Source organism: Ursus americanus, chromosome 8 (genome assembly GCF_024610735.1).
Source record: "Ursus americanus isolate L20-20 chromosome 8, mUrsAme1.1.p, whole genome shotgun sequence".
Lineage (NCBI taxonomy): Eukaryota > Metazoa > Chordata > Mammalia > Carnivora > Ursidae > Ursus > Ursus americanus.
Genome location: NC_142134.1, coordinates 26,496,780 through 26,785,137, shown reverse-complemented (window position 1 = coordinate 26,785,137; position 288,358 = coordinate 26,496,780). Strand labels below are relative to the sequence as shown.

Here is a 288,358-nt window from a genome sequence, read left to right as displayed (position 1 = left end):
AGGTACTGAATCCTACTGGGACTGCTTAGATACGCCCAGAAGCATCTATTTAAATTCATAAAAGCCTCATTGAGCAAGGGAAAGTGGTTTTCTTCTTATCTTCAATAGCTCTTGGTACCTGGCATTATCATCTCACAAGCTAACCATGAAACCCTGGCTTCAACCAAAGCTGAACAGTTCATGAGAAGGCATGGCAGTTAAATATTTGTCAGCCTGAGTTGACCAATAAAAGTATGGAAACCCGCAGTCAGCCACGGTTTTTTTTTCAGGACTTTTTGAACTATGACAATCTGAAAGGCACTCTGATAATAAGATTCCACAATAATTGTACTGGCCAACGTTCTTCAACAGATGTCCTTAGACCATTGGTTTCTAACAAAACAATCCTCTAAGACTGTTGACTAGCCTTGAGTTACTCAGTGTTATGGTTTCTCGCTTCCTTTGTACATATCAAGTATCCTTTTAATCCAGAAAATATACCTTCACTCTAGCACAAAGCTTCTCCTCTAATTTGTCCTTCTATCTCCCAGGTACTTGAGTTTCCGCTAAATAAAAGCTGTTTAATTCCAACTCATGGGGTTTTCTATAATGATGCCCAGGAGAGAAAAAGAGTAGGCTTTTTCTTTTTTCCCCGTCTCTATCTTCTATTGAGATAATTAATTCTCACTGGTCTACTGTGGCACTCATATGCCAGGACTTTAAAGAAAATAGAAATATTCCTGGCTAAAGCTCTTTCTTCCTGCCCTGTGAATTACATGACCAGAGTTACCAGAGCTCCATCTTAGTCTCTTAGTCTGTCTTAAAACAGAGAAACTATTCTCTTAGCTCATTTATTTGTTCATTCATTCATTCATGTATGGGCCCAAGTTCATCATCAGGTAGCTGGGACTAAACATGCTGACTAGATTCAATCAGGTTATTTTATTATTATTATTATGATATGTTAGTCACCATATAGTACATCATTAGTTTTTGATGTAGTGTTCCATGATCCATTGTTTTCATGTAGCACCCAGGACTCCATGCAATATGTGCCCTCCTAATACCCCTCACGAGGCTAGCCCATCCCCCCAACCCCCTCCCCTCTAAAACCCTCAGTTTGTTTCCCAGAGACCATAGTCTCTCGTGGTTCAGAATCAGGTTATCTTTTACTTGAGCGTACGCCTGGCTTCTTTTCTACCCTGTTACTACTCAGATAAACTTTAGCGAGTTATGAAACTTCTTTGAGCCTCCGTTTCCTCATTGAGAAGATGAGGATCCATCTACTTTGTGGCATTATAGTCAATAGTTAGTAAGATGTGAACTATATGACACAAATTAGACACGCAATAAAAGTAGGTAAATTTATACCGGATCATATAGTTCGAGGATTTTCTCTGCATCATTTATGTAAATTTCATTTCCTTACCCAACTGATAAATTCATCAATTGTATTTATCTCCCGCCTTCCACTGACAGCCCAGGAAGTCTAGTCTTGCTGTTCACAGCCACTGGTTGATGAGTAGTCGAAAGTCAGCTTCAGGAACAAGTACCTCCACTGTGAAGCACTAATACTGAGGACTTGAGAAAAAAATCCCAAACTAAGAGACTAAAATATATAAATCCTCCCTGGAATTGGTTCTGCTCTGTTTTTTGAAAACAAGGTGTAAAAACTGTAAAAATTTCCATAGAAAAGTTTTGACTTTCTAAGTGAAAATATGATGGGTAAAATAAAAAGCTCTCTAGAAAAGTTTACATTTGCATGTGAAGAAAAAAAGAAAGATGGAAGAAAGGGGGGGAAGGGAGGGAGGAAGGAAGAAGAGCGAATGGAGCAAACATGGATATTTCCAAACTGCCAAAATGGTAGAGAGAAAAAAAGTCCATCTCAGAGCATATGAAGAAACATCTTTTTTGAAGTTAAATAAATAAAACCTGGTGTTGACAACACACTTCCATTTAAATAAAAAAAATGATAACCTATGAGACATAATAAATAATTCTGACCAACCAACAGTGACACTGGGTACATTGTCAAGTGAATCCTTGTTATTTTGCTTTTCAAATGTAATAAAACCATAACAGGGATGCTTCTCTAGCACAAAGCCTCATGGTTCAAGCTATAATTGAGTAAAAATGGAAGGCAGGCTAAGCAGAGCACCAGTAAAGACGAGAGCAGCAGCAGCAGCAGCTCTCCATCAGAACATCATTGAGTCTAAAATAAATAGGAATGTTCTACCAGACAATTTTATTATCCTCTTAATATTTTTTGCTTTATAATTTGGTTATATTTAACATTTGGTTAATCTATGTGCTACTTATATACATGTATATTATATTACATTTGAACTAAATTACATTTGAAAGTAGTCTCTTATACGACTATTTAAAAGCTTAAAACATCTTACATGTTCTCACAATTCTGTGTGATACGAAAGGGCATATTTTTACCCCACTTTAGATATTCAAGACACTAAACACAGTGATTCCTCTTTAGAAGAACCCAGAGTACTCAAGGCTCTTGCCTTAGTTACATTCTTCCTAAGAGCAGTCACTTCAGATACAGATTCCAGTGTAAATAGTTTATTTTGAAAGTGATCCCTATAACCATGGGGGAATAGGGAGAGAGTAGGGAAGGAAAGAGAAAACACTCAATCAAGTGTTAGTTATCAAAAAAGTTATCACTATGGATTAATTGGAGCTTCACTGGAACCATATGGAACATTTGAGGGGCGAGACCTGAGGGGCGAGAGAGCTGGGAGATGTACGTTATGCTAGTGGGTCATTAGTTAAAGGCTGCTTTCTAAGGCATTAATTTCCCAGTATTTCCAGCCTGTGGCTCTGCGGGTATAGTGGACTCTGGTGGCCAGAGAAAGCCCCTGAAAACTAAGTACTGTGAGGGCTGCAGTAGTGAAGATGGGACGATCAGGGGGACACAGGGGGGACACATCAGCATTGGCTAGAGCTCTGATTTTATTTCTTTGAGATTTCATTAGCATGTTCACTAAGAAATTTTGGGAAACCATGGAAGAATTATCCTTTACTTTTTATATCATTCATTTTTCTCATCCCTAAAAGCAATTAAAAACAAACAATGGATTAAGAAAGAGTAAAGGTATTTTTTGTTGTGTCTTTTTTCCAGAGAAATTAATATCTTAGGTTTACTGTTTTGCTCTACATTTTCAGTTATTAAAAAAGCAAAATGTTATTGCTACTCTTTTCTATCACTGAAGAGGCAAAGACATGAAAGAACCCTTTTATGTAGCAAGGAAAAAAGGCTTAGTGCAGTTCCATCAGGTGATTGAGCTGACTTCTGAAACCTCCTTATTAGTTGCATGAGAAATGAAGAGTTTTAATTGAGAAAAATCAACTCACCTCCTCAAAACTATCTAGAAACTTCTGCACCCATTTCCACTGCAGAGGCAGGCAGAGGTCTCTTCATGAATAAGCTTCACACCAAAATAATGAGATTTTTGAGATGAATTATTTCTGTTTTAGATAGTCCTTTGCCATGGTCCTGTGGGGTTCCCTGGTGAACTGAAATGATCCCAACAGGATTTCTTCACATTTTCCAGAAGCCACGGGCACCTCGTTTATACTGCCAAACGCCATTGGACCCAGTCGTCAAGGTGAAAGGAATTCCCAGGTTATGTGGAGTCAGATCGCCAGGGGTCAGCCCACATGCGCCTGGAGCTGCTTCGGTCACACTGGTTCCAACTCAGATTTGATTATTATTTCAGAAACTTCCTCCTGCTTCTCTAATTATTTTAACTCTGCAGAATGGAGGTTAGCCAGCTCTCCAAACCGTGTTTTGGAGTTTGCTTATATCAAATAAATGAAACCTCCACTCTAGAATTCCGAAGTCAGGGGTCACAATAGATAAAACAGAACAGACATCTGTAGCACGTTACCTTTCACGAGCACAGAGATTTTTTTTTTTCTTGCTGTTTTGTTTACCATGAATATCCAGCACTTAGACCTTCTACATTTGCAGAAGCAAAATAATGAAGAGTTTTTGAAAGCATTTACATGATTTCTCAATGTTTATAGCGTGAACCATTCTGAACCTTCCGTAATTCTTCGATACATCTAGGATGGAAAGGAGTGGAATGTGTCCTCAGGCACTGGCATTGAAGTGTTACACTCACACCTGGCCCCATGGAAGCAGGGAAAATGGTAAGGGGATAGGGACTGGTTTCTTCAAAGGGGACAACTGTTAGATACCCTTTAAAATTCAATACGATGATCTGGAGGACTGTGGAAAATGTCTTAATTTTAAGAAAGAGCTTGCTGCAAATAAAGACCTAATTTTGGCCCAGCTCTTGACATCAATTTCCTTTAAAAAAAAAAAAAAAAAGACTCTCACTGACTATTTTGAATGCCTTTCTATATAAAGAGTAACATTTGTAGTTTTTTAAAATTAACATGGAACCTCCGTATGGCATTTTTGTTCCATTTGATTTTGCAGAATCCTCTGTGACATCATAACACTATTTATAGGAGGTAAGCTATGATCTCATCACTAAAGAAATCACCTTCAGAAAAAATTAATAGAAACATATGACCATTTCACAGGGATATCTTATATATAAAAAATTAATGCAAATAAAAGAAAAAGAGCAAGTGCAGAAACCACAGGCTAAAAATATAATATTACTGGGAAGCCTGGGTGGCTCAGTCGGTTAAGCGTCTGGCTTTGGCTCAGGTCATGATCCTAGGGTCCTGGGATGGAGCCTCATGTTGGGCTTCCTGCTCAGCGGGGAGTCTGCTTCTCCCTCTGCCTGCTGCTCCCCTTGCTTGTGCTCTCCCTGCCCCCCCCCCATCTCTGGCAAATAAATAAATAAAATCTTTTTAAAAATACAATACTATTTGTTATAGAGCAGGATCTCAGGAGGGTCTAGGATGCATCATGAGGTCTTCAAAGCAAGCAGGAGATGATAGTTGTCTAAGCCTTTGCTAACAGAATGGTGAATAAAAATACATGGGTTTAATATCTGGTTCAATATTAATAGATAATTTTTATCAATTGTGGTTCCCTATGGAACACAAATTATATATGGATATAGATATACATAGTGAGACACAAGTCTATAAAATCCAACTAATATTCAGACATATAAATATATGTCTTAAGGAACAAGATCCGATTTTTTGCAACCAGACGTCTACATCAATTCAAATATTACTTCCCTTAGAGGTAGAGAGATAGAAACTAAAAAATTCAAAGTCTAATTCAAATCAGAGCCAGCTGACTTATGCATTAAGCACAGTAGACACAGTGCCTAGCACCCACAATAATTTTAGTGACCCATGAAAATGTTTCAGTTTCTTTTAAGGTCAAAATAAAGAAGTTTTAGAGTTACACTTATTTTTTTTTCTCACAAAAGAGAAAGATGAAATTTTGGGGGCTCACAAAAAATCTACTAAATTTTGCCTAAAACAGAAGAAAAAGTTGAAGTATTTCAAGTTATATCCCCCTTATTATCAAAATTATTATCAAAAATAATTTGTAATATTGAGATGATTAGGGTGGGAGGGCCTCATAAAGGTAAGAGTGTCGGGGGCCCATGAAAGTCCTTTTGCAGCCCTGTCAACATTAAATGAATGCGAACAGATTTTTTTTGTTTGTTTGAATAAAATTAACGTTTGCTATCAAAGCATTAGACAAGAGAAAACTCTATTGATCAGAGGGTGTGCCTACCTTCACCCGGTGCAACAGAAAGCAAGAAACTCCCAAAGACCCCACCTTCAACTGCCAAGAGAGCAATAGAGCAACGGTCAGCTTGGAAGTTATGTTTACACTGGATCCTTTCTTCCAATTCCCTGCTGCCCCTAGACACTGGTGTGCTTAGCTGTCTCTGAGGACTTTTGCTGGTTGAAGTGGCTTTTTATAGTATTGCAACACTAAACATGTGTGGGCCTTCATCCTTGTACTATGTTACTGGAAATGACACCAAATCCAATATGCCCCCCTGCCCTTTGAAACGAACCCTGAGAGAAACAAACACTCCTAGGTCTCTTAACCAATTTTCAGCACGCTTAAAAATTAACCAGAGTTCGTATAAAAACTATTTTGCTTAATGTGCATGTCTTATTCTGTTTGGGTTGCTATGACAAAAACATCACAGACCAGGTGGCTTGAACAACAAACATTTATTTCTCAGAGTTCTGGAAGCTGAGAAGTCCAAGATTAAGGCACCAGTAGCTCCTGTGTCTGATGAGAAACCCATCCTGGTTTTTGCTGTGTCCTCACATGACAGAAGGTGCAAGAGGGCTCTCTGGGGTCTCTTTTATAGGAGCACTTACTTAAAAAAAAATCTCATTCATGAGAGCTCCAACCTCATGGCCTACTCACTTCCCAAAGACCCCACCTCCAACTATCATCACACTGGGGATTAGGTTCAACATAGGAATTTGGGAGGAGGGCACAAACATTCATCTCATATAACAGTGCACATCTCTCAATTTCATTATCTGTATTTATATCCCTAAGTTTTATACTATTTTATTTTGAAATAACTAAAGTTACAGAGAAGTTGAAAGAAAGAGTATAAAGAATTCTAGAAAATTCTTCACCCAATTTCCCAGGAGTTCCTAAAAACAAGAAAATGTTCTTATATAGCCAGAGTTACAATGATCAATAAGAGAAGATTAATGGTGATTCAATACCATTATTTAATCTATAGAGTATTCTGTTTATGACAATTGCCCCAATGATATTCTTCACACAGATGGATAGCTGGATAGACTGGTAGACGAATGGAGAGAGAAAGAGAGATGCAGCGATAAAACTACTTCAGGATTTAAATCTAAGATCACATATAGCATTTAGTTGTCCATATCTAATATCAAGTCTCCTTTATTCTGGAACAGAGTTTCCTCAGTTTGGATTTGTCTGATGTTTCTTCGTGATTAGATTCATTCTGTGCAGCAATATTTCAGTGGGAAGTGGTGTAGTTCTCAGCGCATCTTCTAAGAGCCTTATTTCCATATGCACAAGTAATAGTTGCAAGGATTTTGCACCCTAGCAAACAGAACTTTAAAGTATCAATTTATACCCTAGGGAAAAAAATACTTGCTGAATGAAACTTCCTTGATCTGTTCCCACTGCTGTTCTTCTTGTTTTGTAAGAATCATGTCAGTTTCTGGGTATAATGAGCCCTGTCCAAGAGCCCTTGCAGTAGTTATAATTAACAAATACTTTCTTTCGGAAGTAACTTTCCTGTCTTCCAGAGCTCAATGCAGCAGTAAACAGCTACTCACAGAAGGCGTGCACCTGCATGTGCTTGTGTTTGGGGGAGGAAGGGTGAAATCTGTATTAAAGTGCTCACTAATGAAGCCAGGCAATTGTAAGTATTTGGTTTTTCATGTTTTTAACTCTTGTATTTTTTTCTGAATTTAATCACATTAATTTAATAATGTCACTTAATAAAACCAAGGTTATTAATTACTCGGTAAGTGCTTCTTCATCATGTTAGGTGCCAGGCATTGCGGTAGGCGCTGTGAATACAACAGGAATAAGATCTAATCTCTTCCTTTATAGACCTCACAATCTAGTGAGCGACCAGACAAACGAGTCCAGTGGAGGGGTAGAGTGTTGTAATAGGGAAGTACAGTGGCCCCAGGAGCACAAGGACGGGACCTTTCAATCATCTTGAGGGAACTGATACATGAACTGAGACCTTGGTCTGCGTGTGGAGTCCATATGGCAGACGTGGCATGGGGAAGAGAAGGGGCGCTGCTAGGGAGAAGAGAGGACTTCCTTCCTGGAGCTCTCTCCGCAACCGACCCCGCACCTCCTCAGAGGCAGCTCTCACAAGGGAAGTGACTGCAGAAAATTGCAGCCACTTACTGACTCTCCTTAGAAAGAAACGACCCCCCAACATGTGAACCTTTGAGCACCCAGGGGAGCTATTGATCCTCTGGCAAATATATTGTATTGCCCATTTTAAATCATCACTGTCAGTAGTACTATTAATACAATGATGGGAATTATGGTTCCTTTTCTAAAATCTCGGGAAAGAATAAGCAGCTGCCGACAGTTCATGAATGGATATGTACCACAGTGTTCTGTTCTAGCACATTCAAATTCTCAACAAAGGGGAACGACCAGGGCATCAAGTGCTCTGAGTCAGGGAAGGGCTAGACAGAGACTGGGTAGAGCAGGGTAACCAGTCCCAGCTCTGACCTCGGCAGGGCAGTGGCTCGCCAACAAATCAGTCTCCAAGACTGCTGCTCTCCTGGGCTCACTTCCGTCTCGCCTCCCCAGCCGTCACAGCTAAGCCAATGGACAGGAGAACACAACTTCGTTCCTCTCCTACCGCAGCTCCCATCCCGTGTTTACTCCCGCTATACATATACATCCAGACTGGGCGCCATACTTATAATGCTCATCTTGTAGAAACTTCTAGAATAGGTTAAGTTAAAGAAGCTCCTGTACGAATCACAACTCTTGTTTTGGAACCATTCTTACTTCTCCTAGACCGTGGAGTACGTCCTCACAGCTCTGAAATCTGTCTCTTTTCTTCCTTCCTCCTTTTTCTCCCTTCCTTCCTTCCATCCTTTTCTTCTTAGCATTTGACATAGTTCTACATGACAAATATGATTCCTGCGGAGTATAGAAAAGTATGAAAAAGAAAGTAAAAATGATCCCTCATCTCACTGTCCAGAGATGAAGGCTGTTAAGGTTTTGACTGATTCCGTTTCGATCCTCCGTGCTCTGTGAATGCTACCATTTTATGTCCTGGTTATTTCACCTTCCGTTGTGTTGTCAGTGTTTCTTAACGTCAGGCAGCACTTAAAGCCGCCTGGGGGCTCAGTCAACTAAGCATCCAATTCTTTTTTTTTTTTTAATTTTTATTTTTATTTTATTTTTTTTAATGATTTTTTATTATGTTATGTTAGTCACCATACAGTCCATCCCCGGTTTCCGATGTAAGGCTCGATGATTCATTAATTGCGTATAACACCCAGCGCACCATGCAATACGTGCCCTCCTTACTACCCATCACCGGTCTATCCCATTCCCCCACCCCCTCCCCTCTGAAGCCCTCAGTTTGTTTCTCAGAGTCCATAGTCTCTCATGTTTCATTCCCCCTTCTGATTCTTGATTTCGGTTCAGGTGATTATATCAGGGTCCTGGGATCGAGCCCTGTTTCGGGCTCCCTGCTCAGTGGGGAGTCTGCTTGTCTCCCTCTGCCTCTGCAGCCCCCCTCACTCAAGCACGCCTGCATGTGCTCTCTAAAATAAACAAATAAATCTGTAAAAAAATCAGTCAGTACTAATACTGAATGATTGTCCTGTCAGCATTTCTACTTCTACTTCCATTTGCATTTGTGAAATATTCCAACAAAAAACTTTTAAAAATTCCATCGTGAATTTCTTCTCCCTTCCAGTGTCCACCCCCTTGCTGTGGTCTTTGGGATACAGTTTATATTTTCACCCTGATGAAGGTGTTTCTCTGCTTGGCCCCTTCCAGCTGGCCTCTCCAGACTCCTCTTCAGCTCTGTCTCTCCTCCCTGCCTCGGCTTCCATCTTTTAAATTCTCATTCCTCTGAGTCTTTGTTCATACTCTTCTGTTTGGGATACATTTTCCATTTCTTCACATGACAAAGAAATTCTTCACATCCTTTAAAATTCAACCCAGATAGCACCACTGCTTGGAAACTTCCTGAAAGTTCTCTTTCAACCTCCACCTCACCATATGAATTAAGATCTCAAGGTCTTCTCTTCCCTGCCCGTGAGCAGCCCTATAGCTGACTGAACCATAAGTGACTTCTTGGGGTTTTTACCCCTTAACAATAGGAGCTAGATTTGAATCCCAAGCACCTCACACGGAGTGAACACTCAAGACAACTCTTCTGAAGAAAAGAGGAAATCTTTCAAAGTTATTCTGGGTCAGCAGCCAGAATCTGAGTAGCTCAGTATCTGAGGCCAGTTTCCTTCTGTTGATCCCATTACAATGTCGCATGCTTAACACATGACTCATGGATTCCTGGACAATGTCATTTGTCCAAACAGCTATAAAGAATTGTCCACTTGCGGAATTTCCCAAGGATTTCAGAATCTCCCTTTAAAATCCCTTTCTCCAACATTTCTGTCACAGAGGCCTCCAGAGAGAAAGAGTAGTAGGGCATTGTTACCCTGAGCATAAATCACCTATTGAAAAAAATCCCCCACATTAATTTTGCTTGAAGGAGCTACAAGAAAGGAAACCAAATGAGAGTTTGTTTAAAAATAAAATGAGTTACAATTTTAACATGCAAATTTGAATGTAGTAAATGTGAAAGTGGTTTGGGTGGAGATCCAGAAAGACAGATAGAAATCAAAACACCACCTTAGTGTCAAGAAAAGAAAAATGCCTTTTTTTTTTTTTAAAGATTTTATTTATTTATTCAACAGAGATAGAGACAGCCAGCGAGAGAGGGAACACAAGCAGGGGGAGTGGGAGAGGAAGAAGCAGGCTCATAGCGGAGGAGCCTGATGTGGGGCTCGATCCCATAACGCCGGGATCACGCCCTGAGCTGAAGGCAGACGCTAAACCGCTGTGCCACCCAGGCGCCCCAAGAAAAATGTCTTTAAACCTAACCCGAAGGTAGTTTTTCATAAAATCATTCTGGTGGCCTAGGTCTGATTCACCGTTTTCTGAACATACAGCAGAATCTTCTTATATTTGTCACTGTTACCAGTTACTAGGGGCACAGTTACTACCCTAAACAAAGGGTGAACTACCCCAAATAAGGGTGAATGTTTGCACATCCTTTTTAAGGAATGAAATCACTCGGGTGGATGAGAACGTTCTCACAGCCAGAGGCAGATGTATCATGAAGCTACTTAGCTTGAGCTCCAGGACCCGTCACCTGGTCAAGCTTTTTTTAACGCTTTGGGAGGGGCCCTAACAAGGCTTCTGTGTTTTTATAAAATTTCCTGTTGTATTTTAACCAAATTGGTTGGGACTGCTTGTTCTTTCTCACTCCCACTTCCCTTCTTTACACTTCTTGTATTGGAGAATGTTGATGTCGATTTGCCTTTGATATCTGGCTAAGGGGAAGCCGAGATGAGGGTATTAGCTTAGATTTAGTGCTATGTATTTACTGGTTCACAGTCACGTTGTAAATGATTCTGTTTTCACCAGGCATCCTGGCCTGAGCATAGCTTCTAGGAAAATCCCTCTGCTCACTGTGCCTGCTCCCCTGGATTCCTGTAGTGGAGAGCGAGTCTTAAGGTCCACAACACCAAAAGGATGCAGGCATGGGAGAAACAGGTTGAAATGCACAGAGACAGAGCTAGTGTGGGGAAAATTCTTCCGGTTATCGGAATGGAAAGTTGCACCAGAGGATTCAGTTCACATCAATCCTAGACAAAAGAAACCCCCCCTCCCCATTTCAGGAGCATCTTAATACAGGGTATATGGTCGAAAATGTTTCCTATCTTTTTTTTCTATTTGTCTGGAATCATGCGTCCTGGAGTCTATCAGAATTCCTGCTTGTAAGGAATGCGACTGCAGTAGCATGACAAATAACACGCATGTCAGTGCGTGAAGTCACAGGCTTTATGCAGCCAACTAGCTACAATAGAAACGAATTTTGATCAACCACCCTAACAGAGCGAAAAACTATCTTTCTAGTATTTGTATAGAGGATTATCTTAAATATCCTTGTTATGTGAAGAAGCTATGAAGAGTATTATAACCACAAATGTAGGGTCAAAGTGTCAACAAAGAGGTGTTGCCGGCAGTTACTTAATTAGCATATTTTATTTTACTGCATTTTTTCTTCGTGGTATTTTTTCAGCTTTATAAATGTATAGTTTGTCAAAATTACGTTTCTTATTTGGAATAAATGTTTATTCTTACACTGTCATTGTCTTCCCTCTTTTTGAGCATCTCTAATTGCATGAGCTTTCTACAAAACCTGGATCTGCCTAATTCATGATTTCTGGTTTTTTTGTTTCATGTATGCATTGCCGTTCGCGGTCTTCCATAGAGTGGCCCTTGTCCCCTCACTTGGAGTCACATGGCATCACGCAGCACTCAAGAGCAGCACATACAAAAGGCTGTTCTCCTGGGTTTGACCCTCCTCTACTGCTTACACGCTGTGTGGCCTCGTGGTTCTGTCTCCATTTCCTTCCCAGTAAAACCAGGGTAATGGAAGGAACTCAGAGGAGGGGGGTGAGGGCTAATTTAGACAAAGTTTTGGAAACCACTTAGCCCCCTGTCTAAGATAAAATACATAATCGGGGCGCCTGGGTGGCACAGCGGTTAAGCGTCTGCCTTCGGCTCAGGGTGTGATCCCGGCGTTCTGGGATCGAGCCCCACATCAGGCTCCTCTGCTATGAGCCTGCTTCTTCCTCTCCCACTCCCCCTGCTTGTGTTCCCTCTCTCGCTGGCTGTCTCTATCTCTGTCGAATAAATAAATAAAATCTTTAAAAAAAAATACATAATCAGTTAAGTGATAGATACCATGATTAAGGTGTTACAGAAATTTCATCATACTTTTCCATGTAATATGCATTATTTTTGCAAGACTTAGATCTACTTAAGGTAACATTCTAAACTCAATCTCAAATCCATTAATAGAATTAGTCTTGTGGTCTCTCTTATATTTGAAAGTACTCAGAATAGCTAAACAATAAGGTTTTTTTTTTTAAGATTTTTTGTTTGTTTATTCGAGAGAGAGAGACAGAGATAATGAGAAAGAGCACAAGTTGGGGGGAGGGGTAGAGGGAGATGGAGAAGCAGGTTTCCTACTGAGCAGGGAGTCTGACATGGGGCTCGATCCCAGGACCCTGAGATCACGACCTGAGTGGAAGGCAGATGCTTAACTGACTGAGCCACCCAGGTGTCCCAACAGTAGTTTTATACCAGATAAATATTTGAAGAAGAAAAGGTCCAGATAATCTAACACATCACATAATGATTGTAGTTGATAACGTTGTGCTATATAACTAATATTTGCTAAGAGACTAGAATGTAAAAAATTAAAAGAAAAAAAATAAATATGTGAGGTATTGGAAATGGTAACTAACTAGATAGAAGAAATCTTTTTACAGTGCTTGCATATATTAATCATCACAACATACACTTTAAAAATCTTAGAATTTCATTTGTCAATCATATCTCGTAAAGGTGAAAACAAACCCAAAAAAGCCATTATATTCATAATCCAATAACTTGTTTTAAATTTTTTTTTAAAAAAGAAAAGAAATGGTCCTCATATATATTTAAATATGCTCAAAACATCTCCTCTGGGGGAAAAAAAGTGGGTTTCTCTCTAGTCGAGTGAGAACAAACTCCTAAGAATCTTCTGTGCCTGTAAGTTCTCTAAATAGTGAAGCCCAAGAAAAATCAAGAATGAAAGAGAAAACAAACTAAAGGGGGAAAATATCCAAGGGATCGGAGCAGAGGGCAGCTAGGTAGCAGACAGAGGCTATAGGAAGGGGGAAGGATTAGGGGAGAAGCTTCACACAGAGCAGAGGAGGGTTATATGGAAGAGTGTGCTTTTTGAAAGCAGCTTTCAAAAAATAAAGCCCAGATTTGTAGCATTTGCTGATTTCCATGGTGCAAACATTTCTACTATGGCCAAATTTCTGCTACCAAAAATTAACAACCGGCTAACAATTTTCAACAATTTAACACTCAGCTCTGGTAACGGTATGAGCCGATTTGAGCTCACCGATGACTGTAAGTGACACTGGGAAACACTCGCTGACTAAGGATGAGCTCCTATGGGACGCTTGCGATGGTAACTCTCCAATTACAGAAGACTTTTCTTTTAATGAAACTACGACTATGTTTTACTCTAGGGCATCAGTGTGCATATCCTGTGCGTCAAGAGGAGTTTTTTGAGTGAGGGTTTGAATGAAATAAAGTGGTTTTACCCCTCAAGTGCCAGGCACCTCTGTTCTCTGGTTTCAATGACAACTGCTATTCGTTTAGTGAACTCTGACCACTCGGAGGTGGAAGGAAGAGTGGGGGAAAGAAATGGAATATCAGGGAAAGCGCCCTGTGTTCTCACCCTGCCCCTTTGCCTTGCCCCTCCACCCCCGCCCCCCCACTCCAGCCCTGCTTGTGAAGCCTTGGCCTGTCTGCGAAATAAACACTACTTGGCCCTGGCTTGGAGGAAACTTGGAAGAGCTAGGCTCTAAAATAAGCTAGTATTATTCACAGTCTAGGACAAAAAAAAAAAAAAAGAACAGGAAACATTTGGCACAAAGAAGTTGTCTTTGAGAAATTATTTTCCATGTTGTATTTGCATAAATTTGTCATGGGCCTGCTGTTTCAATAGAAGAGGAAAAATGGCCTGACCTTGAGTCGGCTGGCATCCTGTCCTTTGCCACCAACCAAAGTCAGACTATTTCATCTCTTGCTTTATTTCTGCTCTTCTTAGGGGACTCAAGCCTGGCAGATCTGATGCTACAGGCTGAATGCTACTGACATTTTCCTCCAATCCTGTGTGCTTGCTCTAAGTAATGCATATTGTGCAACAAGACTTCATTTTGCTGATTCTTGGTTTGTTGAGCCATTAGGCGGACAAATTGTTCAAACCATGAAGTAGCATTTCCTGTGGCAGTGCCAGTCAGGGAGAAGCTGCGGCCGAAGGTCAAGGACCAAAGACGCACTTGGCAAGACCATGTGACTCCATGTTCTGTCTAACATCCAAATTCCTCTCTACCCAATATTGTTCCTATGAGCTTCACATGGGGAGCCAGCTGACAACACATCCCAAGACATGATGACCAGTTCCGACTTGTGCCCTAACTGTGACAGTCCTCCACCAGGAAATGACAGCTGCTGTCCTGCTCTTAACTCAGGAAGAATTTGAAGTCTCTTGAGTAATAAGAAGTTGAGAAATGAACTTCCTGCTGTTGAAATTCCTACACCTTGGAGCACTTCAATCGACGGAAGTAACTAGTGTTTTTTCCTTTAACAATGAAAATAAATTTACTTAAAACAAGAGCAAATTAACTGTCTTAGAAAAGTGAGTAGAATCAGTTAGATTCTTCAACCACTGAAAAAATAGGCCTGTCTCTCATTGCGCAAGTTTTCAAGGATAGTTTGAGATGCCGCTGAAGGCAAGATGACAATTCTTCGCTTTTCCTAATAATGCCACCTTGTGTTATGTTATCAAGATCAATTATAGTTTAAATAGCATTTTATTCACTGGTCGAGAGATTCTACTTGAAAGAAAAACATGCATTTCATCCGTTAGTGTGGCTTTCCCCATCTGAGGTCATAACTGTTAAAATTTATTATCTACACTCCATTTCTCTCCCTTCCCAAGAACATCTTATTTCAAGTTATTTAGCACTGTTGCATTCCAAGCATTATAATATATAACTCTGCGTGTAAAAAAAACCTAGAGAGAAAATAAATAATTTCTGTTTCCAAAAAAGCAATAAATCCTCTGAGGGATTATCAAAATAAGCACAAATTTAGATACTCAACTTTTTTCCAAAATTCATCTCCCAGTCATCTGTTTAAGGGTGACTTTCCAAAATTCCTTTCCCAAATGCACACCCCCGATATCTATTAACTCAGGCCTATAGCTAACAGTTGTGAGGTCTTCAGGGAGAGATCAAAGAGAGACCCACATTTCTCTGTCTAAATGTTCAAAACTGTCTAAACAAGCTGCCAAAATGTTAAGAGAATAGTTCTGTCCTCCTAACTTGACAAATATACCTTGATAAATATATATCAATAACATTTTAGAAATATGTAAAGCTATGGATATGGATTTTATATGACAAAAGTAAGCAAAAGAGGAGCGCCTGGGTGGCTCAGTTGGTTAAGTGTCTGCCCTTGGCTCAGGCCATGATCCTGGAGTCCCAGGAATGAGCCCCATGTCTGGCTCCCTGCTCAGTGGGGAGCCCGCTTCACCCTCTCCCTCTGCCACTTGCCCTGCTTGTGCACGCTTTCTCTCTCTCTCAAACAAATGAATAAAATCTTAGGGGAAAAAAAAAGAATAAAAATTTCGAAAAAGAAAAAGAAAGAAAGAATGTAAGCAAAAGATTGAAGATAACTAAATTTAATTACTCCATGTATCTGTGTGTTTTGTTATTATGAAGACCTTATTTGGATGCGTACAAAATAAAGACATACATACTTTCTGATTAGTGCTATATTTATGGTATAAAATTCATTCTTCCTGGTTACATACATTTTAGCAAAATTAATTCTTGAGTCTTCACAATTGAAATTTGTGCTCTATAGACAGTCATGCAAAGCTAGATGTTATTTGAATCATTAATCTTTAGATAACTTTATTATTAATTTAAATTTGGAGGCTTCACTCTGCTAAAGTAGTGACTTGAATTGATAATAAGATTCCTAGGGGCGCCTGGGTGGCACAGCGGTTAAGCGTCTGCCTTTGGCTCAGGGCGTGATCCCAGCATTATGGGATCGAGCCCCACATCAGGCTCTTCCGCTATGAGCCTGCTTCTTCCTCTCCCTCTCCCCCTGCTTGTGTTCCCTCTCTCGCTGGCTGTCTCTGTCTCTGTCGAATAAATAAATAAAATCTTAAAAAAAAAAAGGATTCCTAAAACGTTACTTAGATTCAGAAATGAACCATGAATTTCACATCATGTTCATTCTTTGTAATGGGTTACCTATGACCAACTATCTAGACATTGAGAATAAATGAGAAAACATACAGTGGATGGATTCCTTAGAGTTTATTAACTGTTATTAACTGATCTCTGAATGAAAGGACAGGGAAATTATTGGTCATAAGGGTACATGGCCCTCTTGACTTCACCCAAGCTGTTTAGGTCAAGTCCACTGTGAATATTCTGGGTTTGCTGTTGTTGTTTTAAAGTTTTGTTTTGTTTTGTTTTTTAAGATTTTATTTATTTGAAAGAGAGAGAATAAGCGAGAGAGAGAGAGAACACAGCAAAGATGGGCAGAGGGAGAGGGAGAAGCCGACTTCCTACTGAGCGGGGAGCCAGACATGGGGCTCAGTCCCGGGACTCCAGGATCATGACCTCAGCCAAAGGCAGATGCTTAACCTACTGAGCCACCCAGGCGCCCTTTGTTTTTGTTTTTTTAATACACCTCCAGCTCCTCATAGGTATTCCAGGACAGAAGAGACTAGAAGAAAGCCTAACCGCCACATTTATTTTTCATTAGCCTCTCCAATGCTTGGAACATTCAGCCTTGGAACTAAACCTTGTTAGTCAAGGGAGTAGATATTTAGGGTTAAGGATTTTTAAGATGTTAAAGGTCATTTGATGCCCACACAGGTCTCTGGTTCTTCATATGGCAGAGGTGCTCATATGTTCTCCAGTACATTTATTTTTCTATATGTTTGTAATAGGGGTCTTCTCATGCTTTGGCTAAGGAGAGAGGGTCCTTCTTCCCTAAGTCTAAGCATGTAGAATTTGCCTGGTACACGTATTTTTCGTTGTCTCTTCTATCTTTTAGAATTTAAGCTCTGTAAGGATGGGGACAGTATTTTACTCCTCTTTCTATCCCTATTTCTTTACATACATAACCTGGCATATGTATTGTGCTATTATTTTCTGTTGACATCCCTGTAGCTCTTGAGAAGGAGGAATAGATATTTTGATTTCTGGATCTCAGCATGTCACCCAATCCTGGAAACATGGTCGCTCTCTAATAAATGAGTCCATTGATTAATGTGTGTGTAGCCTTAGAACTGTATCCATACTGTGGAAGAGAGAAGACAGTATAGTCCATGTCCCACATGTTCTTATTAGTTTGGAAACATCCAAAAAGGCAAGAAGAAAACATAAAAGAAGAAGGGCATTAGAATATAGAAGTGGCTCCTACCTCCATTCCACCATTTTGGCTACCCTCAATTTCATTTTCTGTTTCATAGTCACCATTCCTGAAATTTTTATTCTCTTTTTCTTATCGTCTTTTTGAATTCATGATCAATCCTCCACCTTCACCTAGTTCCCTGCTGGATACCACAGAGATGGAAGAGTGGGAAGGGAAAGGGTTGTCATGGTGTTTTTTTATACACTGCCAAGATCAACAATTTTGTTCCTTCTCTCAGTTCTCTCTTTCCAGGAAGGTAACAGGACTATGGAAGAATGCCTGTAATTTGTACTTGGAAGACTATTAAGCCCTGGTGTTACCAAATATAGCAACAATTTCTGTGCTACAGAAAACAAAAAAAAGCTACGCAGTGCTGCATATCAAATGACCATGCCAATGTTTGTCCTTTCACAAAAAATAAGCTCAAGCCAAAGTCCAGAGGGACACTCCTAGATGTTTTGCTTTGCATAAATCCCTTGCACTACAGAGAAATATGGTCAAGAAGCCACAATAATAACTGAGATTAAATAATTTTCTCCATGGTGGAATGAAGGCATAAGCTCAAATTTAATCAGTTTTAAAGAAAATAAATTTAAATGCTCCTGAACACCTGAGTTTATAAAGCAAAATTCAGACTCACTGTCCAATGTTTGAAGACTCAAAAAAGTTATTTGAAGGACAGTAGAACGTGATTTTTTGTGTATGGACAATTCAGATTTTAAAATATAACCACTGACTTTGCCTTTGTTTTAACTGTGATTATCATAAGCATACAACAGAGCCAATTGCCTCTTACCTCATAAAGATTTGCCTATTTTTCATATATTTTTATGATACGTATGCATGCAAGATACAGGAAAAAATAGCTGTGAAGACATGACAGAAAGAAATTTCACCCTAAATAAACATATTACTAAAGGAATTCTTCTGTAATCCAAAGACTTTCAACTTGTTTCTAATGACAATTTATGTACAATTATATTGACTTTAATAAGTTCTATAACAAACAGAGAATATCAATATATTTATTATTTTATGGGATTAAAATTTGTCCCGAAGAATTCAAAGCACAATTTAGGCTCAAAAGTAGAATTCTCACAAGGGTATTGCCTCAGTGCTGGGCTCAGATTAATCCTTGCTTAAAGAGTATTCTGAATCCATGCTAAGAAAGTTAAAAATCAAGCCTTGAAAGTATCAAACTGACCCTATGTAGCCTAATTGCATCCCAGAGCAAAGTGCAAAAATATTTAAAGTAATATAAATATGTAAAATTTAAAAATCCATTCCCAACATAAAATTCACAATATTTGACATCCAAGCAAAAGTTACTAAATAACCAAAGACACAGGAAACTATCACCATAACTAGGAGAGGAGAAAGACATGGGAAAGGCACAGATAATAGATTAGTAGAAAAAGATATTTAAACAATTATTATTAATATAATCCATTTTTCAAGAAACTAGAAGGAAGGATGAACATGATGAGGAGAGAGACAGAAAAAATAACACCCAAAGCAAACATTTAGAGATTAAAAATATAAACCGAAATAAAAAACACACTGGATGAATTACCGGCAGATGAGACACTGCAGAAGAAAAAAATAGTGAACTCGAAGACATGGCAAAAGAAACTACAAAATGAATTACAGACAGGAAAGACTTAAAAAACAGACACCATCAGTGAGCTGTGGGACAATATTGAGCAGCTTAAAATACATAGAATTGGAGTCTCAGAAAATAGTGAGGAGGAAAGAGAGCCAGAAAAGTTATTTGAAGAAATGATAACCAAAATTTTTCAAAATCTGATAAAATTTATATCAAGAAATGTTATAACCCCCAAGCAGAAAAAAAAAAAAAAAGAAAATCAAACCAAGACAGATTGTAATCAAATTGTATCCCCCCCCCCAAAAAAGTGACACAGTTTCAAAGCAACCAGAGGGAAAAAAGCCACACTATGAACAGAAGAACAAAGGTAATATGCATCAGAAAACATGCAGCCCAGAAGACAATGAAATAGCATCTTTACAACTCTGAAAGATAATTATTAACCTAAAATTTTAAACTCAAACAAGACTTTTAAAAATGATGAAATAAAGACTTTTTTCAGACATACAAAAAATGAAAAAAAAATTATCACCAGCAGATCAACAATGTTAAAAGAAGTCCTTCAAGCAGAAATAAAATAATACCAAATAAAAACTTGAATTTGTACAAAGAATGAACAACTGGAATAGGAAATATGTACATGAATATAAAATTTGTTATTTAAATTCTATCTAATAGAAAATCGACTACAAAGCAAAATAACAACAACAACATATTGTAGAGTTTATAACATATGAAGAAGAAAAATGTACGACAACAATAGCATAAAGGCAAGGGGAGGGAAATGGAACTATACTGTTGTAACATTAATCACTATATGCGTGAAGTTGTCATACTAAGATAGAGATCAATAAATCCTTAAGCAATAAAAAAAAAGAGGTATAGCTAATAAGGCATAATAGGAGGTCAAATGAAATAGTGCAGTAATATTCCATTAATCCAAAAGATGGATTCCAAAAGCTGGAAAAGAAATAAAAAGAAAAGAGAACAGAGGAGACAAATAAGAAAAAATAGCCCAATGGTAAATATAAACCCAATCATATTGAGAATCATATTAAATGTAAATGGAATAAGTACGTGAATTAAAGGCCTAGATTATCAGACTATATAAAGCAAAATCCAAACATATGCTTTCTAAAATAACTCACTTTAAATATGAAGACGCAAATAGTTTAAAAGGATTGAAGATTTACCATATTAACAGTAATCAAAGTAAAACTGGATGGATAGACGTAAGTGGATTTCTGAGCAAGAAATATTGCTAGGAGTGAAGGGAGTCAACTTGTAATGATCAAAGTTCAACTATTCAAGAGAATACAGCAATCTTAAATGTGCAATGACAGTTGTTAAAAAATATATTTTTGGTAAAAGTCATAAAATCTTACACTTAAAATGGGTCAATGTCATCTAGGAAAATAAAATTTCAGTAACGCTTATGAAAAAATCCACAATTCATTGATCATAGTTCCATTCACATGCAGTGTTGAATCTGTCCTATGTTCTTTCTAAAAGCTAAATATATGTAATGTTCAGTGAAGCTTGTTGTGTTTCATCAGTTTGATTTTCATTCTGAGTATTAGACTGCTCCTGCTGATTAGGCAATGAGTGTTACAATCATCAACTCCTTATAGGTCTGCCCACATAATTTTCAGATATTTATCCACTCTCTGTTACTGCCCCCAGGATAGGCCCATATCATTCATTTCAACAAATGGTCTATAGAGGGCACCTTGCTCAGTGCCAGACATTGTACTATATACTGGGATTCAAAATGAGCCTCTACCCCTGCTCATAAGTTAATGTGACTCAATATAATGTGCCAGGTGTTTGTGTAGATTAGGAATAACATGCCATAAGAAGACAGAGAAGAGAATGATTCACTCTGGGTGACTTTGGAAAAGCATAATCATAAATGGTATCAGCACTGGGGTACCTGGGTGGCTCAGTCGGTTAAGACTCCAACTCTTGATTTCAGATCAGGTCATGATCTCAGGGTCATGAGATTGAGCTGTGGGTCAGGCTCCATGCTCAGTGTGGAGTCTACTTAAGATTCTTTCCCTCACTCTCGCTTTGTCCCTCCCCCTGCTCATGTTCTCTTTCTCTCTCTAAAATTTATAAATAAAATCTTTTAAATAAATAAATAATAGATAGGTAGGTGATAGAATGGTACCATTATGTAAGTACTTATTAGATGCCAAGGATCATAGCTAATCCCCCGAATAATTCTTCAAGTAGAGTATTATTTCCATTTTACAACTGAGGAAACAACCACAAAAACCCTTAAGAAACTTGTTCAAGATCACACATGTAACAAGCAGAGAAAATCTGGCTGATTCCCAACCCACTAGTCTTTTTACCATATCATGCTATTCACACAGGCTGATAGTATGGAAGTAATTGCTTCATAGAGATACCAACACATGAGCTTGATCTTGAAAAAGGAGTTGTAATATACTAGTGGTCAAGGGAAGAACAGAACTTCAAAAAGAGAGACAAACACACTCAAGTCTGAAAAATCATTGCATATTTAGAGAAGAGTGTATCATTCTGTGTAGGTGGAATATATGTGTGGGGTGGGACAGAGATATACTGGAGACAGTAGACAATCATTTCTTCAAGAGTTTTGCCCCCATTTTGTGTTTCCCTCTTAGCATTTCACTTCAAAGCCATGAGAATCATCTTGCTAAAATACAGATACAATGATGTCACTCATCTATGTACAAATATTCAGGGTTTCTATTTTTACCCCAGTGTAAGGTCCCAATTTGTAAGCATGGAACACATGCGTTATTTTCCTAATCTTTGAAATGGGTGTATTTTGAATATCTAGTTCTTGGGTTACTATAAGAAGATCTTACACACACATACACACAGACAATGTCAGCCCCATGTCATATATAAAAACCTACAAAATGGTGTGTTTTTACTAAATATTAATGATTAGTAATAATTATAATTGTTATGTTATTATTCCTATTCCTATTCCTATGATATGTACTATCATAGTCTGGTGGGTTGAGTTAGACATTTAGCGGAGATGTTTTAGTGAAAATCAGCAAAGAGTGTTGATTGAAATGCAAGTACTTCAACAAATTTTTTGAGAAGTTAACATAGGAGGAAGTGGGGTGCAGGTAGTAAGGTATTATGGTTTTACTTTTTCCCTTATTTCTCTTCTGAGGTTTGCCACAAACATCTTTAGTTGGATATAATAATCAGTAAGTATGACCCAACAGCCCAAAAGACCGAAACAAGCTCTGCTCATTTTACTCTTTGTTTTAGATTAACTCTGCTGAGAGCATTGTCAGGCTGTCACCTTATCAGCAAGAACATCTGAAGCGGCATTTCTGTCGGGAAAAGCACAGGTTGTATTGCAATTTACTGTAGCTCCCTGTTGTGCAAACTTTCAGGGAGTGATGAAATTAAAGTGGCATTACTTCAACTATTTTTTTTTTTCCCTGACCGAAAATTCTTAGCAGATAGTATCTACAAACTAAGAATTTGCATGGTCACAACCTGGATTAATGACACAGAATCACTGAAGGGATATTTCTGCTCGTGGAGGTTCATTTCCTACATCCTGTGCCTTGAGGATTTATTTTTACAGTGACCCATGTATATAAGCAACAAAAGTTTCACGAAATAAGACAAGCTGATTATATATGATGCATTATGGTATAATTTTTATTCTATCCTGTTGTATTTAATTCCATTATATTTTCCAATACTAGTTATAACCCACAAGATTGATTTTGCAACCTACTAATGCATCATGCCTTATAATTTAAAAGCATTGTATAGTCTCTTAATGACAGAGCCCAGCTTTGACGGTCCGTGGTAGAGTCAACATCCATGTTCACACGTTCCAAGGTATCAGAAGAGTCAGTAGGGGTAGAATGCTTACACTGGTGAGGCCTTTTGCACACCCTGCTTATCGTCTACCTCCAAATTATACGATTTGCAGATCCTAACCGAGTGTTGCCCTAACCATGGGCACTCCGTGGGGCAAAGCATTTGGAGTTGAGGTGGCATAATAAGTAGGAGATTCTCTGGGCTGTTGAAACTCTGGAGGCTAGTAGTTGTCATCACCCCAACATCTCTGTTTGGTTCCTTGTACAAATTAGATCGAGCATTTAAAAATGCACTGCTGGGGTGCCTGTGTGGTTCAGTCCGTGAAGCAGCTACCTTCGGCACAGGTCATGATCCCGGGTCCCGGAATTGAGCCCCATATCTGGCTCCCCACTCAGTGGGGAGCCTGCTTCTCCCTCTCCCTCTGCCCCTCATCCCGCTTGTTTTATCTCTCTCTCAAATAAATAAAATCTTTAAAAAATAAAAATAAACAAATATAAAAATGCACTGTTTTCTGGGGCTCCTGGCTGGCTCAGTGGGAAAAGCATGCAACTCTTGATCTCAGGGTCATGAGTTGCAGCCCCACGTTGGTTGTAGAGATTACTAAAAAAATAAATAAATAAACTTAGGAATAAAGCTTATAGGTAAACTTCAAAAAAATCAATAAAAATGCAATGTTTTCTAAGAGGGTTTATAAAATGAAATACACTCAATAGACTTAACATTTACATGGTCTCCTTCTTCCCAATTGATTCTTTCTTTGTGTAGAGAAAAGACTGGCTTTGAGCCAGTGGGCTTCTAAGTCAGAGTCTCGAGTTTTACTTTTAACTCCACTTTTAAGATCTTCTATCCCAGTTTCCTTTTCTATAAAATGAGAATAATAATATCGACCCCATAGCATTCTTGAAATAATTAAAAGGACATTATAAAGAGCTCGTGCACCATCCAACCCAGACCTGGGGCCTAAGAAATATTACTCTTCTTCTCTTGCCTTGGTGCTTACCCCCAACAGCGGTCACCACATCCCTGAGCCAACAAGCAACCCACTAAGGGTACAGCACAGGCAAGCAAGAATTTTTCTTCAACAGAACCACAGCCCAAAGCCAGGGTGCTACAGCCAGTAACGAAAAACGTAGCACAATAAATATAAACCACATTTCCCCAAAAATCAAATAAAAAACCCTGCAAAGCTTATCAGCCACTATGTTTATAAGACTATAAAGTATACAGAGTATCTGGTGACTGAGATCTGGTCTTAACTTTCACTTTGGTCAAAAAAAAAAAAAAAAGAAGAAGAAGAAGAAATAAACATAGTATGTAATCATGTTAATTATTTATTTCTTCACTGAGTCAGACACAAAAAGGATTGTACCAGTGTCTAGTTTTATGAGGGTGGCAGTAAAGCTTGAAAGCAAAAGGTGTCACCAAACCTAAACAGAGTTAGGACTACCAAGCTTCATGACGAACAATGTTGGGTCATTTGTCTTCTACTTGGTGATTCCAAAGCAGCATATCCCAACCTCCATCAACTCTAACTCCAAATCTGTTTAATCATTTGGTTTTTCCTTCTGAGGTGTTCTTCTGGAGGGACAAACTTTATCCTCTCTAGTATATCTACATTCTAGAGAATACCAACCACAACACATGCTAAAAACTATTTTTCAGATCTTTTTTTTTTAAGATTTTATTTATTTATTCGATAGAGATAGAGACAGCCAGCGAGAGAGGGAACACAAGCAGGGGGAGAGAGAGAGGAAGAAGCAGGCTCACAGCGGAGGAGCCTGATGCGGGGCTCGATCCCAGAACGCCGGGATCACGCCCTGAGCCGAAGGCAGATGCTTAACCGCTGTGCCACCCAGGCGCCCCTATTTTTCAGATCTTAACCACAGGGAGCAGAACGATGTGATTACTGTGAAAGTTTTGGATAAGGACCTTTTTAGTGCAGGAATAGCAATGAAACTAACCAAGAATACCACAAAATACGCTCACTGAGTGATGTTTAGTTGTGCAAGTACGTATTTAATGTGGAGTGTACCATACGTGCTATATAACCAAGCCATTCTCCCTCCCCATTTCTCTATATTTCCCATCCATCTGTCCTAACGGGATCTCATGGTTCTGTAACCTCCTCTACTCCAGAACATTCGAATGCCACTAGCTCATCATCCACAAGCAGAACCTAGCCTTTGACATCATCGTATTCAGAACAATGCCACGAGATTATAGATGATGAAAGGCTCTTCTGAGGCCACAACCCTTTGTCCTTCTAACACGCCTGCTCTCGAACTTAAACTGAGCCTGCCCAGCATTCCATGGGGACTAAAAAGTTCCTCAAAAACCCCACCACCATCATTCATTTCAGTTTCTCACACCTTATCCTGCTTCATTCACCTTCCAGCTCAGCCTGGACTCCATGGTTAGTCATTTCCGCAAATTACTCTCTGCATCGTACATACCAGGTTAACCCCTCATTCTTGCTCACTTGCGTTGTCTTTCTCATTTTCACCCTGAGCTACAAAATAGTGCTGAAGAAATGAAATCCTGTGAGTTGGTATCAGTGTAAGTTAATGCTTTCCAGTTCTAGTCGGTATTTTACAATGCTTTTGTTCTTTAAAGAAAACTACCTTTGGACTTTCACAAACTGTGCTCCCAAATCCTCATCACTTCCATCGAATACCCAGCCCTGTCATGAGCCCTCGCCACTCACGAAATGACCTATCCTCCCACTTTACTATGATGATCCCTAAACTGACCTCTCTTCATCCTCAATCTCTCTGAATCTTTACCTTTTTCTCCTTCTGTCTCCTTGGTATTAAAGAACGTTAACCCCACCCTGACCCCACTTGCTAAATATAAGCAGTCACGAATACTGATTACTTAGCCTTAACTATGGAAGGACAAATTTTTGCACAACTTACTCACTTTACTTTTAAAAGCTATTCTTAATTTTAATTATTTCATTATTTTATTATTTTTTCTTTATTTAACAATATTTTATATAGCATTTACTTTCTGGCACATTTTACACACGCAAACTGATTTGTGTTTCATAATAATCTTGTGAGGACTCTTTTCAAGACTTTAAAAGGAGTGCAAATATTTCGGTTGGCTAAGCCAGTGGGATAGAAGAGACAGAGAGAAATGCCCTAATGAGAGACTGCACGGTCCAAGAAAAATAGAGGGAATGAGCTCTATTCCTGTATTTCTACTTCTCAGTTCCAGCCCCGTGTAATAATGTGCTGTTTCCTGCCCTGGCCAGTAACTGACTGCCTTCTTGGCCTGCTGTTTATACCAAGTACATCCTAACTACCACCGCCCCCCTGGCACACAAGGTTTTGTTTTGCTTTGTTGTTTTGTTGGCTTATGTTGGTTTAGTAAGGTTTCAACTACTTGTTAGCAATCACATGTATGTATGCACATCTCTGCATGTCTCTGTAAAAAAATGCATGCACGGACAGAGTCAAGAAGAATAAAAACAAAAATAAAAGCGTTTCTGGTGAAAAAATATGTGAAGGTGTAGTGAAAAACAATGAAAAAGGTACTATGGACAACATTTAAAAATCAAGGTTTTGATTCTTTATTCATAATTCTTTCAGCTAAAATATATAGTGCGGCACTGTGTGTGACACTTTTACTAGTGGTTTATACAGTCATCTATCAACTTCCTAAATTTTGCTTCCATAATGCCAAAGTCATCATGATGCTTTTATTCTCAAAAAAAAAAAAAAAAAGTCTTCTTATAGCATAAACTATTTCCATGGGGAAGTTTCCCCTTTCCTGTGTTTACTTCCCTTTTGTAAATTTGTCATCGCGCCGTTTCTTCACATGGCATTAGATGATCATAACAGCGTTTGCTTAATCAGGACTCCTCCCATGAACATTTAAAAAACAATTTTAAGAAAATAGAAGTGAAAACCTAATTTAGGGCAATTTTTAAAAATCCTTTAAAAATTACGTGAAGTCAGTATATTTTAATGTTTCTTGGTGTAACTCAAAATGATATTAAATAATTGCGAATCGCTCAAATCATCAGGATCTTCACTACATGTGCAGCAACAACAGAAGTTAATTAAGGGAGTATATTGGATAGATATTACAGAATGTCAAGTCAAGAGTCCGGCAGTTCCCCAATTTTGCATCTTTTGTAAAACCTGTCCTAGCACCTTATATACCATGAGCGCTTAGTAAAGGTCTAGTAAATTAATATCCACTATCTCCTCATTTCCTGCCATATCCTGTGACTTCTATCCACTCTGCATCCCACACATCATTTAGTAAGTGGTGGATTTGTGCACATACAGTCATGCAAATACCTCTAGGTGGATTTAAGAACACTCTAATGGAGGTGACAACTGCACGGGTTTCTGAACAACAAGTAGGGTCTACACACAGCCTTCAGTGACTGGGTCCTGCCTCCATTGCCCTCCTCTCCTTGCCTCACAGGTGAAATTCCAGATATATAAACCGCCTGGTGCCCCCAGTAGACACAGTGCTCATGCTAGCCTCTCTGACTTTGTGTATTTGGTCATCTTGTTCTAGAGTGTTTTCCCCACTCTTCAATGTCCTCATTCACCTGGGAAAATCCATCCTTTCAGACTTAGTTTGGGGGCACATCTTCCGTAGAGAGACTTCTCCAAAGATCTTCTCCGAGAATTCAGCCCACTCCAATGAGAAACAAGATTAAGGGTTCCACTTCCATGCTCCTATTGTATCCTGTGCATACTCTGTCATGTCATTTACCAGGCTACTTTGTAATATTCTATTTATAGGTCTACTCCTATTAGACTGAAAATTTGGGGGTAGTACAATGCATCTTATACTTTTTTGTATTCCTGGGACCTAACTCGATTCCAAATGAATTTGGAATAACTTATAATTGAATAGATGGAGAAAGGAAGGGAGGGAAGGAATTATATAGTGAAGAAATCAATCCATGGTTGATAATTTTAGCAGCAATATGAAAGATGGAGGGGCACCTGGTGGCTCAGTCGGTTAAGTGTCTGCTTTCTGTTCAGGTCATGATCCCGGGCTCCTGGGATCAAGGCCTGCATCGAGCCTCACGTCGAGCTCCCTGCTTGGCGGGGAGCCTACTTCTCCCTCTCCTGCTCTCCCTCCTTGAGTGCTCTCTCTGTCAAATAAATAAATAAAATCTTCTAAACAAATATGAAAGATGAAAGTATTTTTCAGGACTCTTTTATTGTAATTGATGGCAACATGACTCAATTAGCTGAATAAGGAAAGAAGATCAACTGCTAAATCACAATGAAAGCCCATAGATGAGGCCGGGGAGAGCTAGATTCGGTGCTCCAACAATGTCCCAAATAACCCTAGGTCGGACAGGACACGTGCCTCCATCTGTGGCAGCTCCATTCTCAGGCAGGCTCCCCCAAGCAATGGCAGGACTCCAAGCTTCTATCTTACCAATTTAGCAATCCCAGGAAGAAGCAAGAACCTCTCAATTCCCTTTGTTCCAGCACAACTGACATCTTCTCTGACTTGGCCAATCTTAAATCACTGGCTCCCCTCTGAACCCGTACTGATCTGGGCAAGGGCACAGGCAGGAAGGAGGGACCCACACCGCCAGAGGGTCACAAACTCCCCTCCGGAGCTCAAAAGCCAAGTCGTCTCACCTTCATCATGTGGACTGATGAGGGCAGGAATGAGGATTTCTGAAGGAAAACTAGGGTTCTGTTTTAAGGAACAGCAGGTGCCAGACAGGTAGAAACAGCAGTTGCAGTAGAGATTGCAAGGTGAGGCTAGCGCAGATGTGCTCAGTTAGCAACTGAGTGCCCTTAGACAAGGGGACACGGTCTTGGGAATTAGTGACATGCTCCCTTCAGACAGAACCATTATACAACAAACCGAAGCCGTCAGGAAATGGGAGGGAGAAGGGGAGCAATTATGCCAGCCCAGCTCTCGAGGCAAGCCAAGATAAAGCAGAGCCACACCACGCATTCTTGCTGGCCGATAAGCAAGATTGATTAACAAGATCCGTGCTCAGCGAGGAAGAGCAACCCAAGTTTTGCAAGCATATTGCAATGGATTAGTCAAATCTGAAATACAGTACCAGGTACAGGGTAAAATGGAATTTAGTAAACCGAATATATATTTTAGAGATAACTCCATCGGGTTAGTGATTGCATGGATTTACAGCTTGCACATATAAAAGGAGCATTCGGCACATCTTAAAACAGGAAGCAGTTAGTTTATAATGGCGGGCTTTACAACACGGATGCTCTTAACATTTTCTGAAACTTAGTGGGGCGTGAATTAGATGAATTAAATAATGGAAAGTGGTACCTTATGAAAAGAAAAAAACACCTTTCTTCTTACTTCCTGGATGCCAATAATTCTGATTTAAACAAGTCTTAGGAGTCATACTGCAGATAATTCCACAGATAATGGGTTAATTCTTGAATGTCTCATCCTTTTGGCGGCTGCTGTAAGTAAGCTGAAATTCTACTCTTCCTGTGTATTTGCTACGTCAATACTTAGGGTTGGGTCTGGGAATCATTATAGCTAATACTTTCTATTGTTTGGGCAGCCAGCTGTTAATGCCCCAGGCATAGAGACAGTCATAACTGAAATGTTTTCCCATAAATGAATTGGGGAGAATTTTTACTCTTATTCCCATCTTATATAGGAAACTAAAATTTCAAACACTGGTTTTAAAAATCTGTTCTAAGATCCCTAAAGAATATAGATGTACCCTCCTTTCACAATTCCTGATGCTGAACATTTTCAAAGACAAATTAAAAGATATTTCCCCCTGTTTACATAAGGATTCACACAAAGTGTTCTTGTTCACCTAAGTGTCTTCGTCAGTTCAGGCACTAAAACAAAATACCACACCCGGGCTGGGTTAAATAATAAACATTTCTTTCTCATTGTTCTGGAAGCTGGAAGTCTAAGATCAAGATCTGCAGATTCAGTGGGAAGCCTCTTCCTGGTTTGCAGACAGTCACCGTCCTGCTGTACCCTCACATGACAGAGAGAGATCAAGCTCTCTAGCGTCTCCTCTTATAAAAGCCCTAATTCCATCCTGAGACTCCCACCCTCAGGACCCCATATAGACTTAATTACGGCCCCAAGTCCTCATTGGGGTTTCGACATTGGAATTTGTGGAGGGCATATTTAGTCCATAACAGTAAGGTTTTAAAACACTACTTCCATTTTACTTAACAAATATTTATAGAACACAATATGTGCTGATATTTTACAAATGTTAACACATTTAGTACTGGTAACAACCCTGAAAGGCAGGCATTACTTGCTCTCTTTTACAGAGGAAAACCAGGAGCCCAGAGAGATTAAATAAATTGCCCACAGCCAGAGGGTCATGGGGCAAGAAAGGGTGTAGCTGAGGTTCCAGCCTTCAGGGCTTTACCACACTGTTCTGGAGGCAGACCAGCTCCCTCCGCCTGTAGCCCTTCTCACGCCACCACCAGAATGTCTCCCACCTCAGCGACGGCTGGGCTACCCTGGAGAATCTATTGAAGCTCTCCGGTTTAATCCAAAACGAGATATCCGAAACTGATGCTGAAAAGTGAATTGCCCCAGTGAGAAGTCCTCAGCTACACAGACCGAAATGCTTTATTGGCATTCTTAGAAAACTAAAGTAGTTGGCAGTTGTTTCCCAAGAGGACCAATTTCAGGAGGCAGATCAATTCAGATGACTGTGCAGTGGAATATCCTAGTAATCTAGTGTTTACCCACTTGGAAACACATCTGTTTGCGACTCAGGGGAGTAAAGGTGGGAGTTCGCTAGGTCCTGGCTCCCCGCTGTCCTTCATCCGATCTGTCAGTGCTAGAAAAGGTGCACCTCCCAATCCCAACATAGCCCTAGCGGCTCCCGAATGCCTGTCGTGAATGGAAACACGGTCTCCTAGACAACCAACAGTGGGGCGCCAGGAATTACTAGAGTGTGGGAAGTCCCAGAATTTCGAAGAGAAGAAATATGACAGGTTACCTCCTGTATCTTAAAATAAACACTGACTTAACCTGAGGCGCGGCCTGTCCCCCGACCTTATCGCCATGCCCCAGAGCGCAAAGCGTGATGTGATGTATCTGAGCTGATAACACACCAGAAATAAGACAAACGTTCGTCCGTATAATCTGAGATAACACTTTGAACAGAGCGTTTATTCCGGAGATAAATACAATCTGCAAAACCCAGTTTAAAGTGAAAGGATGTATATAGGTAAGAGAGGTTGCCATTCCCGCCTCAACTCTTCCAGGTGCAGCAGCTCAAGTGTCTTTGAGAATTAATTCTCTCCCCTAAGGGATCTAACGGGTCGGACCAAACCTGCCCCGCGACCCGGGATCGCTGGGCGCCCACGGTGCCCCCCGCAGGGGCAGCAGCAGCATGACGGTCACTCACACCCCCTTTGGGCATTTGGGCGGAAAGAGGACGTCCCCGCCTCGCAGGGACACAAGGGTGGCCAGGAGGGGGAGGGGAGGGCGGGTCCCCCTCCACCCCGGGGGCGGGGCTGCGTTGTCCTTTGCGACCCGGGAGCGACCTGCGGTGCCGGGAATTTCCCTGGCCCCGGGGCTGCTCACTTCCCCGCGCCAACCAGGGATAAAAGGGGTTCTCCCGGCTCGGGCAGCCACAGAATCCGCTCCGCCAGCTCTCGCTCCAGCTCTCCAGCTCCAGGCACCGCCGCCCCGACTCTCCGAGCTGAGCCCCATGGCCCGCGCCGCCACCCCCGCCGCACCCCGCGCCCTCCGGCTCCTCGGCGCCGCGCTGCTGCTCCTGCTCCTGGTCCCCGCCGGCCGCCGCGCCGCAGGTGAGACTCCGCACCCCCAGCCCACCGGCGGGACGGGGGGCGGTGGGCGCCACCCCGGGACAGCCCGCTAACCGGGTCTGTTGTCCCCGCAGGAGCGCCCGTGGCCGCCGAACTGCGCTGCCAGTGCTTGCAGACCTTGCAGGGAATTCACCTCAAGAACATCCAGAATGTCAAGGTGACGCCGTCGGGACCCCACTGCGCCCAAACCGAAGTCATGTAAGTGACGCTCCTCCCTGCTGCCGCTGCTCGCGTCCTTGTGCCCCCCCCCCCCCCCGCCGCGATGCCCCAGGCCCGCCGCCCAGCCCCACCTGCCGCCAACGCGGACTCTGCCTTCTCTCTGCAGAGCCACTCTCAAGAATGGACAGGATGTGTGTCTCAACCCCGAAGCCCCCATGGTCAGGAGAATCATCAATAAGATGCTGAACAAGTGAGTTGTGTTTTTATTCACACGTGGGACTAGAGTCATAGGTCACAAATACTGGCAAATGCCTCCGGAAAATGTTATCAAGGAAACTCAGGGTTTAGCTGAAGGACTGGAAATCATTCTTATTCCACAATTAAATTTGCTAGTAAGATCTTTGATCTGCTCTGGTGCCAGAAGGATGTTTCCAGTGCCCTCCGTGCCCGTGCAAATGAGTGTGGGTAGATGTGTGTCACTGAAAGATGAAGTAGATTTGGCCAATGGTGCAAAAATGCCTCCTACCCATGAAGGGGCTTCAGCCCTGAGAAGTGGGACCCCTGGTTTTCGGCAACACGGACCTCTGAAGCTTAGCTGAGGAGAGCAAGGACTTTGGGACCTCCCTAAACTCAAGTCTAGGGTCCCGTGAAAATTTTCTAACCCCTTTGAGCATCAGCAAAATGGGATAGATAATAATAGCTATTTCATGGATTGTATGAGGTGTAAGTGAGGTCTTGCATGTAAAATTTTAACCCAGTGTGACGGTGAGTGTTAGGTTTTAGCTCTTTCAAGTCAATAGTAGAGTTCAGCCCACAGCCCCGCCCCTCCTCAATAAAAGAGCAAGTTCTCTGCTGTGCAGGGCAGTGGGTACCGTGGGACCGTGTCTGGGTGCAGGGCTGGGCCAGGTCTGCATACAGAAATCCCTCCAGCTTCAGGGGCCAGTGTGAGAGAAGAGCAGGGCTCCTTAGCACCTGTAACAGTAACCCTTTTCTCCTCATAGGGGCAGCACCAACTGACCTGGAGACAAGACGCTGGCTGGTGGCGGTTCCTGAAAGTCCCTTTTAGGAGCTGAGAATGAAGAAGAGAACAACTGGCTCTTGCAGACATCTAGAAAGGCCTTACTGTGTTTGACTATTATGAGTTCTATTTATTTATGTTTGTATTTATTTATTTTTCAAAGCTCATATTTAATATTTTACATGTTAGTATTTAAAGATGTGAATGCCTTTAATCAAGCATAACTCGGTCCTGATAATCTGAAGACGATGGATTTTAAATGACTCATGAAACCAGTGTTTCCTGGGAGATCATGAAGTGCCAGGCACACTGATGGGGTAGGGGGTGGAAGAAGGGAGTCGAAGCAGTTAAACAGTGTATACAGATCTATTTTTGTACTTGTTTAAAAGAACGTATGTTGTTATTTATTGAAACTGTTTCACACATTATGTAGTCAACATTTTTATGTTGAAACTTCCCTTGGACATTTTATGTCTTGCTTGTAGGGCATAATGCCTTGTTTAATGTTTATTATGTAATGTTGCTCTGTCTTGGAACAGAGAAGTCAAAACTACTGTTATAGTTTTACAAATGATATGACAATAAAAGTTTTGCAAAAAATAACACGCCTGGGTTTTGTTTTATTCTTCTCAATCATTGGTTCCTACTGGGTGCCCAAGGTATTATACAGTTAGACTGTAGGTCACACCTAACTTTATGCCTGCTCCTAGTTTTTATTTTCCTTACCTTTCTCTTATTTAAGGGATATTTGACACACTACACTCCCAACCACTTTGAGAATCCTAGTTTTACACAAAATATTGCTGCTTTTCACACTGATTAAATATTTAAAATTCGTTCTTTATAAACTTCTGGATTTTTATAAATATTGTAACAAGAGCTCCTATTAAATGCTTTGGGTGAGTGGATTTTCAAACAATTATGCAATTCTTTCCCTTTGGATGAGGCTGGGACCAAAAGGTGGAAAAGTGGATTCTTCCTAAGAACTTGAACAATTTGTGTTATTTAATAAGAATAGTGATCTATGTTAATACTTACTAAAGCAAAAGAAGAATCATCATCATCTATGGAGATACGTATATGCTGTAAAGTAAAATACACAACAAAAATAACAAAGGATAGGTAAGAAGAGAAATGGACTTAGAATATAATACATGTATTCCATTGTTGGAGAAAGTATTAATTGAAGGAAAATTGTAGTGTGGCAGGAATATAGATTGCAACTTTTAAGGTAACCACTAAAAGGGAGATAAAAATTTTGGATTTAAAAATCTGAAGGGGCGCCTGGGTGGCACAGTGGTTAAGTGTCTGCCTTCGGCTCAGGGCATGATCCCGGAGTTCTGGGATCGAGCCCCACATCAGGCTCTTCCGCTGTGAGCCTGCTTCTTCCTCTCCCACTCCCCCTGCTTGTGTTCCCTCTCTCGCTGGCTGTCTCTATCTCTGTTGAATAAATAAATAAAATCTTTTTTTAAAAAATCTGAAAAGGAGGGACGCCTGGGTGGCGCAGTCGTTAAGCGTCTGCCTTCGGCTCAGGGCGTGATCCCAGCGTTATGGGATCGAGCCCCACATCAGGCTCCTCCTCTAGGAGCCTGCTTCTTCCTCTCCCACTCCCCCTGCTGTGTTCCCTCTCTCGCTGGCTGTCTCTGTTAAATAAATAAAATCTTTAAAAAAAAAATCTGAAAAGGAGGTAATATGGAATAAAAGAAAATGTCTGAATAATACAAAAGAAGTTAAGGAATAAAGAAGCAAAATGGCAAATGGGACAGGGGGAGAAGGGAAAAATCTTCCTTATAGAAGAATGCCTAATAATACGAGTCTTTCTCCTTCTGAAGGTGAGTTTTAATTCCCCTCCCCACATGGGTATGGAGTGGGCTTTGTGACTTTCTTCCAAGGAAGAGATTAAGAAAAGGAGAAAACAACATTACAGTGGAGAATCTGGTGGATCCCACCTTAACCAAGTGATGAAGGTTATTATGACCAATAGTGTCATGTGAATATCAGGGACACCCCTGCCCCCCACATCATACGGTAAGGGCACTTTGGCTCCATCATAATCTTCCGTAAAACCCATAAGCCCATTATGATCATGAGAAAATCATTATAAAACTCCAAATTCAGAAACATTCTACAAAATACCTAACTAGTATTCTTCAGATCTGTCGAAGTCATGAAAATCAAGGCAATGATGAGATTCTGTCACAGATGAGAGGAGACAAAGGAGACAAGCTCACTAAGTCCAATACGGGGCTTGAACTGATGACCCTGAGATCAGGACCTGAGCTGAGATCAAGAGTCAGACTCTCAATCAACTGACCCAGCCAGATGCCCCAAAGACTGACTTTTTTTAGACAAAGATTGTATAAATAAGACCAAAAAAATCTATACTTCTTAAAAGATACACACTTTAAATACTGAGACCCAGGTAGCTTGAAATTAAAAGAACTGAAAGTGTTATATCATGTTAAAGCTAACTGAAAGAAACTTGATGTGGATATACCGATGCATTACTTGTTAATAAGCATTAATGTATTATTAATATAAATTTGTAATACATCAGTTAATAATTGATACATTAATTAAGGCTTAATTAATATATTAGGACTTAAGGAAAGAAGTAGACTTAGAGACTAAAAAAAAAAAGACTGATTCAAAATAAAAAGGAGGTACTTCTACAAGAGACAAACAGTTCTAAAATTCCATGAACTTAATATTTATCAAAATATATTAAGAGAGAAACTGGAAGGAGCAATGCATGAAACCATAATCATAGTTAAAGATTCTAACAAGCCTCTTTTGGTGCTTCAAAGGCACAGCAGTAAAGAATCAGCAGCAGTACAGGAGGGTAAAGCGACAGGATCCACCATCTTGGCCAGAGCATTGGTAATACACACACTTCACTCAACGACTGCATAAATCATATGTATTTTTTCAACACACAGGGAACATTTTACAAAAGAGACCATATGTGAGCCATAAAAAATGCATTAACACATTTCAAAATGCTGACATGTTACAGAGGATATTCTCTGATCAAGTTTTTTATGATTTGTCACGTTCCTGGCTGACTATGTATCCACACACATGCGTAATGTGTTTGCTGCGGTTTCTAGTTCATCTCTTTACTTCCCAAATTTCACTTCCACAATATAGGAGGCATCAAAACAGGGTCGTCACGCTGTTTTCATGCCTGATATAGCCAAATGTCATGAACAGTATTTCCATGAAGATATTTCCTCATTTTTCATATTTATTTCTTGACATATCCTTTTGTAACCTTGGCATTTCTGTACTCTTTGATTTATGTTATACGCGATGTAATTTGATGACTCATTACTACTTCCACAAAATTTTTTAAAAATCTTAAGAAAATGAGGTGCCTGCGTGGCTCAGTCAATTGTGTCTGACTCTTGATTTCAGCTCAGGTCAGGTCTCAGGGTCCTGAGATAGAGATCTGCATCAGGCTCCGCGCTCAGCAGGGATCTGCTCCCTCTCCCTCTGCCCCTCCTCCCTCTCTTTATTTATTTATTATTTATTTATTTATTTATGATTTTCTTTATTTATTTGACAGAGAGAGGGAGAGCGAGAGAGAATAAGCAGGGGGAATGGCAGGCAGAGGGAAGGAGAAGCAGGCTTCTGCTGAGAAGGGAGCCTGATGCGGGGCTCGATCCCAGGACCCTGGGATCATGACCTGGGCTGAAGGCAGCCAGTTAACCAACTGAACCACCAAGGCACCCCTTCTCTCTCTCTTTAAAATAAATTTAAAAATCTTAAGAAAATGGAAATACAAAGTTTATATGGAAATCTATTATTTTTAAAGCCTCGAATAATGCCCCAATCTAATATATTGGATGGTTCTCAGAGTTAATTGAAATGAACTTAATTATAGATGGTGAAAATCACCAGGATGGCCTTAGCATGGGAACAGAAGGAAAGACCAGCTGTGTTGCAGAAGAAAGTATGCAGGTTAGTACTGAAGAGGAACGTCACATTTGGAGTTTCAGTTTTATCCACTATACATCTTTTGCAAAACTGACCACAGTCCCTTCTATCTTGCATGTACCTTGTATATGTTTTTTAATTCAATAGCTACCACACCCTCATTTTTGTGCGCATATCCTGAATCTTAGGTTATATCCCACCCCCCATGGTAGGTAGCCAATAAAGGTCATAGTGTGGTCTGTGCAACAGGGCCATGGAAACACCTCGAGATACCTACAGAGGCCTTCCGGTTGAGATACCATTCATACTGGATCCTGAGCCAACAAACAGGGTCCTACCAGCACATGGCCCTCCAGTGTCAGAGGCCTGCCACCTCCTTCTGCCTTAGTCTCTCCTCAGTCTCTGGTCACAGAAGCTTCTAGGACTCAACCTGTTCTATCCCATTGCTATGCCTCTGCTCGTCTGGCCCTCTCCGGAAATGCTTCCTGCCCATCAGTGTTCCGTTTACCTGGAAAACGCCTCATCCTTAAGAGTCACGTGAATGGTCACCTCTTTCAGGAAAAGTTCTCTGGCAGGTTTCGTAAACCCCCTCTGTAAGAGCTGGATTGGGTGCTCCTCCTCACTCCTGACACCTTAGCAATGGTCTGCTATGGTAACGACAGGCTTTTCTAAATCTTCTATTTGTACATTCGTTTCCCCTATTGCATTGAGAGTCAGAGGACAGCAGTCTTATTCCTCTCGATATCCCTGGCCAAACTTTATTCCCACCTCCTACATGCTCCGTAAATAATCAGTGCCAATGTTGAAACAAAGGGAGAAAGAAAGGAATTCAATTTGATTCTTCCGGTTAGAAAGGTAATTAGCAATAAGTGGAATCAGTAACAAAAACCCAACTCAAACTGGCTTCATGAGAAGACGAATCATTCGACTTAGACTGTTGAGTAGATGAAGTAACGCTGGATGCTGCAGTTCAAAAATTCGCTTTAGTAATTAGTCTCACTCCAGATCAGGCTGCTTTTCTCTCTGTGCTCACTTGACGCAAGCTCCTAACAAGCACTCAAGCACTCACAAGGTTTCAAGTTTCTGTTCTGGTAGGTGTAACCCCGCAGGAAGCAAGGGCTTGTTTTTCCAGCCATTTCCTGACAAAAAAAAAAAGACTCCAGGAAATTTTTCTGACCTGGCCAGACTTAGGTCACTTGCCCACCCCTGTACTTATCAGAACTGGGCTGCAGGTTAGACCCAGACTGGAAGGACTGACCACTACTACTTGGAGTCATCGGCCCACTCCTGGAGTTTGGAGCAGGGTCACCCTGCCTGAAATACCCAGATTGGAAAGAAGAAGGGGTGGTCCCCAAAAGAAAACCAAGGTTCTATAACCAGAAGAAGGAGGAAGCTCAAGCCAGGTAGAAATGACCAATGTACTAGAGACTGGCTCAGGTTTACGACATTAACACTGGACAAAACGCCCTGGACTGAAGAAGTGGGTGGATCGAAGCACTGAATGTCACATTCAGACATCTCCATTCTTCTCCCCTCAGAGTCAGCGTCATTCTACCTAAAGCAGTCATTGCAACAAAATAGACGTGGCCGTTGTGACGTCACGATTTCCCAAGGCCGGAGTGGGGACAGCAGCGCCGCAGAGCCCATCCCTGTGGCTCCATCATCTCAGGAGGCAGTACCAAGCCTGGATTGTAAAGGCAGATCAGATAGTGTCAGTCCAGTAGGCAAGATGCAGTAATATGGTAGCTCAAAATGGGACTCAGTCACGATGTTTTTATTTTAGGGCTGCTCTATTCCTTTAAAATTGGTGATTGCATTAGTTTAAAATTTGGGCATAGAAATCTGTCATTCAGCTCATAAAATGAGTAATTAGCTGGGGAAGACACTTGCAAAAACAAAGAATTGGATTATTTTTTAGGCTTCAGAACACCACTGCTCTTTAAATTATTTGAAGAAATACATATGGGACTGTTGGGGATTGAATTAGGAAAACTGATATATTAAGACAGAAAAAAAAAAAGCCCTTTCTTTGGTATTTCATGTTGTAAGCGACTGACGTTTATCAAGCAAGTCTTAGACGTAAAAGTATAGATAATTCTATAAATATGAGGCTGCTTCTTGAAATGCTTCAACTCTGTTCACTGGTATAAATTTTTTGATGCTCTATTCATTCACCTTGAGTATTTACTTATGCGAATACTTTGGATTGGATCTGGAAAGCATTAGAACAATTTTTTTTTTTTTAACTTATAAAGAGAGTAATGTTCTGGGTAGCCTCCTCTTAATGCCGAAGGCAAAATATTTCCATTATTTAAATATGATAAAGTACCCAAACTGGGTCAAGCAGAAAACTGTGGTCCTTATTTCAGCAAATAAGAACTAAAACGCCCAGTTTCCTTCTGGGAAACTCTGAGCAGAGTGCTCACCCCACTGACCTGATTTTGGACACATAAGTCCATTGATGTGGAAAATCAGAGAGATAGATAAATGTAGATTATACTAAATTTCAGTATATCATATTCATTCCACAAAAGAAACTTCCTGCTGTTAGTGAAATAAGACACTGGAGACTTTGGAGCGGTTTGCTATTTTTAAGCTTTAAGAAAGGTAAACTGAACTATTTAGCCACGAGAAGAGCAAACATATTTAAACTAACTGAAACAAAACAAACCTGCTCCCCTGAAGCTAGCTAATACTTGTCTTAAAAAAAAATATATATATATATATTTTTTAACATGTGGTGGCTAAAGCAGCACTGGCGAGAGCTCGAATTGTGGATTTTATTAACTGCAAGACCTTGGCAAATTACCTAATATCCCTGCCCTTTTGTTTCCTAGTGAAGAAAAGTGTGGAGACAAAGTGGAGAAGATTAAGTGGGTTTTCTATACATCAAAGATTTAGAACATTGACTAGCAGATTAAAGTGCTATATTATAATACTTTATGTTTACTAGGCATCTTGTAAGCACATAAACACATGTAAGTAACTAAGGATGTTGAAAAATAATGGGAAGATCTGCTATAGATTGTTTCTTGGACAAAAGTCAAAAAGTCTTCATAACAATCTCAGTGTTTTCTGTCCTTCATAATTTTTCTATAATAAGCAGATACACAGTTAAAATCAGAAAAATAAAACCGTATTTTTAACGTTTAAAGAACAGCTATTATAATTCTGAGCTACTGATGATCTCAAATAAATAAATAAATAAATAAACCCCACGGTATTTTTAATTGAGAATTCCAGAAAAATAAGGATAACAACAGTAGTATCTACACAAATTCTCAATTATTGCTAAGTTACTAATATTTTATAAACTCCAGGTCATCTTTCATTTCCTACTTCTTTTAAAAATTTTAGATTTCTTGGGTTTTTTTGCTGGATTGTACTGATGATTATTGAAAAAATGGAAAGACCAATCTTTACTTATAATTTAGTCATTCATAATCCTTTCTAATAAGGTGGATCATCTTTAGTTGTAGTCTCATTTTGTAGTTGAAATTCCTGAAATTAGAATTATAAAATTACTGAACAATTAAACTAGCCAACAAAATATTCATTCTGAGTTTTCTCTTAAGAAAAAAAAAATAGTACAAAAATTTTATATTGGTTGAAGGAGATGTTTTCCTTTTTTGAATCTTTTTCCCAGGTGAGTTTCAGTTTGGTAGTATGGAAAAAGCAATTTCTCTTTTATTTATTTAAAAACGAGTTAAAGCATATTGTATGTACTGGTGCTTTATGAACGTTAATACATTTATTCATCATCACAACCTGTTGAGGTAGGTAGTACCCTTAATCTTCATTTGACAGGTGAGAAACTAAGGCAAAGACGGGTTAAATGTCTGATACCTGTCATGGGGAGAACGGAAATTCCTGCCCTGTCGGTGTGGAGCAGAGCGCTGCTCCGTGCCTCTGTGCGTCTCCATAGCAACTCCTCCCTCCCCTGCTCCCCTTCTACACACCCAATGCATTGGGTAACCCCACTCTACTCACAGACCAACTTCCAGAATCACACCCAAGTCATCTGAAACCAACACGCAACCCAACAACAACAACAACAACAACAACAACAACAACAATCACATTAAAACTAAGGGTGAAAAATGAGCTCCTGAATGACAAAGGCTGGAGTTAACATGTCTTATTACAGATCAGTAAAAAACAAAATATGACTGCAGTTATTTCTCTAGAAAGGATATCAAATCACCGGAGACAGTAAAGTCCACATAACTTGGAAATGAAATGAGATTTGTGAACATAAAACAAGGAAGTGCTATTAGATCCGTGATCTAGAACATAAATATTTTGCAGGAACACCTCTTTTTGCTGTTTCCGCGACCAAAGGGTGCTACTCACACTAGGCATCAGCTGGTTCCTCTGACCCTTTTGTGCTCGGACAAAACTAGAAATTGTGGACCCCATGAGCCCAAAGCAGCTTTCCTTCCCCCCAGCAGCTCTGAGGTGACCACCAGCCCCTTACTTCACGGATTAATCCACGCCCTCTAGACCAAAAAGATGATATTCATGGATTTACTCCAGCTCTGGAAGTTCCAAAATTGCATAGAGGAAGGAAGATATGTAGGGTTAAGACACTTTATCCTAAATTAAACACTGAATTAACAGTCGACAGTTAGTCCCCTCACCCCTTCAGGATATGACACAAAGTATGATTTGTCCTTGTAAAATACCAGGAAAAAGGCGGACATGCTTATGTCTAATGTGAGATGACAAATGTATTTTAACAGAGTCTACTTATGCAGGCATAAGCAAAATCTTCAAACCAGAAGACGTTCACGCGTTAAGTAACAGATCGGAAAGCATGTCACCCTTCCCCCCTGGCCTTATTCCCCCAATCCGGACAACTGACGTTCAAGAAGCCTGTCTCTGATAGGTGGCCCAGGCTCAAGTAAGGCCATTCACTCCCCCTTTGGGGATTCTGGAGGAAGGAGAAGGTCCACGAAGTCTCTGGGACACGCGGGAGGCCGGGCAGGAGGGTGGCCGGGCGGGTCCCCCCTCAACCCGGGGGCGGGGCCGCCCGGACCTTCCGGACCCCGGAGCGACCTGCAGCGCCGGGAATTTCCCTGGCCCCCGGGCTGCTCACTTCCCCGCGCCAACCAGGGATAAAAGGGGTTCTCCCGGCTCGGGCAGCCACAGAATCCGCTCCGCCAGCTCTCGCTCCAGCTCTCCAGCTCCAGGCACCGCCGCCCCGACTCTCCGAGCTGAGCCCCATGGCCCGCGCCGCCACCCCCGCCGCACCCCGCGCCCTCCGGCTCCTGGGCGCCGCGCTGCTGCTCCTGCTCCTGGTCCCCGCCGGCCGCCGCGCCGCAGGTGAGACTCCGCACCCCCAGCCCACCGGCGGGACGGGGGGCGGTGGGCGCCACCCCGGGACAGCCCGCTAACCGGGTCTGTTCTCCCCGCAGGAGCGCCCGTGGTCGCCGAACTGCGCTGCCAGTGCTTGCAGACCTTGCAGGGAATTCACCTCAAGAACATCCAGAATGTCAAGGTGACGCCGTCGGGACCCCACTGCGCCCAAACCGAAGTCATGTAAGTGACGCCCCTCCCTGCTGCCGCTGCTCGCGTCCTTGTGCCCCCCCTGCCCCCGCCGCGATGCCCCAGGCCCGCCGCCCAGCCCCACCTGCCGCCAACGCGGACTCTGCCTTCTCTCTGCAGAGCCACTCTCAAGAATGGACAGGAGGTGTGTCTCAACCCCGAAGCCCCCATGGTCAAGAAAATCATCAATAAGATGCTGAACAAGTGAGTTGTGTTTTTATTCACACGCGGCACTGGAGTCATAGGTCACAAATACTGGCAAATGCCTCTGGAAAATATTTTCAAGGAAACTCAGGGTGTAACTGAAATACTGAAAATCAGGGACTTTGCAGTGAATCCTTGTCTTAAGTGTAATCTAGGCTCCATCTTTTATTATTCCTGTAACCCCAGGGAAAGTACTTAATCTCTGTAAGTTTCAGTAATACAGAAAAATAAAAATAGCTACTTCACGTGTTTGCTATGAGGTTCAAGTAATGTCCCAAATGTACTTTTTTAGTCCACTGTGACATTACATTCCGGCTTTTTGAAGCTATTAATACATTTGGGATCACAGACCCCTATGCCTAATTAGCGTCCAGGAGCCTGGCATTTCCTGCCGCATAGGGTGGCGATGTAGGTAGTGACCAAATGGCAGGGGGCTATGCAGTCAATTTATCCAGTCCTATTAACAGCAACCATTTTCTCCTCACAGGGGCAGCACCAACTGAGCTCGAGAGAAGGCAGAAGCCTATCGCTACTGTTGCAGCCTTAGTGAAAGCGGAGCAGAAGAGAAAGAGGACCCTCCTGAGACGTCTTGAACTGTGTTTAATGTATTTGCCTACTGCCTATGAGTATTTGTCTATTTCTTAACATATGTATTTATTTATTTATTTATTTATTTTCTCAAAGCTAGCATGTTAATGTCCTAGCTAATATTTAAAGATAAGAATTTGGTGATTTGCTGTACTATTATTTTAAAAGGTCATTTTTATGTTCCATCAAAGTTGGTTCAGTTCTATTATTTAATTTGCAGATTTAAATATTCTTGCAATTTAAATATTCTTCATTCATTAAATTATTATTTCCTGGGGGGGATGGTGGGGGAAACCATGCCATTATCATTCACCATGATAAAGGCTGGAGATAAATAGTGTGGGATACAAGCCCGTACATCCCTGTTAAGGTCTTGGGGTGTAGGTGCACATCTGTTTTTGTACTCTCGAGAAGAATGCCAGCTGTTATTTAGTGAGAGTTTCACGGTACGTGGTCAACATTTCTGATGTTGAAGCTTTAAAAACTCTAACGTTTTTAATATCCCTTGGACATTTTATGTCTTCCTTGTAAGGCATACTGCCTTGTTTAGTGTTAAGTAATGTGGTGTTTCTCTATCTTGGAATAGAGAAGTTTAAGTATTTATTGGTGTATTTTTACGAATAGCATCAAAATAAAGCTATTTACAAAAGTTCCTTGCTTAGGTTGGTTGGTTTGTTTTCCTTCTTGATCTGTTGTTTCTCCTGAATACCCGAGCACTGTAAATTTGTAACAGACTGCAGGTCACACCCACTTAAGAGACTGCTGCTAGTGGCCACTCCTTAGTCCCACTCCTGTGCACGGAGGCATGTTTGATGCTTTCTCCACGTCCTTGCAGTCCCCCATCCTGAGAATCTCTGTTTCACATAAAATACTCATTTTGTTTCACTATAACCAACTGTTATTCAATTGGAGCTCTTTAAAAATTTGCGAATGTTTATATTTTTAAAAGAGCTCTCATTTAAATTATCTTGTGAAATGGTTTTTCAACTATGCATTCTTTTCCCTCTTAATGAAGCTGGGAGCTAAACTGCAAATTGCATTCTTCCTCAGAACTCGAACAATTTGTGTAATGGGGGGATAAAGCAAAAAAAGTGAGTTGGCTGAGTGTTTCATCTGTTTAAAGGTCTAAATGAGAAGGTCTTTATTTTCTAATCTTCATGGAGAGAACAATCACCAAGTGCAATGCTGTTCCAATGCTTCACAAATACGGTGATCGTTCAAATGTTCCTAAGCCTGAAAATTTGAATTTAAATGGCCCTGGGACAGTGGGGATGTATCCAGCTTCCACAACAGAAACAAAGGTGGTCATCTCATGACCTGGAAAGATCTGAGCCACCTGGAAGAGAATGTATTCTAGATCTGAAAAGGAGGAGAGTTTGTGCACATGGGGAAAGCCAGGTAGGGCCTGTCTCTGATTCAGGACCTATTCTTGGGCACGTTTATATCCTTCAGCAGGAGGAAGATGGTGGGCACATGCCCACACTTGTCTTAAGTTTCTGGGTAACTGCAGACAAGAAACACCTACTCAGAGCATCTATGCCCTCCCCTGAAAAGTAAGTAAAACAGTCTCTTCATAACTCCAGTGGTACTTGCTCAGAATGTAGGAGGTAAGATGGAACAGCAATCTTTAAATTGTATAGAAGTTAACACATGCAAACCATTCTGGAAACTCGAGAAATGCCAGCCAGCACTGACTCCTTCCTTAACCCGAAGTCAAGGGCAATATATTTTAGGCCGTGGGAAATAAAACTTCTTTGGGTTTCTTAATGTTCCGGTAAAAGTCCTTGCCTCTTCACATACCATGAGTATTAAATCTGTCATTTGTCTAGTTAATTGCTCTGATCCTAAGAGATAATAGAATTTTTCTAATCTCCTGAAAGAGGACCCGATGGTTACATCCAGGCACAGATGGTCAGGTTAAGCCTCAGGGTGGTGGGGAGACTGGAATGCTAGCTCTCCAGGTATTCACGTGTCAAAAGAGATAAAGCCACAGAATTTAGAGACACCCATAGGTTTTACCAATGAAGGCTAGGGGCAACCTGGCTCTTGGAAAGATTGTGCTTACATAACATGGGGTTAGAGTTGGGATTTAGTTTTAGCAGGTGACCAAGGAGACCCTTTCAGATGGCAATGGAACAAAGTCCTGCTTTCCCTTTATAAGCAGAGAGGATTGTACACTCCCCCCCCCCCTTGGGGACAACTGATCTGGCTTTCATCCCATTACCCCAGGCGTAAGGCCCAAGGCAAGCAGGAAGAGACACTCACTCACTGGGAAATAACGAGTAAGAAATCTGTCTGATGCAGAACATCTCCGTGTACATTCAGGATAAAATTTTAAAATATGAATATTAAAAGCTCCACATAGGTCTTGTTGACTTGGTGACTGAAAAGAGAGACAAAGACGCTTCAGTTGGTTTGGACGCTGATGGAGATCACAGGCTGTGAAGAATTTCACTGGTCTGACAGTGGCTTTCCAGTCCTAACACCTGTGGGATGCAAGGTCAAACTTCTTGATTCGGCGACACCGCATGGCCCCTTTCATAAAAGGGGTACAATGCTAGAATCTCCTCTTTGTAGCTGTTACTAGAATGGAGCATTACAATTTGAGTAAATTGCTAAACAGCGCTGAAGAGCTGACTGGTGGCCCCTGAATTCCTGGGGGGGGGGGCAATCTGACTGAGGGGGAAGCGGGGACCAGGGTTCTGTTGCTGTCGTAACAAATTATCACAACTTTAGTAGCTTAACCCAACACAAACTTATTCTCTTACGGTTCCGGAGGTCAGAAGACAGAAGTTAGTTCTACTGGACTAAAGTCAAGGCGGGCTCAGTGCTGGTTCCTTCTGAAAGCCCTGGGAGAGAATCCATTGTCTTGATCTTTCCAACTTCCAGAGGCCATCAACCTTCCGCAGCTCATGGCCATCTTCCCGCAACTTCCCAGCGATCAGCATAGCCTTCTCAGTCTCTTTCTTCCTGTCCTTCTGTTCTGTCACCTCCCTTCTGTCTGATTCTGACTCCTCCTGCACCCCTTTAGTAAGAATCTTTGCGATTATATCAGACGCACCCAGGATAATCCAGAATAATCTTCCCATTGCAAGATCCTGAATGTAATCATATCAACAAAGTTTATTTTACAATGAAGGTAAAGGTTTCGAATTGCATAGGTTCTGGGGATGAGGATATGGACAAGCAGTTGCTGGTAAAACCAACAGGGCAGTTGGCGGCCAGACAGTGAAACTGTCAGTAGAACTTTCTGAGAGCAGAGGAGTTAGTCAGTGCGTACCAAGAGTGGTCCCATCAGACAGCACCAGTGTATCTCATCAACCCGTAAACACAGAGGGCTCAATCTGTTAGTGTAGTCAAGACTTTTTTTCCTCCTCCTCCCTTATTGAAGTCATGTGACTACCCCTCCCCCTCTCCCTTCTTCCTCTCATGAAATCTCTGCTCTCTCAGCTCCCGGTGCCACACTTTTCTGGTTACACTGCAATCTGTGCTCCCTCCCGGAATTGCAATTCTGAAACTCCAAATAAAGGTCTTTGTTTTTCAGTTTCACCTCCTTTTCTTGTTTGACACTCTTATAGATAGGAAAGCTTTCCTGGAGCACACTGAAAAGGCAAGAGAGGGTATCACATTAAATTGTCCACATGAAGTTGAGATTTGGAGTACAAGACAGCCTTTCATTGGGAACATCAAGATAGGAAGTGGAGGACAGAGTATTTGAGGGGACGGTCAGAGGTTGATGAGGGCAGGAAAGATGTTTTCTTCAGATCAGTCTTAAGAGCAGTGAGACGCAGTATGACCATTGACTCTGAGAAGCCATCAAGAAACGGTAATGGCCGCAGTGCCTGAGGTTTCCCGGGCAAAGAAGCCAGAGCAGAAGAAGAGGAATGATGAATAATCCCACTCTGTGAACATGATTCCTTATTTGAGAGTTCTTCTGAGGTATCTCTAGAGAATTCCAGAAACTGACAGGCTGTGAGCCATATGAGAGCTGGAGGTCCAGCAATACCAATGTGAGGTAATGTGACAGAAGAATTATAAGATGTGAGTCCTGCTTTATCTAGAGGTTTCCATAAAGCAGAGCCCAAGGCCTTAATAAAGGCCTAGCAGTTCATTAAGTTCATCAGCCCACATCCGTGACCGTATCTTCACCTGTGTGCGTGGTGTTCCTGGGGAAATGTTGCATCCTCTGCCCTCAGAGCGATAGCGACAGGTGACTGGGACTGTACCTTTTACTTTTAGCAGTCCTCTGAAAAGAAAATGAGGCTGACCTGGGCAGTCGTGAACAGACCAAATGGACCCGGACCTGTAGCAGCCAATTAGAATTCAGAGAAGTCTGCTCTTTGGACCACAAAACACACCAGCACACCTCACTCAGTGCCCTCCGAGCTATCTAAGTACAAAACAAAGAGGAGAACCAAGGTTTTTGAGTCCAACGCAGAGGGCCATCAAAGAGGCCTGTGGGTTGACTGTGACTCTAGCCTCATCTATGAGCACATGGTCGAGCCACTGTTTCCCTTTGCTTCTCCAGATTTCCCTCAGACCCCTCTCCAGGAGCGACTGCAGTGTGGGCTAAAGAAAAGTTATGGGCACTGTGGCCAAACACACCTGAAAGGAAAAAACAGTCCCTCCTCTTCTTGTGACCTTGCCAAATTACTTACCTCGTCTGAATGTCAATGTCCTCATGGGTAAAATAAAAAGAATCCTTGCAGCACTGTTGTAAGGTTTCAAGATAATACACTAAAAATCTGTACAGTAGTACTGGCATAAGACAATACTCAACAAATGGTTGTTACTGTTAGTACAGTATATGGTTCTTATGTCAGATTACATAATTATTTCTGAGCGGTGAAATATACGACACAGTTCTAAATGGAGTGTTTGATGTGACTTAGAAAATTATATCAACCTCACAGCAGCTGGAAGACCATGGTAAAATGTGAGTATTTGATTATCTTAGAATGTTGAAAGTCTAGAATTCATTGCAAATGAAATGTACTATCAATCTGGCGTTGGGTTAAAATTCTCAAATTAGAGACCCATATTTGAAAGCAAAGTTCCCTGAAAACCTAACCACAATTACTGACAAATTCCATAACAACTAGGTTTTTTAAAAGATTTTATTTATTTGCCAGAGAGAGAGAGAGCACATGCACAAGCAGGGGACATGGCAGGCAGAGGGAGCAGCAGGCTCCCCGCTGAGCAAGGAGCCTGAAGCGGGGCTCGATCCCAGGACCCTGGGATCACTACGTGAGCTGAAGGCAAATGCTTAACTGACTGAGCCACCCAGGCATCCCCCATAATAACTAGTTTAAATTCCATTAAATACTAAACTGTAATTCCATGTTAGAAACTATTCCTTTATTTGATTCCTCGCACATTTTTTATCTTGTATTTGTGTATGTATTTTCTTTGTGTATGTATGTAAGATAATACATACACAAATACAAGAAAATACATACACAAAAACATACCAAAAATACATACACACAACATACACAAATACATACACAAAAATACACAAGAAAATACATACACAAAAACATACACAAAAACATACCAAAAATACATACACACAACATACACAAATACATACACAAAAATACACAAGAAAATACATACACAAAAACCATATACTACAAATGCTAGAAATCCACAATATAATCATCACTACTTTGACACTGAGAATTAAGACTCAAGAATATATCTGAATAGCGTTTCTGATTCATCAAGGTGGCTTTTCATTTGAACTAAAGTCCAAGAACCCAGCAATCAGTTGAAAGTTATAAACTCATTCCATTTTATTTTATGTTGAGACTTTTCCCTCATAAATCATCCCTGTGCAAAGCAATGCTTCTTGGAGCATGATTCTGTCTACAATGTGTATCAGCTTTTTTTCTGAATGCTGAGCTTTTATTCATCTTTATAGACACAATTCAGTGAAACCCCCCCTGTGAAGACAAATGAGACGTTCTGATTATTGAGGTTATGCATGTAGTGGCACTGTATCAATAACTGTATTATTTAAAGGATTTGATTTTTTGATGCAGAAAATAATGTGTTAAATATGACATAACCAAAACCATTTAACAAAACAATGAATAGAAGTTGAGCTCATAAGCCACTGTCAGTAATTCAGTTTTGAGAACTTTGAAGCTTAACATACTGTTCCTGACAGGACAAGAATTATTACTTTATCAACTGATCGCAGATTCCATTAAAACCTTAAACATGACTGAGTAAACGGACATAAAAGGCCAAGATACATTAAAGCATATACATTTCCTGCTTTGTGAAAACATGATTTTTAAAAAGATGCACAGAATTTCTCATGACAATATTCTCTAAACCATCGTTAGCTGAAAATGGCATTGAATCTGCTAAAAAAAATTCAACTGAATAAATTTGAAGATCTAATTGGCTTCATTCAATGATTAACGAATCAGGCAGCATTCCACGTAGCAAGTAGAGGGCAAGCTGAGCAAGACAACAACAACAAAAAATGTTCTTTAAAAAAAAAAAAGATTTTATTTATATATTTATTTATTTTAGAGGAAGGAGAAGAAAGAGAGAGCTCCATCTCACAACCCTGAGATCATGACCTGAGCCAAAACGAAGAGTCTGAAGATCAACCGACTGAGCCACCCAGGTGCCCCCAACAAAAAAGGTTCTTAAACGTAGAGAGAGCTCATTAAAAAAAAAAAGAGGGGAGGAAGGAGGGAAGGAAGGAAGGAAGGAAGGAAGGAAGGAAGGAAGGAAGGAAGGAAGGAAGGAAGGAAGGAAGAAAGGAAGGAAGGAAGGGAGAAATTAGCAAGGAATCCATTGTTTAGACAAAGCAGTCCTGGAAGGGCTCTATCAGTAAATGTCCCAGTATTGACCCGGAGAGTCTACTTTGAGTGGTTGAAGGTTACATTCCTCTGGGAATGCAGCTGAATCTGCATTTAGAGAAGGTAGTAAGTCTTGGTTTACTGATTTGGGGTTTTAATCCAAGTGACGTCATGTGTTTTCTTTGTCTGTCTGTTTTTTACGGATCTTTCAAAGTTGCATAGCTCCATTCCCCAAAAATAATAAAGCAAAGAAGTTTCTATCTCTGTTAACAAATTTATTGCATTCTGTACTCCCCATCACTCTCAAATAAACAAACTAGAAAAATAAATTATACTTCCTTATTGTCTTGTAACTGATAAACACCCCTTTGATAATCTTCGCCTTTCCTTCTTCAACAGGGAAAGAGAGAGCAATAAAAAGCTCCAGATTGCAGGGCATAACGAACATTATGGTGCTGAAACCATCGAGGTCTGAAATCAAAGGTACCTACTGAGATTTTACAAACCTTTTTTATTTTTTCCTCTTACCCACGGGAAACTTTCATAGGAAAGAAACTAGATCTAAGGATATGTTTTTGGCTTTAAGCAAAATGAAACTGTGAAATAGCTGAAATTAAACCAGGCCTACATGCAGATTGTCGAGTGTCAAAGAAGTTGATGTAGAGGCCGAAGGAAACCTATTTAATTACCTTGAAATACTGACTACAGTGGTTTGTCCTTCTCCTATTAAGGATGATAGTACTAATGTGACTGCAAGTCAATCTGGGCATTTTGTTAAATGTTGGGCTGCAGATGAAATTATTATATTCATCTGAGATCTCACATTTAATTATTATATTAATAAATTTTCAGAATGAAACAGTTAATTTTATGCTCTGTATGATGAGGTTGTGGGATATCGGTGAGGTGAGGTGGGGTGGAGTCCAGAGCCGGCGACCAAGAAAGAATTCTTGAGACGTCTTTGGTGTAAAATTGTGGTTTATTAAAGCTCAGGGACAGGACCCGTGGGCAGAAAGAGCTGCACTGGGGTCATGAGGAGTGGCCCATTATATACCCTCAAGTTGGGAGGGGGTTAGGGATAGCCTAAGTCTCTAAGGGATTTGGGAAGCAAGGTGTCCAGGACCTTGAGGGGGCTAGCTATTGTTGGGAAAAGGTCATTTATTACCGTCTAATAAAGCCTTAGTCACGAGTCCCTTCAGATTTGTATCTGTGGGCCATATGCTTGGGGGATGATTGCCAACACGTATCTTGGGGGAGGGTTAGAGATAAAGGAAGTTTCCAAGGGAATTTTTCTATGTTAAAGTAGACTTACTTTATCCTGGTTGGGGTGGGTGGGTGGGGCGGAGGTCAGGGTAGGATTGCCTTTTGCCATTAGCAAAGTATTAACATCCAGGCAGTTGAGTCCCTAGAGGAAGGCCACTCTGCCTGTTTCCGGGACTTGTCAAGGGGCTGTAGGTAGTAAGGAAATTTCATAATTTTTCTTCTGTCTTTGTTTCCCACATCATACAGTTTATCTTGATGGCACCGTAGGAGCCAAGGGCAGGCTGCCCCAAATGTGCCATTTGGGCACATTGATTATTTTAAATAAAAGTTACTTAGGAGACAGTGTATGCAAGGAGAGTTTCGGTGTCCTCTGTCCCCCTCAAAGCAGGGTACCCTCCTTGCACCAGGAAGTGAAGAGACATCCTTATCACCAGAGATGGGAGATTCAGGGCAGAGAAGGCTGTATACACAGCTCCAGCTTCATCACACGGTGCTATTTTCCAAAGGGGTGTACTGACTTAGTCCGCCTACAACTTATGAATGTTCCTCTTCCTCCCCCTACTGGCCAACACTTGTACTTGGCCGACTTATAAAATGGTGTCTTACTGTGGTTTAAATAGGTCTTTCCCTTATTACTAATGAGATCGAATATCTTTTTGCATGATTATGAGTCATTTGTATTTGACCCTATGTGAAGTTGGGTTTTTTTTTGCCCATTTGTTCTATTTTGCTATTTGTTATTTCATAAAAGCTTTTAAAAACACGTTTTGTATACTTATTGTCTGTTATTTACATATGTGGCAAAAAGTTGTACCTGTGGTGTGGTTTTTTAATTTTTTTAAGATTATTTATTTATTTGAGAGAAAGAGAGAGAGCACTCACACAGAGGGAGAGGGAGACGCAGACTCCCTGAGGAGCAGAGAACCTGATGCGGGGCTCAATCCCAGGACCCTGCGATCATGACCTGAGCCGAAGGCAGACGCTTAACTGACTGAGCCACCCAGGCGCCCCACTGTGATGTTTTTTAAAATAAAATTTTTTTTTAACATTTTATTTATTTATTTATTTGACAGAGAGAGAGAGACAGCCAGTGAGAGAAGGAACACAGGCAGGGGGAGTGGGAGAGGAAGAAGCAGGCTCCCAGCAGAGGAGCCCGATGTGGGGCTCGATCCCCTAACGCCGGGATCACGCCCTGAGCCGAAGGCAGACGCTTAACGACTGCGCCACCCAGGCGCCCCTACAATACATTTTTTATACTATAACTTTTTTCCTTATGTCTAGTCTTCTCAAAATCATAAAAATATTCTGTACTGCCTTCTAAAAATTGCATAGTTTGTCTTTTATCTTCAGAATTCAGAATTGATTTTTCTCCACAATGTGAGGTAGAAATTCACTTTTTATTTTTCACATATGGATAACTAATAGTGCCAGGACCATTTATAGAAAAGTCCATCATCCTGCAGCTTCTGCCATAAATGGAGACAACATACATGGAATGGGTTTGTTTCCAGACTCTGTCTTTTCATTGTTTCCTCGATATGTTTACACCTACACCAGGGCCATATCGGCTTAACTACAATAGCAACATAAAGTTCTTGAGAAGTGGAAAGACGAGCTTCCCAGCATTACCGTTCTTCTTTAGGAGTGTCTGAGCTCTTCTTAGTTCCTTCGAATATATCTTGCAATCGGCTTGTCAATACGGAAATTTTGAGTGCAAGTACATTGAATTTATAAATCTTTTAGGGTAGGGGTATTTGGTGCATCTTTAAAATAATTTTAATTAGTTTGTATCTTTCACATAGGCAATTATATCATCTGCTTCTAATGGCAGGGTTTTTTCCGCATTCATTATAAATTTTTATATATTTTTTTTCTAGTCTTACTGCAACTGGTTCAAGTTTTCCTTTCAAGCTTGAGTAGAAGTTACGATAGCAGGTACTCTTGTTCTCAACAAACCTCTTAAACATGTCGCCACTAAGTGTAATACTTATCATAGATATTTTATAGCTTTCTGAGGTCAAGGAAGTCACCTGCTATTAACAATTTCTGAAGAGTTTATTTTTAAACCAGAAGTTAATATTGAAAACATTTTTTTTTAAATCCTGGAATTTCCACTCTGAGGTCAAACTATGGTGAGACAGTCATGCCTGAACTTAATGAGCTTCTGGACTCTGGAGAGGCAGGTGGAGCCCTGTGGTCTGTGAACAGCCGTGGAAACTTCAGAATTAATTTAAATGGGAACCTAAATAGGAACACAGAACACATCCCTGGTGATTTAGACAACACAGGCTCTCCCTACTCAGTAAAAATGAGATTTTATTTATTTATTTATTTATTTATTTAAAAGATTTTATTTATTTATTTGACAGAGAGAGAGACAGCCAGCGAGAGAGGGAACACAAGCAGGGGGAGTGGGAGAGGAAGAAGCAGCCTCCCAGTGGGGCAGGGAGCCCGATGCGGGGCTCGATCCCAGCACCCTGGGATCACGCCCTGAGCCGAAGGCAGACGCTTAACAACTGAGCCACCCAGGCGCCCCATAAATGAGATTTTAGCGAGATTCTGAAAGCAGAACAAACAAGCAAACAAAAATAGACCCCCAAACACTGCTAACCAATATATGAAGGGTATTCTATGGTGGCAGCTTGGGAGATCCACGTCTAGATTACCTAACACAGAACCATGTGCACAGAGCTACAAGTATTATGTACATATTACATACATAGCAATAAGTGCTCTCTGACCGGTTTATTGCTGAAAGGATTCTGGCATACATTTTAACTGACATTATCCACAGTCAATGGTAGAAAATTGCGGTAGTATATACAGAACATTGTATCTTAAATATATGGTTAGTGTAATGTCTGAGATAAATTTATTTTGAAATACGTGTATTTTGTAGTTTTTTTTTTCAAAAAAAACAATAAATAACATTAAATCACTTTAGAATTTTACATGAACCATTTTTTAAAAGGTGGTACTCTCATTTTTAGTAATCCAAATATTCTTTCAGAGTTGCACTGAAAGATAGAAGATTAATTTGCTTAGCTCCTGAGTACTTTTATTAAAAAGATTGAAGACAGGTACACCACGTGCCAAATGTCCTGAGGCAAAAGTTTTTCTTCTTAAGTAGATTGATATTTAAATGAACGTTCTGCCATTGATTTGAATGAATTGTGACTATACCTTTTATGTAATGTGGCATGTCCTGTTATAATTATCCCTACTAAACATGGAAGTAGTTAAAATGGCGTAAGTTCTCATACGCAGATCAAAGCATAGGTATTTTAGCTATGAGGAATTTTGAGCAAAACTTCCTTTTTTTCCTCCACCCTTGGGAAGAAATCCTTTAACTACAAGAAGTGTTGCTGGAAGTCCAACTTTAAGCACAGTTGACAAGTGATTTACTGGGGAGAATTGGGAAAATGAGGGCAGCTTCAGGGTTGAAGTGCAAGCACTTGGGAGGGACAGGGGAGGCCAGCAGAGAAGAGTAGGAAAAGAACACTGAGACGGGAACACCACCAATAAAAGGTGCACTGTTAAGCCAGCTGCCGCCCCGAGACATCGACTGAGCTCCTCCAGCCAGTGCTACTGGAGGAAGATCAGAGTAACGCCCTTCCATGGTCATTAGACAGGAAGCATCAGATTCGGGAATCCCAACAAATCACATGCAGGACCAGCAAAAATAATTCCTCAACTTACCATTTTGTAGCAAAACAGAGCATGGAGGGCGAAGAGAAGATCTTATAATCAATGTGTGTAATCTTCTGTGGATCAACGCTCCAGGGAAGAGGCACAGACAGACCAGTTTATCCAGTCTCTGGATAGTAGGGAACACAAGCCACCCAAATGCTAAATCCATTACAAAACTGGAGTGATCTGGATCTGGGTTTTGTCTTGTTTGTAAAATAAATGTAATTACTGTGGCTTTTTAGAGTTCATTTTCTATTTAGTGAGTGGTAAGTTTACAATAGAAAACTAATCATCGAAATCTTTGTGCTAGTTACAAAATCCGTTTTGAGATGATTTTTGTATTTTCTCAAGGACTAGAATGAAAGTAAGGGTTAGTAGGCTGTTGGTTGAATTATTTGACTAAGTTTAGCTTACTTTCTTTTGTGGTGTAATTCTGTATACCCAATGACTCTTATTCTAACATTCTCACCTGGATTTTTCTATTTAAGCTCAAGTGGGTATTCACTCTAACTTTCTAAACACATTGAGAAATATTAAGCCCGTATTACCCTTGGGAAAGGTCTTCTTTTTGTATAGTGCTGTAGGAAAGTTGTATAGGGTTAATAGTTTAAAGACTTGTTGACTTATTTGAGAGAGAGAAAGAGCCCGAGCAGGAGGAGGGGCAGACAGAGAGAGAGAGAGTTCTCAAGCAGACTCTCAGCTGAGTGTGGAGCCTAACTCGGGGCTTGACGTGGGGCTCGATCCCAGGACCCTGAGATCATGACCTGAGCCAAAGTCCAGAGTCAGACGCTTAATCGACTGAGCCACCCAGGCGCCCCTAGGATTAATAATTTAAATGCTAGTCCTGGTACAGGCATGCCGAATTCACAGATCAGACCCTTATTGCTGCGTGACCTTGAACAAATTACTTAACTGCTTGCAATTTCTGTTCTCTCCCTTCATCCGGATGGAACTCTATGCTCTAGTTATAGTAAATCACTTCTTAGTTTCCTGCAAATACCATTTTCTCTTGGGTATTTTCTTACAGAAAATTTCTGTTTCTGTTTCAGGGTCTTACAGGTGCTGTTCCCTGTGGCTAGAACATGTTTCACCTCCACACCTCCTAGCGGTTTCTTCTGGTTCTTTTTTTACTCATTTCTTCAGCTCTTAGTTTATAAATCACCTCCAGGAGGCTTTTTCTGAGGCCTCTGAGTATTAATTAGCTACTGAAATGTTGTAATAACAATCACTTCATTTTTACCCTGACTTGCTAGTGAAAGGAAAGAGAAGTCAACTGACTTGCCCAAGGTTATAAAGCCTGTTTAGGGCAGAGCCGAAGCACAATGCCAGGATTGTTCCATCCCTTTCCTGTCATTACTTCTGCTTCAGATATCACGGCCAGCTCCACCCTGATTGCACCCAATCTGTGGAATGCCAGGCTTTCCCTCCACAAAGAGACCCTCTGTGTGTTTCTGGGTGAGGTGCGTTTCTTCTCCATGACATGGTAATTCATCGGGTACCTCAAACACCCTGACTGCTACCCCTTGCCAGCTCTATGAGCCTTCCCTTACTGGGTCATCAAATGCTTTGATCTTAATCTGGATTGATGCCTATCTCTTGGCGTTTCTCCTTGCCATTGGTGTTAACACATCACCACTTTAATTTAGTTAGCTCTCCCCAGAGTTCACATGAGGAGCCCACTGCTCCTGTGTTTTTCCATTTTGCTTTACAAACAATTCACTTAGGGGCACCTGGATGGCTCAGTCAGTTAAACACCTGCCTTCAGCTCAGGTTATGATCCCAAGGTCCTGGGATCGAGCCTGCTTGGGGATCCCTGGTCAGTGGGGAAAGTCTGTTTCTCCCTCTACCCCTCCCCCCACCTGTGATATCTCTCTCTCTCACGCACTCTCTCTCTAATAAATAAATACACCCTTTAAAAAAATATATAAACAATTCACTTAGCTGCCAAAGCCGGGGACATTGGTTTCATCCCAGACTGACCCTCTGTCTCTGCTTTGCAACCAACTGGGCTCTGGATCCTGTAACTTCCACCCCATTAACAAGTCTCATATGTAATTCCTCCTCTCGCTTCCCTGTGAAATTGCTTGAATTATGCCTCTCAACAGCTTTACTGCACCATTGATGTAACTTCCTAACTAGTCTCCCAGACCCCCGGCTATCCCTTCCAATCGATCTTATTCACTGCAAAATCTTTGTTCTAAAGAGCAATCTTAAAAGTTCATTCTTCTACTTGAGATTCTTCGATGGTCATCTTTTTCGAGTATGTTCACATGGTCTTCTCACTGTACGTGTCTCTGTCCTTCATCTCCTTTTTTTATGAGACCACCAGTCATAACAGATTAGGCCCACCCTAGTGACCCCATGTTAACCTTATTACCTATTTATTTATTTATTCCCATTGAGGCATTTTATTTGCACGTATATATTACATCCCTAGAAAAAGAATCCCAGGATTTTCCCTCCTGTGTGTTTTCGTCTTGCTTCTTCATGGTCATGATGTCAGCTGAGGTTGTCAGGACAATGAAACCAAACTGGTGGGGCGAGAGCAGCTTATTCTGCCATTTTTCTAGATCTTTCAGTTCTACATCAAATCTGGGGCTGATCACTCCACACTTGTTTAACCTGCCTGTGAGGTTCACAACTACCTTCCTAGCTCTGTGATCATGAATGATTTCGAATTCGCCAATGTAACATGCCTCACCATCACAGTGAGGAACCGGACGATGACTTTGGAGCATGGCCTAATAAGAACCTGGTGTTTGCCTCTCCTTTCTGCATGGTTAATGCTCTTGAGAACATCTGCCAGGCCATTCATGTGCACCATTATGGCGGCACAGAAAGATGGCAGAAAGAACGTTATTACCTTTTTAAGTAGCCTATCTCCAAATAAGGTCACATTTTGAAGTACTGACAAGACTTCAACCTATAAATTTTAGGGGGTTCAAAATAACAAGTGGCTTACTCATCTGATTCTCTATAAAAATTCTTATTATTTGCATGCATGATATGCCTTAAAATACACAAAACATTTAGTCGGCCCAAAAACTGGCCTCGTCTTCCTTGAATCCTTCAAAATTTAATACTCCTCTGGCAGAAAGAGATCTAAATTCCAAACCACTTTTATAATCATTCCATAAATACTTTACTCAACACGCTGTTAATCTTTCAGAAGCTAAAGTTTACACCATTGAGTAGGTAAACTGGTTATACTTAATTACTGAAGAAAAACATGTGCACATTATAAAAATTCAACTGGTAAAAAGGGTTATACAGTAAAAAAAAAAACCAAAAAGACAAAAACAAAAAAACAACCCCAAATCTCTCTCTCCTATTACAGATCTTTGTTTCTCCTTCCGAGAGCCTATTAGGATTATTAATTTTCAGGGGCGCCTGGGTGGCTCAGTCGTTAAGCGTCTGCCTTCAGCTCAGGGCATGATCCCGGAGCTCTGGGATCGAGCCCCACGTCAGGCTCTTCCGCTGAGAGCCTGCTTCTTCCTCTCCCACTCCCCCTGCTTGTGTTCCCTCTCTCGCTGGTTGTGTCTCTCTCTGTCAAATAAATAAATAAAATCTTAAAAAAAAAAAAAGGATTACTAATTTTCAGTGTGCGGGTATCTTGGAAAAATAGTCTATACCAGCATACGTGTGTGCATGATGTACATATGCACACACACACACACACACACTTCTGTTATGATACGCATGGGGAAATAACCATGCATACTGTGCTGCATCGTGCGTGCTTTGTGTAAAAATATGTTTTGGCGAATGTTCAATTTCAGTGAATATTTTCACATATTTCCCTACAGGTAGAGAGATGTGAGACATAGTGTTTTATTGTTAGAATGTATCCTGATTTACTTAAAAAGTTTTATATTGATATAATTGTGGGGCTTCTAGTCTTTTGCTCCTTTTGCTCTAATTACTCTCATTTCTTTCCATCGTCTAATTGCATTGTCTGGTCCTGTTATATAACAATGTGTTCTAGACATCTTTGTCTCAATTTCAGCCTATTAGCCGATTTCCTCTACTGTTTCATCATTAAGCATAAGGCTGATTTTGACTCCTGTTACATGTGTGAGTTGTTACCATTGTTTGTTTTAACATTTTAGAAATATCTACGGGAAGAACACTCTTCCAGCTCCATGGTTCTTTTTAAATCGAACTAGCTTGATTTGCGTAACATTCCTAGTCTTAACTTGCCCTATTTTATGAGTCTCTTGGGAGGAGAAATCACTTATTTGGAAAGAATGAATCAAGCATGCTTAGTTTAGTACCTCCTGTTCTCCCCTTGGAAGCGAGTCCTCCATGTGGATGAAACCGCTCTGTTTCAAAATGTGTGGTTGGCTTAGTGGTTGCTGGTCTGTGGCATTCAGTTAGCAGTTTATTTGACTCACACACTAAGCCGCATCTTGCAATCTATTTGTAATCAATATTATATTAAATACTGGTTTTTGATTCCATACACCACTAATTTCCCATTTCACTTTCTTCTTTCCTTTTTTTTTCAAGTGTTGAGGCATTTTCTTGAGTTCTTTAGACAACTTAACGGTAAGTTTGTGATCATATTTTATTAAAAGTTTTAAAAATCTAGGAGCGCCTGGGTGGCTCACTCAGTTGAGTGTCTGACTCTTGGTTTCGGCTCACGTCGTGATCCCAGGGCCATGGGATCGAGCCCCTCTTTGGGCTCTATGCTCAGTGCAGAGCCTGCTTGAGATTCTCTCTCTCTCTCCCTCCCTCTGCCCCTCTCCCTGCTCGGGCGTGCTCTCTCTCTCTCTCTGAAAACAAAATAAATAAAATCTTTTAAAAAAAGTTTTAAAGATCTAGAATGGATGTTTAATCCATTTTTAACCATGACTGTGGGCAATTTAATCAATTGCCAGTTTATTGATATAGGCACATAGTATGTACTGAATAAATATTTAATTGAAATTTAAACCATTATATTCATATATTCCTAAGTAAATGCAACACTATTATGTGTTATGTGCTTTCAGGTCTGATTCCCCAAATCACTCATTCTCACACCATACCAATTAAAAGCCTTCGATAAAGAGCATCCTGGGGATGTGGATTATTCCCTTCTAGTTTTAGAGGCTAAGAAAGGGTTTCATTTCCATTCAAATACAGTACCAGAAAGGTGTCTTATGGGGCGCCTGGGTGGCGTAGTCGTTAAGCATCTGCCTTCGGCTCAAGGCGTGATCCCAGCATTCTGGGATCGAGCCCCACATCAGGCTCCTCCGCTGGGAGCCTGCTTCTTCCTCTCCCACTCCCCCTGCCTGTTTTCCCTCTCTCGCTGGCTGTCTCTATCTCTGTCAAATAAATAAATAAAATCTTAAAAAAAAAAAAAAAGAAAGGTGTCTTATAGAACAAATTAATATACTACAATTACCTGTGTATACAAATAATGTTACAGCTATCAGAATATAATCGCCTGTAGACAAGAAAGGAGAAAACAATCATGATAAGTACAAGAGCAAACTACTCTTCACATCGTGATTTAATAAAGTAGTGAATTTAAACCAAGAACCTCATCTGGTTTGTATTAGGAGTAACATTGCCCTTTGGAGATCTTTTCAGGGACTGAAGTTATATCAGTTCTTTTAAATTATTTCTTCGGGCAGAGGTTTCTTTAAACACAACATGATGATGGTAATAAAGTTCTTTAAAGTAGAAAAAAGAAGTCCTGTTTTGAAAGTGTTATATAAGTGAAGTTCTTGGAAGGAAGAGTGTTAGGGTTAAGGGTGTGGCTATTAGAGCCAGACAGACTTCCGTATGAATCCTCGCTTTGGCACAGACTAGCTGTGTGACTTTGAAAAAGTTACTTGACTTCTAAGAGCCTCAGATTCTGTATCAGTAAAATGAGAAGGAAAATAGTAATTCCTTGTAAACCCTTATGAAATTGTTGTAAGGATTAAGTAAAAGTAATGTATGTAACACAGTATCTACAGTACCAGGAGTATAATAAGTTTGCAATAAATATTAGTAAATACCATTTATTTTAAATATAATTGTTGACATTCACATTAACTCTCTTCCCTTTATCCCTTCCATCAGTTAAAATCTAGATACCACTCATTCATGCCAAGTGATTTTAATAAAGTTATGGGTAATTCCACAAATAAGGCTCCAAACTTATGTTTACCATCTATTTCTTTGTCCTTTCTACCTAAACACGAACACATTGTTATGTGGTAAGGGAAAGCTGAGTTGGAATGTATCTATAGTTTCTTTTTTCCTTGGAAATGTACCATAAGCACAGTATGTAAATAATTTTTAAAAATGTTCTTTTCATCTGAGACTTTTTACTGTTCATAGATTGATTACATTTTTTCCTCTAACCACTTAAGTGGGGATTATTTGTGATAAGGAAAAAGGGATTCTGCTATCCACTGCCCACCCCTTTCCAGTTGTAATGACTCAAGTAGATTTTTCTGCATAAGGGAGTTGGAGCAACCAAAGAAATATGGACAGTTTTATGGGACTACCAAGTATTAAACATTTTATTATAACTTTTCTAGTTGAGTTGTATTAAAAACACTTCAAAGGAACATAATTAATTAATTATGAACGTTCTACATTATGAATAAGTATTTAATTTATACTTCATTTTCATGGCTAGATAGCAAATAGTGGTTAAATTCTAACATTTGTTATATGCGATTACAATCAAATAAAAATAATATATAAATGAAATCTCCAGAGCAGTACGCCAAAATGTTGACAGCATTCAACTCTGCAGACAGTGATCATGATGACGATAGTGGCTTCTACTGGTTCTTCTCCTTTTCCTCTTCTTTCATTCAGTTTTTCTGTAACTTTCACATTTTCTATAATGAGCAAGTAACCAAGAATATAACCTTTATACATATAACCTTTATTTAAAAAGAATTCCAAGGTTATGTCTAAATGACCCGCAACATCTAGATGAAAGTCCACCTTGAGTCTACTATTTAGATACACTGATAAAAGAAACTTCATTTCTTCCACAAGCGACATTTTTATATTCTGTATTATTATGGCCAAAAAAGGTTTTAACAAATTTTATTACTAAATTCTTACAAACCTGCTAATGAAAATTTTTCATACGTATAATTCTTTTCTGTGCGTTTACACCCATAGATGCTATTTATTTATTTATTTATTATTTAAATTTTATTTATTATTTAAACTTTATTTATTATTTAAATTTTATTTATTTATATTTATTCATTTATTATCATTTAAATTTATTATTTATTTATTATCCATTTATTGTTTAAATTTATTTATTATTTAAATTTGAATTATTTATTATTTAAATTTTAATTATTTAATTATTTAAATTTATTTATTATTTGAATTCCATTAATATTATTTAACCAACATATAGTGCATCATTAGTTTCTGATATAGTGGTCGATGGTGTGCTTTTTCAATCATTGCCAAGCTTTTGAGTTTATGAAATATGGGTGCCCTCTAGAGGCCAAATTGCTTACAGACAATCAAAGCGATACACCGTACTCTTAGAAAAGGGGCTTCTCTATTAGAGAGGGATGTGGATTACATCTAAAGAGAACCAACAAATGTTCCAGCCCTGGAACATATCAAGTTTGATTCCGTATAATTTACATAATAAAGCGTTCTTGTATTAAGTGTGTGATTTGATGCGTTTCACAATTGTATAGACCGTGTACTACACCACGATCAACATCTCCATCAACCTCAAAAGTTCTTTTGTACCCCTTTCAGTCAGCCCCAGATGAGCAGTACAATATGGAATAGAAATGGTGAGAAAAGACATCCTTGCCTGTTCTTAATCTTAGGAGGTCTTTCATCATGAAGTAGAAGGTAAGATGTGGGTTATTCATAGATGTCCTTTATTAGCTTGATGAATAGCCCTCTATTTCTAGTTTTCTAAGAGTTACTTTTATCATGAATAAACGGTTAATTCTGTCAAATACTTTTTCTACATCTATCAAGATCATCATTGTTTTTTCTTCTTCAATCTATTGCTATGGTGAATTACACTGATCGATTTTTAAATGTTGAACCAGACTTACATTCCCAGAATAAACACCTCTTGATCATGATATATTACATGTATTTATACATATTGCTATTAAATTTGCTATTGTTTTGAATATTCTTGTTACTATGCTGCTGAGGGATCTTGGTCTATAGTTGACCCTTCTTGTAATGTTTTGATATTGGGGTAATGGTGGCCTTATAAAGTGAGTTGGGGAGTGTTCCTTCTTCTATTGTCTGAGAGATTTGCATAGGATTGTTATTATTGCTCTCTTAAATGTTTGAGGGACTTAATCAGTGAAGCCCACTGCCCAAAGATTCTTTGTCACATGGTTATTAATTACTAATTTGTTTTTAAAAATCTATATAGAGTTATTAAATTTTTAAATTTTTTGGGCCAGTTTTAGATGATTTGCATTTTTAAATAAACTTGTCTATTTCATTTCAATAGTCAATATACTGCATTAAGGCTGTTTATGTTATTGCTTTATTAATATTATAATGCCTTCAGCACCTGTAGTGATATCCTCTCTTTCATTCTTTATCATGACAGTCTGCGAGGGAGTTAATTTTGCCCTACCTCCTTTTACTAAGTTAGCCTTCCACAGTTTCGTGAACACTTACAGAAGACATGAGACTCCTGGACACAGACAAAGAAATTTGTTATGGCAAAAGTAGTTGCTAAAAATGACCAGTCCAGAAGGGAAATGAAGAAAATAATTCCATTTATAATAGCACCAAAAAGTTCATATGAAATACATAGTAATAAACCTAGCCAAAGAGGACTTGTACACTGAAAACTACAAAATGTTGCTGAAAGAAATTAAAGAGACAGGGGCGCCTGGGTGGCACAGTGGTTAAGCGTCTGCCTTCGGCTTAGGGCGTGATCCTGGCGTTATGGGATCGAGCCCCACGTCAGGCTCCTCCGTTATGAGCCTGCTTCTTCCTCTCCCACTCCCCCTGCTTGTGTTCCCTCTCTTGCTGGCTGTCTCTATCTCTGTCAAATAAATAAATAAAATCTTAAAAAAAAAAGAAATTAAAGAGACAAATAAACGGAAAGACATCCTGTGTTCATGGATCAAAAGACTTAATATTGCTAAGATGCCAATATACCCAAAACAATTTATATTACTAGATTTAATGAAATGCCTATCAAAATCCTAAAGGCTTTTTTTTTTTTTTTTGCAGAAATAAAAAAACCCACCCCCCAATTCATATGGAATCTCAAGGGACCCTGAATAGCTAAATAATCTTGGGGGGAATAAAACAAGAACAAAGCTGGAGGTGTCACACTTTCTGATTTCAAAACTTACTACAGGGCATATTGCTAACTTGGATTGCTGTATATGGTTTTATATCCTACTACTGTGCTAAACTGTCGAGAAAACTGCTGTTCTTATCTACATTCCTCTATTCTTAGAGTGTTTTTTCTCCTGGCTGCTTTACATTTTTTTTTTGTTTGTTTGTTTACTTTGTCACTGTTTTTGAGCAATTTGATTTTGATATAATTTGGTATAGTTTTCTTCATGTTTCTTCTGCTTTGGGTTCACTGAGCTTCTTAGATCTGTAGGTTTTACTTTTCACTAAATTTGGAAAATATTTTACCCTTATTTATTTAAAAAGATTTTTGTTTTCCATCCCTTCTCTTTTGGGAACTCCAGTTTTATTATATTTGGTGTCTTGGAATTGTTCCAAGACTTACTGATGCACTCTTACATTTTTTAGCCTTTTTTAAAACCTACATTTCACCTCTGCTAGTTCCTATTGTTTTCTAGTTCATTAGTCTTTATGTCTGCCTCATCATTCGGCCAGCTAGAGGAAGGGACAGACCTATGGCCGTATAGACAGCTCATGCAAGAAAGGAGTGGGATTGCAGATAAGGAGGAATGAATGGATTAGTAATAAGTGCTTTTGTTGCAACTGGTTGTACATTTTTTAAAAAGATTTATTTATTTATTTTAGAGAGAGAGAGAGAGAGAGCATGAGCCAGGGGAGGGGCAGAGGGAGAGGGAGACAAGCAGACTCCCCACTGAGCGGGGAGCCTGATGTGGGGCTCAATCCCAGGACTCTAAGATCATGACCTGAGTCAAAATCAAGAGTCAGACGCTTAACTGACTGAGCCACCCAGGCGCTCCTGATTGTACATTTTTAAAAGAAATTTTATCTCTACTTCACACTGTACATCGTAATAACTAGAGATTTTTAAACATGAAATTCAAAACTTTAAAAGCTCTAGAGTAAATTAATAAACTACATCTCTATAATCTTGAAATATGGAAGGATTGTTTGAACATTACAGTAAACTCTGACCACAAAAGAATAGATCGATAAATCTGACTACTTGCCACACATGCAAGTGACAAAAAGTACTGATACTGAAAATATACATAATTTCTATATCAATAAAAAAACAAACAAACCCTTTGAAAAAAAGAAAATTATAATGGCTAATAAATAAACAGATGTTTCACACATTAGAGGTCAAGAAAATATAAATTAATACCTCAGTGAATATTATTTGTTGCATCTAAACTGACTAAAATTTAAAAGACTGATAATACAAAACCTTGCTAAGGATGTGGCTCAATAACTCTTATCCATTGCCATTGGGAATGAAAATTCCTAAATTAACAATAAAATATTTGTCACTAATTTTTATGTTAAAAATTTTTTTAAAAAGATTTTATTTATTTATTCGACAGAGATAGAGACAGCCAGCGAGAGAGGGAACACAAGCAGGGGGAGTGGGAGAGGAAGAAGCAGGCTCATAGCGGAGGAGCCTGATGTGGGGCTCGATCCCATAATGCCAGGATCACGCCCTGAGCCGAAGGCAGACGCTTAACTGCTGTGCCACCCAGGCGCCCCTATGTTAAAAAATTTTTAAATTGTGGTAAAATATACATAAGATAAAATTTACCGTCTTAACCATTTTTAAGTATGTAGTTCTGTAGTGTTAAGCACAAACACACTGTTACACAACCAGTCTCTAGAACACTTTTCATCTTGCAAAACTGAAACTCTGTACCCATTAAACAGCAACTCCCCACTTCCCCTTTCCCCATGCCCTGGCAACCACTGTTCTACTTTCTGTCTTTGAATTTGACTACTCTGGGCACCTCCTATAAGCGGAATCAAACAGTATTTGCCTTTTCATGACTGGCTTATTTCTTTTAATAAAGTGTTCTCAACTTTCACCCATGTTACAGCATGTGTCAGAATTTCCTTCCTTTTAAAGGCTGAATGATATTCCACTGTAAGTATATACTACATTTTGTCTATTCTTTTGGGTTTATACCCAGAAGTGGGACTGCTGGATGATACTGTAGTTGTATTTTTTTTTTTTTTTTGAGAGTTCATGTGCATGTGTGCATACACACAAGCAGGTAGGGAAGAGCAGGGGGAGAGGAAAAGAGTCTTAAGCAGGCTCCACGTCCAGCACGGAGCCCAACACAAGGCTCGATCTCACCACCCTGAGATCACGACCTGCACTGAAATCAAGGGTCAATGCTTAACTGACTGAGCCACCCAGGTATCCCCATATTTTTAATTTTTAAAGGAACTTCCATACTGTTTTCTACAATAGTTGTACCATTTTATACTTTTACCAGCAGAACACTGAAAGGGTTCCAATTTCTTCACATTCTCACCAACAGTTGTTTTTTTGGTTTTGTTTGGGTTTGTTCTTTGATCAATGGCTGTGAGAGGCTGTGTGATTGTGGTTTTGATTTGCATTTCCCTAATGATTAGTGTTATTGAGGTAGTGGCCAGAATTAAGCTTATGCTTGCAGCTAAAGTTAGTTTAGGAAAGAAAAATGTAAGAAATTCTGATTTATAGTGTAAAAACCAAATCCAATTGTTTTTGATTATAGGGTCCACAATCATATTCAATGCTTTGGGGGAAAGTCTCTTCTTCAAACAATTCCTCTAATCAAGTTGAAAAACATTTCATGTCCTTCATGTCCACCACAGGTGACTTAGATTCATAAAAATCAACATTAATATACATATTTCTCAGTTAAACAGCTAAAAACGGTAATGTCACTCTTGTCCAGTGATGAGCCAGGTTAGCTTTCAAGGGACTTACATTTCTGATGACCCCAGCACCATCCAGAAACCTGGGGAAAATTTCTCATGGTACAACCCAGCTGACTGACATTAACTGCTCCATTTGTAAGAATAGTAGGCATAATGCTCTGCGGGGATGTTTTATTAATTGAAAAGGAAACCGGCATGCATCAGAAAACTTACAGTCACCCAAAACCTGGCAATAGCTTACCATATACATTTTCTGGTGTACTTAAAAATCTTTGGGAAAAGTGCAATTACGTACTCCACATCTCTGGTAGGAGTAGCAGCTCTGTCCAAATCTCCTCAGAGGTGGCCCTTTTGGAGTTCCTTGGGCATTTCATCCCATTCCTGCTGAGTCTAAGTCCAATTCATTCATTCATTCATTCATTCATTCATTTAACAGATATTTCGTGAGGACTTGGTGTGTTCTACCCATTGGACTAGGCTCTGGGGATAATGCCATGGAGGACACGTTGAGATTAGATAGTAGGTAGACCTGTTTAGTGGGGTTACCTTTAGATGACAGGGTAGTGGGCTTCCTCTGCTTGATTCAGGCTTTTCCCTCAAGATGACTTTCATGAAACAGCTACAGGGACCACTTTGGCATATTGATTATTTTAAATAAAAATTACTTAAGAAACAACCAGTACAGGGGCGCCTGGGTGGCACAGCGGTTAAGCGTCTGCCTTCGGCTCAGGGCGTGATCCCGGCGTTCTGGGATCGAGCCCCACATCAGGCTCCTCCGCTGGGAGCCTGCTTCTTCCTCTCCCACTCCCCCGGCTTGTGTTCCCTCTCTCGCTGGCTGTCTCTATCTCTGTCAAATAAATAAATAAAATCTTAAAAAAAAAAAAAAAGAAACAACCAGTACAAGGACACTCAAACCTTCGTCTGCCTCCTTGAAAGCAGAAAACAAATCTCTCATATGAAAGTAACCTCCTTACACTAAGAAGTAAAAAGACATCCTTATCACCAGAGATAATGATTTTAAAGTCAAAAAAGCTGCAGAAATAAACCTTATTACTTTTTACTAGTCTACTACTTCAGTCCAAACACCTGCTTTCCGTATCCCATGAATTCCTCAACAATTTATCATCTCTGTCTAAAATGTATAAAAACTGCCTGCTTTGGTCATTTCTTTATGTCTCAATTTTATAATTGGGCCTCTGAGCACATATAATAAAATGTTGTTGTTTTTTCTCCTGCTAACTTGTCTCATGTAAATTTAATTCTTAGTTCAATTGGAGGACCTTGAGGATAGAGAATTTTTTTTTCTTCCCTTCACAGTGATAGTTTATTTTGAGTGGAATATAATTTAGGTTGCTCATTAGTAAAAAGTATATACTGTTCATGTGTGAAGAGAGAGAAAGAAGGAGCTGTCTAGGCTCTGGCTTGAGACAGAGGAAGGGGAAGAACAATGATCAATGTATCTATATATAAGACAGTTACATATTCTTTGCAAGGCCAGATGATTAAAGAAGGCTTTGAAACGATGTGGTTATGTTTTGAAATGTGGTGGTGTAAATGGATTCCTTATAAGCCTTCATAAATTAATGTTTAAGAAATTACTGAACACCTCCTCTTTGCTCAATGCTATCCTAGGTACAACGGGGATGTAAAAGTGGACTGTGTGGTACTCGACTTCTTGAAGGGCAGGCCTTCCTGCATCCCACATAGAGCACAGAATACTGCCTATGTTGCTAGACTGATAACTACTTCTGGGCTGGAATCTCTTCTGTAGGATAATCACTCCTGGTTGCTATTATAAGATTTAGGGAAGGGTAGAGGTTAGGTGAAATTTACATAAAGCAATATTTTGGTGGGCTCAAAGCAGAAAAAAGCTGTGTGTAAAGGGGTCAACATAAGGTTGGACTGCAAAGTGGACTCAGGGGCCTATTCCTCGGAATTGATAAAGTTAAGATAGATGTGGTATGTGTTCAGAAATCCCTCATCTGAAGCTTTTTAGGTAGGTTGCAAATAAAGGCTGCTGCTTTGTTTGAAATTGACTTAGATCATGCAGAATGGGAAGAATAGGATGTTTCATTCTTATTGATACGATTTTGAACAGAAAATTTTCTGACACGATTTTAGAGAACAAGGATTCTAAGTAAGAGCAGTGGCCAAAGGGATTGTGATATGTCACAGCTGCAGCCTGACCGTGGGAGAAATACTGTTTCCTTTACCTCTGCAGCTGGTTTTATCTATCTTTTATCTGTGTCTGTTATTTGTTTAAAAAAAAAAACCGCAAAAAAATAATAGGTCCAAAATGGAGTTGTTGATGCTAAGCCCCACTTCAGCAAACTGAGACTTAATTAGTGTAGAGGCCAAGGGCAGGCCACCCCAAGACGGGCCACTTTGGCATGAACACTGTTTTGAGTTAAAAACAATCCAAACCCAGCAGATTCAGAAAAAGCTTTTTACCTCCCCCTCAACTGCCTGCCTTACCAGGAAGAGAGGTATTAATACAGATTCCTCTTTACCTAAGAAACTTATCTACGTAATAGGGCATCTTTGTTTTTCAAACATCTCCTTTCACCTTCCTGCTAGTGGTCTCTCTCCCTCTGTATCCTCAGACCCCTACCCCTCTCCTTAGCTCATATAAGTATCATGTTGCCTGTCTTTGGAATTTCCATGTCTGTGTGGTTTCCCTATATGCATGCTATTAAATTTTATTTTGATCCTCTGTACATATGCTGTTAAATTTGATTTTCTCCTGTTACTCTGTCTCATGTCATTTTGATTCTAAGTCTAGTTAGAAGGTTCTCCCATATTCTTCCTCCCCATTAGTTTCCTTTGTCCTAGATATGGAACCAGCAATCAGGAATCACCTGATCAGCACTAGTTAGGTATTGTGCCTGATAAATCTCTGCCAATCCCTAAAGGAAAGTAACTTTGCTATAACAAACCCACGTTTTTTGCTAGTGTAACTTTCGTGTTCTTGCTTCCTTCTGCCCAGAAAAGTCTTTCATTTTGTCAGCTCCTCAAAGCGCCTTTCAATCTGCTAGATTGGATGCTGCCTGATTCCGATTGATTTTTGCTCAAAGAAACTCTTAATTTTTAAAAATATGCTTCAATTTGTCTTTTAACATATCCCAGTATAGTGAATGGCCAGTCTGACTTTTACTTTTTCAGAGGAAGTTGATATTTTGCTTTCTCCTTGATGTACTTTTATAATATAGGTGAAATTCAGTGGGGTGGAGTCCGGAGCTGACAACCAAGAAAGAATTCTTGAGACGTCTTTGGTGCAAAATGGTGGTTTATGAAAGCATGGGGACAGGATCCATGGGCAGAAAGAGCTGCTGCCCCGGGTTGTGAGGGGTGGCTGATTATACACTATGGGATTGGGGGAGGTAAGGAAAAAGGGAGGCTGAGAAAGTACTTTCATATGTTAAAGAAGACTCAAAGGAAACCAGAGGCCTTGCCATTGTCAAGTTAAGGTTGTTTCTCCCTCAAGCAAGGCATTAACACTGATATGGTTGGGGGCTTCCTGGAAGAATGTCACTTAAGTCCCACCCAGAAGTGGGGGGGGGTAGGGGGAGGTTGGAGGGTGTAGGCTTCTGCTTTGCTTTCAGCTAGCCTTCTGTTACCTCATCATTCTTAGTTGTCAATTCACCACACAATGAAGGTTCTTAAGCTGTGTTAACTTGGTCGTCAACTCTGGAAAATGATAGACATTGGTCATTTTTTCCTCCCCAAAGTGGAGATAAGGTAGAGCCATACAAATCCTGAAGTTCAGGCCTTACTTCAGCTAGGTCCCCCTCCTCCCTCCACACTCACACCTTTGTTTCTCTCTCCAGCTCCCAGGTATTCCAAGATAGCACTAAAGGAGTAGGAAGCAAAGAAGCGGTTAACATGCGTCTGGCTGTAAACCAATTCCACATAGCCTCCGAGGTGTTAGGACAGCTCTGGCTAGGGTAAGAGAGGCATGCTGCTTGCACTGAATAATTCAGACGCCTTACCTGTGTCCTCACTATAGGAAGACCAGAGGTATAAGGGGTGGGTGAGAAGTCACACGGCAAACCGCCAGTCTCAGGGTGGTACCCCCTGCCCCGCATACTTGGCTCAGTCTGGGGCTGAGGTGCCAGCCCCATCCCCGCCCCCGGACTGTCCCAGAGTTTCTTAGGCCCCGTCCCCGACCGGTTCCGAGCTCGGTTCCTGGCCCCGCCTCCCGGTCCTCTAGGCCCCGCCCCCAGCCCTGAGCTTGGCTCCCGGCCCCGCCCCGGCATGGCGCCCGAAGCCGACTGCTGGAGCGACCGGCTCTCCGGCCGGGCCGGGTGGGGGCGGAGCCCAGTGTGCAGCTGCGAGGACGGCAGCGGCGGGAGGCGGAGCCTCCGTCCGGAAGCCGACGATTCGCGGCCATGGCAGCCCCGGCCCGCGGCTTCTCCCTCCTTGGTGGCAGTCTAAGCCGCGTGCCGGCGCGGGGCGGGAGCGCCGTGCTGTCGGGGGTGCCGGTAGCAGCCAGGCGCGTGTTCCGCGGCTTTCGGAGCAGCGGCGTGAGGTACGGGCGCCCAGGACGCTCGCTGTCCTCGGCTGTGGGTGCCGGCGCGTGCGGAGCCGCGGGCTGCGGGAGGGGCGGCGGGGCGTGGGCCTCTGGCGCCTGCCGAGCTCTCCCGCGTCAGGCCAGAGGCTAGGGCAGCCGCGCGGCGCTGCGGGGCTGGGGGCGAGGCCTGCCTAGGCTCCGAACTTGGCCTTGCGGGCCTTGCGGGCAGGTCGGGTCGACCTCAGTTCGGGCAACTAGGACGTGGTCGGCTTTGGGCTCTGGCGCCAGAATATTCCTGCTTTGCGGAAGGTACAGTGGAGTGGTTTAGGAAGACAGTTGAGGCCCTTAGGAAAGGTGCGGTGGAAACAGGTGGTCTGCTTGTTTCAGCTAGTTGCTTTTGTTTGGGTTATTGTGTTTCATAAACAAAGGCGTGAACGTAGTCTAGATGGTTTACTAGTGTTTTGAGTTTCTGAATTCTTTTGTTGATGGTAATTCTGAGGTCTTTCCCACTCTAAAATTCGTAATGATTTCACAAAATCAGATATTAATCTTGATTAATCAGTCTTTTCTGTATGGCGCTTCCCAAACCTCTTCAGTCTAAGATTGAACTAATCAATCATTGCATCTCTTTGGATCCCCTTGCTGTCTAGTGCATTGCACGGACTCAAAGTGGTACGGTTTTAGCTCTTCTGCACAGTGGTGCCCCAAACTCTTCACTTTTTCGCCTTCTACTTGTTGGAGTTGCAGACTCAGACCTAAGCATCTAAAAATATATTCCCTTGACCCAGAGCCAGTGAGTCCAGAAGAGATTCTGTTTTCAGACTTTGAGGGCTTCCAGTAACGCGTGTTCACTGCAGTTCTACGAGCTCAGAGATTGTCTTTTTCATCTTTGTGTATCGTCAGTGAGCAACACAGTACTTGGAAGAAAGTAATAATCAGTAATGTGGAAACATAACTACTGCTTATTTAATTTAAATTGATTAGTTCCCATTTTATACATATATTTAGTTCTCAGTCGTGAGTGACTAAAACAAAAATATATATATTTCCAGTAGGGTTTGCTTTAGATGTAGTTTCTGTCGATTAGGTCTTCCATAAGGATATGTGAGAATATAACTGATTCTGAGTTCTGGTTAATGAAGCTCTCTGGTGTCTGAAAGAATTTGCCAGTTGGTTTGGAATAACCAGCTGTACTACCTAGGAAAAAGCAGATTTTGTAGAATTCTGTTTGAATTGCAGAATTAAATTATGTACTATAGTCACTCTATTTTTTGAATTTCAGTTGTTTTAGGGCTTCTTTCCAGTGAGAATAGCCTTTTCCAGATTGTGTAAATTGATGAATTTTCCTTTGTCAGCTTGATGTAAAGAACCCATCACCTCATCCTCTCCGTGTACATTGAATGGGAGTCACAACAGTTATAACCCAAAATTTCCTGGTAGCCCCGTGCTTTGTACACACCTGCACGAGCAAAGGGATAAATCAGATCTTTTAAATTGTATTTAATGGTCTCTTTAAAATAGTTGAATGCAACAATTTGGAAAGCTATTGTTTTTTTAAGGTTTTATTTATTTATTTGTCAGAGAGAGAGAGTGCACGCACAAACAGGGGGAGAGGCAGGCAGAGGGGGAAGCAGACTCCCAGCTGAGCCTGGAGCTGGATGAGGGACTCCATCCCAGGACCCTGGGATCCTGACCTGAGCCTTAGAAGGCAGACAGGCAGGCAGACAGGCAGACGCTTAACCCCTTAATGGACTGAGCCACCAGGCCTCCCTGGAAAGCTATTCTTAATATAAAGAAGTATTACTTTAAACCCTGCTGCTTTCGGCCCCATTTGATACAGGTTATGACTATAAAAATAAATAATACTTTTGATAGTTTTTATTTTCTTAAAACAGTGCTAATCAGGTTAGGATAGGGTGGTATTTTTGACATCCTCTTGGCACTGAATACCATATTTGAAGGTGAAGTTGGCTGTCAGGTTGAGAAACACCTGTGGACTGTTGGGTCTCGGGTGGGGAGGAATTCGGACAGTGTGTTGATGCTTATTGGTGTCTCTTTTCTCTTCTAGGACCAGCAGAGAGAAGAGATTCCATCTTCCAGAGGTCGCCACTGTCTGCCTCCCCACTTGTCCCCATCCTCAGTCATCTTTTTTAATATGTAGTTACACCTTATTTGTCTAGTTCTTCATGGTGAACGTGGTTTAATCTGACATCATTCCTATTGACTTGGAATTTGAGCCTTAGTGTTATTTTTATTGAAAATTATCATTGAGTCTGATAAACTTTGTTTTAAATTAACAGATTTATTGCCAGTTTCTGAGCCAAATAGAGCCTTAAATGAAAAGTGAAAAAGCATTTTTGATTATTTTTCATATTTTTGACTAGATACCTATACTAATGGAACATATAAGTACTTTAATGAAGTATTTTCTTTAATTGGGATTTCAAGAAATAATCTTTGACAGAATTGAAATTTACAAAATCTTGAAGTATCATTTAAGTTCTCTCTCATTTTTAAGATTTACAGTGAGTTTTTTTCTTATTTCCTCATGAGAAATTAGAGCTTATTAATTGGAAGAAAATATATTTACTGTCAAAGAAATAAATAAGCCCTTATATTTGTTAACAGCTTATTGTTTCTTGAAATGAATTATCTAAACAGCCAAAAAGTTAAAAATAAAAAAAATTTAGTGATTAAATTTTTGCTATTTTTGCCTTTCTGTGTGAGTTTACAAATCAAAGCGTCCCTGGATTATAAATATCACATGAATCTTTGGCCCAGTGCTTTCAGTTTATGGAGCCTGGCAGTAGCATTTCCCATTTGGAGGGGAGGTTACACGTCTTGTACATTAATGCCATGGTCAAAGCAGATTTTCAGGTATCCTACAACAGGGACTTCCCAAATGCTGCTTAGATCATCCTACCTGAACTCATTTTCAATAATTAAATGGATATCCTAAGCGTTTGTTCCATGTTTATCCTGTGGCAAAGTGATTCCTAAAGTCATTAATTTGGCAGATTCTCTTTTGTCTCCTGATCCTGCTGTGATCCTTTTAGTATTTGTAAAATTTTGTGTCCGGCCTACAGCTCTTGATAGAAACCTCACCTTTCTTTATGTCTCATTGCCAGTGGCTTTATAGTTTTTGCAGGTAGACCAGCATTAAAACAAACAAACAAAAAAAACCAATCGCTACAATTTTGGAGCTATTAAAAGATACTGGTTTATGTTAGTTAAATATTCATGTCTTGTAGAGGGAGTAGTTGAATTTTATAATTGAAAAAAGACCAAGTTTTATCAGTAAGGCTGTTCAGTTTTATTCAGACTCTTCCCTCTAGTACTCATTCAATATTTTTTTCTCTGCAATAGAATTATTTGATGTAAAGATCCTTTTATCCTCATGTGAAGCTTGAAGGACCCGGACTCTAGTTAGGACCATTACTAAAGCTGATTTTTCATAGACTGATTTCTTTTTTTTTTTTTTTTAAAGATTTTATTTTATTTATTTGACAGAGATAGAGACATCCAGCGAGAGAGGGAACACAAGCAAGGGGAGTGGGAGAGGAAGAAGCAGGCTCATAGCGGAAGAGCCTGATGTGGGGCTCGATCCCATAACGCCAGGATCACGCCCTGAGCCGAAGGCAGACACTTAACCGCTGTGCCACCCAGGCGCCCCTCATAGACTGATTTCAACCAAGATAAGAGTTAGTTCCAATGACGAGCAAAAGCAGTTTCTCAAAATCAAATTTTGTCCGGAAATGTGATAGTGTGGTTTTCCTATCTTAATGCTTTACCTATCTAATGAGATAACTGGCTACAATGTTGATTTCTAAGCAGTTTCTAATGTCATTTTAAATTTAGAACCTACATGTTTTACCATTTAGTATCTATATCTGAGTTTTATGTATGTGTCCCAGCTGTTTAGAGATAATGTGTTCTAGTGTAGTGTCTCCAAAATCAAGTTTTCCTATTAAGATGGGTCAAGAGATGAAAAAAGACTAGTATTAATGTCACATCTTGTTACTCAGTCATGGTGTTAGGAAACAGTAAGCAGTTTCTTTAATGACCTGAATCTTTGTTTTTCAAATGTTATTTTTTCCTGTTAATACCTTGGTTGGGTGATAAAAACAGGAAAAAACAAAAACACATAAGTTTCTATGGTAACATACTCTCCTGGAATTCTGTGGAGCCCAATGGCAGGTTTTAAAATAGTTTGGCTTGGGGATGATTAAGTTGTGGAGGGAGCTTGGAACTTGGGAGAAATTTGAACTGTCAATGAGTGGGATAAATTAATGATTAGTAGTAAATGAGATTTGCTATTAGGTGCCGTTTGGACCAGACAAAAAATACTTAAAAGATAGAAACTTTGTGGTCAGAGTGGAACATAATCTAAACCTAAATTAGTGTCAAAGAACTCAGGGTTGGATGTTATCCAAGAATGCTTATCCGAACTGCTCACTTTACATTACGTCATGTTTGTTTTCTGTGTTACTGTTTTTACTAACATTTTATTGGCTGCGTTATATTACATTAAGTCAGTTGGTCATAACTTACATAACCATCTTGGTATTGTTCAGTGTCTAGTTCTTAGAACATATGAAATAATTTACTCTCAGATTCAGGTCATGTTCTTGTCAACATCATACCAGCAAGGTTTGTTCACCTAATGACCTGAAAATGATCAATGATTATGAAGGTTTCTGTGATTACTCACAATAAAGAGTGTGCCTAGAACCAAAGACTATCCAAAGATTCGTAATTCTAAAGTTGGGGCATATATAGTTTAAAATAGATGTCCCTCTCTCCCCTATGATCCTCTGTTTTGTTTCTTAAGTTCCACATATGAGTGAGATCATATAAAACAAGATGAAATCAGAGAGGGAGACAAAACATAAGAGACTCTTAATCATGGGAAACAAACAGGGTTGCTGGAGAGGAGGGGAGTGGGGGGATGGGGTAACTGGGTGTTGGACATTAAGGAAGGCATGTGATGTAATGAGCACTAGGTATCGTATAAGACTGATGAATCACTGACCTCTACCTCTGAAACTAATAATACGTTATGTGTTAATTAATTGAATTTAAATTTTTAAAAATTAAAAAAAAAATAAAATAGATGTCCCCTCCCTGCTTTGGTTATTTATGAATAACTGCAATGAATATCATCTTGACTTTAATCCAGTTGTGTTGTTGAAAAATAAATTCTTATTAGTATTCAGTGCTTATTAGTATTCAGTGAACCTTTACTAAGCAGTTTGCTGAGATTTTTTGCATAAGAATATCCTTTTATCCTCAAAACAGCTAAAGTAGACTATTAGTATTCCTAATAGTTTGGGTGATTGAGACTTAGAGAAACTAAGTAACTTGCCCATGTTAACAGTAAATAAATGGTGAAGACAGGGTTTGAACCTTAATGATCTACCCAGTGCTTTCTCTATAAGCAATTTATAATTATTGACATATCTCACTATTGTTCCTGTTTTTGAAAACATTTATTAAATCTCGTAGAACTTTTGTGAATCAAGAAAGCTAATTTTGCATATAAATCTTAAAAATTATCTTGTCAGATTCTGTTAATGAAGGGTACTTTTTTTTCTTTCTCTGTCTCTTTTTTTAAAGAATTTATTTATTAATTTGTCAGGGAGAGAGCACATGCACAAGCAGGGGGAGTAGCAGGCAAAGGGAGAAGCAGATTCCTCGCTAAGCAGGGAATCTCATGCGGGACTCAATCCCAGGGCCCTGGGATCATGACCTGTATCGAAGGCAGCCGCTTAACCGACTGAGCTACCCAGGCATCCATGAAGGGTGTTTTAACCTAAGACTTTATGGATAGATTTTAGGGGATCCATAAACTTAGATGGAAGATGACTAACCTCTAACAAATTTAGCATTTTCTTCAGTTGTAAATGTTGGCAACACCACAGCAGTATTAGCAGTATTTGAGATATTGCCAGTAAAAACCACAGATACTTAAATATTACAGAGTTGATGCAGAGATCTCAAAACATCCTATACACTCTCACCGCTTTGTTATTATAGTAGTTATTAGATCTGCCAATAGATGCTGTTCTTTAATGCTTTAAAAACAAAAGCGATAGCCGTACTTCAATAAAACTGGTTTCCTTGTAAACCTGTGTATTTTATATTAAACATTCAAAAAGATTGTTCTGGGAAGCTGTCCATATGATTCAGCAGACTGCCCAAGGGTTCTTATGGTATAAAACTTAGCATTTAAGATTCTAAAAAAAAGCATGAATGTTGTTTAGGTGGCTACTGATGTTCTAATTTAGAGGTTAGGGACCTGAAAGAGATAAATTGCAAAACTGATTAACAGAATTATGCAAAATGAAAACAACTTGCTTTTAGGTTTTGTTTATATTGATTTTTACAACGGTATCCCTGATAAAATAACTTTAAGGTGTTAAGTATAGTATTTAGGATGTGAAATGAAATGTTTTTAAAATTCCTTAAACTTAACATTCCTAAGTATTTATTCACTTTCAAAAAATTTATTTACTTCAAAAGGCTCCCTAGTCCTAGTGATTGGTTTTAATCAATATATAATTTTGCCCTGGTTCCCTAGGGTTTCATTTCTGTTGTACTTATTCAGACTCAAAATCTCCAAGTGAGGCCCTAAAATACACAGCGATTAAGCTATGGTATGACCTGCAGAGAAATTTGAATTGCTAATGATGGTATTAGACTTTTTTTTTTATCTTTATAGATCATAAAACAGTCCATTGTAGCCCTGTTTAAAGTTGTGGTTGAAAATGAGATTGAAACCTAGTGCAGAAGCGAGATGCCAAGTATACAAATTAAATATACTGCTGATTTTGGGTACATTTTATTTGTTGTTATTTTACTATTTTATGAAGGAGTATTTTAATACCCAAGAAAAAGTAGTGATTTTTTTTCTTCTATTTACTACTTTGCTTTAGTTAATTAAATAGTACATTTTGTTCTAGTAACCATAAATTAGGATGGTTGCAGTTTATTTCCTGGAAAATATAGAGAAATAAACAAGCTCATGGAAACAACATGAAATGATGGCTTTCTGGTTTCATATTGCTGCTTGGTTATTTGAGTATGTCACCATCTGTCACTTAAAATAGCGATGTTTTCAAATCAGCCAGTCAACATTTAGCCAAATCCTTTTCTGTGAGTTAAACAGAGAACATTCCCATTATGTAGATAAGGAAATTGCATTCCTTTCAGAACAGTTACTTGTCCAACCTTATAGCTCCTGTCATCGGAGAAAGAATTCAGTGGAAATGTAAGCAAACAGGCATTTATTTGGGCAATTAGAATTGCAATTTGGGAGACCCAGATTCAGGTAGAAATCTGATTCATGTTGTGAGGAAGACAAAGAGGGCAAGGGTTAGAAGTGCACAATTATAAATTATTATAAAGGCAAGGGTCCCAAGTGCAGTTCTCCTTTAGGTCCTCAATGCAAAACAGATTGCAACTAGATTAATGGGATTGTTTGGGTTAATATGCAAATGAGGGATTCGAGTTGAGGGGGTTAAGTCTAGGCTGAGAGCGAGTAGCTGGCAAAAAGCTGAGTTCTTCCAATGAGGACCTGCATAAATTCCTCCCTACAGCCTTTCCACACAATTTTAGAGAGACTCTCTTAGGCTTGCTTGCTCCATTTTGAAATCTTTTACACTTAATGGTGAACCAGGGCTGACTTCTGGGTTGGGGTAAGTAATTTGTAATGCATTATTCTGCCCTCCTACTCACCGCCCCCACCCCCTCGCTGTGATTTATTGCTTTTTAATGAGGCCGAAGTTAGTGCAATGGGAGGAGAATACTGAAGGAAGAGCCCTTTGTCCTGCCTTCTTTGGGGGTCCCTTGCCACATGACCTGTTCAGGAAATGTCACCTGAGCAAGTAATGACAGGGTGCATTGGGTGAAAAATATCTTAGGGTTAAATTGACTGCACTTTTGGTGTGTATTAATGACAATGTGACTATGTAATTTTTTTAAGAGTAAAAAGACATGTTAAAATAATGAAAATTTTGTTGAGTGCCTGGGTGGCTCAGTCAGTTAAGCATCTGCCTTTGCCTCAGGTCATGATTTCAGGGTCCTGGGATCAAGCCCCGCTGTTGGGCTCTCTGTTTAGCATGGAGTCTGCTTGTTCCTCTCCCTCTGCCCCTCCCTGTTTGTGTTCTTTCTCTCTCTCTCAAATAAATGAAATCTTAAAAAAAAAATAATGGGAGTTGCATATTTGGAATATTTTACTGACTTACAAATATTTTAGGACCTATAAAAGTCCTGTTCAAAGCTATTTTCAAAATTAACATTTTAAAAGTTAATTTATATCCCTATATGTTAAAACAATTGAAAATTTTTGATTTTTATATTTCAATTTTTATGCTAATTAAGTGACTACTAACTTTCAACACATGCTGAGTTCTTGGTACATATTCTTGAATCAGTTTCTTAGCCATATGTTTAATACCTTGACATTGATCATTTTCTGGAAAAAAAAAGATCTTATGCTTAATTTAAAAATTTGCTGCAGTTTTTTTAAAAGTTGCAAATTATTCTTTTCTTTAGACAATATATTTTTAGTTTTCAAGGTACTTTCTCTACAGGTACTAAAGTCCTGTTAAGCTCAGAGCAAACTGCTAAATGGAACATAGTCTCAATTCTAGTTTTTTTTTTGTATTGAAATGTGAAGATATTTTAGCCTAAATGTTTCACAGTTGCTGTCTTTGTGTCTCCTTTCAGAGTATCTTTCTTTGACAAATACTTATGTTAAATGTCATCACAGAAGTTGTATCTTTTAAAATACTTTGCCACGTTTATTTATTTATCTTAAAATTTTCCATGTTTAGATGCAGTAAAATTATAGGTCTTCTCAATTATATGCCATTACATTCCAAAATATAAATGTATTCAATGAAAATATAGCTCCATCAAAAGATTCTTCCCACAAATTGCAATATTTTAAATTAGGATTACAGATGTATTTGTTTACTAAGGCTGCCATAAGCAAAGTACCACAAACTAGATGGTTTAAAACAGAAAATGAGCCTCACACTTCTGGAGGCTAGAAGACTGAAATCAAGGTATCCGCAGAGCCTTGCTCTCCTCTCCCCTTCTTGCTGGCAATCCTTAGTTTTCCTTGGTCTGTGGCTGCATGACTCTAATCTCTGCCTCTGTGGTCAAGTGGATTATTGGATTCAGGGCCCACTCGACTCCAGTATGACCTCATCCTCATCCTGCATCTTAATTGGATTCACAGATACCTTATTTCCAGATGAGGTCACAATCACAGGTACAAAGGACTAGGATTTGGGAGACACAATTCAACCCACAACAATAGACTTTCAGAATTGCTTTTATATTGTTTAAGCCATTCTTGTTAAATTAGTTCTTATATTCCTTCTCATGCTTTTGAAGGGGTAGATTTCTTCCCTTGCTTTTGAAGGGATACATTTCTGTTTATAAGCTTTGGTCCAGTGACTGCAATTCACTAAAAGTTTCAGATTTCAAGTCCCCTTTCCAGTGTCCTTGGTGTATTTTTTGAATGTGTTGATAGGCTATTTCCAACAGATTTTGAACAAAATGCAACAATTTTAGGCCTTTTAGACTAATTTACGTGATAAATTTTCACATTTATTTCTAAAATCTGATATAGGCAGTGAGGAGAGTACATTCTGCCATGATAAAATATGTGTTTTTTTGTATTCAAAATAAACCTAATAAGGCTTGCAATTGAGTTACAGTAGCTGGGTTTATGTGTACATTATTTGCTAATTTTGTTTGGGGTTCACACTTTAGTTAGTAGATTATAGCTTGTTTGCACACAGCTCTAAGGGTTTCACGTGCATATGTTTCATAGGTTTCTTCATATGGAAAGGGACTGACCCTCTGTCGGGAATACTAGAGTGGTTATTCCTGCTCTAGAGTGATGGGGGCCTAAATAAGTGGTTCTTCACTGAGGCTCGAGAACCACTTTACACGTGCTTAAATACCATACTGTGGGATTTTAAAATCTAGTCTATAGAGAATGTTCCTGGCAATTTGTTAGCCAGTTTGTTTCATCAGCTGAGTCCTGTTGTATTCTATGACAGAAATTTTTTTTTAAAAAAATTTTATTATGATATGTTAGTCATCATACAGTACATCATTAGTTTTTGATGTAATGTTCCATGATTCATTACTTGTGTATAACACCCAGCGCACCATGCAATACGTGCCCTCCTTACTACCCATCACCAGCCTATCCCATTCCCCCACCTCCTCTCCTCTGAAGCCCTCAGTCTGTTTCCCAGAGTCCATAGTCTCTCATGGTTCATTCCCCCTTCTGTTTACCGCCCCTTCATTCTTCCCTCCGATCTTTTCCTACCGATCTTCCTGCTACTCCTTATGTTCCACAAATGAGTGAAACTATGACAGAAATTTTGTCAGAATTTGCACTTTTTGTGCAAACCAGAGGCAAAAATGGTTGAGTTTTTCATTAGAATTAAGAACTTTTCATCCAATGTAATCATAAAATAAGTAAAAAGACAAGCCACATAATGGTGATACCTGATACACAGACCTAAGGTTAGTGTTCAGAATGTGTAAATAACAACTACAAATTAGACACAGATTAATAGTTCATTAGAAAAATGTCAAAAGTGATGAACAGGCATTCCATAGGCGAGGAGCTCCAGATGGCCAATTAACCTGCAAGACGTTCAACCTCTAGTAATTAGGGAAGTGGATATTATGAGCACAATTAAATGCCATTTAACTAATTGGTTTAGTTAAAAATTTTGACAGTGTCAAGGCAGTAGAGCAGCAGAGCCGCTGGTGGGCTTGTGAACTAGGGCAGCAGCTTTGGAAAACAAGTCGGCATAAACATATTTGTATCCTGTAATCAGCAGTTCCATTCTGGTGTATGTACCTGTAAGAAACATGTATATATTTCAGTTTATATATCGTGTATGTTATTATATCTTTAATGTTTAGAGTTACAAACATAGGACGCTAAAGGAAAGCAATGGAATTATAAGCCCACGTTTCAGGTTAGTGCTTAACCCTGGGAGAGGATAGGGTTTGGGTAGAGGAGGGTTGCAAATGATTTTGGTGATACTGTAAACTGGGTGGTAAGGTTGTTAATTGTTAATTTTTATATGTTTTATAGGTATTTTCTATCTGTTCTTAATATAGTTCAAGAAGATCTCTTTTGATAACATTTAAAAAACATTTCAAGATGGATAAATATCCAGAATTCTGCCTGTCTTACCATTTTACGTTACATATTCCTTTTTAATCTTTAGCCAAATGCAGGCACATTTTAAGTTTGAAATTATGTACCTGGAACTTTTCATCTCATTTTCACTTGACTTTATGCAGAATATTTTCACATATTGCTGTTTTTGCAATTGCTGTTTTCAGTGGCAGCATATGAATTCCAACAAATTATAATACAATGAACATTTTAACACGGATAATTCCACAAATATTTAGTAAACCCATACAATGTGCAAAATCCTCTTTGGTATTAAGGACATTGTAGTAAATATAAACTTCCTGCCCCACACAGCTTCGAGTACAGTGTGTCCGCATTGGGGTGTGGGGCAGTGGTTTCAATAAGGATTTGCCATATGACAGAAGGGTCAGAGTGGTGTGCTGTGGGGTTCATAGCAGAGGCAGTTCCCCAGGGAGAAGGGGTCAGAGAACATTTCCCAGAGGTCCTTCCAAGCTGAGACGTGAGGAATGTGTGGGAGTGAAGGAGGAACAGACTTGCTAGGACACTGGGGAGATCAGAAGAAGAAAGAAGGGTGTTTCAGGAAGAGGGAGTAGTGTATGTGAAGGCCCAGAAACAGCAACCTGGCCCAATGCATAAATTGAAATGCAGCTGCGTGTGATGTGGGACTTGGCAAGCGTAGTGTTCTTTAGCAGAGGCAAAAGAAAGCTCACGTAGGGGCTTGTAAGCTACAGGAAATTTGGATTTTAGTTAAAACTCCCTTATTGTCAGTTTTTCTGGTCCAAAATGTTGGAGTCATATTTGCCTCCTTCTTCTCATCCCCTACACCCAGTCTCAGTAAATCGAGTGGCTTCATCCTCCAAATTAACTCAGAATCAGACCGCTTCGCACCTCCACTACGGCCTTCTTTGTCCAAGCCACCCTCACCTCTTGCCTGGGATACCATACTAGCCTCTTATTGGTGCCCCCACTCCCCCCTTGCTCCCATAGTCTGTCCTCCACATTTTCACTAGTGATTGAATAATGAAAATCGGGTCATAGCACTCCACAAAATCGCCAAATGGCTTCCTACCTCACGGTAGAAGCCAACATCCTTTTGAAGGTCTGATGTTCCCTGACTTCTCTGACTTTGTCCTGTCCTGGTACACTTGTGTCCACTGCAGCCACTGACCTACTTGCCATTCAGCAACTGTGCCAGGCGCACTCCTGCCTGAAGTACTTGCTCCGCATTTCCTTTCGCCTAGCATTATTCTATCCAGATAGCCATATGACATATTCCATCATTTCCTTCATTTATGATAAAATATCACCTGACTGATCAGAGAAGAGACACCTAACCCATCTATATAAAATGACAACTCTCTGGGGCGCCAGGGTGGCCCAGTTGTTTAAGTGTCCAGCTCTTGGTTTCTGCTCAGGTCATGATCTTAAGAGTCATGATGAGACTGAGCCCTGCATCGGCTTGTGCTCAGTGCAGAGTCTGCTCAAGATTCCCATCTCTCCGTCTCCCTCTGCCCCTCCCCCTGCTCGCACGCACAGTCTCTCTAAATGAATGAATGAAAGAACGAATGAATGAATAAAATCTTTAAAATGACAATGCCCTTTCCCTCTGTTTTTCACAAATGATATGTGAAATATTTGCCTTTAAAAAAATTTTGTCTTCTTATAAAAAAAACTTAAGTCTTCTTCAACTAGACTATAGTTCACATAAAAGTGGGCAGTTTGTTTTGTATACTGTTATTTATATTTCCTAGAATACTGCCTGGTAGATAGGAGGCTTTCAGTATGTATTAATTAAATTAATAAACAATGAGCTTGTAGTGAGGAGTTTTAAGAGGGAACTGGCATTATAAAATTTGGAAACTCACTCTGGCCACAGGGTGGAAAATGGATTGGCAGAGATTGACTCGATCCAGGGAGAAGTATGCTTCTAATGCCTGAATATTTACACTGTTATTGATAGTTAAAATTTTTCAACAATACTCATTTGTTTATGCACTGAAGACTATGTGAGCAAGATAATGTGTGTGTTTACTGGTTCTTCTAACATATGGACTGACATGGGCATCCACCCTCTGGGCCTCCACTAATTCCAGGTTGCTCCGTTTATCCTTATATTTTATCTCCCTTAGAGCCAGGCTTCCTGAGGCTCTGCAGGGACTGAGGGAATCGATGGGCTAAGACAGCTGCTTGAGAAAAATCCTCAAAGTTCCTATTTATAATTGGGTGGTGGTCTCCTGGGAGTTTACCCATAAACACCAACTCAGCCAGGCTGTAGGATGTCAGCTATAATTAGCAAGCTCACTTAGCACATCAGTGCTATACAGTAAGCCCTGTCATTCTCTCAGATCCCAACATACAAGATGCAGTCAAATTTAATCTGTATATAGGTTGTCTCTCTGTGGAAGCCAGGAATCAGTTTATGCCATTGTCAACTCTGACATTCTAGGGGTCGCACCGCTTTGTAATATCTAAGACATAATTATCCTGGATTACATTCAGTGATTGCCAGTTTCACAGTAGCCTGTGAACAAATTATTGTGTGTAACAGAGAATCAACTAATAAAACGTCAGCAGCAGCATTTCTATGCATGTGCTATAAAATGTAACATGGAGCTTAGCAGCATTTCTATGCATGTGCTATAAAATGTAACATGGAGCTCAGGTGATTTTGTAATTTAAAATACAAATGCATGTGTTCTCTTATAAAAGTGAATTTTAGTATATTAGTAGATAAACCTGCTTCTATAGTATTTTACCCTAACGATATTGCTGACACAATTTAATTTATGGAAAGTATTTATTTTTTACCACCCCATAGAAGTGAGTCATGCAGGAATTATTTGCCATATCTGCAGTCTTTAGTATTTTCTAATTTAAGAGGACCTTGTTCTCTTAGAATTAAAAGGTTACTTAAATGAATTAGTAAAATATGGGCACTGGAAATTCATAGTACATAGTGAAAAAAGTTTGTTATCTAATCTTGAAAGATAAAATTTTAAAGTCAGAAGTAAATATTTTATCTTGATTTAGTCTATAATTATAACTGTGTACTAATCATTAGAATGCACAAAGACACAAACTACAAAAGCTCACTCAAGAAACAGCAGATAGCCAGAATAGCCGTCTGTATTAAAGAACTTAAATTTGTAGTTTTAAACCTTTCCACAATGAACAGTCCAGGACCGTTTAAGGAAGAAATGATACCAATTCTGCACAAACTCTTCTGGAAATTTTGAAGAGGATGGGCTATTTCCTAACTCATTCTACAAGGGCAGCGTCACCCTGATACCAAAACCATACAAAGACATGACAAGAAAACTACAGACAATCACCTCTCACGCACAGAGATGCAAAAAATTTAACAAAATTTTAGATGAAATCTCCAATATCTGGAAAGGATAGGCACATCATGACCAATGAGGTTTATCCCAGCAATGCAAGATTGGTTTAACATTTGAAAATCAATCAATGTAATTCATCATATTAACAGGCTAAAACAAAAAAACCATGTAATCCTATGATTATCTCTGTAGACACACAAAAAAGCATTTGATAATATCCTGAAATAAAGTCCCATCAAACTAGGGTTGGGATAGAACTAAATCATAGAACTAAATGCGTAACCTGAACCCATAAAACGTCTAGGAGGAAATATTGAAGAAAACCTTTGTGACCTTGAGTTAGGCAAAGATTTCTTATACACATCACCAAAGTCCTGCCCCATAAAAGGAAAACTGAAAGAAGAACATCAAGATTGAGAACCCATCTTCCAACGACACAATTAAGAGAATGAAAAGGCAAGGCGCAGACTAGGAGAAAATATTTCAAATCACATATTGGTAAAAGACTTGAACCTAGGATGTATGAAGAACTCTCAAAACTCAATAGTAAGGGAAAACCCTATAGAACAATAGGCAAAACACGAAATTGCACAATTCATGAAAGAAGAGGGCCAGATGATAAATAAGCACCTGAAAAGATGCTTAACATTAATATTCATTATGGAAATGCAAATTTAAAGCACAGTGAGCTACCACCACATAGCCCGTTGAATGTCTAAAATTTGAAAGACCAGCCATACCAAATTATGGCAAGTATGTGGAGCAACTGGAGCTCTCATATACTGCCTGTAGAAATGTATAGTGGCACAACCATTATGGAAAACAGATTGAGAGATTCTTATAAATGTAAACATACCTATCCTATGACCCGGCCATTCCGCGCATACGCATTTGCTCAAGAGAAGATATGTGCGTACAATGGCTTGTACGTGAGAGTTTATTACAGCTTTATTTGCCATGACTAAAAACTGGAAGCAACACAAATATCCATGAACAATTGAACAGATAAACAAATTTTGGTATATCCATACAATGGAAAACCACTCAGCAATAAAAAGAAATGAACCGTTGATACATGGAATGACATGAATGAATCTTAAATATGCTGAGGGAAAGGAGCTGGATAAAATGGAGTGTGTAGTGCATGATTCCATTTTTATAAAATTTGTGAGAATACAAACTAATATATAGTGATGGAAAGCAGATCAGTGGTTGACTGGGGATGGAGAAGAGGATAGGGCAAGGATGGCAGAATGGCGAGATTACAAGGAGCACCAGAATTCTTTTGAGCGTTTCATTTGCTTGATTGTGGTGATAGTTTCCCAAGTATAAACATATAGTGAAACATCAAATAGCACACTTTAAATATGTGCTGTATATTTTATGTCGGTTATACTTCAATAAAGCTCTTATAAAATTAGGATGGTGGAGCAAGATTGATACACTGAACTTGCCATGATTTTCGTTGTCTTGAAAGCTATGAAATTTTTAGTGAAAAGTAGACAGAAACAGAAGTTGAGTTTACTTATAGTTATAAAGTTATAGTGTCTCATCAGTTTATTTCCTCAGTTAACTGTTTACCTACGGGTAATTTATATTTAAAATATGCTTTTGCGTTGAACTGAAGAAGTGGTTTTCGAACATGGTCATGCACAAGAATATCTGTGGGAATTTATTAGACATCCAGAGTTCAGGCTGTTCTGAATCATGGGGATAGGAATATGTAAGTTCAGCAAGCTTCTCAGGCAATTTTGGTGTGTGTATCCATAGACCACATTTCAGAACCACTTCTTGGTAGAACAATGTTCACGTCAAAATTGTATGAACTTGGAGGGACACTATGGACCACTGGTGCCAGAATGAAATGGAATATTCTTGGTGTAGTTACGTATATACCTCTTAGAAAGGACAGTTGACTTCTTTGACAGGGTAGCAAATTTGCATTTTGTTTGTGTCGGTTGATACTCGTGATGCCTGCCCCTATTAGAAAATAAAAAGTGTACAGGGTACTAGAAAGAATTCAGGTGCTGTAAGGTTTCCTTTTCTCCTTTTTCTCTATTGCTTCTTCCCCCTCCTCCTTTCCCTTTCTTCATGATATTCATTGACCTGCCTTTGGTGTTTGTGTAATACTCATGGGCTACATACAGATGTTGCTTTCACCAGGCCTTTCAATAGTGAAAGGACAGGGGCAGGAGGAAGAAAGAACCATCTTATACTTTATCAGGTACCTTAAAAAAATGAACACAGAGTAAGAGCAACCTTAGTTCACCACTTTTGACTTTGAGATCATGGAGAGCAAGAAAGCCTTTTCAATATATGCATGCATTTCTTTGTGCCTTTCTCTAGGGACTGATTGATGGTTGCTCAATTGAACAATCATAGATGTGTAGTTCACGCTTGTACCTCGTACCTTTATGTGACTGAATGTTCCTTATTGTATTTTTAGTACTCTACTTATTCTTTTGTTTTCCACAGACATGATGCCATTGTTATCTCAGGAACTGAAATGGCCAAACAAGTCCAGAAAGAAATACAGAGAGGTGTGGAATCATGGATTTCCCTCGGGAACAGAAGACCTTACCTCAGTATCATTTTAGTGGGCGATGACCCAGCCAGTCATACGTATGTCCGGAAGAAGATCAGAGCTGCCTCTGCTGTAGGTGGGAATGCGTCCTAGTTGTTCTTGTTACTCAATCATGTGTTCTGGTTTTACTCCAAAGGGTGATCATTATCAACGATAGTTGTCAAATAAGTGCTACTGGAATAACATTTATTATTATTATTAGAGATTAGTTACCAAAGCTTCTGTTCATTTCTTCATCTTTTTCTTCAGCTTTCTTACTGAATTAACTCAATGTGATTTCAGATCCTATGGTGACATGTCAGGGGACCACTGCACATCTAAAGGGCCCATTTTTAGGCACAGCATAGGAAATGTAGTTAATGGTATTGTAATAGGGTTGTACGGTGATAGGTGGCAGCTACACTTGTGACGAGCACAGCAAAATGAATAGACTTGTCAAATCACCAGGTTGTACCCGTGAAAACTACTGTAATATTGTATGTCAGCTATATTTCAATTTTTTAAAAAAGGTCCATTTTTATTATATTTGCTTGAATCAGATAATAAACCTGGCCAGTTCACTGTGCTGATCTTGGCCTAATAGTGGTGGTGGTGGCATTGGTACCTTTACTGTATTCAAATCCACTAACAGTAGCTTATCACAGATAAATGTGATGGGATACTGGGCCAAAAAAATGCATGTGAATCATGAGAAAACATCTGTGCTATTTGAGAAATCCCTTTTAATGGTGCTTTGGACACCATTTTTGTAGAAGGGCCTTTCCTTACTGTGGGACGGGAGCAGAGGAAACCAGTTGCACACCGTGTAAGACACCATGAATGAAAAACCACATCTTTGTTAGTCAAGTGATTTTCTGTATTTGTTTTTCTTCCAGGGATCTGTAGTGAGATCATTCTAAAACCTAAGGATGTTTCTCAGGAAGAACTTTTGGACATAACTGATCAATTGAATATGGACCCAAGAGTCAGTGGTATATTAGTTCAGTTACCACTGCCAGGTACATAAGGCTCTTCTCTATGTCTGCTTTGGTTTTAGGTGAAAGGGCATCTGTCGACATTGTATCATGACACCACAAGTAATTTAGAAAATAGGTTCATGAAGGTACCAGCTATTAGACTAGCAGGTAATTGTTGATAACTCCCGAATGACTTGCGCTTATAATGACTGAAACTTGTGAAAGAAAAATTGAGGCAAAAATTACATGTAGTCCTCACTTTACACAATAGTGCAAGACCATAAAAACGAGTTGTGTAAGCTAAAACCGGGTAAAGTGATCTTAAAAATCCATGGGAAAAATAACAGTTGTTCTGTGACCTTTGAAATGTTCTCCCCATACATTAAAAACTCTCCTACTGTGGCTCATAAATGTATAGGGAAATGAAAACAAAAAAGGTAAAATTAATATTTGTTCAGTATACTCTAATTTAAACATTAAAAACATCGAGGGGCATCTGGGTGGCTCAGTCCATTGCGTGTCTGAATCTTGATTGTGGCTTAGGTCATGATCTCAGGTTCATGAGATCAAGCCCCGCGCCTGGCTCCTTGTTGGGCATGGTGCCTGCTTAAGTTTCTCTCTCTCCCTCTCCCTCTGCCCCTCCCCACTCCCTCTAAAAAAAAAACAAAACAAAAAAACCCCCAAAAACTTAGAAACATTGAGAATTAAAGTTATTTGCAAAAAAACTTGACCAGAGGAGGTTGACCAGTAGCTTGCCTTCTCATCATATAGCTTACGGTATGGAGCAAGCGTCTTTCCCGTGCCTTGGGGAATTGAATTGTATATTCTTTGCTAGGTTTGGATCAGCTTCCATTTGTCCTTTGTAATCATTTGCCGAGCAATCTTCTTGTGGTTTGTAGTTTTTTCAAAGTTGTGAAGTATCCCCTAGAGTTGCCGGTGCCGTTTACGCTGGGGTGTTGTCATCCTTTTTGTCGCAAGAACCTTCTTCGTTTGTGTGAATTGGTTGGACTTTCACTAAGTTCCCGCGGCTCATAGCCGCATCGCTCCAAAGGGCACAGTGTCAACATTGCAGGGTCACCTCGTTCTTGGACAAGCCATTTCCATTCCATTAGAATCCTCCCGAAGCGACTTCATCTTGTTTTCTGCCTTCATAGTTCTGACCTTCCCGTGGGCCAGGCTTCTGCTGCCTTTGCTCGGTTGTCGCCGTTTTCAGACCTTCTGTTCACATCTAATTTCACTTCTAGCGTTGCCGCATTTTGTTTCTTTGCTGCCCTGTCACCTTTACAGGTTAATTCCCTTTGTCGATGATCAACTTTTGCGAAACGTCACGTGAGCTTATCCCTGGGAGACAGGGAGGAAGGATGATTTGCCATTTAGGTTTGAGCTGAATAACGGGTGTGCAGTGACCAGTCATCCAGACTTGTAAAGAAGCGACATGTTGCTCACTGGTCCCGATGCTCATCTTTATTTACATAGTGATTTGTGGACCAGAGGGCTGGCAGCTCTTACGTAATTACTCACCGTTAATTGAGCACCATAACTGACGTTTGAATTGTGTTGTTGGACGACGGATGTTATTTAACTAAATTGTGGCTCTGAAATTCATGGCTATTTCAGCTGAGTACAGCGAGGACTGCAAGCATAGTACAGATGACAGTGGTTTTGAGTTCTGTAAATTTTGCAGAAAGCAAAAGCTGAATGGTGCTATTGCATGGGATCTTTGTATGGTATTATGGTATTTTATCCAACAATATAACTTATTGCCTTCGTATATAACTTTTGTGCTAAGTTGTACCAAACATTCACTTTTCTAATTCTCTTAGGGGTTTATTAACATCACAAGTCAGTCCCCAGAAATTTGGCAGTGGGCTTAAACCCAGTTGTTTGGCTCATATTAAAAAAGAGTCTTTTTTCTGCTATATATGCCAAGCAATCTTCTTTTGGTTTGTAGTTTTTTAAATTTCTCCCACCTGTATTTGTACTGAATTCAAATAGTTATAAAAAACATGTCACAAATTTCCAAATCTAAAACACTGGATTTAGTTTGTCCTAAAAATTAAGTTCCTATCTGTAGAAATTTTACCCCTTTTGGGCAACTTTTCTCATTTGGGGAATTTATTAGAAAATTGCCACTAGATGGCACTGTTGAACTGTCTGTACTAAAATAAATTGCTTAGTTCTGTGTTCATTTTAGACAGAAGCATAGAGGCAAAGGGACTGGGCTAATAACAAATATCTGGATGCTCTAAGAAAGGATAATTCTCTATCTTGCTGAAAAGCCACTAATATACAAAATAATACTGGCTAAAATTTATCACATTAAGGATTTATTATGTCTCATCACTTTACATTGATTACTTCATTGAATCCTCACAATAATCCTGGGGGGTTGGAGCTATTATTGTACATTTTACTGATGAAAGATTTGAGGCACAGAGAGGTTAAGTAACTTCCCGAAGGTCACTGGAGCTGGCAAGTAATTGAGTTGGGATGTGTGAATCCAGGAAGACTGGTTCCTCATGCCAGTACTTTTAACTATTATGTTACCCCTCACCAGCACATCAGTGTTAGCTAGTGAGTAATATATCATACTATGTGGCAGGTATTCCTTGCGGATGGTTTTATCTAATCCTCAAAGCAGCCTTATGAGTAGGAATTATCTTCTTTAGTTTACATATGAGAAGACTCGTCTATATTACTTACTCTACTTAATCTACGTTATACTGGGACATAAGGTTTGTTGATTGATAGAAAAAGTTGGTTAAAGTAGGAAATCATGAAACAATGCATATTTACCATAAATATTATATTATAACATAAATAATTTAAATACTCATTCATTCATCAATCTTTTGATGCGGTTCCACAGCACCTTGGAACCTACTGATTGGAATTTTGAATCATCTTCTGGTATTACTAATACCTGTGACTCATTGCCTCTCATTTTCAGTTTGAGATGAAACTATCGCAATGAAAATTCATATTGATTTTTAAAATATCTCTCAATCTGGGGCACCTGGGTGGCTCAGTCGGTTAAGCATCCAACTCTTGATTTTGACTCAGGTCATGATCTCAGGGTTGTGAGACAGAGCCCCACGTCGGACTCTGCACTCAGTGTGGAATCTGCTTGGGAATTTCTTTCTCCCCCCTCCTCCTTCTCTTCTCCTGTTCGTGCTCTCTAAATGCATACATACCTATGTACATAAAATATTTAAGAAAATATCTCCTAATCTACGACTGTCTTGTCCATATCTAAATCCTTACTAATTCATTTCAGTTCTGAAGAGTCTTTCCAAAATTTTCAGTTTAGTTTTTATAGAAATAGCAACTGTTTTCTTCTCACACTCCATTGTTATTATTATTATATTTTATTGTATTTTATTTATTATATTTATTATATATTTTATTTGTTTATACCACTTTTAATTAAATTACATATTTACTCTGAAAAAACTAGCAAAAACCGTTTAAGAAATACACACAATTGTCTCTTGAGTATCACGAAAATCAACTGGTATGGGCAGGAGTAGTTTTTTTTTAACCGCGTTCTGATTTGTTTAGCGAGCCCTGAGCATCCGCTTCCATGTTTTACAGAAGAAATGGAACTCCTTTAGTCATTTTGGTGAGTTGGCCAAATGGAAGTAGGTTGAGATAGCCCCTCCCGGCCGGGTCTTAATAAGATGGTGACAATGTATCAGTGAAACAGTGAGCAAATGAGCAAATGAGATGATTCTAGTTGAGCACACCTCCAGTTTTCTATCGTTGGGTTCATAATTTGGATTCCAAATTATGTCATGATTAGAAATGGGAGATTATTTTTCACCATTAGGGCAATATCTTGAGTAAAAGAAATTCTCACTTAGAACTGTAATTCCGATGTTGCAGGACAAGTTTGCATAGGATTAATCAGAGTATACAAACAGCTTCCATACATCTCATCTGGATACAAATCAAAGAAATGAGTTAGAGTTCTGCCCTATTTGGTGGCAATGAGTCTGTCTCAGGCCAGGCCCCGTTTTATGTTCAGAAGCTGTGCAACTTCGGTCAGGATTGGAAGTACTCGGGATATAATTGTGTGTCCTCAGTCATGCAGCCTGGCTGTTTTTCCTCTAGCTGATCCTCAAACTACAGAGGAGTAAAAGCCACATGCGATGCTTCCCTACTCCTATCCCGTGTGCCGTCTGTCAGTATCAATAAGTGGTCATTTTGTCAAGGCCAGAAAGATGTCTGCTATTCATGTTCTGTATGTATTTTCTCCTAATCAGGTATTATTTGCTTTTAGCTTTTATTGAGTTATACCTATTGAAGTGATGTTATATTAAAAGCTATGTCATTTGTACAGTATGTATCAGTATGTAATGTGAGAAAAAGGGTGAAATAATGAGCTTTAAAAATTGACAGCCATTCTTTTCTAACTAAAACAATGAAAGAGAAATTATACTATCAAGAAGCTTAAAGCGTGCTGGAAATTTGCTATACCTATTTGTTACAGTATGGGATTTGGTACAGGAGAAGTTTGTTTTTAGTGGATTTCAGTTATATGAACTCTATGAAAGCATTCAGATGTAAGCCTATAAAACAGCAAGCACTAAATGGTATTTTAGTGTGGTGTTTTACTATTGCTTTATGACAACACCTATTTCTGGTATCCATAACTGCAAATATTTACCACTTACTATTGCCAGACACTGTTAAAGTGCTTTCTATATAGTAAATCACTTAACACTTGAAACAACTCTTATCAGTGGGTGCTATTTTTTTCAATCTGTGGTGTATAGTTAAGGGTATTAAGGGAACTGAGAATCTTGTGTAAGGCCAGGGAGGTAGTGAGTAGCAGAACAATGCCAGGAGAAGCAATGATAGTGTCCTTTCAACCATAATCACCATCCTACAACGGAGACTGCAAGGCCGGTGCCAAGAGAGACGCTTGCTCATCTCCTCATGTTTTCTTGCTTTCTAAAGTCTACTTTTCATCTATTTCTAAAACAAAATTATTAGGTAGAATGGGAAAACTTATTCCATCTTATCTTTTTCTAAAATAGTTTTCCAAATGTTTCCTTTTAATTATCGAGGTTGAAGTCTTTGAATATTAACATCTTCCAGTTTATGTAAGGGGATTAAATAGAGAAATTAGAATGAAATATAGGCTTAAAGGATTAAATCTGGAGGGATTGAGTAAGGAGAGTTAGAGTTTACTGTGTAGATTTAACAAAGATAAACGTTTCTAATAATAAGTAGGCATAAAAATGGAGATATTGACCTAATTAGTAAGGATATAGATATATGCATTGCCTAAAACTTAATTCTTCATTTGCAGGAAAAAAGTCTCAGCCATAATTGCTTTTCTTAAGAGATTATGTAATTCATGTATGCGGAATATTTATTGCTCTGTTTTTAATGTTCTTGACAAGAGTGGGAAATTTTCACCACTCTGGACTTCTTCATGTTTGTAGAGCCATTTATTTTGTTTATTTCTAACTAATTTTCAGATTTTGACTTGAACTTTGTTACAACATTTTCCCTCTTTCTCTAGGAAGAAAGCCCAGTTCTGTGTTTGAGTCTTCAGAACAATTCTGCATGGAATATTTTATTACTTTTTTAGAAATGCGTTTCCTCCATTAGAGTGCTAGTACCACCAAGTAGGGAGAATCACAGTTCACATTTTATTCTGAAATCCACTCTGGGTCATGGTAGACTTTTAGTGAGTGTGACTGCCGGAATGAATGAACTCTGTAGTTTCCCAGCAACTGCTTTTTTAAAATTTTAATTCAAGTCTTACCCTTCTGCATATTTTCTAAGAGTAGTGTATAAGTTCTGACACTGTTCAAGATTTGAAGAAGATCTTCAATCTCTGTACCCCTGAAACCTTCCTATAACGATAGTATTTATTATATCGAAGACATGCCAGGATAACGCACGTTTTATTACTTGAATAGGGCCTTGGCCTCTGACCTCTTAACTATATTGATTCTTTCAAACATACCAGAGCTGACTTCTTCCTACCCTTCAGGTCTTAGCTTGAATGCCACAGCCTCACAGAGCCCTTCCCAGCTCACACCCTCTGAAATTATTTTAATTCTGTTATTCTCAGTTTCAGTGCTGCCTTTTTCTGTGGCAGAAAAAGTTCTCCAATATCCACATGCCACCTTACATGTCCCAGCTTCTCAGAGCAACTAGGTTGGGGCCATGTGACTACTTTCCACTGGATTGTGAGGGGAAGTGACTTTTTTGTGCCATTTCTGGACCGAGAATGGCTAAAAGCTATTGTGCTCCATTGCCACTCCTCTTTTTGTTGCAGTTATCGTGGAAGCAAGATGTTACGAATGATTGCAAATTATAAGAAGGAGGGAAGTGGGATTCTTGTGGAGCTTTACATGAATAAGAATGAAGTATCCTTTCATAAGTGACTCAGATTTCAGATTAAAACACACGTGCATGCGCGCGCGCACAAACACACACACACACACACACACACAAATTTGATGACAACTATAAACCCACAGATCTAAGAAGCTCAACAAACTCCAAGCCCATGCAATGTGAAGAAAACTATACCAAAAAACACCTTAATCCACTTGTTCAAAAATAGTGTGATAGAAAAATATTAAAAGTGGCAAGAGGGGGGAAAATCGCATTAACATACAGAGGAACACAAAGAAGGAAGGCAGCAGATTTCTTGTTAGAAACAGTATAAGCTAGAAGACAAGGGAATAGCTTGATCTTTAAAGTATTGAAAGGAAAGAACCTGTCAATTGTGAATTCTATATATTCAGTGAAACTGTCTTTTAAAACAAAGGCAAAATAAAAATTTTTTTTTCAGAAATTTAGGGAAGGGAGAACCCAGACAGAGCTGAAAACAATCACCAGCAAACCCATACTACAAGAAATGCTAAAAGAAGTCCTTTGGACAGAAGGAAATGATACCAGATGAAAATATGTGTCTATCCAAAGGGATGAAGAGCACTGGAAATGGTAGTCACATGAATAAATACGTATGATATTTTTCTTATCATTCAAATCATCTTAGAATATAATTGATATTTAACTAAAAACAAAAACCATGTAATGTGTGGTTTGTAACATATATAAAAGTAAAACGTACAACAATAGCACTAAAGTTGGGAGAGAGGAAATGGTAGGATGTAAATGTTAGATTCTTATACTGTATGGGAAGTGATATATCACTTGAGGATAGACTGAGATAAATTAAAGGTATATATTATAGAACCAGAAATGACCACTAAACAAACACAATATAGAGTTATAGCTAGTAAACCAATTAAGGAGATAAAATGAAATCACTAAAAATACTCAGTTATTCTAAAGGAAGGAAGAAAAAGGGGGCAAAGACAACAGTGAAAACACATATAAAATTTTATCACATAAAATGTAATGTTGTAAATAACCCAATAAAATGTCAAAAGTTGTCAGGTTGGATAAAAACAAGAGCCAACTGTATGCTGCATACAAAAAACACACTTCAAATATAAAGACACAGAGAGGTTATTAGCAAAAGGATGGAAAAGATATACCATGCTAACACTAATTAAAAGAAAGTTGGATTGGTTATGTTAATATCATTCAAAATGTATTTCAGAGCAATGAATATTATCAGGGATAAAAAGGTCATTCCACAGTAATAAAGGGTTCCATTTATCAAAAAGAAATAACAATCTTAATCATTTATATCCCTAAGAAGAAAGCTGCAATAAAAACCACTAGAATTGCAAGAAAAATAGACAAGTCCAAAATTATAATCATAAATTTCAGTACCTCTCTCAATAATTGAGAAAATAGAAAATCAATTAAGGATATAGATTTGACCTAATTGACATTTATAGAACACAATCCTAGCAAACAACAGAATACACATTTTTTTTCAAGTTTACATAGAACATTTACAAAGAAATAATGTATTCTAGACCATAAAACAAATCTCAGATATAAAAGGATTCATGTTGCCTTAAGTGTTTTCCCTAACCACAATGGAATTAAATTAAGACTCACTAATGGAAAATTCCCCAATATTTAGAAACTAAATAACACACTTCTAAATAACCCATGCATTGAAAAAAAAAGGGAAGTCAGAAATTATTTTAACTTTTTATGAAGACGCAGCATATTGAAATTTATGGTATGCTGCTAAAGCAGTACATGGGGGAAATATATAATACTAAATACCTATCTTAGAAAAGAAGAAAGATCCCAAATCAGCATCAGCTTCTGCCTTAAGGTACTAGAAAAAAGAAAAGATAAGAAAGAAAATAATAAAAATCAAAGCAGAAATTAAAATAGAAAACAAAAATAATGAAGAAAATGAATGAAACAAAAGCTAGATTGATCAAGGAAAAAAAGACACAAATTACCAATATCAGGAATGAGAGAGGTGACATCACTACAGGTTCTAAGGCAATTAAAAGGATAAAAGGGAATATTTTGAACAACTTTATGCCACGTAATTTGACAACTTTGATGAAATGAACAACTTTCTTGAAAGACACACACTGCCAAGGCTCGATCAAGAAGTAGATAATGTGAATAATTCTATTAAAAAGTTGACTTTGTAGTTAAAATTCATCCCATAAAGAAAGCTCCATGTTCAGATGGCTTCACTGGTGAGTTCTACCAAATATTTAAGGAAAGAATAATGCTAAGAAGGAGGGAATACTCCTGAACTCATTATATGAGGCCACCATTACCCTGATATCAAAAACCAGGCAAAGACATTACAAAAAAGGAAAACCATAGACCAGTATCCTTTATGAACATAAATGTAAGAGATATTAACAAAATCTAACAAAATCTAGCAATATATAAAAGGGATCATTCATCATGACCAAAGGGGTTTTATTCCAGAAATGCAGCATTGCTTTAACATTAGAAAATCAAACATGTATTTAATCACCTTAACAAACTAAATATGAAAAGTCATATGATCATCTCAAAGATACAGATAATTATTTGATAAGATCTATCATTGATTCCTGATGAAAGGCTGTCATATAACTAATGAAGGGAACATCCTTAAGCTGATTAAGGGGCATGTGTGAAAAATTTACACCTAACATCATAGTTGGTTATGAAAGACTGAATGTTTTCCTCCTGTGATCAGGAGGAGGTCAAGGGTGTCCACTCCTACCATGTCTATTTAACATTGTATGGGAGATTCTAAGCAGCACAATAAGGAAAGAAAAAGAAAAAAAAGCAGATAATATGACTGTCTATGTGTAAAATCCAATGGAATCTAAAAAAAAAAGGGCTACTAATACTAATAAGTGATTTTAACAAGGTTGGATGATACAAGATTAATATGCAAAACACAATTGCCATTTTGTATATTAGCATTAAACATCAGTATTGAAATGAAAAAAATTTAAATAACATCAAAAAATGAAATCATTAGGCATAAATTTGACAAAAGATGTGAAAAACCTGTATATTGAAAACTGCAGAACATTCCTAAGAGAAAATAAATAAAACCTAAATAAATGAATATCAATACACTATGTTCATGGATTGGAAGACTAAATACTGTTAAAATGTCAGTTATTTTTACATTGATTTGTGGATTCAAGGAAGTCTCAATCAAAATCCCCTCATACTTTTTTGTAACAGTAGACAAACTGATTGTCAGATTCATGTGGAAATACAAAATACTTAGAATAGCCAAAACTTTGAAAATGAGTAACATGGTTGGAAGAGTTAATAGTACCCAATTTGAAGATTAATCAAAAATCTTAAAATCGAAAGGTACAAACTTCCAGTTATAAAATAAGTAAGTTGTGGGGATATAATGTGCAGTGTGTACTAAAATTAATAATACTATATTGCATGTTTGAAAGTTTCTAGAATAGATCTTAAAGTTCTCATCATAAGGAAAAAATGTAACTGTATAGTGAGGGATGTTAACTAGATTTGTTGTGGCGATCATTTTGCAATATATGCAAATATCAAATCATGTTGTACACTTGAAACTAATATAATGTTATAGGTCAATTATACCTTAATAAAAACAAATTTTGAAGTAGACTATATTTAAAATAGACTAAATTTTAAAATAGATATTTAAAATAGACTATAAAGCTCCAATAATCAAGGCAATATTGTATTGAAATCACCAGATCAATAGGAGAAATTAGAAGTCCAGAAATAGATTCATACCCATATCAACATCTGATTTTTGACAAGGGTGAGAAGACAGATTAGTGCAGAAAGGATGTGTTTTTCAACAACTAGTACGGAAAAATTGGGCTACTTGTGGTTATGAAACAAGAACTTGGTAAGTTAGACTTCATCAAATTGTAAAACTTGTGTTCTTCAAAAGATACTGTTGAAAGAATGAAAAGATAAGACATAGACCAGAAGAAAATATTTGCAAAGCATGTATCTGATAACGTATGAATATATAGAATATATAAAGAGCTCTCAAAAATCACTGTCACGAAAATAAAAACAACCCAATTAAACAAAGCCCAACTTCCAGCCAGAATAATGTAAGTCCCTTTGTCCTTACAATAAGAAAAAGCTGGGGCGCCTGGGTGGCACAGCGGTTAAGCGTCTGCCTTCAGCTCAGGGCGTGATCCCGGCGTCATGGGATCAAGCCCCACATCAGGCTCCTCGGCTATGAGCCTGCTTCTTCCTCTCCCACTCCCCCTGCTTGTGTTCCCTCTCTCGCTGGCTGTCTCTATCTCTGTCAAATAAAAAAAAAAAAAAAAAAAAAAAAAAAAAAAAAAAACAATAAGAAAAAGCTGAACAAACTGGAAATCAATCCTTTTCTTGACCCATCAGAGAACTGAGGTAGTATGGCAAACCACCATCCCCAAATCTGGAGAGAGGCAAATCCAGAGTCACAACCAAGACCTACTCACATTGAGCAGAAGCTACTGGAGCTATAAACTGATAAGGACTCTTAAATGGAATTTTGATGAGTTTTTGGAGGCAGAAGGTATATTAGCATAAGAATGAGAAACTCCCATAGTCTTGGGTGTGGCAGCAAAACAATCACAAGCCATGACAAAAGGCAAATGAAAACAGTCTGAAGGGACAAAACAAGCATCAGAACCAGATTCACATATGATACAGATTTTGGAATTATTGGACAGGGAATTTAAAATAACTGTGATTCATATATTAAGGGTTCTAATGGAAAAAGTAGATAACATGCAAGATGGACAATGGAAGCAGAGAGATGGAAAGTCTCAGAAAGAATAAAAAAGAAATGCTAGAAATCAAAGCTACTCTAACAGAAATGAAGAATGCCTTGATGGGCTCAGTTGTAGACTGGACATGCCAATAATAATAAGCTTGAGAATATGCCAGGAGAAACTTCTCTAATTGAAATGCAAAGAAATAAAAAAAGAAGGGGGGGAAAACCCCTGGAGAATTCAAGAACTGTAGGACATTTTCAAAAGGTAGGGCACACAGGCAATTGCAATACCAAGAGAAGAGAGAAACATTATTTGAAGTAATAATGGCTGAAACTTTGCAAAATTAATGACAGACACCAAACCACAGAGAACCCCAAACAGGATAAATACCAAAAATGGTCAAAAGATATGAACAGACACTTCACCGCAGAAGAAATAATTGCATGAATAGATAGTCAACGTAAGTAGTTATTAGGGAAACTCGAATGGGAACTATAATAAGATACTATTGCACACCTGGAAGAAACTGGAAAGACTACTGACCATACCATATATTGGTGAGGATGTGTTGCTGGTGGGAATGCAAAATAGTCTGATCATGTCTTAGGAAGTTATATGTATATCCATTATATGGTGCCTCCATTTCATGTCTACGTATTTAGTTAAAAGAAAAGCAAACACGTATTAATATGAAGACTTGTATATGCGTGTTCATAGAAGCTTTATTTTCTTAAAATTCTGGAGGCTAAAAATCTGAACTCAGAGTGCCAGCATGGTCAGATTTGGAGAGAGCTCTCTTCCTGGCTTTCAGACAGCCCCCCTTTTTTCTGTATCCTCAGAAGGTGGAGAAAGAGAGCAAACTCTCTGGTATTTCTTTTTATAAGGGCACCAATTCCATCCTGAGGGTTCCATCGTGATGACTTCATCTAAACCTAATTACTTCCCAAAGGCCCCATCTCCAAATACTATTACATTAGGATTTGGGGCTTCAACATGCACTTTTGGGGGGACACAGTTCAGTCCCTAGCAAGTGGTTACTGGTGGTTGGAGGTTAGGGGACAGGAAAGAGGGAGGAAAAGGGACTTGAGGAAACTCCAAGGTGGTGAATGTGCCCATTGATTGTGGTGATGGTTTTCACAGGTATATACATGTGTCAAAGCTTATCAAATTATGCACTTTAAATATATGCAGCCTATTATATTCAAATATTCTAAAATAAAGCTATGGCTAAAAAACCAGATCTTTTGGGAATACAAATAAATGCAATAAAACTACGTAGAAAGGAAGTCAAGGGAATGTTAAGCACTGGGTGTAGAATGAAGTTTCCATTAGGTTGGAGCAGGAAAAGGGATGGTTTAGTGGTTGTATTGTGTGCTGGAATAGAGATTACAATCAAGGCCGTAACTTTTGTTTTGAGTGGTGGATTTGCGTATGCCTAGCTTATTATGAAAAATAATTAATTATTTAAAGTTGGACCGTGCTTGGACCAATACTGAAATTGTGTCACAAGCCATGAATTATGATGTAGCCAATTTATTGTATTTGAGCTTTACTCAAAGAGAAAGCGGCCAGATTTCAAACAGAATATTTTGTTCAAATCCTTTGTGACATCATTTGAGTGTTTACATAGAAGCAAAGACATCCCTGTGATAGCATTTTCCCACTTAAAAAAATTTTTTTCTAACAACTAACATTTTTATCAAAGAATTTATATGCAAGGCCAACAAAGTAGAAGAGGATTCTCCTGCATGTGGTCGTGTTAACCAAGTGGTGGCAGCACTGAGCAAGCAGTTTTTTTTGTTTTGTTTTGTTTTTGTTTTTTAAGACTAATGGTTTGTGCTGGATGCTGAGTAAATTACTTTGATATGATTTACATATTAGTAGGATTGGTTGGTCCCTGTAGCCGCATATGTCTCTCCCTATTTATTCCCATCCCCAGGTCACTGAGATTTATAGAATTACCTCTTTTTGAGCAATTGCTATCATAAACAGGTTACATCATGTAACTCAAGATGCCTGACTGCTCAAACTATCTTCAAGATCCAGAATTTCCTGGAACCACAGTGATTACTTCTTTTCCTTTTCACCTTTTTGCTTTTTCCCTTACCATGATGTCCTAATCTATTTTTTTTTGTGCATTCTGCATTGATAAAGAATTTACCAAAATTAAAAGGCACTTCGAAACATCTGAATATTTCTTTGTAGAAAGTTCTTTAAAAGATCTGTTCATATGATTGCTTTCTGACCTCTTCATTCATTTACCAGTTCAAACAAGATTTACCAATCTGCATTTCACTCTGTGCCAGGCACTAGGGGAAAGAGGTAGTTAGGACACAGTTGAGACTAGCTGTCCTGGAAAAGTTTGCAGGCAAGGTCCCCCAAACACAACATCTCCTCTTTTCCCTTGTGTGTTAGAGAAGCTCATTAGGATAGACATGCTCGCTCATCTGAGGGTTCTGCTTTGTGGAATGTACACTGCTTGGAGTGCAGTCTAGTGCATTTGACAGAAGTCACTGTGTCTAGTGCCTAGCAAACCAATGGCTTAATAAGCCAGGATGTTTTCAATACTCCTTCTGAAGAATAAGACAACTTTTGGATCTCCATGTACTCTTTAGGTCAATCAAGAGAATTATGAAGGACAAGGCAGCAACCTTCGTGTTAGGTGTAGGTTCCCACTCCATTAATTTTTTTTTTTTCACAGCCTTTGAAATAGGTCTGTCTAGGAATGTCCTGTGCAGTTTCTGTGGCTATAGGAGAAAGAGGTCAAGGAAGGGTGGAGGGCCAGATCCACCCCTTTCTGGCATAGACAATGCCTCCCACTCCACCTCCAAGCTCTACTAATTCTCAAATTTGGGGGTGGACTAGCAGAGTGAGATTAGACTCACTTCGCATTCCTTTTTTGTCCCCTCACTCTTCGATGATGAAACAGCTCTTAAATATGTTGGGCAAGTGGTAAGCACCTGATAAGTATTTTCTGTCTCGAAACCTTGATGTAGAACCCAAAGGGTGTCATTTAAATATTACTTATTGGCTTGAAACAGGAAACACAGCTTCCAAAAGTATCTCTCTTACTTACTCCTACAAAATAATTAACTCATTAAAAGACTATAGCTGAATAATTTGATTAGGCAGACATTTATTCCATTAGAATGTAGGCTCCAGAGGGTAAGAATTTTGTCAGTTTGGTTCACTGTGTATCCTAAATTTTTAGAACAATACTGGGCACATGGTAGACACCCAGTAAATATTTGTTGAGTGAATAAATGAGCACATTTTCAAGGGTCTATATTCATCTTCAGAGTGTGGACTTTAACCTATAAGCATAAAGCTTTGCCTTAAATTTCTGACTTTTCAAGTCCTGAAAGAAAGAAATCAATAAAAGACAAACATGAATCTTTTGCTTCACATTTATATTAAAAGACATGAAAATGACAGATACAAGACAATGTAGATGCAAAGATACTGACAAAGATTTTAACGAAAGTTACCTTTGGTTTTTCATCATATTTTTAAAGGATGGATGTCAGAGGTTGTAGAAGGATCAGACATCTTTTCCTTATGGTGGTCTGTTCTAATTGTTTCTGGCTGTCCACTGATTTTGTTTATTTTCTTCATCTATAAGTCAGGGGTAGTAGTAGTCATTTATCCAATAAATATTTATTAAGTCCCTCCTATCCCAGGCACTGTTCTTTGTGCTAGGAATACATCAGGGAAAAAAAGATAAAAAGGCAAAAATTTCTGTCCTCGTGGAGTAGCAGGAGAGACAGACAATAAAAAGCAAATGTAATAAATATATACTCATGTTTATTAGAGGTCGATGTGCTATGGGAAAAAAAGTAGAGCATAGTAAAGAGGATCAAGGTGTTGGGGGACAGTTGTATTTTTGTTTCTTTAACATTTTATTATGAAAAATTTCAAACATACGGATGAGTTAAAAGAATGGTACAGTGAACACCTGTATAATCCCAACCGAGGTTCCGTAATTGCTAACATGCTGCTATTTTGCTTTGTCACATATCTATCCATTTATTCATTCATCAATCCATCTTGGTTTTGAAGCATGTAAAGCTAAGAACACACAGTGTATCCCTAAAACTTCAGTGTGCGTATTATTAACTACAGATCAATATGTATGTTATAGGTGAAATTTATGCTGCATTGAAATGCACACAGCTTAAGTGTACTGTTTCATAAGTTTTGAAAAATGTAAACTCTCGTGTAACTTAAACCCCTATCAGAATAACAAGTGTTTGTTTTGTTTTGTTTTGTTTTTTTATATCATTTGAGAGCGTTTTCTCATGTTCCTTCCCAGTCAATCCCTGTCCCTGTAGTCATCCTCATCCGCAGGGAGCCACTGGTCTGCCTTTTGTTTGTTTGTTTTTTCGCATGTATATTGCCCATTTGAATACCTTCCTTTGTAAAATGCCTGTTTATGTATTTAGCTCATTCTTAAAAACTGAGTTATTTATCTTTTTAAGGTTTAGTTTTGAGAGTTCTTTGTATATCTGAATACAAGTTCTTTGTCAGATACATGTTTTGCAAGTATTTTCTCCCAGTCTTTACCTTGGTATCCATTTTGTTAATGGTATCTTTTTTTTTTTAATATTTTATTTATTTATTTGAGAGAGGGGGACAGAAAGAGCTCAAGTGTTGGGAGGGGCAGAGGGAGAGGGAGAAGCAGGCTTCCCAATGAGCATGGAGTCCTACTGGGGATTTGATCCCAGAACCCTGAAATGATGACCTGAGCTGAAGGCAGATGCTTAATGGCCTGAGCCACCCAGGCGCCCCTTCCCCTTAATGGTGTCTTTTGGTAGGCGTAAGATTTTAATGTTTCTGAAGTCTAATTGATCGGTTTTTTTTCTTTTGTGCTTTATGTTTTGTATTCTAGGAAAACTTTGCCCGTATCTAGCACAAATTAAAGTTTTCGCCCAGAAACTATTCAGTTTTAGCTTTTATGTTCAGATTTCTAATCCATTTGTAATTAAATTTTTTGTTTGCTATAAAGTAGGGATTATGGTTCAGCTCCCCCCCCCCCAATATGGCTATCAAATTGTTGAAATACTTACTGTTGAAAAGATTTTCCTTTCTCCATTGAATTGCTTTGGCATCTTTGTAAAAAATCAGATGACTGTATAAATGTGAATCTAAAGCTGGGCTCTTTATTCTGTTCCGTTGATGCATTTGTCTGTCCCTACACCAGTACCACACTGTCCTAGGGATCTCTAGCTGTGTAGCAAGTCTTGAGGTCAGGTATTGTGAAGTCCTCTAACTTCACTCACTTTCAAGATTGCTTTGGATACTCCTGTGCTGGGTCATGTAAATTTTAGAATCAGTCAGCCTCTACCAAAAAAACCTCATAGAATTATGATTGAGATTACATTGAACCTGTAGATCAATTTGGAAGAATTGACATCCTAACACTATTGAATCTTCCAGCCCATGAACACAGCATACCTTCCACTTATTTAGGTCATCTGTCAACGATGTTTTCTAGTTCTCATTATAGAGGTCACCCTCAAACTTTAAAAATTTACTCTTAAGTGTTTTATGATTGGTAAACTATTGTAAGTAGTATTTGCATATGGATGCAAATGTAGAAGCAGGGAATTAACTAGGAGACTGTTGTAAGAATTCATAGGCAAGCTAATGGCCACTCAAACCAGACCGGTACCAATAGACATGGTGAAACTATTGAAGTCCTAGATGTATTATAAAAGGAAATCCAACAGATTTTCCAATGGACTGGATGTTGGGTGTGAGTCAGAATGGCTCCAGACTTTTTTGGCAAGCAGCACAGAAGGATGGAATTGCCATCAACTGAGATGGAGAAATCTATGGGTGAATCAGTTTAATAAGAAAAGGTCTGTGCCCTAAAAGGCTCACACTCGTAAATGAGAGAGACAGTTAAATAGCCAATGTTACCAACTAACTGAGCTCATGTGCTAGGTACTTTTTAGAGCACATCTGTGGGAGAGCAGAGGAGGAAAATATCATTTCAATTTGTGATGAAGGATCAGGTGGCAATCAACCAATGTGTTGAGGAATGACTAGGGTGGGAAAGAACAGGGAAGAAGGATTACTTACGGAAGAGTCAGCATGCATTTCATGAACAATAGCACAGAAATGCAAAGTTAATGCTAAGGGAATGAGGGAATGGGACACTGCTTGATGTACTAGAGGAAGGGGATGTGATGATGGGGGTTGGGAAAGGGAGGGAGCGCTTGGAGAGGAGGCCATAGGAGAAAGATAAAACCCGGCTGATGATAGTATTATTTACTATGCTAATGAACTTGCACTTTTCCAACAGCTATTGAGTCAGTGAAAGGAGGTACTTTTGAAGAGTAACGTAAAAATCCTTGGATGGGAAATAAACCAATAATTTGTTCTTTTTTTCTCCTGTTCATTGTCCAAAGGCAATTAAACATTAAACACATATATGCACACACATACATACAATCATACACACAGGGGAGTAGCTCTATAGAGTGGTCTCTCGAGGCATTCCCCGTGCTGTTCTATTGCAATGTTATGGTTATAATTTGAAGGCTTTTTTTTTTTTTTCTGGCATGATTTAATGATGTCTCATGATCATAAATAGAGGGGAAACACAAAGTGAATAATGCCAGTTTTCCCATTCATTTGGGTAGGATATTAACTAGTTATTTATTTGCCAACATATTCTGTGGGTCAAAAATGTTTTATAACCATTGTGAAAAAATTGATGTTATTGAGTCTCGTGATTGTTTCTTCAGGTCATGACCCCAAGGGTGAAACTTCAGGGGCATTTCAGTAGCAGACAGTCAAAAATACAAAATGTATTTATTTCTCTTACTCATATAAGAAAATATGCAATGCTTTTCTGCATGTGTTTAGGCATGTATTAACATAGGAATGGTGTATTTGGAGGCCTACAAGAAACAGTGCATTCCCTGGGATATGTTAGGATTATCAAATGTCTCGATTAGAAGGGATGGGGGGCCCTTTGATTTTAACTTTTTTTAAAAAAATAATTAATTAACCAATTAATTAGAGAGAAAGAGAGAGTGTGAGCAGAAGGGAGGGGCAGAGGGAGAGGGAGAATCTCAAGCAGACTCAAGCACTGAGCCCAACATGGGGCTTGATCTCATGGCCCTGCGATCATGACCTGAGCTGAAATCAAGAGTCAGACACTCAACCGACTGAGCTACTGGGTACCCTCAATTTTAATTTTTAAATCCTATTTAAGATGATTGATACTTATGACTTCTATATACAGAAGGAAAAACTGGCTTTAGGGCAAAAAGATGTAGATTTTAATTCTGGATCTTCCTCTTAGGTAGGGTTTGAGATTGGCTGCATCTCAAACTCTTTGAGCTTTGTCTTTAAAATGGAGATGTTAATACCTTTTCCATTTTAGTCCCCAGTAACTATGAATATCAAAAAGGAAGTGGATGTGATAGTAACATGAACACTTGTAAGGCTGTCTGTAAATGTAAGTTGTGCTAATTTGCATTATTGCCATTCACTGTACATTACATAATAACAGGTGTATCTTTCCTGTCAAAGGATGCAAGTGAGATTTAATTCTCTGCTGAGATAACACAGTTATGTAAAAATGTATGTGTGTATATATGATATATGAATTGGTTTCCTTGATTCTTATCATCTTAATTTTTTAAATCTACTCATATAGGTTCTTTTCCTTTTAGACTAAATAACCTCAGTTTTCATGTGCTCTCTATGTCACACCTTTGTATGTCCACGCATGGGTCTTTTAAACAAATATTACTGAAGTGGCTTAAAAGAAAATTGTTCGGAAATGGTGGCCGGGTTATGAAGAGCTGCAGTTTAAGAAGTACCTAAGAGGTCAGGTCTAGAATCACCAGTCTCTGGTGCTGGCCTCCACATTCTCACATGCTTACATAGCTTCTTAAGAATTTTAGCTGCTGTGTGAGGTAAATTATTTGTTACTGTTAGTGAATGGAAGAGCACAGAGCAGTGGGTTATGACACTCAGTGACCCTGAGGCTTCTCAGTAAGAGGATGGCTCTCCAAATCTGCCAAAGAACCCTTTGCGTTCTTTCAGTCAATGGCTAGTCCATGCATACATTAGCCAATTTTAAGCTTAGAAATGACTAATTTAAGCCCTAGCTCAATAATGGGGATCTCAAATGCAATTGTTTTTCTTTTCATTTACAAAACTTTTGATTAACTGTAAAGATATCCCTGGCATGAAGCTTCTGCATGAGTGGTCAATGTCTAAGAAAGGAATCATCGGTATCATCCAGATTAAAAAAGGATCCACTGTTTTTGTCCTCAAATAGTAAATTAAACATGTGACTTTTAAAAAGTTTTACTAGAACCTATATAATCATTTTTTGGTTTCAGAGAAAACAGATGGTGACTTAACTATGTTAGAACATTGTTGAGTAAATACAGTTATTGAAAGTGAACAACTGTTGATTGGAGAGACATTCCAAAGAGCCAATTTCTGTATGAACATAATTCACATTACTACTTATATTTTGTAAAAGACTTCAGTAGCTTAATGCTGACAAATGGGATTTAAAGCAATATGGCGGTGGTATCCCATTTAGAATGAAGAAGATCTAAGGTACAAGGCATAGCTCTTTGAAAACAGTTTGAACTTGGGCTTTGAAAATGTTTTTAAAAATTATATCTAAATGACATCCATTGTGTAATGAACAAGGAAACTTTTGTGTAGCAGATAATACCTTAATTTCAGTATATTAGGCACATGGACTAATTGTTGGGTTTAGGTTAAGCCTTATTACTTTTACTTATTACTTTAAAAATGAGATGATGATTGGCATCTCCTACCTCTTTTGATTAGTTTATTACTCTTGTTATGTTCTTTTCCTTCCAAATAGAAAGCCAAAATGATATTTTGGATATCAATGTGCTAGTGCTTCAGAGAAAGGAGGGGTGTGTGTGTGTGTGTGTGTGTGTGTGTGTGTGTGTGTGTGTGACTTTTTTGTTATGTCATTTGGGAGGAAGTAAGGCACACTAATGATGTTATGATTATTTTAATACCAACAAAGCCCTTTTAATCTGCAATGCTGGAAATATTTAATAGAAGCCTATTTGTGGAAATGTCTTGTATGGGAAAAACATAGATTTAAACTGCTAAGTAGGTAAACTTACTGAGAGAAAGACTTAGGACCTAGCTGTTTCCAGATCTCACTGGCATTGTTTTATTTCACACATTTCTCCCTCTCACCAGGCCAGCCACTTCCGGTCTTGCAACTCTTACAGCGGTTAATCACAGCCATCAGCCAAGTGCACTTTGGCTTACTATTTTGGTGGAAAGAAAAAAGGGTGGAGTAATGATTTTACACCTACGAATCATAACATAGGTCTTCAGATTTCAAGTAAAGAGCTCCAAATAAATGACCATTTTAAAATTAGACCACTTTTATTTACTTTTCAGACCATGTGGACGAGCGAGCCGTATGCAATGGAATTGCCCCTGAAAAAGATGTAGATGGATTTCATATTATCAATATTGGAAGACTGTGCCTTGATCAGCATTCTCTCATACCTGCCACTGCCAGTGCTGTTTGGGAAATAATCAAGAGAACAGGTTGGTAACTTGTGGGCCACGGGACGTGGGTGCTGAGGGCCACACTACACATTTGTGCAGTGCCCTGATGGAATCATTTCACTACTAGAGAAAATGATAAGCCGTAAAACTTCAGCCTGTAGAAAGTTGTAAAGTATAGAAGTCAAAGAATGATCCAAAATACAATAAAATGAGGAGCGCATGCCAGGTTACAGGTAACTGCCGTTGCGTCTTGTAAGAGTGCATTTTCCCAAGAGTAGGTTTGTCTCCCAACTTTTAAATGATACACTAAATGTGCATTTTCCAAAATGAACTGTAGTTTTCCTTACCTTGAAAAACAAAACGTGACGAACATATTTGAGTCGTCTCTAATGACCTAGGTTTTTACGGTAGGCATCTACATTTGAACTGTGCTCTAAATAGAGGAATACTCTCTCCAACCCTTGAGGTTGTATAGAGAGATGTTTGTCTCTGCCTTAATCAATTCCGTGCTGCCTTTATGTTTGTGACTGTCCTGCCTCCCTTACTGTCCCTTCCATTTCGGACAGCATCTTCTCCTTTCAAATCTGCTGTTTTCTGACTGAAGGAGAAAATTTTCAAGAGAAAGCAGATCCTCAAACCATCCTCTTAGGACATTACTGCTTGTAAAACCTTACTTCGAACTTCTTCATTTTACTTATGAAGCACCTGTGCCCAAAGTAGAGTGTGTTATAGCTGCAAGTTTTATTTTTCATACCTTTCTGAGTCCCTAAAGTTCAGCACCTCTTTCCTATGAGGTAAATGGCATGAGTTTTGTAAAAAATACACTTTTTCCCACTTCATTTTGTTCTAAATTTGCTGAAAGTTTGATTGCCAGCTAAGCTCGACATTGTTGTACTCTGCTTACTTTATAATTAGTAGTTAATATATTTTAAGTCTTTGCATATCTGACTCTTCATGTGAATCTCCATGTTTAAAAGTAATTTAATGGCAACTTGAAAATGTAGTTTTTTTTAATGAGGACAATTATAGAGGAAGTGACAAAGCCAAGAAGCGTAAAAAGAATATTTATAAATAATGAATGTGGGCACATTATAGACAAGCCACACAATAACTCAAATTTAATTAGAAGTTTTTAAAGAATGTTTTAGTTGGCTGTTCAAATGTTTAATCTGCTTCTTGTTGTTGATTCTTCATTTAAATCAAACTCTGTGTTTTAAGGAATTGAAACATTTGGGAAGAATGTGGTCGTAGCTGGAAGATCCAAGAATGTAGGGATGCCCATTGCCATGCTTTTACACACTGATGGAGAGCACGAACGGCCGGGAGGTAGGTCAGACCTTGGAGATTCCATATGCTCTTGTGATTTTCTTCATTCTTAAAATCATCAAGTAAGGAGTTTTGGAAATGTGACTTGGTATATTCGTGGGTTTATGCAAATAAAGGCTTCCCTTCTTCATCTAATGACATGAGCACCTTGAAAGTAAATAAAAGAATTGCTGAAAATATATGGCCCCTTTGTCCCTATGACTATTATTATTTTGGCCATATACACTTCCTTTAAATAATTGACAATATAAACATTAAGAAAAGTGGAAAGCCACTAAATACATAATAGTCACATGTTGATAGACTTCTGCATGCTCACACACACACGCGCGCACACATACCCACACACCCACACACACTTACACCGATGTATAGATATATAGGTGTCTTATCATTATTAACGTTGGTGAATTCCAGTGTCTTGATCTTAAATTTTTGAGTATTTCTTTTAGGATCTTTGTTGACATAAGGCACATGGAATAATTTCTTAAGCCACAAGGCCCTATGGAAAAAGAAGCCCAGTGATGACATATCACTTATCTAAAATGATGAATGAGACTTTTGAATATTGCTTTTCCTTCCCGGGCCTAAGGATTTAAATATTGCCATTAATCAAAATGCATGTGTGGATCATGGTAAATTAGGGCCTGATGATGACTCCAGGTAACTTTAAAAAGCCTTCGTTTTGCGGCCAGCTAGTTGTACAGTTCTAGTGTTACTATTCACTTCTAACTTAATCTACCAGTGCTTATCTGTCTGTCTCCTAGGATATAATATATTGATTCATATTTGCCTTTATGCAGTAGTTTCTGTGTTAAGCAAGTTAAAACAACCAGAAACGTTTACCTAGGTATCCCGTTTTTGTTGGAAAATTTTGACTTGGTGTCAGCACGCAGTTTTTTTCTTCACTTTCAACATTTTACTTTCTTGTCTCATCGATAACATAACAAGCAGCATTACGTTGCTCCGCGACTTGCATGGTACTTTCTCATAAACCATCTTATTTCGTTCTCAGTCCTTCTGGCATATAAATATTATTTGCATTTTGCAGCTAAAAACAATGAGCTTTAGAGGGTTCAGGTGACTTACCCAAGGTCACACAAGGAAATGGTGAAACCAGAGCTGGCAGCTGGGTGCTGACTGTGTTTAGGAGGATAGACTTGGGGTCAGACCCCCTCCTGCCACGCCCTGTGTCCTTGGTCGAGACATTTATGCCATGCAAGTCTCCACTTCCCATATCCATAGAGTACAAATAATATTAATATCTCCTTCACTGGGTTATTGTGGAAATTAGATGAGATATGAATGTAAAACTCTAATTCTAGTGCCCGACATAATAAGTTAAGTAAGCACTTGGTAAGTGTAAGCTGTGGCTATTATTATTATTTCCATTATATGGTTAACTTAATAATCTGGGGCTATATTAACCGTAAGGTGTAGAATAACATGATCCAAGGCTGATGATGTATTCTTCACCTTCATTTGAAATTTTATTGTCTTTTTCTGGTGGGTTTTATGTTTGCTTTTTTTGGATTAAATCTAATCTTTGTTGCAATAATTTGCATAAACATAGAATTTATGAAGTCTCTAAAGTATTTGATTTAGAAATATGACATTATAATATTCCAAATCATACTTTCCATTGTACTTTTTCTTAGAGATATATACAATGTATCATATGCTAATTTCTTGATAAGTTTCCATTGTCTAAAATACCTTAAGTCTAAGAAAATCAATTTGTCCCTTCTTTATGCAATTTTAAGTTAGACATTACATATCAACTTTATAAATATTTTATACTTCGTATCACAAAATATTCTCACAAATTCATGTTAAAAATGGAATAAAAGTGGAATTAGTTAGAATACCGGTTACTTATAGGCCAGGTAGTTAAATTTGCGTTTATTATAGCAGCACCTAGGTGCCGTTATAATTACAGGATCCAAAAGGTAATAAATTATATTAAAAATGATGTCGGGCAGTTTGCAACATGAGTGGTGTTTAATCTCATGCATATTTAATGAGAATGTGGTGACATATATGATTAATATAATGAATTGTTGAGAGCTGCTTACTGAAGATTTGGAGTCTGTGGGAAAGTTAATATTTCAAACGTCCCTGTCTGTTAGAGCAGTAATTATGTGCAGTGACTACATGGGCAATGTTAGCTAATGAAGATAATGAAGGGGGATTAACTCGGCAAATTCATATCTATAGAACTGTTCTGATGACACTCACAGTGTTGAGCATTCAGCTCACACTGTATTTCTTCGCCAGAAGAGATTCAGAACCCTAATGATTCATTTGTGTCTTAAAGCCAAAGATAATTGTACTAGAAGAAAAATGGCCATACTGTAATTTAGCTTGATTAGTATGTGTCTACTCTTGGCTAGGTTTTAGTCCTGATTATTTAGGACATAAATCCCAGCTGTTTGGTGAGAAAGACCTTTTTTTAATTCCTCAAGGGCTTGAAATATTTAAAGGACTGAGAATGTGCTAGAATCTTGAGGCAAAGGGTAGTACTGATGCTCAACGGGTGCTGCAGGGAGATTACCTTCTGCTGAGGACATGTCATCATGGGCTTTGTTGAGGACATGGCATTTGAGCCACTCTGTAGTTTACAGAGAGTAGGTGTGAGATAGTTCCTGTCTTTCAAGAGCTTAGATCTTGGTGGTAAAGGCGGGGGAGGGGGGCGTGGATACAAAGGCACATGATATACAAGTATGGGTGTTTTAAATTATAAATATTCAATGGCACAAAATAAAATTTGGCATCTCTAAGCAAACATTGCATTTGCTTCGGGAAGCCTGTGGTTAACTGAGGGGATGTAAAGATACTGTCAATCCAGGATCTCTTCTCTTGAGCTCCACTACTTATAAGGATGTTTGAGTGCCATTGTGACCACCTAGAGGATACTGTGTATTCTTTTAACTTCTTTGTATGTCGTAACCTACCCAGTTTCACCGTTTTCAGAATGGAAACCGAATACCATTGGTCTCAGCCCAATGTGTTTATTTTTAGCTTTACCGTGAGGAAGCAAGAGAGAAGTTCTTCAGTTTCTCTAAAACAGAAATTCCTTCAAGATAACAAAGTGCCATAATGACCAGGTGTTAAGATTACTAATTGTCACCAAAAGAATACAGAACCTGATTTTATTTCAGGTTTTTTTAGAGTGTCTTTCTGCATATTTTATATTCTTACATAGGACATCGCATCTAAACAGATTCCCCCCAAATGGCCAAGAGATGGAGTTACATGCTTCTCCTATAGCTGGAAGGTTGTGGTATCATTGCAGTTCCTGCACTGATGCAGGGGCTTTTTCTTTTTTAAAGATTTATTTATTTATTTGAGAGAGAGAGAGAGAGAGTGTGTGCATGTGTGCATTAGTGCGGGGGGGTCATTAGTGCGGGGGGGCGGGGGGAGGGGCAGAGGGAGAAGGAGAGAGAGAATCCCAAGCAGACTCCCAAATGAATACAGAGCCCGACGTGGGGCTTGATCTCACGTGCCTGAGATCATGATCTGAGCCGAAATCAAGAGTTGGACGCTCAACCACCTGAGCCGCCAGGCGCCCTGATGCAAGTACTTTTTCAAATAGCATTTTGAATAGGACAGCAACAAGCGGATTGTGCTTAGAGTTCTACGGGCTCAGGGATCTTCTTGATTTCACTCGGACAATATGCATTCAGTACTTAATTCTCTGTGAAATGCTGTGGGAAACAGTGGTAGAAAAGACTTAGTTCTCTGTTTTTGGAAGATGACAGTCTGCATCTGCTGAGTTCATCTTTGGACACTGTTTTCTCCAAACACTGCTTCTGCATTGGCGTTTGGCTTTTGAATTCAGGCTGCCCTTCTGCTGCACCTTTCTGTATATCAGGTAATTTTTATTCAAAGGGCATCCTATGTAAATGGAAAACCGTAAGACATTTTGCCAAGAGAATGCCTCCTTTGCGAAAATTGGCTCCACGTGTGAAAACGAACATCCTTCGCCAGACTGGGAGCATTCTCTCTCACCTACGGGAGGTGCTGTCAGGAGGTGACACAGGAGTGGATGTTCCAGGCAGTGCAACGTGATCTGAGTGGTATGTGGGATTAAGCTCAGCCCTGTGCCGGGTTGGGCCAGGCACTCTCGGGTTTCAAAGAGAGGAGCCAAATAGGAACGCCTAGGAACACAGGAGTCATGCAGAGGCTCACGCCACAGGACCGAGACTTAGTCTTGCTGGCAGCAGAGTGGAGTGGGACGTTTGCTACCTCCATGGAATGAACCATTGTCAAACTGGGGTGGGGAGGATGGCAGGCATTTCGTCTCTGTTCCTCCCATCCCACTACCCCTAAGTTAGAAGGACCCATGGTAAGAGATTGAGATGTGTCTTGGGATGCCTCTGTGTCAGTTAGACTTTACTGACTTCCAGCACTGAGTTTGCATAGTGGAAGCAATAGGAAATAAAATGATTGTTCTAGTCTCTTTTTCTAAGCTGAATAATAAGAGTACTGCTTAATTTTTTTTTTTAAGATTTTAGTTTTTTGAGAGAGAGCATGAGTGGGAGGGAGGGGCAGAGGGAGAGGGAGAAGTAGACTCCCCACTGAGCAGGGTGCCTGACGCAGGGCTTGATCCCAGGACCCCAGGATCATGACCTGAGCTGTAGTCAGACACTTAACTGACTGAGCCACCTGGGCACCCTGAATACTGCTTAATTTTTAATATCTCCTAAATTCAGCCAGCTCTTATCTGGAAAGCGCTGTACTTGGAAAATAGCATGTATTCTTACTTCAGACAGCTGGGACTATTACACTCTTGCAACTGACATTAAACGCTATTTAAAATTCAATGTGATGTCCAAATCTTTCTCCTTCCTTTTCGTTTTCTTTCTTTTCCCATGACCTCAGCGTACGAGGCATTTGTTTTATTACCAGCACAAAGCATCCCTTTTCTAGTGTCTGTGAGCCTGCGTGTTGGAGGTAACTCGTAAGGTTATTGTGGGCTGCTCCACACTGCCTTTCAAGGCATTCCTCCTGTCGCTTTCTTCCTGGGACCTGATGCCGAAGCTCCGTGGACTCCCGTACTGGTCTTCAAACATGCCATCTCTTCCACGCCTCCTTGCCCTCGTACACCCTGTTGCCTCGGCTTCCCACCTCTCACCTGCTCTTCCCCCCACCTCCCACCCATCTTTCCAGATGCAGCCCAAGTCTTCTGACTTTACACATGTTGTGTATGTTGAGATTGCAATACTAATCCTCTCACATATTGGTCATCTACCTGTTCTTTCCTACACACACATAGTGAACGTGAACTTCTCAATGACAAATATGTGTCTGGCTTTTTGTATCTCCGAAATTATCACAGGACTTGGCACGTAGTAATGCAACCAGCCAGTCCATCAATAAAAGTTCATTTAGTGTCTCCTATGTGCCAAGTACTGTGCTAGTATTGTAGAATATGAGACTACAGGCTAGGAATTTAAAATAAAACATTGTCATTTATGGAAAAAAATCTGTGTCTATTAAGAAGGGGAAGAGAGAGAGAGAAGTAGCTAGGTGCTTATCACACTCTAATTCCTTCATATTTTAAAATTACAGGCATTTATATAAAAGTATAATTTAAGACTCCCCTCCCCCCAATAATCAGATCACAGGGGAGAAGAGTGGCTCATGACTGTCAGAGGAAGGAGAGAGGAGATCTCAGGACACTGGGAACAGAGGGAGGGTACTCCTGGGAGCATTAATTGAAAGAGGTCACAGTGTTCTTCCAGTAAAATGCTTAGGATTTATCCTTTTCTTTAGACTAACTTTTTTCCCCCTCAAGCTGCTGATAGATATTGCTGTCTTCTTACAGAGGGGCTGATTTCTTTGTCACTAAGTGTGGGGAATACGATGGTGAATAAATCAGCTATTGCTCTGTCCTCCTGAGCTTACAGTCGAGTAGGAAAGACAGCCATTAAACAGTGAGGTATGAATGATTAATCACCGTAATCGTGCAAAGTGCTGCAAAAGAGAGGTAGAGCTTTCTATGATAGAGTTTAGCTATAGGAAGGAATAGTTTCTAATAACAGTTATATATGAATGTTATACCCTCCTATTGTCTACCTTCTGTTACTATTCTTCACTTCAGACCAAAAAATCCTACCTAATAGGCAAAAACAAAACTGTCTTCTACTTGAAATTATGAAAAATTCTGTCTACAGCTATACCACCCTGAACGCAACATTCAGATCTTGTCTGAAATTATTAAAAATTCCTAAAATCTGGAAGAAAAGATTTCACTCTCTACAAAATACATAGTTCGTACCATAAATGTAAATGATGATTTAGTGATTTAAAAAAAATAAAGTCAGGAGTGCCTGGATGGCTCAGTCGGTTGAGCGTCCAACTCTTGGTTTTGGCTCAGGTCATGATCTCAGGGTCATGAGACTGAGCCCCTTCAGGCTCCGTGCTCAGCGAGGAGTCTGCATGAAGATCCTCTCTCTCCTCTCTCTTTACCCCTCCTCCCATGCACTCACTCTGCAAAATAAATAAATAAATCTATAAAAAAGTAAAGTCAGTGCCAAGAGTGTTATTATATAAACGTACCAAATGTACTTAAATAGTGTGGGCTCTTGTCTGTTTGATCAGTAAGTATCTCTGAAGTGCTATTTTTTTTTCTTCTTATAATTTGTTGCTCTTCTTATTCTGAGGTCTTTTTCTGTTTCCCATTGTGAGTATTTCTGCAGACTTTCAGGACTTCCCAGCACTGCTTCTCTTTGCCCCCTCCCTCATTGTTGTGTTTTAGCCCCCCACCCGTCATCCTTCAGCCTCGCAGATAGGAGTGTTCCCTCTTACTCGTGTGTTATATGTCAGCTCAGCTGTAACTTCTCGAGCAGGCTTCTCTGATAGCCTGTCCCACCCTCTCACACATACTACCATGGACACACTGAAGAACTTTTCCTTCACATCATTTATCAGCTTGTGATTAGCATTTCTTAGTGTCATTATTTGATTAATGTTTATCAGACTCACTGGACTATTAACCCCACAAAAGCAAAGACCACATCTGTTTATCTTCCCGTTTTATCTCCAGCACCTCACACAATTGCTGTCCAAAGTCTTTGTTCAACAAATGAGTGGGTAAATTTACTTGTAGACCAAGAGTATCATGAAAGATTTAATACAACTATTCATAAGCTGTATTCTTAGCAACACTGATGTGCCACAAAATCTTAAATGGGTTTGATTTTTTTTTTTTTTAAAGGGAGAGGAGTTGTTCAAATAAGTTTGGGAAATCTGGATTAAGTAAAATCGAACTATAATTTGCCTGTAATATTTTTCGGAGACTTTAATATAGTAATATAGTATAGCCTTTAACATGGTAAGCACTGTGAATCTCTGAGAGGGTCATATTTAGTATTTTACTCCGGAAGTTGGTTTTGGTTCTTTGGTTTTTTCCCTAACAAAATACATATATTTGTATTTGTATTATTTGCATCTGGATATATGCTATGTTTGTACTAGCATACCCCCAGAGGTCTATCTAGCTTTTTTTCCACAGAGAGAATGAATAGAAGGGCAGTAAGCAGCACAGTGTTCTTCGAGATGTCTGCATATTTCACTCTCAAATGCGGGCAGAAACCTTGGGTATACTTATTTAGTATTCGTGTATGATCTTTTTTTTTTTTTTAAGATTTTATTTATTTATTTGACAGAGATAGAGACAGCCAGCGAGAGGGAACACAAGCAGGGGGAGTGGGAGAGGAAGAAGCAGGCTCATAGTGGAGGAGCCTGACATGGGGCTCGATCCTGTAACGCCGGGATCACGCCCTGAGCCGAAGGCAGACGCTTAACCGCTGTGCCACCCAGGCGCCCCAGTCTTGTAGGATCTTTTAAGCATGTTTGCAGAATCAGACATTGTAGGAAGGTCCTTGAGTTTATTTTCATCTGTTAATCTTGGAGAGTAGAAAATAAATGCAAAAATTATATAAAGTTGTAACAAACAGACCCCTCCCCCACCAACACACACACACACCCATTCTAGCCAAAGCAACTAGAAAGGAAGAAACAATACTTTGGCTTATGTCAGCACCCCTTGTCCCGTGGCTAAGCTGGCTCGTTCATTTTGGCTAAGATTTGGAAAGGTCTGATTGCTTTAGTTAGCTTTTTATAGCTTAAAATCTGTTTCACAATCAGAAATTCTATCAATCCTGACTTGGCAATTTGGTACTATGGGGAATTTGGTCACCTGGGGAATTGATTCATGTCAATGACTCAAAACATTTCATTCCTATTTATAGGAAAATAGTCCTAGAAATATAAGGTTTCAAAGCCAATATCTTATTTATGACTGCCATATTGTCCACACCATAGCTATAGTCTTGAATGGCGAAGATTGACTCCTGGAGCAGGAGAACCTAGTGTTAATGAGTGTAGACTCTTTGGTCCTGTTGCCTGAACACACATTCTGTTCCTGCATGTCCCTGTGAGATCAGGGTATGCACGGTTGTTGGGGGAATTAAGTGATACCTGGAAAGGATTTAGTAGTCACACGTGGTGAGTGTTGAGTACATGTTAGCTATTACATAAGTATACTTATTCTAAAAAGTAAGGTGGGCCACAGCAGTATATGAAATGCAATGCCAATGTGAAATAGTTAAAAGGGAGAAGCAAGGCCTAGAACTAAAACAGAGCCAAGAATAAGGCTATTACAAATAGGTATATCATTAAATCTTCCTGGATATATTACCACTGCCAAGCAGATTGCTTCTCATATACGAGGGCTAAATATATGTCTGGTGAATTTGAGTCCAAGCTATACTTTATGATTGGGTCACTAATTTCATCTTAAGAGCTCTTGAGTAGGAAAAAAATGATCGGTTACCCAATAAGGTGTCTTTAGGATTAAAAAATAAATACATGCTCAGGATAAATAAAATATTTTTTGGTGTTAAGACTGAAAAATGATCTCTCCTGAGGGTTCTTATAAGGAGGAAACTATGTAATGAACTGAGTAATATTCATAACATGCTTTTTAATATAATGAAATGGCCACATCTTATAGGGCTATTTCTGTTACAAATTAAAGCTACCACTGGCATGTATTTCTTTTATTTCACTAGATGTTTCTTCTCGTTCTCTGTTTCTGGGTCATTCTCTTCTTCCCAGCTTCTAAACCAGTGGTTCTCAACCTAGTTGCCCACTGAAATCATTGAGGGGCTTTTAAAAATATGGCTGCCTGACCCCAACGTGGAACAATTGAATCAGAATCTTTCAGGTTGGACCTGAGTATCAGTATTTTTTAGAACACTCCATAGAAGATTCTAATGTGGTCAAGGTTGAGGACAACTGCTCAAAACATTGGAATAAGCCCAGGGTTTCACTTCTTATTCCAGAGCCATTCCTAGGTCATCTTTTCTAGTCCCATAGCCTTAAATACCCCCAGCATTTCCTATGTGTCAAGACCCATGTGACCACTGTCCACTTGACATGTCCATTTGGACAGCCAATAGCCACCTCAAACTTACCTTACTCAAACCTTCAATCTTAGTTTTATTCCCCATAGTCTGTCTTGTCCTAGGAAGTAGCACTGTCACTTCACCCTTGCTCAGTTGCTTAGGCCACCCTTGACCTCTCTTTCTCACACTTCATGTCTTACCCATTAGCATCCTGTTTAAAATATACCCATGATCACCTCCACCAAAAAGATCCTGGTCGAGACAGCCATTGTCTTTCACTTGGAGTACTGTGAAATTTACAAACTAGTTTCTCTGCATCCACCCTTGTCCCCTCTCCCATATGTTCCCCACGGTGGGTCTCAATCACCCATGGCTTCCCATAACACTCAGAACAACATTACATCAGAATAAAACCCAGATTCCTTCACGTGGTATGTAAAACCTTACAGGAGCTGGCCTGGGCTGTATCTTTTTACCCACTTCTTACCATTTTCAGCCTCCATCACTGCCTTCCAGCCACAGCTGCCCTTTGCTTCCCTAGAACACATGTCATACATGCTCGTGCGTCAGGGTCTTTGACTTCGTTTTCCTTCTTACTGTAATGCTCTTTTTTGAAGTTCTTCTTGCGTCTCCTCAGGTTCCTCATTTGTAAAAATACAAATAACATTAGTTTCTACCTTAGAAAAAATGCTCTCACAGTGTCTTGTGAAGATTGTGTGATAGGAAAACGTCTGATAATATGTGTAAGGTGCTAGAACAATGTTAGACGTGTAGAGAGTTCTTACATACGGGTCGTCTTAATCACGCATGCTTAGGCTCTGTCCAGTTAGCTGCTACAGAGAATTTCTCTGTAGAGAGGTTTTCGTTTGTTTTATGCTACAAAATGCAATCACAGCGTACAAAGAGAGTAAGAAGCACATATTCCACTCCAAAATCTTTAGACCTCTGAAGGCATTTGTCCAAAACCAGAATTCAGGCTGCTTTTCTCCTTCGGATGCTGTTCTGGTGATGAATACTGAGTTTTCCTGCCTGCAATTTTCAGTGTTTTGCCTTTATTTTTTTTTATTTTTACTTTTTGAGAGGGAGAGGGAGTGAGGAGGGACAGAGGAAGAGGGAGAGTGGGAATCTTAAGACTCGGGACTCAGTCTCACAACCCTGAGATCATGACCTGAGCTGAAAACAAGAGTTGGAGGCTCAACTGACCGAGCCACCCAGGCGCCCCTCCTTTTAATCAGACCATGGTATGAGTTCATGTGTAGAGAATGACTCCGTTTTCTCTTATCCAGAGAAAGTGACAAAGCAAAAGCCTACACGTGAGATTTTAGCTCCTATTGGATTTGCAATTTTGCTTTATCCTCCAAGGGAGGTTCAAGCTGGTATTTGAAGATTTGCCTCATGGAAAAGGAAGTTGGGCCTTGTTCTGCGTTGCTGTTGAGGACAGATCTAGAATCATGGTAAAAGTTGCAAAAAGGTAGACTTCGGCTCTTGTGAGGAAGAAGTTTCCAACTGTCTGGGCTAAATAACATGCCCTTCTCACGTTTTTACGGAAAATAATTTTTCAATGGGCAGGGATGGTGAAAGCATGGGGGATTAAAGCAGAAGCAAAATACATTCTACTCACATGAAGAATCTGTCTTTTGTAAGACCTTTAACTGCCCCTGCGCTGTTCTCAGCTAGAGGAGATAGTGGCACTCTGTGCCAACACTGTAACTTATAGCCCTTTTTAACGTGGAACCTTCCAGACTGTATTCTCATACTGATTTACATATCTGTTACTCATGTGGGAGTGTGGAATTGTGTGTGTCCATTGCTTAGCATGGGTCTGGGATTATTTCTTGATTATTGAATAAATGAAGCCAGGGAATGACCTAGAAACGTCCAACAGAAATAAACTCCTCATTCTAAGTCATTTAAACCAAAAAAAATGCTACTCTAAAATGAAGCATATTGTGCTGTTTGTTCTAGCGTCTTTTTAAGTAGCAAATATTTTTTTCCTCAAATTGGCACTCGGTGTTAGTTGCCAAAACTCTTTGCTACAATCTGCAATTTTGCATAAATTACAGTGTAATAATAGCCTAGAAAACTGCTCAGACAGCTCCCAGTAGACAGTTCTTGATTAACTGTGGACTTTTATATAGCAAGAAGCATATCTTGCCCAGCAGTTAATTATTAAGTTCTAACAGAACTCTCAGATTCCAGGAGATAGGTTCTAAGTTTTTTATTCTTGCTCTATCTTACAAACATGATGTAAAGCGCTGGGCACCACGAAGTTGCCTAAGACTCTGCTTATAAAAGTTTTTATCTGGGTCTGTGTGATAGTTAGAAAAATTAGGCCCTCGCCCAGGCTGATATCATATGCACAATAAGAGGATAAAACCGAGTGTGGGAAAAAGTCATCTGAGGGTCAGAGATATGCATCATTCTGCCGAGTAGCTGCTGTGACTTGTTAGTAGTGGTTACCCCAGGGAAGAATTGAGGAGTTAGGAAGGATCAGGTGCAGCAAGCCAGAGGACTCGCTGGAGAAGAGTAAGAGGGCACTAGACCTGAAAACAGGAATGACAGGAATCTTCCCAGGTTAACTAAGCAGATAGTTTGCAGGGTAACTAGCTGGCCGCAGCAGAAACGGGTGCTCATCAGCCAAGGGGCAAAGGCAGAAGAGACCGAGGCGTGATTTTAACACATTTGCCTTTAACTCCCTCGATGTACCTCACTTTTGCTCTCATCTTCTGGTCGCCTGGATAGTAGGCTGAAAGCCTCTCCATGGGTTGATATCGTTATAATCAGAAACTCATCAATCAATGTCTAAATATGACTTTGATACTTCCCATGGGTTTTACTAGTCAGACTCACTCAGGAGTAATAACAAGTTAACTCGATATTGCAGGCAGGGTGGAGTTGCCTGAAGAGCTTTCTATGCTTATTGAAATTCATCTTAATATTTTTTTCTTCTGCTCAAAACTTTATAGGTTGTTGTATGTATATACAGCTCTGCGGAGGATTATGTATCTCTCAGTTCCATGCTGAAATCATCAGTATTGATGAAGTGGGAGGTTTTGTTTGGTCTTGAATTTTGTGGGCGTTGACAGGCTCTCATGCAAGAGAACACACTGCATGGGTCACCAATGTCTAAGGGGACCTTCCGGCATATGGGGGGACTGTACTCAGGTACAGATGGGAGGATGTTTCGTAGTTTTGCCTTGGGGTGGTTCTAAAATATACTCTACATTTATTGACGGAGTATAGCAAGTGAAAGGAAGAGGAAGCAAAGGGAGACCATAGACTTCTGCTCTGTATAGCTGGGTGGAAGGTGGTGCCATTAACTGAAATAAGACTGCTGTCAAGTACTACTGGGTGGGTTGCCTCTTACTGCTCTTCCTTTGCAAAGCTGTTCTTGTCATTGTCTTTTATTTGTTCTGTTAACTTTAGGATGAAATTATAGTCTTCCCAAAAAACGTTCAACTACCAGTTTTTATTGAAATTGTATTAAATTTGTAATGAACATAGAATTGTTAATCTTTGTGATATGGAGTCTTTCATCCAAGAACATGGTTTATGTTTCTAGCTCTTCAGTCTTGCCTATGACTTTTGGTGTTGTTCTAGAGATTTTCTTTTTCTTATTTTATTTTATTTTTAAAGATTTTATTTATTTTATTTATGTATTTATGTATGTATGTATGTGTGTATTTATTTGACAGAGAGAGAGAGAGAGCGCACAAGCAGGGGGAGCAGCAGAGTTTTCCTCTGTGCTGTATCTTTATTTTCTAGATCTAATATTTAGTAATTTTATTATAAATGTTTCTGGAAATTCTGCACTGTTATTTTCTGTTTTCTTTTTGACCCAGGAATTACTTTTTTCTTTTCAAGATTTTATGTATTTATTTGAGAGAGAGAGAGGCAGAGGGAGAGAGAGAGAAGCAGCAGCCTCCCTGCTGAGCAGGAAGCCCAACGTGGGGTTCGATCCTAGGATCCTGGGATCATGACTTGAGCTGCAGGCAGATGCTTAACCGGCTAAGCCACCCAGGCACCCAAGAATTATTCAAAATAGGGTTTTAAAAAGATTCCAGTGGAAGAACCTTGTAATTTCTGATGTTTTTCAATAATTGTAACTTTATCGATTTGTGATCAAAGAAAATATCTGAAGTTTATGTAGCTGTCTATTTTTTTGGTATTAATTAAAATTTTCTTTGTAGCTAAAATCATACCACTTAAAAATATTCTTTGGTCACATGCAAAGAAAATATATGTTCTACTTTCAAAACGTGATATAATCAGGCATATAACATTAATTATGTTATGTACATTTTCTATATCTTTGATCTGTTATGCATTGAGAAAGGTGAATTAAATTCAGCAAACACAATGTGTTTCTTTTTCAATTTGTAGCCCCTGTAATTTCTGCTGTATGAATTATATTTCTCTTTTATGTATTATATATTTCTCATTGTTGTGTGCTCATTTGAATCATGTCTTTGCATTATAATATGTACTTCTTTGTCCTATTTAATGCTAAATTTCTCTTTATTTGACAGTAAGAACATCTTATCTTTTTTTGTCATTTTCCTACTGCACATTTGCCCATTTTTTATTTTTAACATTTCTAAACAGCTTTTAGATGTGCCTTATGTAAAGTAAAGAATTAGATTTTGTTTTTGCTTTGTGAGCAAATTTGGAAATATTATTCTTTTAAACAGGTAACTTAGGAAAATTTATTATGATGATAAATATATATGATCTGAACCGTCATATTATTTTCTGTTCTGTTTGTTGTTTTCATGGCTTTTATTCATTTTTTACATTTTTTTCTTTTTTGTGTATGGTTCTTCTGATACTTAGGAAGGTTTGTTGTTACCCTAATAGTTTTAACTTTACACAGTACTCTTAGTTCTCTTTTCTTCGTAGAGTATCTATTGATACTCTAAAAAAAATGATAAAAATGCTTTCTTTCTCTTCCCTGATTCTATTTCTTTTGTCTCCAACTACTTGATATTTGCCAATAAAAATGATCTTTTAAGTTTTACCTTATACTTCTAAATATTCTTATACTTCTATTATTTGATTGATCAGCTTTAAATGTTTTCTGTTGATTCTAGTCATTGGAAAATAGGTGATCAGCAAACTTTCTCATCTTCACCCTTCCCATTCTAATTTTGTTAGTTGTACCATTTCTCCATAATCAGAGCAAATAGCATTTACATTTTGTCTGTCACTCCAATCCTCATATTTTTTTAAGTCTTAGTTTTATGATTAAATATATCCCAAACTCTCCAATAGTCCTTTTGCTAGTTTCCTCAGGTATGTGATATTTAATTCATTAAAGTTAATCATTTAGCAAGTTCCTCAGGAAAAGCACATGGGAACAATATTCCCTGAGTTCTTACAATTTCAAAATTGTGACCTTTAATCTTGGAGGATGGTTTGACTGGATGTAAAGTCCTTGCCTCCCAGTTTTCTTTACATGAATCTCTTGTAAATGTTGCTCTGCTGTTTTCTGGAGTTGAATGTACAAATCTGAATTTTTTGCTCTAACCATTCTTTTCTTAATCTCTACAATCCAGCTATATTACTGAAATTTTTCTCAGTGTTGACCATTATGGGTCAATTTGTATGGATTCAAGTCTTTTTTCCTCAGGTTTTGTGACTTTACATTCTTAATTTTTAAATTTTTGGGATAATTTTTAGTCACAGCATTCAACTTTTCCATTGCAACACTTTTTGTTGTTGTTGAGTGTATTGTATGTTGGTAAATTCTTAAAAATTTGTTTTCCTTTTGTTTTTTTCGTGGGTGGGCCATTTTAAAAATGTATTCTTTTATTTACTTAAAAATATAGTAAAATTCATTCTTTTGTGTGTATAGTTCCATGAATTTAGACAAATGCATATAGTCATGTTACTACCACGAGAATCGGAACAGCTCCATCACACCCAGAATTCTCCTGGGCTGGTTTTTAGATGGCATCCTTTTATTAATCCTGTGTCAAATCCTTTTTTTTTTTTTAATTACTTATCATTGAATGAGTTGGATTTCTTGGATCTGTTATTTGCAGGGTCCTTCTGCTGAGGGTTGGGGGGGAGGTGCCGGGCAGTCCTTAGGTCCCTCCTTCACCACTGACACAGACTCAGACTGCTTCCTGTTGAAATGGCTGCTCCGTGGCCATCTTATTCTCTGCATTTCTTTGCTGCCTTTCTTCCTCTGTGGTATATTGCTAACTCTGCTGGTCCTGGGCAACTCTCACATATTTTTTGGAGTCTGTGGGAAATACATCTTGTAGTTTTGCTAGAAATGGAGATCATGGGGTTTTTGTTCTTCTCATTAAATGTGTAGCATTTGTATGTTATCTAGGAGAAGAGAGAAGGCCCTGTCTCACACGGCTATGTCCTCACCGGAAGTCCTTCCCCGACTCCCCTCCTCCTTGCCTCTTTCACTCCTCTTCCTTGGCTCACACTTGAAGCATGGCAAACCCCTCAGGCTGCTAACCTCTCTTATTCATACATCAGTTCCTTAAAGCCCGTATGAATACTTCCTATTATATCTTAGACGTCTTTGTCATTTCCTAAACATATAACTTCAAAATTAGTCCACTTTTTCCTGTTATTCTGTTGGCTCGGAATGCCCTTTCTTTCTTTCCCTGACTAGTATACCCTTGCTTATACTTTGAGACCTAAAAAAGTATACTGCCTCCTTTAGGAACCCTTCCTAGACACCCTCAAAAGAGGAAGCAGCTGTGCTCCCACAATACATTGCCCCATTTTGAGTGAACTTATCTTGCTGTTTTCAGTATTTATATACCTTCTTATCAGGCGAATAAGTATCCTCTGCATTTACACATTAATCTGTCCATACAGAACTTTCAAATGCTGCGTTTCTAGAACCTCACTTATAGCTCTCCTATGATGGTCAGCCCATACTTTCATTTGGTCTTAGTTGATTTTCTACTGGTTAACTGAAGGTACAATATTCTGGGTCATCTAGGTTTTCTTATCTAGCTTTTGTTCTTAATTTCAAAGCAATTTCCCCACTCTTAGGATGTAATTGAATCTCCTCTAGAATTGGAGTGTTCATACATTTTGAAGAAGCTCAGTAAGCATTAATGGAAGTTCTTTTCCATTCCAGGTGATGCAACGGTGACAATAGCTCACAGATACACTCCCAAAGAACAACTGAAGATCCATACTCAGCTGGCAGATGTTATCATAGTCGCTGCCGGTGAGTCTTTAGTGGCTGTTATTTGGTGGAATGTCCTCAGCAGAGTAATTCCTGCCCTAATTGCTGACATGTCTGTAAAAACAGCTTCTTGGGAGAGTTAGGTGTACGTATGACTAACTTCCATCGACTGGATCCTGTCTCTTGGCAATTATTATATTGGCTTGTTGTGCCTACCTTAACATTTGTCACTTCATTATGGAAAACCCAAATAGCCTCTGGAATGACAGATTAAGCCCAAGAACAAACATGCACATTGCCAGTTCCTTCACAGACATGGTTGATTCTAAACCTGAATGACTTACGGGAAGATGGGTAGGAAATGCCCTTGAAAAGATAGCCAGGGCTAGCTCATGTAGGACCTTGGTAAGGACTTTGATATAAGCCAAGGACAGCTGAGAGCAGGAGATTGATGTGGCCTGGCTTACAGTTTTAAAAGAGTGCTTAAACTATGTCAGAGAGCGCGGACTCGAGAGGGGCGAGAGGAGGAACAGAGAAGAGGTATTGGGTTTTCATTTACGGAATCTAGGATTTTTCCTAATTTGTTTTATATTCGAAATACAAAATAATTGTACCCTTTACTTCTCCCTTTACTCTTGCCATGTAGTATTTCTACACCGCAGACAATTCTGACTCTTCTTGCTTTATCCAAGGCTTGAATGAGAGCCCTTTTCATTTTGTTTATCAATTAGATGTTATTGGTAATTTCTAGACTTTACATTTGAATTGCTGGGTGGTTACAAACTATAAAGGGAGAGTAGAAGTTCCAGAAGAAATTGAGCTTGATGAAGAGGATAATGATAGTTTAACTTCGTTTAGTTTACTTTCTTGTTCTGATATAGGCCCTTCTTGGTACTCAGAATATATATGGGATGACTCCAGGAAGAGTAATTTGCCTCCCGATAGAGTAAAAATACAAATATACCCTTTTCCAGAAGTCCCCAGTAAGCTGGTACAGGTAACCACATTTCCAGTTTTTCTGAGAAGTTATATTCAGATGATATTAAATGCAAATTTTTGAACGGGATTGACAGAAGGAAGACAGGCATGTTTAGAGAAGCAATAAACTTTTTCAGACCCCGGATAACAGTAAGTGAAATACTGCTGCAGCAGCTGGTATATTTGCAGAAGACAAATATTAAACTGGCTTCTCTTTAGAGACACTTGGATTCACATACGGAGTCAGAATTTGGTGAGTAGAGAGGTGTTTTTGATCCTCTTTGTTCATCTCAAACTTTAGACAGAATGAAATTTACATTATCTTTAAAAGGTGCTACTTGACTCTAATGTTAACAGCTTGTAAAGAATATTTCTCCGCCGATCTTAGTTTCTATTTCTCAGTTATAATACTGAATGACTATTATCTTCTAGTGAGATAAAAATCCCTCAGTGTGCATTCATGCTTATGTTTTTCTTGTCGTGGGAAATCGCAGATAGGGGATCCTCTTTCAAGAACCACTGACATTCTCCTGTGATTAAAGCGAGCTTTCTGTCACAGCCATTATAGCCACCGCTGTCATCATCCTTCCGTGTCTCCTGTAGGCTCACTGTATGTAAAGGCCTAAATCAGCACAGAGTACGAGGTGTTAAAAAATAAGACGGGAAAAGAAAAAGGAAAACGAAGGTAGGGAAGGGAAAGGAAGGACCAAGCTGTATGAAATTAACAGAATAGGAGCCAGGAGGTACTCAGGCCAGTTAGGTGCAGAGCCAGTACTGAGGTTCTGTCTGGCAGCCATCCCAGTCAGGGCATCCTGTCACCACCAGAGGGCGCCAGGCAGGTGGCCGCTGTTGCAGACAGCCATACTCCATCCACACTCCGATGGAGTTTACCACACTCCATCCCGGTCCTGGCTGCAGGACATTTTGAATGACGGTAGTATGAACAAGCCTTGTGCCCTGCCTTGTATTCCAGCCCTGATGCCTGTAACTAGACACAAAGGTATGCCGAATGCTGGAAGACAGCCCGGTAGATGACCCTGCAGTGGTCCTGAAGAAATAAGTAAATATTTGGATAATGAGAAATTTGGGGGAAGAAAATTGAGAGTTTATAAGAAATAACTAAGGGTTGCTCATTTCCATGTCCTTACTAATCACCTAGAGAATTTAAGGATAAAATATGTCGATATCGGTAAATAACAGTGAAATTATGAAGAATGCATAAATTAACATAAAAAAGAAATTCCATATCACCAGACCATAGGGCTGAAATCTTACTAAATGAACCACTTTGCATTCTGTGTGGGAAATAAACAAATACAATTAGCAGTGGGTATTAAAGAAGGAGATAGTGATCTAATGGCAGAGGTAGCTGGAACAGGGAGGGTTGGATCCTTGGCATAACTAGAATGTCAGCATATATGGAAGCAGTCCCATCAAGGAGTCAAGAAGAGTAGAAGGAGGAGTGGTGCGTGATGTATCAGAAAGATCGATAATGTCTGAGGGATGACAATGACGAATGTAGTGATGAAATCCCGGAATGGGCTTGCAGAAGGAAAAAGTAAAAAAAGAAATCATTGTGTGAAGATCCTGAGGCATGAATAAAATTAGCTTGTTAGTATTCATCTCACCCCTCCAGTTTCTCAAATTCCCATGGTCCTATCCGTCCAGGTTTAACTCTGTATCGCTTCTTTTTTGAAACATCTCCCTGCACATTCAGGATTTAGATTAATTTAGAAGCTCAAATCTGAAAATCCGATCCTGTCAAACCACGCATTTAGAAATAAGAAACTTCAAGCCTCTCCTCAAAACTGCTCTCTGAGTTCACAGAGAGAATTAATGTGTTTCTGGGGCGCTTTACTGTACCGTAGTTATGGCCCTTAACATCTGTTTATGGTTGTCCGTCACCTTCACTAGACTGCTGCAGGGACGGGATTGGGTTTTTGTGTGTGTGCGCGAGTTTTTTTTTGACGTGGTATGTAAGTGCTTCAAAGAATATCTGACACATAGTGAGTACTCAATTAATGTGTGTTGTATTCATTTTGAAATTACCACTGGAGCAAGGACTTCAAATTGATACAAATTTAGCTGATGAATTTTTAAGCATATAATTTTATAAAGATGGAATCGTTCTAGTTATTGGTTGATTCACATAGTGGTAGCATTTTTTGGTAACTACTAAACATTCCTAGATTGTCATTGTAAAAGTAAGTTGAAAAAGTCATAAAGGTGAAAGATTTGTTCATACAAGAGCAGTTTGTATCATTAAGTGGATGATTGAACTGATTTGATTTGAAATAACAAGGTTAGGAATTCTGAGCAGGGTGACGAAAGAGCCTGTACAGACATCTAAAATATAGTAAGACTATTGAAGAGTTGAATTGAAAGCAGTGGTTTAAGGGAAGGCTGCGTCGGCTGCATGTGAGACTGGTGATAAAGAAGGGAGAGCTAGCCAGAGTAGGGCACCAGTGCTAACGATGTGGGAGAGCGAGGTTCTTGTCCCACGGAGTCGGAGAATGACTCCCACGGAGAAAGGAGAGTGAGTAAAGTGACAGAGTTTTATTAAGCAAGGATACAGAAAAGGCTGTCTGCAGTGAGAGGGGTCCTGACACGGTTGCCACTGAGGGCTTTTAGGGACGGTCTCTTATAGAAAGCTAACCAGGGAACTTAAATCTGTTTGACATCTCTATTGATAGCGCCATTGAGTAAGGACTAGTGATAACACTTTCAACGGCTTACTTCCTTTTTAGGGTCGGGTAATTCTTGGTTTGTCACAAGTAGCTATTATATATAACAAACCCCCACCTCTGACACTTAGGGCAGGGTTCTGGTTTGTTCCCTTATCTCTGGTTTCCTTTCATCTCCTGCATTTTTGAATTTTGTGAGCCTGATCCCGTGGCCCCCTACCTATCTCTCCCTGCCTAGCCCCGGCTGTCCCGTACTCACTACGAGTGTAAGAAGACCCTTTGATTCACTTCTATCTCATGTTTCCAGGACACTGGGGGAAATCCTAAGTCTGTAAAAGTTCTAGGAATCTTCATTATTCAAGCAGGATCGGCAGGTTTTTTCCAGACACTGTCTGAAAGACCCTCTGCCAGTATGAGTAAACTGTGGAACTAGCTTCATTCAGAAGATGAGCTGCTGAGTCAATGCCACTTGCATATTAACCTGTGGATACAGAGTGTCATAGTTGGTGAAAGCTGGCATTCTGTCCACTAAGCCATCCCCTGCAGCAGGATGAATGAACCTTTACAGTCGTAACTCTAGCGTCTCTATTGCAACACTTTTAATGATAGACACTGTAATATAAAACAGGATAAATAGGCAATTCAGTAGAGTAATTTGGAGGATTCATACTTACTCGTCATAAAATAAAGGTGACCAACCAACTTCTTTTCACGACTTCTCCCATCATATCATCAACTTTTGGGTACACTCCCATCAAACATCACCATAGGTTCTCAATAGAGTTTTCCTTCTGGTAGATTTCCTCTTCCTTAGAGTAGAATGCCAGGACACTGAGAAATTCCCAGGGGTGGGGCCTGGAAATCGTCTGTTCCACCATCCACAGCTCATGCAACTCGGGAGTGGAACTTACTCCCTTACAGCCCTGGGTGCTTCCCAAGTGGATGCCAGCACATTTCATGGTTTCACGAATGCTATTGTTCTTTGCATATCCTATTTCTTATTTTTCATCTTGCCCCTTTGGCCTCTGATTCTCCACTTAGAAGTTCTTCCTGCCCTCCTAAGTGTGTCATTTGTCTCCATTTTATCATAGGCCTTACTAGAGTAAGAATCCCAGAATTTAAATTCCAAGTCTGCCACTCGCTAATTGTGTAACCTTGGTCAAATCATCCTGTTTCTGAGCCTCAGTCTTTTTGATGTGAAGAGTAATAATCTCTAACATAGTATTGTTAAGCCAGCCAATCTAGGCAAAGAACATGGCACAGTGCCTAGCATATTGCAAATACTCAATAAATGGTATATGCTAATATGTTATATGTTAGTCCTTAGGCCATTGCACCTGAATTTAAACAAAAATTTAGAAATAATAAACCAGTTGATTATTAACCTACATCTTCGATGGAACTAAAGGAATATACTTTGGGACACTTTTCTACTAACATAGTATCAAAGTTGACTGGTCATCATAAACATAAATAAATAAATAAAGGACATGACTTACAGATAAGAGACCAACGTCATAAAAGCTTTATTTATTTATTTTAAATATTTTATTTATTTATTTGACAGAGATAGAGATAGCCAACAAGAGAAGGAACACAGGCAGGGGGAGTGGCAGAGGAAGAAGCAGGCTCCCAGCGGAGGAGCCCGATTCGGGGCTCGATCCCAGAATGCTGGGATCATGCCCTGAGCCGAAGGCAGACGCTTAACGACTGAGCCACCCAGGCACCCCAGAAAGCTTTATTTTACCTTAAGATTTGTGGCTTCTCAGGATGACACCTGCTTTTGCTCATAGCTGTGTATTCTGTTGTCCCTGGATGAGTCCCTGGTTGCCTCTCTCTCTTTTGAAGCAATCTGACTTTGTGAGGGGTAGGGAAGGGAGAGGTACTTAGGTGAAGGGTTTGTTCTCACAGCCCTTTTCTCACTGCCTCATTCTCCCTCTCCCTCTCTCTACCTCCTCCCCCTCCCCCAGTGTAGCCCCCACAATCCATCCCCAGAGCCTCCCCAATCCACAACAAATAGGCTTCATCCGTGTATGAGAAGGTGCTTACCTGTTGATTATTCTCCTAACTATCCCTACCGTAAAAACCTGGCAAACATGCACAATAAGCCAGCCAGAGCCAACGGCAGTTAACAGTTTGATGCTGGGCCTTCCACTAGTTTATAATTACATGTAAATAGACATATATACACATTTCTTTTCACCCTGCACGGACTCTTTGCGTTTTATGGCTCCACACTGTGTACCTTTCCTCATAAAATGCATTCTTCTAAAGCGTGGTTTCTACTGACTTCGTAGTATTCTGTGCTGTAGATATAATTTATTTATTCAGTTCTTGATGGTTGGACATTTAGGTTGTTCCCAGTTTTTAACTATTATAAACATTGCAGTAAACAACTGTGGACATCTTTGTAAACACCCATGATTATTTACACAAGGAACCCATAATATTTATTAGATTGGTCTTTAGTTCTTTATTTGCTGATGAAAGATTACTTATATTCTCAGAAACAAAACTGATATTTAAAGCTTTGTGCTTAACACATGTCGGGCTCCCTGCTTGTCAGTCTGCTTCTCCCTCGGCCCCTCCCCCCACTTGTTCTCTCTCCCTCTCTCTCTCTGTCTCTCAAATAAATAAAATCTTAAGAAAAAAAAAAAAAGACTCTCTTTCCCCCTCCCTCTGGTCCTCCCTCCTCCCTCGGAATGAATAAAATCTTTAAAAAAATGTAAAAAGTAAGGAGGATCTGGGTGTAAATTGAGTGTTAATCTTAAAAATCACATTTAATTCTCTAGGCTGCATTTTCCACTATTGTAAAAAGGTACAGGCTGCTGTAAGAATTAAGAACCTAGCACCTAACTGGTATGAAATAAACGTAGTTTCCCTTCCCTTCAGTCTGACATCGTATTGTGACCCTCTGACTAAAATTACAATATGTTTTAAATGAAAATATATGAAAATTTGTCATCTAGCACCAAAAGGCTTATTCAAGTTGCCAATAATTGGGTATGTAGACTGTAAAATGTGTGTACGAACTTGTACATTTTCCCTTGATCCGTGTTAACCTCAAATAAGCAAAAACATCCCCCCCCCAAATTGAGCACCTAAGAAGCATCCCAGAGCTTTATTTCTTTTCCTTAACTTGTTATATATATATATTTTTTCCTTTACTTGTTATGATTGCATGGACTTGTGAAAAAGGGGTTCCAATCTTTTTGTCACCAAGTGTTTTTACTTGATATCATTATGTGGGAAGCAGAGACTGATTTTTTTCTTTGGAGTGTCTTCTCTTTGCACATATATCTACTTCCTTTCTTAAGTAGAGCAAGTGTTCAACAGCAGTATCCAAGAGAACTTCAGTAAAGAGCAATTAGATCAAAGATCTCTCTTTTTATGGGGAAATATAGATTTCCTTTGAAATATATTTTAAATTGTTTAATGATATGTTAATTATGGCTAATTCTACTTGGTTGCATATGTGTGTATCACAGGGAGGAAGAGCCCTTTCAAGATTATGTCTCTAGCCATTGGTATTATCTTTGCGATGTTTTTATGGCTAGGTCTTTAAAATTTTACATGACAAAATATTAAAAATGCACATAAAAGTGAGCCAAAGAATAATGTCACCACCTATACACACCTACCAGCCAGATTTGTCAAATCTGAATATCATTATAGATGTTTTTAATTTCTACATGCTGATATCTCTGCAAACTTGTTTTGTTCTGATTAACATTGAGTTTTAGAGATTTGTTTACGTAGACCCACGTAGCACTAGCTGTGTGATACTCCGCTGACTGAGTGTCCATGTTCTGTTGATAGATGCACATGTCATTTCTCATTTACTGCTATTATAAGCGGTGCTGTAGTGTGAGTGATATTTCACCAGATATTAATTTTGCCACTACTTATAGTAGGCCCTACATCAGGTGCTGGAAAACAAAGATCTGTAAAATATAGTCCCAGCTCTTGAGGAGTTCAGAGTCTAACAGAGAAGAAGATGAGGTACAAACCAATTAGTGTAACATGGTTCACTAATAGTGTTAGAGGTGCGTGTGTGTGTTTGGCTATCTATCCATCATCTAGAAAAAGGGAAATTGAAAGAGAGACAGAGAGACAGAAACCAAGAAGGACGAAGACAGACAAAGAGAAACAGAGACAGAGACCAAGAGAGAGGGAGACTGAGACCAAGAGAGAGATAGAGAGAGAGACCAAGAAGGATGGAGACACACCCAGGGGGAGAGAGAGAGGCAGACAGAGACGGAGACCAAGAGAGACAGAGAGCGAGCACCACGGAGGAGGGATGACCATGTCATTGCCTCTGAAGATGAAATGGCAGAGCTGGGTCCCAACCCACAGAAGGAGCAGAGAGTCACTGGGCAGAATCCAAGGGAAGGGGACTTCCAGCAGCTTCTAGCTGTAAAACACTACGCGTGTATCAAAGAAAATATTAGACACCTGTCAAAGTGATTGATGCCGTCTGTGGGTGGAGAATGATGAAGCTGAATCTTTAGGAAAGGCCAGACAGCAGAAGAAATGAAGAGATTTGGATTTTATCCTGCAGGCCAGGGGCAACTTTTAAATAGTTTACAAGCATTGGAATAACATATCATGTTTAAATTCTAGAAGGGCTACTCTGGCAGCCTCTGGGCAGGGATGAAGCTGGAAGCAGGCCTGACATGGCACTAAATACAGGGGGAGCTGAAAGTGAGATGGAGAAACAGAAAGTAGACTGGAAAGACTTTCTGGCTTTGCATCCTGGGTGTGTGGTGTGAGCACGGACAAGGAAGAGCTCATAGAAAGGAAGCAGGTGTGGGAGGAGTCGAAGATGGGTGGGTACAAATTCTGAAGTGTAACAAAATAATAAAAGAGGAGAAGCGGAATGGAAAAACAGGACCTACATGATACCTGTGATGGGTATGGAATAGTGAGAATTACAGGGACAGCATCGAGGGGACAACGTTGAAGTGACTCCCACGGCACTGCGACCTCCAGCAGCCAGGACCGTGTCTTATTTAGCTGTGTATTTTAGTAAGAACGTGGCACTGGGGACTAGAACACTCACTGCTGAATGAGTATGCGTCCTTCCTCGGAACACAGGTGCTTACCTTGGTTTCAAGCTTCTTTCCTAGAAGTTGAGGAGAGCCTTTATAGAAGCAGATGATCTCTTTCACGTCCATTCAGCCTTAGACTCTCCTCCATACCTTGTTTGGGGCTGTTCCACTTCATGAAGGTTTAATATAGCATTGCGTCAACATCATTGACTCAGAGCTTGCACCTGCAGGGTTCGGAGGGAAGGCAGGGAGGCGGCAGAGAAACACCGAAGAAACGATGACTGTCTTCAGAGAAAGAACAAGAAAATAGCCTAGCTCTCCTTTCTAGTGTGGGTAAGAAGGTGAGCCATCCTTTGGTGAAGTCATCATGCCTGCGGTGAACTCACAGAGTGCGGTGCTGTGGGATGTCTCTCCCAAACGTGTGTTGACTGGCAGGAAGTGAAATGATTTCCTTAGATCTGTAGCCAGTCATTATTAGTTGTGGCTTTGCAATAACATCCCCTCATCTCATGAAACTCCAGGAAAATTGAAAATTAAAAAAAAAAAATCCAGGGATCAAAATGTCCCATATCAACACTTGTGTAATAGTCTGCACAGAGGCGGTGTTTGAAATGCGCGGTGGAGACTCTGACTGTGCACCTGGCTACCTGCTTTAGGTGTGGCTCTGGCTGTGAAGGGGAGCGACGAGAAGTAAGGAACCAGTGTGTCGGTACAGATCTCCTCGGGCAGCTTTCTATGAAAGTCCTTTCTTTTTACCCCTTCATGTAGTCAGAGAAAGGGTTCTGGCTCTTCATCTTACGCCTAAGTGCATTTCCCCCAAATGGATTCCTGATTTGGCTAATTAATAATTGCTTATTTTAGAATGACTTACCTTTGTTACAAAACCCGAGGATTAATGAGTACTCTGCATGAATGTGGGCTTTATGACTGTGGTTGGAAAAAATTCAAATAAGTCATAGTTCTTCTCTGAGTGTAGATTGCAGGCAATTCAATCTTAGTAGCCTAATATGTGCCCTTTAAATTGAGATAGTGATCAATATCAGGGATCAGATATTTCACTGCAAAAAAAGGCAGGTGCATTTCAGTAATCTTTCTATTGAGTTTCTATTGTGTTTCATAATTCGCACTTACGCTTATTTTTAAAATAACCAGGATGATTCCTTTTCTTTAGAAAATACACACACATACATGCACACACATACATGCACACACACACACACACAACAAAGGATATATTATTTTTTAAAAAAGACTTTACTTTTTTATTTGACAGAGAGGGAGAGAGAGAGAGGGAGGGAAGGAGAGAGAGCACAAGCAAGGGAGAGGCAGACTCCCCACTGAGCAGGGATCCCGACACGGCTGGATCCCAGGACCCTGGGATCATGACCTGAGCCGAAGGCAGACGTTTAACTGACTGAGCCACCCAGGTGCCCCGAAAGGATACATTATAATATACATTCTTCTCAGGGTAGTTGGTCAGGATATGTGTGATAAAATAACGTGGCATACCACGTCAGAATGATTGAGAATTGCTTCTGGTATACTAACAGTTCTTTTAGGTCACTAAGATATCACCCCAAATTTACTTTATTTGAATAAAAAACTATTTGAAGGAGTTTCCCCTTCTATGATAAATTTTCCGACTTTTTAGTGGAAGCTCTGTGAAGGAGTACTGGATGGCTTGGAAAGAACTCAGAAAATGGCATTAGTTTACCATGAGGACTAGATTAGATAGTAAACTGGAGTAAATTTCTTCAAATACAAGTAAATACATTTACGAACTTGTTTTGAATATAAGCTTGTGAACAGACATTATCTCAATTCCCAAAATACTGCATGTAGGAATTTATCCTGAAGAGAATTGTAGGGGCACCTGGGTGGTTCAGTTGGTTAAGTATCTGACTTGGGCTCACGTCATGATCCCAGGGTTCTGGGATTGGAGCCCCCACATCAGGCTTCCTGCTCAGTGGGGTGTCTGCTTCTCCCTCTCCCTTTCCCTCTGTCCCTCTCCCCACTCATGTGCACACACTCTCTCTCTCAAATAAATAAATAAATAAAATCTTTAGGAAAAAAAGAATTGCAAGGAGGTTTACAGAGACGATATTCAAAGATATCCATCACTGATTCTTTGCAAAAAGGTGGGAACAGCCTGAACACCCAGCAACATGGGGACATTTACTGTGAACAATGGTGTAGTTCTAAAACGGAATTCTTATGGCCAGTTGTGTTTGAAAATAGTCATATTAGGTTGCGTCTCTGTTGGATATCCAAATAGGAACACACACACACACACACACACACACACACACACACAGACAAAGAGAAAAACAAAGAGGGAAGAAAAAATACAACTTGAGAGGAGTAGTTACTTCTGGCTAATGGGTAATAGATGATAGATAAATGTTGATTCCTTCTTCATCTTCCTCTGAATTCTCCAAGTAAATTCTCAAGAGATATTGATTTTATAATTATGAAACGAGACAAAAAATATTAAGATGACTCATTCCCTGTTCCTGGCAAGATTTGCCTGCTGTCCATTTGTCTTCTGAGGTTGTTGACCTTTTACTACGGAGGAGGAGCGAAGGAGCGTGGGAGAGGTTTACTAAACGGAGATGGCTCAGCTCCTACCAGGCGCTACATATACTAATTATTATTTTTATTTTAAGATTTTTTAAATTTATTTATGTGACAGAGAGACAGCCAGCGAGAGAGGGAACACAGCAGGGGGAATGGGAGAGGAAGAAGCAGGCTCATAACGGAGGAGCCCGATGTGGGACTCGATCCTGGAACGCCGGGATCACGCCCTGAGCCGAAGGCCGAAGGCAGACGCTCAACAACTGCGCCACCCAGGCGCCCCTACATATACTAATTAAATGGCTTTTCTTGGGAGAAAAGAAGGAATGAAAAGAGATGTGACTGGATGAATTGTATGGGGTGTAAATTACATCTCAGTAAAACCTATTTTAAAAAGAAAGATGGGAAACAGGAAGACCTAGGGATGCCAAAACTGAGGGTAATTGTGGCTTTTGAGTTCATTTTGAAAAATAGAAAGTAGTCCTCTAGATTTCAGTTAGCACCAAGAGGACGGAGTGGGACAAGAATATGAGAGAAAGAGATAGGAAAGGGAAATTTCTCCCTGCTCTCCTTTGAGTTCCTGGCCTCCACCTTTGCCGGTTTATCTGGAACATTCCTTGTTGCTGAAGCTCTTCTTGCCTCACGCCCCAGGGGCTGCACATGTGTCCTTAATGCCTCCTTCTGCTACAGTCAGCTGAGGGCAAATCCAGATTTGAATTGTGGCAAGCTTTGTAAGAAATAGGAGCACATTCATTTTTTTTTTTGTCCTTACGTAAATATTTTAAACATTAGGAAAACCTATTTAATTTCAAATTTGTCTGATTTATCTCCAGCGCTAGCCAGTTCTTGATGTCTCTTAAAAAGCATGTACAGAGATATTAGCAAGTTTTTTTTCTATAACATTAAATAATTAACACATTCTCATTTCTGAGTGTGAGATTTTTTTAATGTAGTGATTATCAAACAGATTTAAAATAATCTTTGAATAGAGAGTTTTCGGGATAGGCATTTTGTTTTTTTTTATTTATTTAAATATTAGTGTTCCTAATATTTATTTTATTACTTTTTTTAAGATTTTATTTTTAAGTCATCTCACCCAACAAATATAACCCAACGTGGGGCTTGAACTTACAACCTCAAGATCAAGAGTCACGAGTTCCACCATCTGAACCAGCCACGTTCCCTAATATTCATAATATTTATCTTAATACTAATAATGACAAATATTTATTAAGCATTTCTGAAACATTATGTTATTTAAATCTCACAGCATCCCTAGGAGGTCAGTAAGGTTACTATCCTTATATAATAGATGCATACAGTTAAGGCTGAAAGTGAATTGATTTGTCCGTGGTCATATAATGAAGGGCTGAACGAGGACTGCGAACCATATCTTACTCTAGAGCCTCCAATCTTGATTTTTCGTTCTGCTTTTGGCTCTTCCTGCCATGATTTTGGGAAGTGGGATGTGCTTTTATCTTGCTTATCGCTTTATCTTACGTGCAAGTGTTATAATGATTGAAAAATCAGGCATCAAGCAGAAGTTTGTTTCTCCAGAAGTTATGTTGGTCACACTCCACATTTTATTAGTAACACTTTTTAATAAACCAAAGGAACATGTTTAAGGAAGACAAAAAACTAGCATGAGTTTAAATTTGCAAAGCTTGCAGAGTTGTGACTACCGTTCTCTAACTCTGCCAGTAAACAGCATTTCACATTGATGTATTCAGATAACACAAGAACTTGGCATTGTCCTCAGCTGAGTAGGGTATCACTCTGTCTTTATTCTAGTTCTGCTTGTCTAAAACACAGCCTACCATGTATGTCCTTCTCATAGTGTGTGGCCGTGACGAAGCTCATCCTGTCACACAGTGATGCTGACATTCTTGAGGAATTAATAATCTGTTTTAAAAAAGGCAAAATTATGCCTTCATCTTCATTGTTTTTGGTCATAGACCCATAGTTGTTTCTAGCAAAATACGTGTTTCAGTTGGAAAAACTGAAGCTTCTGGGACATTTTTTAATATGACTTTGATGGCCAACGATTTAATTTATAAATCAAATCAAGATTTTTTTTTAGCCTTTTGTTTATTTTTACATATTCATTAACTATTTTCTTATCATCAGATGTGTCTTATCAGGGATTCTGGTCTATAAACTCTAGATGGAAACTAGTTGGTACTCTGCTAACCCTGGAATAATTACATAAAGGAAAGAAAGCTCCCCCCAAACCCTCAAAAAGACAAAAAGATAATGATTCATTAATTATGACACTGGTTTCCCGGAATTAGCTGGCCATAGTCACATAACAGGTAAAATTGGGGCGATTTTAGTTCATTTAAATGTGATCCCTTCAGCCCAATTTGTTTTTTACCTTACAGTAATAGCTAGAGGTATTCATAAATTAAATTGAATTGCTGAAATTGCCAAAAGGAGACTAACAATGACATTTACTTGTGAAAATTAATTATACCTTGGTTTTTTGGGTTTTTTTTTTTTTTTTGGAAAAAGAAGCGGTTTGAAGTGACTGATACAAAAAGATGGACATTTTCGTTACATAGAAAGAAGGTCACTTACAGTAACTTAATGTTAGTAAAACTGTGTATGATGCAAGATTCATACTGTGTTTGAGATCTTAATTAGAAAACTGAGAAGCCAAAGGCAATTGTCATTCATCAAATGCTACTATACGCCAATCACCATGCTCTATGTCTTCCTCTATTTACTTTTACAGCAAACCTAGGCCAAGGGGTAGGAAGTGTTATTGTGTTTATTTTTGTAAATGTGGGATATAATCTTATGATTAGTGTAAGATCACATGATTTATAGTTGTCAAGTTGGAGATCTGTTTGCCTCCAGAGTCCAAGTTCTTTCCAGTGAGTCAGATTGCAAGCTTGTACAGACCAAATAGCAAAGCTGCCTACCCTACGGGGGAACTCCTAATTCCCAATGTAGAGTTGTCCATATCATTGTTTTCCCACGTGAAGAATTACTCAGACCTTACTCAGTCCTGTCGTGCCACACAGAGCAGAATAAAACTGGTACACATCCATGCTTCCCCCTGGGATTTGGGATTTGGAACTCCTGGAATTTCTGTTCACTTCTCTTCGCTCCTTTATCCTTGCTCCTGCGGCCAGGTCAGACACCCCAAGACCTGCAGAGGCACTTAGGGCTGTCTCGAACCTTCTTGGTCCTTCTCTGTAGCCCTGCAGTGCCAGCCAAGCCAATTAAATTATAAGGCACAAATGAGAGGAACTACTCAGGGTTCACTGTCCTCTTGGAGGCTCTTTCTTCTTCACTAGCAAGAAAAGAGAAACTTATCTCACAAAGAATACTTCAGATTCATTGGTCAGAATTCTAAGAATTTATCTGTTATCTGAAGATGTCCAATATGCGATTACTGAACTGGATTCAATTGCCTTCTCATATTAACTCCTCTTCACCAAGTACAAATATACAGGACAGAAGCCTTGATGATTCTCCTATTTTCCTATAGGACTCTTTTCCTTTTGTCTTTCTCCCAATTAGATTAATGTGCCACCTCTAAGGATTGGCACATCAAGTTGGTCTAAAGCTACACTCTACCTCCCTCCCTTTCTCAACCCCACACCTTTGTTGAGCACCTGGTAGTGTCGGGAACTGTGTTAAGTGCTGGTTGTACAATGAGACTTAGTTTTGACCCTCATGGAGCTTATGGTCTAAACAGCTATTAAGTAGCAGCATGCAAATGTAATGGCAGAATTTGAAAATTGGTGAGGAAGTGCAGGGCCACAGATGCATATAGAGAGAGGGACTTGACCTCCTATCAGGATTGGTGGGGCCCCAGAAGACCCCCCAGAGGAAGTGGTGGTTTGGCTGCCATATGCTTTTCAAGGGTTTGTAAATAATCGGCAAGAAAGACCTTTGCAGTTTTCTTTCCCTTTACGACTTTTAACGAGACACCTTGCATGTATCTGGTATATTTTTATGACAGTGCATTTCAGTTTTACAAGTCTGTTCCACACAGTGCATTCGAGTTCCCTGAAGACAGGGGCTCCGCCAGTAATCCTTGAACTTGCAAATGTCAGCGGACTGCCTCCTGACACTCCTGTGAGACCTCGTGGGGAGGGGTCGTGATGGCAGGACACGAACTCTACGAGGAAGTCGAAGCTTTCTCAAACCTACTTTTGTGGATTGTGTTCACTTTTTAAAAATATGCATTGGCCTTTTTGGGTATTTAGTGTTATTTTGTTTGTTTTTAATGAGCATTTTTTTTTAAACATAAAAACTATTCCTGTGATTTCCCTGCTTTCATCTCAGGCCTCTTCAGAGTTCCATGCTCTGCATATTTTTGGTGTTTCCAAATGAATATGAGTGTGTTGCCCTTATTTTTTGTTTGGTTATTAGATTGCAAAGCATGTTATAAACAACTAGCAATCCTCCCAAAACAAAGCTGTAGGCAAGGTAACAGCCACGCATTAAATCCCTGAGAGAACAGAGAACTTTCTTCACTCTCTCAGAGTGCCCCTTCTTTCCTGACTTTGGCTTGTACTCTGAGCTCATCTATGGAGGTGGACTCAGTGAGGTTTGGCCTTAATCATTGTTTAATAATATTGTTTTTATGCTTTATGGAGGACCGAAATTAGAAATAACACCATTCAGTTCGTTGATAGGTGTGACAGAACAATCTTCTTGTTACTATTTGTTCCAACGGTTGTTATGTGATTATATGTTCAAGGCCACTCCTTATTTGTGGGGGTGAGGTCTCAAGTGAAGAGTGAGTTCATTCATTATATTTATCACAGTCTTTCCAATCTGCTGGGAAGTGGTACGATCTTTAGACCAGAAAGATGGATGGGTGGGGAGGTCTGTGCCAACTGGTAGAGATAGATCCTTCTATTGGCTTTTGAAGGAAATGAATCAGAGTGCTCAATGGTCTGCTTTTGTCAGTGGGAAGGAAGATACCAAAGCAGAGACTGGTAGTGGGTACAAAAGGCACCCAGGTGCGTTGTGGTAGGTATGTGCTAGCCCTCTGGGTTAGGCTATAGTTTGATTGCAGTCAGACTTAGAATATTGCAGAAGCAATGTTTTCACTATAAGCTTGACAGCTTCCCAGTACAAACTTTTTCTTTTCTCATGAGATTAATGGTGATATTAACAGATATGATTTTTTTTATTATATTATGATAGGTGGTAGCATTTGGAACATCTGCATAACTCAGTGAAGAGATGTTTTCCAAATAAGCAATGCATGATGTCACCAAATCCATTCAAAATGCAAGATAGACCAATATTGGACTTTAATATTACAGAATATGGACAGCTCATTGAAATGGCTTCAAATTCCACATTGCAGCTAATCTTTGAGAAATTATTGCTTGTCAAGTTTTTGTGTAGATACAGAGAAAGATAACCACAATTATCTTTAAAGGCTGTTACAACACTTCTTCCTTTTCCAACTACATATGTGTATGCTGCTGGGTGCAGAAGCAGAGATGAGAATCCAACTATCTTCTACTGGCTGAACATTAAAAGATTATCAAAATTATAAAACAGTGCCTCTCTTCCTACTAATTTTTTTGTTTTGTTATTTTAATTTTTTGTATAGTTATTTTAATTAAATTGTTTTTATTTTAACATGTAATAGGTTTTTAATTTTTTTTCCAAAGAATTAAATAGATATTTAAACAATCTATCAGTTTTTATTGTTTATATGATAAAATCAGGGGATATAAGTTGCATAAGCAAAGCTGTTTTGGGTCTTCAATAATTTTTAAGAACGTAAAGTAGTCTTGAAACCAAAACGTTTCTTAAATGACCTATTTGCATAGTAACACTCTTTTTCATTCATGTCTCTACTCAAATGGCATATGTTTAGAGAGGCCTATCTAAAAATAGCAGCCTTTTATTTTTCTTTCTGGCACTTACCATTATCAGACATTGTATTATGTATCTATTCTTTTTATTAGCTATCTTCTCAATGAAAATGTAGGCTCTGTTAAGAAAGAGATTGTTGTCTGTTTGGCCCATTACCTTATTTCCTTCACATAGTGACTATTCAGCGAAGAGTTGGAATAATGAAAATATTTCCTATGTGGATATTTTCCCTGCAGTGCTAAAGCTTTAGAGATTCCATGTGGAATTCTTTTTAATTATGCCTCACACTTTGGCTATTATTTTTGAGTCTCTCATGGGTTTTCATACCACCCGACACATCCTGTGAGCTTTCACATGGTGTTCCCCAGCACCCTCTCCCCACAACACATTCATATAGGTTTCAGGTTCCATATTTCCTGCCAAGAACAGCTGTCACCATGGCTGGACACAGTCTCTTCACTACACACCCCATCCTAGGTGTGCTGGAGCCCTCAGGTAGAACTGCATGAAGTCCTATTGCAAAATGGGAAAGAACGCCCCTTCGTGGTATTCTCTCTTAGAGGAGCATAAAACATGCTCTAGAATTTTTAAGGCAAGAGCCCTTGGCGTTGTTTATTTGTGACTTCTCCCTCTCCAGTGACCCTGAATGGACCCCGGGGGGGAATGTGGACCCCAATCTGAGTTAAGAACACTCACATCTATTTAGACTCTCTCTCCCCTAACAATAAATACTATGCTGGTGTAAGCTTGTCACATACACCTGACTTCCTTCTTTAGAGCAGGACCTCAACCTTGGCTACACGTTTGAATCAGTTGAGGAACTTCAAAATACCGGTGCCTAATGTCCCACCCACAGAAGTTCCGAATTAGTTGATCTGGGATGCAGCCTAATCAGTGAGAGTATTCAAGCTTCCCCAATGATTCTAATGTGCAGACCTAGGTGTTGTCCCTCAGAGACTCCTCAGTCCTCCCCACAGGGACTTCTGTCATGCCCGTCCCTCCAGATCATGGCATACACCCCGCTGTAATTTTTTCCAAGAATTGAATGTCCCGTAAAACTACACTCTTTCTGATTTTTTCAATGGAGGAATAAGTCTCTCGTAAATTCAGGATGTGTCTGAACTGGAATGTGATCAATTGAATGAGAATCAGCCTTTCTCCTCTCCTAAGTGCACAGTGGGAAATAAAATATCTTCTCTATCGTTTGGTGGTTGTACTTAGACTCCTGCTCCGTCTCCAGTTGTTGCCTTCAGTTTGCTTCCTAGACTGACAATCTCAAACTCTTTTCAGTTTCCTTAAACCTATGAAGTTACTTGGAAGTCCATATTTATTTGAAGAGTTGGGTTCCATTGTTTAGAACAGCTTTTCTTACCCTTTTCCTTACACATTTCAAGGCCCCCCAGAATCATCAGAAACAAGCCTTCACCACCACAAGCGGGTTAGTTGTGCCGTCTCTGATTGATACCCCACCTCATCCTACACATTTCTACATCACAGGGCCATATTCTGTTATAGTTGTCTGACTCTCTTGTTTGATCATGAACTCCCAAAAACAGACCATGTATTTTTCTTAATTTTTGGCACTATCCATACCCAGACAGAGCATAATGCATAATAAACCATCAGTAAGTGTCTGTTAGAGGGAAGCACCCTTTAGTGCTGCCAAGTTTACCCTTTGTGGTTTTTCTCTCCCCTCTCTCAAGCCTCATTTCTCAACTAAAAGATGAGGATTAAGGGTAACAAGTAGGGGGATGTGAAAAAAATTTTATGATATTATCTAAAATAAAGAATAGTTTCTTGAAAAAAAAAATAAGTGCCTGTTAAGCAGATGAATGGACAGATGGATAAGTGTATTATATTCTGGGAAAAGTTAGTGAATATTTTATGAAATATTTATATTTGAAGTGTTCTTAGGGGGTCAATATCTGTAACTTTTACTTTACATGTGATGTCCAGTCGCGTGATTTATCTTGGATCGTACTCCTAGTTGTTGTGTACCTAGTCCTAGAACTAAGAAGTCCTAACTTTAATTCAGTGCCCTTGCTGTTTAGAATTTTCTGTAGGTTTTTTATTGTAGGTTGTGTTGCTTGGCTTCGATTTTGATTGATTAAGAATGGTTTAGGGGCTGCTATGTGAGAAAGCACTTTCCTGAGTGTAAGTCAGATATTTGGGGGGAGTACTTAAATTCCTAAGCTGTTCAATTACCACAGCTCATGCTCTGCTCTAATGGTTGAAACCATGGCCATTGACATCCCATGGTAAATGCTCAGATAGTCCCTTTGAAATACATGAGATCATTAATACATCACAGCATATGGTTATATGAATTGCATAGTACTTGCACTTAACCTAGATCAATTTTTAAAGTAACAGTAAGAGTGAAAAACAAGAATGAGAAATAGTATTTTAAATAATGCAGGCCATGTTACTTGACATTCTATTTAATTAGGTATGCCCAAGAGTGAACATAAAATAGAAATATGAATATGCTCTACCTTCAGACAGTCTCAGTTCCTACATGTCTCTTAGAACTCGCACATCATGCTGCATTGTGTGTGAGTCTGGAGATGAAAGATATGATTTATTTTTCATTCAGCATGGCCCCTAACCCTGAGCCAGCTACCACCTCTGGTGTCAACCAGTGAAACTGATCTGATCAAGTAACGGAGAGAAAACCAGCCATGTTGGATTCCCTGAGAGGCAGTAGGTTGTTCTCCAGCATGGTACCTTCAAGAGCGATTTTCACAGACTTTAAAACTTATTACCCCATCAGGCAGGATTTTTCTATTTCTATATGCATGGGGAAAAAGGTATGTCTGCATATTTTATGATATATATATATATATATATATATATATATATATATATATATAGTATATCGGATATGCTGTATATATTATATTATTGATAAAAAGAACATTTTATAAAGAAATTATTTGTATGACTTTCTGATCAATAATGATGAATTGTACACACGTTGAGATATACCCCATCCTATCTGCAACAAATTCAGACATCAGAGCAAAACATCGTTAAAATTAATAAACATAGTTGTTCTAGAAAACAAGAAAGAGAGAGCTCTGTAGACTGGAGTAAGGATATTTCCTTAAAAGAAAAAAGCAATGGGGGAGCAAATAAAGTTCAGAACAGTCTGAGCTGTGAAGTTGGTCCATAGGCAGGAAAGGGTTGGGACCCAGGTAAATGCTTGGAAAAAGGTGCTGGCATCTTTATGCCCACACAAGTTGTGTACATAGCTCAGGGCCACATCTGTACAACTTGTGTAAAATTGGGTGCTGGCAAAGATGCTACTTCTTTCTACCCTCGGCTGAGCGAAGGACAGCAGTATCTCCTGCCATTTCACTTGGGGCTCCTGCAGCACAGCTTGTACAGTTATGGGAGTCTGGAGCTGAGCCTTAGCAGGAGCAAATCTGGAAATGGAACTGTGAGGAGTGCAGCCCTTAGTGCCAGGATTGCACAGGAGCCAGACTGCCAGTGGAGCCTATGCAGAGGCCACCACAAACTTGCTGTAAGAGATCAGGATGCCCTCCGAGGAGATACCCTGTGGAAAATGACTACACAAACACTTCACAAAGACAATAAAGGACAAACAACAAGCTTGGTAAACAGAAAAGCTGACAGTGAGGAAGATAGACATACTAGTACAATCAGAAAAGGACTTCAAAATAAGCACCTTTGATGCCATTAGCAAGATAAGAGATTACAGCCAAGAGAGAAGAATGAAAGTTTAAAAACAAAAATATGGGGTTATGCCACAAGAACGGATAATTATGAAAAATAAGTAATTAGAAACATTGGCCATAAAAATATAGGTATTGAAATTAAAAAATAAAATTTTAAAAGCAAACTGAATAGCAGTGAGCACAGCAGAAAAATAAACCCACTGGAGTAATAAAATGAACTTATCTCAGAATTCAACACAAAGATATAAAGAGCTAGAAAATATGGCTTGAAATATGGACGATGATTTAAGAAACTCCTCCAGGAGAGGATGGTAGGTATATTGTAGATAGTACCTTAAAGGAGTATCACTGATAATTTTATGAAACTAAAGAGAGATAGGAGTTTGAAAAAATTCACTTGATGAGAAATATTAAAGCAAAATAATTATATTAGACACATGATATATACTAACATTTACAAAGGTAAAAGAAAGTATCTGCAAAAGAACAAGAATCAGAGTGAAGACTGATTACTTATCAATGGTTTTGGATGCCAGAGGACAATGGAATAATGTCTTCAAAAATTGGAGGAAAAAAAATTTAATTTAGAAGTTCATATGTAGCCAAACTATCACTCAGAAGTGATGGTACAACAAAGAAATTTCCAGATATATAAGGACTCAGGAAGTTTATCTCCTTTAGAATGAGTCCCTAAAACAATAGAGTAGAAGGCAAGATGTAAAAGTGAGCTCTCCCCCAAAAATATATGTCTGTCTGAGTGCAGACTATAAAATAACATTAATCATTCAATTCATCATGGTTGATAAGTTGGAAATAAAATTTTCAATCAACAATACTATAGGAACTGTGTGAAGAAAGATTGTGGAGCGTGAGTAAAAGTGTGGGACAAAGAAAACCACATCAGTTCAAATCTTCAGAGTGTCTGGCTCTTCTTTGAAACTCATTAAAGCTGTTGAACACTGTCCCACCCTGGCTCAGAGCTTTCCCCTCGGGGACAGACAGGCTGTGAGAACAGAGAGCAGTGTAGCTCTTTCTAAAGCAAATGACTTTATTTGGAGAGATTGGAAGGAAGTTCAAACCTAAAGGCACTTTTAAAAATAATGGAGATTTCGGGCTAGACAACTAAGAGGAGGTTTGAGAGCAACATGCTAAACCACAGATCAGCTATATGTTTAACAGAGAGAAACAAGGAAAAATAGAGCTAAGAAAATACCTCCTTGGGAGTGGAACAAAAGACTGGGCTCAAAGACTATCCCTGTAAAGCAGCTTACATCTGATTCAGCCTGCAGAGCAATTCATTCCCCAAGGTACTGTTGAAACAATAGAGCAATCAATTGACAATTAGTGGAAACTAAAAGCTGGGTATGATACCAATAGAGAAGACTGACTAAAATAAATGTAGTCTGCACTAGTAGACACCAAAATTTTCATGGAAAGATGTTGTCATTAGGAGCAAATTTAGGGCAGGTGGGGGGGGAAGGGGATGGAAAAAAGGAGAGATGGCACAAAAAGTAACAGAAAAATTTTAATTGCATGTAACCATGAGATTGTGGAACATTTTGTAATAAAAAATTATATAAATAAATTTATGCCACTAAATTTTAAAAACTAGATAATATTTTTAAAAAATATTTTAAAAAGATTTTAAAGTATTTTAAAAATATAAAAATATATAAAATATAAAATATTTTAAAAATAATATTTAAAAAAAACTAGATAATATTCCTAAGGGGAAAAAAAATGACCAAAACTAACCCAAGAAGTAGGAAATCTGATTAAGATATTACATATAAAATAAATCAAAATGGTGGGGTTCTTCATATTTAAAAAATATAAGTAATAAATGGTTTTGAGATAATTTCTATTAATTCTTTAATAAATAATGGTGTCTTATACAAACTGATTTGTGGGAAGAGAAGAAAGGGAGAGAAGGGGGAGAGGAAATTTAAAAACCCAGAAACACATACATATGTATGTATGAAATAAGGTGTTGTCATTAAATATTGAAGGAAATAACAATTCAATGTATAGTGTTAGAACAATTGACTTCTCATTTAGGAAAAAAAAATTCCGGTTAGATTCCTACCTAACACCATACATAAAAATTAATTACAGATGAAATAAAGAGAATAAAGTAAAAATAATAGTAATAATAAATAAAATTTAAATTATTGAAGAATTTAATGGAAAAATATCTTCCTGAATTTAGAGCAGGTAAAGCTTTCTTGAAAAGATACAAACACAGAGATACAAACACAAGTGAAAAATCAACAAAAATCTTGACACAATTCAACACATCAAATTTATTTATTATTTTAGAGAGAGGGAGCATGAGCAGAGGGCAGGGGGGAGGGGCAGCAGGAGAGGGAGAGAGAGAGAATCTTAAGTGGGCTCCATGGTCAGTGTGGAGTCCTGTGCCGGGCTCAGTCTCACAACCCTGAGATCATGACCTGAGCTGAAATCAAGTGTCAGAAACTCAACCAACTGAGCCACCCAGGCGCCCCTGGCGTATCAAATTTTTAAAAACCTATAAACAAGGTGCCCATTAAAGTTAAAATAAAAGCATTATATAGGGACAAAATGTTTTCATTATATCCAGTATATATAAATACATTTTTTATTTTATTTATTATGCAAACAAAAGGTCTCACATATTTACCACTGAACCAACTTACTAGTGCAGAAGCATAGAAATGGAGGAGAACCGTTTTCCCAGTAAAACATGGCTATTGTTAGGCAGCATGATGGTACAGCGTGACGTGGTGGGAGCAAGGGTGCAGCACAAATACAAGTGCCATCTCACGTGCGGTTCCTCCTAGACTCAGCCTGGCTCTTCTCCCAGGTCTCTGGGAGTGGCGCCTGATTGATTATATTACTAATTTCCATCCGAATGCACTGTGGAATGCGAAGATTTTGCTTTTATTTCTTGGCCAGGAATCACGTGACCCTGTAAGTCCTATGAGAAGACAATGTAGTGGGAGGGGCCAATGAGCTTGAGCAGACCTCAGGACTTGGGGGAAGGCACCCTGGGGCCGATTGTCCCATCTGACTGGCTTGAGGGTTTCAAGGCTGTACCATAGGATGGGGGTGACCATAGCAAAGCACGGTGGGCTTTCTGAGCTGAGGAGAAGGAGCTGTGAGTCTGGGAAGACCATAATGGCGGAAGTTCACAGGACACAATACGGAAGAGGAGAGGCTGCACAGAGAAGAGACTCAGGTTGCGGCGGGGGAGGGGGGACACTCTCGAGTACTCGGGTGCATAAGGAGACTATCCATGGCAGAGAAAGGATCACCTGAAAGGAATGGAGATAACAGTGCCCAGCACCTACACAGTGCCAGGAATAGTTCCTATTTCTATTATCCAGACCGGAAAAGCTCAAGATTCACAGGCCTTTGGGTAGAATACATAGAAAAAGTATGTACTTGACATACCTCCAGCTAGACTGATGAGGGGGAAAAAAAATAGAAAACACAAATTACCAATATCAAGAATGAGACAGTGAATATAATTACACATTCTACAGATGTGAAAAGGATAATAAAGGAGTATGATTAAAAAATTTATGCCAATAAATTTAACAAGGTAGATGAAGTGGATGAATTTTTTGGAAAGATACAAAGTACCAAAGCTCAGGCAAGAAAAAATCTAGAACCTAAATAGCCCTATATCTATCAAAGGATTACATTTAAAAAGTTCCTCCCACAAAGAAATCTCGATGTGCAAATGGCTTCACTGGTGAATTTTACCTAGCATTTAAGGAAGAACTGTTACCAGTTCTACACCAACTCTAGAAAATTGAAAAAGAAGGAGCACTTCCCAATTGGCCAGCATTACTCTGATACCAAAACTAGACAAACATATTACAAGAATACAAAACTATAGGGGCACCTGGGTGGCTCATTGGTTAAGCATCTGCTTTTGGCTCAGGTCATGATCTTAGGGTCCTGGGATCGAGCCCCACATCGGGCTCCCTGCTTGGTGGGGAATTTGCTTCTCCCTCTCCCTCTGCTGCTCCCTTCCCCCAATCATGTTCTTTCTCAAATAAATAAATAAAATCTTTTAAAAAAAGGAAAACTATAGACTGCTATCTGTTGTGAATATAGATGCAAATATTCTGACTGAAACTTATCGAAATTTAATATATTGAAAGGATTATGCATCATGACCAAATGGAGTTTACCAAAGGATGCAAGATTGGCCCAACTTTACAAAATCAATCCATGTAACTCAGCATTTTAAGAAACTAAAACCAACCAAACAAAAATAATAATTTTTTAAAAATCTCAATAGTCCCAGAAATCACATTTGACCAAGTCCATCATTCATCCCACCAAAAACTCACCACAGAGTGAGAAAGGGACTCCCTCAACCTGATAAATAACATTTATGAAAACCTTACAGCTAACATCATACTTCACCCCCTAAGATCAGGAATAAGACAAAGACGACTCTCCGATCACTTCTGTCTGACACTGTACTGGATGCTCTATCCAGTGTAATCAGGTAAGGAAAGTGATCAAATATATCCGGGTTGGGAAGGAAGAAGTAAAATGGTCTTTATTTTCAGACAACATGAATATTTGAAAATCCAGTGGAATCTACAAAATAACTGCTAGAATTTATGAATCAATTTAGTAAGCTTACAAAATGTATGGTCAGTATAATAATATAATCATGAATACCTGTGTACTTACCCCTTCCCAAGAAGTAGAATATTACCAGTAACTTACATCTACTATGTGCCTCTTATTCCGTCCCTGTGTTCTAAAAACCCCTCGATGTTTTATGTATAGTTTATATGCATGAGCGCATAAATGTAGACAAAGGAATGAGAAAAAGGTTAGAAGATTAGGAGAATACGCACCAGTCTAGCAAGAAGACGAGAATGGGGATTAAGTTTGAGTGATACTTTACCTATACCTACAGTTCTAATATTTTAAAAGGCAAAAAAGTATAAACTTAGAAAAAACACTCCAAGTATATATGCCAAGTGTTGATACTTGCCGAGTCTGAGTGGTGGCTGGATGGGGGGATTTTCTTTTTTTCCCTACATTCTGTGTAGTTTCTTTGTTATTTTTATATCTTTCTATGTTACTTCTCTATGTTTTTTAAATTTCCAGCAATAAAAAGGAGGTGATTTTTATAGAACATCATAAATGACAAATTCTGACGTACAGTGATTTGAGGGAGTAGTAAAAGACCTTTTGCATTATCGTATGTGGAGATGTCAGGGATCCACTGGAAAACAAATTCAGTGCCCATTATAATGGTAGAATATATGTCAATTTCTAGCCTGCATCTTTCCAGTATTTTAGTTATGACCAATTTGTTTGTTTTACTACAAGCTGTGGCGGTAGCACAAACCACGCCAAAACTCTCTGGCTGAAAACAACAGTCATTATTATAACTCACAAGTCTCGTTTGCTGAGAGATCGATCCACTGGGCTAGGCTGGGCTGATCTCAGATTGATTCATTCGTGTATTTATAAGTTGACTGCCTTACTTATGCGTCTGTGGGTCGACGGGGGCTCTGCTCCGCTCTGTGTTTGAGTGATGCACTGTAGCTGTTCCCTGTGCGTCTCTGTCACCTGGGACCAGCAAACAGGCCCCGATGTGACCTTATCATGATTGCGGGATTGCCAAAGGCAAAGGGTAAAGATGCAAGACCTTTTGAGGGGAGGTTTTGAACTGGCATATTGTCATTTCTGCCTTATTATATTGGCCAGATTGATTCCCATGGCCAGGTTCAGATTCAAAGCATGGAAAATAGACTCCATCTCTTAAAGGAACTGCAAAGTCACATGGTAAGGAGTTTGAATACAGAGGAAATGGGGGTGAAGAATTAGGGCCGTTAATGCAATATATCATACATTTCTTGACTTAACATGTACTTACATATGAATACATAAAGTAAGACGAATTTTTGCGAAGGATTTTTTACTATGTGTCTTGCTCTTTGATTTATGCCGTGCTACGTCGTGCTATGCTATTCCTTAAAAAAGTGCTGATTGCCACTGGATTGTTTCAGGAGTTGTTAATGGGTTACAACTCACAGTTTGAAAAATACTGTAACCGGTGGGAGAGAACTACATTGTGTGAATGGAGGTTTCAGTTCCTGGATTCCGCTGGAAAAATTTACAAGAGGATTTGTGCTCCCATAAAGATAGCCAAAGGGAGAGTAGCGAGCACAAAGCAGTCTATTAAGCACACTCTCAAGATGGGAGAGCTGGCAGCCCAGAGGTGGCGATGCCCTGAGGCCACAGGAATCCTTTTCCTTTTATGTGAGCAGGGTCTTGGATCCTGGATAGATAGTCTCCAATGAAGGCTGCTTCTGGTCATTTGGGGGTGTCCTCCCACAGGTTGGGAAGGGGAGTTTTTGATCCTGCAAGATTTGTCCCAGAACCATCATGGCAGCCTTCCCCCAGGGGCGTCGGGGGAGAGACACTAAAACCGCAATGCAAATGTGTTATAACGAGTCTAGGGGTTACCTTCGGGCGAGGTGAAAGAGGAGAGCACGTGTTCTGCCCCTGTGGCTCTTGATCTGTTAGCCTTGGGGTCTTGGAAGCCACAAGGCCAGGATGTTGTGCTCCCAGGCTTCTAAGGCGTGATGTTGTGCTTCCTGTATGTAACCTGTTTATCACCGCCCTTGCCTCTAGCTCCTGTCTAACTCACTGCCTGCTCTATCAATACATTATAACATAACAGATGCAGGTACAGTAACTTTCTCTTCTCCCAGTTTTTTCTCCAGGGTAATATGTGAATGACTCTGGCCTATCCTGAGCAGGTACTGGGTATTTTCTAGATGCCAGGCAATGTGCTAAGCACTTTATATACATCATCTCATATGCTTCTCTAGCCATGTTGATGAAGTTGTTATTATTCTAGATATATAAGTAAAAAAACTGAGACTGAAATAGGCATTTCTCCAAGGTTTCCCAGGTTTTAACTGTACAGCCTGAGGTTTGAACTGGAGTCTTAGATATTGACCAAGGAACAGAGGAGGATAGACAAGCACTTAAAATTTGCCATGGCTAGTATTTTTGTCATGGATAACCCTAAACATATAGGTTAGTAAAATAGTAATTTGATATATCGTACAACCTGCCGAGTTTAATCTTCTATTTACCAACGTTTGTCTAGCAGCAAGATTTCTAGAGCAGCCCTTGTCTAATAGAAATCTAGACAGGATTTCTAGTCTTGTGTGGTAGATGAAAAAGAAATGCAATTTACCTAATTTGCACATGTGGAGGCTTTAGTATTTTCTTTTCTTTTAAGAAGCAAAACACTGTTAAATTGTCTTTCCAACATACTTTAAACATGGTAGGTTAAAGTCAGTTATGTCTGGGGTGCCTGGTGGCTCAGTCGGTTAAAGCGGCTGCCTTCAGCTCAGGTCATGATCCCAGAGTCCTGGGATCGGACCCCACATCTGGCTCCCTGCTCAGCGGGGAGCCTGCTTCTCCCTCTCCAACTCCCCTGCTTGTATGCTCTCTCTCTCTCTCTCTCTATCAAATAAATAAAATCTTTAAAAAAAATTTTTTTTAAATTAAAAATAGATAAATAAAATCAGTTATCTCTGCTTGAGATTCTGGTAGTTGTAGATCTGATTTAATTCCTAAAACATTTCAGTTATTTGGTGACCAACTATCTAGACCATTGTATCCTTAAACATCTGTTAGCCTCCCCCCCTCCCAATCTTTATTGACTTTTTCATTAATATCTTTGAGAAGTGAATTTGAAGTAGTAGAAACTCAAGCTTCATCTATTTGGACTCTCCTTGCATCTTCTCTGACGGTGCATGTAAGTACTCGGGCGTGGTGGGGCGGTAGTTCTCCCTGTTACAGGTTCCTAACCTGGCATCCAATCAGATATCCTTCATCTCAGCTGGTCCTTGGCCAGCTGTCTACGCATGCGCTGTCCCTTTGGTTTCCAGTGGTTTTATCACTCTGTGATGGGAAACTAAGAAAGTGTCTAAGGCATCTGCCTAGGCTCTCCTTACATCCATTTAATTATTTGGAGCCATGACACCTGCTCAATCTCCACCCAGACTATGAGGAAAAGATCCCTTTGTTTTTGAACATCCCAAACCAATACTGGGTTTTTTGCCAACTCTCCAAGACACAGCCCAAGGCACATTGACTAGCAACCTCTCCCTGGGAACCTCTCAAGTCTAAGCTCTCACCACCGCTTCCAATGTCCTGACTTTATATTTAGCCCTTCCATTTTCTAGCTTGAGTCCCTCTGTCTTTCCTAAGTGTTTGTCTTTTGAAATCCAGGAGCCAGGGAGTAAGTTCGTTCTTCTCTGTTCTCTCTTGTCTGTATCACTTCTCTGAGTCAATAAGCACAGCCTGGTCTCAGCCGCTGCTTGAATGCTTGAAGGAGGTGTGTAGCATAAGCCCTGATAGCTGGCTTTCCTTTTTGTAATACAAGTGCCTAATAAGTTGGGCCTAAGAGCTTTGATTGCCGGGGCACCCACTTCAAAGAGGCATCCATTTCAAAGATGGCTATCTCCAGTAAACACCTCTCCAGCTGCTAGATAAAGAACCAGGCCACCACTCCCTGCCAGACTTCTTTGCTTTAGAGATCTTGGTTGGTTTTGGTGACTGAGCACTTGGGCTGCTTGTGTTTTCTCTACCTGACTCTTAAATTCCCACCCTGAACCGCAATAAAAGCAAATTCTCAGACCTGTGCACTCTCTCCCTACCGGAGACCTCACTGGGTGCCCCTAGTGTGCTGTGTAATTTCCTGGTCATGTAAATGATAAACTTTTCTGGGGTGCCTGGGTGGCTCAGTCGTTAAGCCTCTGCCTTCCGCTCAGGTCACGATCTCAGGGTCCTGGGATCGAGCCCTGCATCGGGCTCCCTGCTCAGGGGGAAGCCTGCTTCTCTCTCTCCCACTCCCCCTGCTTGTGTTCCCTCTCTTGCTGGCTGTCTCTCTCTCTGTCAAATAAATAAATAAAATCTTAAATAATAATAATAATAATAATGATAATAAACTTTTCTTTTTCTCAAAGTTTCCTGGTGTTCATTGCTGATGCTGTCTTACAGTCATAATAAAAACCACAAGGGCCGGTCCAGCCACAATACTGGTTACCAATAGGCTGAGACCAGCACACAATGAGGCGGGAGAAGGGAAGATCTAGGACTATAGACAAAGGGAATTACAGGGATTATCAAAAAATGGTTTGTGTTTCCTGAATATCGGGTCTCGTTGGCATGCATGATCTAGTCTATCTGGCCTTTAGAAGCTACGTCCTTAAAGCAAAAGAATTGCACTCTCTAGTTTTCAGATTTGACCCTGGGGAACCTAAGGGGCTGTTGGATGGCTGTAGAACCCCCCACCCCCAACCCCATCTTCTCTTTGCAGCTAGTACATTTCTCCTTGCTTTGATCATGTTACATAGAGAGCTTGGTAAACATTTTTCCTTTAAAGAAAGGGTTAAAAAATGTTTGACACCCATTCCACTTGACTTTAATACTCTGCATATAGAATGGTGGTTAATGAAATAGACCCTTGCCTCTTACCTCCACTGACCTCCAACCCCAGATGCACCAATGTCTATTTGAAGGGATCAAGGCTTGGTTGATGAGAGGAAGAAAAGACAAGCATACATCCAGCCCCCAGGTTCACTGGATTTTGCAGAGAAAAGATTTGAGGCAGAAGCTGATGGAACTACTCAAGAGTGATCCCGCGAATTTCTGAGAACAAAGGGATTCCATACTCCTAAATAATCAAATATGGCACAGAGCAGGACCCTGTTGGCCCTCAGCTCTGTAAGGAACCTGGCACTGTTCTGACACCCCGGGGATTAGAAGCTTTGGAGGCATCCAGAGATTGTCCTTGGTATGGACAATATATTCTAACGATATGCATCACAACCAAAAAATACCCGATAGGAACCAAAGAAGCCAGAGAAAAAGAAGATACGCTCTGTAGTCATTGCCACTGACCCACTGGTTTATAAGTACTTCTTGAGGATTCCTAGAAATAACAGGGGGACTTTTAGGGGAAGACACTGAAATATAGGTTCTATTTAGCCGGGATACATTTAGCCATCATATGACTGTCTCCAAAGCAAATAATGCTGAAGAACGTTTTTCTAATCTAGAAAAAAACATATACATTCATACAAATTCCACTGCAATTACTCTTGTTATTTATGTAGTAGGACAACTTCCAGCTGAAGGAGTGATCCACCTGAATAAGCATTTCCATGGTGTTACTTTTATATCTGAACAAGAGTTCTGGTTTTGTTCCCAGCCTCACCTCTGACTCATCATTGTGAAACTAAGAAATCATTTAGCCTCTCAGCACCTCAAAATCTCTCTTCTGTGAATGAGGATAATGGGTAAACCTTCTCTTGCTTCACTGAATTGTTGTGAAGTTTAATTAGATAATGTTTGCACAGCCCTTTGAACTCTACTAATTAAATTGATGTGTAAATATGGTGCTTCCTTTTATCAGGATGCCTTGACTGAGCCATTTCATAAAGACTTAAAGATGACCATGATAGGAGGATTCATAGGGAAAGGATTTTTTTTTTTAATTCATGTGAACTCAATTTTGAGATCTTCAAATAGGCTTCTGAAAATACCCAGTTGAAGTTCTAATTAATAGGAGTAAGGATATAGCCTCATACTTGCTCAAGGGGTAGTGGTTACACCTTCACATCAGGGTAAACTTAGCACTTAGGCTGTACTACTGTGCTCTGTGTGTGCTTTAGGTATTGGCATTATTTCTTTTTAAAGATTTTGTTTTAGAGAGAGAGAGAGAGAGAGAGTACAAGTGGGGGAGGGGCAAAAGGACGAGCAGACTCCCCACTGAGCAAGAACACCCATGTGGGGCTCCATCCTAGGACCCAGAGATCATGACCTGAACCAAAGTCAGATGCTTAACTGAGTGGGCCACCCAGGCGCCCCATATTGGCATTGTTTTTAAGGTGTTATGTTTATTCATTATATTTTACTAAGACAACACTGGTGATTTATTTCATACCTGTCATATAAGGAATCACCCAATAACAAATTTGCAGTCACCTAATAAGAAAGTCATAACGTTTGAAGTAGTGTGATTCAATGTAGCTCACCCATGGGTTGGCCTACTTATCAATCAAAGAGATTTCCATCCACAACAGAGAAATCTTAGCTAAATCAGAAATACTCGTACTAAATTTTCCGATGAGAATAGCTCACCCTAAAATAATTACCCCAATTATTTCTGAAAATGTGTTTTAATAATAGGTCTTTTTTTCTGTCAGAAATAAATTCATAGATGAATTAATTGGCTTGGGGAAAAAAAAAACACAAGCCTTCCTCTATAAACCTGCCTTGGGCTTTAGTGTGTAATTATATTTGTAAGCTAGAATTTTTTAAGGATGATATCATATGTATGTAGCAATTAAATTTCGTATGTTACTGAGTATCCCAGAATATAGAATTGAAATATTTTATCAGGACCTTAGACAACTGCTATGAGAGTTTTGAAAACTATTAAATATCAAGGTGGGAGTTCACAACGGCAAATGCTTCTGTAAAATCTAACAGCTAGTTTATTATACTTGTATTGTTTCTTCTGTCGTATGTACTTCAGGAATATATCTGCTGGTGGATCAGCATAATGTAAAAGCACTTTGAACTGTTAGAAACTTCAAATTCAGCTTCTGATTCCTATCTTCTGAAATGGGTATTCTGCCCTGAATCCTCATCTGAATGAAAGAGTAGAATTCCAGGGATTCTTCAGGTCCTGGTTGAGGGCTTGTGAAAAGTGTGAAGTGCCTTAGTAAACTCTGGGCAGAATGGCCCAGGTAAGTATAATGTTGATATTTTCAGAAGGTGGCAAATAAGTATTGATTATTATGATCTAAAGGGACACGAAAGAAAACAAAATACAGATCTGAAACCAAAATATATTGCCTCAGGAGGCACAAAGACAAACTAGAATTTGAGCGTGCTACTATAGAGAACAGGGAATGAATATTCTATTTATGGCTCTAAAATTCTGAATGAATCTATATCCTCACCCATTGGGATTTTTAACTAGGAGGATGAATGTTTTAAGAACAATCAGTTCTCTGTTAGTTTTAGTCTAACTTTAGCTTATTTTGGAAAACAAACCTTTCCAGGTTTTGGAAAATCTTTAACACTGGCTTTCAGCTCAGAAAAAGACTAGCTCTTAAAACCAAAGCAGTTTTCCCTGTTTTGAGGGGGATTCAACTTTTCGAGGTAACTGCACTCTGGAGGTTTCTGGCCAGCCAGGAGGCCAAGGAACAATTCAGAAGGAAATGGTGGAAATAGCTGAGGGAAGAGGAATAATAGGATGAAGGCTATTAGGGTTGTGCTGAGGTTTGGAGGAATCTAGAAGAGAGGCCATTTTTAGGTTTTTATCTTTTGTTTGCCATGGCCAAGACATCTTTCAAGGAAACAGTTTTGGAATCTGAATAACTTTGAGTACTTCCTCAAAAACATTAAAAAACACAGACCACTGGATGGGTGGAATTTTATTCCTTTAGGTTCTAAGATATCTCTCCAACAAACACTTTTGTTCACCTCAAAAGTTCTTCAGAATGGCTATTATAATTCTAAATTACAGAACGGTGAAATGATGAATGGTGAAATGATGGTGACATGATGCGATCTAGAAAGGTAGTTACAAGAATTTGGGATGTGGTATAAACATGTGTAAGAAGCAGGAGTCTGTATCAGAGGGGAGAATGGTGTTGGTTTTAGACTGAGGCAAATCCTGGAGAGTCTGAGACTGGTCAGCTCAAGTGCTATTTGTATACCTTGTGCCTCACCCCCCCACGTCTAAGGGCTGGCCCTTCTCTAGTTGCAAACCTGACCAATTTGCGGTTCTCCCCAGACAGGAAGTTTTGGGGAGATTTCATAAACAAAACAAGGCTCTTGTTTTATGAAGAAAGTTCTCATAAAATTTTATTTAGTGGCCTGAGGCACAGTTTTTCCACAGGATTTCCCAAAGTTCAGAGGACACTCTCTGAATTTCTCAGTTCTTAGGGCCAGTTTGAAGAATGGATTTATCCAGGTTACTCACATCTCCTCCCTGTGAACTTCTCCCATATAGATATACAACAAAAATGACAGGGACATAGGCAAGTTTCATAGTAAGTAGTGAGACTGATCTCTACTAAGGATAAAAGATTTTTAACTGATTGAGTAATCAAAGGATTCCTAAAAAGGGTTCCTTATTCTTGGAGACAAAATAAATTCAGCATTTGGGGAGCTTTGATAAAAGAAACCAAAGTTCAGACTCAATACAAGACTTACCTCATCATTCCAGTCAGAGAGACCAAAAGCTCCCTATCCCAGCAAAAGGCTCAAGGGGCTACAGAGGTACCCATGGTTTCTGAGTTGAGATCTTGAATCATGGCCAAGAGTGGTTATTGATGAGATCTTCATGGATCTCCAATATTGTTAAATACTGGCTCTCCCTAAATACCCAAACAATCCATTGATACAACGATCTGAGCTTATGGTTACAGAAGCATGGGAAAACACTGTCCTGGCAGTCTTTTAGGAGGAATGGTATCCTAGAGCTTCCTGCAGTCATCAAGCCTGTGAAGGTTGATTCTGAGCATTTCTTTCTAATTCTATGTTCAGTTGATGTCACTTGCTATCTTGAAGTCCCATGGTCGGAGTATATATGCCATAGAATAGTATTTATATCACAGAAATCATCAAATCCCACAAATCAGGGATTCCCCCCAACCCCCAGAGAGCCAGTTTACCTTGGTAGTGTCTTGGGGTGTAGAAGGAAAGTTGGGATATTTAGATGTTGAAATTTGTTTTAAGGCAAGTCTTTTAATGTGGAGGCTTGCTTAAGATTGGGTAAGGAGCATAATATAAAAGTTTAGGATGGGTGGGTACAACAAGGAGAGGATTTTGAAGCAAGGATTTTCAAGGGTCTTAGAGAACAAACAGTCATTTGATACTATCTACTGAAAAGTCAAACAATTAGATGTTAATTAAAATGAATTTTTTAATAACTTCCCAAGACAGTGAAATTATTTGCAACTTCTATCTTTCTGAGCAAGAGTTTCCTGAAATAATAGTTATGTTATAAAGACATAAGTCATATTAATGTATACAATAAGCTACGTGGGTGTGGATGGTTTCGGTTCTCACATACAATGCTTGAGCCTTCAAATTATATAAGAATTAAGGATAGGTTTCCATGGAATTATCACAGCAAAAAATAATTTAAAAGTAAATAAATAAAGCTCATAGGAAATAGTTATTTGAAATCACTATTCATTTTTAGCTTTAACAAAACGTGAAAAAACCTCTGACTGCACATCCTCATAGCTTTTAAGACCTATTGGTGTTTAAATATTTACCAAATATTTAAATAGCTTTTAATTCTATTCCACTGTTATCAAATGATAAAAATTTAAATATGCCGCATTTGTATACTTGGGAAACTAAATACATCATGTCTAAGAAATTTATTTTTAGTGTCCTTAAAAATATAATTAATAAACAACTTTATACTTCCAATCATATGCCTCTACAAGACAGCAGTGTAGATGGATGACTTAGAGTATTTAAGATATCTGAAACAGATTTTTATGTCCATTTGTTATCATTTCAGCATTAAATACAGTTCGTATTCTTTCTTTCTTCAGTAGAATGATAAGATCAGAAGTGTGCAAGGATCTGAAATGAATTAGTTGAGAGAGAAAGAAAAGAACATTTAATTTAACTATACAAAAGATAATGTTTAAATCCTAGAAATGGAAGGCATTACTAACCTTTCCAGATCAATTCCTTCCTTACCCAATTGTGAATATTTCTTGTGAGGAATAAGGGCAGTATACGGTTTCTCTTTGTGGAGCATTTTCTTATTCTTAAAATATTCTCTGTAATGAGCCGAAAGCTATTTCCTGTGTTCCCTCCTTCTTTCATTCTTCCTTCTGAAAACATTTAGAGTAAATCTACTCTGTATTCAGTTTAACATATTAATGACACTTCCATAATTACCGGGTTTTGCTTTTGTTTTCAGTTGTTTTGTTTGTTTGTTTGTTTTGTTTTTCCTGAGATAGGCAGCCTGAGTTTATGCAACATTCTTCTATTTCAGAGGTCTTCAGTGTGTGGACCAGTACTGATCCATGACTCTTTCTTATCCTCTGAGAACCATAGGTCCACAAAGAGATAAGGTGCTGAGCAGGAGTATTAATCAACATACTGCTTCCTTCACTGAAAAAGCCTTGCTGTGAAAAAAGAAAGCTAGCTGAGTTAAGCAGTGTGTTTAGTGAGATAGTTGTTTTACATTGGGGCATGAGCTTGCTTACCCTGTTGCAGACTGGTAGTTAACAGTTAAACCAACTAGTGTGATAGCACTTGCTCCATATGACGTGAGTTCTAGAACTGTTCTAATCATTCTTCTGTAGGCCAGCCACTAAAATACAACCAGTGCTTCCAGAGAGACTCTGCTGAAAATATAGTGGAAAACATCATATCCTTATATCTGGACACTGTTTGTCTTAGAGTAGCCTAATGAATTTATCTATCTATCTATCTATCTATCTATCTATCTATCTATCTATCTTTTATAGAAGGAAGGGGGGAGGGGCAGAAGGAGAGGGAGAGAGAGACTCTCAGGTAGGCTCTATGCCCAGCGCAGCACCTGACACAGGGCTCGATCCCATAACCTTGAGATCATGACTTGAGCCAAAATTAAGAGTAGGATCCCCCACTGACTGAGCTACCCAGACGCCCCTAGTTTTTAATGAATTTTTAATCAAGTACAACACCTGGTCAGAATTATACATTTATCTCCTCTTAAATTCTTTTTGCTACTTACAGTCCACCATTCCAAAGTGGGCTACCTATTAACTATTCTATCTGATTTTGTTCATTTACACATGTAAGCTATGCACCTACTGCTGTGTTAAAACCAATACCAAAACATCTCAGTCACTTTAAACAGCCGCCTTTTTTTTTTTTTTTAATTTCTCATGAGTTTGTGTTCAGCTGGTCAGTTATGGTGACCTTGGCTCATTCCTTCTAATTTTGACTTAGGCTCATGCAAGCATCTGCCTTCAGCTGGTGGTTAGCTAGAGTCTAGTCTAGGATGGCCTCAGCTGAAATGACTCAGCTTTCCTCCACAGGATTTGTATCCTCCAGTAGTCTAGCTTGAGCTTGTTCTCATGGCTGTCACAGGGTCCCAAGAGCTATAGGAAGAACACAAGACCCCTGTAAGGAATAGCCCCAGTGTAGAGTAGATCAGAGAAAGGCAGAAAATAGACCTGGAGGAGAACAAAGATGAAATAACCATCACAGTGCCAGTGTGTTCTTCCAAGTTCTTTATCAAAAATTTTGAAAATGGCACCAACAAATACTTTTCATGGAAGACCTCAATAGACCTTCTTAGAGATGCATTGATCAACAGTTTTGGAAAACATTATTTAACTATCCGTGACTGTACCAATAGGAGCTTTTATTCAACCCATGTTTTTCCATCATGCTAATAAGGGTTTAGTGAAAAATTTTGTCAAATTTGATGCTGCAATGAAGAAATCCCTAATTTTCTGAACATAAATGATCATCACTGCATTTAATTATAATAGCAAAATATTAGAAAGAGTTCAGGACTGTACAACTTATGGTAATCCATATAATAAATTATTTCTTTTGGGTCTTAAATTTCAAATAATTGATAAGATAGGGAAATGCGCACAATTTAATTTTAATGACAAAATGGTAGGATTCATAAACACAATATTGGTAAATTTATAGGTATCATATTTTATACCTAATATATAAATATTTTAAAATCTTAGAAAAACAAAAATATACTTACTATCATTGAATGGCATGATTATAGTGATTTTTATTTTCGTTTTAAACTTAAGATATTTTCTAGATTTTCTAAAATGGAAAATAAGCATGTATTTAAGGTGTTTCCATTTTGTAATTTTCCTGAGAATTAAAATCAAGCACACATTTCCCTCCATTTTGAAAATTGTGCATTTGTTTATTGCCAGTCTCATAGTCTCTGAGAAAACATAATGAACAACTACAATTGGGAGGGAAATTTGGATCTTTCTCAAAAGCATAGTAGCTGGATTTTAATAACTTTCATCAACATTTTCATCTTAAAGATATTTCCTGCAGGGGCGCCTGGGTGGCATAGTCATTAAGCGTCTGCCTTCGGCTCAGGGCGTGATCCCGGTGTTCTGGGATCGAGCCCCACATCAGGCTCCTCCGCTATGAGCCTGCTTCTTCCTCTCCCACTCCCCCTGCTTGTGTTCCTTCTCTCACTGGCTGTCTCTCTCTCTGTCAAATAAATAAATAAAATCTTAAAAAAAAAGATATTGCCTGCAGCTATAATCAATGTATGCTTCCTTTTCTTTTTTTAAGAAAAGATTTCAGTTTATTAACCATCTATAAAATTCCCATCTAGATCACTACCCTTTCGGAGCTCTTTAGTAACTAAGAGCAATGGATACAATCTGTACACCAGTTCAGAAAAGTTCACATCACCACCAGTTCAGAACATCTGATTCACTAAGCTTAGATTATTTAAAAAGAATGATTAGAAATTAAACACCACAAATAAGATTTTTTATTTGTTACCATTAAACGTCTGAATTTTAAACAGATTCTTGGACTGGTGGCTGACTCATATCCATCAGCTTGTTCAACTTCAGCACTGGTCTCAACCCCAGTCACTCTTCCCGAATGACTACCTTCACCATGAAGCTCCATGAGCTTTCCCAGTTCAAACTTGGGCTTCTTCAGCATTTTTACTTTTCTAACAAAGAAAGACATCATGGAGTGAATAAATAGACTGACAAGGCTTTTCTATGTCTTTTCTGAGGCCGTCTGGAATCAATTTATTGGACACTTCTTTCAAGTCATTTGTCTGCACCTCTCAGGTCATGATTTCCATCTTTTTCTAAATTTGGTGTACCTATTGATGGTGAGCATAAGAGGTCTTCTTTTTTAGTAAAACCAATACAAAATAGACAAAGCAAATAATCATCGAGAGTCTTGACATCAACATGAGCTTTAATCACGGTCTGCCAGTTTTTGACCATGGAGCACACTTTGTCATGGGTAAGATCCATGCCATGGAAATTTTGCCCTGAACATCCTCAGTAATTAACTTGAATTTTCTAAACGCAGTTTCATCATTCTACAGATCAGCAAGGCTCACTTCAAATACACGACGCTTGAAGGCCTCAGATCATATTTTGGTTCTTTGAGTTCTTGTAACTTATGTTTTTTCCAAAATTTCTGGTATTAAACATAGATGGTGCTTTCACATCATATCAATCTTTCTTTGAAAATGGATCAACCACTTTCTTCTTGGCTCCCTTTTGCCTCCTTTCATAAGGTGCTTATTCTTGCCGACTGCCATGGCGCTCCTCAGGGAGCCAAAAAGCTATGTTTTCTTTTTCTATTAGATTCCAAGAAGAAACAGGACTTACGACTATCTTTAGAACAGTACTCAATATCTATGCTAAACCTGATAAAAAGGAAGAAGTTCTATGGGCTAGGATAAGAAAGCAAGAGAAAAAACACATTTCAAACATTGATGCCTCATTGGTTATAGTATTATGTGGCTGAAGAACCTATCAGATAGCTGCATCTATTTTAGCACTGACCATTTCTTTATAGCCTTTAAATTCTTACTTGTACTAAAAATCATATGTCAGGAAGATGACATTTAAGCCATCTGGAATACCTAAATGTGTAATTCAAATATAGAAGAAAGCCTCTAACAACACAACATGTGTATTTTTCTTGCAAGGGAAGCAGTGTGTGAAAATGAGTAAATCACCTCCTAGACATGGTGGTGGTAGAGTAAAGATGGCCACAAAATCTTTGATTTTCCTCTCACTAAAAAGTGGTCTCTGTCCTCTTAAATCCAAGTGGATTCTGTCACTGCTTAGCGGATAGAATATGACAGAAGTAATATTGTGCCAGCTTCGAGGTTCCAGGCTTAAGCTTCTGGCAACTTTTGCTCCCTGTTTCTTGGAACACTCATTCTGGAAGCCAGCTGCCAGGAAGCCCAAGCCACAGGAGAGGCCACACCTGTGTGCTCCAGTTGCTAGCCCCAGCTGAGCTGCAACAACCATGAACAGCAACAACCATGAACAGCAGCTGCAGCCATGTAAGAGTGAGGCATCTTGGACAATCAGCCCAGTCACATCTTGGGATGACTGCAGCCTCAGCCACTGTCGGATTCCAACTATATGAAAGATCCCAAGGAAGATCCATCCACTGAGCTCAGTCAACCCACAGAGCCACGAAATGTAATAATGAAGTGTTGTTTTAAGACTCTAAGGTTGGGGATGGTATCTTAATTATTAATAAAAATAATTGGAACATTAACCATTGTTAGCTGGTACTGCCGTATTTGAAATAAAGTTTGAAAATAGCTATAGAAAGTGAATGGTGACATAAGATCTCTGTAGAGTTACCCTTCAAACTGCAGTGGAGAAATAGTGACTAGAGCTTAGTATATCTTACACCTTTCCAAGTCATATATAAACATAATGAATCAAAGAAACCAAGAAAAAATAAAAAGAAAGCCCAAGATAACACTTCATGTTTAGAGTTGATGTGGTATTACCAGGTGTATGGTACTTTACCATTTACCACAACCCTGAGAATTTGAATTATTATCGTCTCGTTGTTTTCTTTTTCACTCATCCTCCCCCCACCCCACCCCACCCTTCCTTCTCTTTACCTCCAATTTCCAAAGAGTTTTCACTCTGCCAGACGTCAACCCTAGCCTGTTCCGTATCCGTAGTGTCCCCATGTTATTTACAGCGCATGAAGAACAAAAGGGTGCTACTCCACTGGGTGCCCACCTGGAGAAATCTGGTAGCGATCTCGGAGGTGAAAGGGTAAGTCCAGGAAGGGTTTGAGGCACTTAAGTCACCATGTGCTGCCTTTGTTCTGCTTGATTGGAAATGATCAAGTGCAGTGGGTCTCTTCCTAGAAACAGCATATTTTGTACATTTTTTTAAAACCATGACAACAAAACATTAGATCTATCAACCTTTGTTATGCCCAAGGATGAAGTTGAAGTATCTGCCAACTCTGTTTTGCTTTTAGGTATTCCCAAGCTGATCACCTGTGATATGGTTAGAGAAGGCGCTGCCGTAATTGACGTGGGCATCAACTACGTCCATGACCCAGTGACGGGAAAGACAAAACTGGTTGGAGATGTGGACTTCGAAGGTAATGAACTGTATCTCTTTTGATGAGTGAAGACAATGAAAGAGTCTACTTTGCATGTTTTGATGGTAGAAAGAGAGCCTTTGCGTTTGATGCAGGCATTATTAAGTTATTAATCATTACACCTCTTTCCTCTGAGGGAAAAGAGTTTAATCACTCACATATTTCTAACCTTCCTTCCTCCCTCTCTCCCTCCCTCCCTTCCTTCCTTCCACTGTTCCTTCCTTCCCTCCTTTTCTCCTCTCTCTTCTTGGGAGGAACATGTAATTATACCATTAATATTTGGTTTTAAGATTAAATTCCTTATAATGCAGGTATTTAGTGAGAGAATTCGGCTGACCTTCTTACCAGGCATTGTTTTGGTTTTTTGAAGTGTGTCTCTGTACTTCGCCATCCTTGCTATGTATTCAGCCATTCACTCTTAAAGCCAGAAGGCATCTTGGGGCGTGTTTGCTAATCCTAACAATATTTCAGATCTAGAGAGTCACTGGGTTAATTCAAGTCAACATTCTTCACTTGTGTTTTAAAGAGGACGAGGAAGAGGAGCTAGGTTAACATTTTTTTTTTTAAGATTTTATTTATTTATTCGACAGAGATAGAGACAGCCAGCGAGAGAGGGAACACAAGCAGGGGGAGTGGGAGAGGAAGAAGCAGGCTCACAGCGGAGGAGCCTGATGTGGGGCTCGATCCCATCACGCCGGGATCACGCCTGAGCCGAAAGCAGACGCTTGACGGCTGCGTCACCCAGGCGCCCCTAGGTTAGCATGTCTATGGCCATGGAAGGAGATACGGCAGCAAATGTGTAGTAACAAACAATTCTAACTCAATGCCTTATCTCTACGGAGCCCCTCCCTGCGCAGAGAGTTTTGGATGACTCATCCCTAATCCAATTTTCGTTCCAATATCTTGTCAGATACTTAGAAGCATTCAGGTTTTCAGTAGAATCTTGGAATCTTAGATGTCCAATAAGATATGAACTTAGTAAAGATGTTTTCATATTAGAAATATTATATATATTAGATTAACCATCTGGCAAAAAAAGCAAGGCCATGTCAAGAACTTTGTCAGCTATAGTTGTGTCTTTATAGACAAACTGAAAGGAATAACAGATGATGCTCTTTTTTAAAATAATTCCAAATTTTACACTTCCTCTTGGAATCTGGTCATCAGCCGATGATTTACCCAAGTCCTAGCGCGGTATTGAATGAAACCAAACACGCAGGCACCCAAGTGTTCTAGGGTATGGGCCCTATGTTTGTGAGATTCCGGGGTACATCAGGTAGGCAACCTGAACCTGGTGCTAAAAAAAAAAAAAGAAAAGAAAAAAGGAAACCCTGAGGATGCCTGTGCAGCAATACATCGTGCGGACAGGAGGGCGGATAAGAGCAAAGTCGGGTGAGCACACCGCTGCGCGGGCAGGCTGTCAATCCCACGGTCCCTGCCGGGCATGGAACTCCCAGGGAAGAAGCATGGCTCTGCACGTAACCGTGGGTGTCTGTCTGTACATATGTGTGTGTCACGTGTGTGTGCCGAACTCTTTAGGAAGTGACCTCGTTTCTTTATTTCATTTGTCATGTCCAATCCGTAAGGTCAGGTAGCGATACTTTATTTGAATTTCTCAATACAAAAGAATAAGGAAACATTTCATTTTAAAACCTGCCCTTATTTTATTTCTTATCCTTGCACTGTCATTCTGCTTCTTGATAACATTACAGTTTCCGTGCGTTTCTTGCAAAATCACCACACGCTTACGATGCACCCAGATGGCATAGGCAGAACGCAGCTCGAGGCAAGAAAAGCAGAGATTTTTGCAGTTCACAACCTTGACAGTGCTGACAGGGCAAGCTTCCCCGGCAGTTCAACACATCTTTTAAGACCCTTCTCTCATATGATTGTCCATGGGTCTCAAACCATTTCCATGAGTTCTTAGGTGGAGCTAAGAATGTTTCTTTGCTTGTGGGGGTATTCTAAACACATTGAAAAAGTGAGCGTTTTGGTCAGTCACACACAGATACCATCCCTCAGACTGCACCACTCGGCAGAATCTATTAAATTGAATTGCAGTTATGTGTATCTAAACATAAAATGAAATTTTAAAAAAGGAAGTGGTAAAAAGAAACAGATATAAGATAAACAGGAAAGGGCATTGGGTTGGGAGACAGAGAGGTGCTTTTAGACCTAGCACTGTAGCCCAGTAACCTCGCAACCTCTCTGGCCATTGGTGGTGTCGTCAGTTAAATGGCCGCAGAGATGGCAAGGGCTCTTTCCAGCCCTAATGCTTGGTGCGTCTTGGATGTTTAGCTGAGTACTACCAAATGATTACGTAAAAACACAGACACTTGTGGAAGGTCAGGGTTATCTGATCCTGTCGTAAGGCAAGCCCATCTGATGGCTTCTATTACTCCTGCTGCCCCCTGGTTCGTAGACCCAGGACCCTAAGGAAGAGCCAGACTTGGTCACGAAGGCCTTGAGGCGGTGACTCAGCCGCGCAGAGGAGCAGGCAAGTGATAGGTTTTGACATGTCGCTCTTCAGGTTGTTGATCGGGACTTAACCTGAGGTGAGGGATGATCCCTCGCCTGAGCGGGAGGAACTTGAACTCGGGTTATGCCACAGAACTTAGAGGTAGCACTTGGCTGCAAACTGCCATGGGGAAAGTGTGGCTGCTCTGTGAGTACCGGTGAGCGTTTCGCTCTAACGGAACAGCCAGCAGAAACAAACGGATGCCAGTAAAATCAAATGCTAAAATAAATTGTCCTTGCAGAAGTGTTTGGCTCTCTAATAAAGGAAAACAGGATGGCCTTTGGTGGGAACGTTTTTTAAAGAATAATTTCATTAACTGACCCCCTTTGGGAAATAGCAGAAATAGGTAAATAATTGCAAATTCAGTGATTTGTAAAACCAGGAGGCAGTTTCTCTGTTTTCTTTCTAAGAAAATGTGGATGCCTAGTCATCTTTACTATTAGATGTTTGGCCTCGGTTTTGAATCGGACTCCTCATTTATGGGTGATATTTTTTATCAGACACAGCATGAGAGTTCCCTCACCCCTTACAATAGTTCTTGACAAAAGGTAACATAAATCACCCTAAATATTTCTTTTTGATGTTCATGTCAGGGTTTTGTTTTCATTCAGATATGATTTGTTCCGGACCACATCTTCCTTCACCTGCAACGGTTTCTCGTTCTCATCTTTTTCCCTGCTCCTTCTCGGCTTCCTTCTTTCTTCGTTCTCCTCTGGAGCCGAGAATAGAATCCAATAGCCCTTCTTGAGCTGGTGGCCTGGTATGGGGGTCAGGACTCAAGATGGCCTAGAGAGAAAGGAGTGTCCCTCCCTTCACCACTCCTCCAACAATTCCCTGCCGCCTCAGCCATAAAATTGCTAATATTCCTAGAGAGGAGGTGGGCATATCTGGTAGAAAATTATATCGAGGGTAAGGAAGGTGGGAGAAGCTTTCTGACATGGGGACACCCTCTTCTCAGGTCATTTGGAATTATTCATTTGGTAATAATAGTAGTTAGTGTTTGAGAGGCACTTGTCCTCAGCCTTCCACCTGAATTATTCGTGTAATCCTTATGATAGCCCTCGAAGGCTTTGTTATCATCCCTCATTTCACAGGGGCACACAGAGCCTGGGCATCCTCCCTGAGATGACACGTGATGGGGCGCTGTGCTTGTAGCCAGGCACTTGGAATTTCTACGCTGCGTCGTCTCCACTATCCTGTATTTCACTGGGTTAATACTTTCCTTTTGAGACACAAAGTTATTTCTTTTATGTTCCCCCCCAGGATAGGTATAATGGCAAGTTCTAAAAGTGCCCAGACAGCAGTATCCACGTGCGTCCGGCCTCCCTCTAAGTGGTCTGATATGCGCAGATGTGAGTTAGCACGGTTTAGGGAAATAACACCAGCCCTGCGAGAAAGTAGTTCCGATTTCAGTGAGCATGCTATTGTAACTGTAGCCGCCTCAAGTGCGAACTTCTCTGCTAGCTCTTCCATCCACAACTCATGGTGCAACAAAGAATGTGCACTGCGATCTGCGGCTAATGACATCACTTCCTTCAAAGTCCGTTCAAAGTTGGTCGTGGCACACGTCACTCAGTTCAAACGGCAAAGTGTGTAGTTCTGTTGACTCCTTGTTTCCCACTAGCAAACCACGTGACATTTTGCAAAAACAAATCACAGACAAAGGGAGGTGCCCTCAGAGAAATGCGAAGCGCTAATGCCGAAAGTAGGATTTGCAGTAGCTGACAAGGGGATGTCGGGAGCGCCACCACTTGCCTTTTGAGAGATTCTGGAGATGCATCCGGAGGAACTTAGTGACAGTGAACTTACCCATGTGAACAAGGAAAGTGGTTGCTCCTAAAACGAGGGCAGTGTCCCAGAGGAAGTGACACTGGCATAAAACTTCACATTGAAAGAGCTGTCTTTCATGGCATTGAGAAAGGGCAAACACAAAATGTTGGAAGCCATTCCAAGTTTGGAAAGGAATCCGAAATTCACCAAGGCGTAGGAAAGATGCTCCCCCCATATTGTGTGGTATATGAGCAGAAGAACACAAAACACTGTTCAAACTACTCTTGACAAGTGTTTGCAAATAAATAAAATACTATAATTCTCAATGTTTCTAATGTTTTAAATAAATTATGGCATACTAAATACATGCTTTCCTACTATTTTCAATTCCCTATACATCCATAAACCATGGAAAGAGAGTTTTTAATGTTTTGACAAACATTTTTAAAGGCCATTGAACAAACGCAGTAATGTTCTCCGTTGATTATTAAAATGGCTTTGCACATTTCAGCTTGCACAGTGGTTTGTATGGTCTTTTCTGCTACTGTGGAAAATGAGCACTGCCCGTATTTATCTCTGTGTCCAGTGCAATTAGTGGGCAATGAGTCATAGAGTTCAAACTCACATCCAATGCCATGATCACTTCTACTATGTGATTATTCAGTTGTGTTTGCTTAGCACCTTGCCCAGGGAATCCACACTGGTGTTTTTCCTCAATATAGATCCAAGTTAGGTGTTCCCTGCAACTCCTTTCCTCTCTGGGTGCCTTGAGGAGTTAATAGGGCCTTAGAGTTATCACTAAATTGAAATGCTATTTTGGTTTGAATTGATCCTTAATTATAGAATTCAAGGTAGTTCATTATTGCTTCCAGCCTCTGATAAATGCTTACCATTCCCTTCAATTACCTGAACATGCCTCAACCCTCTAATTTAAGGCATTGCAAGAAGAAACAGTATTTAAAAGCATCTGTGATAAAATTATGTTGTATGTCTAAGAATTGTTTTTCCTTACTAACAAGCACACAATAAATTATCTTGAAAAATTTAGATTTGCTATACAGACGAAAAAAACAAACAACAAAAACAATGGGACCTTTGTACTTTCACCTGGTCATTTTCTATTCGTAGCTTTGAAAGAAACTTCATACATTTCTCACAAAGAAGAATGTATCCTCGTAAGGTAGAAACAAGAGATTTTTGTGGCATGAGTTGTAAATCGCTGCTTCTGACTGGAAAGCCGTCTGCAGTCCTGGACAAGCTCATAATTGTACTGCTTTTATGACAGCAATTCGCTGAATGGATCTGGTGAGCCGAACAATCTAATTAATGACTTCCCGGGCTGTTAATTCAGCTGACCTCATTCACATTGGCGAATTCTCAGGCCTCATTTGCACCTCGTCGCTACCACACAGATGTTTCTATAATCCTTTGCAGCTTTTAATAGCTTGGCTTCAGTTTTATGATGAATTCCTCAGGGATTGTGGTGGAATGAAAGGAACTGGAATGTCTTGCTCCTTACCCCCTCCCCTCTCTCCTCCCTGTGTTCCGTCCCCGAGCACGCCTCTCCACTCCTTGGTCTGTACCAAAACAGGGAATAAAATAATGCTGGGAAGAACTGCTGAAAAAGGCAATGAAGAGGTAGGAACAACGTGTAGGCGCTTTTCTCAAAGTCAAAATAGGTGGGGCTAATGTCTAACTAAGAGTGATTCTCTGCGCTGACTTTAAGTCACAGGAATACGTGGAAATTACTGGGATAAGTCTAAAGGTACATTACAGGGTTGATGGAACTGATTTAAATTATAAAAGTAGAGAAGCCGCATTATTTGGAAAAGAATGTCTACTCTGATGCAACCAAAATTTTTTTAACTGTAGTTGCTTCCAGATGTTTCATGTATGCCTATTTTATGTCGTTTGAGGAATATGTGCCCTAGATTTTTATCAGCTATTTTCCATGCTGAAGCCCTGGTTCATTGTTATGTTTAGTGAGTGCATCATAGTTTGCCTCACTGTCTCTTTTGTTAAATGTTGTTTCTCTTTTTCACCCAAGTATTATACTAGAGTATAGGTTAAGCTGCTGTAACAAAGGGAGCCCAAAAGGCATGAACTCCAACAAGGTAGTTCAGCTGTCTCCTACCAACATCTGGAGTTAGACAGCTCTTCCTCCTTCACGGATAACACTGTCATCTGTTTGTATTAGTTTGATAAAACTGCCATAACTAAGTACTAAACACTGTGTGGCTTAAACAACAGAAATTTATTTCTCACAATTCCGGAGGCTAGAAGCCAGAGATCAAAGTGTCACCGGGTTATTTCTCCTTGACCTGAAAATGGCCGACTTCCCCTTGTCTTCACATTGTCTTTTCTCTGTACATGTCTATGTCCAATTTTCCTGCTCTTACAAGGACACTAGCCAGATTGAATGAGGGTCCACCCTCATGGCATCATCTTAATTACCAAATATAGTGACATTCTGAGGTACTGATGGTTAGGACTTCAGCATATGAATTTGGGGGAGACGCAATTCAGCCCACAACACTGTTCCACTTGAGCGTTCTTCTTATCCACACAGTTGAAGTTGAATTGCCTCCTCATCCATGTTTTCTTCCATTGAAAGGTGAAAGAGAGATGAGCACAAATGACTTCCATTTAAGAAGATTGAACTGGAGAATGTATGCATCACTCCCACTAGCATCCTGTTGACCTGAACATAGCCAAATGGCCACTCTACATGGGAGTGAAAAGGGTGTGGAATCCACAGTCTCTAGAGGGGAAGCCATGCTTGGATGTAGAATGATCCATTCTGTACACAAGAACTTGAAAACTGATGTCTTGGAATAGAGAGAGAGAGATTTCTTCATCCAGCCCCCACATACCATTCAATCTACCCTTAATTCATTCAGCTCTGAAAACCTCATTATACAATCTCATTGCTTGCTTTTTAGTCACTTTCAAAGCCTTGATCCACTTATTAACTTTTTCCTGTGGGATCAGTGGATGCCTAATGTCAGTGAAGTCATATCTTGGCTCAGATCTTACAGTATTAACCCTGAACTCTGTAGATAAAATGTATGTAGATTTACAATGTGTAGACAGTACAATCTCATCAAAATGTGTCTTCAGTTCTAACTACACTCATTTTTATTATTCAATCATTGGTAGAGACTAGACACTTTTATTTTTTACTAATTTATTTTTTGAGAGAGAGAGTGTGAGCATATGAGCGGAGTTGGGGGTGGGCGAGCAGAGGAAAAGAGAGAGAATCCCAAGCAGGCTTCATGCCCAGCATGGACCTGACATGGGGCTCAGTCTCACCACCCTGAGATCATGACCTGAGCCGAAATCAAGAATTGGACGCTTACCCAAATGAGCCACCCAGGCGCCTGAAGACTAGACACTTTTTGACAACTTCATGCAATGTTAAAAATTACATCAAGTCCCTTTGTGGTTTCCATTTTTCATGTCATTTTACTGACCTTACTTTTGATCTCTTGATCATTACTGATGTTTTCTGTGTAGCCCTTCAAATTCACTAAGCCATGCTTTTACCGAAAGGCATGTCATGTAGTATATTCAGGAGTTGGAAAAATAACAAGGGGAACGGATCTACATCTCAGCCTTGACTCAGCCACCATCTGCAACCGGTCCTGAATAGGATGGGCATATGAATTACTACCGATTGTGTCCAGACAAGAAAGAGAAACCACACAGTGAGATGTGTCAGGAGAGTGTGGGGTCTGCTTAGGGCCAGCTGCTGGGAGGGGAGCCATCTGGGGTGGTCCCTGAGCTTCCTCCTGCCCCTGCTTGTCTTACTGTGGCACCAACTGACCCCAAGTGACCTGCCTCTTAAGAAAGGGTTCCCAGAGTGTCCAAGGATAGATCAGAGTGGGTGAGGTGAGGATCCCAGATACGTAGAATAACAACAGAGGACAGGCCAGCTTTGACTGAATTGGTCATTTAGCCAAGAAGTGGGCTGGAGGCCTCAGGATGGGAGTCCGCAGTGGACGCAGGGCCCCCAGCCTCAAGAGATGGAGCTATTGCTACTGCCATGAGGCTCTGCTGAAGACCAAAGGCCTGGGTCAGGCACACCCCAGAGAGACTCCAGTAGTGAGGACAGTGGTACTTTTAGGCAGTTAGGTGAGTAAGCTCTGGTCAAGCCTGCAGGAACTAGGGACAAACCTATGAGAAAGCCCCATCTGCTGGTCCTGAGCTCAGGGCCCACACAGACTCTGCACGTCTCCTGGTTCAAGTCTTGAGGTTTTTGTGTGTATGCCCTGCCAGGCATTTCCCAGATGATGAGTGATGTTGAGAATCTTTTCATGTACTAGTTGGCCATTTAGATGTCTTCTTTGGAAAAAAGTCTATGTCTTCTGTCCATTTTTTAATTGGATTTTCTTGTTGTTAATTAGTTGTTTTAATTCTAAAGGTATTTTTTGTAAGGTATTTTGGATAGTAACCCCTTATGTGATATATGATTTGCAAATATTTTCTCCTATTCATTTTGTTGACTGTTTCTTTTGCTGTGCAGAGACTTTTTTTGTTTGATGTAATCCCACTTGTTGATTTTGCTTTTGTTTCTTTAGCTGCTGGTGTCATATCCAAAAAATCATTTCCAAGACCATGTCAAGGAGCTTTCCTCCTGTTTTCTTCTAGAAATTTTATGGTATCGGATTTTAGGTTTAAGTTTTTAATTCATTTGGACTTAATTTTTATAAATAGTCTAAGACAGGGGGTCCAATTTCATTTTTCTATGTGTTGGTATTTGGTTTTCCCAGCACCATTTACTGAAGGCAGTATCCTTTCCCCAATAAGTGTTCTTGGTTCCCTTGTCAAACAATAGTGGACCTTACATGCAGTGGTTTATTTCTGGGCTTTCTACTTTGTTCCATTGGTCTGTGTGTCTGTTTTTTGGCCAGCACAGTAATTAATGTCTTAATTACTATAGCTTTGTAGTATAGTTTGAAATCAGGAAGTGTGATGCCTCTAGCTTTGTTCTTTCTCAGGATTGCTATGACTATTCAGGGTCTTTAATGGTTTCATACAATTTTTTTTTCTATTTCTGTTAAAAGTGAATTTTGGTAGGAATTGCATTCACTCTATAGATGGCTTTGAGTAATATGGACACTTTAACACTATTAATTCTTCCAGTCCATGAACATGGGCTATCATTCCACTTTTCTGTGTGTCCTCTTCAATTTTCTTCATTAAAGTCATATAGCTTCCATCGTAAAGATCCTTCATTTCCTTAGTTAAATTTATTCCTGAGTGTTTTATTGTTTTTGATACTGTTGTGAATGGGATAGTTTTCTTTATTTCTTTTTCATTTATTTCATTGTTAGTGTGTAGAAACAAAACTGATTTCTAAATGTGGATTTTATGATTCAGCAACCTCACTTCTGGATATGTATCCAAAGGAAATGAGAACAGGATATCAAAAAGATATCTGTATAATCATATTTATTGTAGCATTATTCACAATAGCCAAGATATGGAAACAAAAGTATCAGTCAGTGTATGAAGGGGTAAAGAAGATGTGGTATCTATATTCAATTGAATATTTTCAGCCATGAGATAGAAGAAAATCCTGCCATTTGTGACAACATGGATGGACCTTGAGGGCATTATGGTTAATGAGATAAGTCAAACAAAGACAAATGCTGTGTGGTATTATTTATATGTGGAATCTGAAAAAGCTGAACTTGTAGAAGCAGAGTAGAATGGTAGTTACCAGGGGTTGGGGGGGTGGGGGAACAGGGAAGATGTCAAAGGGTACAAATTGGCAACTAGAAAGTGAATAAGTTCTGGAGCTCTAATACACAGCATAGTGATTATGGCCAACAATGTCGTATTATATGTTTCAAAATTGCTAAAAAAACTAGCTCTTAAATATTTTCCCACAAAAAAGAAATTATAATTATGTGGGGAGATAGAGGTGTTAAATAAAGCTGGATGGTAATCATATTGTAATATATAAATATATCATATCACCAGGTTATACATTTTAAGCTTAAGCAATGTTTTATGTAAATTATATCTCAATTAAAGACTTAAAAAAATGCAGTGTGAGGGATCTAGGTTCAAGCTGGGACACAGTAGGTACTGGGGCGTGGGTAGGGTCTTTCCCTCCTAGTGTTTTTGTTTGCTCTCTGTTCATCAATGCTCTGCTTGCTCTTCGGAGCCTCCTGTGGGGTCCTGTGTGCACCCTCCCGTGGATAGGCTGGGAGAGCAATGGGGCCGAGTGCCCTCCTGGAGCTAAGTTTCTACACCCTCTAGGCTGCAGAGGGATGACACAGAACCAACAGCAGTTCGCTGAACTACTGGAAAGAACAATTTTCACGAGAGTCTGTGCTTAAACGTGGAAAGGAATGTGTGGATGGGGAGAGGATGGTCCTAGGGAGGGAGGGAAAGGGAACCCTTAGGCCAACTGCCCTGGACAGTAGGGAGAAGAGATGGCCCAGTTCCTGGGCTAATTCATCCATCTATCTTACAACATGCTCTTCTCTTAAACTATACCAAGTGTGGTCTATACCAGCCTTGCAGGGGTCACAACAGCTGAGCCCATCTCCTGCCAGTGATTTTCTTCCTGGCCCACGATTCCCAGCACTGTAGAGTCAGAGGGGCTTCTCTGGCCCCTCACAACAGCCCTTTGCAAACAGAGTTGAGGAGCACAGTGGAAAGGGAAGGAGCCTCCCTTGGCCCTCTCAGGAATTCCTCGAGGCCAGAGCGAGGCTGAGGCTGGGATGCAGGAGGGTTTGGAGCAGTGGTATGTGACGGGCATCGTGATAGGCACTTGAGGCATGGCAGTGATCTGAAGAGGCAAAGTCCTAAGCCACAGGTAACTTACATCTGGTGGGAGAAGACAGGTAATAAACAAACACATACATATCCATGTGATATGTTAGGCAGTGTTTGCTGTTACAATGATAAAGCAAGATAAGGGAGGTTAGAGAATTATAGAGTAAGGTCGCTTAAAAAGGTTGTTCAGGGAAGGCGCACTGCTCACCTGAACGAAGTGAGGGAGACAACCGTGTGGATATATGGAAGAGGAAGGGTCCACACACACAGAGCAGCAAGTGTGGCGGCCTTGGGGATCAGCACGCTACTGGCTGTCATGAGCTGCCAGAAGGCCGTTGTAATGGGCACAGAGTAAATAAGGGGAAGGAGTGTGGGGAATAAAGTCAAAGAGGCAGCAGCAGGGGTGCCACATCATGGAGGCTGTGGGAAGAAATTTGGATTTCACATGAAGTGCAGTGGAAAGCTATGAGAGGATTTGGGGCAAAGAAATGACATTTGACTTGCATTTTAACAGGATCACTCTGGCTACTGATGGCAAATAGACCTTAGAGAGGTTAGGATATAAATAGGGTACCTGTTAAGAGCTATTGTAATTATCCAAGTAAGAAATTATCCAAGATGGGGTGTGGGCCAGCACGGTAATGGGTGAAGGTGTTAACAGGTGGTTAGATGGTAGATATAATTTAAAGAACAGTTGGAAGGATTGGCTGAATGATTAGATATAAAAGAAAGAGAAGAATCAATTATGACTCTACGAGTTTTCAAATAAGCAAGAGTGCAGTTGCCAGTTCTAGAATCCTTTTGAGATGAATCTGAACAGATGCATTTTACCTAAGTGTGTGTATATAGGGTAGAGAGTGGACAGAGAGAGAGAGAGAGAAGGGGCTCTTTCCAGGTGAGAAATAGCAGATCAAAGGCAAAAAGCTAAAATTGCAAAAGGTCTTTTGTACCCATAGTAGGCTCACCATTGTTGAACAAGGGAAATAAGACAGTGTAAATTGTGCCTCGAGTAGCTGGAGGCTTACCTGGCATTCTTCAAAGCATCTCTACTTGACATGAAATCCCTCCCACAACAAAAGGGACTCTATAATTTGGGACTCTCTCTGGTCAGAATTACTCTTCAAAATTCTAACCCAGTAGTCAAAAGATGAGGACAAAGGGGTGTAGAATTATTATAGAAGCCCAGTACCATTTTCAAGAAACTGCTAGATGTGGAACTCAAACCTGTGGAATGCTTTTAAAGCAGCTTTTAATCTCTATTTTCTCTTCTTTTACTATAGTCACTTCCAGATGGCTTGTGTATGCTCAGTATTTCACTTTTGAAATCTGAGAGTTACCTTGTCACTCCATGCTCTTTGTATATTTTGTCCAATCTTTCTAAAAAGATTATGACTTGCAGTCAGGCTGACTTAGGTTTGAATCCTAGTTCTGTTGCATAAAACAATTATGATCTTAGGCAAATCACTTCACCTCTCTGAGACTTGATTTTATCATCTGAAAAACTGAGATAATAATGGCTATCTTATGAAGTTGTTATGAAGATTAAATGAAATAATCACCTCACATGAGCTAATGAATGTGACTTGCTGAGCACAGTGCCTGGCAGAAGACAGTCTGTGTGTGTGTGTATGTGTGTGTATGTGTGTGTGTATGTGTGTGTGTGTGTATGTGTGTATATGTGTGTATATGTATGTGTGTGTATGTATATGTGTGTGTGTGTGTGTGTGTGTGTGTGTGTGTGTGTGTACACACATGACTCACCTCCCTCTCCATGCTTACTTCAGTACTAATCCAGAAATATGTAACTTTGCATTGCGGTTACCACCCTGTCCCTCATTGCTTTTTTGGCCTCGACTCTCTTCTGCTCTTCACCCAAAACTCCTATGAATCCACTTTAAAGCACTCATGCTTATCCCCACCTTCTCCAGGCTCCTACAGCCGGTCCCGTCTGCCTTGTTCACTTTGCTCTTAATCCTATACTGCCTTCACTTCTCCTCACTTGTGGTCGACTGAACTGTACGCCTCTGTAAGGTGAGCTTCTTGTCCTACATTTCTTCTGTCGCTCCATCCCACAGCAGGTCTCAGCCTTCTTAGTCATACCATGGCTCAGCTGTGTGATCATCCTCGGTACTTATAAATCTCTAATGTGACTCTTACATTACAGAAGTAATTCCTTAAAGTTGCCTTAGTGGGAACAAAAGCTGCCACTCAAGGTAGCATCAAACATATTATTAACCTACAACAATCCAGATCCAGTACTAATACATCCATTGAGTCATTCGTTGATTTACTTAACACATATTTCTCATTCCGCATACCTTCAAAGTACTAGGGATATAGCCGTGCACAAGGGTGAACTTCCTGCTCTCATGGAATTTATATTCTCCAGATTACATGTTAAAGTAAGCTGCTGCTTCTTCTTTTTTAATGCTTCAAGCTTTTATTTAAATTCTAGCTAGTTAACATATAGTGTAATACTAGTTTCAGGAGTAGAATTTAGTGATTCATCACTTACAGGTAACACCCAGTGCTCATCACAAGTGCCCTTCTTAATGTCCATCACCCATTGAGCTCATCCCTCTGCTCACCTCCCCTCCAGCAACCCTCAGTGTGTTCTCTATAGTTAAGAGTCTTTTTTATGGTGTGCCTTCCTCTTTTTTTGTTTTTCTTTTCCCTTTGTTCATCTGCTTTGATTTAAAGTAGCCTTCTTTTGGAGGTGATTTTGGCACTATTTACTCCCAAGTATGTGTTCCACAAGATGGGAAAGTAAGAGTATTGCCAGTTTATAAGGAAATGGTACTATCTTTGAAGTAGATCCCTTATAGAGCACTATTAATCTGTGATATTGTAAAACAAACAAAACGAAAGAAGTTAAAGTGACTCCCCACCATCTCAGTGTTCAGTGTTAATCATTTAGTTCGATGGTGTGTGTCTTAGTTCAGGCTTCTATAACAAATCACCACAGACTGGGCAGCTTCAATAATAAGCATTTATTTCTTATAGTTCTGAATGCTGGAAATCCAAGATCCCAGTGCCAACAATAGTCAGATTCTGATGAGGCCCCTCTTCTGGGTTACAGACAGCTAACTTCTCATTGTATCCTCATATAATGCAAAGAATGAGAGAGCTCTATGGGGTCTCTTTAATAAAAGCATTAATCCCATTCCTGAGGGCTCCACCCTCATGACCTAATAAACTCCCCAAAGCCACACCTCCTAATACCATCACATCCTAGGTTAGCATTTCAACGTACAGATTTTGGAGGGACAAACATTCAGTTCATAATAATATGGCCAATCTGACTCTAAATACCAGTTTTTATGGTAGGTGATTATAAGGTAACCCCAAAGTCCAGCTTTAGGGTAAGGAAGGACCTAACGCTTTAACCCAGAGATGACTTCTTCCAATCATTTTTTTTAAAGATTTTTTTATTTATTTGAGAGAGAGAGGTAGTGAGCAAGAGGGGGAGAGGAAGAGGAAGAGAGACTCTGAAGCCGACTCCATGCTCAGCACAGAGCCTGATGCAGGGCTGGATCTCACGACCCTGAGATCATGACCTGAGCCAAAACCAAGAGTCAGACACTTAACCAACTGAGTCACCCAGGCTCCCCTCTTCCAATCATTTTTTTAAAGCAGATGGGAATTTGCCAAAGTCTCTGTTAGAGAGACTGCTACAAACACCGTGGTCATAGTGCCTCTACAGGTCATTTAGTAAAACAGGTAGTCATGGTCACTATGCGATCCTTATCAGTGAGCCAGCTACCCCCACTGTGGCTCACCTCACACATATTTTGCTCATTGTAAAGTCTAGGTCTTTGAAATCAGGTCAGCTTTAAAGACGTTCTTTGTAGAAGAATGTATTTGGCAATGGAGCAATCTACCTTCACAGAGGAGTTAAAAGTTGAAGCACAGAAAGGACATCCACAGGAACAAGAGAAGGGCCAGTGCCTCTGGAAATCTTGCTGCTTCTTTTACACCTAACGATGAGATTTTCTTTTGTAGTTGTTTCTCAGGGCTCCATACCAAAGTACAAATATCTCTGGAAGGAGATTTTATCTCCTAGTATCTTGTGTTGATGATGGCAGGCTACCATCGACATCGAGGCCGTGCCGAGAGATTGGAGAACACTGCAAACAGCCTATCTAGTTTACAGATTTCTCACTGTATGATAGGAATGTTCAGTGGTTTGAGGAAAAAGGACTGGGGGGAATGAGAGGAGTACGTGATGATTATGTTTCTTCTCTAGAAGTAATGAAAGGGAGATAGTGTTAGTCTTTTTGGTAGAGTACTAGAAAAACACATGGCGGTAATCCTCACTCCCGCCTGCTGAAATGGAAACTGGCACTGGTAGCTGATGCCATCCGTGGTCAGGAAGGAGGTTCCATGGATGGGTCATAGACAGAGTTCACAGAAAGCAATTTCAGGTTTTCACTTGGTGGTTGATTTGCCATTTGGCTCCATTGAACGCGTTCTGAGTGGCATGAGCAGTATCCATGGTATTCACGTCTATGAGGCAGGTAGCTGGATATGTGGAGACTTGATTTAATGTAAGGAGAAAAGTAAAGGGAAAAATAAAAGGCTTAACCACCTTGCACACACAGATAGCACAGTGAATAGGTGAGGGATGCACGTATAAGTGCAACTTACACAGCTAATGAAGCCAGCACAGTCCATCAAGAAATGTGGATCAGAGTTTCACTCTTTTACTCCATTAAGGCATTAATCCTATCTGCCCCGTTACTGCCCCAAAGGGTGCTGAGTTAATGAATGTCCTCATATATGTAGAAATCTTGTAGAAACCCCAGAATCGGGCAACCAGATAAATGCAAGAGGACACATAGTCGATTGCCTTTGGGGTATCTGATTCCTTGTCGCGTTGCAAGAGTTCAGCGGTGAGCCATTCATTCGCCAAGGAGCCCTTTACTCTCTCCGGCTCATCATGCTCTTGACTGTCATTTTTCTGTCAACCATATGAGAAAGTGGAGTGGTTTCCATATGACCTCCTGAGTCATACTATTTCTCCAGTGCTGTGCCAGTCAGGTTTTTCTGGTTCTTATTCACGTACTTCATTTTCCTGAAGCTTGTCTCCCCTTCATTACAGTGGATGTGTTTGAGAGGTCGTGTCTCAATGGCCTGTATTCAGAAGCATGGGAAAATCCTCCAAGCGTTTAATTCAGACAATTACACATGTATACTAGAAGGCTGAAATTCATGTGAGAAAAACAGGAAATTTTCATCTGCCGTTTTGCCACACCTAAGGAATCATTCCTTTTCCTTTTGGGGAGGGAAGTTGGTTTTAAAAATTCGTTGTAGCCTTGTTGCAAGTCTGACATGGGTCGTGGAGTACTTCCTTAGAAGTGGCAGAGAACTGGACAAAATACAAAGAGAAATACAACAATATTACAGGGACTTGAGACATGAGTTCCTCATCCTCCACCCAAAACTACATTTATAAAACACAAATGTTTTCTTTGAGTCTGCCAGAATAGACAACTTCCAAGCCATACCAGCAAAATCAGTTGTTAGGTACATCTGGAAATTCCGTTATTTGGAAACTTTGGAGTAGTAGATACCAGTAGTAGAAATTCACTATTGCCAAAGAATCATTGAGTCTTCCTAACAAAGTATCTTAGGCGAGAGTTTGGATTATTAAGTCCAGACCCTAGGAACCTGGGAATATGAAGTTTCCAGAGGAAATAATGACATAGAACATACCAACCATTGATACCCTCTCATGAAGCATGATGGTTTGCTGGTACCAAAGATTAATGGTCACATATGTTTTCTTTCATTCTCACCTAAGTTGCTAAAAGACATTTTGATGTCTCTTATGTTGCTGTTAGTATCCTTCATGAGTGATCTTTCCACACCTTGTGATCACATGTCACCCCTGGATTTTTTTGAGACACATAGACCGGACACCTCATTTCTTCCATCATCCCTGTCATCACCTCAAATTTTAAACATGAAATAACCTAATAACCTCTGCTCTGTACTTCTTGTTCTAATCCTGATCTTGAAACGTGGTTGTCTTCAAGTAAGAATAATGGAAAAGATATCAAGCCACGCCCATCTGAATTCTTTACTTTAGAAATCAGAAGCTAGTAACCAAAAAAAAAAAAAAAAAAAAAGTAATCATCTACAGAGTGGTAAAAAGGGAACATGACAGATTAGCTTCCAGATTTCAGGGTAAAAAAGACTTTCTTGGGTAGTAATTTCATAACATTCAAGGACCTGGAACTTTGTGAAAATACAACATGAATTTCTCCGTCATTTTCTGAAAATTATTAAGTAGTATACATTTTTCACTCCCAGGTTCTCATTTTGCAAAACTGGCTATTCCTACAGATAGAGATAGCCAAGTTTATTTACAAAAGACTTTCTTAAAAGTGTATTCACCAGGACACTATAACTACAGCTGCCATCACCCAACCTAAATGTCCTGCCCCCTCCCCTGGGGGTCATGTAGCACACGGCCACTCCCCCCTCCATCTTGTTCTATTGTTTTCCTCACGTACTTTGGTCATAATGAACTTCTGTCAGCTCCTGTGTTACCTTGAACTCATTGTCAGATCGAACCTCCTTTGCTTTTACCTTTTCCTCATGTCTGCATTGTATTCTGTCCTTTATCTTAGCCCTCTAACATCCATCAGATCTGAAAGCTTTTCTGGAACTTTGCACATCTTTCTCTGATGCCCATATCTGATTGCTGAGGGCCTTGAGTCGCTCGCACAAGAACCAGAATTTATTACCATCTTAGCACATACCTTATGTTCTCACTTTTTTTTCTCCCTTTCCTCTGCCCCAGATGATGAACTCATTTCATGAGAGAAGTATGCCAACACAAAACAGACAGTTTCCCCATTTGATCTTATCTTGCCCCAGAATACGTATATTTCCCCCCCAAATTTTAGAAATACTTTAACCATTGCTCTTAGGTTAATATCCAGAATTGTTAACATTATCTTCTGGGCTCTACACAAGCAGGACCCTTCCCCTTCATTCCTGCACAGACCTTGTTCCCCCTACCAAGACACTGGCTACTCCCCACCTCTTCATTTCACATGGAAAAGTTGGATTTATCCTTCATGTTTCTGGGCTTGGCCTAGACAAACACCACCGATGTATGCGGGGCTCGGGGAGGGCCTCCTCACATTCACATGTGTGGCACATTCATAGCCCGAGTTCAATTGTCCTTTGGGCGACTATCTTTTCAATATGCACCTCCTAGCTACACTATCAGCTCCAAGGGACAGTGGCTCTGGCTGTCGTCCTCAAGAAACATTTGTGGTGAATCGATCTGAGCCAAACTGGAGCCAGTGTGGGAACAATGAATAAGTTAGGAAAATATGCAAGGGTTAGGAAATAACGCCATACCCGGGTAGAGGGCCAGATCCTAAAAGACCTTAATTGCCACAAGTATAAACAGTTTCTACTTTATCCCGAAGACAGTGAAGATTCATCAGATATTTCAAAGCTGAAGTGATCTAATAATCTGTGTTTGAGAGAATGAATCTGGCGGGAGGTTAGAGATTTCATCTCTAAGCCAAAAAACTGTTATAGTAGATTATTAAAAAAAAAAAAAACAACAACAATAACCCGACTAGGTATTTCTTCTTTCCCCTGTGTGCATCCCTTTGGCAATGTGGCTTTACCATTCTTCTTATCCCAAGTCTTTCAAGGTGAGTTTGACCACGTGACTTGCTTTGACCGATGGGGCATTAGCGACTGTGACTCAAGCATTTGCATGCTGGGGTTTGCCTGGGGCCTGACTGGGAAACCAGAAATCCCCAAGCGAGGTAGCTTAATGAAGCAGTGAATTTCAACCATGTCTTAAACTTCCTCTTCGCTGCTGTTGACACGAATAACCCCCTCCCCCTCACACCACCACTATTAGGAATCTCACTTTAGCAAATGATTCTCAGCAGTGTGCACTAGAATCTTGAGGGGGGGGAGGAGGCCTATGTCGTGTGACTACATTTCTCAGGAGGCTGGTTCCAGCATATGTTACGGCTGCAAATTGAAAATCACTCTGCTAAGTTTCATGGATGGGTGAGTGAACAGTTAACTCAGCCTGGGGAGTTAATGGGCGCCACGAAGGAAGTGACATGTAGCCAGATCTGCGAAGAAGAATAAATATTCATCAGGTGGAAAAGTGCAGGAAAGGTATGTCAAACAAAGAGTAGAATTGCAAAGGCAAGTCTCGCATCCCAAATGGTCATCTCTTTTCATTCTGTACAACTGAACGTGCCCTCTGATATTCTAGGTCATGCTGGCAGAACCCTATCACCCCCAAGGAAACCTACAGAATTCACTTTGCAGTGTCTACAGTTTATAGAGAGGTCATTGAAATAAGTTGTCATGATAATCGTTGCCTTTCCTCAAGATAATCTTTATTCTCAGAAACCTGCTCCAAGCATGACCAAGTCATTTTCCTCTGAATCTCATTCCCCGGAGCAGGTTCCATGCAGATAACAATAGGATCTGTGACCATTGTTTTATCTGCGTTCACAGTCAGTTTCAATAACTCTAGAATCATGTTAACTTCATGATTGAATCTCTTCCTGATTGTGCAATCCCTGTTCACAGTCCTCTCATGAAAATCCTGATATCGATCAAAAGCTAATGCATGTCCCCCACTTTTTGAAAGTTCATGGTGCCGCTTTACTTTTACCAAAAACAACAAAACAAAACAACAAAACAAAACCTACATTAGTATCTGTTTTCTCTAAGTGAAAGAAATCCAATGAGGATTTTCGCTTTTCTGAAAAAAAAAAAAAAAAGAAAGAAACAAAAGGTGCAAAGCAAAAAGCATTCAGCATTTGCTTGGCAGGGAGCATTGGAGAGGCGGTGTGCACCCCGAGCGGAGAGAGGGGCCCCGCTGCGCTCCTTCCCAGGGAACTGCACTCAGCATCTCACCATGTAGCCGCCAGAGCTGTGAACGGGGTCTGGGAGCATCTATGCTTAGCCCCATTTATTCTGTGCATCTGTTAGCGAGAGATGTCCTCAGATGTCAGAAAAGCCAAAGAGGTTATTTTTTAGGTCTGGGCATGCTCAACATCTTTTCCATATAAATTAATGGTATATGCTTCTTAGCTTACACCATTTTGGCTTATGGAAGGTTTCCTAGGACTGCTTTACTTTTGGATAGCAGGGGGATCTCTGTACCTGGTTCTCATCCATACAGAATTTTTGGCATTTTCCTTAACAGATACACATACTCCCTCAGACCTTAACGCGGAGTAAGTCTCCGAAGGAAATGATTGCCTTCAAGTGCTTCTGTAATTCATTTCAGTAGAGCATACAGAACACTTTCCCCACACATAATAGGATTAATCTTTAAAAGCATCATCTTCTACAAGCAGGTGCAAACCTTTGTCTGCCCTCAGGGAAAGACCAGCCAATGAGAGATTATTCTGGTGACGTAATGCTCGTTAACTTACTCTCTTGCAGACGCGATGGGGGAAGACGCGCTTTGGAGCAGCAGACGTATTGGATTTAACTCTTTCTCACATGACTAATTTTAGCTCACAAGCCACTTCTGACACTTCATAAACATGTCACGTAGGACAGCCCTGAGGTAGTTATGCAAAATCATGAGACGAGAGAATTTCTTTTGAGCACTGGCACCTGTACCCACTGGCATTTGCCAATGATAATTCCCTACCTTTCTTGAGACATCAGTACTTCTATACCCTGGTTCTTATGTGAATCGACGATACATAAACTCTAGCCAGCAGCAGATAAACTTATATTTCTTTCTCAGATATAGATTTTCATGAAAATCAAATCAAAAGGGATAGAGACCTTCTATGTTTTTTTTTTCCCATCAAACTCATAATGGTTGACCTCTCATGACTGTGTACAAACTTAATTTTCATATTCATCCACTTTATTTCAAAGATTAAAAAAACTTGAAAACAGTATTTGAATAGCCAGGTATGTTCATAGTGATATAATCTGCTTAGTGAGTAATGGACGGGGCGCCGCTGATGCAGCTGAATGCTTACGAATGTCCAGAGAAGCCCTAGCGGGGCCGGGTGGCGGCCCACTACCCATCACGTAGTGCACTTCTCTGAACAGTGGGCAAGACAAGATAAACGTGGGTTACTTCCTACCAGGCAAGTGTGCAAAAAAGCAGACACAAGCTACAGATATCAGGCAGGTGTGATCTCGTGCAACAGCTCTTCCCCATCCCTCTCCCTCCACCCCAAACCTCACTTTTTTGAGCCAAAGAATGCAATAGTAAGCATATTGTGAACACATAATTTGGAAGAGGAGTGTCATGATCCCTGAGCAGACCAGTGGTTTATCTGATCTGACGCCCAGGAAGAAAGCAACTCAGACCGCTCAGCCAGCTGTGTAATTCGAAGTGCTGGATGGAATTCAGAGATGATGAGCTGTGAGTACTCAGAGTAAAAATGTAGGAAAGTCCCTTTATTAGAACTTTCCTCCTTGTTTCTTTTTTCAGACTCTCCTCCAAACCCTTGAGAAAAATGAGTTAATTTTTGGCACATGAGACTTTCTTGGGACTTTTCTACTTATTCAGGTCATGGTAATACTGTTGCATTGGGATGGGGTGGAATTCTGGAGCCGTAGAATGCTTCAAACCCGGCTCTAAATAGCGTCTCTATCATATAAGGGAGTGGTAAGTCACTCTCACTTCAGGGAGACACACTTTCTCCATCTATTAAAATGAAATAATAATTCCATAGGAATTACTAAAATAATATTTATAAAGTTCTTGGCAGATAGCAGGTATTCAATTGATTCACTTGACTATGATTATTTCTATTTTTTATACATGCATAATTCCAAGCCACTTTACCTTTCAAAGTTGAAAACCACATTATATAAAATGACTATTTACCCACAGCAGATTCCCTAACATGGTGAATTTTATCTACCTTTTGATTGTGAAATGAACCATTTTGTTTTCCATTAAAGATTTAATTTGTACATATCATTCAGTAGTCTTTTATTTTTAGCCATTAATATTTCAGAGTCAGTACTTCATAAATACATGATTTTAAATATTATCAGAATAAAGAGTAGTAGCATAATACATTTTTCTAGAGATCCATTGATATTTTAAGGGCATGGCTTTTCCAATTCTATATTAAAGGTCCTGGAAGGGACTGGTAAATTAGTAGCTTGAGGTTTTCAGTAAATTAACTTGAACTAAATTGTTTGTATCCACTGACACATTCCTGCAAATTGATTTTAGATTTTAAATTTCAAGGGCTTGGGACACCTGGGTGGCTCAGTTGGTTAAGCGTCTGCCTTCAGTTCAGGTCATGATCCCAGGGTCCTGGGATCTAGTCCCACATCAGGCCCCTTGCTCGGCGGGGAGCCTATTTCTCCCTCTGCCTGCCACTCCTGTTTGTGGGTTCTCTCTCTCTCTCTGACAAATTAATAAAGAAAATCTTTAAAAAATAAAAAAAAATAAATTTCAAGGGCTATTTAGTTCACTTTATCCGAATTTACTGAATGCCTGACCTATATGTGGAGAGACCCTTAGATTAAACCCAGTGGTGACAGCACCAGCTGTGAAGGCTGGGCTGCTACCATCCAGCTGCTCGAGCCTAGTGAAGGGGCAGACAGCACAGGGTGTTAATTTCCATAACAGAGTTATGTATAAAGTTACTGGAAACACAGGTGATGGGGCTTTTAATTCAACATTGAAGCGGTGAGGGGCGCCTGGGTGGCTCAGTCGTTAAGCGTCTGCTTTCAGCTCAGGGCGTGATCCCAGAGTCCTGGGATCGAGCCCCGCATCGGGCTCCTTGCTCTGCTGGGAGCCTGCTTCTTCCTCTCCCAATCCCCCTGCTTGTGTTCCCTCTCTTGCTGGCTGTCTCTCTCTGTCAAATAAATAAATAAATCTTAAAAAAAAAAAAAAAAAACAAAATCCAAAAAACAAAGAAAAAAACATTGAAGGGGTGAGTTTTTGAGAAAAATTATAGCCAGGTAACATTTTATTGGCTTTTAAAGAATAATAAGGAGATTCTTATTTGGATAAAGTAGAAGAGTATTCCAGGTGGAAGGACTCGCTGGAGCAAAGGAGGAAAGGGTTGGTAATTCATAGCTCTCTGTGAAATGGCTATTGACCTAGCCTAGTGTTTGACATTGGATGGGAGTGCGGCGAGGGAAAGGGAACGTTCATGTGTAGAGGGGCTGTTTGGGAAACTAATCTATTACCTTCCAAATCATAAGTATTTGTATCTTGTCTTTGTTACATACCATGAGAAAATTGACAATACACACTAGCTGGATTTTTTTCTTTTTTGTGATGTCTTTAAGCCTATTTGGATGTAAGTAAAAGAATACTATTCCTGGGGCGCCTGGGTGGTTCAGTCGTTGAGCGTCTGCCTTTGGCTCAGGGCATGATCCCAGGGTCCTGGGATCGAGCCCCGCATCGGGCTCCTCCGCTATGAGCCTGCTTCTTCCTCTCCCACTCCCCCTGCTTGTGTTCCCTCTCTCGCTGCCGTCTCTCTCTCTGTGTCAAATGAATAAAAAAAAAAAAAAAAAAAAAAAAAGAATACTATTCCTTTGCTCTTCCTCTGATTAAAAAAAAAAAATTCTAATGTACTAGTAAACTTCAAATAAGGTAAGTGTAAAGTTTACAAACCCTACTTTGAGAAGGCAATATAAATTGTACAAAAATAATACCTGAGGGGGCGCCTGGGTGGCACAGCGGTTAGGCGTCTGCCTTCGGCTCAGGGCGTGATCCCGGCTTTATGGGATTGAGCCCCACATCAGGCTCCTCTGCTATGAGCCTGCTTCTTCCTCTCCCACTCCCCCTGCTTGTGTTCCCTCTCTCACTGGCTGTCTCTATCTCTGTCAAATAAATAAATAAAATCTTTAAAAAAAAAATAATACCTGAGATCTAGAAAATGTCTGTTCGTTTTGATTCCTATAGAAGCATACATGAGCAAACTTGTAAAGGGCCATACGTCTAAGTACCACGTGACTAATAATGTCAGAGTATGCGTTAAAGTAGTATTGTCTATGCTAACTTTGTGAAAGAGTTATCTGGGAAAACTTCATTGTTCATATTCACACAGCGAAGCATAAAACCAGCAGGTCAGAGCATGGGGCCATTCACGTGTAATAATGTGGGTGTGAAAACATTCTTAAATAAAACTTGCTGAAAGTTCTCGGTCATTTTCTTTGAGTCTATTCACTGCATAAGAAGTCTACATACCTTAGAACAGGACTATGTGTATATGCTTAGTAATTCAAATATGTTTGGTGATTTTTATTAGACGTGCACTGGAATGTATTATCCACACATAAATGACGCTGTTGTTAGAATAGGAATTTATCAATTTAACAAATGCTGTGTGCTGAACTGTCTGTATCCTGGTCCCCCTTTGTGACCAATATCATGTATCTTAGAAGTAGTTAACTAGCATTACGGGTAGTTGAATCCCTCGTGGGTTATAGATTTTCATCATGTAAAACCAGCTGCCTGGAGATTCAACCTACCGTCTTCCCCTGATTAGATCACACACGCAGGGTTGTTTGTCTAAGTGTGTGAGTGTGTATAGGCTACCTCATTCTAAAAATGTTTCGAGGTTGTCAGAGTTATATGTGTAATGCAGGAAAATCCACTCTATTCCCTTAAATTCATTAGACAAGGAAGCTGTTAGACCCCTGTGGCTCTAATGCCACGGCGGCCTATGTAAGCAAACCAAAATCTAAGCCTGTAAATGCCTCAGGGTTACAAAGTCAAAACCTGAGGACAACCAGTCACAAACAGCCAATTAGGCTTCAAGTGATAGCCGATCAGCGATGACCTTGCTTTGCTTCCACCTCTTAAGAGTCTCTCGCCAGCTCCCTGTTGGTTGCTTCCAGTTTGCGGCTGTCTGATGCAGATGGATAAATGCTCAAATAAACTCTTAAAAACTTTTGGGTGCCTGGCTGGCTCAGTCAGTAGAGCACGTGGCCTTTTTTTTTTTTTTTTTAAGATTTTATTTATTTATTTGAGAGAGAGAGAGAGAGACGAAGAGGGGCAGAGAGAGAGGGAGAAGCAGACTCCCCGCTAAACAAGGAGCCCGATGTGGGACTCGATCCCAGGACCCTGGGATCATGACCTGAGCGGAAGGCAGATGCTTAACCAACTGAGCCACCCAGGGGCCCTGAGCATGTGACTCTTAATCTCGGGTTTATAAGTTTGAGTCCCATGTTGGGTGTAAAGATTACTTAAGAAAAAGAAATCTTAAAAAAAATGTTTTATATGCCTCAATTTATCTTTTAACTAGTTATTTAAAACTACGAAATTCTCAGAAAAATTTAAAAATAAAGACGGCTTTCTGTTTTCTCCATCAGCTGTTAAGAAGAAGGCTAGCTTTATCACTCCGGTTCCTGGAGGTGTGGGACCCATGACCGTGGCAATGCTTCTGAAGAACACGCTTCTGGCAGCTAAAAAACTCATTTACTAGACCGCATGAAAGAATCAGGCAAAATGAAGTCATGCTATTTATTTATTTGACAAAGGGCAAACACCTTTATATTTTACTACAAAGCTATTTATTTCTACATCGTATTTATTTTTTCATGGATGGAATCATTGTGGATCAGATGATTCATACAACTCGATGCGTTTCCTGCTAATGGATTTTGAGTTTTAGGGGAAAAAAAGAAATAACAAACAATTCCAGTGAAAACTTTGCTAACAGTGGTTTATTTTGTGAATGTTCGTAATATTAAACAACAAAGGGCTCATCATAAATGAATATATTTTTGACAGAAATATCACACACAGTATGTTTTCAATAAATGTTTTGTCGGCTAAATGGGCGCCCTTGTAAAATGTAATTTAGACTTTGACATAAGCAGGCTCAATTTTTATATATTTTGTGTTTATCATATGCTGAAAAAGAGCTTACTTGCTAAAAGAAAGATAAAATATTAAAAGTAAAATCTTGATCTCATGTATCTAGCACATGGATCCTGCAAGCCATCTTAAAGAGAAATGATACTCTATTCAAGGAAAGAAAAGTAAACAAAAATGGCAAAAAATGCAGTGCTGCTTAGAAAGGTAATGATCATTTCAAATTGTGAATGACTACTTGCCATAGTAAAAATGTAATAAGAATATGTTAGGTTTACATGTAATTTCTTTCTTTTTCTAGGAAAATATTTGGATAATACCTTCCTTGAGGAATAATGGAAAATCCAAAACCAAACATACAAAATAAAACTGTGATTGTGTTTTATCACAAATATTAGAAAAATATGATATAGTATGAGCGAGGACTTCATTAAAGAACGAATGTTGGGTTGATTCACAGATTGGGAAATTAATAGGAAACTAAGACACTTACGATGTGCGGAAGCTAAACCTAGGCTGGAACTAAAAATCTACTGCTTTGTGGCCCACAGGTCTTCCCTCTTCTGTATGGCGATTGGTTCTCGGAGTAGATGTCCAGTTTCTAACACAATTTAAATTAGGAAATACACAGGAATGTCAGTTGAAGGCTATTTCGGCACCACCCTAAACACGCACTTGTATTGTTTTCATGCCCAATCCCCGTGTGTATTTATGTGCCAACAATGATTCTTACCCAGTGCATGTCTTTATCAGTGTGTGTTCCTGATCAATTGTGTGCAAGTGACTAGATACTTATAATTAATCATATTTCAACTGTATAATAAAAGCAATTTGAAGAACGCCTGTCTTCTTTTTTTCCTTAAGATATTTATAAGTTTTTTGTTCATATATTTGTTACCTATTTCTTTTGTGTGTGTGTGTTTCAAGTTTTTATATAAATTCCAGTTAGAGTTAACATACAGTGTGTTAGTTTCAGGAGTAGAATTGTTACCTATCTCTTTACAGCATGCTGGGGAAATGTACAGGTTTCTTAAACATGCAAGAAAAGGTTCTATAGCCCATTCCACAATCAGTCCAGACCAATCTTTGTCTAATAACCCCGATAGAAGTTTAAATTCAAAGCTCACAAGCAAACATTTCAGAAAGGGCCTATTTTATTCTCAAGGGCCCCAAATTCCCCAAATAGACAAAATGACCCAAAATACATGTACATGGAAAATGTAAAGTCCTCGGTTTTGAGCCTACCACCCCCAACCCTTCAAAATACAGGAGGAATAATTTCGGGAAAGTTTCTACCCCTTGTCTAAGCTAAAATTCAGGAGGGAATCTTTCTAGAGACTATAACACTGGAAAAGAAAAATTGTTCTGACATTTATTAAAAATGTGAGGAAGACTTTATCCAAGACTATTGCAATGGCATCTAGACTATTGCAATAGAGAAGATTGAACTCAACTCCAAATACAGCAAAGAGAGCTATGGATCTATATCCAATGAGCAGAGTAAGGGGATCAATTGGTAGAAAATTACTATAAGAGGAAATTGATTATGTATCAAGGGTAGGGGGATTCTTGCTAAACTAGCTTACCAGGATTCTTGCTGAAGGCAGGCCAGATTTCAAGGGTGGGGCATGGGATCTTGATCAGATATGGGGGGGGGGTGTCTCCATAAACTGACTTAGCAGCATTCTTTGCTTAAACTGGCCTCAGCAGGCCTAGTCGAGAAGAAGACTCAGAGGAGTCTGACTGAAGTCCAGTCAAGAAGGAAGCCTTTGTCAACACATAAAGGAGATGAAGTTGGTTTGTTGGTACCATGACTTTATTTATGGATACTTGGGGTGAGTAAAAGATAGACATAGGACAGCTGTGCAGAGGGGCTTTGGGAAAGTCACTTTCCTTCTCCTGCAAGTATCTATAAAAAGGATCCTGAAGAACGAAGGGGATTGAACAATTATACGAAGATAGGGAGGTGAGAGTGAGTTTGGCATGTACATAGGACAGCAGGAGTCGGACTAAAATGGAGGGTGTGTGTTGGGGAGTGCTGGAAATCCAGCTGGGTGAGCATACAGAGCTGGACTTAGCGCCTGGGTAATTCAGACCAGGTTTGCCGACTTAGGAGAACTGCGGTTAGAGCCGAGAAGATATTATCATTGATTAACATGAGAAAGTTATAAAGGGGAGCCGATTTTGGAGAAGAGATTATGTTCAGTTTAAGAGTGTCAGGTGATGACGTAATACATAAATAGAAGTCCTGAGAGACGATCAGTCTGGGAAGAGACTAGTGATGAAAATGTAGGACTCAGTACTGTAGACTAAGCACTAACTCCCTGACCTTGTTGACCATTCTACACACCCGGCGTCTCTCTACTCTGCTGTATGGAGTAATGGCTCTTTAAGAGAGCACCTAGCGTGTGTTACATGCTTTACTTTTTTTGTTTTTCTGGACAATCTCCATTTGATAGATGAGGCAATTGACCCTTGGGGTTATTGAAAAGTCTCAGCCAGGGCCATAGGGATAGTGGACATGGAATTGGAACGCAAAACAAGGTCCGGGATGATGAGAGCCAGAGCTCACTCTCTTGTCATGACACCACGCTGCCTCCCTCAGTGCCGTCCCCCACCTGGAATCCTTTCTCTTATTACACATCTAAATCTTCCTTGCTATTCCAGGTTCACTTCAAATGAAACTCGTCCATGAACACTGACATGAGAATTTGACAAAGTCCCACCCGGACTCTCACAGCCATTTCTGCACACAGCCATGGCACTTCTCAGCTCCTTCCCAGTTCTATAGTTCTGTGTGTGCTTTCCATAACTCCCTTCAGTACCTTGAAGTCAGAGTCCATGCATGTCTTGTCTATTTGTCTTGCTAACATCACATCCAGCCCAGTGCCACGGATGTTGCAGGCATTCAATATTGAATGAATGAATGAATGAATGAATGAATGAATGACTGGTAACTGCATCCATGAGAATTACAGAATAAGTTTAGAGAGAGATAAGGCAATGGACCGATGACCATTTCCTGCCAATGTTAGCAACAGATTTTTGTTGAGTTAGTGAAAGAGCAAGAAAGAAGGCAAAGAAAGAAAAGGAAGGGAGGGAAAGGGAAGACACTTTCAGAGATGCTTATGACAAGAGAGAGATGAGTAAATTAAAAAGACAGAAAAAGTGGCAGAAGGGAAGAATGACAGTGGAGTGTTCTTAGCCTTCTTTCCCCTTTCTCTTTCCAACGTGCTCCAATGTGTATCAAGAATGAATGAAGATACCAGAGAGGCAATCTTACAATGCCTGTTCCCCCACTCTTCAGGATTTGGGAAGGGACTTTTTGTGAGAGGACTGAAGAAGCGAAGGCAGGGGACTCTCTTAAAGAGAATGTAAGCGGAATCCATTAGTATGAGTCCCAGAGGAAAGACACGTGTGGGCTGCCTAGAGCTATTTTCTGATGTAAGTCTTCAGGAAAGTGGCAGGCGAGTTTCTGTGTTATGTGGCCTAATTCACCAGAGTGGGGAAACATCAGGAAAGAGCACGGGCCCTTCCTTTCAGCCCCAATGTGAGTGAAAGCCACAGTTGATTTAATATTTAGATTCTTAGGATAGAAGTAATTTATTTAAAGTTTGATTTTAGGAGCTAATTCAGAGAATTCCTCTGAGATCAGTATACGTGTTCTTACCAGAGAACACAGCTGGGGAAGTAGAAAGGACATGGGATCTCGAATCTGAACTCGGATTGGAGTCCTGACTGTCAGGCATGTCTTTTGGTATGTCGCTCTTTTGAGTCTCCATTCCTCAGTTGTCATAAGGGAATAGAAACAAGGCCGATTGTTCATGTCTTTATTCACTCAAGATGGATTCCTTAGGTACATACCATATGTTAGGCACTGGATTTGTTGGGGCCAGGATTGCTGAAGAAATAACTGAGATGTGAACGAAAGCCTTCTGCAAAATGCAAAGCACTATGCAAACTCCAGTGAACCGTTAACAACCAAGACGGCTGTTGTACTATGTCCCAGTCTTACAAAGAAAGATATTTAACGTTAGTCCTAGTATCTCCCTCCAACAACTGCAACTGGTCATAGTGGTTTATTTAACCCTTTGCAAATATTCTTCTTGTACTATGTCCCGGTCTTACAAAGAAAGATATTTAACATTAGTCCTAGTATCTCCCTCCAACAACTGCAACTGGTCATAATGTTTTATTTAACCCTTTGCAAATAAATTCACAGCAGTGGTACAGAGGATGATTATTTGACTTATGTATACTTCAAATATTTTTTGCCTGGGAAAAAAAATTATCCAGAAATGGTCTTAATGAATGGTTAAAACAAACAAACAAACCCGCAAAAGTAGAAATACAAAACGCGGGCACATGTAACGTGAGCCAAGTGCCGTATCGTCTTCTAACTTCAAAATGATGACTCCTGCGGTGATTGCCCAAGTTATAATGAGTTCAACAAGCTCATTCTTGTGTGATTTCTGAAGCCAAATTCATATTTCAATACTGAAAGAGATCCTTTCTGGTAAACCAAATTTGCTGAATGGACGCGATGCAAATGATGACCTCGCTTGACTTCAACAGGTTTTCAAGGTCCAGAAAATATAAGCAACTGAAATTCCTGGTAGAAAGGCACGGCACCTCAGTAAAACGTATTTATGCAGGTTCTTTATAATAATTTGGGGCAAGTGAACATTTATGGGAACCTCCTACAGTCACGAAATCTAATAGCAATAATCACATCTTGGCCTTTAAAATGGCATTTTAATAATCACAGCTAGATTAACCGTGAGGAAATTTTGAATGTCATGTTAAATTTAAAACTTTCTATTCATTAGACATACCAAACCCAGATACTTAAATTTTATCTTGGCGGAGATGGCATTATCATTATCATCATCACCGTCTTGGTGCTGGACTGGTTCTCTGTGGCCAAATCACTGGAGGACGTATCGAAGCACTGTAGCTCTAACGAAATTGGAAGCCCATTCCATTTATACTCAGAAAAATCTGGCAAAATGACACAAAGGCAAATGTTGTGCTATTAAAGTAATTACTTTAAAAAACTTGGCGTAGCAACACAAAATAGCAAATAAATAAATAAATAAATAAATAAATAAATAAATAAAATGGAAGATGAAACCTCTGCTTTTTACCCAAATTTCATTTTCTCCCCTGCCGCTGAATTACAGAATATCTCGATTTGCATGCAGTCCGTACTGAGAGGCGGTGTCACTGACGGCAGTTTCAGGGATGTTTGATTTATTGCCCGGTGATGCTGTTTTCTGGGTTGCAAATATCAGAACTCCCCTTTGTTGGAATCCTATGTAGGTCACTAGCCAGTTTGGAGCTGGTACAAGTCTGTTCACAGCAATGGGGCCTTTCCTGAATTTAGATTCTTTTTTGTTGTTTTAAGCACTTTTACCTACACGATTATGCCCACAGGTAACAGGAAACCAGTGTTTCAGAAGAAAACTTGATCACATTGCTAGATAACACAGGCATCCTGAACAAGTGTGTGAGCGCCTCGAGGGCTCTACCTACAGCTGCTGCCAGAAGTACATATTTTTTTGATTGGTAAGAACTGGCAGATGACGCTTCATGAAATATAAATGCAAGAAAGACTCGGGAGAGCTCCATAAAAGCCTTCCACCCGTCAGTCAGTCTCGGAGGATAAGAAAGAGACTGTTAACAGCAGCTGGAAATGGCCTTTGGAGTTTCAGTATCAGTGTATCTCTTATTCAAAGGTAGGCAATTCCTTTTTGCCTTGTTCATTTTGTATCCGTGTAAAATACGAATAGAATTTTTCTCTGAATTAATGAGAAGTTGGATTTTAACCGTCATTCTTCATGGCAAAGGGCAGAGCAAGGAATCTGTGAATTAATTGAGTGTCCTATGGAATGCAGATTGTGATACCCCCTTTATTGAGACCTGTCTGTTTGCTTTATGCAACTGAAGAGCAGTTGATACATTTTAATTACTGGGTCATAGCATCCTTGTGATTGAATTAGAATGCCCATGTACCCACTTTCTCCGAAAACTGTATGTCTTTCTACTTTCCGTAATTATAAGGTAGTCCCTGGAATTGGTAGAGAGGAGAAACTGTCAGGAAACTGCCCCGGTCGGGTTTTGGATTTCAAATGTAAATGAATTAAAAATAGAACACAAGTGGGAATAAGTGGACTAAGAAGCACTTTTGACCCGTGGCTTGTACATAACTTTCTCGATCTGTTGCTTGCACATAGAAGGAGGCTCACCTGCTAAAGTTGCCTTTCCCCCCCACCCCTTCATATAGCAATGACAGCCTTGACTGCAGGGGCAGCTGTGCCGGGAACACCCCCAGTCACAACCCAGCAAAGTAACTGGACAGTTAACAAAACAAAAGGTATTTTCTTCACACTTGTGTATTTTAAGTGCTTTTTCTTTTTTTTTTCTTTCTTTTTTTTTTTAACCTTTTGAGAGATACTTGGATTGTGATCAAAAGCAACATTGGAAATTTTGAAATATATATTTTATTATTAGATAACCGACTCTTTCAACAGGATGCTGTTAAATGGAAGTGACAGGTAAATGTGCCAGCAAAGAATTACCTTTTTCAAAGGGGCAAGTAAAGTAAACGAGAGACACAGAAACTGTCTTCAGTTACTGCCCTGAATGTGAAACATGCCACATTTTCTGCTTGACTCCTGCTCGGTTCCCAATAACCCATGCGTGTCCTGAGGCGGTTTGTCCCTGTTTCGGCATTCTTGATGACTGATATTTTGATGTCTTTTAATCTGTGACCATGACTTTGCAGCCAAAGAAATTATGACAAGATGAAGGCTTAATCCATCTTTGGAAAGATCTTTTCTCTTGTTTTGCTTTGGGGGGCTTTTGTTGTTTTTTTAGCATATGCTGTGTTTCCTAATCACTTACACCCAATTTTGGTTGTTGATGGTGATGATATATTATCACTATTACTATTATTATTAGAATAGCTTCTGGCTGTTGTTGAGCATCAGGATTTTTTTAAGCCTGTTTGAACTCTCGGAGGTGAACTCGGAAAACTTGTGACCTGCCAAGACCTGTGTACTGGGTAGTTAGGGTTCTCACACAAATCACTATCTCCTCTTGTGAAGACTGGTGATATGACATAGGACAGAGGAAACACCGTATCTTGCTCTCAGAGCCAGGCAAATAAAAGACCAAGTCACATGTTTTGTTTCTGAATATGAAGGCTAGTAATATTTAAACATTCCTCATTTCACCAATAATTTTAAATTAAAAAGAATTTACTTAAAATATTTTGCCCGTTTGAGTTTTGAATATCTATCCATTGGCAAAACAAAATCAGTATGAGCTTTAGAATAATTTTTAGCCAAACTTCTTCATGTCCTCTGAGCCTTTGAGCCAAGAGAAAAGATCTTCACTGGGATTCAATACTGTAGAAAATTCAAGAAGAGTTTCCCCTCAGTGACTGACTTCATAACAGTGCACCCAGGACCACCTTTTTACTTCCTTGAGAGTGAAAGTTGTCCAAGTTGCCGAGAATAATAAAAGAAAACAGGGGACTGAATATATCATCTCTACAGTTTTCCTTTGCTTTCTTGATGGAGAGCTTCGGTTTTCCCATTTTTTATTTAATTAAAGATCTGCATCCAATATCTTAGGAAATTTTTCATAAACTTAGACTAATATTCTTCTCCTTGGGGGAAAGATGAGGCTCTCTAGTATACTCTTTCTTTGAAGATGTCTTCTTTCAGTTCTCACATTTTCTAGGAAATCCTGGTTCAGGCTTGGCTAATTCAATTGATTTAGTCTTGACGTAGGAAGAACCGAACACAGTTTATAATGGGAAATTCCTACAGGCTTAGACTTAATTATTAAAATGAGAAACTAGATTCACAACACCACATTCGACAAAATGAAGGGGAACCTTGAGGTAATATCGTGGGTTCTCAACCAAAACGAAGTTATATAACACAGTGTCTTATTGGTGGCTCAGTAACTAAGATTTAGTATTTTCAGTGTAAGAAAAATATGCCTTTTTAGATCTTTTTCCCCCTAAAAACAAACAAGTAGGATTCTGTTAATCTACTTAGCTAGCAAGGCAAATATGGTAGAACATGATAACTAAAAATGGGGAAATATGTTTTCATAACAATAACAAAATAAAATGCCACTAATTCTGCTTGGGACAAATTTAAGAATCGGTAATTAGATTTTTACCAAAAAGGACTCAATTAAGCAGCTTTACCCAAGTGTCGTCCCCACCGCGTACACCCTGAGGATGGCATGGACATATGTTCTGTACATCAGGGAACGAGGAGTAAGCATCCTGAAATCTGTACATTTTTCCAGAAGACAGTTTCCCAAAGGGAAGCTTCCCATAGAGACTTCTGGACACTTGACCATAAAAGTTTTGCCAGATGTGGTCATTTGCATAGTGTTGGAAATCAAAACCCAGATTTTCTCATTCTGTCTCAAGGGTTTTCCCCATTATCTCATAATGTCTCTTAACGGAGTAAAATTTCCAATTAATATTTAAAGGTGTTGTCTCAACTCTGTGAGGCTTGAACTTGTGTCCGGCTTCTGGTAGAGGTCGTGACAATTCCTCTTCTGAAATCAAGCACAGGGCTCCCTTTGCAATGACCTTCTCCCTTGGTAGTCCACAGAAGACGAAGCGGGGGAACGCTCATCTTCTCCAGTTCGTGATCTCTGTAAATCCCAATTTCCTAAGTGCGGACTTCTCAGGTGTAAGGGGGAGAATTAAAATAGGAGAAGCAAGGCTAAAACGAGAATCAGTGCTGCCACCTTTTGGCAAACTTGTATCTCTGCCTCATTACATAGCTTCTAAGGAGCCGAACAGTCACCACCCACCTCCGCCCCCCGATTAGTTAGTGATGTGTCTAAATGATACTAACCTAAACCCTGGGACGCTAACCTGCCGACGGAATCCGTCAATAGTTGAAAAGGCAGAGCACCCAAAGAATATTCTTAAGATAAAAAAGATCTCTTTACATACGTGTAACAAACCTACTACAAAACTGTGACGCGCTGCATCTGTTAATGTTGTATGTCCTTTTCCTAGCTGACTACACAGAAGGACCCATAGCCTTGAAGTTCTCACATCCTTGCCTGGAAGACCACAATAGTTACTGCATCAATGGTGTTTGCGCGTTCCACCATGAGCTGGAGAAAGCCATCTGCACGTAATTGCAAAGAACTTTCCAAGTCCTAGAGATGGGAGGAGATGAATTTATGTTTCCCATGTTTCTATGCAGTTCACATAGTACATTTCCACACACCTCTCTCTTAGCTAGTAAAAAGGGTACCTCATCTGAACATGACTCACTGTATTTAAATATCTAAGGGGTCTTCTTCTAACCTACCTAACCCTCATTACTCGAAAGCCGGGTCCCCACATTAGCAGCTTCTGTGTCACCGGGGAGCTTGTTAGAAATGCAGAAGCTTACACTCCACCTCCAAACTACTGAATCCAAATGTGCGTTTAAGCCACATGCGAGGATGATTCTGACGTTTCACGGGGTTGATCACAGGATGAGATGACATAGACGCTAGCAAACACACTTCAGGATTGTAAAGTTCTAGAGCAATTAGGTACTAGTTCTATGATCACTGGTTTGCTGGGCACTGTCCTGTGAAAGAGTAGGTTAACAGTTTTCTAGAACAACTCATGCAAGCAGACTACCTTTCCCTTCTACCCATGAGGGAAGTTACATTAATATGGGGCCTTAATGAATTGGTTATTGTGAAATACCTAGCTTCTTCAATACATGTAACAGTTGGCTTTCATTTGGCATTTTCCCCTTTAATTTACATTATTTACTTTCTTTTGAAATTTTTCACTCTTTGAAATTGGTCATTTCTTCATATATCTACCACTATGAGTTTTAAAATTATGCATGTTTTTCTTTTTTTAAAGGTGTTTTACTGGTTATACTGGAGAAAGGTGTGAGCACTTGACCTTAACTTCATATGCTGTGGATTCTTATGAAAAATACATTGCAATTGGGATTGGTGTTGGATTATTATTAAGTGGCTTTCTTGCTATTTTTTACTGCTACATAAGAAAGAGGTAGGAAAAAAATGAAAACATGAAGTCACTTGTTCACTTGATGAATGTTTATTGAGCCCCTACAATGTACCGAGCACTGACATGTGTAATTTTTTAGTGAAAAATGGCTACAGATCTAGCAATTTCCTTCATATTTGTTTTGGTGCTTTTTCTTATAAACACAGACAAGCAGTTAAAATCCACCTGCCATTGCACTAGAATAGCTCCAATTTACAATTTCCCTTCATCCTCATCTCTGTCTGCCCACATCAAAGTTATAGGTAAGGAGGACAGTAAACTCCACAAGAGTAGAGAGGGTGTCCGTTCGCAATTATATGTTCAGTGCTAATTACCATGCCTGGCACACAGTAGACACTCAGCAAATATTTGTTGAATGAACAAATCAAGAAACGAGTATTAAATGAATGAAAATGTACGGCAAACATGGGCCGTTTTCTTTTTAGACTTCAGCTGAGGGTTTATTCGGGAGATTCCGTCTACTGCTAAAAGCCTAAGAAAATAAGCTTGATCCACCAATATAAATTACTTGTATTATCCACACTGGTAATTTTTTCTTAAATCCATGTAACTAGGATAAAGTCAAGAAATAATGTGAGAAAAGTTAAAGAAAAAAGTGCAAATACATTTCCTTTGTTGTACCCTATTAACCAAGTTGCCATTTTTTAAATGACCAAGAGTGACTGTACGAAATAAAAGTTTGACTGCTTAATAACTGCATCTTAGAAGAACATCTGTTATGTCAATTGTAGATCAATTGATATAAAATCTGTTCTATCAATTGATATTGTTCTATCAAGTGTCTAAGAGACCAAGAAAAGGAAAAAAAAAAAAAGAAAGGAAGTAGAATATTTTAATGTTAACAAGACCGTTATGTGAGGTCAGGTTCCTTAGCAGCGAAACGTAAGATGGGGATTATTGTGCAAGTCACTGGCCCAGGGAACGCTCTAAGGTGAACTCTGTAACGGAGTGAGAAAAACTAGAGCAGAGGATGAAGGTTAGCAAAGACGTGGCTTTCACTGAAGTCTAGCTTTGGCCCAATGCCATGGGGAGATCTAGAACATGAATGGCATGGCAGACATCTCCCAGGAGGGCGAGAGATGCTGGTTTTAGTGCCCTGTGCCGTCAAGCATGGGTGGCAGGATGCCGCTGGTGGGAAAGGGGCATGGGCTTGGAATCTCCCAGGAAGCTTCAGGCTGAGGGCTCTATTGGCCAGGGGCGGTCCTCTGGAGGAGGATGCAGCGGTGAGCCTGTGAACAGCTATAGCGCTGGGGGATGGGTCCACCCCGTGGATCTGGGGTGAGGCACCAAGCACAACTGCTGCACCAGAACATACGTATCATTCTCCATAAACCATACAAACAGCAGTCAAATTCACACGGAAACCAATGTTCTGTTTTAGGTGTCTAAAATTGAAATCACCCTACAACATCTGTTCCGGAGGAAGACCACTGTGAGGCCTTTGTCAGAAATTTTCACGAGGCATTTATAAAAATCAGTGGGCCCCAAACTGAAATCTTCAAATGAAACAACAAAACTTCCCAAGCTGACTGGACTGGAAAATAATGGAAGCTGGGATCGTGATGAGATGAAAGAATAAACGTCAACGTAGGTCTTCGGACTTTGCCGTCGTTAGGGTGCCACGGGAGCCGAGTGAACAAGCTCCGGTGACAGAAGTCAAGTTCACAGTCCTACTCCGGGTTGGTTGCTGTCGTGTGTGGTTGCTGTTCTTCCTGCAGAAGGACCAAGTTTCAGGCCTCTGACCGTGTCAGATGTGAGTGTTCATGGGATAATTCTCAACCTTGCAGCAAGCCAGAGCAGCGCCAAGCTTGGGTTCTCCGTGTGCTTGCTACCACCAGCATTTTGGATCACTTTTCTGTGGACCTGGTCCCAAACACGCTGCTTTCCCGGTGTCTAAAAGAACGTGACGTCCCCTGTTAGGATGAGGTCAGTGTAATGGCACTTCCAGGGACACAAGCATGGGCCTGAAGTCTACACCAGAGGAAAGAAAATCGAATGTCCAAGGCAAACACAAATCATGCCCAGCTTGTGACAACACTATGTAGCCTTTATCTGTGAAGTATGGAATAAGCTAGAGTTTTCGATGACTGAAAGCTATCTGGATATCGAGTCCTGAGTAGGTGAGACATTTCTGTTTCTGCGTGGATTATAAAACTTGGTGTTGGACTCATCGGTCCCCTAATGTTTATGTTCATCACCTCTTCCTGTTGTTAGTGGAACTACCTGGTGACTATCCATTTTGACTGAAACTCTAGAATTCTACTAATAAATAAACTTCGACCGTTGGCCCTGAAATAGAAACTCAAGAATTGGACATAGGAATTTTTTCACCAGCCAATGGCATGTGGAAACTTTCTTTACCATTTCTGAATACTTGATGGCAGATTTGCACGTAGTGAGAGAAAATGGAACAATGGCAGAAATACCGATTTGGGAATTAGGGTCCTTCCTCTTTAATCCTATTTCTTCCGCATAAGTCGAATAGTCTCATGCAGGTCTTTTAATTTCTTTGGGCTTTGGTTTTATTTTCTACAAGGCCCTGATAGCTTCAAAATTGGACAGTGGGTCAAGAGAAGTTTTTCCATATTTGCTCTGCAAGTGGGATTATTCTCAACCCCACCTCTGTCCCCCATGCCACCTCTAACCCCAAAACACACCACTGGATATCATCTCAGGTGTATCGTTTAGTGTGTGGTTTGTAGAATAATAAATTAAAAATTTGTTTTTCAAGGAAGTGAAACAGGAAATTAAAGAATAATGATATCTACCAATTTTCTCTGGGATTCAATCTAAAGCTATGGACTTTCTTTTCCTCCGTTGTGATGTAGATAAGCCAAACAGTTCTGATCACAAGAGGGGTTAAAAGAGAATCAAACAGGAACGTTCTTACCATGGTAACAAGACTTTCGCTTCTAATGACTTTCCATTCACTCCTCAACAAAACTTCACATTCTGCTTTCCTTTGAGTACAAGGTATTTCTCCAGCTTTGTTTTTCCTTCATAAGGAATTTCATGCAGATGAATCGCGTGTCAGCACTTTCTGCTTGTCCTCACAAAGTATGCAAAGGTTACATCATACCAAAAAGTGGGGAGGTGAAGGAGCCTCCCAGTGACTCCAGCGACCGCACCTAGAAAGCTATGCTCTTCCTGGGCATTTCAAAAAGGTGTTAAAAAGCTGGGGAGAGTCCAGGAAGAAGCAATAAAGCTTAATTAAGGACTGCCTCTTGATGAAAGGAAAGAGGAATTAATGCTGGAGTCCGGGGACGTGATAACCTAAAAAGTTATAAGTATCTGCTGTCTATAAGTATTTCTAAATTGTAAGCACAATATAATTGAAATTAAATAACACCAGACTGAGAGTTAAAATTTCCAGATTGCCAAACCGAAACAGAAACCAATAGGGAATCAGATTTTTTCACTGTGGAGTAGGATGCATTAAGAGTATAAGATCCCCCCCCCCTCCCAGTGAGATGACAGAAATTCAAAGTGTGGTTTATGAGAAGCTGTCTGTTTGCGGTCTGTCGTACAAAAGAATTTTCAGGTCCCATGATGCCTAGAATTGATTTTGCAGGGAGAAATGAATCTCTGGCATTCCTATGGCAACATTTACATATGTAAGTAGGACTCCAGTGAGAAAATGCATACATACAAGAGGTTCTGCAAACCTTCCCGTCTTCTGTTTTTTGCCCTGTGTGCAGTAAGACCCCGAGAAGAGGCTGCCAGGGAGGCCCTGCGTCAGCGCTGCATTTTCCGCTCTCAGTCATGAATTATTAGGTGGGGTGGATCTTCTAGGAAAGGAATGGGAACGTGTTTCTGGCATCTTTGACTAAAACAAACTGGATGAGGGGTTCCTCGATTTCATTCAATTTCCATTTTGTCTTCTTCCTGTGTCTATCCTTCAATCTTTGAGAACACATTCTTAAGTCATCAATATTCATAAGTCATCAATATTCATATGCTTCATTAATTAGCATATTGGACCATGATAGGGGTGGGAGCAAACACTATAACCTCAGTCATATTTGAACCAGTAAAATTACAAAAAAAGAATTATAATTACTTGTTATTGTATCTTCTTTCCCCAAATTACTTTTTTTTTTAAAGTAATCTCTACACCCAACATGGGGCTCAAATTCATGACCCTGAGATCAAGACTCGCGTGCTCTACCAACTGAGCCAGCCAGGGGCCCCATCCCACATGACTTTTTGTATATTATGTTTTTATAATGTTTGAAGTAGATGAAATTAAAACATAGATTATCTTTTCATGTTTCCGGGCACAATACAAATCTAATCCTTTAATTTTGAATCATCCATTTTGGTGACGTCAAGAAGACTTCCATTCATTATATGTAATTGAAAAAAACGTCTTAAGAAAATAACAAGGCAAACAGCAATTTAAGCTTTTGATGTTGGACATGAGGATGATTTTTGTCTGCAGAAGACCATGAGTAAGCCATCTAACTTCTGGTATTACCAAATGCCACAAACTCTCTGTAGTGTGATGTAAATATTGATATCCTGCAATCCACATTCATGGGAAGGGTTACCAGAATCCTTCTATTGCAAAATACCACTCTTTCTGGCTTACATCATGGCTGCATGACATCAGGTTCCTAGCAGCTGCCAAGATGAACTGGAAGTGTTGAAATTTAATTTGTCAGAGTCTGGCACTGCTCATCTGGGTGAGTCCATGTTTCTGTCCGAACCTTGGCGCGGCCCTGTTCAGTAGCACATTCAGAAGCAGATCTTCCAAGTTCAGGTCCCGATTTCTGTTAATCATTCAATCCATGCGTGCCCGGCTCAGAGCACAAGAGCCCAAGCCATTCGTTTCCTACAAATGCGAAGGTTGGGCTCCTGGAGAATATCCACGTGAATCAGTGAGTCCCACCGCTCTGTTTTACTCCTCTGCCCAAACTGAACATGACGGCTCTTCCAGATTGTGGGCCACACCCACAGCCTCCAAAGAAACATCCCATGGAGATTAGGAGTGTGATTACAGGGTAACAAGGGGAATTGAATTGTTTAGTTGGGTCTTAGCTATAATATATCTCATGGCCTTTCTTTATAATGTTTATGTCTCAGGTGTTATTGGAGCATAAATCAATTAGGTTGAAATTCGGTTAGGACTGTAGTCAGGCAAGTATCAAACTGGCGTGCTTTTGATCTTTAAGAGGCTGGTAACTAGGCTTCACAGCTTTCTGGAAAGAATGGCATCTATAGATCTTTAAAACTGCACAAAAATATTGATTCAATATTGAGTCTTCACAAATCAAGTTAAAGTAACAGTGTAATATAGCTACCATGTTTGAAAAGCATTATTAGCATTATTTTAATTAATTCATGCCTCTGTGTAATGAGGCTTAGAGAAAAGGCTATTCCTTTGTCAAGGTCACTTAGCCTTTCAGTGGCAGAGCCTAGACCCGAACCAATAAATCGAACGCCAAAGTCCCTCATGTAAACTCTGTATGATAACGCTTCCCAGTATTTTAGGGAAAAGAGTGGTGTCAGGGGTTTGTTCCTTGATGAGCTTAGAGATAATATCCAAGTGGTTTGTATGCAAATGAAAAAAAGTCCCTTTCTTTAAAATATATAAAATAAAAAACCTTTGTCGTGGATCAACCATAGAAACTCCCTGCTATCACCTGCTGATTATTAAGATATGCATAGCATCCCGCGGGTGGGGCCAGAACAGGGATCAAGTGCCCATTGACAGATGAATGCACGTTCTGGGGAGAGACTGTAGACTGGTTTATCTTCGGGATTCCGGGGGTGAGGAGGTCACTTGGGAACACTTGACCCCAGCCCGTGAGCAAGGGTTCTCTGGCACTGGTCCCCTCACTGGGACACACCTGGCTTAGTGGGGTGAGGGGATGGGGAATGAGTGGTTTTCCCATCTACAGAAAAATCTCATCCATCTCCTTCCCACCACGTCACTCTCACAATCCTACCCCGAGTCCCACGAATACTTTAAAGAAAGACACTCAATGGCCCTGGTCCAGCGAGGGGCAAAAATTGGAAGCAACACTAAAAACTCGATGCAAGGGATGGACACTTGGCCGACCCGCGATCTAGTCCAGCTGCGCGATTATTCAGCTCTGTCGGCGCCCTTCGCACACGATATTCTCGCGTATGAGGCGCAGACGTTCGACTAAGGATCATCTCTCTATCCCCCTCCTGCTTGAAAGTTGTGTGTGGAAAACACGCAGCTTCTACTGCAGATCCAGCCTGCAGGGGCATTTCCTTTCACCTTCATGGTGTTAATTTTAAAACAAGCTCACATTTAGAAGTCTAGATATTTTAATATATTTTTAAAAATCTAGCTTCTTTTGGAAAATAGATCTAGAGCGCTGGTCCTGCACGCTTGCGTTGCTTTGGTTCAGAGCCTGCTCTCGACGCCTAGCCCGCTTCTGCCCAGGGTTTCCATGGGCCTCTAAGTCTGCAACCGTGGTTCTTCGGGTTGATGCTAAGATCCTGCCTCATGTCCATCCCTCTGAGCCTAGCCATCGGCTTGCCTGCAGAGGGCCTTGTTGGACTGCAAACCGCACAAGCCAGGCAGGGCCGCAGAGGCCGGTTGCCTAGGAACGTGCTCTTCAGGGGAACCCCCACTCACCTGGAGGCTGGCAGGGGCGGCGCCGGATGCCTCACTCTGCCCTGCCCACGCCCTCGGTCGCTCTCTGTATAATCCTAAACAGATTTGTTTTCCTGGAGCTCTGCCCTGCTTCTGTGTTCCTGTCTGTGGCAGGGTCTCCGCTGTTCAGCCGCACGCATTACCCTGTCCATCTCTGTCTGTTTACAGATATCAACCTTCCCTCCTTTGAATTCCCTGGATGTTTATTCAACCCCCCCCCCGCCCCGCCCCCGTGCTTTTTAATCTCCCAAACACTGTTCACGTTTTACCTTGTTTTATAATGATTTCTGTTCTTGGCTAATTTCCAGGGGCAATAATAATGGACTTCGTTCACTGGGTTTCTACCTTCCACTGAGCACAGTGCTAAGCAATTTATAGAGAGCCTCTCTTTCGATCCCCAGAGACAGCCAGGAGAATGATTTTATTGGGGGTGGTGGCGAAGAGTGGCTCCCGTGAGCCTTTGGAGTTTACCAGCCTGAGGTTCAATCCCAGCTCCACCCCTCTTACTAGCTGGGCCACTGCGATCAAATTTTTTTAACTTTCCTAAGCCTGAGTTTTGTCATTTGTAGAAAGGGGACATTATTTATCTCCTAGAGTGTTTTGAGAGAAATTGTAAATGCTCAATAAATATTGGCTATGTTATTATGATTGCCTTCCATTTTTCAGATTAGGAGACTGAGTTTAGAAGGTTCGAGTACCTTGTTCAATGATATACATCTTGTAAGTGGCGGAACCTGGATTTGACCCCAAGGCTGTCTAGTTTCAAGGCCTGATTCACTTGGCACAGTACTTTGACCATGGCTGTTGCTTGGCCCTGTTGTTTGAAGTAGGATCTGCGATCTCAGAGAGCTGGGTTTTGAATCCCAACTGTTTATTAGTTCTGTGTTGGAGAATAAATTATTTAACTGCTCTAAATCCTATTATAAAACAGGGATAATAATTACACCTAACTTAGGGTCATTTTAAGACCAAGTTAAATTTGGGGCACCTGAGTGGCTCAGTCAGTTAAGCCACAACCGACTCTTGATTTCGGCTCAGGTCATGATCTCAGGGCTGTGAGATCCAGAGCTCTGAATCGGCTTCCTGCTGGGCGTGGAACCTGCTTAAGATTCTCTCCCTCTCCCTCTGCCCTGCCCCCTGCTAACTCACAAATGCATGCTCTCTCTCTCTAAAAAAAGACTAAGTGAAATGAGATAGCTAACATATGTAAAAATCTAGAACACAGTGCTCATTCAATAAATATTACTTATAATTATTTACTATTGGGAACTTCTGTTGAAGAAGCTTTTTTGACACTAGTACAGTTGGTTTTATTATAATGTGACATATGCCTTCCTAAACCTCATCACCCTACAAAACTGAGCAATAAAGACCATAGGGCTTACAGGAAAATTGGGGTTAGGCGTATGATGTTCAAAAACTGTCAGTGACATGTTAAAAAAAAAAGAAGAAGAAGCCTAATAAAAATCATAACACAATTTTGTACATTTTAAACAGTAAGGAAATAAGCATGCAGTTGCTCGTGGAAGTGAGTGTCGGAGAGCTGCTGGTGGATTGCTGTCAAGCGATGGAGGAAGCATTACAGAAATAGCTGGAGAGTTGTACCAACAGATGTGGATGGGAGGAGCTCATAACACAGACGTGAACCAAGGTGGCTGGTTTATGTTTGAGATCCCTGCACACATGTACGTTAGGAGCCGTCCAAGCAGCTCGCTCAGCAATCAGCCCTGTGCCTTCATCTAACAGTTCTAGCAGCTGAAGTTAGGTGGAGGCAAACAAAATCCTCATTATGCTCAAATCGTCCCTTTATGTTGGAATAAATTGATGTTTTCAAGCATTGCTTAAAAGATTTTATTTATTAGAGAGAGCGAGCGAGAGAGAGAGAGCGTGCATGAGCAGGAGGGAAAGGGAGAAGCAGGCTCCCCGCAGAGCAGGGAGCCCAACATGGGGCTCGATCCCAGGACCCTGGGTTCACAACCCAAGCCGAAGGCAGACCCTCAACCGACTGAGCCACCCAGGCGCCCCTAAATTGATGTTTTCAACATAAGCTTTCAAACAGAACTGACTGTACCTTGAAATTATCACAACCTTTGTCTCTCAACCTAAAACTTAATTATAATTATTAGGCACTTGAAGTATTCTGATTATATGAGGCAGTAAAGGGAGATTACAATAACCCTCATTTCCCCAACTAAATTTTAGCAGGAATGTCAAGGACATAACTCAGAGACCCATGCTACTGTGGATTCACGTTCTCTCAGCCAAACTTGTTATCATGGTGTTTGTTCCTTCCTTTGTCAAGCTACAAATGGATAGAAAACCGCACGACTGTTTTCCCTTCTTAAATTAATTAACACTACGATGGCTTTCCTCCAAATATTACTGACTTCCAGTACGAATGGGAAGAGATCCAATTTTTCTTCCTTTCATCATGATTTATTCCCTTCCTCTTTTTTCTCATCCTTTGAGAAAACTGTTGCTTTTGTTCGAACTATCTTTAAATGGTGCAGAAGGGGAAAAAAAGTTTGCTTCCATCAGCAGTCTATATTAGGCAATAAATTATGCCAAACTGCAGACCTCCTGGCAGCAGGAACTTAACAAAACCACAAAGAAGGGGCCCTTCAGCCAAAGGAAATTCAGAAGAAAGAAAAGTCACACTTGGCATGTACAGGAGTCCTCAGCTTGAGCCTAGAGCATCCGGTTCAGGGGTCAGGCCTGTCTGGGTGGGCTGGGCAAAGAGGAGTGTCTGCAAACCGGGGCTCTGGGCAGGCTGGAGGCCATGTGCTTGCGGGACAGGATTGCCTCCCTGTGAGTGAGCAGACCTTCAGATGCTCCTCAAACCGGATCTGGGTTGACTGTCCTCCGGGGTTGACCGCCACGGTTGGTTTCCATGGCTGAGGAGATACGCGGCATGTAGCAGCATGTGGCAAAAATTCGTGTGTGTGCCTTGCTGGCATCCACGCTGCTTCTGTAAACAGCACCCCGGTTGTGCTTGGGAGTGCCGTCCTCCTTCACCTTCCCTGTACCCGGTTTAACCGTGCTTACCTCACCCCTAATCCCAGGGCCACTGCAAGCATTCCACCAGCCCCAGTACGAGCTGCTCACTGACAGGCAAGTTTGTGACCTAATCCAGGTCAATGAAAATCAGCCCTTGGGTGTTTGCTTTGTTTTGTTTTAAGTCCTCTTACACCCGAAGGGGGGCTCCAACTCATGACCCCGAGATCACGAATCACATGCTCTACCAACAGAACCGGCCAGGTGCACAAACCTTGGGTTTTTATTGGAGCTCTCTGGCGTCGAAGATCTCTCTTTCCCGATTCTATTGTGAAATTAGTGGAACGAAATCTTGGACTTTGGTCCAGGCCACCACGGCTGCCGTAGACAATAGCCTGCCTGGCAAGGACACCACAACAGAGAGAAGCAGTGAGAAACAGGGAAGAGATTTTGACCCCTGATGTGAGCATGGTTGAGGCTCCAACTCTGGTCCTGGGCTTTTTATTTTTATTTATTTTTATTAAAGATTTTCTTTTCAAGTAATCTCTACCCCCAACGTGGGGCTCGAGTTTGTAACCCTCAGATCAAGAGTCGCACGTTCTACTGACTGAGCCAGCCCCGTGCCGTCCCACGTCCCTGGGCTTTTTAAAATAAACCGGTCATGGGGCGCCTTGAGTGGCACAGCCGTTAAGCGTCTGCCTTCGGTTCAGGGCCCGGCGTTGTGGGATCGAGCCCCACATCAGGCTTCTCCGCTAGGAGCCTGCTTCTTCCTCTCCCACTCCCCCTGCTTGTGTTCCCTCTCTCGCTGGCTGTCTCTCTGTCAAATAAATAAATAAAATCTTAAAAAAAAAAAAAGTAAAATAAACCGGTCAATACAGTTCATTGTTAGCTTAAACACTTTACCATCTTCCAAAACCATCAAATTTACTCAAAAATTATGGTAGAAACTACTCAACTTTTTGCTCCTTAGAGGTTTTTATAAGATATATGTAGTCTCACTTTTCCATTCACACCCAGTCACTCTTTTTTTTTTTTTTGAAATTTGTTTAAATTTTCAGTAATCTCTACACCCAATGTGGGGCTCGAACTCATGACCCTGAGATCAAGAGCTGCATGCTCTTCTGAAGGAGCCAGCCAGGAGGCCCACAACCCACTTCCTTATAAAATGAAAGCTCAAAGACTAAGAAGTTTGCACATGCAATCAGGGACAGAAAAATAAGTCACTTTTTTTTAAAGCTTGGAAAGACCTGGATATTAACATTGTAGCTAGTAATCCACATGACTTATGCCAGAAAGGGTGCTTTCTAGCTGTATCCATCCAGGAGTCTGCACAGAAGGTTTTTCTAAGAAATTAATTTGTAACCTTATACATTAGTGGCCATGTGAAACTTTTGATGACATAAACCACTGGTTTCCGTAGTCGCCAGACTTACCATATACCAAATGTTTTTCTCAGTAAACGTACAAGCTCCGCCGTGTTGGAGTAAGTTCCCAGATAGCACAAACTTAAAATTGTTTTTTAAACATCTTCTTTCATTATGTAAAACCAGAAGTTTAGCTCACATGCCAATAGAGGATGATTCATGATGAGAAAAATTCAGAACAACCTGCCATCTTGAAAAAGAGTAATTGGCCATTAGGCCTCCTGCACTGACCTTGAAAGTAAAGCAGCTGAGAGCAGGCCCTCAATCCCACATTGCCAACCAGCGGTGGCAAGCTGCAGCCGCAGATCCACACGCTTTAAGAGGTCCTTAGATGCTTAATTAAAGGTCAGTTTTACTGCTGTGAAGCTGCAAATGATCCAAAATATTGGTGTTTCTTTGGTGAGAAAACCCAAAGATACAAATGCACGAAATCGCCCGTCTTCCTGGGTATTTCAGAACTATCCTGCACGTTTGGAAAATATCCTTGGTCTATTTTGCAGCTTCCAAGAAAGAAGTCTTAACCAGGGAGAAGAGAAAACGCAATCAGAGGGCCAAATTACAATTGCTTAAAGCTTCCTTTCGAAGTCAGTTCCAGAATCACCTTGGATGATCAGTTGGGTATCACTGAAGGGTTTTATGGAGCCCTGCATCGCTCAGGCAACCACAAGCTGAAGCCGAGCTGAAGGAGGTGCCTTATAAAACAATTCCCGTTTTAGGGGCGCCTGGGCGGCTCAGTTGGTTGGGCGTCTGCCTTTGGCTCAGGTCATGATCCCAGGGTCCTGGGATCGAGCCCCGTGTCAGGCTCCCTGCTCAGCGGGGAGTCTGCTTCTCCCTCTCCCTCTGCTGCCACTCTACTTGTGCTCTCTCTCTCTGTCAAATAAATAAGTAAATACAAAATCTAAAATAAAAAAACCCTCACATTTTAATAGTAAACAAATGATTAAAAGATTGAGCTCAATCCAATTCTGTTTAATCTGAAAATTGGATGAAAGCAGAGAATTTAACTCCTGTAAAATATGTTGTTACTAAATTTCTGTGGGATGTTTGTAAAGACATAAATTTGTGAACTGCTTAATGGTAAAACAACCGAAGACATTTTAAGAGTTTTTTGGTATGCTTGGTATCAACTGGGAAAAAAGTACATCTACGGATAAAATTTACGACACACGATTTCTGATGGGAGGGTCCACGTCAGAACCATTGTGCGCTGTAGCCGGGCACTCCTTGTCTTAAAGAGTTTGCTTCATGCTTTTCTCCATGTGTCTGATGGGTTCGTATAAATATTCACATTTATGAAAACAGAACAAAAGAAAAATGACAGTTGTTTTAATGTTTTTGTTTTAGACAAATGTGTAATACAATACATATTAATTAAGAAGCGATAAAATAAGAAGGCTTTGAAAACTTCTTCCACTCATAAGCTGGTATAAGGGAGCACAGGTGCTTATCGATTTTCAGACCTAAAACTGAATAATTGTTTTCTATATTAATAATAACGATTAAAAAGTAATAATATTGCAACAACAAATTTTTTTTAAAGCTAAAAAGGGAAAATGAATTCATGGCTTATCTTAATAACATTAGGTTTAAAAGTTGACCTATTTAACAAACAATAATTTCAAGACTGCTCAATCAACTAATGTAAATGCTTTCATGAATAATAAATTTGTGTGTAATTCCAGCCATTTACTTTATAGGTTAATTTCTGCCAGTGATAATCTAGTAATCTGATTATTTGAATTCAAGTACATTATAAATTCTAGCCATTTATGTATTTTTTTGACCTAATCCATCAGAAAATTATGTAATTCCCATCAGATATAATAGGGTTGATTCATTATCAAAATTCCTATGGTTCAGACATTCTTCTTTTTATTAACTTGCATTTTAATCACTTCTCTGGTGCTATTTCTCCCGGAAGATTTTTTCTTGGTATTTTCCTAATTTAATTCTGCAGATCTAGTGTATAGTGTATGAATGTCAAACTGCAGGATGATATATTTTGTTTTTTTTGGTTTTTGGGCTTTTTGTTTTGTTTTGTTTTTTCTGATCTGTAGTCAGATGCATTATCCATTGCACCACTGGCCGCATGCTGGATTTTTTTTTTCAAGTTTTTATTTAAATTCCAGTTAGTTATCATGCAGTGTAGTATTAATTTCGGTTGTACAATATAGTGATTCATCACTTCCATACACCACCCAGTACTCATCACAAGTGCACTCCTTAATCCCCATCACCCATCTAGCCCATCCCCCCAGCCTACATCCCCTCGAGCAACCCTCAGTTTGTTCTCTATAGTTAAGTGTCTGTTTTATGGTTTGCCTCTATTTTTTTTCTCTTATGTTCATCTGTTTTGTTCCTTAAATTCCACATATGAGTGAAATCATATGATATTTGTCTCTCTCTGATTGACTTATTTTGCTTAGCATAATACTCTCTAGCTCCGTCCATGTCATTGCAAATGGCAAGATTTCATTCTTTTTGGTGGCTGAGTAATATTCCATTATGTATATATAATATATTATGTATATTGTATATATTATACACACACACACATCTTTATTCATTCATCAGTCGATGGACATTTGGGCTCTTTCCATAATTTGGCCTTATTGATAATGCTGCTATAAACATCAGAGTGCGTGTGTCCCTTTGAATCGGTATTTTTGAATCAAAATTTAGTGTGCCCAGGAATCATGTGGAAGAGATATTAATTAAAATGCAGAGTTTGGGACTCCAACACTGATCAAGAGAATCAGAATTCCAGGAGACAGTGCGTAGGAATCGATATTTTTAATGACACTGTGCATTCTCCTCCCACTCCCCATTAGTCATAGAAACATACTGTTCGAGATCTTGGATAGCAGAGATGAAAAGCAAGCAATACAGTCATTTTCTTTGCGAGGAGAATATTGTCTCTAACTCTGTCATTTTTTTCTTTATGTTTTTAGAAGATTGGAAAAATAATCTGAAATATTCAGCATCAGAGATTTTCAGAGATTGCTCTTAAAACCTCCTGTTCAAAGTATGTGGATAGAGAGGTTTATGTAAAGTTAAGCCACGAGATTTTTTTTGGCTTCAAAATTATGTGAGTACATTTGTTCTGGCTTGTTAAGCGGAAGCAAGAATAAAATAGGAAATAAATCTTATTGCAGTTAAAATTATGTGTCATGGCTTTTCCTGTGTGTCATCCATGTACAATTTTTCCTATGCTAATTCTTATTTATGTGGGACTGTCAGGCAAAATAAAATTTGATTAGTGTCACCTTCGCTACAATGAATGGGAAATTTTTTCCTTTTTAGGATAGGTCTACAAATGTTCTGATGTGTAAATCGATACTGAATCCTGTTGTGCTGGCACTGGGAATGCTCTACACGTTCTCTTGTGTTGAATCGCTACCTTTCAGCACGCTTGCTTTGGTAATTTACCCTTCATTACCTATCATGTTATCCACACAGTTTCTTTTCAAAAGTAAGATGGCCTTTCAACTAATCAGTTCTGTTGTGAAGTACTTTGAAATCTCTGAAGTACAAAGAGAGACAGGCTGAACTTCGATAATCTCCCTTTAGTGACAGTCATCGTTTACCATTAATACAACTCTGTCTCAACAAAACTATGCATTGTAGGTGTGTCGTATTCCTCACTTAGCACAGCTGCAGGATCTGATGCCATCACTGGGGTTCAAAACATAACTTTGTAAAGTTCTTTTTCTATGGTTTCTGGTAGCATCACAATTGCATTGTTTCTGTGCTTATGTTTTAACCTGGAAGATGATCTTAGTGTCGGAAATTGCTGTTGCATGACTGAACTCAGAAGAAAGAAATAGATATCATTGTATATCAAAAAGAGAATGATCCTGGAGTCATCGTGTAGAAGTTGAAGCTACATGGGAAGAAAGGGATAAGTGGTTGGAATTCGTAATAGATACATGTGTTAGGGATAAGGATGTTAAGATCTTCTGGGCAAATGCTTCGAGTCCTGGGCTAGCAAAGCTTTGCTTTATTTATGTACAAGGACTAGAAAAGTTCTACCAGATAGTCAAGATCTCAGTCGATGGAAAAATACCCAACTTAGGCTATGAATAGAAACAGAATCAATTTCAAGAAATCAGATCTTGAAGATTTACTAAATAAGGATACAGAGGCCTGATATCACGGTATTCATGTAGCATGTGAATTCCAAGCTGAGAAATTGAGTGTAAGACAAAAGAGAGCAAGATTCAAAGCCTATGATCCTAATCGCACCTAAGCAGAGTTCATCATAATGCCTTACAGCGAGGTCTCCATAGCCAATGGTATATGATGACCTTCCAGGGAACATAGTTCCCACTTAAGATGACCTCATGAACAAAAATTATAAAACACATGAAGCATATCAGAGAGAAGAGTCCACAGACCCAAGAAATGTGAAATTAACACTGAAGTAATTAGAGGCCATGTGATCCAAAAGGATTTTCAAAATGTGTAGCTTAAATTGTTCAAAGGGAAAAAGGAAATCATAAAATAAGAGCAGGGAATTGAAAAGTAGACAAGAGAAAATCTTAAATACAGTCTTTGGGATTAAATAAAATTCTGTTGCTAGATTAATCAGTAGTTTAGGCCCAACAAAGAGAATCAGTGAAATGGAGGGAAGACCTGAAGAAATCACCTAGAATGTAGCACAGAGAAATAAAGAGGTGTAAGGCATGAGAACATCCAAAGGGAGTCTAATATGAGTTCCGGAAAGAATGAATGGGTTAGAGGAAATATTCAAGAAATAATGGCTAATGGCTTTCAGCATCAAAGCAGGACATGAAGTTTTACATTGGAGATGTGTGCCTGCTCTTGAGATAAATGAGTAAAAACAAGTCCACACCTAAACAAATCACAATCACACCGCAGAACACGAAGGACTAAAGACTCTTAAAATTTGCCATGAAAAGAAGATAGATTGCCTGAAAAATCAATTAGAATAGCAGCAAATTTCCCATCAGAGAAACAGAATATTATACAGCAGAATGAAATGAAATATTGAAAATATTTAGGTGAAATCAATGCTACCATGGAACTCTACCTCATTTAATGGTAAGAACAAAATAAAGACACTCAGCCCCAAAGGTTGTCAATGCTTTCTACAGAATGTCCTCCAACCACTTAGATGTAATTGAGATGACAAAAATTCAGTGAAATCCTACATAATGGGTCTATTTTACACCTGTTTTCTATGACAAACATAGTGAATAGTTGGCTGGAGCAAACATTTCAACGAATATGGTGTTTTAAAACAAACATTTGGGGGGCGCCTGGGTGGCACAGTGGTTAAGAGTCTGCCTTCGGCTCCGGGCGTGGTCCCGGTGTTATGGGATCGAGCCCCACATCAGGCTCCTCTGCTATGAGCCTGCTTCTTCCTCTCCCACTCCCCCTGCTTGTGTTCCCTCTCTCGCCGGCTGTCTCTATCTCTGTCGAATAAATAAATAAAATCTTTAAAAAAAATAAAAATAAATAAAACAAACATTTGGAGTCTCTAGGTTACAAGTTAACCAAACCATACTATATATACTAGTTTTTGTTTTTCATCTAATGTATCTTTGCAGATTTTTTTCATGCAAGTGCACCCAAGACTACATCATTTATTCTAAAGCTTCACCGTATTAGTTAACTGGTCTTTACTTGATGGACATTTACATTGCCTCTAGTGTCATCACAACAAACAGGCCTGCAGGGACTATCCTTGCATGTATATCAGGTTACAGAAATGGAAGCATATGGAAGATATGGAAGGATAAGCTCCTAGAAATCAGGTTGCTGGTTCTTAAAAGTGGGATTGCTAGTTCAGACATACCTCTTCCTGTATTTAAAATATATTAGTATTTCCATTTCCTTATCAGCCCGAGGGCAGATAAATAAGTCAGAAATAGGGCACCATTTATAGGAAGAAAATTAGCCCTTTCCTTTAGACATGTCTTGCAAATATTTGTTGTTTGTCTTTAAATTTTTTGTGGTGCTTTTTGATACCTGTAATGTTACAGGTAGTTGAATTTATCCATTTTTTATTTTATGATTTCTGTTTCTTTTCCCACACTTGATGCAGCCTTCACTTGGGGTTACAAAAAAAATTAAAATTAAAATTAAAGAAAGAAAGAAAAAGAAAAGAAAAGAAAGGAAAAAAGAAAAGAAAAGAGAAAAAAAAAAGAAAGCTTTCCTGGTGCTCTCTAGTACTTTTATGCCTTAAAACTTAATCCATCTAAAACCTGTTTCAGTGCAAGGAGTAAGTAAATAAAATCATTTATTATTTAAGTGCCTTTCCGAATTTCTCAGCATTTCTTGAGTAATTTCTGTTCTTATGCACTGATCTGCAATACTGCTTTAATATTCCATACTATCCCCATATTGCTGTCTTTGGATTCTGTTTCATGTCACTGATTTACCTAGTCCATTTTAAAAATTGCAATGTTGTTATCTTGTTACGATTATATCAAATGCAGAGCCGTATTGTAGAGAGAATGTACATTGTTATGATGTTGAGTGTTTCTGCTCAAGATTAGGCTACATCTTTCAATTGATTCAAGTCTTCTGTTATATAAAACAATAACATTTTCATATTTTGTTCACAGAGCTCTCGCACATTTTTTGTTAAAGTTATTCATAAATATTAAAAATCATACCGGTATCCCTATAAGTTGGATCTTCTTCCATTTTATATTCTAACTGGTTGTTGATTTTGTGTAGAAAGGCCATCAATTTTTGTATATTAAATTTGTTTTGGCCATCTTACTGAAATATTTCTCTGATTGCAATAGTTTATGAGGCAATTCTCTTGTTTTTTAAAGATATAAAATCATTTCTTCTATTAATGATAAATTTGCCTCCCACTACTCAAATATTTTGTCTCATTTCTTTCTCTTATCTAATGCTGACAATTACACCAGCTAGCAATAATTTGTCTCATTTCCAACTTTAGTATAAATATATCAAGTGTTTTCCATTAACATAATATGGACTCTTGAGTTCATCCATGTATAATTAAAACATCTTTTCATTTATGTTTTACTAAAAGTATTTTAAAAATCAAAAATGGATATTGCATTTTATCAAAAGAATTGTCAACATCTATGGAGATTATTATGATTTCTCCCTTGTACTAATATTTTGAATTAAATTAATAATTTTATTCGTGGTAAATCCTCTTTGCACTGTTAGCATGAATCACACCTGCTCTTCTTATAGCATTCTTTTAATGTGCTGCTGAATTTTCTTTTCTGGGTTTTTTTCAAGATTATTCTATCAAAATTTATATGTGAAATTGGTCTAAAGTCTCATTTGTGCTGTCGTTCTTGGATTTAGGATGCCAATATAATGCAGACTTAGTAGTGTAATATGATAATAAAAAGCGTGAACTCTGGAGCCAGACTAACCAGGTTCAAATACCGGTTCGGCTACAAGTCACTGTAGGACCTTGGGCAAATTATTTAACCTCTCTGAGTATTGATTTCCTTGACTGTAAAATATGAGGTCTGCTTTATTCTGGTTCTTTCTTACTAGTAACATGTAACTCTTCAAGTCCCCCAAAGAAAGGCTGGACAAGTGGTAACAAGGAAACTCCTTTTTGGTTCTAAAGTCTAATTTTTGTCCCCATCCTCGTAAGGGTGTCAATAGCCCCATTCGCCTTTTCAGTCCCTCATCCTCTATCCTCTGTGTTGGGGGCACCACGAGGGAAGAGCAGTCTAAAGTGGGGCTCTCCGCCCTCCCTCTAGACGTGGATCCCTCAATTCCTTACTGCCGGTATCTGTCTGATGTCTTCAGATCAATGCTTTCTTTCATTTTGCTCCAGTTTTCTAGCTATTCTCAGTAGAGAGGTTAACTCAAAATATTGTAGCCTCTCCACTTTTTATCATCACTGTGAGATTTAAATTAAGATTTTCTGCTCCGTTATTTTGTTTATATACCTGATTTCCCTTGTGTTTCTTATTTCTGTTCTCTATGTCCCCTATGTGTTTTAAACATATTGTCTTTTTTTGCTATTTCAAAAAGGTGTTCATTTATACAAAAGTTTATTTCTCTTCTCTATTTTTCTTGAGTGCTGACAATGTGCCTCCAGTCATTCTGTTGTCTCATCACAGGTCCTGAGGTCCTCTGTGTTATCTGCATGAACTTTGATTATTACTCTAAGCCATGCAAGTTTATGGCAAGGTATTGTCATGGTTTTTATCAGCTCTGGGGAAATATTTTTCTTATGAATGTTCCAAACCTGCATTTGTTCTCTTTCTCTTTTCTCCTTTTTTCCTGTCATAACTTATAAATTGTTTTTACTCACAATATACTCAATTAGACAATAATATAAACATGTACAACATAAATATGGTTTTAATAGCATCGTTTATAACGAGCAGCAAGGGAACAAGAGAGCATGGAGGTCAAAGGCAAGGCTCTGATTGTTTACTGCCAGCTTCAAACCTACGTTCCTGTGCTTTAGATGGGTTTTTTTTTTCCTATAAAATAGCAATAAATGAAAAAAATAATAGCTATGCCTTCCTCCTAGGAGTTTGTGAAAATCAAATGTGTACTAATTTGCTAGGGTTGTCGTGACAAAACACCACAGAGCAGGTACGTTGAACAGCAGAGAGTGACTTTCTCACAGTTCTGGAAGCTGGGACGTCCAAGATCAAGGTATTGGCAGGTCTGTGTCCTGGGCTTGCCTTCCTGCCGTGGCCTCACGTGCTCTCTGCTCCGTCCAGGTGGCTCTATCTGATATCGCTCTCTGCCCAAATTTCCTCTTCCTAGGAAGACTCCAGCCAGATTGGATTAGGGCCCACCCGAAGGGCCTCATCTTAACTTAATCACCACTTTAAAGACTCTGTTTCCAAGTACAGTTGCATTCTGGGGGCCTGAGGCTTAGGATGTCCACCTATGAATTTTGGAGGGAGAAAATTCAGCTCGGGGCACAGATCATTGTCCGTTCTGTTTCAGAGGATATTGTTTTTTTATCTTGATGGTGCGAAATTGTTCTCACTCAAACTAATGAAACCAACACAATTAGTTTAATCAGTAGAGATAGTAAAGGTATGAAAAAATAGCGACCTTGTCAATATAAATAATGGTTTGTAAAATTTGTTATATTTTAATGCCAGCAATAAAGTCCTGTGGTCTATGGCTAAGGTTTAAGTGAATAAATAATGTAAGGAGTATTTGTAGCCAATATTGGTTAACCTGTAGTTTTATAGATAACCACAAAATTTATAGATCATGGAATCTTTCAGATTGCCCACGACGTTGCTATCGTTTAGGGTGAGTGCTTATAACTTTAGATCAACAACATTGCGCTTTCACGGATACTCGACTCTGGATTTTATTTAGTCTTATTTAATAATTTCATATGTCCTTGAACAAAATCAAACTTCAAATATGCAGCTATTTCAAGCCTGTTTTAATGGTTATGCTTTCTGAAAAAAATTCTAAGGAAAAAATTAAGCTCAGGCTTACAAAGTTTTTATTGCAGCATATACAATATAAAATTGACATCAATTAACAACCAAAATGAAGATAGATGTCACACTTACAAGTAAACAAAAACTAGAGAAAGAAATGGTATTAAATTAATTCTTTCTTTTTGTCCTTTATTGCTTGGGGCAATATAAACAGTTGAAAGTAAAATTAGTTCATATACTGTTCCTAATGGTAAATATACTCCTATTTTCTTCATTACTTATTTCCCCAAAGTTTAGACATTCGAAAAAAATGTTCTATTTAGTCAACCTTCTTTTATAAAAGGAAAAGATCTTCCCACTCTAAATTTTGAAGAGTCATTGTTTATAATTAAGTATCCCTCTGATATCCAGCAACTATGCATATGCAAAAATATTGCTTAAACTGTCACAGCATTGCAACACTCCCCACAATGAGGAAATTTATATCTACTAAACTTTTGTTTATTTTACAGTAAAATTAAAGGGCCCTTTCTGACATCTGGACATACACTGTTTATCTGTGACCTTCATCATGGACAAGGATTATTTTTTGGTTACTGTGTGTGTGTGTGGGTGGGGGGGGAATTGACATATCATTTCTCGAATACCTTGTATGGGCCAGGAATTCTTCTGAATATGAGAAATTATTTCAACCTCAAAAATATCCTATGATGCATGTTGTATTAGCTCCATTCTACAGATAAAACTGATTTGAGTTTGCTAAACAACTTGATGCTAATATGTGTAGGAGCTGGAGTTTAAGAATGAAGTTTAAAAAAAAGTGAAAATCATCATTAGCAGAGTCGATACCCTCAAGAAGTTATCTGACACATTGTGCTGTCTTTTGACAAAATTGTGCTCCAACCACAGACAGCAGTCTGCCTCCCCAACCCCACCTCCATCTGCAAAGACAACACTGTACCAATCCTTTGTGATCTAGTCCACTCCCATACTTATCAGCCAGAGTACCTCCCGGAAACATCTTATCCTTTGAAAACATCCCAATTCGTCTCGTTTCAGTTGAGAGAAAGTCTGTTCACCACCACTCAAAACTTAAAGATTTTCTTTCCGTTCAACACACCCCATTCCTGTGGCTGTTCTTGGTTTTCTGCTCAGCCCAGAAATTCCAGCACAGACACAGATCTGAGTCTGTTCTCAGATTTCACAATGGCTTTCCAAGGTGATCCTGCCACCAAATCACAGTTCTGGTAAACTCTCTGAGTCCATCTGGTACTTACATGAACAGGCTAACTGCCAGCCTTAATCCATGTTCTTATTTCAAAGGGGAATAACTCTGAGTTGGGTTAGATCTCTTGGGGCTTACTCAGGCTGTCCTAAATACCTGTATGACTGAGTATTTAAACAATGAGATTAATAGGAATGATAGGATGAGTTTAAATACATAAAAACTTCCCCAAATAGGTAAATGAAAGAAATCCAATGAGTTTTACCTGTATTTTTTACCAGTATATTTCTATAGCCATATCTACGACATAATTATTGCTCATTCTTATGTGACAATAATAATAATAGTTATTACATAGTTTCTTTGCATGTCCAACGTTGTCTTTGTTTCCAGGTACAAACAGTAGATTCATAGGCACTTCTTCTCTGGAAGTTGTCTTTAACTGGTCTCTGATGTTCCTATACAATTTTGTCACACAATTAAAATCACAAGTTCCATTTGGGAGGGGAGAGGGTCCAAGGGGAAAGGAAGCTCGCAGATAGAAGGTGAATACACATAGTCTTCTGATGTTCAATGGCAAAATTGTTATGTCTCAGATTATTTTAATGGACTTTTTACAAATCAGAAAATGTATGAGTAGAGCTTATTTGAGGAATGCTGTTAAGAACGAGATTAATCTATTTCAAGTAAGAATGTAATTTATGACTAACATCTTTACTACTTAAAAAATGATTTGATGGTTATGTGGTTCCAGCTCCAACATGTAAAGAGCTTAGAAGGTAACACTTCCAACCTGACAATAAGAACCAGTTGAACAAACTAAAACTCAACAAATTTTCTTGGCTCTATCAGAGAACTAAGGTCACAGGACCAACTGCTACCCCCAAATGTAAAAAGACGGATGAAAAGACAGATGAATTTAGAGTCACTGCTGAAATCTGCTGCTTCTATCCGAAGCAGAAGCCCCTGGAGCCATACACTGATAGGTAATTTTGATGAATAGGTAATTCATCAAATGTTACTAGTAAATAGATGGTAATTTTGATGGCTTGTTAGAGGCTGATTATGGAATACTGTGGGAGAGAGAAACATCTGGGGGCTATAGTGTTGGTGGAGGGCAGGAGGGGGGCTCTGTACTTTAATGGGTTTTATCTCCAGAAAGCCATGACTTTCTCCTGGTGAAGAGCTAAGAAAGAGACCCTCCTGGCTCTGACTGAGAACAGGAAGCATAACCTTACAAAATATGCATAGAACATTCTCTATAACAGATGCCTATTTTCCATAGGAAAAACTTTACCAGAGCCTTATCCCACCTGGGGCAAGGACATTTATACCACTCCCATCCCCTCTAGTCTTCTTAACTCATCTAAAGGGGGAAAAAACAAGCTAAGGAACACTTGTCAAGTTCACAGCCCAGAGACAAAGACTCATGAAAAAGCAGATTTCATCATAAGATTATAGAACACTTCCCTTCCTATACACCTTATAGCAATGCAATGATTTCCAGTATAAAAGAGTAGATTATAGCAGAAAGAGCTGCAAGATATGCAGACTCTTTCTGAGGAAGAGTACTTAAGGAAGCCCAAAGTAATGAAGGAACACACACACAAAAAAACTCAGGAGGAATTTTTAAGCCTCTTACACCTATCACTGCAACAAACATTACACGCAGCCCAACTCCGAGCCAGATGACCATCAAACCTCACATGAAGGGTTATTTACCTCCGTTTCTATTATCCGATTCACAATGTCCAGCTTTCAACAAGAAATTACGATGTATGATAAAAGGCAAAAACAAAAAACAAACAAACAAAAACCTACAGACAAAGCAAGTGACAGAAAAGTAGTAGAAGCCAAGAATGGAAACAAGGAACAAATACAATGAGTGGAAAACAACTACAAGCATGGTCAATATTAATCCAACCATATAAAAAATCAATTTAAATAGGAATTGTCTAAATACAGCAATTAAAAGACAGATTGTTAGAGACCCAACTACACAGTGTCTATAAGAAATTCCTTTTTTTAAGAAACTAATTTTAAATACAAAAACTCAGAAAAGTTAGAGGTATAGGGATGGAGAAAGTTATACCATGTTGACACTAACGAAAAATAGCTGGAGGGGATGTATTGATGTCAGAAAAGGCAGACTTCAGAATAGGGAAAATTACCAGGGATAAAGAAAGCCTTAAATAATGATATAGGGTTCAATTCTCCAAGAAGACAAAACAATCCTAAATGTGTATCCATCGAATAACAGAGAATTAAAAAATGCAAGCCAAAATCGATAGAAAAAGTAGACAAGAGAAATAGACACACTCACTATGATAGTTGGGGACTTCAACACCTCTCTTTCAGTAGTTAAGAGGTCAAGCAGGCAGAAAAATACAGCTGACTTGAAAAGCCTATCAATCAACATGACCTAAGTGACATTTATAGAATACTCTATCAGATAGAAGCAGAGAACCCATTATTCTAAAACTCACATGGAACATTCACCAAAATAGACCCCCTACTGGGCCACATAACATACCTCAACAAACTTAAAAGAATAGAAACCATACAAAGAATGATTTCAGAGTACAGTGGAATTCAACTTCAAATCAGTAACAGAAAAATAGCTGGGAAATCCTCGATATTTTGTAATTAAATAACACACTTCTAAATGACACACAAGTCAAAGAAGTCTCAAGTGAAAAATAAAAACATTTTGAACTAAGTGAAAATAAAAATACAACTTACTAAAGCTGATAGGCTCCAGTGCTGCTTCAGGGAGCCGGGAAGTTCTGTTGATTTTGGATGGTCTTCCTCATGAGTCTGGAATCTGCCTGGAGGTGGGTTGATCTCGACTGGTTTCGGCTCAGCTAGGGACTTAGCTCTCTGTTCCACGCGTCCTTCATCCTTTTCCGGGAACCAGTGGCTAGAACAGCCATTGGTTTTCACGGTAACAGCAGAAGGGCCGGAAAGCAAGGACATCTGTGCACGTGCTTCCCAAGCCTCAGCTTCCATCAGCTATGCTCACATCCTGTTTGTCCCAGCAAGTCATATGGCTGAAAGCAGAATCAAGAGGTAGGGAAGTACCTTCTACGCATGAAAGTGGGAGTAGCGGAATGACTATTTTTGAGCAATGATCTGTTACAGTAATGGTGTTAACTTTAAAGGGTCGTGAGTATTGAATGAGATATTAATTGATGTCAATTATGTAAGCTCTTAGCATAGTAGCTGCCACAGAGTAAATGTACCATATTTTTTAGCTGTTTTTATTATTGTGTTAGGCTCTAGAAGTAAGACAGACATCATCCTAGTTCTGATAGTGCTTATTAGAAAAATAGAGAATGAGGGGCGCCTGGGTGGCACAGCGGTTGAGCGTCTGCCTTCGGCTCAGGGCGTGATCCCAGCGTCTGGGGTCGAGCCCCACATCAGGCTCTTCCGCTGTGAGCCTGCTTCTTCCTCTCCCACTCCCCCTGCTTGTGTTCCCTCTCTCGCTGGCTGTCTCTATCTCTGTTGAATGAATACATAAAAATAAAATCTTTAAAAAAAAAAGAAAAGAAAAATAGAGAATGACTATGTAATGATAGGAGGTGTCAGGGGCTGAGGGCAACGTTTTGGGGCACACTCGCCAGAGAAAGATTCATCCTGCATGCAAGACTAACAGCACTGGCGAATGACATTCATGAATAACTCAAATTACAAATTACTCCACGTTACAACCTTTGGGACTGAAAATAAACTTAAATAATGAAACAATCGAATGCCGTGGGTTTACCATATCACATTAGCCTTTTATCCAATCTCAGTCATTTTTAAAACAGTGAAAACCTTCTATGGTTTATAGTTTCCAAGTTGCTAAATTCCAAGTGGCTAAACTTTACTGAACTCTTACAAGGAGTCAGGCACAGTTCTAAACACTTCATGCTTATTGAAGACCCGCATCTTTAAAACACGGTAATACTATTATTTCTATGGGAAAAACTGAGGCACAAACAAGTTAAGTGACTTGCCACAGTCACACTACTAATAAGTGGAGTAGCAGGATTTCACCCCAGGAACTCCGGCTCCAAGTCCATGCTTTTGACCCTCCCCCCTCTTCCATGCTTTCACACGTGTCATCCCATTTAGTGCCCAACCCATTCATTCAGCTGAAGAACACTGATGGAACATTGATTACGCTCCAGGCACAGAGCCAGGTGCTGCAGGACATGAAAAAAATGCAAGGTACAGAGCCTGCTTCACCCTCCAGAAAAGGAGAGATACTTTATTTATTTACTTACTTATTTTTTTTGTTTTTTTTTTAAGGTTTTATTTATTTATTTGACAGAGAGACAGCCAGCGAGAGAGGGAACACAAGCAGGGGAGTGGGAGAGGAAGAAGCAGGCTCCCAGCGGAGGAGCCCGATGTGGGGCTCGACCCCAGAACCCTGGGATCACGCCCTGAGCCGAAGGCAGACGCTTAACGACTGAGCCACCCAGGCTCCCCAGGAGAGACACTTTAAAGAGTGTTCCTCAGGCCTTTCTAGTGTGGCCTGGGGAAGTTCAGTCCCCTCTCCATGTCTTTCTCTGATCTACAGAAGACGAGAATCTTTTGGGAATTCTATACACCAGAGTTCTCCAGTTGTTCAGTAGGGTCTAGATGCAACAAACCTCCATTTCTGAGGGTCTAGATTTCACTGGAAGAAAGTTCTTCGTTGTTTTCTTTTACTCAGGCTGAAAAACAAGGAGAAATCCCCTTTCCCTCAACAGCATTACATTCTGTTGTTATGTCACAAAAGAGTTATGTTCCTATACTCTCAGTTTTCTACAAAACTAGACCCTATAGCTTTGTGGTTGACTCACAATTCCAGCATTTTCTGTTTAGCCTCTGAAACCCTTTCAGAAAACATTCTGAGTTTTCTGCCTTCTATGCTCCCAGTAGTCTCTCACCCACAACCACCAAGTTCTTTTCCACTTCAAGCAAACCACACCCAAGCATTGTCCCCTCTGAATGACCCTCTTCATTACCTGGTATATGGCTTGGGGTGGGGGAAAGGGGTGACTCTGCTCTGCAGGCCCCTGGGGGTTTCATTTGGAGCTAGTTATTCACCTCAAATAGTCTGGTCCTTTGGGCCTCTCAATTCTCCGGCTCCTCTAATTCTCATGCAAATAAGCCCTTAAACCTTGGACCTAAAGATTTTCTCACCAATTCCGAATTATAGCAAGGTGAAGTGTCTGTATACATGTTAATCCTCTATTCTTGGAGGTCAGCATAAATTGAGGAGATGTGACTTTTTTGTAGGAGAAATTATCCAAGTGGGGCTCTGGTACTGCTTTCAACCAAAAGGCGTATTTAACCCAAGGTAGCCTTATGCTGTGTAGTCAAAAGTTAAAGCTAAACTGAGGTTAAGTGGAAGGTAAGTAACAAGAGGGCTGAGTCTGAAGGGCGGGATGGGTCCCCAAATGGGAGGAGGAGCCACGAAGGGATTGACCATCAGAGGACCAAGGAAAGGGAGAGCAGGATGAATGTGGCTCAGGGTTCAGACCCTGATCAGTGAGAGACCTTGTGCCTAGGCAGGAGGGAGGAGGGTGACGTAGAGAACCACGCACCAGTAGAATGGTCTTGGGAAGCAAAGGGAATACCAGGAAAGACCAGGAATTTGAAATCTAACAAACCTAGCTCCATCACTGCATGACCTCGGAGGTGTTATTTAAGTCTCAGTAAACTGGTGATTATCACATGTACTCATTAGGTTGTTGTAGGATTAAAAGAAGGAATATGTGTCATGCTCTTATCTTAATATTTCACATATAATGAATATTCAATCAATATAAGGTCTCTCCCTTCTTTTGCTTCCTATGCCTCTCATCCCCCAACTCCACCCCAGTCTTGATTCATCTTTATAAACTGGTTTTGTGTCCCTGTTCCAAAGACATGTAATTTTAGGAAGTTCTAATAACCATTCTAAATTCTTTCCAATTGGTTTAAAACCGTGGGATGTCACTTTTGTGCTCGAAATATCACATACCTCTCTGGGAACAATCTCTTCCCATTTTTGGTGAACTGATAATATCTAAAGAAATATTCAAATTTTCCCATTGACTGAAATGAAATGCTCTTTTTCTGAAAAAGTATGAAGAATAAAGCAATCAATAAACAATCCTAACCTTTAAAGAATAGCATATAGTCACTTGTCAGAAACAAAAACAGTGACCACTCAAAATTTAGCAATGAGTTTTGAGCAAAGGGATTAAAATCCATGTAAATTATCTAACCAGATTAATACAGCTAATAATATAAACTGCAAGATTCCGATGCCAGATACAAAATGTCTGGAAACATAGGGAAAACTATATTATCAGAAAATCCTAAGGACCCAGGCAAACACTTGAGTTTTTCTGCAACGTTGTGCCTAGAGTACTTGAAGTATTTGAAGCAAACAGAACATCGTATGAGAAATCTTTTATTTTATATAGTGATTTCAGAAGCAGTGGTTTTTGTCATAACAGAATTTGACCTATAAATTAAGGAAATTATAAAGTACAGAGGTAATTGCCAAACCATTTAAACCAGTGATACGTTTCTTTAAACAGAATTTTATGTGGAAGACCTGTATACATAACAGGTGAGAGTGAGAGCATAGACTCCATCCAGTCCAGGAACATGTTTCTCTCTCCCATCTCTGACCACTACGGAGACTCTGAGTCCCCCACCCCCACACATAGCTCATAGGGCTCCAGGATCCACAAGAAAACCACTGCTGATTTACTTGTCGTTCTTCTAAATGGCATATTATACCCAATCGATGTGTCATTAAATAAATTTTAATGAGTCTCTGCTATTTTTTTAATCTTTCACATGAAATAAAACAGAAGACATAGCCCGAGTGATCTGAATAAGAGTGCACCCAAGCAAGATAAAGTATTGCTTTTAAAATATTTATTTCAGATACATTTGAATATATATTCCTTGGTATGTTGCATCATAATGTAAAATGATTCCCGTCTCAGTCAAGAAAAGTCTACTACTATGTGAGGTTGAGAAACCTCATGAAAATGACAACATTTTGGTAAAATGGTTCTGCGATGACAACTCTCTATAAAATATAATGGAACTCTTTTTAGAAAAAAAATTACGATTGAACACATGTATAGGCCAATCAGTGCGGAAGTTGGAAGAAAGAATTTTTGTTAGCCACAAAAAGAACTAGCTGAGTCAAAAAAGCAGTATGTTTTATTTAATTTTTTATCATTTATTAAATTTTTTAAAAGATTTTATTTACTTATTTGACAGAGAGAGAGAGACCGCCAGCAAGAGAGGGAACACAAGCAGGGGGAGTGGGAGAGGAAGAAGCAGGCTCCCAGCGGAGGAGCCTAAGATGGGGCTCGATCCCAGGACCCTGGGATCACGCCCTGAGCCGAAGGCAGACGCCTAACGACTGAGCCACCCAGGCGCCCCTCATTATTAATTTTAAGTGCCACGCTAAAATGTTTTCCGGTCTAACAAAAAATGTTTGAATTTCAAACCTAAGATTGCTGAAGACCTTGGCCTGCCTCACGCCCTCTGTCATAGTTGCTAAGTCCTTTGTAAATCAGGGAGGGACGCACGTGTAAAAGTATTTCAGATACTTCAAATGGAAAACGTGGCAATAACAATAACTTAGTTAATCCACGGAGTTGGTGATGCCGCTTCTCTTAAAGACATTACAGATATGTTCATCTCAGGATCATTCCTGTGTTTATTTTCATAGTAACAGGGATCCAATGTCAGCTGGTCTTTTTTCACATGGAGCATAGGGTCTTGGGTTGGTTGAGCTCCTACCTGGTGGGTTTCCAATAGAAGGAAGCTGTAGTGTTTTCTGAAAATGATTCATTTCATCATCTGACCAGCTCTCCATGTGGTTCAAGATGTTTTAGAGTTTTCAACAAGCAGCATATGCTGAAGATTGCTTAAAGTATTTCCTCTGATCCATAGGCTTTTAGTGGTCCACCCCAAACCCATCATATGGCACTGTGACTTGTGAGTGGTACTAATGAATGCAGCTGCTTAATGGACAAGTCTTCCTCACCATCAGCCCTAAATCTGATTCAAAAGTGTCCAACAAACCTGTCCAGGAGCTAGTTGAGATAATATGCCCATCATTAATATAATAGGAATTACAATAGCAACAATTATTAATATCGTAATGTCTGATCACTACCAAATATAGGACAACTGAGTCCCGACATAATTTCCTTCTCTTCCTATAATTTATAATATGGAATTCAGCTTTGGTAATCAACAAATTCATTCAACAAGTATGTATTTGGTACTGACTATATGTAAGACAATAAACTAGAGGCAGCAGGTTATCCAAACACAAGTAAGGCACCACTTCGACTTCAAGAATATTTGAATTTGGTATTGAGAATAAAACATTTAGGGGCACCTGGCTGGCTCAGTCGGTAGAGCATGTGACTCTCGATCTTGGGGTTATAGGTTAGAGCCCCACGTTGCATGCAGAAATTACTTAAAAATAAAAATAATAAAAAAAATTAAGAGAACACAACTTTGAAATCACCACTAACAGTAACAATAGTCAATACTTATTAGGGAATTTCTATTTGCCAGGCACCGCTCTAAAATTTTCCACTTCATGGTTTAGAGCTTGGCCCGGCATATACATTACTCAGTAAGCATAGTTGTTGATCTTTTCCTCATAGGACTTATCTCTCAGTGGGAGAAGCAAAGAAGCAAATGCATGAAGAACTGGTAAGTTTAATGGCACAACAGATATTGTAACAAAGAGAAGAAGGTTTCATCTTTGGGTACCAGAATATCCACTGCGAGACTGGCCAGCACAGGGTAGCTGCAAAGGGAAAAGCAGTTTGCAACCATTCCTTCTGGAACCCCACAGCTATGTGGGTGATATGCTTTCCAAATCCAAAGACACACTCTGTCATCTAGGTAGGGTAGAGAAGGCCCCTAGGAATTTGGCTCAAGATTCACGTGAAACGCAGGTTTTCTTTTGGTGAGATCTTGGGTTTTATTTAACTTCATTTTTCATAAAGTCTGAGGCATACAGTTGACCAAACCAGGAAGAATAGATCTGAAATACTGCTTCCTCTGGTACAAGGGTAGAGAAATAACTGGATTTCACAAATAGGTATGTGTTAGGAGATGCCCTTAGAGGAAGGAAAATTAATCTTGTTCCAGGGAGTTTGTGGGGTTGATTGGTGAGATGACAGGAGTTTTGAAGGATATTGAGTCTGGATTTACCATCCAAGAGCTTCAGAAACTTGAGAGTAGCATTGAGGAGCGATAAAACTGACATTGCTTTCATGTCATCATTTTTCTGATCTTATGTCGGAAGTCCAGACCAGCTTATGTTCCATAGCACCAGATAAAGACTGAGGAGGCCGGCTCCTGTCTGATTCTCTACAGTCAGCTATCGCCCCCACCGAAGATACAGTGGAATACTATGTATGTGTATAAATACGTATGGATAAAATATCTGTTGTTTGTATCTCCCCCCACACACGCACACACACACACAAAGTAGAACAGGGAAAGGTGGGAAATAAATAAGAGGCGAGACCAATACATTTGAATAAGGAGTAAGTCAGATAGTAAGTGTGGAATTTCAATAGCTAAGAAAATCACTTTGTCCCTAATCCCTCCGTTACGGTATATAAGGATATGTTCTTAGAGCTGCATGATATTGAAAGAAAATCGTTTGTGGTTTCCCTCCAAATTAAATAAGGAAAAGATAGGAAATGCATGTCACAGGAAAATCCAGCATAAGCAGGATTTTCATTCATTTCCTTTCCTTTCATTCATCTCTCATTCATTTGACTACAGTATGAATTAAACAAAGGCCCACGTGGAAGAAGGACTCATCTCCATCACATGAGTTTTACACTTAGTTTTGACTCTTTAGGAGAGGCCTCTGTGGAGGCTCACAGACGACACATTTCCCATGCTAATATTTGGTATTGACTTCTGTCCTCTCTATTCAACTGAACTTTCTCCTAAAAGGTTACCCGTGACCTCATAATTGCTAAATCTCTTCCTCCATTCCTACCGTCTTGACCTCACTGTTTCACCTAATGACGCATCTGCCTCCTCTTTGGAACTCCCACTTCCTCTTTCTGCTTCGGGAATGTGGCATCAACCTGACTGTCCTCTAAACTTCTTTGACTTTGTTATATATCCTGGCCCGAAACACATGGCTGATATTTATTAATATCAGCAATCAATATCACAGTTTTCTTAAACATTATCTCACTTGAGTCCCATGAAAATACTGAGATGAATGAAACACAGAAATAATTATCTCTAAGTCTTACATTGTTTTTCCATCAGAAAGTGAAACTTTCTTTATGAATATGGTGTGGGTCATATAACAATGCAGTCCTCCTTATCTACAACAGGACCTAGATTTTCTAGTTTTGAAATTCCCACGTGTGTGTGTGTGTGTGTGTGTGTGTGTGTGTGAAGTTCAGATTTCTCAAGTTGTGAGCAAAGAGAAGAATTTTATTTTTTATTTTATTTTTTCAGTAGGCTTCATGTCCAGCGTGGAGCCCAACGCGGGGCTCGAACTCACGACCCTGAGATCAAGACCTGAGCTGAGATCAAGAGTTGGACGTTCAACTGACTGAGCCACCCAGGCGCCCCAGGAAAGAAATTTTTTAAAAAAAGGAAAACAAGGCCTAAGCAAAGATCCAGGGGAGATTGAGGCAAGATTTTAGAAAACTGGAGAAACCTGTTTATAGGATAAACTATTTTTGCATATCCTGAGGACATTATCTCCACGATCACTCTGGGATATTTAGGCCAATGCCTTTGCACACTTGCCTAAAATTGCTCAATGTTAAAAGGCACAGACAGTCGAGAGATAATAAAGCTATGGTTCCATCTTAGTCCCGTATTGCAGAGGTCATAGAAAGCTATTCCATTAGACATCATGTAGTTCAAACCTGTATTTTAAGGACAAGAAGAGTCTGGCCCAGAGAAGTTAAGTGACCTATATAAGATCACCCAACAATTTATTTTCAGACAGGACTAGAACTTGGATCTAAAATGTGTACATGAGTATTATTTCTCTTTTTCCATATTTGAGTTAAAGCATCAGGCTATCTGTTTGTAAAAATATATTTATTTGAGGCCCCTCCAAAACCAAATAATCAGAATCTTTGGGAAGATAAGGCCCAAGCGTCTACTTTTTCTGAAGCTGACCAGGTGATTTTCAAGGGAAGCCATGGGTGAGAACGTGCTTGAGCCAGCCAAACAACGAAACAGTAACAATTCACGTAAATAAAGCCTTAGGGAGACGATGCATTGAAAGGTAGAGTATTATCTTATTTACGTGTAATTTTCCAAGTCAAATATTACCAGTAGTACACAATACAATGAAAATACAGACTTTAATAGCTATTATTTTGTTGTTTTTGCTAGCCATTGTTTACCTGTTGGCGAGTGGTAGTGCTCAACAAAGAAAAGAGGATCGATCAAAACACATTCCCAGGATTTTTGTCGCATTCCATTCTGTCTTCCTGATATTTTACCCCCAGGGTCTCCATAAAGTGTATTGAGACTTAAATTTAGAAAGCAATTCAGGTAACTTTGGGAGATTGAAAGACAAGAAAGTTTCAAGCTTAAATGTCTGTTGTGTATAGTTTTTCCACACCTGAGAAGAACATTAACATTCGAAACTTCTAAAACCATGTAAATCCACGTGTAATCCTGCAATGACCACACGCGTGATCTAGCAGTCCAATGCGAAGTTCCTCAAAGGCTGATTTGTGACGGCATGAGACATAAAATGTTTGTTGAGTGACCAAACATGAGATGATTATTGGATCGGTGATTTTATGGAAGTTAACATTTTCATGGAAACTGTTGAAGGAGTAGCAGCAGGGATGCAGGCCACGTAGGATGGATTACAGGCAAGTAGGCGTTAGCTCGAGGTGAACTAGCAGTGCTCTAAATAGGGAGAGCTGCATTCCTAATTCATCATCCCTGCGTGTGTGATTAATCCTCTGTGGGCACGCATAAGTGACGGGAGGGGAGGCTTTGCTATTACTAGGGCACAGCTCAGGGCAAGTCCGAGGAGCAGCAACTTCAGAACCGGGCAGCTCCTCAGGTCCAATAGTATCTGGATCTTCTTACGTTCGGGGATTTCAGAGTGATTTTTCAGAGGATTCTGTTGACGGGATTCTCAGATGCCATTTTCATGTGACATTTTTAGACTAACATGTTTTTCATAGGCACAATGAAAAATAAGGAGGTAAGATTAACAAGTGCTTTGGCACTGGAAGCTGGAAAATTGGCACCCGTGATTTTCTCCCTCTGTGTGTGTGTGTGTGCGCGCGTGTGTGTGTATGTGCGTGTGTGTGATTTGCTCCGTAATAGGAAAATAACAACATAAATGCTCTTCCTAATGAAAGGGCATGAAAACTATCCACAAAGGGACGTGAATGCTCTTTGCAAGTAATCAGAGACCAGAGAAACCCCGACACGTGGATTTTAATGAAAATATACGGAAAGCATGGCAGAGCAAACGCCGCACTTGGACGGCATTGAACGTTAGAGGTAAAACCAATGGAGCGGGCGGCGAGGAGCCAAGCTGGGCTAGCGTCAGGCTGTCTGACCTGAATCCTGTCTCTGTTGTTCATGACCTGAAGGGCCTTGCACTAATTTCTTAACATTTTTTGCCTGAGTCTCATCCGTAAAGTGGGAATAAAACATAGGGTTACTTTGAGGAATAAGTAAGCAAATGTATTTTAAGCTCCCGAGTGAGTTAAACATGTTAGGTATGAATATTAGTTGCTATGAATAGTGGTATTATTAGGCCGATCTCATTTAGATTTAAGAACAAATATCAACTACTTTCATGTTTAGTTCCGAATCCAAATTAAACCACAAACAGAAGATATTGTTTTAGTGACTCTTCTCATCTAATCAATTAGCCATCCACACCATTCAGTCAACATTTAAATGTTATGGAAATTTTTAAATATGTTGGAATCACTTTGTTTTTTTAAGATTTTATTTTTAAGTAATCTCTACACCAACGTGGGGCATGAACTCACAACCCGGGGATTGAGAGCTGCGTGCTCTACTGACTGAGTCAGCCAGGGGCCCCGGAATCACTTTTATTTTAAGAAAAACCTCAAATTATCTAGTCACTCAATGAGAAAATGTAATTTACTGTTTAGTAGACTTGAAAGCATTCTCAATTTCTATTTTTTTCTACTTCTTTAATTATACACTGAAAGAAAAACAAGGGGACTTTCCGTTTTTAATTTTAAAATTAAAAAATCTTAAAAAAGATTTTATTTCTTTATTTGACAGAGAAAGAGAGCACGCAGGAGAGCACAAGTGGAGGGGAGGGGCAGACGGAGAGGGAGAAGCAGACGCCCGGCTCTGCGGGCTCAATCCCAGACACCCTGGCACCCTGGGATCATGACCTGAGCTGAAGGCAGACGCTTAACCTACTGAGCCACCCAGGACCCCCTCCATTTTGAATTCTTAAACCACTTCTCAATTAAGAATGGATTAGTCCAGAGGAAAAAACCCTTTTTAAAAACTCTATGATAAAGGCTATTTAAATAAAAGGAATATCACTACATTCGATATATATTTCTCCTTTTCTCTGTTTTATTTCTAAGTGGATTGAAAGTTCTTTGGATTCAGGGATGTAACTGTATATCTCTATTGACCTATATCAATGTGATAATGCCATAACAGAGACACTCAATAAATATTTGCTGAACAAACAAATAGAGACATGTGCCTAAATAGCGTTGTATTCTGTTGATCTTTGGTCAGGGAGAAAAACAAAACAGTCACTGTCCCATGGAGGTTATGGGGAAATAGGGAGCCCAGAATTTTGCTTGGAAATTTGTGCTTTATTTGTATGAGATATTATTTAATTTAAACAAATATTTAAATAATTCTCATAAAAGACAAAAAATTCTTCGTTCAAATGGAACTTGTTAAAAAGGCCCCATAAGACTACATTTAGAATAAAATCCGTTTTTTCAAAAGTTGTCATCCGACAGAACAGAATTCATGTTCAAGGTCTCATATTATTTTTTTAAAAACATTTTATTTATTTGCTTATTTGAGAGTGAGAGAGAAAGAGAGAGACAGCAGGGGGAGGGGCAGAGGCAGAGGGAGAGAATCTCAAGGAGACTGTGCCCGGAGGGAGGAGCCAGACTCAGGGCTCCAACCCAGACCCTGAGATCATGACCTGAGCCCAAATCAGCAGCCCAATGCTCAACCGACTGGGCCACCAGGCAGGTCTTATATTTTCAATATTAAATTTAGCAGTCTGATCTTGGACACTTCCCCAGATTTGTCAGTGCCTTCCCCGTAGAAGAGCAATTCAATACCATCCCATCTCCGTGGTTCTTGCGAAGTTCTTGCTAATAAAGCCTTTAAACATTTTGTGTCACATAAAAGCCAATTCAGCAAAGTAGGCCTGCTTAGCTGTCCGTTTGAAAAGCAGTGATTTCAGAGCAAAGGAGGGCTAGCTGCAGTCCCCAGGAGCGCTAACTTGAGGGAAAGAGCAAGCCATGGAAGAACTGCAGACTTTCTCAGTTCTCCTCTGAGGCTAGATGCTGGCCCTCTGGTCAGGCCCAGGGCCGCTCTGGCGGCGGTCCGCTGTGCTGAGACCAGTTTGGGCCTATATGCGTATGCCACCAGTCCAGGTTCCCCACTTCTAAAAGGACCTCCTTTTAATGTAAAAACATTATTTTTACGGCATATCGCCCCCCCCCATGGTGGTTAGTTATGTACTGAATTCAAGATAAATTTAAAATGAATATATTTTAATCATCACAATAAAGGCTCAATATATTAAAACAGCACTAGATATGATAGCACTAGATAGATACATTATATATTATATTATATATTTATATTATATATTATATATTTAGTTATAGATAGATATATTTATATTTAGACTTACTAACCCCTTGCAAAAATAATTGCAATGCAATGCTGCTTTGATTGGGGATTGCTGATCTGACTGATGTCTCTAAATCACTTCCTAGCTAAGAAATTCCCTATGACTTGATTATTGTCTTCTCAAACTGTCCTATCTTCAACCATGCTTGGTGACTTTAAGAGGAATTATGATTGTACTCCACACTATGTATATATATTTAAATGAAAGATTAATGAAAATTGTTCCCAATTATTAAAAAAAAAGAAGACTGTTTTGCGGAGGCAGTGGCAAATATTCCCTGATGTGTCATCATGGAGTCATTCTCAAAAAGGAATGGCTAGAAAATTGAGTAAACATAGAACCAATAAAGAGAAGATTTCTTCACACCATGTGAAATCAGCACATAGGAGAGCACACTGCCATGGAAAATTTTGGGATAAGCACAAGGATTTTTTTGTGATGATATCTCATGCTTGCAAGGCATCAGCTACAAAGTGAAAAAATTCCTGTCCACATATCAATACCACGAAGCTGACTGTTGCAGCCTGACCCCATTCTCCTCAGCACCTTCCCACCCCATCCTTCTTTTGAGCACAGAGCACAACACTATATTTGATGAAACAGGACATTAATCAGGACTAAAAACATTCTTCTTCCTGTCACTTCCTGCAAATAACTGACAGCATCTCTGTGCAGAATAAGGAGACATTTCCAGGTGACACCCCATTTTTAGGAATTCTGTTTTAGTTTTTGAGACCCTTGAGCTCTTTCTTTTTCCCAGCGCAATCTGTTAAAAAAAAAGAAAAAAGGCATTATGTAGCCAGCAGTGGGTCCCTTTTCCAAATTCGAATTTACCAAACTAATGATCCCTATCAATGCTCCATAAAGCTAACCCACGGTCAGGATCATCTTTCCTGGTTCCACTAGTTCTTTTACAAAAGAACAGCTAAGTGAGAAGTCACTTACTGCCTGTTTTCTTGGTAGATTCAGAAGTTAGACTTAGGAGCTCAAAATCCTATCTCTGACCTACCATTCATTAATTCACTTAACTCATGAAAACTGGCCAAATACCATCATCCCATGCATCGGTGTTTATGTACAATATAAGTATTTTTAATGCATGCAAGCTCTGTGCTAGGCACTGTGGTAAGCACTTTCATTATCTTCCTATGAGTGAGATACTATTATTATCCGTATTTTACATATGAGGAAACTGCAAGAGATGAAATATGTTTCCAAGGGTTCACATGCAGACAAGTCTAGATGCGAAACCCATCATCTTCGCCACGGAGGAGGGAAGGATGAAGTAGTTTCCACGGTGAGAGTTCTGGACACTACCAGGCACCCCTTGGGGGGAGGAAGAAAAAGAATAAGATAGACAAACAAACAAACCAAAAAAAAAAGGAAAAAATCAACAAGAAGAAAACAATTAAAACATAGAACGGTAGGGAGCTATCATCATCCGGCAGATTCTACTTTCAAATGTGTTTTCATTACTGCTAAATTGACTCACTTACGTCCTACAGGGAATACAAGAAAAAGTAAGACAATTTATGTATTCCTACAGATCTGAACATAAGGCTTACAAACAAGAAAACACACACACACACAGAAAACAAAAGAAAGTGGTTTCACCACATGTGAAGTACCAGATCTAGAATTCTATGAGCCTAGCGGGCAGAGAAACAATATAAGCTTTAAGAGGTCAGAGAGAAAAGAGATCCCTGTGGGCTCAAGAAATCCAGGCCCTTGGGGAGTAACAGCAGAAGGGGAAAGATCTGACTAGCTCCAGTAAAAAGCGGCCTTTGCAAACTGTGACCCCATCAGCAAAGTCAGGAAAGCGGGAGTAAGCAATGGCATTGAGAGTTTTCTAGCCTGGCTGAGGTGAGACGATTTGTCTGGTGAACTAGCGAGAGCCGAAGTTGAAAAGACTGGTTTGGTCCACATCTTGGCAGGCCTTATTTAAAAGGCAACGGGCGGTCATGGAAAGATTTTGTACGGGGGAAAGAGAGGATTAAGGCAACATTCGGGAAACAAAATCAAAAGCAGCAGGCGGGTAGATGGCAAACAGGACAGAAAAAATAATAATTGAGGGCTTTTCCACACGACTAGACTTTGAAGCCATACGTGCGTGCACCCAGCTGGACGCAGAGCGGCTGGGAAGGAAGGTGTAGATGGGAAAGACACACTTCAAGTGTGACCACATGTCCCTCACACGCACGGCTCTCCAAAAGCACCTTCTGGAATCCCAACCGTGGCTGGTAGACGGACTGATTCAAGTTAGGCCTGTCACCCCGAGCAACTAAAACCACCCACTCCAGGGCAGATGACCCCACAAAGCAAACCGATCCGTCTGGTCCACGCTCCCCACCTCCTTCCGCAGAAGTCGGAGACGGAGATGGAAAAGTTTGGGGAGTAGTCCCCGGCTCACCAGAAGGGCATTTTTTCATTCCTCAAGCACCCTCAGGTGTTCAGAAAGGGAGGATGACATCCGGGCAGTCTCCGGCCACTCCTCCCCCGGGGCCGATTATGAAACTCTGGGCTCTTTGTACCTCGCCCCGCTAGTGTGTCCCCGGGGCCCGAGGCCCCTCCCCGGAGCTATAAAGGTCGCAGCGCCCGGCCGTGGAGCTCACTCGCCGGACACACCGGGTGCCAGAGGGACGCGGCCGTCGCGTGGCCCCGCCAGGCTCTCCGCCGCGCTCCAGCCGCCGCCCCGCAGCCCCGCGGGTTCCCGCCCCGCCGCCAGCCCCGGAGCCCGCGCCGCCGCTCCCCGCGGAAAGGACGATGGAGCCGCGCCGCGCCGGCCGCGTCCCCGCACTGCTGCTGTGCCTCGGTAAGCGCTCGCCCGCCCGTCCCCGCCGCCCCGGGCCCGCTCCCGCCCGCCGGCCTCGCTCGCTCCGGCCCGGAGCCTGCCCCCAGGCTGACGGGTACTCCGTTCCAAATGACGCCTCCGGTTCCGCGAGTCCGTGTGGCCCTCTAGCCGGGGATGGAGTGCGGTGGGATGGGGAAGAGGGGAAGCGGGGTTCCAAGTATCTTTCAATGAACAATCTACTCTTGCCATCTGGGTCAGGCGTGAATTAATGCAGCTCCGTAAGAGGCAGAATAAAAAGTTGAAGAGCCTTCGTTCCTTTCTTTTGAAACTGCCAGTTCTAGAAATCCGGAGACCGGGAAAGCGCTGTTAACATTTCAAGTTTTGTTCTTTCTTTTTGAGGGGAGAGGGACGCGGGCGGGAGTAGAGACCAGGGCCTTGCAAAAGGGACCTTTTGGAAAGAAATGCTTTTCCGTGCAAAAGAGACCTTTCGGAAAGAAATGCGTTTTGTCCTGTCTGGACAGCAGCTTTCTCCATCAAGTCTGGTTAAGTTTCTGGGGGCGCTGGCGCACGCGGGTGGCGGCGCTGCGGAAGCTCCAGGGGCCGCAGAATTAAAACGTTGCCCTGCCTACCTGGAGCCGGACCGGCCTGGGAGGGTCTTGGCGCTGGTCCCAACCCTTGGGACCCCAACACCTCGAGGCTTCCGATTTCCTCCCGAAAGCCCGCACCCAGGGAGGCGGGTCTGGGACTCAGCTTTTGCCGCTCGCTTGTTGCTCCGCATAGCCTGGAATTGATGAGTGCATTTTAATGCCTATCTTTCTATTTGAGATGATTTAGTTCTCGCGGGCAGGAAAAGAAATCCTTCGTGGGCCTTCCGGTTTGAAAAAAGATATATCGTTTCTATCTAATTCCCTCACATTTCAAAAGGAATTTGGAGGTGTATAGGAAAATTTTAATAAGGAAATTAAAGTTGCCAGCCTCACATTCCTTCTGGGGTTGCAATGAGGCAGATTCCCTAACAAATTAACTCTACCTATGCAGGATGTGACAGTTAAATTATGATTTCGACACGCCTTATCTCAGGGCTTGGAGACCTAATGACATGCATACTATGCATAGTTGGAACTTACTTTGTACACGTTTAGGAACAGAAGTAGAAACCCGAGTTGTGGTTTCTGCCAAAACTGCTAAGAGTGACTTGCTAGAATATTCTCAGTAAATAATGTGGCTTTGCTATCTTTGTTTTGAAGGCTCTGTGAAAAGAATACAATTGGAAAGGTGACAGGCTTCCTAGAGTTAGAAATTAACCTAGAGGTCAGAATGGCTCAGAGCTTTTTTTCCCTTCCACCTGTAGGGTTGCATCTGAACAATGCCAGTGTCTGTTCTGGGCCACTCATTGAATATTCTAATTTGAGACAGCAAGAGCCTATGAATAACCTGGTTACTACCCACCTAGAGAGTGTGTTGTGTGTGTTTTTGTTGTCATGAAAGTGTTTAACTCCTTTATTGCATTACTTAATTATAGTTCACCTATTTCATCAGCCGCCAAGCCCATTTCCAAATGAGCTAGGTCAGTTTCTGTTTTCCCAGTTTGTTTAGATATTTCTCTGCTACTAGGAAAGTTCCTGTTTGAAGTTCTCTATCGTATCTCTATACTCCAATCAGGTTGCAAGTCCAATAGTTTTATTCTAAAGCACATGTGAAAAAGACAAGGCCACCTGGCATTTCTGAAATTGCCCCCCCATGCCAAACAGAAGATTACCTAGCATTACTTTCCCCAAATATCTGTTCGTCAAAAGAAGATACTTATTTCCGATTTCAGCAAATATTTTGTTACTGTTTTTTTTGTGGAATATATGTCTATTTATGACTATGGAAAAAATGTAGCTGCCTTCAGTTTCATCTTCTGTCTCCAATACATGCAGATTTAAATGGCTAACATTCATATGATCAATTGGTTACTTTTAAATTTCATAAATATTTGATATTGATGTTCTTGCTTTATCTAATGGGAAAGTATGACCCAAGTTCCCATAGAAAAGCAGGGCTAAACTGAGAAAGTTCACACCTGGATTTGCTGGCACTTTTAGCTTACTGAATACTAAGTAAAAGGATTGAGATTCCTTAAACTAGTCAACACATTTATAAGTAATCTACAATTTTAGAACTGAAATGCCATTTCTAATCTTGTGATTGGTCCAGAGCAAAGAGAAGACATTTTCGTCTTGAGTTCTGCAATTAATGTTTAGAAAGGCTCTCTACCTAAAATCCAGCATTCTCATTGGTACCCAAGTGGGCTTTTGTGCATGTTCCTGAATGCCATCTCCAAGACAGTTTAGTCCTACTTCATTGTTCAACGACAGAGAACCGAGCAGAATAAACATTCTTTCCTGAAAATATGAGAAGCACAATGAGACATTGGCTCACCTCAGATCTTTTCTGTTGATCCTGAGAGTTTATGACCTGCCTGAGTGTTGATACCACCTACCTGCTTTCCTCCATCATCTTACCATGTGAACAGTTTGGGTAATTGGGGTGTGTAGTTCAGCACTGGGGCCCAAATCCAGGAGTTGGGAAAGAAATGAACAGTTATCAAATGCCTACTGTGAGCTGACTATGTTGTGTGTTAAGTGCGTTATACGTATCATCTCATTTATTCCCTAAAATCACTGTATGAGGGGCGCCTGGGTGGCTTAGTTGGTTAAGTGTCTGCCTTGGGCTCAGGTCACAATCCTGGGGGTCCTGAGACCAACACCTGCATTGTCAGGCTCTCCGCTCAGCAGGCAGCCTGCTCCTCCGTGTCCCCTGCCTGCCTGTCCCCCTGCTTGTGCTCTCTCACTCTCTCTGTGTCAAATAAATAAATAAAATCTTTTAAAAATTATCACGGTGTGAGGTAGGTGTGATTAGCCCTGTGACAAATGAAGAGACTAACCTTAAGTGAAGTCAAATACCTTACAAGGACTTAGAGCTAGTAAATGGCATGGTTGTTCTGGAATAATGTGTGAGGAGCCCAAGGTCTCAGGATTATCAGAAGCATAATAAAATTTACGGGTTCTAGTGAAGAAGTTTCAGGGTAGTCCGGGGACCGCCCCAAGGCTTTGAACCTGTTATGGGGACAAGTTTATGTACAAAAATGGTATCTTTATGGTATCACTCAAAATCAGGCACAGAAAGCACACGACCGTTTTCTTAAGCTGTGCTAAAGCATGGTGAATTTTTACTTACCCTATATTCCGCATTTTTAATCAACACGATTCCCAGGAAATGAGTTTTATTCCCAAGTAGTCATTACATCATTTGGCTGAGGCCTTATTTCTGCATTTGCCTGGATGTATATTAACTAATCAATCAAGAAGGGTACCCGTATCTTTTTTATTCCTTGTATCTTTTTATACTATTGTGAATTTAATATAATATCAATGAGGGGCTAAGTTGGAATCTACAGGACATTTCTTCTTCTTTTTTTTTTTTAAAGATTTATTTATTTATTTTAGAGATAGAGCAGCGGGGAGGGGCAGAGGAGAGGGAGAGAGGGTCCCCAGCAGACGCCCACTGAGCCCCGAGCCCAGGTGGGCTGGATCCCAGGACCCTGAGATCACCACCCGAGCGGAAACCACGAGTCAGATGCCCAATGGACTATACCACCCAGGAGCCCCTATAGCATATTTCTGTTAACAGTGAGAAAATAAACATGCTTCCTTGGTTAAAAAAAAAAAAAGGTGCAATATTCATCTAGTTGCTTTGGAAAGATTGAATTTGAATGCCTTCTGTCCATTTTTGCCCAAGATTCTTAGATTTCCTGCTTAATGATCAGTTAAGAGATGCAAATGACAGGTAAGGAATCCTCTTCAAAGAGACTGTAAATTAAGGTGTGGTTCCCACAACTGTCAGGCTTCACTCTGAGTATAGGCCTATGCAAATGATCGAAGTCATGTGGCTGTGACTGCTCTTGGGAACATTCCTTTGGAAGACAATGGGAAGACTCCCCAAAGCCTAATAGGAGAGATCCTTAGGGAGAAGCACCCTGACAACCATAGCCTTGGTATGTCAATTCTGGAAACTTTGAAAAAATGAAGGAATGCAACAGATTCAGTGCCCTCTGGCAAGGCAGTTTCCAGTAAGGCTGGGTGTTTAGTTACAGGGCACACAAGGATTCAGTGACATTCTAGGGTAAAGTCATGATTTCATTAACAAGGACACTATTTTTAATTGTACTTTCTTTTAAAGATTTATTCATTCATTTCAGAGAGAGAGTGCATGAGGGTGGGGGGAGGGGCGGAGGGAAAAGGAGAGAGAGAATCCCAAGCCGACTCTGCGCTCGGAGTTGGTCCCAGGGCTGGATCCCATGAACCCGAGACCACCACCCAAACCAAAACCAAGAGCCAGATGCTTAACCAACTAAGCCACCCAGGCACCCCTATAATAGTATTTATGATACACAAGACGATTTGATAATTGTCCTGAAAAAAATGTTAACCCTTAATTTCTTAGGTCAAAAATCTTGAATTTTAAATTTAAGGCATGAAAGTGAGTTAAATATAAATCCTCCTGAAAATATCCTCAGGATAAGGGGGGGGGAAGCCCCCCTCTCGTATTTTTACATAAACACACACATGTTTATATATGTCAAACTTTATAGTTTTGAGTCAAGAGACATAAAGAACACAGAGTCCATACCTCTGTTCCTTTATTTCATACTTTTAGGAAGATTTATTCCTCTTTGATTCTCTGTTTTCTCATCTCTAAAATGAAGATCAGAGCTATGTTGTCAGGTTATTGTATAGAGATGTGATAAATAGGGTGCTATTTTAAAATAATAAAAAGCACTTTTAAAATTAGAGCTCTCATTATCACCATCAAGTGCTTTCTTAGAAAAAGCCTCATTGGATCCTTATAGTAACACCCTTTTAGCTAGGAAATGTATTATCAATTCCATTTTTCAAATGAGAAAGCAGACTTCCAAAGAAGCGAGTTATCCCTGCGTATAAGGTTCCGTGTTTGAATACGCCGTGCCCTCTACCGTGCCCGAGCTCACACTTCACTTTTAGTGCAAGCTCTACTCGTCCTTGAAGACTGAAGAGAAGTATCAAGCCTTCTTAGTGCCTGCCTCCTCCTTTCTCCCACCCCTCCAAAGTAAACCTGCAGCCTGCCTCTGTCTCCTTTGCAACGCTCCCATCCCTGGTCCTGCCCTTTTCACGTCTGACTGTGTGTGCCAGCCCAGTGACTCCTGACTCCTGCCCTGTACCTCTTCGACCATCCATATTGCCATTGACTAAAACACTCTACGTGATTGTTGGATGGATCATCCGAATAGTACTTTTTTCAGAGTCTTCACCACTGTGTGTCGACTTCAAAGCTGTTTTTTGAAAATGTGCTTGAGAAACAAAATATTTTGGGACTAAACGATAGTTGCTGAAAATTTAATTCTGTTTAATAATAAAGTTTAATATCTTTTCTTTCCTGTTTTTCTTGTTTCTGTCACTTAATATAGTTTGTATTCACTGATGGTATGCCTAATAAAATTTAAGTATATCTGTACACGTGCGCGCGTGCGTGCGTGTGTGTGTGTGTGTGTGTGAGAGAGAGAGAGAGAGAAAGCGCACAAGCAGAGATAGACTGGATGATGGATAGACAATAAGAGAAAGAGAAGTATTGTTTTAGAAATGAAAGGAACCTTAGAGTAATCTAACCTAAATTCCATTCCCCTCTCCCCCTGCCCCAGTCTACCCCACTCCTTAGGTCTGTTTGCAGAGATGAGGAAACTCTGCTACAGGGGGATGAAAGTATTACGTGAACTAGCAGTGGACTCCATACCTCACGGGTCTAGTGCAGGGTTTTTCAGCCTTGGCTCTATTTACATTATGGACTAGATGATTCTTCGTTGTGGGCTCTCCTATGCATTGCAGGGTATTCAGCAGCAACTCTGGTCTCTGCCCGCTAGATGTCAGTAGCGCGTACCCAGTTGTGACAGACAAAAATGTCTCCACTGGTTGACAGTATTACTCCAGGTTGAGAACCACTAGCTTCGTGTATTTTCCATTGCTATAACACATCGCCACTCATAATTCACACTTTGAATCAATGCTAGAGTTGGCAAGGCAAACAAAGTTAATATTAATGGTAAGCTGGATGCAAATACAAAATCAATGTTAGTGTTTAAAAAAATCAAGTCAGCAATTTTTATTGCTAATTTTAGCTCTAGTTGCCCTGAATCAAGATGAATCTTATTTATGATGGAGTCACTCATACTTCTTACATTGTGTTGCTAACCACCCCCCCCTTTTTTTTAAATTTTATTTATTTATTTGAAAGAGAGACAGCCAGCGAGAGAGGGAACACAGGCAGAGGGAGTGGGAGAGGGAGAAGCAGGCTCCCAGCGGAGGAGTCCGATGTGGGGCTCGATCCCAGAACGCTGGGATCACGCCCTGAGCCGAAGGCAGATGCTTAACCGCTGTGCCACCCAGGCGCCCCACTAACCATCCCTTTTAAAACAGTGCTCTCTTGGATCCCACAACACTGAACTTCCCTTTCCCTCCAGTTTCCTTGGCCATCTCTATTCATTCCTCATCACCTCTTTCCCCAAGTTCTAGTATTTTCCATGCCATACTATTTCCCTTGGAACATGTGAATGGCTCCTCTGCCTTTAACAGTCATATTTCCACATGTGACTTTCAAATAGACTCTATAAATGCATTCTTATTCTCTTATTCAAGAACTATATTCTCAAATGCCTCCTAAATATAAACAGATCATATATGAACTACAGACTCAAATTCCTGTGCTCATGATGTCTTCCCTTCCTGCCCACTAGCCGCAACAGCCACCACAAAACCGCTGTTCTGCCATGTCTTCTACTCTCTCTATGGCATCACCATCCTTGGTATTTTCAGAAATCTGGCATCACCTATGAAATCTCTCCTTTCCTCTCCACCCACAAGTCTCTAGCCTATTAACTCTGTTGAGGACAAGAACTATGTCTTTTGCATTAACTTTCTTTTCAGCATTTCGTTCAATCTCTTGCATATTGAAAAATCTCAATATTTATTGAGCAAATACAATTTGAGACATGTGGTTACTAGAAGTAAGTCTAGGCTAAGCTACCACCCTTCTTTCCCAGTTATGGAGTATAACTAAGCCCTTTCCACCCTTCAACCATCCTACAGATGCAGATGTGTTTCTCACTGAAGGTGAAGTCTCCCATGTTAACCAAAAAATACATTTTCACAAAATAAAATTTCTTAGTGCTTCCAAAGTGCTAGTTGCATTACACAGGTTCTATGAATGAAAAGTAATTAACTTCGAGGCTTTTAAAATTACCTTTACGTACCCATTTTTTTGATGCTCACTTATTGAAAACTATTTTTTTGCAAATTCATTTTTGGCAGCCGGCTTCTATAAAGAATGAATGATATGGTCATCAATATGCTTCAAAAAATACCATTAAGGGGTGCCTGGGTGGCACAGTGGTTAAGCGTCTGCCTTCGGCTCAGGGCGTGATCCCGGCGTTATGGGGTCGAGCCCCACATCAGGCTCCTCTGCTGTGAGCCTGCTTCTTCCTCTCCCACTCTCCCTGCTTGTATTCCCTCTCTCGCTGGCTGTCTCTATCTCTGTTGAATAAATAAATAAAATCTTTAAAAAGAAATAAAATAAAAAAAATACCATTAAGTATTTAAAGCTTCAGGCCACAGTATGGCCATAATGAAAAGAAGGCAAATGGTAAACATTGCAGACTGTTGCTCCTTTAGGAGATTTTTGTTTCAAACCAGTAATGTGATAGCAATTTAAATTTCTGAATTGGGTCAGTAGGGATGGGTGTCAGAAGCAAGATGGAAGGGAATGAAAGTAGAAAGGGCTATAAAAAGACTCCCCCATGAAACATCTTGAAGAAAAAAAGTATTTTCAATAGAACATTTGAAATAATACTCTAGAGATGAATCTTTGGCTTTTAAGGAATGCAAGTCCTGTATTTAGAGCTTTTCATCACAAAATTCCAAATACCCAGGTTAATATAAATTGTACCCTTTCCACAAGAGTTGATATGCATTCTCTTATGAGAACACTTCCATTATGAATAAGATATGAATCTTTAAATCCATTTTTAGGGTAAAATAAACTATATCCTCACATTTTAACTCACTGATTTCTTGATTGAATGGCTTTAAGTTCGGTCTTGTACGCTGACTAAAATATATGAGCACATTGAAATATGATTTAGGAATTACAAGTAGAATTGAAGAGTATTATTTAGTGCCTATGAATTAAAAAGCATGACCTATTAGATCGTTTCTTTCCATTTAACAAGGAAGACCCTATGGCTACCTTTTAAAACTCAAAATTAGAAGAAATACTTTTTTTGTAACATACCAACTTCTGGTTTCATCCTGTTTTATTTGAAATAGCTATAGTTGGTTTTTACATTTATTATTTAATGAAGCCTAGTTTTAAGGGTAACACTGGAAAACTAGGAAGAGGATGGTGGCTGGAAAAACACAAGGTTTATATTCTCTCTCTCTCTCTCTGTAGTTCTCTGAAAAGTAGGCTGTCACTAAGAGACACTGACAGTAGTTCTATGCAGGATCTGATGTGCCAAGGTGAAGCCAGACCTTTTCTAATAGTGGATTTTAATTTTAAATGAGAAGGCATCCTGAAATGTTAAGGCATATTCACACACAAGTCCTAACAAGCCTACTATGTTACAGACAAATCCTAAAATTATAGACTGTCATGATGGAGGAAGGTAGGAAACTAACAGTCCGTGAGCAGGGGAAGCATGTGACCACACCAAAAGCGTGAACAAAGCGGATTTTGCTACCTGTTTGGGCTGGGCATATATTATGATTCATTATGAGCTTACTGTTCTGGTCTAAATATTCTAAAACTTTAAGTTGGGAAAATAAGGTGCATTCCTTTCATTCTGTGCCCTATCTCATTTTACCTGGGCTCATTTTTATTTGCTTCATTCTATTTAGGAGAACCATTTTATCCCTGAGAATTGCCAGTTGACTTTGCAGAATCGGCTTGGTCAGCCAATCACTGAATCCCAGCCTCATTCTAGATGAGCCCCTCCGTGTAGCGGTGAGGAAGCAAGATCAGAAGAAACCACGTGAAATAAGGACATTTCCTATCTCTGGCATTCTTCCTGACTGTTGGGCAAGCACTTCTTAGTGCCTTGGGGCCCGCGGCATTTAGTGCTACCTGCATTGGGATGAGGACCCTCAACCTCTCCCACGCACACTGCCCCAGTGTTGTGTAAGAGTGTAGGCTGGGCCCTGACTCACAGAGTAGAGGTGATTTGTATCCTGTGAGTCACCAGCACCACTTCCTGCTGGCACATTTGACATTTCATTGAAACACTCTCTGAAAGGCGAAGGCAGAGAGATGAAGAGGTGTGCTTCAAATTCCTAAAACTCATTTGGAGATTTGACAGAAATAATGGCCTCTAAAGGAATTTTATAGCATTATTGAAACGGAGTCCCAAAGCCAATTTTGAGTTTATAGATCTACCCCATGCTACCTTGCACACAATTCCTCTACACTTTATTATTTTTTTTTGAAGATTTTATTTATTTATCAGAGAAGGAGAGAGAGACAGCACAAGCAGGGGGAGCAGCAGGCAGAGGGAGAAGCAGGCTCCTCGCTGAGCAAGGAGCCCGATGCTGGACTCGATCCCAGGACCCTGGGATCATGACCTGAGCCAAAGGCAGACACTTAACCAACTGAGCCACCCAGGCCTCCGGATACTTTGGTTACCAACATAGAGCTTGCCACCAGATCTATTTTCTGACACACTGACACAACCCCAAATTCTTAATAGCATAGTGAATTATTTTCTTAGCAAGGACCCGTGGTCAAGGATCAAATATAGTATTTGCAATTGAATCATAGACCACCATTCTTCAAATAACACTAAAGTCATGAAAAAGACCTGTAAGATTAAGGAAATATTTGTATAGGACTTTGGCATCTATTCCTTCCCTGTATGATTTAAAAATAATGAGTAGTGATTCTTAAGAGTGACAGGGTGGCAGATATCAGAATTCTCCATGGGCTGACTTCTTCAGTATTCTGAGCAGCTCCACCTGCTACTGTTCTGCTTGAGTTTGCAAGGGGGCGGGGCAGAGATGAAGTCGAGGGAAGCTGGAGAATCACTCTTTTCAAGCAATAGAGCTGTGCAGAGGGACGCGAGATTTAGCACTAATTTTGCTCTTGTGTTGGCTATGTACATCCAGGACAGAACTGCAGCCTTTCATCAGAGAAAAATATTTAAAATTACTTGCAGGCTCATCTGTAGGAGACCCGGATGTTGCATTCATGCAGCGAGTCTCATAGAAACCAGCTCCGAGCCATGGACTGTGTCCAAGGGAGCGTCACGGGTTAGGAGAGCCCAGTTTTTGTGGAGGCACGCCCTGCACTGAACATTCTTTAATTCACAAAGACAAATATTTCACCGGTGGCCTGACCAGGTGGAACCAGTGGGAAAACTAACAACTACTAAAAACCCTAAAAAAAAAAAAAAGACTAAGAAGCAACACCCCAAAACAATTAGCTGAATTCTGTAATAGTCGCGGGTTGCTGTTGTAAGCAAATCCAAATAGGAAAGGCTAGCCTCTGATTTCCACAAAAGATAGAGAAACGAGCTTCAAATGTTATGTTCGCGCGGTGGCCCGGGCTGGCAGGAGAATTAACGTTTTCGCCAAAGCCCACAGCTGAGGAAGCTTGGAGGCATGGGAGATGTAGAAACACACATCTAGAGCGCCGGCTTGTGTTGAGCGGACGGTGTAAGTTAAAGGGTTTAATCCTTCCATAGAAAAAGTGCATGGCAGAATTAAACCGAGAAGTAGAACAAAATTGGCTTGGATGAGAATCTAGCCCATTGTCCACATAAAGCGATGTAGACAAAGTTATCTTTTTCTATTTCTGTTTGAATGACAATGAAATCCAAACTTTAGCCATTTTTTTTTATGATTAAAGAAAGATGATTTATTTTTCCTTTAAAACCAATGGAAGCAGGATTTATATTGTAGGAGAAGTATGGGGTGGGGAGAAGATAGTTCTAAACTTTCCCAAACAGTATTGTCAAATCGTTGAAAGCTTATGAGACTTGCTGAACAAAGATAGATTCCTAACTCTTATTTTCTAAGGTCGCTAACTATATACTCGGATCTTGGACAAGACATTTAATTTAACTGCACTGAGGTTGTTTGGGGCTAATCACTTCTTAATAGGATTGTTCTAAGGGTCAAGTTTGAAACATTATGAAATTATAAGCTATGCTGCTGATGTGTAATTTTGTTTTTGGCACCTCAATAATATGCAGTGTGCTTAACGTATACCCGTCTCTTCTGACCGAGAACAAATAAAATAAAATCATTCTTTAAAATGCCGCCCAATGACAAAGATTTGTAATCTTGTTATAGACCAGTAGAGGGCACTACCGACATAGAGTGCTAAAACTAGAGGCCAGCCAGGAGTATCAGGGAACATTTGTGGGAGTCTCTAGAATGCTAGGCATTTTGGGAAAATATCACTTCATTTAATTCACCCCCAAACTCCGTAAGCTAGAGGAAACTGAGATCCAGAGAACCTAATTAATTTTTCCAAAATCACATACCTCAAGCTTTCTCCCAGGATGGCCTTTCCATCATACTTTGTTGTCTCCCTACAGGATTAAATACCCTGCTTAGTTATATTTACCCTGGTTTGTCTGGGTGAGGGTCATTATGCTCTAGTATTGTTGCCCGTTTCCAAATTCTATAATGTGGCCCATTAACAACATTGCTATGCACCCTTGGGAAAGTTACTTAACCTCTCTCTGTCTCCGTTTTCTCTCATGTCTAGCGGGGATAACAGTAGTATCTTCTTCAAAGAGTCACAGAGTGGATGAAATGAGATAATATAGATAAAGCAGCTAAGAACCACGCCTGCATATATAGTCCGTGTTCAAAAAATGTTAACTGCTGCCAGCTACTGCAACGAATGGTCTCACCACCATTAGTATTTATTATACAGCAGTTACTCATGTCGACTAGAAAGAAGGGTGAAGTGCAAACGCCCAACTCGTAAACAGAAGCAACTAGATCCTCTTCAGGAAACATCTGTGCGATTAAAAGGATTCTTCTTATGCTTTCTATGCAATTCAGAAACTACTTGAGTCATTCTGGAGCCTGTTTGCCAACATTTATCTTTCAAGTGGCAAACACATGATAAAAACCTCAAACTTTTACTGGGCTGACGGAAACTGGGTTCTGGGGGTTCATGTAGGATGGACGTTCATTCCCACATTAGATAAGATATGTTCTGACTTGACTTAGATTACATTATATTAATTAAAATCTTCTTTTGTGCATGATACAAAGCAAAGAGTGACGTAGGCTCTTTAATCAACAAGGAACGTGTCTAAGGTTGAGAGTCCTGTTTCGTTGTTACCGGAAATAGAACCTGAGTTTTAGGAAGCCTTCTTTTGTGATAGGCTCTACTTTGGAGCATTGCTCTGAACACACCAGGGAGCAAAATAGTGAAAATTCTACAATTTCGATGGCTAAGCTTCTTAGGAAATCAAACCTCACAATCAGGTCTTTGACATTTAGAGCAGGTCCAACCTGTAACCAGGAAGGTCATGCCAAGGTTTTCACCCTTGGACAGGGGAGCAGGGGCTCATTTATTTTCAATTACGTGCGTGTTTTCACAAATTAGTTGTATGGTTTTGATGGATCGAATTTTTGAAATAATTAAAACAACCCTATAGGACTGTGGTTATTTGGAAGTCTGATCAAGGTTTCTTTCCCTGAAGGACGTGTTTATATATTTGGTTTTCCCCCATCAATAGGTTTCCATCTTCTCCAAGCAGTTCTGGGCACCACTGTGATTCCTTCCTGCATCCCGGGAGAATCCGAAGATAACTGCACGGCGTTAGGTAAGCCCAGCTTTGGCAGCGTCTTACCGGAGCCTCACACGTTCGTAACAGACACGTTCTCAAAGAGGACGGGTACGTGACAGTTAGAGGAAAGGGGGGGAGAGCTGCTATGTTAGAATCATTTTTTTTAACACCCTTATGAACTAGTGATCTGGAAAAATTATATAAAAGAATAACTGGTGGGAGAGGGACTAGTTATATAGAAAGATTGGCTCTTAAAGAGATAGGAAACAATGAACATCAGATTCTTAGTTCATTTGGCTTTGCTGTGAAGCCATTGTTAGAGAGGTTGGATCCCAGGCAAAACGGGAACATTTCAACTTTGTGCACAGTAGATAATCAATATATTTTGGGTTTTTTTTGGTAAAAGGAATAGATGACGTCCTTTCTTTGTAGTTACAACATTCATTCAGAAAATATTTAGGGAGTACTTACTACATGTCAAACACCATGCGTAGGGATAGGAATGCAAAGAGAAGTGATACGCAGTGTGTTTCCCTCAGGGACCCCCGGGGACTCTGGATGTAGTTCAGGAGAGATCTGCTTGAGCTTCAGCCTGAGTATTGAGTCAAGGGTTATCCTGAGGAACCAGCATATTTCCCACAATGATTTCACCTTCTCTCTTGTCCTCCTTTTGTTATGCCTCCACTATTTAGTTGGTTTTTTAAAAAGTTTTATTTAAATTCCAGTTAGTTAATTATAATGTAATGGTAGTTGCAAGTGTACAAAATAGTGATTCAGCACTTCCATACATCACCCAGTGCTCATCACAAGTGCCCTCCTTAACCCCCATCACCTATTTCACCCCATCCTCCCCCCCACCTCCCCGCTGGTGACCATCAGTGTGTTCTCTAGAGTTACGAGTCTATCTTGGTAGGCTGCTTATTCGCTTTTTTCCCCCTTTGTTGTTTGTTTTGTTTCTTAAATTCCACATAGGAGTGAAATCATATGGTATTTGGCTTTCTCTGGCTTATTTCGTTTAGCATAATACTCTCTAGATCCATCCACATCATTGCAAATGGCAAGATTTCACTTTTTTATGGCTGAATAATATTCCATTATGTGTGTGTGTGTGTGTGTGTGTGTGTGTGTGTGTGTATATCACATATATATATATATACACACCACTTCTTTATCCATTCATCAGCTGGTGGATACTTGGTCTGTTTCCGTAGTTGGGCTATTGTAGATAGTGCTGCTGTAAACATCAGGGTGAGAACAATATTATTGTTCTCTTGTCCTCCTTCATCATTGGGCTCTCTAGAAGTTTGGCCTGCCTCCCTCTCTTTTTTTGTTGTTGTTTTGTTTGTTTGTTTGTTGGAACAAGAGTATTACAATCAAGATGCTACTGTTTGATTATTTCATAAGCATCCTTCACATTTTAGTAACTAAATCATCCTAAAGTGAATTTTACATAAAGGTTGCAACACCATTTCTAATGAGGCTCCTATTCTCATTGTTGTGTTTGTCTAACCCAGATTTCTGTAAGCCAAGATTTGTCTAGTTCAGGTCTCATGGCTCCAGATGTTGGGGAGGCTTTGATTGATTTCTTTGACGATAGTCTCAAAAATTTGGGAATGCACACCGAAACATGGCTTCCTGGCTTAAAACCCATTGTAGAATTTTGCTCTCTTGAATTAATTAATGGATTCAGTTTGCAATTGCTTTTGGAATAATAAACTGCAGAATTATTTTGAGATGTGAAAAAAATCAGGCATACAGGGTAAATGAATACTTGTGGAAGATAATGATTTTTGTGTGTCTTAAACCTGCCTTTTCTATCCTTCAAGATTCTCGTTTGTGAATTAGATCCCCAGGTCAAATTTTGTTTGTTTCGTCTGTTGGACATTTTCCTTAGGGATCGAATGTTTGTTCGTAAGTGTAGGGAATGTGATCACTGGAGGAACTTCCTAGTCCTGAAGATTCTCCTCGACTGATTGGCACCTGACCTGCTTCGCTCCAGTAGCTCCGTGTTTGTTACAGGAAAGGGTGATTAATGCTTTAAAGAAAGCAGCAGAATGTATCGAACTTTCCATTCCCTTCACAGTTCGGATAGAAGACAATCCACGTGTGGCTCAAGTATCCATAACGAAGTGTGGCTCTGACATGAACGGCTACTGTTTGCACGGACAGTGCATCTACCTGGTGGACATGAGTCAGAATTACTGCAGGTAACACACCAAAAACAAACAAAAAACAGTGTTTTTTTTTTAAAACCTATATTCTCTATTTTTTTTTAATTTTTTGAAGTTGACCTAATATTTCCATGGGCTGTAGTTTATACATACTATTAGCATGCAGTTACGGGTGCTATTAGGAGCTTTATTGAGTGAGTTTTTTAAAGTTAGGGAACAAACAGTAGCTCTCAAATCCTACAGATACTTCATGGGTGCAGAGTGGGGAAGGCGTCGATGCCTCCTTCTCACACTTGTCACCATGGGGGCTCCCCCGGGCCTCTCCCACATCAGCCCCTGGTTTATGAATTAATCGCACTGATTTAGGCAGAAAGCACCTCAAGCCTACAAAACTTACAAAACACCATCGGAGATTGTCAACCACACTGGCCACTGAGCCAGCCTGTCCCTTGACCACCCTGGTCGAGCTGAGAGCTGTGTGGCACTCTATCAACGCTGGCCCTGCTCTAAGGTCGGCCTTTGAATTCCTCTTTACAGCTTCAGGCAAACCCTTTTGATTTCTTGCATTACAGTGTGAGATTAGTTCTTACACAACTAATTCATAATAATAATTTCTTTTTTAAGTAACTGATCTTTTTCTCGCATTTTCCTTCAGGTGTGAAGTGGGGTACACTGGTGTCCGATGCGAGCACTTCTTTTTAACCGTCCAACAGCCCTTGAGCAAAGAATACGTGGCTTTGACTGTGATTCTCATTCTCTTGTTTCTTGTCATAGTTGCCGGTTCCATATACTACTTCTGCAGATGGTAAGCCAGCGTTTTTTACACCCTGCTTCTAGAAGTTATCTTTATACAATACACGCGAACTAGGTGGAACTGTGGACAGAGTATTATTTCAAGGGTTAAGATGGATTCCACATGGGGCGCCTGGGTGGCTCAGTCGTTAAGCGTCTGCCTTCGGCTCAGGGCATGATCCTGGCGTTCTGGGATCGAGCCCCGCATCAGGCTCCTTCCTCTCCCACTCCCCTTGCTTGTGTTCCCTCTCTCACTGGCTGTCTCTACCTCTGTCAAATAAATAAATAAAATCTTAAAAAAAAAAAGATGGATTCCGCAATGATGATGTTTACAAAGAACTTTCTGTGGCGGAACATACAGATTTGACTCTACTATTAGCTCTGCTATTTCTTTTTCTTTTTTTAAATTTGAGCTAGAGAGCAGAGTGAGAGAGAGTGAAAGAGAGATCACAAGTCAGATGAGGGGCAGAGGGAGAAGGAGAAGCATGCTCCCCACTGAACAGGGAGCTTGATGCTGGACTCAATCCGGGCACCCTGGGGTTGTGACCTGAGCCCTGAGCCGAAGGCAGAGGCTTCACCAACTGAGCCATCCAGGCTTAGAAATACTGGTTTTTCAGTAGGAAGGAAAGAAAGAAAGGAAAAAAAGAAAGAAAGAGAGCGGAAAAGAAAGGGAGAGAGAAAAAGAGAAAGGAAGAAAGAAAGAAGAGAGAGAGGGAGATATTGAGAGAGAGGGGGGAAGGGAAGGAAAGAAAAATGAGAGAGAAAGAAAGAGAGAATGAAACACCCAGGCTTAAATTTGGTCACATCCTGTCCTGGAATTCTGTAATTGTCATGATGTGTTAAAGTCTCGGAGAAGTCCTTTAACTGTGTTTCACCATCCCCTCCCCAAATTGTTTGACCACAGAACGCTACCTCTTTCTCTCTCCTTTTTTTCTTTGTCCAACCTAAACCTGTTGACCTTTGTCATTTTGGAAACTCTATGCTGATCTAACTTCTGAGTCCGTATGTTGGTTTATTTTGTTAGTGTACTTTGTTCTTATTACTATTAGCTACAGTGCTAACAGTTTCATTTCTGAATTTTTCTAGGTACAGAAATCGAAAAAGTAAAGAGCCCAAGAAGGACTACGAAAGGGTGACGTCAGGGGACCCAGCATTGCCTCAAGTCTGAATGAGGCCATCAAGCTACGGGCAGGGAGGCACAGCATGCCTGGTTATGTTAATATTCCTATTTTATTAATAATATTTATGTTGGAGCACGTGTTAAGTCGACAATGGTGCATTTTTAATATACTTGGACAAGTTTTTTATTTTTGTTTTATTTTTGACAGACTATTTGCTAATGTATAATGTATACAAAATATATAATATAGAAAAAAAGTCAATATTTTTGTAAGAAATCATTTCCTGGACGAAATGCTTTCGCTCCAAAGCTTAGTTGCTGGCTACGCAATGTTTAGGAGTGAACCATGTCTGGTTTGTTGCTCAGAAAGTGTCACAAATGACCGATTTCTGTTAAGCCTAATGTATGGCCAAATCAACCCAAAACAAGTATATTTTCCTACTCCTCCGATTATCGATAACGGGTCTGACTGTATCGTAGTTTGATGTATGACTTGGCACCACAGTGCTGTGTATTAAATCACCAGTGCAGTGGGAACTGGGGAGAAGCAAGTCTAGATTCTGTGCTGAACACTACACACTGGGAACAGCCTAAACCAGGGAGGACTGTGTGTCCAGTCCCCCGCCCCCCACCCCCGCCATCCCCCCGCTGTGGCTCCGTGTTTAGTGGCCTGGACGGCAGGTGGGCACTTCCTTATTCCACCCACAGCTCCTGCGGATACCCACCCATCTGCAGCCTCTCCTCGCATTAAATGAATTGACAACTTCATTTTACACCATCTTGTAAATAGTAGGCATTTTGTAGCTTCTTGATGTTTCTTTTCTTTTCAGTACAACATTGATGTGAGGTAACTGTTGCTCGTGAGACAATTAAAAAAAAAACACAAAAACGCACTTGGAGCCCAAATCTGGGCCTCTTTTCCAGAGTATTTCTTCTCATAGAGACTTTGATTAAGAACCCTAAGATTAAATCGTAGTCTAAGAGTTGATGGACTAACCACTATTTTGAAGCATAAAACAATAATTCTCTCTACTGCCCAAAGATGGGAATACAGCTATTTCATCTTCAATGCAAGAGAAATTTAACTTAAAACAACGCAGTTAAGTAGCTCCTTCTATACTTTAAGATTTTATGTTTAAAATAATCTCCTGATGTAGGAAGTGGAAGAAATAGATCCCAGTGTATCTTCCCAAATGAACAAAATCATTTGGAAACTTGTACAATTTAAAGACTTAACCTAAATGCCTTCCCTGGGAGACTGAGATGAAGCCAGGGCCCGGTTTTGTGTCCTTTGTTTATGTTTTGGGGGAAGAGACGAAGGTTTCTCTTGTGCTTGAACCCAAGGTGTCCGCGAGTTAGTAAGGGTACTTGGAACTGCATAAGGAACCGCAGCTCTCTACACCTCCAGTCTCAGGGAAGAATGTCTCATTGAATAGTAGACCTGTGGGTAGAGTCTCTCAGGATCACGCACCTTGTTAGGGAGGGTCTATTCTTTTTCCACCTTGTTTCCTGGCAGGTGCTAGGGCCACAAAGAGGAAATAAACAATGGCTGACTTTTGAAGTGCCAGGTGCCAGGATTTGCCTCCGTATGGATCCCTTCATGTTTACCCTGGTGCTTTCATATGACTCTTTCCCAGAGTGTTGGATCTGGTCCCTTACTATTAGCGGAAAAACACGTGTGTGTGTGTGTGTGTGTGTGCGCGCGCGCGCGTGTGTGTATAAAATATACCCATATAAAACTATATATAAAGCATACAAATCCATATGCAGATACACATGTACACATGAGCTCAATCATAGAATTACCTGTTGCTCTTTCAAAAATATATGAAACTTAAAAACAAGATAAAGAGAAATAAGATACAATTCAGTGAGGTCTACAAGGATATTTCTGACTCCCATTTAATATAGTTGAAGTCAGATGTGCTGTGTAAGAGCACATTTTAAGTCCTACACATTCTTACACGCACGAGATGTAAATGAAGTCTGCTTATTTGAAGTGATCTTGATGGTGTCAAAGAAAATTGACTTACAGAGAAGTCAACAGCAATTCACGTATTTCACTTACAAAAAGGGAATTATATTGGTTTATCTTAAACATCTCAATTCATATTATGTTAACTAATTGTAGTAGTTTGTGGTGTTTTTAGTCTTAAGGGTGCTTAAAAAACTAGCCCCTGTAAAAGCTGAATCTTTACTTATAAATGTATGTTAAATAATGAGATGTGACCCAGATTGTGTTCTATGGGTGAAAATAAGTCAGAAATAATTGTTTTAATGAAGATAATGCTGAGCAGACATAGCAGATGATTGCCATGAGCTCAGATTTCCTGCAAACAATGGAAAGATTTGGGCTTATATTTATCTTCTTTATTTTACAGATTTCTCACTATATATATTTCTAGAAGAAGTTATATATATCCAACATACTGAGAGCAAATACTGTCAGGCATTAAATCAATTTTTATGTTGGAAACACACATACTAGTTTCTAATTTCTGTTGAATTCAGTAATCTCGTTTTGAAAAGCTCATGTCTGATCTGTGTTGTCCTTTCTGCTCCAATATCCACCCCGTAGACTTTGGGGGGAAAAATGTGTTTAACTTGCTGCTCAATATTTTCTGATTTTTTTCTACTCTTATTCATGTGGGAGAAGGGGAGTAACAACTTGTAAAGCAATGTACATTTTTAATGTTTTAGCAAAAAGTAATTTTATCTATAACATGTCCGTTATTCAAACTGGATAACGCTAACTGTACGATAATGTATTTTTCTCTCTGCTGTTTTTGCACTCTGTAATCGCACTTTTTAAGTTCGAAGAGCCATTTTGGTATACAGTTTATATTGAAGATGCTATGGAACATAAAGTTATATTGCATGCAGTTTAAACTAACTTATTTGACAATGGATTTTATCAGAGCACTGAATTGTATCAATTTGTTTGTGTTCAATATCAACTTTGATAATTGTGTACCTTAAGATATTGAAGGAGAATATAGATACTTTACAAGATGTTGTTAATGTTTATTTATTTTTGTTGGGAACTGGAAAAAACACAACTGAAAAATAAAAATGGATTAAGTATCGTGCATAAAAGAGTTTCACTGATAAATGGAGCCTCTCTCGTTTTTTCTTTTTTTCCATAATAAGTAAAAGCAGTGACAGAACTACAGTGTGTTTAGATATAAAGACTCAGAAAGATAGAATGATTATCATGTTAGTTTGGGAAAGCAGCCTATAGATTTATGATATTTATGGCCTACCACCATGAAGAATATCTTTGAAATAAAAGGAGCTGCATTCGTAACTTATGAAAGGACACATCAGCCAGAGTGTGACTCATGATTCCCTCAGCATCGGCCAACCAAGGGGTGTGGCTTCCCTGGGGCTTCAGAGCAAGAAATATTGGTCCCTCTGAGCCTCAGGCACAGTGATGGCGTCCTTGGTACATACTTCAACAACCTGCAGAGTGCTCTATCCACTGACTAGCTCCTTGGATCGTTTCATTAGCTTATGCGTAGGGCAGGGAGGCATAACTATGACTGCTTGATGGGAGGGAAAGTAGTTTGTCCAGAGTCACAGTGGTAGTAAAAGGTGGAGCCGGCATGAGAAATAAGGTCTACTGATTCCCCAGTTCTGACCACGTCAGGCAGCAGAGACATCCTTGAGTTCAGTCTCCGATGTAGTTTAGAATTTTCTGAAGAGAAACACAAATTCTTGTAAAGTGGAATCTTGGAGTCTCACGGAAGGCTCAGATTGACTCTGTTCAAAGTCTGAGAACCCAGAGGGTTAAGGAAAAGAACTCTCTGAAATACTTTTTTCACTTGGCTTCTAGGGCATGACACTCACCTGGTTTTTCACCTGCTGCTCAGCCTCATGTGGGATCGTCCTTAACATCTCCCTACCACTAGCATGCCCCCAGATCTCCATCTTGGAACTTTTTATTGTGTATGGCCACTCTCTATTTTATTTCACAAAGTCCTGTGCCCTTAATTATCATCTACGTACTGATATTTCCTCTGAGTCCTAGACATCTTTTTTTTTTTTAATTCTTATTGACATTCAATTTAGTTAACATTGAGTGTATTGTTAGTTTCAGGGGTAGAATTTAGTGATTCATCAGTTGCTTAGAACACCCAGTGCTCATTACTTCAAGTGCCCTCCTTAATGCCCATCACCCAGTTATGCCATGCCCCCACGCACCTCCCCTCCAGCAACCCTCAGTTTGTTCCCTATAGTTAAGAGTTTCTTATGGTTTGCCTCCCTCTCTATTTTTATCTTATTTTATTTTCCCTTCTCTCCCCCTATGTTCATCTGTTTTGTTTCTTAAATTTCACATATGAAGGAAATCCTATGGAATTTGTCTTTCTCTGACTGACTTATTTCACTTAGCTTAATACTCTTTGGTTCCATCCATGTCATTGCAAATGGCAAGATTCCATTCTTTTTGATGGCTGAGTAATATTCCAGTGTGTGTGTGTGTGTGTGTGTGTGTGTGTACACACACCACTTCTTCTTTATCCATTCATCTATCAATGGACATCTGTACTCTTTCCATATTTTGGCTATTGTAGTCCTAGACTAATTTATCCAACTACCTATGTAACATTTCCACTGGATATCCACTAGGCATTCAAAAGTAACATGTTCAGTAATTGATAGTCCCCTAAAACATTGTTCCTTCTAAAATGTTCCTATTTTCGTTCAATTTAATTTCATCTTTCCTGTACCTTAGTTGAAAACCTGGTATGATCCTCTGGAGGTACTAAATGACTCACTTTTAAGAGATTTCAGAGAGGATTACTCTAAACTTTTTACAACAATGTCAAAATTATTCATTTTGAAGAGATGATGCAGAAGGAAGAAAATTCCATGAAGCCAGAGTTAGAATACCACAATTTTCTAAGGGAGAAAATTAGAGGCCCTTAATTTGACTTTGATCAATTCTAGAACATATTTCTCCCCACATGGTCACAAAACATTATAAAACATAAGTGCTGTTCATTAGGTTCTAACATGGATTTATTAAGAAGGAGACATAAAACATGGGTCTCTTTTCAATATCCTGTCTGGTCACCAGCTAATGGTAACTACTCATCCTAGGAAACCAAACACAGCCCATTCAATTTATCTGAATTTCAGAGAAATATTAAGGAAAAGTCTTCCAGATATTGCTTATGAGCCTGAGGTACAATGTACCTATTAAGAAAATAAGCACAGTTCAGGCTTATTTAATGCAGGTACTGTGAGTGGACCATTACATGCTAAACAGATGGAGGCTGTGTGACCACATTATAGAAAACATTGGAGACACAGGAAATAGAATAAAAAATACAATGAGTGGAGTGGTGACCCTTCCAATCCATCTATCAGGAGGGAGGAATGTTTTTCTCCTTCTCCTTCTGGGGATGGCAGGATTGATACCAAGGAAATACATGTCATGTTCCTTGCTCTAAGCCTGCTATCAGGAGCAATTCACATTCTGGAAAAAAAAGATCAGTACTTTATGAATTACTCAACCAATAATTATTGAAAAGCATTTTTGTATCTAGTAATATGCAAGGGGTTGTGGAGTATTTGAAAGACGTATAAAATATACTGTAGTTAAAAAAGGATTTGAAGTTAGGAATACATTTAAAGAACAATGCAAGGCTTTAGCAATTAGGGTTCTTTGACTTTTATGAAACAGAAAATGATTCTGGCCTAACCAGGAAAAAATTTGTAGGAAGGATATGGGTGGTTTGATAGAATTAAAGTGAAAGCCAAAGAACCAATAAAGTTCCAGTGATTTTGCTAGCAGTGTGCTGCTTCTAGAAAGTGTGAACTCCAACCATTTTTACTTCTTGGGTGCCTGTGGTCTAGCGAGATACATGTGATTGTCTAGCTGGGATCACAGACTCATCCTTCAACCAGGAGGGCAATTCATTTCATTTGAGAAGCCACTGCGTTTTTAATCTAATGGGAAAATTTTTCCCCCAAAGGAAAACCAGTGTGCTATTACCAGAGAAAGATGGAATGAGTTCTGAAGAAACACAAACAGCATCATATCAAACAATTTAGAGAAAGGTGGCATCAATCACGAAGCTTTTGATGAGGGGGTGGATTTGGAAAATTGACAGGACTTTGATAGCAAAGGAAGGATTGTAGGACATGTCAGATGGAAGACTAATCAGCAAAACACTAGGAAAATCATAGCATATCTAAGGTATGTCAGGGAGACGATCCTGATTGTAGTATACGATCTCTATTTTGGAAGAGCTAAGAATTTAGTTCGAAAGATCTTCAAAGCCATATTGAGAAGATAAACTTTACATTAATGGGTAGTAGGGAATCATTTAAGCTCTTGGTCAGGGGAGAGACACCATTAAATCGGTGTGGTAAGCAGAATAATACCCCTCATCCCCCGAAAATACCCATGTCCTAATCCCCATAACCTGTGAATATATTATCTCACACGGCCAAAGGAGCAGTGCATTGTGATGAAGGTTAGAGACCTGAGATGGGGAGATGATCACTGGGGATCAGCCCAGTGGGCCCAATCTAATCACCCAAGTCCTAAAAATAGGGAACTCTTCCTATCCATGGGTAGAGAGCTGTGAGCTGAGAAAGACTTGACCCACAGTTGCCGGCTTTGAAAACAAAGCAAGGGGGCCACAAACCAAGAAATGAAGGTGGCCTACAGAAATTTGAAAAGGCAAGGATACGGATGGTCCCCCAGAGCGTCCAGAAAAGAACGTAGCATTGCCAACACCTTGAAGTTAGTTGGGTGAGGCTTATGTTGGACTTCTGATCTACAGGAACATAAGACAATAAATTTTGTTGTTTTAAGCTGCAAAATTTGTGGTCATTTGTGACTGCAGTAATAGAAATCTAATACAATTTTGGGAAGATTGAAATGAGATTATTTGAGAAGACTGATTGAGAGAAAGGCTGGAAGTAGAGAGATCAACTAATGAAGTGTTGTGGTGACCTACCAAGATGAACACGGAAGAAGACTTAGAGTAAGATTATGTCTGGGAGAAGAGAGTGTAGGAGGCAAATTTTAGACACATCACAGAAGGAGAATGAAAAGTGCTTCATGATGCATATGACAAATGAGAGAAAGCAAAGTCAGAATTCAGTTTGGGAAAAAGGAAATTAATCTACTCTAAATACGTTGACACTGAGATAGCAGCGGGGTATAGATGTATAAATAGCATATTTGAGGTACACGACAGCACCTCAAAATTATAGGTACTGTTTTACAGTTTACAGAACACTTTCACTTTGATTAACTCTTTCTTTCAATGCACTATCTAAGATGGAAGGTAGAGATTAATAATTATTACCTACGAGAGAATATAGTCTCCAGAAAGGTGGTGGTTTGCTCTGAGTCACAAAGCAAGTAAAGTCACAGGACTTAAACCCTCTGCCAGGTCTCCCGAGTCTCAGGCCAAATTTTCATCCACTCAGAGCTGCCTCCCCGGTGTGGAGCTTGGCCGTATGGTCTGAGCTAAAGATGTGGTTGTGGGAACTCCCATCACAGAAACTATAGCTGAAGCCAGAGAAACATTTCAGGTTAAACACTTCAAAGGCGTGAGGGTAGAGGAAAAATGCCAAGGAAACCAATGATTGACTCCAAGGAAATGTCTTCACCCAAGAAACTGGTAAAAGAAAAGGAGCCAGTGAGGGCAAAAGAAATGGTTAAATATTTTCATTCATTCATTTATTCAACAATTACTTACTGAAGACTTAGTCTGTGTTTTACTATTCTATATCCTGAGAATAAGTGATGAACAGATAATGCCTGGAATTTGTATTTCTAATGGGAAAAGCAAGAAAATAAATAAATACTAATAACAATAATAGTAGTTAAACACATATAGGGCTTACTATTTGCTGTTAAGCCTCTAAAATGTAATAACATTAAATCCTGGTAACAGCTCTATGAGGTCTGTAACTAGTTTTGTAAGACTCACTTCTCACATGAAACTGAGGCACAGAGTAACTTGCACAAGGTCTCATGCGTAGTTTCAAGATAAGGTAGTAATACACAATATACTCTGGTCTCAGGGCTGCTGTAGCTAGGGGGGTCAGGGACGCATCTCTGGGGTCATATTATGAACAGAGATGAGGAGAGATGAGACGAACGATCTCAGCCAAATGAATGTGTGGAGCCCAAGTATTTTTGACCTGGACAGGAAGTACAAGGACTCTAATGTTCAAAAGACAGTAAGATCAGTGTGCCTGGAGCATGCTCCATGGACGGAGGCAAGAGAAGTCGGAGACGTAGGCAAGGGTAGAAAATTTAGAGGGGATAAGCTTTGTGTTCTATTAACAATGCAATAAGCCACTGGAAGGTAAGGGATGGGGTGGTATTGTATTGTACTTCTAAAAGCCCAGTTGATCAGCTCTGTGGAAGATAGACTAAAGAGAGGCAAGACCAACCTGGAAAATAGGTAAAGGGTAATTTTAATCACCCACTTAAATTACAACGCGGCTAAGACAAAGATGGTAGTAGCATGGTGATGAGAAGTGTTTGAACTTGGGCTGTTTTTAGAATTTACTTCTTATCAACAGGACTTGCTGATGGCAACTAAGAGAACACAATGACATGAAAGTCAGGAGACAAAAAAGCCAAGATTTACAGCAATAGTCAACACTGTCTAGTACAAAAGAAACCTAGAAAAAACCTGAGAAGGAGGGAAAATGCTACTGGTTTTGACTTCTGAATGTCACAAGGGTTGAAAGAGTATTTTCAGTGGATGATGAAGATGGAGGTCAGATTGCACTAGATTAAAGGAATTGGTGGTGGCTCCTGGTAGAAAAAAATTATCTAGATCCTGGCTGTGAAAAAGAATGGAAATGATAAACACTCAACCATTCAATGATCATATGGTTTTTTGATTTACTAGACCTTATGCTTTTCTCTGTGGCCGTTTCTATGTTCATTAAAACTAATAGTAAAAGAAAATTGAGATCATAGAGGAAGTGAAAAGTACTGGTTACAGTGAAAGTTGGGAATCACTTGGATTTCGTTTCTTCCAGTCATCTCTGGCACTCGTACCACCGATAACTGAGAGTTGGCTCTCATCCCAAATTCCAGAAAAGGGACCCATGCATGTGAGTCATGTGCTTACATAAGATGAAGTCGAGATTACAGTGAGAGATTCTGGTTGTGGGAATATAAATAAGCCCCTTATCATTGGGTAGGGCCTCTTTATAAAACATAGGTTGGGCTATGGAGCAGAAGGTTGAACTGAAGAACATACACAGGAGAATTTATTTCTCCCCCAATACCCACGATAACTCGTGATGTGTTGGTAGTGTCACATAATTGAAGAATTATGAGTAGGAGCTTTTAGATGAATGGCTACAAATCAGTTGACTTCTCTGAGATAACAATTTGCTTTCCCTGATGTAATAAGACTGGGAAAACTAAGGACGGCTTGTAGTGGACATAACACGCCACATTACGACGCTGTTTCTGCCTTCTGTATCTGTGCTTCAGCGTCTCTGACAGACCATAGGCTCCATTGTGGTATTCCATAGATTGGGACCCAAGCGCTAGTAGCTTATATGTTTAATATAGATTTGTTTTCTGGCCACTAGTCATTCTGTGGTACTTACTAGAAGGGTCGATATGATAGAGTAATGGAAGTGGTGATTCCTTCTTAGGACCGATTTAGATTGTGAAACAGCCCCAAACCAAGACTATAACAGACACAGGGTCCGCCTTTTTAGGCACATGCACACACGGCACATACACAGAATATGGATAGTTTTTATCACAATATGCAGATAAAACTACGAACAAATATATGCAGAGTTGAACGACAAAGAAAAAAATTTTAAAGATCACAGAAATATTTTCTGAATCCAGGCCCATACTCTCTGAAATGTAGGGCCTACAGAACATGAAAGGAACTAACCTTGGGAATCAAATCACAAGAAAAATAAGTGAATTTGGACTTTCACAAGAGAAATAAGGACTTTGAAAGTCCTCGACATTGAGAAAACGCAGTTTAGGATATAATAAGAGTGTGCCTTTTTCACAGATCACAGATCAAAATAAATCATATTGCATTTTTTTTTAAGATTTTCTTGATTTATTTGAGAGAGCGAGAGCTTGGGGGGAGGGGCAGAGGGAGAAGCAGACTCCCCACTGAGCAGGGAGCCTGAAGGGGGGCTCGATCCCATGACCCTGGGATCATGACTGAACTTAAGGCAGATGCTTAACTGACTGAGTCACCCAGGTGTCCCACCGTATTGCATTTTCTTATCGGAATGGGCAACATTTGGTTTCAGGCTTGATTCTGTCATCAGGAAACAAATGCAATAGTCCATGCCTCGTTGTAACAGCCCTATGTCAGTTTACAGCAATGGGAAAAGGACTCCCTGGCGTTGGTTCAAAATCAGGCCCCTATACATGAAAGGCGATGAGAGCCTGAAGAAGAGGCAGACCACTGCAGCCTGGTAGATGGCAGGTTTAATAAACAAGGGAACTCACAGATAGGCTTGTCTTGAGCAGCCACGTGATGAGTAGATCTCCACCCTCACCTGCCAGAATCTTAAACATTTAGACAGGTGTTTTACCTCGGTTCAGTCACATTATTTTGTCCAGGCGGCCTCTACAGCACAAGGCTTCATCCTTGTAAATGGTGGGCAGAACGTACCTTCCAAGGACAGTGGAGGGGTGAGGAGCCTCCATTTGTCTGGGTTCAGCTAATAGGTCAACTGGTGGTCACTTCCTCTCAATGACCTCCTTTAAAGCTCCACTAGGTGAAGAGTTCAGGGGTCATGTTCTAAATGTCACTCACCAAATTCAGCCACAAGGGCTCGTGGAATTGGAAAGAAGTTATAGCATATAACTGGGGGGGGGGCAGTGTAAAAAGAACAAGGATTTTACTGAAATTTATGGCTACTTCTTTTTAAAGATGTACTCTTTCTTTGTTTTTATAATAATTTGTTTTTATAATTATTGTTTTTAATTACAAAATACATTGTTTTAAACAAGTAATTAAAATATATTGCTTTAATTATAAAATGTTTGCTTTTAGAAAATGTTCATAGTACTATAAAATACAAGTAAAAATAACTTTAAAAGTTACCTTTTCCCCTACACCTTAAAATCACCACAGTAACATTTTAATTTATAGTTTTGCAATCTTTTGTGTGTATGGGATTGTGGGTGTATTTGTATGTACATCTACATGCAGAAATGGAGTCATTCTGGGTATACCATTTCATCTTGCTTTTACCACTTAATGGAACTTTTACATGTCATTAATATTCAATATCATTTTAATAACTGAATAATCTTAAAGCAAAGCTATATCATTAGATGTGTACATTTTTTCCAATTTTCCAAAGCTGTGTATGAATTTTGATGAACATCCCGTAACAGCCATTGTGTCTTTTCATGGTTATTTCTTTAGAATAAATAACCAGAAGTGAAATTACTGGAATAAAGTTAAGGACTTAAAAGATTTTCCTGTAATACAACCTCAGCAATTATTTTTTAATTTCAGATGATAAAAGAAATTTCTTTTTTTTTTAAAGATTTTATTTATTTATTTGACAGAGACAGCCAGTGAGAGAGGGAACACAGCAGGGGGAGTGAGAGAGGAAGAAGCAGGCTCCCAGTGGAGAAGCCTGATGTGGGGCTCGATCCCAGAACGCCAGGAATCACGCCCTGAGCCGAAGACAGGTGCTTAACGACTGAGCCACCCAGGCGCCCCAGAAATTTCTTAATTTCAGTGACAGACTTTGGCAAGTGGTTCAGTCATGAGTTAACCCATGAGCTTTTCATCCCCTTTCTGCCATCATTCCTTCTCTCTGAACAATATGAGAAAAGTTCCAGATATCAGGCAGCTCTGCCTTTAATTATCTCCGTATTTATTTCCTAAGAGTAAGGATATTTTCTTGCGTAACAACAGTCAAATTATCAAAATCAGGAAATTTAACATTGATATACTATTATCTAGTATATTCCTTCCCTATTCAAATTTCATCAATTGTCCTACTAATGTCTCCTATGATTCTTTCTTTCTCTTTTTATTTATTTGGTCCAGAATTTAATCCAGGCTCACACATTGCATGTCATTGTCAAGTCTCCTTAATTTCCTTTAATCTGGAACAGTTCCTTGGCTTCTTGATCTTGACATTTGTAAAGATTACAGTATAGCTATTTTCTAAAATGTCCTTCACTTTAGATTTCTCTGGCATTGGTTCATGATTAAATCCAGGTTGGAAAGAATGTGTTGGAAGTAGTAGTGTGTTTCTTGTAGTGCATTAGGAACCACACGCTGCTAATTTATCTCAATGTTTGTGATGCTATATTCGATCATTTAGTTAAGGTATGAACTATCTATTAGATTTCTCTACTGTAGTTACTATTTTCCCCTGTATAATTAATAACTAGTTTATGGGGAGATATTTTTGGACTATGTTAATATACTGTTTCTCATCAAAATCTCACCCACTACTTTTGGCATCCACTGATGATTTTTCTAATCTCTCATTTCTTCTCCATTTATTATTTGGCATTTCATAGTAAAGAAGAGCTTTGCCTATAGTGTTATATATTTATTTTTAATCAGTATGAACTTAGGAGTCCTTGTTCTATCACTGTTTTTAGAAATTAAACAGAAGTGGTCTCTCATGCCAATTCAGTGAAGGGATAAGGGGCACACTCATGGTCTAGACTAACTGAGATCCAGTCAAGGCTCTGGTACCTTGGGCATCTTACTTAACCTGTGAGCTTGGCCATGTTTCCAAACCTCTCTGTGCCTCCATTTCTTCGTCTTTACGGTAACCCCTCCTCATGAGGTTACTATAAAGATGAATGGAATTAATCCATAGAAAATGCTAAGCCTAACCCCTGCAGATACTGAATGCCTCATAAGTGCCATCTGTTATTACTGTTTCAAAAAAGAATATTTTGTCATCACTAGGGGTTATTTGGGAGTAACTTCAAATTTAAATAATTTCTTCAAACCACATTTAGTTACTCCTAAATCACATCTGGGGTGAATTGGTTTTTTCTCATCCATATAAATAAACCAGCTGCGCTTCTGTACTTTGGGTTTCTGGGAAATTTTCAGCATGGCTTTCTTCCACTTTTGTCAGAAGTCTTCCTGGGCAGGAGAAAGCAGAGAAACGCACAGCTTTCCCAGATCATCCCAGGCCGATGGAAGGTGGCATCATGGGGACCTGGTAGACGAAGCATTTCCTTTCAGTGAGACACTGCGTCTCCTTGGAATCCCCACAGCTGCAGAACAGCATATTGACGTCTTTCTGAGACGCACTGTCATCGAGTGTGAGTAGAGAAGACTCAGTGCCACCTCAGAGGGGCTGTTGTTCTGCTTTTAGAGGCTGGATTTCAGGAATGGGGAAGAGGAAGTGCAGTGGTTTATGCTACCTTCTCGGAAACCCCACAAAAACAAGAGCTGGAGGGATTAAAAATCAGGAATGTGAGCAAACAGTTATTGATAAAGTTATTCATTGAAACGCCATTTTAAAGAGCACAAACTTAGGTACCACATAAAGTTTCAATTAATGGGGAATACACTTTTTAGAACATACGTTCGTACTGTCCTCTTGAAAATCTGTTTTGCACAATATAGCGAGCTTAAGCTGGTAATTACACCTTGAAGAATCCCTTCTGAAGAGAGAATCTCAAATTCATGTAAAGAATCTGAACAAGGATGCTCATCATAATATTATTTATGACTGCAAAAAGTTGGGAACGTTCTGTGTATCCCTACAACGAATCCATAAAATGGAAATGATGTTTATGAAAATACTCTAACGCCGTTGGGAGAGGCTCACCATTTAATACTAAGTGAGAGAATGAAAAAATAAAACTGTGTTGGTTGGTTCTCTGGGAAGCAAAGATTTGGGGGCAGGATAATGTCTGTGAAAGACAAAGGAGAGGGACTAGGGGAGCTGGGAGAGAGACTTCAGATGGCAGTGCGGGTCTGGTATCTCTCCTGAGAGGGAGGAAGGACTGGGTGAGAAGAGACTCAGCCTGTGGTTCCACCCTGAGAAAGTCTCAGCCAGGCCACCAAGGGGCTCTGGCCCCAAGACTGCAAGTGCAGGAGTCTTTCATTGAGCCGAAAGGGCAGGCCCGGCCCTTCGCTGGGCTCAACCCACGACCAGACCTGACTGTGGAGAGTGTCCCTCTCCAACACCGTGGCAGATGTCAAAGAGTCTTCTGTCTGTCTGCTACGCGGATTAGAACGCTCTTTCTTGAAGGAAGATCGGATGGGTGATCTCCACACTACTGTAAAAACTATTCGGTGTCATCCCATTTTTGAGAAAAAAAGAAAAAGAGAAAGGAGGAGTGGCAAAGGGAAAGAGAGAGAGGAGGGAAATAGCTAAAAATCAGGTTCTTATCAATTATCTCTGGACTGTGGGAAGATGCATTTTGTAAAAAGTCATTTACATATTTTACAAATTTCTACAGTAGGCATATATAACTATTATCCTAAGAAAATTGATTCAAGAAAGAACTCACACAGAAATTAGCGTGAAAGGGATAAAATATCCCTGAGCCACAGAGACTCCCAGCTACCTTTGCTACTCTAAGAGCAGCGTAGAGTCCTTCCTGAACCAGCACAGAACTAGCTTTCATTAAATGTGTGCCTGTGAACTCATGAGAACGTTCAGCACTATTTTAAAAAAATATTAAAGTCAACATTTATTACAATCAAATGGCAAGTTTCCTCTCCATCTCTGTTTCCGCTCCACCTCTCCCAGTGAGGGAAACAATAACACCCTATAAACTTTATAATCTCACACTTGCCTACAAAACCACTTTGGAAAAGTTGGCTGTGTGGTCAGGGTCCAGACAGAGCAGGTGGATGTGGGCCCTTGGACTTGTGAAGTGGGAAGATGAGTTAGGACCTTACGGCCATATTAAAGATTTTGTATTGTCCCAAGAGCAACAATGCACCACCAGCAATGTCCTCCCTCACCCAGCAACTTTGATTGTTAATCTCTTTATTCTTGTCTCTGGCTCCCAGACTTGCTCCAGATGAAGGGGTTTAAGTTGTCAGTTCAGACAACTAACAAGACCCTAATTTGTGCCCAGCTCTAGAAAAGAAAAATTCATTTAAGAAGAAAGAAAGTGGGATATCAATGGGCAACGAAGCTTTCCAAAGTTTCAGATAGTAGAATCTATGACACTTTTAAATCCCTTTATCCAAATATGTTTGACTTTACATTTGAGGCTCGTATTTGAGTCTAGTTTTTCACAGATTTTCTTTTTTCCCATGCTTATACTTTTTTTTCAACTCCTGTAATTCGCCTCGTTGACAAGTAGTTTAATTGGTGTGGGATCATCTGAGTATCTGAGTACAAATGTATAGTCTAAAATATAGATGTTGATTGTTTTCAAATTATGTATTCACATCTATAAAATTAATATGATGCAAAATTTTTAAAATCATAAATTTCAGTCATTGCAAATAATTTTTGTTTTCTACCCTTTAAAATCAGTATAATTCTCTCTCCTAACTTCTACGATTGCTGTGAGAATTACATGGATAACACGCCCAAGGGATATTTAGCACATGCGTGTGATCCTCCCTCCTCCCTTCTCTCAGGAGAAGCCAGGACTGAGAGGAGGAGCTGACCCATTACATCCATGTTTCATTTTCCTCCATCTACAGCAGTGCAGTTGGTATTTGAGGCTATAATCAGAGGATACTCAAGGAAGTCAAAAAAAAGTCCCAATGAATGCAATGGTATCTTGGATGCCATTTATCAACAAAATTGCCTTCTCCAAAGAAAATCTTAGTAGTCATAAGTCCACAATAACTTGTCGGATTTTGTCCAGGTGGAGTTGAAGAAAAAAAAAAAAAGATAAAAATTCTAACAAAATAAACTGCCCTAGGCTATCATTCATGTGACTCATTTGAACGGAAATGTGAAATTATTTGAAGGCATAAGAAAAGTTTTATATTAAGTGATCTGAATTAAATGAATGAAAGGCCAAGGGATGAGTCATATCTTTTCTACAAAAGCACTAGAATTTCTGCTGACATCATTTAGAATCATCTTCCCATAATTATTCCACCTTTTCCTTCACCTTGCATTTAGTCCTCTGTTCTACGTTTAAATCACACAAACTCTCTTAGGATTGTAAAGCCTGCATACTATTATTTAAATTTTAAAATTTAATTTGGTAATTTTGCCTCTGATGGAGCATATCTGAGTTTTTCAATAAACAGTCAATTTCGCAATACTTTCCTTTTATAAACAGGTGATACGATGCATCGGAAGGATCCACTTATACAATAGTTTTGAGAAACTGATAATCTAAGAAACCTCCAAACTGTATCATAGATTACACAATAGGAGTATTTACAAACAAATGAGAGTTGAAATACACAATGTTTTGTTTTATCCACGTAAGATGTGCAAGGGGAAAATCAATTTCCTTTCCAGATGGTGGTTTGTATAGGTAGTGACATCTGTTTGAAATGATCACACACGCTTGCACGCTCTTCATGCCCAGACTTTCCATCAAAGAGGGATGACTAAGAGTGATCACGCCAGCTCATAGGGCCAAGAATTCCAGGATAGTCTTCTTGCCTGCACAGGCCCAACCTGTCAAAGGTTCACGGATAGAAATCCTTTCTGATCATCCTCATAACCACTTACAACTGGGAAAAATTAGTTAAACAGAGTAGTCTCTTAAACTGGATGTTACTTAGTTCTTACAGATGACCAGTGACAATAGCCAATGACAAAAACCACATTTTCTCCACAATTAGAGATAATTTCTTGCTGTTCCTTAACTCTGTGCATATCAACCCTGGGTGCACATTACTATCAAATTTAGGACTTGAAACCATAAAAGTCCTAGAGAAGAACACAGGCAGTAACTTCTTCGACATTGGCTGTAGCATCTTCTTTCTAGATATGTCTCCTGAAGCAAGAGAAACAAAAGCAAAATTAAACCATTGGGACCTCATCAAAATAAAAGTCTTCCGCAGAGTGAAGGAAGCAATCAACAAAACTAGAAGACAACCTACCGAATGGGAGAAGGTATTTGCAAATGACATATCTGATATGATATATCCAAAATACTAACTCAATACCCCAAAACCAAATAATCCAATTAAAATATGGGCAGAAAACATGAATAGACATTTTCTCAAAGAATACATAAAGATGGCCAACAGACACATGAAAAGATGCTCTACATTACTCATCAGGGAAATACAAATCAAAACCACAATGAGATATCACCTCAGACCTGTCACAATGGCTAAAATCAGCAACACAAGAAACAACAGATGATGATAAGGATGTGGAGAAAGGGGAACCCTCTTGCACTGTTGGTGGGAAAGCAAACTGGTGCAGCCACTCTGGAAAACAGAACAGAGATTCCCCAAAAAGTTGAAAATAGAACTCCCCTACCATCCAGCAATTGCAGTCCTAGGTATTTACCCAAAAGATACAAAAATACTAATTGAAAGGGATACATGTACCCTGATGTTTACAGCAGCATTATCTATAATAGCCAAATTATGGAAACAGCTCAAGGATCTATTGACTGATGAATGGATAAAGAAGAAGTGATGTATGTATGTATATATATGTATATATATATATATATATATATATTTATTTATACACACACCCAATGGAATATTACTCAGCCATAAAAAGAATGAAATCTTGTCATTTGCAAGGGCATTGATGGAGCTGGAGTGTATTATGCTAAGTAAAATAAGTCAATCAGAGAAAGACAAATAGCATACGATTTCACTCCTGTGTGGAATTTAAGAAACAAAACAAATAAGCCAAGGAGGAAAAAAGAGAGAGAGAGAGGGGCAAACCAAGAAAGAATCTTAGATATAGAAAACAAACTGACGGTCACCAGAGGAGAGGTGAGTGAGGGGATGGGTGAAACAGGTGACAGGAATAAAGGAGTGCCCGTGATGAGCACAGGGTGACGTATGGAAGTGTTGAACCACTGTATTGTACACTGAAACTGTATTACACTGTATGTTAACTACCTGGAATTTAAATAAAAACTTTTAAAAAAGAGCCATCAGGGAAATTCAAATCAAAACCACACTAAGATACCACCTTACGCCAGTTAGAATGGCAAAAATTGACAAGGCAAGAAACAACAATTGCTGGAGAGGATGTGGAGAAAGGGGATCCATCCTACATTGTTGGTGGGAATGCAAGTTGGTACAACCACTCTGGAAAACAGTGTGGAGGTCCCTTAAAAAGTTAAAAATTGAGCTACCCTATGACCCAGCCATTGCACTACTGAGTATTCACCCCAAAGATACAGACGTAGTGAAGAGAAGGGCTATATGCACCCCAATGTTCATAGCAGAATTGTCCACAATAGCTAAATCGTGGAAGGAGTCAAGATGCCCTTCAACAGAAGACTGGATTAAGAAGTTGTGGTCCATATATACAATGGAATATTACTCAGCTATCAAAAAGAACGAGTTCTCAACATTTGCTGCAACATGGACGGGACTGGAGGAGATAATGCTAAGTGAAATAAGTCAAGCAGAGAAAGACAATTGTCATATGGTTTCTCTCATCTATGGAACATAAGAACTAGGAAGATTGGTAGGGGAAGAAAGGGATAAAGAAAGGGGGGTAATCAGAAGGGGGAATGAAGCATGAGAGACTATGGACTCTGAGAAACAAACTGAGGGCTTCAGAGGGGAGGGGGGTGGGGGAATGGGATAGGCCGGTGATGGAGTAAGGAGGGCATGTATTGCGTGGTTCACTGGGTATTATACGCAACTAATGAATCATCGAGCCTTACATCGAAAACCAGGGATGTACTGTATGGTGACTAACATAATATAAAAAAACATTTAAAAAATAAATAAATAAAAAATAAAAAAAGAGAGATTAGAATATATGTTTATGCCTAGGTCCTACTCCAAACAAATTAATCAACATATTTTGGGGTGAGATTTAGTTTTTAGACGCTCCTTGGGATGCTTATGTGCAGCCAGGATGAGAAATAAAGGTCTCAACCAATGGGATCACTTGGTGAACTTTATAAAGTAGGGATGCTTGGATCCTCCCCCCGGCAATTTAGTCTTACTTGGTCTGGGGTGCAGCCCGAACACGGGGAGTTTTAGAACTCGGAAGGTGATTCCAATGTGCTGCCAGGTCAGGATGGTGATTTTGTAAATTGCCTGCATCATCTCTTTAGAGCGCTGTGGAGATCTAGAAGGAAGAAGCCTCTCGAAGCCCTGGCTCCAACATTGGATCCTTCAGAGACAACAAAGCCATTTATAACTATAGTAACTCTTCACATTCATCTAGCATACAATACATTTCAGAGTATTTTCCAGGGCTTTAGATTATATTAAATTGGTATGGACATATTTTGAAAATAATTTAAAATATACAAAACCAGCACCTCTCAATATTGCCTATCATTTTCTGCTTTGTATTACCATTTATTTTAACCCCTACTTAGTTCCTCTAATAAACTAGGAATTCCTTAAGGTTAACTTCTGTATCTTACTTATCTTTGCATTCTGCACAAGTGCTCAAGGAACGTTTTTACTTAGTGAGTGTTCAGTAAATTTCTCTTGAATAAATGATTGGATAATCCCGTTTGCTTTGACGAATATCATTGAGTATTTCTGTGCCTGCCTCTCTCCAAGCCTTCTAGATTTATGAACCTTGTGCCCACAGCTCCTGTTTTCATGGAGCTTACATTCCCGGGAATGAGTAAAAGACTAAGATTTTAACTTCCAGGACTACTCCAATGTCTTGCGTCACTACTGACATGCCACAGCAAAGCTCCAGACTGGGACAAGCCCAAAGACTCAAGGGACATGTGCCTTTTCCTTTGCTAACAAGAAGTCGAAAATTAGACGTTTTGGATTGTTACAGAGATTCTGTCCTTTTAAATGAACAACTTCCTATTACTTTGAGCTTCCTCATACAGGGGACTTAAAAAGCACAACCAAAGGAATGCATTAGCAATGTTTAGAACAGAAACCCAAAATCTTAACCGATGCTATAAATGCCTCCATTTGCCAGGTAATCTACCTTTTAATTTCCCCTTTGGAAGTACTGTGCCTAAGGTTTCCTTTTGAACTGGTGATTTATACCTGCAATGTTTGAAACGGATATATTGCTAAGAAGTCTTCGCCTAAGAAAACATTTAACATATGATTAAAATTAAATGTGTATATGTGCAGTGATCTCCCATGGACAGCACTGAGGGGAATAAGGGTGGCTTTTCCTTAGGTTATGTGAAATCGAAGAAGTCATTAGGAAGAGCCTCAAAATGCCTGCTGTTCATATGAATGTTCCCTCTCCCAATGGCTCCAGTGACAGATGGTAGTTTATTATCCTTTAAAGCAAAGACGAAATCCTGTACTCTCCTTCAAGGGAAATGATTGGTCACCAGCAGAGAGTCACTGGGGGCTGTAACATAATCTGGACAGGAGATTTGCAAATCAGACTCACTGGCCCTTCTCGTTTCAAAACCACCCTGGGCAAGAAGGAGGAGAAATGAAGAAAAACCATAAATGCCCTTACTTTACTCAGTAGAGTTACGTCTTGATTCACTGGCGCCTCGACTGCAAGGTGCTGCATTGAGGCTTGGCCCAAAATAAATTTGCCCGCATCTATGAAAATTCTGCTTAGGATCTTAGAATTGGAGCTCCATTAGATTTCGTGATCAAATGTTTTTTAAGAGTACTGACGGACCAAATGGGGCAATGGCTGTGATTGTGTTCAGAATCCTGTGTACTTAGGGGCACTGGGGAGGCTCCGTCGTTTGAACACCTGACTCTTGATTTTGGCTCAGGTCATGATCTCAGTGCGGCGGAGTCTGCTTAAGATTCTTTCTCCCGCTCCCTCTGCCCCTTCCCCTGTTTATGTATCCTCTCTTTCTCTCTCTCTCTCTCTCTCTCTCTCTCTCTCTCTCTCTCGCGCGCGCGCGCGCGCGCGCTGCCTCTCAAATAAATAAATAAATAAAATCTTAAAAACAAACAAACCAACCCAAATCCTATGTGCTTAAATTGGGACCAAGATAATACTCAGTGCAAACAGCTGATTAAAGAGTTACCTTTATCCTGGGAAGTAAGCTGTGCAGGTGGGGTTATTTTGAGTCCAAATATAAAAGTGATATACACAGATGGAAAATATTAGTCTACTTCCAAGTTCAACTTCCAACTAAAATTATTTATCACAATAACTGTAATTATTTTTAAAAGCACCTTGGAAAAAAAGCAGAAAGAGAGTGGAAATCATCTGAAGGTCAGAATCTGAGAATCCAATCTAAATTAGGGTTTTCTTTGTTAATACCTCTCGTTATGTTTCTACAAATGTGAATCTCAAGTTTATGTTTTCAAAGACAGCAGATGTCTCCCAGCCCTTATTATTCTTTTGAAATGAGGTAATAAAAAGAGCTAATAATTTCTAGGGAAGGAAGAAACCCGCTGCATATCCAAGCATTAGGCATCACTTTTCTTTCCTAAGGCAGCAAAACAGGATGATGATCCAGTAACTTTTTTTAAAGATTGGAAACTAACAGGATATAATTGTCTTGGCATGAAGCTTGTGTAGAAAAGGCTTTGTTACTACCAAGTAATTAAGCAAGATAAAAATATCAATTTTATGTGAATGCAAGGGAAATTTCTTTGAAAGCACATTTCTATGTTGCGAATATTAATATTTGAAGGAAGAAGTATAGTTACATCAGTTTTCTGTTACCTAGCATTTTATCAATCAGAAATGTCTATTAATTTGCACTTCTGAGCACGGATAGTGATTATTCATTATTACAGCACTGGGATATTAAAATATCGTGAAGAATTATTTAAAGGCCAAGCATATTTATATGCTCTAGTACTTGAAAATAAACAATGTTTGTGTGAATCATGGTTGGTATATCTTAATTAACCATAACATTATTTCCTAGGGATGCCAAATACCACACCTATTTGAAGGATTCTCTCTTAATTTAGTAGGAGAAGATTCATCATTGATGCTAACTAGAAAAGTGAGTAATATTGAAGAAAAATTATTAATGCATCATTAGTCTCATACTTCAAGTGACAATGAATTTTAACTCATTGATTTCACTTCTCCATCAGTTTCTAGTTATTAGATGGTTTCTGATTAACGTTGGTTCTTCTTGACTTGTCTCTCACTTTTGCCATTTGGAGAACAATATTTTAGGCCCCCATTACTGAATTCGAGCACAGATATGCAATGATGGCAGTGATTACAAACTGCTAAGGGTTACGAAATCTCAGTCACTAAAAAACATTAAAATGGCGCCTTGCAAATCACAGTCCTTTGACCACTTGCATCAGGAAACTCTATGGGATGTTTGCTGCACACATGACTTGCTGGACCCCACTCTAAATCTAATACATCAAAATCTTGACCCAGGAATGGGCGTTTTTATTAAGTACCTCAGTTGATTCTTATTCCTGCTGAAGACTGAAAATATCTCCAAAAAAATGACTTCTTTTCCCAACTTAAAACCAAAATGTTGTAAAACCTGGGAGTAATTAAAGCTTTGGACTTTTGGTGAGCTCTGAGCTCTGGTAAGACTGTCTCTGGTGGAGTGATATCAATACCATGTCCTATTGTCAACAAAAACCATCCCGGAAGGCAAGGATTTGGTCAGAGGCAAGGACAAGCTTTATTGCCATGCGGTTCGCAAACTGACAAGATGCAGCATTTGCCTGTAAACCAAAAGTACGCTCTCAAGGGGGAAGGGTGGGGCTCTGGGTTAAATAGGCAAAACTCACCAGTTTTGTGCCTTTCCCATAATTTGGTCAGACTCAAGTCCCAAACTGTAAATTTCAGGAGTGGAGCAGGAAGGAGATACAGTTCACTCTTTGTGGTGGCAGTTTCAGGAGGAGAGCTGTTCGAGGCTGTGACAGATGTGTTGCAGGTGTCTTCTTGCAAATTTTGCTGGATTTGGGGCAAGCTTGTCATCTTAGGCTGTGCCGGCTGGTTTTGTTCCTCATAACCGTCCAGCCTCATTAAAATTTTAGTTTCTCTCCTTTGACACGAGGGCACCCATCTTGTCTGTCAGTTATTACTGTCTAATTATTGGGTCTTTGGTTTTCACTATGAAGCCTTGAGGAAGCTTTTCCAAGTTATAGGACAACGACGATAAAGGTGCTGCCCCCGGCTGGTGAGGAGGAGGATGGTGGTGGTGGTGCTGACGCAGTCACATTAATTTTAGCCAAAATTCCAGAATGTTTCTTGAAAATATTAAGGGCAACACTCCTCTGAGGGCCTTTGCGCTTACGTTCCCCTCCCTGAAATGATCATTCTCTTAGATTCTAAATAGCCTAATTTTTACTGTGCTCGAGAATCCCTTTATCTGAGAGGTCTTCCCTGGCCACCCTAAAATTTCACTGCCTCTATTGTCTCACTTGGAGTTTTCTTCACGGGTATTGTCATTTTCTCTAGTATCTATTTATTTGTTTACTTGTGTAAGTTCTTCTTCCACTAGAAGGTAAGATTGAAGAGAGCAATGTCTTCACGTGTTTTGTTCACTGCTCTATTCTCAGTACCTAGGATGGGAACTAGCACACGAGAAATCTTAATAAATATTTGTTGGAAACAAATGAACCAACACGCGCAGTTGTTAGTTAACCCTTCAGCGAACGCATGCTTTAATATGGTCTAAAAGGGAACTCAAATGTGAGCTTGTAAGACCCAGTAAGCCTCATGTTTTTCATGCTCAACAATGTTGTCTACTCGAAAAGTGTGCTAAAGGTAAATTTATGTCCCGATGTTTGAAGACCCTCCTTTATTCAACTCATCTCCCTGCTTTCATTATTGTCACATCTAATTCAGCTTCCACATTGAAGGCAAGGTGATCAGACCACAGCATTCATTTGTTTAAAATCCTTCAATGACAGCCCATTGTGTTCGAAATAAAATACCCCTGGGCCTTTGCATGGTTCAGCTCCATCTGGATTCACACCACTGTGCCGATCAGCTCGTCCAATAGTGCGAACTCCGCCAGATTCAAAGCTATGTCCGTGCTGACCCCTCTACAGCGACTGCCCCTGACTCCTCACCCTGGCCAATCCCCCTACTCATTCTTGGGGTCTTAGATGAAATGCCATTTTTTCCCTCAGAAGCCTTTTTAACTTTGTGATCTAAGTTGTTCTTCTTGGCGTCTATGCTGATAGCCGCCTATGATTCACTTCCATGATACTGACCCCAGTTCGTATAGTTTTTGATGGCGTGATTATAATTTTAAAAAGAGCCCACTTCTCTCCAGGAAACTCTAAGTTCCATTTCACAAGATTCTTGTGTCCCTTTGTGTCCCTAGTCATTGGCACAATGCGGTGTGGACTCTCCATCGGTATCTGTTGACTGAATGAACAAGGCATCCACAGCTACTCTCTGGTAAGAGTGCTATGAAGATACAACTATTTTACACCATTGCGAGTGCTTTCAAGTTCCTGGAAGGTTGAGTGCTTTTAAAAATAGTCTTAATTCTAGTGTCCTCTTTTTATTGTCAATAGTGACTCTCATGCATTATCTGGACTCAACTGAATCCTTTAAAACTTTTCCGAGGTAACGATTATCGTTTACTCATAGATGAGGCTCGGTACAAATGATGGGCGCCGGGATTTGAGTCCAGTCCTATGGATCCCTCTAAAATGTGCTGTCTCAGCGACAGTAGCACCTCCACAGGTGTCTTGTTCCTCTCTGAAGCCTGGGACCCTTGTACTCTTGGAGAGTGCCCTGAATTCCCATTCACTGAAGCTTAGTTCTCTGCTCGTTTAAGTATTTACACAATCGAAAGGAAGTGAGCTAAGGCTTCCTGCTTAATCCATTCGCACTCCAATCAAATACTCAATTTAGTAATTTATGGATGGCCTTGTGTTCTTAGGTTCTGGATTTGGGGCCTTATAAGACAAATTTGTACTTCACCTTGTTTTTTCAATACTATGAGTCCACAAATTTTAATGCGTACCACTCTATATATTAACTCTCTATATTAAGATTTTCCGAACATGCAAGATTCCTATTTGGCAGCTACCTGGCCCGTTAAACGCTGAACTTACTCATGCTGTAGCACGTCGGAATGAGCTTGCTCTCTCTGCCCTCTTCATGACATTCAGGCTGATAAAGAAGGCTCCCATGTCAATGAGAATGCCAGATCAGTTCTGGAATTTGTAACATTATTTGCTTTGAATCAAAGTTCATTTGATCACCCCTGGCATTCTGGCTATTGGCCGGGCTCCTCCTGAATTGTCCAGGTTTATTCTAAAGTAAAGCTCAGTTGATATTTTAAAATCTTGATTAACAGGAAATCAATGGACTCTGTTGAAATAAGTAAAAGGCAAAAATTCTTTTTGTGTGAAAGTCCACTGGGCCTTTGAAGACATAACTGACATGTGAGTCACCGCCGTGAATGAGTTTACTATGTATCATTATGATTTTACCTTTAATCACTCATTTTTTTATGTGAGACCATTGCACTTACGTTGAAACCATTCTAAAATTTCAAAACTCTGTGTACCTTTATGTTTATTTTAGATTAAATCCCAAATCTGATTATTCTTGCTTAGATTAGGACAACATGCCAAGACAGGAAACCCTGGAATATTCTGACTAACAGAATTATCTATTTTGTTATGTGATTTACCTGAAAGTTGAGCGATGCCGTTTAAGAAGTTGAGAATACTTAGCAAAAATTTCACTCATATTTAAAACAGGAATTGGCCCAGCTGGTAAGTCATGAAGATTGCTTAAAAGTGAGACGAATATAAGTAGTCATTTGGCTTCTTATTTTTCCAGGTTTGTTCCATAAATGCACACTGAGCGCATTGAGACTATAAGGTACATTTGGGATCCCCGGTCTCCTGTTAAGCAACAGTCTGTGATCTGGTAGGCTAGGGCCTCAGATGCAGCCTCTCTATCAAGCACTGGATTCCGAAGCTGACAGTTCCTGAATGACTCTATTCATGCCTCACATGGAGTAAGAATTCAATAAAGGCTGATTTTAACTGAATTCGTGAAAACTGATTTCCTGAGGCCATGCTATAACTTTGTCCTTCTTGTATTTATTGAACAAAGGTATTGAGCGCCCACTCTGTTCCAGATACTGGTAGGCACTGGGTGTGCGCCGTGGGAAAACCAGATCCATAGCAACTCTTACAGGCCATGGTAGTGAGAACCAGCTGAATGCCCGTCCTGCCCCTGCCCCCGCTTCAGAGTCCTGAGGGGAAGACAAATACTAAAGAAATAAATACATACGCGTACATAGCAGTACAAATCACGGCATACGCGATGAACAGTGTGATGAAAGAAACTGACAGGTTTATACGAGGGGTGTGCAGAAGCAGATTTGAAAGATGCCTAAGTGTTAACCACATGAAGAGGAGGGGAAATGTGTTTCAGGGAGAAGGAGGGAGGATTTGGGCAGTGACCCTAAGGCACGAAACGGTTTAGCTTCCTGGTGAAACCTTATTTTCGTCTTTATCT

The 288,358-nt window shown here is 39.8% G+C and overlaps 5 protein-coding genes, 1 long non-coding RNA gene and 2 pseudogenes across 10 annotated transcripts in view; 5 read left to right on the top strand and 3 right to left on the bottom strand.

Moving 5' to 3' along the window:
- LOC123787096 (uncharacterized) overlaps nucleotides 1-5,822 on the bottom strand; it is a 13,939-nt gene extending 8,117 nt beyond the window's left edge. Inside the window, exons 1-2 of one of the 2 annotated variants that reach the window (XR_006778110.2) lie at nucleotides 5,678-5,822; nucleotides 3,352-4,065 (exon numbers count right to left, since the gene is read on the bottom strand). This is a non-coding gene — a long non-coding RNA (uncharacterized LOC123787096). Of the gene's footprint in view, nucleotides 1-3,351 lie in introns of both variants that reach the window. The other variant, XR_015725445.1, reaches the window with a different exon arrangement.
- Nucleotides 5,823-31,747: 25,925 nt separating this feature from the next.
- Nucleotides 31,748-33,791, top strand: LOC123787104 (growth-regulated alpha protein-like). The gene is made up of 4 exons (XM_045789558.2): nucleotides 31,748-31,993; nucleotides 32,086-32,209; nucleotides 32,337-32,420; nucleotides 33,172-33,791. Exons 1-4 carry the CDS (start codon nucleotides 31,894-31,896, stop codon nucleotides 33,185-33,187), a joined length of 324 nt encoding a protein of 107 aa, XP_045645514.2. The 5' UTR covers nucleotides 31,748-31,893; the 3' UTR covers nucleotides 33,188-33,791.
- An 8,275-nt stretch (nucleotides 33,792-42,066) lies between these two features.
- Nucleotides 42,067-44,112, top strand: LOC123789142 (growth-regulated alpha protein-like). The gene is made up of 4 exons (XM_045792987.2): nucleotides 42,067-42,452; nucleotides 42,545-42,668; nucleotides 42,795-42,878; nucleotides 43,366-44,112. The coding sequence occupies exons 1-4, from the start codon at nucleotides 42,353-42,355 to the stop codon at nucleotides 43,379-43,381; spliced, it is 324 nt and encodes a 107-aa protein (XP_045648943.2). The 5' UTR covers nucleotides 42,067-42,352; the 3' UTR covers nucleotides 43,382-44,112.
- Nucleotides 44,113-57,649: 13,537 nt separating this feature from the next.
- On the bottom strand, nucleotides 57,650-58,082 carry LOC123789151 (small ribosomal subunit protein uS8 pseudogene; annotated as a pseudogene).
- Nucleotides 58,083-71,539: 13,457 nt separating this feature from the next.
- Nucleotides 71,540-196,269, top strand: MTHFD2L (methylenetetrahydrofolate dehydrogenase (NADP+ dependent) 2 like). Of its 4 annotated transcripts, XR_006778112.2 has the most exons (9): nucleotides 71,540-71,810; nucleotides 88,815-88,999; nucleotides 89,799-89,921; nucleotides 110,456-110,608; nucleotides 111,788-111,895; nucleotides 128,423-128,515; nucleotides 169,400-169,525; nucleotides 194,934-195,645; nucleotides 195,740-196,269. XR_006778112.2 is itself a non-coding variant. In XM_045789568.2 (8 exons), exons 1-8 carry the CDS (start codon nucleotides 71,671-71,673, stop codon nucleotides 195,044-195,046), a joined length of 1,041 nt encoding a protein of 346 aa, XP_045645524.2. In that variant the 5' UTR covers nucleotides 71,540-71,670; the 3' UTR covers nucleotides 195,047-196,269. The 4 variants fall into 4 exon arrangements, 3 of the variants coding, with proteins under 3 accessions (XP_045645524.2, XP_045645535.2, XP_087720207.1); XM_045789568.2 differs by having other exon boundaries at nucleotides 194,934-196,269; XM_045789579.2 differs by lacking the exon at nucleotides 89,799-89,921 and having other exon boundaries at nucleotides 194,934-196,269.
- On the bottom strand, nucleotides 166,924-167,693 carry LOC123787132 (small ribosomal subunit protein eS1 pseudogene; annotated as a pseudogene).
- Nucleotides 196,270-201,060: 4,791 nt separating the features above from the next.
- Nucleotides 201,061-208,263, top strand: EPGN (epithelial mitogen). Its single transcript, XM_045793007.2, has 5 exons — nucleotides 201,061-201,176; nucleotides 201,725-201,814; nucleotides 204,500-204,620; nucleotides 205,355-205,507; nucleotides 206,907-208,263. Exons 1-5 carry the CDS (start codon nucleotides 201,134-201,136, stop codon nucleotides 206,959-206,961), a joined length of 462 nt encoding a protein of 153 aa, XP_045648963.1. The 5' UTR covers nucleotides 201,061-201,133; the 3' UTR covers nucleotides 206,962-208,263.
- A 36,495-nt stretch (nucleotides 208,264-244,758) lies between these two features.
- Nucleotides 244,759-264,980, top strand: EREG (epiregulin). Its single transcript, XM_045793488.2, has 5 exons — nucleotides 244,759-244,944; nucleotides 257,747-257,833; nucleotides 259,881-260,004; nucleotides 260,624-260,773; nucleotides 261,847-264,980. Exons 1-5 carry the CDS (start codon nucleotides 244,896-244,898, stop codon nucleotides 261,926-261,928), a joined length of 492 nt encoding a protein of 163 aa, XP_045649444.2. The 5' UTR covers nucleotides 244,759-244,895; the 3' UTR covers nucleotides 261,929-264,980.
- The last annotated feature ends 23,378 nt before the right edge of the window (nucleotides 264,981-288,358 follow it).

Bases quoted from the DNA above. Each gene is read 5' to 3' on its own strand.
- LOC123789142 (XM_045792987.2), top strand. From the start codon at position 42,353: ATGGCCCGCGCCGCCACCCCCGCCGCACCCCGCGCCCTCCGGCTCCTG. The intron at 42,453-42,544 runs GTGAGACTCCGC...TTCTCCCCGCAG, and splicing joins CGCCGGCCGCCGCGCCGCAG to GAGCGCCCGTGGTCGCCGAA. The intron at 42,669-42,794 runs GTAAGTGACGCC...TTCTCTCTGCAG, and splicing joins TGCGCCCAAACCGAAGTCAT to AGCCACTCTCAAGAATGGAC.
- LOC123787104 (XM_045789558.2), top strand. From the start codon at position 31,894: ATGGCCCGCGCCGCCACCCCCGCCGCACCCCGCGCCCTCCGGCTCCTC. The intron at 31,994-32,085 runs GTGAGACTCCGC...TTGTCCCCGCAG, and splicing joins CGCCGGCCGCCGCGCCGCAG to GAGCGCCCGTGGCCGCCGAA. The intron at 32,210-32,336 runs GTAAGTGACGCT...TTCTCTCTGCAG, and splicing joins TGCGCCCAAACCGAAGTCAT to AGCCACTCTCAAGAATGGAC.
- EPGN (XM_045793007.2), top strand. From the start codon at position 201,134: ATGGCCTTTGGAGTTTCAGTATCAGTGTATCTCTTATTCAAAG. The intron at 201,815-204,499 runs GTATTTTCTTCA...TCCTTTTCCTAG, and splicing joins GACAGTTAACAAAACAAAAG to CTGACTACACAGAAGGACCC. The intron at 204,621-205,354 runs GTAATTGCAAAG...CTTTTTTTAAAG, and splicing joins CTGGAGAAAGCCATCTGCAC to GTGTTTTACTGGTTATACTG.
- EREG (XM_045793488.2), top strand. From the start codon at position 244,896: ATGGAGCCGCGCCGCGCCGGCCGCGTCCCCGCACTGCTGCTGTGCCTC. The intron at 260,005-260,623 runs GTAACACACCAA...ATTTTCCTTCAG, and splicing joins ATGAGTCAGAATTACTGCAG to GTGTGAAGTGGGGTACACTG. The intron at 260,774-261,846 runs GTAAGCCAGCGT...GAATTTTTCTAG, and splicing joins ATATACTACTTCTGCAGATG to GTACAGAAATCGAAAAAGTA.
- MTHFD2L (XM_045789568.2), top strand. From the start codon at position 71,671: ATGGCAGCCCCGGCCCGCGGCTTCTCCCTCCTTGGTGGCAGTCTAAGC. The intron at 89,922-110,455 runs GTACATAAGGCT...TTTACTTTTCAG, and splicing joins AGTTCAGTTACCACTGCCAG to ACCATGTGGACGAGCGAGCC. The intron at 111,896-128,422 runs GTAGGTCAGACC...TTTCCATTCCAG, and splicing joins AGAGCACGAACGGCCGGGAG to GTGATGCAACGGTGACAATA.